Genomic DNA, 239,225 nt, shown 5'->3' on the forward strand with positions numbered 1-239,225 from the left:
TCCCACCTTGGCTGAGGAAAAGACCAGAATCTCCTATCCCATTTTCAGCCAATGACTCAGCAGCCACATGACTCAGCAGCTACATGACTCAGCAGCCACCTGACTCTGCAGCCAGATGATTCAGCAGCCACATGACTCAGCAGCCAGATGATTCAGCAGTCAGATGACTGGACCTTTGATGAAAGTTAACCAATGCAGCAGTCAGATTCACTTCATTGAGCATTGCCATGAGGATTACTGTTTCCTCTATTGTTGAAAATGTAAAGTAAGTTATCCTACTTAGACTCTAAGTTTGACAGATTAATTCATTGTTAACTAAAATTTGAGGCTATCAAACCTCCTTCCTCAATAAGAACAAAACAGGAGCTATATCTTTACAAAATAACAATGGGGATAGAGCATTTAATTTGAAACAATAAGGTAAGATTTTTGAATTTGTGACTGCTCTGAAAGTTTAAGGACACAGAGTCCCTATGTAATTAGCAGAGCATTTACTATATTTGGGAGTTAATTCACTGCCCCTAAGTTTTCTTTCCTATATTTCAGCTGTGAAAAATACTTGCTTTTTTAGTAAACACTATGGACAGGTGAAGAACTAATGTTTAAGAAAATTTATTAGTCTATCTGCCTCTCTGACCCAGTCTGGATCCAATATTAAACATTGATCAGAAGTGTTTGTGCTTTGTGCATAAAACTGTTTCAGAGATGCTAAGAGTATAATGCATCCTCAGGATTCTTGCTAGGTTTGATTTTTTATTTGATAGGCCTGATAATGTGTATAATAATCAGTATGAAATTGGTTGCTTATGAAGAATTTAATAAGGGGATTTTTGGTGTTGTCTTTGGTGTGTGTGTGTGTGTGTGTGTGTGTGTGTGTGTGTGTGTAAGTATATCTAATCTATATATATAAAAGCCTAAGTGACCGACTGATTGGCTGACCAGCTGGTAGCTATGACGCGCACTGACGCAGGAGCAGAAACCACAGGCATGGAAACATGGAACAGACTGATGAATCTCAGAGGGAAGGGGGTAGGGGGAGAACGGGAAGAGATTAACCAAAGATCTTATATGCATACTAGAGGCCTGGTGCACATATTTGTGCACCAGTGGGGTCCCTCAGCCTGACCTGCGGGGGTCAGGACAAAACCTGCTCTCCAACATCCCCCGAGGGGTCCTGGATTGCGAAAGGGCGCAAACCAGGCCAAAGGACACCACTGGTGCACAAATCCATGCACTGGGCCTCTAGTACTTATAATAACCCAGTTATGAATAACTGGAAAGGAGCAAAGGGAAGGGACTAGAGAGGACAAGAATAGACACATGCCCAGTAAAGTCAGGGAAGGTACTTGCCTATTAGTCACACCTGGGAACAGGTCATTGGCCAGAATAGGCATGGCCACTGCAAGCATGGGAAGATGTGAGATATTTAAACTCCTAAACAAAGGAGTTCTCTCTCTTTTGGTTTGTGCTCTTGCTCTTGCTCTACACTCCTGGCTTGTGGAGCTCTCATGCTCCTGCATTTGCCTATATGACTCGGGGCCGTGTGGACTCCACACATAATGGACCTGCAGCTAGCCTGATGCTAGCCTGATGCAAATGGAACAATAATGAATGGAAATTAATAACTAAGCTGTGAAATGGGGTTTGGAGTGACTCCTCACCTTGAAGAGAATCAGTACAGGAGGTGACTACACCAAACCCAGCTACACCATGGAATGGAAACTTTGGACACTGGCTTTGCTTCTAGCTCTGCTGAATCCTCAGCTACACCTCTTCCAAGACTGAATTAAGGGAAATGGGACTTTAGAAACTGAGGAATGTAATTACATGTAAATAAAGCTTTCTACCACATCTCATCCTCCGTGGGGGCCTCCAGAAATGCTATTCCAGCAACACCCCAAGAACCCCGCTCCCACCAGCAACAGAAAAAGGCCATGCATGCATTTCTCTGATAACAGATCTAGTTCTTTCTTGGCCATTGCATGGATCTAAGTAACTTGACCAAAGTCACAGTGGCAGAAGCAGAGTGAAAATCAGGACCATTTTCATCCTGTTCAATTAGCAATTCTCAACCTATTTACCCTTTATCATACATAGCATATGAGGAACATGTCATAACACACTCCCATGGGCATTACTAGAGTTGAATGTACTTTTTGGCCTCTCCCCATAATTTAACCTTTTTCTCTGCTATTCAAGAAAGCAAATCAAGATGCAAGTCAAAGTAGCATTCTTATATCACAGTCTTGTAATTTCTTTAATTTAAGAGGGGAAACATTACCCGAAACTCACTAAGGTTTAGTTACCTCCGAATTACTCTCAGTGCATTTTGCTGACATGTTGCTCTTTCCTGCTTCCCACTCTGCTTAGAACCTATATGTGTCCTCTTTCACGCTGGGTGTGAGGAGTTATGACCCATGTGCAGGATGAGTTCTAGAGATTAGAAGGGTCAAGCTGAGCTCTTGATGTCTTTGTATGAAGCAAAAACATCCCACATATCTTTGGTCATGGTGCCAGAGGCTTCCCTGCTGGTTCTAGCACCAGCCAGCTCACTGGGTTTGGCTGTCTGCACTGCTCTGTTGATATTGCACAGAAGAGTTTGCTTTTCTTAAATACATTTACTCACCACATTAAAAAGGTTTCACAGCTTACCATAAAGTCATAGAACTTGTCATTGAAAGGAAATGGAACAATAATAGGAAGTTAATAATTGAGCTGTGAAGTAGGGGGAGGGAGTGATTCTGCACCTTGAAGAGAATCTTTTACAACCAGGACAAGAGGTGACTCTGAAATGTGACTCAAATACTTGTCATTTTCTGGTTCCACCTCACAGTCCCAAACTCTTTAGCAAGTTACTGTAATAAATATATTTCATACACAATCTCCATTAAACATGCTGGAGCACCTCAGCTCAGTCACAACTCATAATTAAGTAATTTTTAAAAATTAGGTCTTTAGCCCTGGCTGGTTTGGCTTAGTGGATAGAGCATCGGCCTGTGGACTGAGGGGTCCTGGGATCGATTCCAGTCAAGGGCATGTACCTTGGTTGCGGGCATATCCCCAGTGGGGGGTGTACAGGAGGCGGCTGATTGATGTTTCTCTCTCATCGATGTTTCTAACTCTCTATCCCTCTCCCTTCCTTTCTGTAAAAAAATCAATAAAATATATATATTTTTAAAAATTAGGTCTTTATCATATTTCATTAGGGGCTGATATCTTGGCAATTTTCTGGAGACCCGTGTGACTTCAGACGGGAATGTGATGCTATTTGTTGATTCTGCCGCTGTTATTCCTTGGCCCTGATTAAAAGTGCTAATTGAAACAACTGAGAAAAAATTCCTCTGCATATAACTTCACATGTAAGAAAATGCAACCACTATTGCATTCTGCTTTTTTCTCCATTCTGCATTTTCTGGTTTTGAGTGCATCACTTCAATCTATCACTACCTAAGAGCAGTCCATTAACTTGAATAAAGAACTGCACTTTGGGACCCCAGGTTGGCGTCCCCCTCATAAGTTCTGTCTCTCTGTCCCGTCAGCCCTACTCTCTGATGGTGTGGTTATGAGGACCAGAGCCAGAGGGCCACAGACATAAAGCTCCTGAACCTAAAAGACAATGTGGGACACAGTGACAAGTACCTCTGGCCACATCCACAGCTCACCAGAGACCAGTTGGTACCTCCTGTCTTTTTAGTCAACGGTGAATATTAGGGATTATGAACATTAGGAGCCTCTTGTTTGCATTCTTTTCTATCTGTACACAGCAGACCACAGTCTACTTAGTCTGCCTAGCATGTCTCATAGGTTGGTACTAACTGATCTATCCTTAAAACATCAAATAAATTCTTCCCCCATGTTTTCTAAGTTATTTCCTTCTGTACTTAGTATTAGTTGTTCCCTCTGTGTATTCCCAGCTCACTGGGGTTTTGTTATTGTTGTTGTTGTTGGTGGTTGTTGTTTTGTTTTTTGTTTGTGTGTGTGTGTGTGTGTGTGTGTGTGTGTGTGTGTGTATCACAATGGCAATGCTCTCGCTTTGCTCTGTAAGGATCAAATCACATGTCAGTTTTCCCAACTAGACTGGGCTCTTCAAGGACAGGGATCATGATCTCTTTTGTATCCCCAGCCCATTGTCTAGTGTAGAGTAGGTGACTTATTATTTTTTTTCTGAGTAAAGAAATAAAGGAATAAATTGACCCACAATGTATTTTAAGATGCATCCACATAGAGTTGGTCTAAAGTGAGTAATGAACTGGCTAGTGGGGGTTTTTCGCCCAACCCCCTGCTCAGATGGGGCCTGGTCTCCCTGGAGATGAGCAGACAGATGGAAGAGCAGCCACCAGACTCTGCACAGCTGAGCTGAGCACCGCCTGCCTTCCTGGTGTGAATGCCACTCTCAGCTGCACAAAATCACGCTCCTTCCTGGGGAAAGGAAAGTCTGGATCGTCCCATATGTCCAGCTGCCTGCCAAGTGTTATCATGACTGTTCAGTTCCCTCGGCTGACAGTAATGAAGTCGGGACTTAATGCACCTCACCTCAGCGTGTCTGGGAAACACATTGTCATTTAGAATCTCCTCATGAGCTACAGCAGACACGTTCTTTTCACTAATGGGCATCTGTTCTTTGGTTAAAGCTCCTGGTCTGATGCCTTCTTGAACACAGCTCAGTTTGGCCAAGGGCTCTATTAAACTATTATTTATTAGTGGCATCCATGAGAAATGAGATGATCATCCAACATGTACCATGTCATCACACTGGTCATGACTGTTAGCTGAAGGTTAAGGCCAGCCTCGTGGTACCAGGAAACAACATCAAGGCCTGGCAGAGAGACAAAGCCACTTGCCACACCATGGCTGTGATCTGGTTCCACTGAGCATGCCCTGCTCAACCTCCCAAACATGTGCCTTCATGATCTGGTCCAAAATATAACATCTCTGTTTATACTGAAGTCCCAAGAGGGGGATGAATTGCATTATAATGAATGTGTGCTTTGCTAGCTACAGCATAATAAACATGATGCTATAATTATCCATGTTGTCATAGAGCAAGGAAGCTAATCTCTTGAAGCATTAGTGTCCCGTGTCACTAGCAGACAGGCTCAGCATTTTGCATTTGTTTTGTGATGATGCACAGCTTTGTAGTGTGTTTGTTTGTGTCAGCATTTCAGCCATATCTAGATGAAGACCGTATTGGAAATACTTTTGCATATGAGTCTAATTAGAAGTCCGTATGGTTGTAATGTCTTTGTGATCTGGCTCCGCCTTTCAATTTTGCTCTGTGAGGAAGTTTATTAAGGTAACCAAAGATGGCCATAGCTCTCCCCCAGCAACTCTGGAGTCTCCTCCTCATTCTAGGTAAAGCATACAAATTGATTGAAGTAGTGAGGTTTAAGGAACTTTTTTAACAAATTCTACTCCATGTCCCACATCATTGTTGGGTTTGATGCATTACATTCTGCATTGGTGAGCCAATTTTGGATCTAGAAGATACTATCTCCCAGAATGTCATTCATTTGACAAATCTTTCAGGGTCTCAGCTGCGTCACTCACTCTTCTGGGCACTGTGTATACAAGAATTGGTCAAAACAAAACCCTCTGACATCCTAGTGGGGGGAGACAGAAAATAAATCAAATAAATACATAGGATCTACAGTATAATTTTATAATGACAATATGTGCCACAGAGGAAAAGAAAACAATAAATAAAGAGGGGTTATGGGGAAGTGACCTGTAATTTGTAGTCTGGTCAGGAAAGGCTCCACTAAAACACTGTTAAAGTGTGATTATCTCAATTGAAAAATGTGTAAAGATGATATTTTACTTAATAACTAAAACTGTTAACAGTTGGCACCTTCCAGGAAATTATCTTACAGGCCCGACTGCTGTTGAACAAGTTGGAGAAATTAGATTGGGGCTCCATAGGGTGACATCAAAAAAGAATTCTTCTATTTTATGATTTGGCTTGGAGCCCCCTTGGTCCTAAGGGTACAGGGCCCTTATGTGATCATCTTCCGATTCTACTTCCCTTACCAGGGTTTCAGGAGCCTCGGATGGGGAGAATCATTCTTTGAGGAACATTAATTACACTTGGGGGGGGAAGATTTTCTCCGTTTTGAAATGCCAGTAACAATTTCCCCCTTAATCTCCACTTCTTCTTTCCTTTGTAGATGGGTTTTTAGAAGTTTCCTAAACTTTTAAAATAGTTCTCCCCTTTCCTTGAATCCTTGATCATTAGTAATGCAGAGAGAAAAAAAAATCCATATATATAATAGGTAGTTCATATTATATTCACCGGAATGGTAATTGTGCTTGGGTTTTTTAAAGTCTTTTATCTCTGGACTCTGAGTAAACAGAACTCCTCCATCAGAGAATTATGGAAAATGAAGTTACGATAATAGCTATTCTGCAGTGTCATCTAAACTTGCAAGTTATTAGACATGAAAGAAAGGCAGCAGATTGAACCTGAGGACTAACTGGAGGATGTGGAGTCCGCAGAGGGCCCTACACATTCCCATGGGGGACGGGGGCTGGAAGGTGGTGAATGTCCTTGACTTCAGGTACATCATAATCACCATGGCAACTTCGTGAAAATAAGAAGGGTGGGTTGAGCTGTGTCCAGCTGCTGAGTTTTCCCTGTTCTTTGATGGTTTTCTTGCCTTGCACCTGCTACACTTGATTGAACACCACGGTCGTGAAATGGAAGCTCTGCCCCCGAGTGGGCTGCTTCTAATATACCTGTTTGAGTGGGTGTGCACCCGACGCCGGGCTCTGAGCTCAACAGCAACCCTATGTGGGAAGAGTGGAGTTGCTTCCTTTGAAGGTTAGTGAGAACCAGGCTGGGTGGGATGGAGCACCTGGACTGATCTGAAGGAAAAATTAGCCAGCAGGGGCCCTACTAGACAAACCCATCTCTGGGCTGATTCTGGAATGCGATTTCTCTTGGGCAGAGCTCATATTACTGAAGTATGAAATCATCACAACCCACAGTGCATTTGGTAGTTGGAAACTACATAACTTTGATTATGATTAAATATAGTTTTCACCCAAAACACCAACATAGGCTGAGTTTCACTGTGAACTGTAAAGGTCATTGGCTTTTTTTTTTCAATCACTGACAGCCCCGCATAGGACTTGCTTCAGAATTACCTGGAGGGCTTGCTAAAACTGGTTGCTGGATGCCCCTTTCCCTCCCCCCCCCCCCCCACACACAGCTCTTCCATAAATCTGGTGTAGGGCCCAGGAATCTGTTTCTAACATCATTTAGGAGAATTTGCTGCTGCTGCTGCTGTCCCTGGGCCACACTTTGAGAGCCACTCCCTCTCAGGGAAATGCTATTCTTTTTCTTCATGGTTGAAATGCAACAACATTCCATCTATTGGTTTTTATTCTTTGTATATTTGTCTGAGTTTCTGAAATGGTCCCAAAGGAAGTGTTCACAAGCAGCTGCTTGCGAAACACAGCTAGACAAATAACACTACGCCCATTGCAGATGTATATTGAGGCTCAATCAATATGTGTGCATGCTTTGTCTGTGAGTAGAATTATTTATAAAACTGGAAATTGGACTGTCTTTATGGAGTCATTACCACCATTCAGTTCACTTAGTAGTGATTCCTCTTTGCATCCAAAACTGATAGAGCTAACAGATGAGCACTGAGTTGAATCCATATTCTGTTCATCTTACTGAAATACTAGCAGCACATTTCACAGTGCGTGTGCCGCCTCAGTCATATACATACACATATGTCATAAGTGTACATACATATATAAATAGATACATATATGTGAATCTTTAATTATATATATAAAATACACACATATACACACACACACACAGTATATATAAGGTCCCTTGGACATGCATTAAAAGTTTCAAGGAAATGACCCTAAGTATTTTTGGAGCATTACTATCAGTGAAGAAGTCACTTGGGACATGAATAAAGAATTTTTATAACATTTTAGGAGTAGACTTCATTTAGAAATAAATTTATCATAATTCTGCCCTCAGAAAGCAAGGCTGCAAACTCCCACGATGCCAGGCGGAAGAGAAAGGGAGCATCACCCAGTTGCTTTCTCTATTAGATCAGGAAAAACTATTTTTAAGGCATAAACAGACCGAACAGTAATTAAACTTCTATTGTGTGCATGTCAGTCATTAATGTATGATGTTAATATGTCTCTTTTCTCTCTGAGGGAGATAGAACCCACTCAATTGATTTACTGAACTGCATTTGCTTTTAGTATATTCTCTGCAGAAATGGGGTGAGGGGACCAGTAGAACAGCAGTGCTTATTTCCAGGGTGTTCCGAGGGATGGGTCCATGGACACAGCTAGGAAGGCCTGGAGAAATGTGATAGGGACAGGCTCTGTGACCGGGAAACTGTCTCTGAAAGAAGCTCTGAAACCCTTTTGAAATAGTTGCTACATTTTCTTCTCTCCTGAATTAAATCCTTCTGACAACGCGGTTCGAGTTTAGAGAGATTTCTTGTTCAGATTCTCTTAAATTGCATTGGAATATTGACAATAAACTTCCATTCATTCCTTCCAAACTGAAATACATTTTATACACAGTCCAAATGGTCCTCAGCCTACACGTTCCAACAATATCCCGCTACTCATGGAGGGAGAATGGTGGTCCTCAGTTCAGTAACACGGAGCTCTGTTTTCCCATCAGGAGAGAGAACATCCAAATGACAGCAATAATCATCAGAACTGAGGCCCATCTCGTTAGGGAGGGAGGTCACAACGTACATGAGGCACGTACTCAAATGTTGGTTTTTGCAACAAGCACTATCGAATTGCAGGAAAGAGAAAGAAAAAATGAATAGTTGCCTTTACTTTGGAATAAATTCTGGGTAGGGCCCATTTCGAATGAGGACAAAATGTTCCTAATGTCCTGGTGATCAGACTTAGGAAGAAGTCATTATGTAATTGGTTGTTTAACCAGGCAGGGGCCACTTCAGCATGTCTCTATCAGCAGGGCTCAGGGACAATAAGCTAGTGGAAGGGATTGCTAGGGGACTTGATTTGAAGCTGTGTTTGCCAAGTACGTCCGCTATTACTTAGGCAATACCAGCCAAGTTTTTAAAAAGGTGCCTTTGTTTCTGTTTTATGTAATCTTTTTTTCTTATGTATTTCTCTGCTTGTGGTTACTGGGAGGGAAACCAAGACAGTTCTTGGGGCGCTAAAGCATCTCACCCCTGACGCTGCCAGGGTTGTAAAGTGCCCACCATCTTCTTAAGATGCCACAGCGATAAAAATAGCTCTGGTTAGAAACAAATTCTTCTCCAGTCTCACTTCCCAGGAAGAGTCTCCTTTTCTTATTTAACTTCCTTACCCCTGGCCCCGTCTCCCTAATTCCACCTTGTTATATCTAGTGATGCTCTCATCGATCTCCCTCTTTTGTCTTTGTATTTTTCACCCAACAGCTCCCCATCAGGGATTTTTTTGAGCATTACAGTGCCGTTTCCTAGAGACTGATTATGATTTCCTCAGGAATCTCAGGAAGTAAATCCTGTTTGAGAACACGCAAGAGCCTAGTCACATGCAAAGTGGAGCTGGTGGTGCCTTTTACACTTGACTGCCTCTTTGTGGGCCAGTTTGATCGGCTCACTCCTGAAAGATAGACTCTTGCTCAGCGCTGCCTTTGCAGAACCTCATGCAGGATCATTTTGTCTTTGTGACACAGCCGCGGAGAAGCCGAGGTCAAGGACCAAGCTGGGTCATCTTGGTGCCATCCTCCTAGTGATGGCAACTGTGATTACAGCGCAGCCTCTCGGAGCCTGCATCTCTGCCTGGAGTCGCTGCCTCTTGACAGGTACAGGTGTCCAGCACAGGGAGAAGGGATAGAGAAACAGAGCCCGGAGGAAATTAAGCAAATTGTAGGTCTGCTTTCATCTTTAGACATGTCATTTGGAAAGGCAGTTCTTAGTACAAAGTATCGTTACAGTTGTCTTCCCCCCAACCCCTTCAAGATAAACCTTAGAGTTCCAAAATAAAGTAGTTCCAGAGTGTTTACGGCCATAAAATTCACGTTACTTATTTTCAGCCACAAAACTGATTCTGTTGGAGTTTATATTGTAGGAGGATTGTTCTACTAGTGACAAATTTCTGATATGCCACAGCACTGGATATAATTTCAGCCCCTGAGGTCTCAGTTGAAATTACTGTTGGTTTCTGTATTCCTGTGCCGTCGATATGTTTCTCTACCTTACAGAGCACGGAGTTCCTCCTACTACCTTGAATTCTAGTGGAGCTCTACTTACACTACTTTTGAGAACTTGAACAGATAAAAGTTCATTTGTGCGGGTAATGAAATATACAGTAGCGGCTCCCTTACTGCTTCATCCCTTCCCCTCTTCATTTTCCTTTGTACTGTCATCCAATGGTTGTTTGCCTGGGGTTTTTGTTGTTATTGTTTATCTACTGTCATCGTCTTCCAAGCGTCTAGAACAGTGCAGGGCCCATGAAAGGATATGTGGGCTCCTGGATGGGAAGAGGATCTTTTACCTAGAAACTTCAGTTCTTGAGCTCTGAGAAATTGTATTGAAATCATTGTTTTTCCTGTTGTTTCTTTAGGAACTCCTATTATTTACACATTGCATCCCTCATCCTTTTTCACCTATTGTCCTATTTTTAATTCTATTTTATGAGATATTTTCTCAAATTTATTCTACTTAATGGGTTTTCTATCACTGCTATATGCTTAAATTTCCAAAAGTTAATTTTGTGTGTTTCCAGCTTTCCTTCCTATGGCATCCTATTCTTGCTTTATAAATGTGATCTTCCCCTATGTCTGTAAGGATATAAATGATAGTTTTAGGGTTGTTTCATATTGTTGTTGTGGACTTTTCTTCTCTCTGCACAGTCTTCCTTCTGAGTTACTTTTTAAATATTTTTTATATCTTTTATGTTAAAGATGTGTTAGGTCCTTGACTGCCTGCTCACATTTAAGAATGAGCTGACACAAAGCTCAGTGCCTGTGGGTGGGGCTTGCTGCCTGTGGGCATTACTGTAAAGTAATCTGGATTTTGCCCTGGGGGAAGACCCCATGGGCTCTTTCCCAGGGAGTAAGGGCCCAGCTCCCAGTGTTCTCAGACTCTGCTTGGGAAGAGAACTGGGGGAGTGGTTGTTCCCAATATCAGGTTTGTAGATTTGCAGGCCTCCCTCTGGTTTTCTTTAAAGGAGCCTTGTCCCTAATGAGACTTTGTATTATTCAGTCTAAGTTCTCCCTGTATCACCATCTCTGATGCGTGAATATTACATCTTCTGCCAGAATTGAGAAGGGCCAGTCACTTTACTCTGCTGCTTGGAGTTAGGGTCTAACTGCTTTAATTTTTAGTCATTACCACAATATTTAAAGCTCATGGAAATAGATTTAAAATGATATTGTGTACATCCATATACCCACTACCATGCTTTAGAAAGAACCCCGGATGCACTGTTACATGTTCCTCATGTGTCCTTCCTTGATCACTCTCTCTCCTCTGCTTTTCTATTTACTTTAACTACATGTGTCTATACCCAAGCCACATATAATATTTTGCATGTTGTTAAATTTTCTCAATATTCAGTCTCTCTGTGAGATGACTCATACTGGAAGGGGTGGTCTCTTCTGCGAAGACATACATCAGAGGAATGACTGTTTATGTGTGGCTCTAGGCCTACTTTCTTCTGTGGGTGAAACGTCCTCTTACCTGAGACTGCTGATGACGCTGCCAGTTCCAAACTGATGCGGTTTCTCTGGACCAGCTTGTCACCTGCTGGCTTTTCCTAGCATCCCAGGCTACTAGGCGTCCTTTAGTCGGCCCTGCTCTTAGATGCCCCATTCAGTTTCTATGTAAATACTGGTTCAGAGGTGGCACTATGTTGCTCAATAGCTTCAATGTAACCCCTGTGAGGGCCCCATAGACACAGGTGGTCACATTGCAGAACCCCAGAAGGAATTTGAGCATGGATGTCCACAAATGCCCTGAATTGTCTAGAATGGGATAGTTCATGGGCACCAGACTCTTAGCTCCCAGAGAAAATGCTAATCTCTTATCTGCTTTATACAGCCTCATTAATATTGGATAGTTTGGCAAAAGCTCTGCCAATATATAACATCTTTGTACATAGGGAACTGGAAACCTCAACTTGATATCCAGGGTTTAATTCCCTTCCTGTTTTGACAAGACATCTATTTTAGGTGTTTGGTAACATATAACTGTTTTAGCCTGCATCTCCCAGGGTTTAGGAGGTTTTCATTTATCTTTTGTTTTTGTTTTAATTTTTATCAGTGCACAAGTATAACTTACAGAAAAACACTTAAATGCAATGAAATAGAAAAAACACCCAAAGGGAAAATTATGTTAATATTTGTGCACTTTTTTCCAATTATTTTGCTTTTTTACTATGATGATAGAAACAAAGTTCACATGCTAAGTTTGAAATATGATTATTATTATTATTATTGTGAGTACAACGTTAATATGTGTTCACTATAGAAAATTTGGAAAATGCAGAAACGCCTAAGAAATTTAAATCCAGAATCTGATTACTTAGATATAGCCATTTAAAACTATTTAATGACATATTTATTTAAAGCCTCAGTTTTTAATCACAAAAGTATGAAGATTTAATATTAGTGGAAGATCCAGTTGCCTTCCATAAAGGCAGTATAAGTTACACAAAAATATATAAACATGCCTGTTTCTTCACACACTAACACTGAATATGTCAATCTTTAATGTTTTATCAATCTGAGTGGTATAAAAATACTAATTTTTATTTTAATACATATTTACTTGATTTTCAGCATTTATCCAAACCTGTTTTACTTTGTTGTTGCTTTTATGTTTTGCAATCAGATAGGCTGTTTGCTGTTGGCTGTCTGACAGTCTATGTAGAAAAACTACATTTCCCAGGATGCATTGCTTCCAGGGCATGTCCTATTCCTATTTCTGTCTACAGTAGCTTAGTGCATTAACCTATTGTATGCCCATATCCATCTCAGAATTAGAGCATGTTTCAAGAGACCATCATCAGACCACTTACATAGTAATTCCACTCATTTTTCTGAACATCATAGTTGGAATGTATGTAGGAAAAAGCATTTATTGGGCAAAATTGATGCTTTACATTGGTTACTAAGAAAAGCAGAAGCTAGTTCAAGGTTGCTGTGAATCTTGCATTTCTGATCTGGGAGCACCTAATGAGATAAAGCGATGGGCATGGGTGGCATGTAGGGATCTATATTCATAATTGCAGGCTTACTTGGTTTCCAAATAACAAAGCACAAATGGACTCCTGTGCTTTTTGGACAGTTAGGTTGGTGCTTATTTCTCCCAGATTCTATAGTTGGCCCTTGGTTTGTGTTGTGTTTCTCTGGTTTTTCTGTTTTGATGTCTTTGTCATTATCACTGGGTGAATTTGGAAAGGCCATGCCATGAGTATGAACTGGACACTATTTTAAATTAGAAGTCTCTGCATTGCCTCTGGATGAAATATTTTACATAATTTTATTCTATTTCAGCACGAGCTTATAAAATGTTGGAAAATGTAACAAAAGCAAAGGCAATAGTAGATGTCTAAGTCTTGGCATTGTACTTAGCATGCTGTCCCTAGGATTCTGACAGAGGGTATCAGAGGACCCACCACAGCTTGAAATATTGAATGATGGGATTTGTGCCAATGCAGCATATGGTTTTATATGAAGAATGAATATTGTATTATCTGATGTGTGATGCCAGGGAGGAAAGTGGATTTGTGAAGACCTGGGGCAGCTGAGCCTACATCAGACACAGTCCTTTTCATGAATGGTGTCTAAAGTCAAAAGCTGGATTGAGGGACTCACTTGAAGAAGTCAGACAAGAGTGAGGTTGTTAATGAGTTACAGCTGTGCCCCAAAATGTCACCATCAATTGCCACAATCAATTACATTTTGAATGAGTTGATAGTGTTCCTAGTGGTCTGAACTTCATCCAAGCTGCCTGAATTTCCCGACATCACTAGCATTTTCATTTCATTCCTGTTCTTAGAGAGGCCTCCATTGCTACATCTCTCTCTTGTATAATTTCAAGGTCATTACTTACAATGTTCACTGGCTACCAGCTCATTGATGGTCTAAACATGTGATGAAACTGCTCCTCCAATCACAAGCAAGCAAAGGCAGTGTGAAGGATCAGCTTTTCCTGGCTTTGAGCTGTGAGGAGAGCACAGATTGACTGCTTGTATTGCCACATGGATTGACACACACCATGGCATGTAGGGTGTCCTCTACGGCACTCATTCTCAAATTTGAATGTGCATACATGTCCCCTGGAACAATGGTGAAATGTGGGTTCAGATCCTGTAGGTCTCTGGGGGGCCCAGGGTTCTGCATTTCTCACAAGCTCCCAGGTGTTGCTCATGCTGCTGGCTCACAACCCAGACTTTAAATCTATGAAGTCTTATGTTCTAAATGTTTCAATTATAGCCTGAGAGAAAAACACAACCTCTGTTGGGTGTGATCCTGTGTTGGTTGTGATCCTGTGTTGTTCAGTTATTCATCTTATAGGACCTGTGCACTCCCATGCTCTTACCTGGACGTAAATGAACAGAAACTCAATTATGACAAAGTAAAGATTAAGGCATTTTTTCCCTGATACTCACTTCATTTTTTTTATGACATCACAAAGTAAACTAGCTGGACTTACAGTTGAACTGTAATAAAAAACAAAATATATTCAGTATTTTACTATTTGAAATCTATTTCATGTTTTTGCTGAATTATACATACAGTACTTGGGAACATTTGTTTAGAATGCCAGTGTTGAAGAAATAGTGTGTTGCAGTTCCAAGTCTGTTACTTCCTTGTCAGGACTCAATTTAGCCCTTCCCTCTGGCCCAAGGTTATTGCCCTCACTGTGCCATGGCTCCTGCTCCGTGTGGGATACCTCCAGGACCAGCTCTGTGTCCCATTGTCCCTGTCTCCATGCCCCCCACGCAGAGCACCTGGTACATTAAAAGAAAAGGAAAAGAAATTTTCTAAGACAATAAAAAGAAAATTTTATTGAAATAAATATATAATGTAAATTATGGTGTCAATCTGGTGGAATAAAATGAACTCCACGAAATAATAATTGTGACAACTATAGCATGAAAGTTTTATAATATGCTAAGTGATGTCACAATGCATTTTTGTGTGCTTACAATTTTAATATATAATGTAATGAACAAATAATGAAAAGGAATAAGGGAAAATAAGACAGAAGGCTAGTCAAGATATAGATGATTTCGTATTCCTGTTTTACATTACAGTTTTCAATAAATTATATATAAAAAGAAACCATCGTGAGTAATATTTTACTATCATTAAACATCATTCTTGCTTCCCTCCATGTACTTAATTATAAAGGCCCACTCTACCTAGACTCCCTTTAGAGAAATTAAAGACAGATTTTGAAACATGTAATTAATTAAAAGAGTAAATAAATTGTTATAGATTACTAGAGGCCCGTTGCACGAAGATTCGTGCAATAGGCCTTCCTTCCCCTGACTGCTGGCACCAGTTTTCCTCCAGCACCGGGGACCCAGGCCTTCACTCCAGCCGCAGCGGAGAAGCCAAGCCTCTTCAGTCGTCAGTTGTCTTCAGTCTTCAGTCTTCAGTCTTCAGTCTTCACTCAGGCAGGAGCCTTCAGTCTTTGCTCCACGCCTGTGTATGCAAATTAACCCACCATCTTTGTTGGGTTAATTTGCATACTCACTCCTGATTGTCTGGTGGGCATCACGGAGGTGCAGTCAATTTGCATCTTTCTCTTTTATTAGTGTAGATGTTAATGCTTTCATTTTTCTTTAAAATTTTATAGGATTTCCTAAAATTTGATGAAACTCACAGGGCCCTTAAAGAAGAGCTCTTGGCCTCTTCATTTTATTCTTTCCTCATCCAGACATTCAGCGACATGAGCAATAGGCTGATAGGAACTCCCCTGATAAAGTGAAGTGCAGTAAAACTCCCACGTCTTTCAATCTGATTGGATAGTCGTTTTCCCACTGCAACTGCTTTCCTTTGGGCTGCTAAGGTCATATGTTTTTCTAATTTATAATTACCTCTTGTTTTCAACTTCTGTAAAATCTCATTTCGTCTTTCTTCCTACAACTTTTAAATTTGAAAATGATGTTATTAGGTAAAACCAGCTAGATAAGGCCAGCTTAACTGTTTTGCATTTTTACCTGAGAAGTAAAAATGTTCTGTTTAGAAATTTGACAATGTGAGTCCTTGTTTTTATCACATTTCTTTATAAATGGTTTGATCAAGTCTTACTACATGCAAAATACTAAAGTAGTTGATGCAATTGGTCTTTCTATTGAGCTTCTTATGCCTTGATCCAGGACATAATTTATTTCTTCTACATATCACTATTGAATTCAGCATGTACTAAATATTCTGGTGCAACAGAAATATATTTGTTAGGAAATACAGAGGAAGGACCTTGTTGGATATTGTTTGAGCTACACTTTCATATCATAATCAGTTATAATATTTCCTATGTTTTACTTCCTAAGTGTGGCTTTCATTTGCCATTTATTTGAAGATTTATTCTGATTAACTTAATATTTATTACAATATAAAAGTATAGGGACAGTATATCTCCATTGAAAATACTAGTAATACCAGTTCATAATTTTTCCAGACTATTTACAAAATGAATCCAGTAATCTCTTGATGGAGCGTTCAAGGATTTCTTTAGCAACCTGTCATAATGCAATGCCTGCAAACTCTTGGTTGAACCATAAAGAAGAAAGAAAGTCCAATCATGATAAGCAGTTCATTCACATTTCCAGTTGTTGTGAATGTCACTATTCGATGACTGAAGGAGCACTTGGTTCTCATTAAACTCTATCCTGCATGACACTGTGCGGAGCGAAAGAGAAAGAACTGTGCTGCTCCTTGAGCTTGATGCCAGCTCCCCTGCTTCTCTTTTGTCTGGTCTGAAACTTTGAAATCTCAGTTAATGCTGCCTCCAACTATGTACAGTTTCAGTTGCCAGCCAAGTCTTAGCTTTCACAAAAGAACTGCTGGAGAAGTTCTGGCCCTGAGACAGCTACTGGGATAAAAGGCCCCTTTCACTAAAAAAATGCCACCTCTTCCCTCTGCGTGGTATGCCCTAAAATGTAGCAACACAGCTACTGGAAGCAAAGGTAGAAAGAGAAAATGGATAGATTCGTGGTCAGAAGTACGAGGTTACATAAAGTTGGCCATACAATTGCAGTCACACTGGTAAATCAATATGCGTTGCCATGGAGAAATGGCTAAAAGAGGAAAAGCAGATGGTGGTATTTGTGTGGGACACAAAGAAATAAAAGCCCCAAATTGCCTTCCATGTAAAGCAGTGGTTCTCAACCTTTCTAATGTCGTGACCCTTTAATACAGTTCCTCATGTTGTGGTGACCCCCAACCATAAAATTATTTTCGTTGCTACTTCATAACTGTAATTTTGCTACTGTTATGAATCGTAATGTAAATATTGTTAGGAAATACAGAGGAAGGACCTTGTTGGATATTGTTTGAGCTACACTTTCATATCACAATCAGTTCTAATATTTCCTATGCTTTACTTCCTAAGTGTGGCTTCCATTTGTCATTTATTTGAAGATTTATTCTGATTAATTTAATATTTATTCTGATTAACTTAGGCTCTACAGCAGCGGTTCTCAACCTGTGGGTCGTGACCCACAGGTTGAGAACCGCTAGCAGGGTCGCCTAAGACCATCGGAAAACACAGATATTTACATTATGATTCATTAACAGTAGCAAAATTTCAGTTATGAAGTAGCAACGAAAATAATTTTATGGTTGGGGGTCACCACAACATGAGGAACTGTATTAAAGGGTCGTGTCATTAGAAAGGTTGAGAACCACTGATGTAAAGGTTATGCAGAATTCAACAATTCAGGAAAGAATGTTATGTCTATACTTAGAAGGCTTATATGACCACTTTTACCACATTAATGCAGAAATATACCATTAAATTATCACTCTAATCATTTACTGAATTCCCAGGTCAGGAGTTCTCTTTCCCATTTCACTTGTCAAACCATTTCTCTTATTTCATTCATCTTGTGTAAATACTCTTTTCTTTCCTTTGTTTTGTTTTGTTTTTTTTATTTTCTTTATTGATTAAGGTATTATATATGTGTCCTTATCCCCCTTTTGCCCCCCCACCCCTGCCCCCACTCATGCCCTCTCCCCCGTGGTGTCTGTGTCCATTGGTTATGCTTATATACATGCATACAAGTCCTTTGGTTGATCTCTCTCCCTTACCCCCACCCTCCCCTACCTTCCATCTGAGGTTTGACGGTCTGATTGATGCTTCTCTGTCTCTGGATCTGTTTTTGTTTATCAGTTTATGTTGTTCATTATATTCCATAAATGAGTGAGATCATGTGATATTATCTTTATCTGACTGACTTATTTTGCTTAGCATAATGCTCTCCAGGTCCATCCATGCTATTGCAAATGGTAGGAGTTCCTTCCTTTATACGCAGCATAGTATTCCATTGTGCAGATGTACCACAGTTTTTTAATCCACTCATCTGCTGATAGGCACTTAGGCTGTTTCCAAATCTTAGCTATGGTAAATTGTGCTGCTATGAACATGGGGGTGCATATATCCTTTCTGATTGGTGTTTCTAGTTTCTTGGGATATATTCCTAGAGTTGGGATCACTGGGTCAAATGGGAGTTCCATTTTTAGTTTTTTGAGGAAACTCCATACTGTCCTCCACAGTGGCTGCACCAGTCTGCATTCCCACCAGCAGTGCACGAGGGTTCCTTTTTCTCCACATCCTCACCAGCACTTGTCATTAGTTGATTTGTTCATTTTCTTAACTAAACTATCATGATTTAAAGTTGGCTTGCCCATCAAATATTATGATAGAATACATATATATCTTATATATCATGTAAGAAGAGTAAAGGTTTTTTGACAAACATTTAGTATACAGTCACAATGTGCAAAACACTGCTATATTCCTTGTATGTATGCTACCTGATTAAAATGTAAGCTGACCTAGGTCCTGGATTATTAAAACATCATTATCTTATGTCACAAACAGTTTTGCCCTCTAATGTTTACGTGATAAGAATCGAACATGCAGTATTTTTGCTATTTAACACAATCTGTTCCGTGAGGTTCTAAAAATGCATAGCTTAATTGGGAAAAATCAGATTTTAACCACTAGAGTCTTCTTGTGTTTGTTTTATATATTAAGGCCATCATTTGCAGGTATACGTAGCAGGGGAAATACAAAAAAGTTTTCTAGCCCATCGTCCTGCAGATGAAAGTCTTCTCTGTATTCTGTTGAATGTATTCCTATAAATTGTTGAATGTATTCCTAGAGCCACGTTTGAGGAAGTAAATTTAAAAAATGAGGCACAAATGAGAATATGTGCATAAAAGCACTTTATAAACTGTACGTAAGTTTTCATGAAATATTTAAGCATGTAGGAGTTCTGTAAACCTTGCACATGTATAAACTAAAAGCCTGTAAACTAAGAGGCTGATAAAGCTTCATTAGTCCTTTGAGAAACAGGGCAGTGTCCAAAAAGCGTGAGCATGATTTAAAAGTGGTTAATTCAGTTTGTTCCCTGAGACCCTGATGACTAGAGACACTCATATCAAATTGATGAAGACCATTTCACCAAATTAAGTCAGATACCTGAAGAAGAAAATAAAGTGCAAGTTTACACTAGAAACACCTCGATTGTCTTCTAAGAATTTTGCTGGTCCTATGATCAGAGACATGTTCCAGTGTCAGTGGTTGGCTGCGTTACCAGGATCCTTCCCAGGATAGGGAGAGCAACAGGCTACTCACGCAGCTGCTACATAGTGGACTTAGGGTAGCAAGAGAAAGGCATAAAGAACCATCAAAAGAAAAAATAAGCTTTAACATCAGCCCGGCCGGCGTGGCTCAGTGGTTGAGTGTTGACCAGTGAACCAGGAGGTCATGGTTCGATTCCCGTTCAGGGCACATGCTCGATCCCCAGTGTGGGGTGTGCAGGAGGCAGCCTATCAATGATTCTCTCTCATCATTGATGTTTCTATCTTCTCTCTCCTCCCTTCTCCTCTGAAATAAATAAAATATATATATTAAAAAAGAAAAATAACCTTCAACAACATCAGCTGTTTATTACTTAAGTGTGTATTGTAAATTCTGATTTTCATAGAACAGCTTCTCTGTAGCATTAATATTTTGACATGTCAAGTTTTTGGTCTATATTATTTTCTAAAGAAGAAGCATTTCATTTCTTTCCCAAATAAAAAAAAAATCTAGTTCTTGCTGAATATGTATACTTTAAAGGGATTCTTTAAAGAAGGAATTCTTGCAGGTGGTCTCAACAACAAATAAAAAATAAAGAAATGTTTGGTCCATAACTCTCTCTTCCGTCTTCTCATGCTGGGTTGCTATTAATTCAAACCTCCATGGGAGTCTTAAATGCCACGGCAGGCATGTTCCCGCCAGCTGTTTGTGGAATTGTATAGGTCACCCTGCCTAGGGGTTCAACTTTAGTGTTCTTGGATCCCATATGGCTCCACTGGAGGGTTGAAATTCAATCTTCAATCACTGTTCTGTAACAAATTGCTACTTTGGGCTTTTGCGAATATAGTTGCCTTATTCCTGGCTTGAGCTATTCCAGGAGGGGAGGTACATTTTTTAAGGTTGCCTTCTGCTTGGCAAAGTTGGAGAAGTTGGGTTGTGGGTTAATTTCTGGCAGGGGAAGGAGACTTAGGAGGTAAATCCTATGATGAAACCACTCTGTTTAGAGTCCAAGGGGCATCCTCAAACAAATATTAACAGATGATTTTTTCTGCCTAATTTTGTGAAATTCTTCCCCAGAGTAATATTGATTTAGTATGAAAGAAAGAATGAAAGTATTCACCTCCTTGTTTCTTCATAGCCTGGTCTTTTTAATGTCAGCATGGGCATCTGCAATGCTGGAAAACAAGTGGGAAAACCCCCTCTTGACAAGACCTGTTGGTAAATTCTAAGTTTCTTTAAAAAAAAAAATGTGTCCTGCCAAAGGAAATATTCTTAAAGTTTACTTAATTATGAGAACCTAATTCCCCCTAATTAAACCCCACAGCTTGAAACTTTGCCTATTGAGTTAAGCTGAGTTGATATGAGAAGAGTAATGATTAAAATAATGCCTTACAGTGAGTAAACTAAACTTTATTTTCAGTCAGCTTTAGGTTTCCCAACAGCATGTTTTGTGCCCAGTTCTTACCTACTATTTCAATTATTCTCATTATATTTGGCTTAACCTAAATTGAAAAGCACTTGACATTTTGCGCACGTATTAACAGACAGAGAGGAGAGGGTCTCCTTACTGTGTTGAGCTCTACAGGGAAGTTCACAGCTCCTTGCTTTGAGGCATTATCAAGGTGCAGAGTCCACAGGAATCCAGATGAGGTTTTATTATTTTTAAGGAAGGGAAAGCCCACAATTGGAATATAGAATCTGATGCTGTGTCAGATCTTCTATAAGGAATTCCAACAAATTAGCTTCAAACCTCAATTTCAACAATTGTAACAGTATCCGCCCAGCTAGTTTTCTTTGGTCAGAGGGAAATGTTAAGCTGAAATGACCTGGTTTATCATTCACTTCTCACATAGATTTTGGTTCTTGAATATTTCTACCCAGTCCCTTTTCTGATTCTCTTAGAGACTATTTTAGATCAAGTTTCATCCTGTCACCTGATGATTGCAGCAGCTTCCACCACATGTCCCACAGCCTTACCTCCCTACTCCCGTGTCAGAGCACAGCTGCTCTGAGTCTGCATATTCTTCTGAATCCTCTTCCACTAACCCAACTGTGGGGGCCGAGCCCCTCTGCCAGGGGCTGGACCTTCTTGGATGCCAGGTAGTAGAGGGAGAAGCCATGAGAAGTTGTGGGTGTATAAGAATGAATCTTCATTGTAGGAGCCAGTGGCCATTGCTAACAAGGAGCCATCAAACAGTTCTTCAAAGCAAAATCCCATATAGGCAGCCACACACCGGCTGGTTAACATATACATCTTTCCCAAAAGGCAGCAGCAGCCTCTATACCTACAGCTATTAGTATTATTGGAGCAGCTGTGTGCTGCCTCTAGACCCACTGCCTCACATAGCAGTGGCACCTGAGCTCTCTAACCTCAATAGTCTCAGTAGCCTCTTCAGCCTCTCTCTCTAGGACACTGGCTGGTCAGTAACATGAGTTATACTACGTAGACCAAAGAAGCTTTCTGCCAAATAGTACCATCACATTTTGGCTACAAAAAGGCACACATGCGCAGTGTACCATGAGATTGCTACAGCCTTGCTCTTGCACCTGCGTATAGTCCTTGGACACCCTGATTAAGATTCCCATGCTCAGAGTGGCCTTGGCTATCTGGCGTACTGTAAATAGGGCCTTTCACATTCTAATTAGCCTTGAGCATTCAGTGACTCTGGTATGGTTCCCACATCCTGTTACAAAACCAGATCAAAACACTCCCAAGCCTGGACAGAGGGGTTGTCTAAATCCTAAAGCATGATGCTGTTTATGAAATGTCTTATGCACGAGATAAAGTTTTAATGGCTTTACAGCACCTGTATGGTAAATCCCACACCGTTGAGTGAGGCACACCTTGCTCTTCTCCCTGACGAGGCACTTCCCATAGCAAGTGCTCTACACCAGTGTTTTGCAACTATAATTCTTGACTTGCTGGTAGGTTGGAAATGAATTTAGTTGATCTAGGCTAGCACTGTTAATGAAAGAGACTAGACTGTGGCACACATAATGAGATTAACCATTATCTGCAAGCTTACTGTTATATAAGTTGATGAAGAAACTGAAGCTTGACTACCATAGCACAGCTGGTTACTTTCTGAAAGGTACAGCTTGCCTCTTCTGAAGGACAGGGGAAGGGCTTGCCTCACTTAGAAATGGGTGGGGTAGGAGGAAAGAGGACTAAATCGTGCAACACCCCTCTATTCTTCTTGTATTTCTCTCTCTGTGAGAAAGCTCATTTCAGAATTTAACCTCATTAACCAATGCCTGTTTTATTGCCTGACTTCAGAGTAGAAGAAATAATAGAGGATCAGGACATAAAGACACTCTGATGCTACTTAGCTGATTGTTTTGAGTTTTCTTTATTTATCCAATAGGGGTAGTAATATTTACCCTACTTTTTAGCATCATATTAGATTAATAGATATGGAGAAATTAAAGTGTTAAATAATGTCATAGCCATAGTATTACTATCCATTCCTGCTTTAGAGCACTTTTTAAGTACATTTTCTTATTCTCTGACATACTGAGAAGTTGGTGAAAGAATTGTCACTCTATCCGTTGATGTACTAAGTCAGTGCACAAAATGTGCTGAAGAACTTCCCTTGGTGAGTTTGTGGTCCATAAACACCCTTCACATGCAGTCTTCTAGTTCATCACCCTACATAAATCTGTCCATTTGCAGTGTAACATCTGTTCATTTTTTTAACAGGAAACTTTCCTTGATATGTAACCCACTACCTTATTTCTTCAAAAAATAGATGTGCCGCTCAACATGTAGCTGTTTTCTGATGTTCAATATTGTTTACGTGACTGAGGAACTTGCACCTTCCTCATTGAATTGGAAGATAGGGAATGCCCTGCAACCTCCTTGAGATACAGGGACTCAAAATGTATAGACAGAATTCAGGAAGCCTTTTCTGATGTTCTGGAGACAGTTGTTTCACATAGGAAAGCTAAGTCAAGGAACAACTTAGACAATCACGCTTGGTATTAAAAATAATATTCCTCCCCTGAGCCCTCATGGTTCCCCCCAGATGCATATGCACTGCTGGTCGTTCAGGCCACTGGAGATGGTACTAAACACCCAGCAACAGAAAAAGGAGGTATATTAAACTGATTTGATTTTATTCATTTCACTAAATGATCCATTTCTGATTTCACTGCAATAGCCTTTGCCATCTAACCCCTACTGAAAATAATACAAAACCATGCAGAGACTGTGTTTTACAAAGACACTATTACTGTCATTATTGGATGAATAAAATCATGAGCACACCATATCTGGAATTCCCAGATCCATCGGAGCCTGTGTACATCCTAATACCTGGTCCCCTGTCTATGGACACATAGCAACTGCTCCAAAATAGCACTTGTTTTAAGAGAGAGGAAAATTGCCAGGTTATTAGGACTTTAAGGCACATCTCTATGAAGTAGGATAATGGCCCTTTTTTATCAGAGCCATGGAAAATATTCACAAGTTACAGCTTCAAACATAAGATGATAATTTGGCCTGGGCCAGATCTGTGAACCCAGAAGTTGGACACCATCAACCTTAAGCATGAAAAGTCTGTTGGGAGTTGTGAGCTCTGAGATTTTAGAGCAAAGAAATCGTGGATGATGGCGGAGGACCTAAAGGCTACGTGGACTGTCCAGATATGAAGAAACCTACTTAGTAACCCAAAACTTACTTGAAATGACCCAGGATATATCAATTTAGCTAATTGGAATGTTAATTAGAGCTTATAAATTTCCACTTTAAGGGACGATTTGAATCTTCATGGTTATAAAATACTTACCTCATGAATTCCCAGACTACAGGCTATACAGACAAAAGCATCGGTCATACAATATGCTTTCATTTCATAGTCTTTTAAGAAAATAGCATTTGATCAAGTGCTTCCTTATGATTGTGCCAATGTGAGTAACCCTGTTTTAATCTTTTCTACTGTCTCTGCCTCTAATGAGCAGGGGGAAAGTGCAAGAATGAGAGTAAAAGGCAGGTCATCTTAGTGGGCAGTTGAATCTCCCAGGGTATTCACTCCTTAAGAATGAGCATTCTTACCCAGTTTCTGTTTATTATGTAGATCCAGCCTAGGCAAATGCCCAGGAAAATGTTTGGTCACCTGGAGTTTAACAGCTCTTATTTTCAGTTAACTACATGCAAATTAATTCTCACAATTAATGATAACTATAAGCAAGTATGCAAAATACCTTGAAGCATTAAGCATAATATATGAAACAGTAAGAAACTACTGTATTTTGAAGGTGCTTCTATTTGTCCGTGTCTGCATTCCTTGGGCATAAAATAGGGAAGCAGGGACACTTCCTGAGCTATGGGGAGTCTGTGTGGTTAATGTGGGATGTGGTTAAGATTCATAGATGTAGAGGAAATATTTTCACCTTGGACCCTGATAAGAAGATGCTTGGCCCTGCAGGAAGAATTGTTAAAACTCACTCTTTCCCCCCTTGCCATATAGCCACAGAATTTAGGCACAGAGCATTCAGCCTCTCCCAACCTGTGTTAGGTCTACTTTATATGGTCAAATGATACTTTCCTCTTTGTTCCATAACCTTAATGAAGGCTTCCATGCCTTCAACAGTTTGATTCTGAAAGCCGCAATTCAATAAGCATCATTTACATTATAATAAGTGTGGTATATTTTTCATGCAGCCCCGAGTATGAGCTAGGATTAACATTTCTCTCCTATTGTTCCAATGTCCCCACCACTCTGACACTTAGGGAGAATGTCGCAATGATTTCCTCATATTTACACCCCATTTTAATTTTCATGGTATCTTTGAAACATGCTTTCTTTGCATCGCTGATTTGTCTTTTGTTTTTGTCACTTCCTCCCTTTCTCCCTTCTTCCCTTCCATTTTATTAGGATTCTGATTGCCTTTATTTTTGAACTTGTTAGGAAAAGAAACATGTTCTTACCGCTTCCCGGTTCTTACCTACTTACATTTCATTTAGAAATGACTCCATTGTCTTTTATGTCTTTGCTTCCTGTTTTAAAGTGGTGACTGGCTGGTTTTGCTTTCTCTGGGATGTCTTGGTACCTTCATATTTTCCTGAATTTTCTACTTTTATTTAAACATCAAGCTCTTCAAACGTCTCATTCATTTTCTCCTTTGCTATGGCATCTGTGCAGAAATCCTCTTTGAGCCCTCCATCCTTCTGCTTCCTCCAGACTGGTGGCTTTCTGTTTGTGCTACATTACACTTTGGATTGCTTCCTCTCGCTGCTCTCCTGGATTGGAACCACTGTTTTGTAGATGCCATATTCAGTGGTGTGCAGGTAAACATTTAACAATAGTCTCCCATAACAAATAAACAAAACCCCTTATTTTTAGCCTTTCTCAGCATTCATAGTAAAAAGCCCCATAATGGCCAATGTCCAGTTCCCAACTTGAGGTCACTGACCTTGAAGTTGGGAAGAGAAGCATCTGATCCATGTTCCCAGGCCTGTACTGGCAGTGTCAGCACCATCGATGAGGACTATTTTGACACAGAGATTTCTAAAAAATATTCATGCTTTTTCTGAGTTAACAAAGCAAACAGGATATCATTTCATTTAACTTGGTGGCTCTGGGCCATTATTATTAATGTCAAGCTCTGAGGCAAAAAGTGATGTCTTTCTAGAGTTATGATATTCAAAGAGAAGATAGTTGCCTATAAATGAAATACCTAAATAGCTTAACATGAAAATTAGATTAAACATTAAGTAGCCCTGACCGGGTGGCTCAGTTGGTTGGAGTGTCCTCCTGTACACCAAAAGGTTGTGGGTTCAATCCCTGGTCAGGGTGCATCAAGGAGGCAACCAATGGATGTTTCTTTCTCACATGGATGTTTCTTCGCTCTTTCTCTCTCCTTTCCTCTCTCTCTAAAAATCAATAAAAACATCCTCAGAGGAGGGTTAAAAAAGTAAGTAAAAATTGCAGTGGCACAATATTTTGTTTATTTTTGGCAGACTTTTTGTTGTTGTTAGTTGACTTTTTAAGATACAATACTCAAATCTAGTTAATGGTTTGTATAGTTTTATAGCTGAGTCTGGCCTGACCCTTGGTATTATCCCCCTTTTGATTTTCTTAATAGCCTTGTGTTTGTGCCCTTATTTCAAGCCACCATAGTCCATTTTTAAGTGTTATCAGGGAACAAATATTAATAGAGATATAGTGTCTTTAATAAAGAATGAGTATTTTTCCAATAAGTGGTGTTAATTTGGCCTCTCTTTCATTATGCATGTTTCCTTTAACATCATAAAAGAGAATGCTATCCATGCATTTTCTGACAGGAAAAGAAAAAGTTTTTTTTTTCTGTTTGAAAAGTTCACTTTAAAGGTTTTTGTGATGCACGACAGCTTAAAATGCGGTTGCTTTTCAAAATGAATTGCCTGCAGCTGCTCTTTTGGATTTCTTTATTTTTTCTCTGAACACATCCATCCTGTTTGGACATTAAAAAAAGAACAAAACTGCGTATTTACATCACTGATGGGCCAATAAATAAAATACTGCATTTTTAAGGCAAGGTTCCTGGGAACTAATTAGAGTCACAAGCTGAGACAATCCAGGGATTGACAATACAGTGGATGCTGTTGCTTATCCTGCTGATTATTTTGTTTAGCCATTTCTGTGCACCTTCCCATTTGTGAGTGCAGGGCATGATGACAAATCGCTTGAAGAGCAGGAAATATCCATGAAATGAAGGTGGTTCTGGCTGGTTGTCTGTAGGCATTTGCTCTTTTCTCACCCACAGCTTACTGAAGGTGAATCTTAACCAAGGTAGATTCAGCTTACTGGACAGTGGACTTTTCTTTATGTCCAAGGTAATTAAAGCTATTCAGGCACACACCTGCCACATAACTAGAAAAATACCTAGGGTGCCATTTTCACTTCAATCTGCAGTTTCTAGTGCCATAACTGTGGCTAATGGTTGGGTCACTTTATTAGAATTACTATTTTATCAAAGTCAAACTAGAAAATACTTAAAATGTGTGAGATTAATGTCCAAATACAGCAGGTGGAAATTATAACATTTTTAGATATAGAATACAATAAATATCATGTGTACATGATAATGACATTGTTGGCATTCACAGGACTATACAAAATTCATCTCTGACATAATAAATGCTTTAAGTGTATCTTTTAAATACATTTTAGAATTATTTAAAATGTAGTTGTGTATCATCTATAATAAAAAAAGCATAATATGCTAATTAGATTAGACGTCCTTCCTGGATGAAGCCGGGGCTGCGAGGGAAGCCCAGGTCCCGGGTGCCCACCAGTGGCTGGAGGGAAGCCCAGGTTTCTAGTGCCAGAGGGAAGCCGGTGCCAGCAGCCAGGGGGAAGGAAGGCCTACTCTTGCACGAATTTCATGCATCGGGCCTCTAGTGCAAATATAATAAATGGTGGCATGTCTAAAATTGTTATGGCCCTATCATTTTTATTTCAAAAGAATTTTACCTAATCAAGGTGAATTTTCATGTAGTAGGTGTATGATCTCAATAAAATATGATTCAAAGGGACTTTTTAATTCTAGTTTTACATGAGGGCATTGAGCCCAGAGTAAGTAAACAAGTAAGCTTCATTGTGAAAAAGTGGTTAGTCAGTAACATCAATGACAGTCTAATGAAAGGGAAAAAAACAAAACAGAATATTTGATCATTTATGTTTCACAAAGGAAGGAAGGTATGGTAAGAGGGTTGTTTTTCCAAAACAATACTAGTTTTAGTATTGCCAGTCTGGAGTTATTGTTCCAAATATATTATAGTAAGCCAACCATTTTACTAAAACTAATGATAAATTGCTATCATAAAATATAGTGTCATAAAATATCTGTCTAGATTTTCTACTATAGAAAATGATTTAGGGAGGATAGCTCTCCAGATAGGTTTAAAATCCATTTATATTTGAAGTCATAATGCTCAAAGTTATCTTAGTATGTTTTCTGAGAAAAGCCATAAAAAACAGTGTATGAAATAGGTATCACAACTCTAGTGATAATGATGTCCATTAGTGTGATTGAAAAAGAATATGCAGACTTCTCTACCATGAAATAAAGATTAAAATGGTATGATTATGGCCCTGACCAGGTGGCTCAGTGGGTTGGAGCATGGTTCTATCCACCAAAAAGTGTGCAGTTTCCATTCCTGGTCAGGGAACATTCTCAGGTTGCTGGTTTGATTCCTCATGGGGGTGCATATAAGAGGCAATTGATGTTTCTCTCTTTTCTCAAATCAGTTTGTTTGTTTTTAAAGTATCCTCAGGTGAGAATTTTTTTTAAAAAGGTATGATTGTGCTTGGGTTAAATGCTAATGGACTCTCTTTGCTTTGTTTTAGCTCTCCGCATTAGAGAGGCAGATCTTTGATTTCCTTGGCTTCCAGTGGGCACCTATTCTTGGAAATTTTCTACATATAATAGTTGTCATATTGGGTTTGTTTGGAACCATTCAGTACAGACCTCGATATATCGTGGTGGTAAGTCTTATTTTTACCATGTCTCTTTGTATAAATACTACAAAATTTCTGTGAGAAGATGAATAAAATAATTTAAGTTGTTCCCTCCGCTACGAGGTGGCACTGCTGTTCTGGCTGTCACACACTGAATTCTGTTGAGACGATTATCTGTGGAAAGGAGGCAGCAAATGTTTACAATGAGAGCAAAGCAACATGACTGTAAATGTGAGACTCACAGTGTAACTAAATTCAAGTATCACAAGGAATTTTTTTAAATCTAAAATTGGGTTTGGGTAGAATAAGAGGTCTGTGGAGGTCTTGATGTCATTATAAGATGTAAATATACACTAACTGTCATCTAAATTGACATGTGTCACCCTATAAAGCTACCCTACCTAGCCATAACTGTTTGCCAACTGTAAATAATAACATAATATAATTTTAATTGATTTAGGCCATTAAAATGCATGTACTAAAGGCCATTTAGTACTCACCTCTAATGTATTTTATATGGTATATTATTGACCATTTCTCCATTTGCTTAAGATAAATGTGGAACATGAATCCATACTCCAAACTATGCCAAACAGGGTCAGCATACCCTCTATCATAGTACAATTTAACAAGGTGTATGTTGTAGTCCACAATAAAATGGAAGTTATTCACAGTAGTTATGAATAACTTTATAGTTTTCTATAAAAAGAAGGTAATATTTTAGGCTACATATGTAAGAAGGTTGTAAGAAATAACAAGCATAGATAAGTAATTGTAAATAGAAGTGGCATACTCTAAAATGCTTATTGAGCCTGAATTAATAGACCTTATTCAGTAGAATTACTAAATATTTTTTGTAACTTAGTAACATTACCTCAGTAGAAGAAACCTTAGACTTAAAAATATGTCACCTTTCAATCTTGGTATAATCCAGTCATATCTATAGAAAAGAATGAAGTCATAAAATTTTCTGTAAATGCATTAATTCTCTACTTCGAATTTCAAAATTGGATTTTTGGTGTCTTTCATCATATCACAGAGGTCAAGGTCAGGGGCTCACAGACAGACTCTGCCCTCAAAATTACTGCCCTGGGGTGCAAGGCATGATTGAAGTCACTCAGCTGGTTGTGGGGGCTACAGAGTTCCTGCTTCAGATTTCTCTGGGAGCGGGCCTCTGCTGAGCCATGGTGTAATGTACTAGAAAGCTGTTCCATGGAGTTGGATTTGCAGTATAAGATGCTTTCATTTGCATAATATCAAACGATTATTGGATTTAATGTTCGAGTTTGTTGCTATGAACACAGAGCACCTTTACTCGTTAGGAACTTCTTATTTTATGATGTTGATGGTCTGCTGAAGCACATGTCAGATGGCTAGAAAACCAGTGGTTTCCATGGAATAAAGTTGTTGGTGTACATCAGTGACATTAACTGGCCTATTGCTTTCACCCGCTAACCATTAGTTCTACACACTCTTCACTTAGCCACTGTGTTAGTTGAGGCATCGGCCTTCTCTCTCCTGCATATGGACCCCTCCCTTGCTTTCAGCCCTCCTCCTTTCCAGTGTGTTCTCAGCACTTTTCCTGAAGCAGTTGCTTAAAAGCCTTCACCACCTCTCAACAGGATAAAATATAAGAACATTCCTGGCTGACCCACTTGACCAAACTCAGGTCTCACAGTCAGTTTTTCCTTCTTTCCTCATCCTTCCTTCGTTCCTTCCTTCCCACTTTTCTCCCTCCCTTCTTCCCTTCTTTCTTTCTTAACTTCCCATTCAAACCTTATTTATTGGGTTTCTGCTGAGTGTTTGGCATTGTATGAGGTGTGGACTACATTGGTGAGCAAACACAGAACAACTATTCTCTGTTCTCCTGGATACTTACAGTCTAGTGAGGGGAAGAGGGCCTTTATCAAGAAATCATCCACATACATGTTACATTAGAACTGTGACAAGGAACACATGTACCATGAGATGCACACTGAGAACATCCATCTGACTCTGCAGAAGTAAATGCGGAGTGAGTGTGAGTTCACCAAGAAAGAAGGGACTGGAGGGGGTTCTGGGCAGGAATGACTACAGGGCACATAGTGGGACATCAATAGCACTAGTTCCTATTCACTCCTTAAACCTTTATCGAGAACCTACTGTACTGTGATAGGTTGGACAAATAGAAAAGAATGTAAATGACAGTGTCCCTGCCCTCCAGGAACTCATTAAGTAAGCAGTGGGGAGGCACAGGTGCAGGGGGCTCTGGAGAATGAGAATGAAACAGGGCAGAGGCCAGGGCAGAGCATGAGCCAGCCTCAGAGACATGAAAGAGCAGAGAGTCTGTGCACATCAGCGTCCTGGACCCCCCACTCCTGCCTGAGCTCCAGCCTCTCACTCATGAAGCCGTGCCTAGTGTTTGTGCCCAGCTCTAGCAGCATGTTCTCCCTTGCATGCACACTTCTTTCCACACACTACTCGTGCCAGCCACACTGAATGATTTGTTTCCCTAAGGCCATATGCTGTTATTTGCCTCTTCCATTTGCACACACCTGGAATGCCCTATGCTCCTTACCCACTTGGGAAGTGGGTAATAATCCTTCAACTGAATGTCACCTCTTAAGAGTCTGGCCTGACCACCCCACTTGAGACAAGTGCCACTTCCCCTCTGCTCTCTTAGATCCCGCAGGCTCTTTCTATCCTAGCACTCTACACCATCCACATCCTTGCCTCTGGCCATCTCACCCCATCAACAGTGTTCTCCTGGCAGGCGGAACATGCCTATTCACTGCTGTATTCTAGGTCTACCAGGATGCTTAATACTTGATCGAACAAGTAACAAGTACATTAAAGGTTATTGGATGAAATTATTTTGCAGGATGAACTAGAAAATGATATCTAACTTCAGAACATGTCTGATTTCAACAAGAAAATCTCACCTTACTCCCTTGCTTAGCACATTCTCAACTTGAGGATTCACATGAAAAAATAGTATATGCTACTCTGTCTGCACCTACGTTGAGCTGACTTACTCCTCAACTTGCCTTTTTCTAAGCATTATAATGCCTTGGGCTCCTGCCACTGTAATTAAGGCGGTCCCACAGCAAAGACTATCAGAAAAATTCACCCAAATCACAAAATGAAAGAGCAGTAATTCCCCTTGGATACCATCACTTGCTGAAAAGGTAGAATTTGCTATTTATTTTTAGAACACAAAACAATGTTGTTATATGGTACTCTTTTACTGATTAAAATCTATTCTAGCTACAGTGCAAGGTAGGCTATCTACAGTAGGGAATACAAGTTTAGTTGAAGAGCTTGAATGCACCTTTTGTGTTTCTTTAGCTCAAGACAAAATGGAGCTGAGTATGGGTTGTGAAATCCTATTTAGCAGTTTTAAAGTACTGTTCTAGAATCAGCTGTTTACCTCGCTTTACTCCTGTGTCACATATTTGAAAATCTTACTTATGAATTCAAATATGAGATTCTGCCCTAGAATTATTTGGATCATAATTCTGTTTAAAGGACGGCAAGTTGCTTTAATTTGAATTGTTATATAGGAAAAATTTACTATGTCATCATACATCTCCTTCCTGAGCTACTGCTCAACACGAGTTAAGAATGTTAGGTTTCCATTTAATTGGTGCCAGATTTAAATCCTCCTCCACCAATTATTGGCTGTGAAGACTTGGCCCATTTATTTGCTTTCTTTGTAATATATTTTATTTGTAAAAACTTGACTCATAGTTGTTTGTAAGAATAATAATAATGTTTGTGACTTGCTTAGCGTAACCCAACAGAGTAAGTGCTTAGTAAGTAATTGAGCTGTTCAATGTTTAATGTCTTCTTTTTTTCTAAGCTATTGTACATATTTTATCTAACTGATACACATATGAATGAATGAATGGGCTTTCTGGTAATTGGAAAACAAACAAGCTCAGGAAGTAAAAATAAATCATGTTATAGACTAATTGCTCAATGAGGATGAAATAGAATGCAAGCCTTTTAAAGTTCATTTCAATTAAAAATATTGAAATATCCTCACAAAACTGGGAAATATTCACAGAGCACATAGGACACATGAAGTTTAGAAAATCTTTATAGTCTTTGTCTATGTAAATTAGGACTTAAAATATGTGTACTAAACTTAAGCAAAGTAGGATAAATAAGTAGGTAGATCAATGATAATTATACAGAGTGTTTTGGTTTTTTTGCTTTTTTTTTTTTTTTTTTTTTTTTACATTGGTAAGTTGTCTTCTGTATTGCAGGTGTACTAGTATCTAGATATATAAGCATGTAGGCAAGCTTCATGATAACCAAAGATCATTTGTTAAAAACGGAGTCTTACCTCTTTTTCTATTCTTCTTTGAATTGAATTATAAATAAAATAGTCCAGATCAAAACGAAGACATATGTTGTTCTAACACTTCCTGCCTAAGTAAATATTTATGGATGTATTTGTATTGCTAGAGATGTCTTTCCCTTTATCTCCATGTAAAGACTTGTGTCTCAGGTGCACATTGAGATATGCAGTTTTCATATCATTACAATCTAGAATTCAACCATACAAACAATCTTTGTATCAGAAGAAAGAAACTTACCTTATTGCTTTAAAATTGATGTTTATATCATACATGACACATTAATCACAAAATACAAAAGAAACCATCTTTCCATAAACATTGCCAGTTATAGAGTATATACGAAGAAATACATTTTTGGTAAACTAGTAATTTGGTGAATTGGTCACTTGATAAATTGTAAAATTTGATAAAGGGTTAACTCTCAAACTAATCTATAGTCCTTTTCTTAAGATCTTTTATAATAAAGCTTATCCTGTAATCCTGACGCATCCCAGCTCCAGAGTCAAAACTGTTTGAGTTTCTCTCAACAATAGTACTAAGTCGTCAAATTATTCCCTCACTTCCTTGGTTGTCGTGTGATGACTGACTGAATTAATCAATGTGAAGTGCTGAGCACAGTACCAGTAACACAGAAAGCTGCAGAGTACTCACTCTTGTTATTAAGAATTTAGCAGCTGAGAGTGGAGTCTGCTCAGCCTGGGAATTTTCTCTCTGAAAGTTCAGAAGTGACCTCAGCAGTCCATCTGGTGAGGGGCCCCGATGCACTTCAATCACTACACTTGTGCTCTGATTTTTAAATAGATTTGTTCTGTCATTCAGGTGTTATAACTGTTATGAGTAGATTGACTTTCCTAAAAGTGTACTTATGAGTTGGGTTTGCAATCCTAAAAATTAAAAACCATATGGTTTTGCAATGAATCCCGTTCATTTCCTCCGTTAGTCTTGCTTCAGTTTATGTCCTTTCCTTAACCTTTATCACCAGCTTTTTTCTCATTACTGAGTGGTCTGCAGTCTCTCACATTCTAATATACTCATAATTAGATTGATTTAGGATGAAAAATATCAGATACCAGATGTCATCTTATTAGCAACAGCTTTAAAATGTATTGCTGTTATTGTGACTTGGCCAGTTTGCAAAAAGTATACATTGCAGATGTAGTTTAGCTGTTTTCAATATTCTTAGGAATATTTTGTGATTCAAAAATGTATGTTTCAACGCATTTGGCCTATTTTTTAAAACTAAGTTCACTCATATTAAAAGTTATTACTAACAGAAGATATCAGCAGAGCATCAATGTACCTGCAAATACTAAAATCCTTAATATATTTTTAACTTACTTTAACTTTTTAATGTATTTTCCAGCTTTTCTAAATTTCCAGTCATTTTGAAGTCTTAACTCATTATTATAATTGCATTATTTTTTAAAAAACCAAATAAGCAAAACCTATTCTCAAAAACAAAAAAAGATAATGAGATATCTAATGTAACCAATTATAAGACTACCCAACTATATTGGATTATTTTGAAAGCCTTTTGAAAGTCATAAATAACAGAAAGACATAAAGTGTAAATTAAATTTTATAAATAACTAAAAGCTTCTGATAAGATTTCTGTAGGAACATGGCTATTTTATACAGGGTTTAAAATTTGTATTATTTGACACAGAATAGACTAAGCTAATGAAAGGATTTCCATATTTATTTTAATTTGACAATAGCATGTGATGATTATAATCATTGATAGAAACCAATAATTTAATTACTATGCCTTTTTAAGAAATTAAGAATTCATACATTTCTGTGGTAAAATAAAATGAATGAGCAAACCATTGTATCTGATCTCTTAATTGTGTTCCCAGGGCAAGCACCAGTTCTCAGCCATCCACGCTATTCTATGTATCAGTTTTCTGGGCCTGAGTCTCTCCATCTACATAAGAAAATGACCGGATGAACTGAGCCCTTAGACCTCCTCCATTAATTCAGACTGATTAATACTCTTGAGGAAGGCATTTTCTAATAACATACTACATTAACAAAACCAATTAATCAGTAAGGCTGGCATAGTTTGTTCAATGTCATTGGAAGGTATTTTTCCATTATGGAAATCTATTGTTCATTTGCTCATTTTAAACCCTATTTATTATTTCTGTGTTTTTAAAGATATTTTACATGATCATGTAATTCTATGATTATATTAGAGGCACACATTTCACTCTTAATAAAGTAGTATAATAGATGATGGTTTGTTAATTTTACTCCACACATCTGTTTTCAGACATAATCCTCATTTAGGAAGACAGAAGTAATATTAGTCCATTTGGGAAGATGGACTAAGACATTCTAAAACTTGACAATTTAATATTATAACTAAAAGTTGGATAATTAGGTAGATAGCCACCAAAAATTCGTATAACTGCGTCCCCTGGAAAAGCTAATATTCAGAAAACAGAAATCAAGTCAGCGCTTGGATTTAACCTATATCTGCAAGCCAGCAGTGCACTTTAAAAATAAATCTAGCTTTATTGGCATCTGCTGAAGGCAGTGGAAACTATTGGATTTTTAATTTCTACAGATCTTAGGGGACCTCATAAGGAGCACTCTTTTCTGAGCACACCCTGTTTCTTCCCAGAAGACTTAGGCTTATTGACATTCTGTTATTGATTGATTTAGTATACATGCCTTTCATCTCCACATTTTTCTTCTCTTTCTCCCCACCCTCCCCCTTTCTCTCTAGTATACAGTATGGACTGCCCTCTGGGTCACCTGGAATGTGTTCATTATCTGCTTTTATTTGGAAGTAGGTGGGCTCTCTAAGGTAAGTCTATCATGCTTTTAAAATACACTTAAAAAAGAGTACAGTAATAAATAATTACGATGACTGTGTATTATTATATATGCAGAGTAACCTAAGTAACATTACAAATGGAATGCTAATAAAAAATGAGTTTGGATACCATTCAGGAAGAAATGATCTTGGGAGGGTTTCACGTAATGGAACTCCAAAGCAATGGCCTCGTGGCTTCGTTGGGTCAGCTGTAGTGGAACTCAGCTTCCAGTGAATCATGTCCACTTTAAAAAGGCCTAATGTACCATATGCTTTCACTCACATATGGAATTTAATGAACAAACTGAACTACCAAGCAAAATAGACACAGACTCATAGATAGAGAGTAGGCAGACAGCTCTGATGGGAGGGGGAAGTGTGTTAGGGGTATGAAGGAATTGAGAAGAAAAAGAGAGAAATAATGGACATGGAGTGTGGTGATTGGTGGAAGGGGGAGTGGGCAGGTGGAAGAGGGCATAGAGGGATAAACGGTGATGGAGAAAATAAAATAAGTGAAAAGACCGAATGTCACAATGACCACAGCACCAAATGTTAAGTGAAAAAAATGGCTTTGAATATTCTTGTTTTAAACTGGGAAAATAAATAAGATGTTAATGTAACAAATATGAATAGCAAGGTTCTTTCTTTGCTTGAATACTAATCCTAAAAAGTAAAAAAAAAAAAAGTGTTTGACAAAGAATGAAATCCATAGATATTTAAGTGGAACATACATTTAACTAACAGTTAAGTTCATCAGTGTGGTGATCCCTATTTTGAAATCCTGATCCGACAGAGGAGTTATCTTAATAAGGCATGATACAGATATTACTTCTACGTCTAGTATCAGCAGACCACATGATTTTCACATGACTCTGCACTGTCTTTCAACTGCCACCCAAATGCAAAAGCATCTTAGGTTAAGTTTCTAGGTGTGCTTCTTAAACATGTTTCTCACAAACCAGCACAATTTTCTCTTGTAGAAACTGTAGAGAAGAAACTCAACAGTATAATTACAAAAGAATAAGAAAGCTGTAATTATATTTTTTAGATTTTTCACTGTCAACTGTATTTGTGCTAACATAGGCTATTGCTTTATGATAGTCTCAAATTTTCTAAGTACCATAAGGTTCATCCACTAGCATTCATGTTTTGATCTTAGGAAATCTGCCTTGACCAACACGGATGCCTTTAGAATCATTAGGCTCCGTTGAAGTCCGTATGGTAACAAAGAATTTTTGATTGAGCCAAGCAGCAAAAATCCCTAAAGGATTTTCTCCAGAACCTCCAAAGGTGGCTACCCTTTGTTCCACATTATCATAACTTTATAATTAGAACTTGTCATCATCTTCTCACATTGGCAAATGTACCAGGAATCAGAAATGGCATTCCTAATACTGAGTTCATACAAATTCTCTAATATCTCCCTTTAATATTTATGCTATTAATCACATTTCACCACTAATTTCTAAGACAGAAAACAAAACCACTTAAATCAGTGCCCAGTTATCTTCTGTAACATGCAGATTAGAAAGCAATTTTAAAATGCAAATCTTGTGAATAATATAATTAGGAATAATAAGTTAAGCATAGCATTTTTCAACACATAGCATTTTGTACCTTGTGATTTGAAGTCATTTTAAATCATAATTTTATTTCACTGGGTAACAATTCCCTTTTATTTTCTTCCATATAAACTGATTTGGAGTAACTTAGACAGAGGGATTTTATCCTGTGGAATTGGCATCATAGTGTGTTGAAAGAAGACTCAATTTCAAATTATAAGTCTTTTGTTTCAATCTTGTCTTTAGTACTTATTAACTATAGGCCCTTAGGCAAATCATTTAAGCCCACTGAGTCTCTATGGAATATAAAAACAGGAGCAGTTTTGCCAATTGGGATAGTAAATATGATTGTTGGGTTTTTAACATTGCTTTAAGGGTATCATATGTGGTAACTCAGGTAAGCTTCCAAGCAACCCTGTGAAGGAATAAAAAAAATAATAATAATGCCATTCGTTTGCTCCACTGCTCCTCTCCTCTGCTCCAAGTTACTTTTGTGGACTGTCTTTCTAATATCAATGTGCATATGAGGGTGTTTTTTCCCCTCTCATTTCTTTGGGTACAATGTTATAAAAAAATGGATATGTAGCCTTGGTTACTCATTTTATTATCCACTAAAATGCTGTTAATCAGTCAGTCAGTTATTCTAGGTCATTAAAAGGATAGATAACTCCAAAAGGAGCATCCTAAAGATTTTCTGTTGGTTTCCTTCTACTTACCACCTCTAAGGCTGGTAGCATTTCCCTGGTTCACCAATGTAGCCTCAATTGCAATCTGTAGGAAATCTATTCTGAAAAATAGAGCAGAGCTAAGGACCCCAGACAAAACCAACCACCTCTGCGACCCACCCAGGTTGGGTTTTGTAAGACATTCCTTGTCCGTTTGTGCTGGTTTATATATTAACTCTCTAGAGTTCTCCATCTCCTGCTAGTTCATGAACACAGTTCTTAGAATTACCCACTTGGATACATTCATAGAAGTCTCCTTCACTGACTGCTGATTTCACTTAGCATAATGCTCTCCAGTTCCATCCATGCTGTTGCAAATGGTAAGAATTCCTTCTTTTTTACAGCAGTGTAGTATTCCATTGTGTAAATGTGCCATAGTAAAAGAGAGAGAGAGAGAGAGAGAGAGAGAGAGAGAGAGAGAGAGAGAGAGAGAGAGATCTTCTTATACCTTGATTATTGCCCAAAATATTTACTTTAAAATAGTGAATCTTTCTCCTAAAACTGGATTCAGGTTAGTTTCCACAACATCTCTATGCATCTGAATGATACTCCAATGGCAGGCACTACCAAACCATTCTTATTAACTGAAAGTATGCATCCTTATGGGCATGAACAAGCATACATCTGGCTTATTGTAGGGATTCTTGATTGTAGCCTCCAGGTTTTCCCTTTGCTGTTATCTCATCTGCCAACCAGCTCCACCTCGTTTGTTTGTTACTGTGATCTTGAGGGTCCTGATTCATTTCCAGAACTTGAAGGAAATGAATGTATTGTTTAATGTACATGTATGGCGGGGTCAGGATGACTATGGGTAGGTAACTGAAGATTACTTCCATAATCTACCGGAGCCTCAGTTTTCTTTTCTGAAAAATGAGGCAAACTATAACACTGATTTTACTGAATTGTTGAAAGAATTCAATAATGCATATAAGTGACTTAGGGTCTTGGCATATTATGATGTTTCAGTAAATGGTGGTTTTTATCTTTGCCATCGGCATCATCATCTTATTATTGTTGAAAAATTTAACAAACATCACAAGCATCATCCTGAAAACCTTTGAGACATGTATCTATTAATACGCAAGAGCTGTAAATGGGAATAATGTGGGGCTGAGTGACTTGTTTTAAAAAAGATGTAATAGTCCCTTGTGATGGGACCTCGGATCTGCATATTAACTTCACAGCTGTAACACTATTAATTAAACCCTTTCCTTCAACATGTACATAGCTGTTTTGAAAAACTTCTACATCTAGATTCCCCTCGTGTCAAGGGAACCGTATGCATCTTTAGAAGTCCCTAAGGCTGTTTTCCTTGCCACACTTTAAGATCACCAAGGGCACAATTAATAAGTTATTGCTGCTCATTTGGAAGTTGTGAGAATTAGAATAATTATTTTTCTCCCTAGGAATACATTCAGAATGTAAATATATGAAAACCCACCTCACTTGCTACATTTAAAGATACAGAAAAATGTGATGTTCAGAACCCAAGTTGTACTTTTTTTTTTTTTAATTCTAAAAGACTTCAGCTGTCATCTTGGGGCATCTTTTTGATGATTCAAATTGTAGGAACTTTAGGCTAATATTCCTTCTAATTGATTTTTCTGGAAAAGATGTGTGGAACTTACACATTAATGATCCTAGAGGATGTTCAGTGTGTCACATACACATAGACTTCAGAATGTGTATGGCTATACATGAGCATAACTTAGACATAAAAAGAATGTAAAGAAATTCTAGGAAGATTTATCTTATACTAACTGTGAGCTTTGATTAGAAGCCTTCTAGAAACTTCCAGGCAGGGGACGGAGGAGGGGATGGACTAGCCTTTATGGACTTCCCACTCTAGGCAGGTGCTTTGCATTGCCTTCACACACACAGAAAACCGACCTGCATTTGTTTCTTTTTGTCATGTTTTAACAACTTCATTTTTCTCATAGTGACCTGATTTGTGGGTGTTTTGATTCTTAAATAAGGTTAAACCATTTCTCCAAATGCCAATAAAGGCACTTCTTTTGTTCTCTGGCTCAAATTGACCCCATGGTTCATGAGGGTCCTCTTCTCTTACGAGAATCTGTAGTTGAATATTTCACCTGCATAGCCAGACAGGGTCATTGGGATAATTCTTTTTCAAGGTTCATTCTTATTACCTAGCCAGAATTGTTCCTCTGTTCTTACTGGGAAAATTGTCTTCCCTGATCAAGATTCATTTCCTTCAAGGTTGGATTCTTCCACTAACTTTAGCTTTGGGCAGGTCCTTTCAAGTACGAAACTTCCAGACCATCAATTCAGAGTTCTGTACAGGAGCAATTGCACAGGAAGCGGGACTCGCAGTTCCCCTGAGCCGGGTGCTATCCATCTATTATTTTTATAAACATTCTAATAGTTTTGCGTCTCAAAGAATTCTTTTTCTGATGGCAGTTTCAAACTAAATCGATGATCTATAGTATACTTCTTTTCTTTATTTTAACAAATAAAACTTACTGCATCTAGTAATGAGTTTTAAACTTACATTTATCTTTTCCTTTGCATGATTTCTTTCTGTGTGATCATTTTTCAAAAGGAATCTTGAAAAGTGATGTTTACAGAGAGCTAAGCTAGCTACAAAGCATCTTTATTCAGGAATAACAAATTAGCAAATGATACAGAAAAGCGTCGTAGAAACCCAGGAAAACTGTACTTACTTTCAGCCCTGGCCTGTTGGTTCAGTTGGCTGGAGTGTCATCCCGTGCAGCTAAAGGTTGTCAGTTCGATTCTTGGTCAAGGTATATGCCTAGGTTGAGGGTTTGATCCCTGGTTGGGGGGAATATGGGAGGCAACTGATTGATGTTTCTCTCATCGATATTTCTCTCTCTCCATTTCTCTCTCAAATCAATTAAAAAACACATCCTCATGTGAGGATTTAGAAACAACAACAGCAATAAAAAACTATGCCTACTTTCAAAACTCCAAGAATGATATTCTATTTATTATATCATGAAGTAAATGGCATATCTATATCATGAACACTTTGGGAAACGCATAAACTCTTTCAGTTCACTAGAATAACAAAATACTACAGATTCTGAACTATATTAGTCCAATTGATATAAGTCTGTGAAGCTACTGCATACATAAATTAAGCCATTCTAAGTAGACCATGACTGCTGAATTTCTATGTAAGCATTAATTTCAAGGAAATTTTGTTGTTTCAGAGAAACCACACTTTTATAGCTCATATTCTGATTCTTTGCAGTATTTTAAAAGACTTAAAGTATTTTAAAAGATTTAAAGATGCTACTGCCGAATTTTTTATGCAGCCAGTTAACATCAGATCATTTTAGAACAACAATCAAATAGAACATGAGTAAATGTCTTTATGATTTTGGATTTTCTTGTTGGGATGTTAATTATTTTTTTTGGAAGATACAATGTATCTGTTGTGACATGTCAATGAAGAGTCCAGTCCTGGTGATGAAGAATCTCAAGTCACATTTGCATTGGTTTTCCAATTACAAAAAAAGAGCCTGGTAAACATGTTTAGTTGCACATCCCCTACTGGGGATCGAGCCTGAAACCCAGGCATGTGCCCTATCTAGGAATTGAACCAGCAACCTCTTGATGCATGGGTCAACAAGCCTGGTACCCTTATACATTAGATGAGCTTTCATACCAGCCCTGAGCTTCCCACAAGAGATTTCTTTTATATTTGGAAAAGTGTTTAAGCTGTTATTTGGGGGCTCTAAGTATGCGGCCTAACTAATCATACATAATTCTATAGACAGTTTTACTTAGCATTTACTTGGTTCAAAACACTGTGCCAGGCACTAAGGCTATATTCACTTCCTGCACTCATAAAATGTTCTGTATCATATGAAGGACAGACAGTAAATGACTAATAATAAGAAAATGTAACCAGTGTTATATGATGAAGAAGAAAGACTCTGATACCACAGAGCATGGAACATAGTCTGCACTGGAATTAGGGAGACTTCCTAAGGAACAAGGGATGAGGAGTAAAGAAATAATCTGCTGACCTTTACAAATACAGATACTATTGCTGACCTACCATCAGCAACAGAAAAGTGCTTTCAGTTGCTACATTTTTTAATCCCCTATAATGAATTTACATTGATCCAGCCACCTCCATTCCACACTCTTTATCCAGACACCCTCTGGCCAGCATACATCAGAGAGAGAGAGCTCCTTGGGTTTCCTTGCATCAAAGCCAAGGTCACTACCCATGAGAGGTGGTCCTATAGGGAGATGCTCTAAACAGGGAGCTATTTAGTTACAGAACGTGGCTACCAGTGACCTAAAAATATCTGTTCAGACACGAGAGAGAATGACAGGTTGCTGGGTGTCCTTTTGAAGTGAACTGGAGTTAATTTTCCTGAACGTAAATAGACAAGTGTGCTCCTCAGATATAAGACTGTCTCGCTGCACAACTTCACTATTTAGCTTAGAGCCAGTACTGATTCAAAAGGTGTTTCAAAGAAGAATAAATATTTTTCCTGCCAAATCCCCTGTATACTGCTGGAAGAAATATGGTGATAAGTCCTTTCAGAACACACATTCTAAACCCACACTTATTTTAGCAACAAAAAATTCAATTTGGTTGAGCTATCTGGGGAGTTGATTTGACCCTGTTTCCAGAACAATGAGCAACTGTTTGATGGTATGATTTCTAAATGGCCATCTGATGTTTTAGCTTGTACATTTAATTCATCATTATTTTTCTTGTCCTTTAATTATAGAATTAATAGAGAAAACACTTCCTCTGTGTATTTTAAGTATCCGGGGTATTGAGGCTATTTTAAGTATTAGTCTGAGAAAATACTCTGTCCTGCTTCAGAGCAGCATGTGACAGCAGAAGCACCGATTGTGTAGTAGGTTGTGCTCACTCATCATTAACTGAGATACTGAAACAAAGAGCGTGGTTATTATTTTCTGCATACAATTAATCTCACATGCTGAGAGCATGGTATGAATTTCACTCCAGTATACAAGGCAAGCAGGCTACTGTTCCCTGAAATCAATGACGGTCAGACGAGCCTAGACGTTGGGTGATCTGATGAATAATTTAAGACCGATTTGTTAACGGTGCAGAAGTGAAGTTAGCCGTGCAGGGAGACACATTGCCAATTGCCAGCAATTTACGACGATTTTGAAAACCACAGGCAGCAATTTACAGAAAAGATTAGGCCAGTTACTGTACACGTGTGACATTTCCTTGATTTAACATGTCATCCTGAAAGCTGTTAACTGACAACTGGAGTTGGAATGAGGTTGTAAAGTTTAGTGAAGAACTGCTTTTACCTGAGAAGGTCTACATTTCTGCTCCAGGAGACCCCTGAGTGCACACCTCCTGCTGGGCCTAAATGTGTGTATGCAAATGAGCACTGCCAGGGAAGGGTGATGCACCTTCTCTGGGAACCATTCGCACCTTCACATCGCTCAGTGCCCTAATGCACTTATCCATGGGAAAGCGTGGTAATGGCCTTTATTTCTTGGAGAAGAAATCGTTGTCTATACATTTCTTCAGTCCTGTGCCCCACGGGAGGGGTTGGGGGTGGGTATAATCTCTTTCATCCTGCACAGGAGTTTACTTTGCAATTCTTCATAAGAAGCTGATTAAAGGAAAATCCCATTTTTATTAGTGTAATTTCTTTCCACTTCTTTTCCCTAATGGTATTAAGTTGGTAACAATAATTTCTTCATATTTGAATTTGTGGGGAAAAAAATGAAATGAAGGTAGTCTGAGCCCCAGTGGAATTTGCAACTCTAAGACACCCTGAGGGCTGACTTCCTTAGGAAGAATACCCATGAAATAGAGTGTCTCATAGTTTAAATACATAAAGTATAGCCTATGATTGATCATCTTTGGAGCTCTACCAGGAAAATGGACTTTTGATATATTTTGAAACTTATTCTCAATGCTTCCATTAAATTATCAACATCTCCAAGGATACCTACCAAGCTTAAATTTTGCAAATCAGATTTGTAATTGTAATTCTTATTCTGGAATCAGATATGCCAATAGTAGTTTTTTTTAAATGAGTATAGTTTTCATATGAGAAACAAGTAAGACTTCCTGTGTATCATTGTTAGTAATCAAATCAATCTGAAAACGAAGACCAATACCTTCGTTTTTCTTTTCACTCTTCCTCTATTTGTCCATCTGGCTGGGTCTATAAACTCCTCTTTACAAATTGATGGTTGGTTGGAAGGTTGTCCAGTACACTGAAAGGTCTCAGGTTCGATTACCGGTCCAAGCACATACCCAGATTGCAGGTTTGATCCCCCCGTCGGGGCACATGCAGAGGCAACCAATCAGTGTTTCACTCTCATGTCAATGTTTCTTCTCTCTCTCATTCTCTCTCTCTCTTTTTCTCTCTCTCTCCCTTCCTCTCTAAAATCAATAAAAAGCATGTCCTTTGATAAGGATTTTTAAAAAGTAACAAAGATATTCATAATTATTACAGAAAGTTTTAATTATTTAAACAATCTTGGTTTTGGGTGGGTCTAACCAATTAACTCATAAAGTTTTATTATTTATTCTTTGTCTATAGTATTTTAATGTAATATATATATTACATTCAAATATATATATATACAAATATATATGTGTGTATATATATATTTTTTATATTAAATATAAATATATATATATATATATACACATATATATACACACACACTTTCAGAAGTGAAAAAAATGTTGGCTTATTTAGAGATAGCTATATTACAAGGATTTATCTGTTTGACTAAAGATTAGATTGGGATAAATTAATGGTGGCAGTCTAACAGAGTGCCTTAATATATATAAGAGGCTTTCATCTTTGTTGAAAACATCAGAAGTGAATTTCTGAGGTCTAAATTGTGATAGGTTTACACACTAAGGCCCCTTGCTGCTTGGGTCAGACGATAATGGCCATGACTTATTTCTTTACCTTTAGAAACTCCCTACTTTATTTTTCACTAAACCATCGAAAGCCTCATGTACTTTATTATGAGAGATTGTTTATTATTTATTTGCATTTATATTGTATTTTCCTCCAAGTAGCTTAAGGGGCTTTATAAAACATGGCATCAGTCATCAGAACACTTTGTCAGATACGTATGGCAAGAAATAATTCTGGTATAAATGTGCCAAAGGCATAGTGCTTACTGGAAAATATTTTCTACATATTTTTAGTGACAACTTTTTAGAGATTTTCTTCAAAATAAGTCCCAACTTTTGTAAACATTTTCTTCTATCAGCTTTGATGTCAGACACATTTATTCAACAAATTCATTGAGCACCTCCTTTGTGCCAGGTATTGTTGTAGGTGTTGAGAATATAGCAGGACTATGAAAAGAACTTGCTCTCAGGGAGCTTTTATTCTAGTAGAAAAAAAACATGATAAAATAAATAAGTGCATGATATAATATCATGTTGTGCTAAGTGATATTTAAAAAAAAAAAAAGTCAGGATACAGGAGTAGAGAGTGACTTCCCGGGAATGGGTAGAGCTAAGAGTCCCAAGGGGCAGACGGGAGCAAGCCCTGCAAAGTGTGGGGGACTGCCAGGCCCCAAGATAGGAGCATGTTCAGAATGCACAAAGAGCAGGCATGCTGTGTTGTGTCACTAACATGCCATGAACCGAGTGAGGAGGGCAGGCCATGAGCCTGGAGAGCTGGGCCACTGCAAGATTCTGTTGGAACCTCTGGTAGGCCACGGTAAGAATTTGAGTTTTGGTCTAAACGGAATGGGAACCCCATGGAAGGTTAAGCAGAGGAGAATAACAGGGTCAACATTGGTGTGACTGTTGTAGGGGGCAAGAGTGGAAGCAAGAGGACCCAGAGAGAGATGACTGTGGTGATCCAGGTAGGAAATAAAGGTGGCTTAGACTAGGGTGGTGGCAGTGGCCAAGGGGAGAGGGATCAGATTTGAAATATAGTGATCCCCCTCCTCCATGGTTTTGCTTTCTGTGGTTTCAGTTACCCACAGTCAACCACAATCCAAAAATATTAAATGGAAAATTGCAGAAATAAACATTTCATACTTTTTACATTGCACACTATTCTAAGTGGTCTGATGGTATCTCATGCCACACAGCTCCGTCCTGCCCTGGACATGAATCATCCCTTTGTCCGGTGTCTCCATGCTGTAGATTCTCCTGCCCTTTAGTTACTTAGTAGCCATCTGGGTTATCAGATCTTGGTATTGCGTGCCTGTGTTCAAGTAACACTTATTTTACTTAATAATGGCCCCAAACCCATTCACATAACTTTTAGCATGGTATATTGTTATAATTATTCTATTTTATTGTTAGTTATATTGCTATTCTCTTACTATGCTTAATTTACAAATACAGCTTTATCATAGGTATGAATAGGAAAAAAAAACATAGTATATTACTATCCACGGTTTTAGGCATCCAGTGATGTCTTGGAAAGTATCCCCCACGATATAAGGGGGGACTAAAAGGGAGACAGAACTAACAGAATTCGGTAATGGATCAGAGGTGGTGCATAAAAGAGCTTTAAATTCTGTCTCTGCTGAATGTGCTGTGGTCTGGAGCAGTAGCTTTCTCACCTGTGAGAGAGCAGCATAATTACATCAGAGTGCAGCAGGAAGATGGAGACCTCCTGCAAATGCAGCATGCTTTCCATGCTTTAAAAAGGTCTCCCTCCCCCTTCCCTACGAACCCTTCTTTCTTATTTTTTGTTCTCTTTACCTTCACACTCCTGACTCTCCTCCCTCTTTTGTTTCCAGTTTCTCCTTTGTTGTACTGTATATTGTCCTTCCTCTACAACTGTCTTATTTCAGGATGCCAAGATTTTGCCAGCTGGTCTACCTTCCAACAATAAGGAATCTATTCAAGGAAAGAGTCCTGAGCCTAGCTGTCTTAGTTCCATGGCAAATCCACTCTGCATTTTCAGACTGTAATCAAAATATTTGGCATAATAGTTGATGTGCTCCTAATAGACATGTCTGAAATTTCAGTGGGGAGGAAAACAACACACAAGATGTGGTGTATTTGCTTCCTCTCTTTCAACCAAAGGCAGCCTTTAGTATTGAGAGCAAAAAAGGAAATGCTTTGGAAACCGAGAGTCAATTAGAAAGTACTTTGTTCTACCCAGTTGTGTATGCTTACCATGAACTCTAATTTCAATGAGAACTACTTATATTTAAATGCACATTTTGGTCTTTTGGGTAATTCTATTTTTTCTTTCTGGCACTAATCAATTATTTAATTCTCTATTACCAACTGGCTGTCCAACTATTCAATTAAATCCTGGCACTAACTACCCAGAGTTAGCACAGACCCACAAGTTAAGGGCTCAGTCCCACAAGACCGCCCCCACTTCACACAGTAGCTATAAATGAGATTTCCAGGCTACTTGCACTTCTGCCCAGACTGCTACAAATTCAGGGGTTGTCATAACTCTTCCTCAGTCTCAATAACTCATAGAATTCAGGAAAGTGCTGTGATTATGATTATTGGTTTATTATAAAAGACTAGAGGCCTGGTGCATGAAATTCGTGCACGGGGTGGGGGTGGGGGTTCCCTCAGCCCAGCCTGCACCCTCTCCAATCCAGGAGTCCTCGGTGGATGTCCGACTGCCAGTCTAACTGCCCCCACCACCGGCCTGGTTACCCCTAACTGCCCTCCCCCACCAGCCTGGTCAGCCCTAACTGCTCCCCCTGCCAGCCTGGTCACCCCTCACGGCCCCCCCTGCTGGCCTGGTCACCCCACACAGCCTGCTGTTCAGTCGTTTGGTTGTCCCTGAGGCCAGCCCTGGGTGGCTGGGGGGCTGAAGGGCCTGGGGGACTCTGGAGGCAGGCGTGCGGGGTGGGGGTGGGCCCAGCTGTGACGTGTGCCTGCCACCCCGGCAGGGCTGAGGGGACTGGGCACCACCATCTTGTGGCTGTGGGCACTGCCATCTTTGAGGGTGTGGCAGTCAATTAGCATATTCCCTCCTTATTGGCTGTGGGCACCGCCATCTTTGTGAGGATGTGACAGTCAATTAGCATATTACCTCTTTATTAGGTAGGCTACAACTCAGGAACAGCCACATGGCAGAGTTGAATGGGGCAAGGTGTGGAGCTGGAACGACATGGAGCTTTCATGCCCTCTCCCCTTATGTCATCCTCCCTGCATCTTGATGTCTTGCTATGTTTGCCAACCCAGAAGTCTTTCCTGAACCTGGGTGCTCAAGAGTTTTAAGGAAGTTTTATTATATTGGCACAATTGATTAAGTCATTGGCCATTGGTGATTGAATTCAATTTTTAACCCCTTCCTCTCCCCAGAGGTAATGGAGCTGAAAGTTGCAGCCCCCTATTCATGTGGTTGGTTTCTCTGGCAACTAGCTCCCCTCCGGAAGCTATCTAAGGCCCTGTGTCCTTGAGAGTCACCTTAGATACATCAACTCAGGTAAGGTGCAAAAGGACTTCTTCTGAACAGCCACTCTGATCACTCAGGAAATACTAAGGGTTTTAGAAGCTCTGTGCCAGAAACTGACAAACACCAAATATGTTTTTTTCTTATATTATAATAATCGTGGCCTCTTTAATTACTATTCCATCGAGGAAAGAATTTTTTGAAAAGTCTAAGTGCCAAGACTTGACTACAAGAGAGATACACTGAGTACAAAGGGTGGAAAGCCGATAAAACAGAGGAAGGGCTTGAAGGTCTACTGGGTATCAGAAAAGTTCACAGAAGCAGCTCACTTTACTCTGACATCAATCTCCCAAAGAAAGTGGCCTTTCCCCTTACATAGATAAGAAAATGGGAGGTCAATAGAAGGTAAATAATTTACCTTGGTCAGGCAACTGATAGCTGGCAAATGTAGTTTTAAATCCTGGACTGCTATCTTCAAGACTAAGATCATATCCATTAGGTGCCACAGGTATGTAAGAGAAACACGAAATGGAGGGAAGAAAATAAAATCAAGGCAAACATATTACTGTATTCATACCTCTTCTCCTCCCCCACCACTAAGGAGTGTTCTTTCTCATCTAAGGAGCCCAAAAGCCTGTCCCAGTAGCTGACACCAGGGCTACCTAACAGAAAATGGTAAGAAGATATAGCATAGTAATCTTGTGACTTCAATCATCAGAGGTTGTAAATCAACATTTGTATTTTCAGGTTTCAGAAAGACTTTGCCTCTGAATTATCTGAAAAATTACATTCTCACAGATCTGTAATAAGGATCTGAAAGGTGGCCACCCCACTTGCTGCCTTCATTGGTTCTTCTCATGGGAACATCTGCAATGGAAATTCGTAATTTATAGCAGCTCCACCCACTTCACCCCATTGAGTCCTGCACACACCCTTCATCTCATTCTGTGAATGAAAATAGCATTTCTCTGAAGAGTTACAGTCTCTTGTGAACACACAGGAAATGAGTGGCTAAAGGGAGAGTTAAACTTAGAATTTCAGACCCAGTCCATGGATTTTTTCAGGGATGTAATTTACATTTGGGGTTGGGAACATCTAACTGATTTATCAGGATCAGTGGTCCTGCCTCAGTGGTCCAGCAGTCAACTGAACCCTGAGCCAGGTGAGGAGGGTGTACATGAAAGCTGACCACATTCAAAGCCACTAACCCATCCAGCTGTGTCTGCACATACCTGTAGCTCCTTATGAATGCCTCCTTGCAGTGAACAATTAGTTGGGTTGGCTTTGCTTTTTGCTTTTTTCCATTTATTTACTTTGCATTGCTTTTCCCTTCATAAAAAGAAATAAGAAATAAATTATCCTACGCTTTTTTCCTACAGTGGTTTTGTTGAGTTAATAATTTAAGTGGTAAAATGTAGCCAGTGATTTCATGTAAAGATGATGATGTGGTGGACAGATGTACAGACTCATCCTTATCTCTTGATTACAGTGCACTCATACGATGCAAGCATTTATTTCCCTTAGCTGAATTCAACCTGACAGTTCCCATACTGGGTCACTTATTTATCCAGGGAATGGAGGCATTCAAGCCTGAAACCGCCAGTGAGTGTTGGTAAAAACTACTAAAAGAACATACCAATGGTTTTAAGGGTCTTCCTAACTGTTGAAAAGTTAGTAAAATGCGTGTTAAAATGTGCCCAAACACAGCCAACCACTTCCTTAAGAAAGAAAAAGAACTAATGGAGGACTAGACTGAAATGAAGAGTTACAGGGATGTGTTATATACAAAGGTATATTAGCAATGTCCTTTCTGATAATTTAAGAGATGCCAGGGGTATTTTGAAATATATTATACTTGATTTTTCACCCATTATGCTGACTTTAGACCCAGATCTCCCCATAAGAGGCAACTGCATTTTGCTTATTAGTGTCAGTTCTTAGAAACCTGCTCACCACTATTTTTGCTGCATCACATTCAAGAAGAAAGGGAGTGTGAGGAAAGATGTCTAAATTTCTCCTAGAAATAAAAAGACGTTTTTTCTTCCACCTCTGCTTCCAACTTCCTACTCCTTTATGGCTCAGGTCCTGTTGTCTGCAAAAGAAGATGTTAATGATCTCATTAACATATTGAACAATAGCATAGGAAAGGCTGACATTTCCCAAAGCTTTTGGTCAATGACTAAAGTAATGAAAGTTGCCAGTGACTCAGGCCAAGCCTATAAAGGCCTTAAATTCACTCAGTGCCTGAAAGGTCAGGTAAATTAAAGGAAAGTATAGGGCTGGCCTGGAAGAAGCTGCGTGTGTGATCCTAAGTGCTTTTAAAAGTGGCTGAGACTGGGAGGCCTGGCACTAATTCTAGCCAGCCTCCTGGTATTGATTAAGAAGTAATCCCAAGTGCTCATTTGTGGGTAAATGAAGAGATAAGTCCTTTTCAGACTTATCATTTCCATGTCTTCTGTTTAATTAATATTACGGACTTGAAGATTTGCAGTTGAATTAGCCCATTAATTATACAAGTCATCAGCTTGGAGATTAGGAAAAGGTAATTGATTGAATATCAGATTCAGGTCTTCAATAAGTCGCCATTTTTCCTGATACCCTAACTAGGAAAAGTTTTAAAGTATGAGTTGCAAGAGTGGTCATGACCTAAGATGTTTTGTTTTGTAGTTGCTGATTATAAATGTCATATAAAAACATTTTTAGAAAACTGAAAAATATATTGAATTATAATGAAGAAAAAAGTATATCTTCCCTCCTCTACCACTAATAACAATTATTAGTGTTTCCATTTGTTAAACTTGGCATATGTTTAGATTTTGTATGTGTGTGCATGCATACATAGAGTATGTACATAGCTCAGCATATACATAGATATATATACTCTTTAAAGTCATCATTATTTAAAATATAGTTTTGCATTTTGCTTTTTCACATACTATCTAATAAAAGAGTAATATGCAAATTAACCATCACTCCAACACACAAGATGGCCACCCCCATGTGGTCAAAGATGGCTGCCCCCATGTGGACAAAAGATGGCCACCACAAGATGGCCAGCAGGGGAGGGCAGTTGGGGGTGATCAGGCCAGCAGGGGAGGGCATTTGGGGGAAACCAGGCCTGCAAGTGAGGACAGTTAGGGGTGACCAGGCCAGCAGAGGAGGGCAGTTAGGGGCAATTGGGCCGGCAGGGGAGCAGTTAGGCGTCGATCAGGCTGGCAGGGGAGTGATTAGGGGGTTATCAGGCTGGCAGGCAGAAGAGTTAGGGGCAATCAGGCAGGCAGGCAGGCAAGCGGCTGAGAGCCAGCAGTCCTGGATTGTGAGAGGGGTGTCTGACTGCCCATTTAGGCCCGATCCCACTGGTCCCAGATTGGAGAGGTTGCAGGCTGGGCTGAGGGACACCCCCCCACACACCCCTGTGCATGAATTTTGTGCACCGGGCCTCTGGTGTTATAATAAGGCATTTTCCTGTGTAATAAATATCCTTTGAAAATCAGGTTTTAATTAAACTTTTTATTTTGAGGCAATTGTAGATTCACATGCAGTTGTGAGAAATAGTGCAGAGAGAGCCTGTTATTCCTTTTGCCCAATTGCCCACAATGGTATCATCCTGCAAAACTAGAGTTTACATTGATACATTCAAGATATAGAACATGCCCATCACCATAGGATTCTTCGTGTTACACTTTTATAGACAAGCATAGTTCCCTCCTGTCCTTAACCTCTGGAAACCACTAATCTGTTCTTCATTTCTATAATGTTGTCATTTTAAGAATGTTATATAAATGAATCATCCTAGCTAATAAAAGAGCAATATGCAAATTGACCATACCTCCACTACACCCACAAGCCACGCCCACCAGCCAATCAGGAGCGAGTATGCAAATTAACCCAAACAAGATGGCTGTGGCCATGGAGTGAGCAGGAGGCTTGGGTTTCCCCAGGCAATGGAGGAAGCCAAGCTTTCCACACACCCTGGCCGGCCCTGGACTCCACTCAAGGCTACAAAGTTTCAATTATAGAAGATAAATAAATCCCAGATACCAGGGCCTCTGCTTGGGTCACCTGGGGGCATGGCCAGCCTGCAGACCACCACAGGCCCCTCTCCCAGGCCGCCCCACACCACAAGGGAACCCTCACCCTGATCCGGGACACCCTTCAGGGCAAACCAGCTGGCCTCTATCCTATCTAATAAAAGAGTAATACGCAAATTGGCCATCAGTCCAACACACAAGATGGCTGCCCCCATGTGGTCAAAGATGGTCATCCCCATGTGGACACAAGATGGCTGCCACAAGATGGCCAGCAGGGGAGGGCAGTTGGGAGGGACAAGGCCTGCAAGGGTGGGCAGTTGGGGGTGATCAAGCCTGCAGGGGAGGGCAGTTAGGGGTGACCAGGACAGCAGAGGAGGGAAGTTGGGGGTGACCTGGCCTGCAGGGTAGAGCAGTTGCGGGGGACCAGGCCTGCAGGGGAGAGCAGTTAGGGGTGACCAGGCCTGCAGGGGAGGGCAGTTAGGGGCAAACAGGCTGGCAGGGGAGCAGTTAAGGCATCAATCAGGCTGGCAGGGGAGTGGTTAGGGGGTGATCAGGCTGGCAGGCAGAAGCAGTTAGGGGCAATCAGGAAGGCAGGCAGGCAGAGCAGTTGGGAGCCAGCAGTCCTGGATTGAGAGAGGGATGTCCCACTGCCTGTTTAGGCCCGATCCTACCGGAATCGGGCCTAAACAGGCAGTCGGACATCCCTCGAGGGGTCCCAGATTGGAGAAGGTGCAGGCTGGGCTGAGGGACACACACCCCTGTGCACAAATTTCATGCACCAGGCCTCTAGTACAGTATATAACCTTTGGAGATTAGCTCTTTTCATTCATCATAATTCTCTGGAAATTCATTTAAGTTATTACATGTATCAATAATTCATTCCTTTTTATCACAATTTTTATTCCATGATAAGGATTTGCCACAGTGTGTTTAAGCATTCACCCATTGAAGGATATCTTCTGTTTTCTAACTCTTGGCTATTAAGAATGAAGCTGCTATGAACATTTCTATACAGGCTTTGTGGGGATATAAGTTTTTGTTTCTCTGGGATAAATGCCCAAGTGTGGAATTGCTGGACCCTTTGGCAGTTGCATATTTAGTTTCATGGAAAACTATCAAATTCTTTTCTAGAGTGAGGGGGCCACTTTTCATCACCACTATGGGTGTATGAATGCTCAACCTTCTCTGCATCCTTGCCAGCAGTTGGACTTGTCACTGTAACGTATTTTAGCCATTCTGATAGGTGTGTGGCAGTAACTCATTGTGGTTTTAATTTGCCTTTTCTTCATGGCTAATGATGTTGAATATCTTTCTGTGTACTTATATGCCATGTTATCTTCATGTTAAAATTTGAGACTCCTTTACATATTCTAGATACTAGTACTTTCTCAGATGTATTTGCAAATATTTTCTCCTAGTGTGTACCTTATCTTTTCATCTTCTTAACAGACTGTGTAACAGAACAAAAATTCTTAATTTTGATGAAATTCAATTTATCAATTTGTTCTTTTATGAATAATACTTTTGGTGTCAAGTCTAAGAACGCTCTGCCTAGCTCTAGATCCTGAAGATCTTCTTATTTTTAATGAGTTTCATAGCTTCCTGTTTTATGTTTACTTAAGTCTGTTGTCATGTTGAGTTTAATTTAGCTGTGATTTTATCACATGTATGATTAAATTGAATTAATATGTTCACACTGGGAGAACACTTATTTTTTTGGAGTGATAAACCAAGAAATTCATGGATGAAGTGAGGCTTAGAGAAAAGAGGTATAAATTAATATTAACTGAGGATAATCTCAGTCCATTTGAACCAGCTTGAGACAAGGGATCTCAAACTGCTTTGTCCAGTTCTCTAAAGATCTAGTCCAAGAATCCACATTCTCACTTACCGCCTCTTCTCTTGTTCCTCCTGCTGAGCTATTGAGGTCTTTGATCCACTCAACCCATTTCCCCTTCATCCTTTCTAGTTGTTATTTCTCTTTCTGGTTATAAGGGATATCAACCTAGTGCTAATATTGCTGACTGAATTCAAATATCAAACAACCTACAATCAGAAAACTTCTCTAGAAATGAAATTTGTGTGTATAAGCACTATGCCATTTTCCTCCCTAATTTAATATAAAATAAGCTTAAATAGAACAGTATGCATGTATTTGTTTATAATCCAGATGGATTTAACATAAATATCTAGATTCGGAGGCAGATAATCTCTACGAATGCCATTTAGGTTAGCAAGCTATGAACCAGGAACAAAAGGCTCAAGAGCAGACAGAAAGGTGTCAGAGAAGAGAAATGGGGAAAATTCATGGATTTGGGTTCATCTATAAACACATTTTTTTATTGTTGACACTATTACAGACATCCCCCATTTGAACCCCCTTTTACCAACCTCCACCCAGCCCCTGCCCCCCTTCTTTTGGCCTTTGCCACATTGTTGTCTGTGGGCAAGGGTTATGCATATATGTTCTTTGACTGATCTCTTCACCTTCTTTCATCTAGTCCCCTCCCCCAATTCCTCTCCCCTTTAACCTGTCAGTCTGTTCTATGCATCCATGTCTCTGTTTCTATTTTGTTAGTCATTATATTTTATTCATTAGATTCCACATATAAGTGGGATCATAAGGTATTTGTCTTTCTCTGACTTATTTTGCTTAGCATAATAATCAACAGGTCCATCCATGTTGTCACAAAGGGTAAGAATTTCCATACTGTCATCCATGTTTGTCTTTCTCTGACTTATTTTGCTTAGCATAATAATCAACAGGTCCATCCATGTTGTCACAAAGGGTAAGAATTTCCATACTGTCATCCATGTTGTCACAAAGGGTAAGAATTCCTTCCTTTTGTCACAAAGGGTAAGAATTCCTTCCTTTTTACAATTGTAAAAAGGAAGGAATTCTTACCCTTTGTGACAACATGGATGACAGTATGGAAAACAGTATGGCGTTTACTCAAAAAATTAGAAATGGAACTATCCTTTGACCCAGCAAGTCCCCTTATGGGAATATATTCTAACAATCACAAAACACCAATCAGAAAGAATATATGCACCCCTATGTTCACAGCGGTGTTATTTACAACTAGAGGCCCGATGCACGAAATTTGTGCAAGAATAGGCCTTCACAGCCCTGGCTGCCTTGGCCCTCGCAGCCCCAGCTTTGTCCAGAAGGTCGTCTGGAAGGTCGTTTAGATGGTCATTCCACTCTTCAGTCGTTCGGTTGATTTGCATAGTACGCTTTTATTATTATAGATAGCCAAGATATGCAAACAGCCCAAGTGTCCCTCAGCAGAAGAGTGGATAAAAAAGCTGTGGTATATTTACACAGTGAAACACACTTTTTTTTGTTTGCCTATTTCCAATTATTGACCTCATAATTGTCATTGTCAATGTGTTATGGGGTGAATGGAAAAGTCTCAGAGTCAATATTAATTTTTTAAAACTGAACAAACTTAATAGAATGATGAAAATAGAGGACACGTGTTTGTTGGCTACAAGCTATGCAAAGGGCTTAAAGGCCCCAGGGGAGAAAGAAAAAGAAAAAGGTGTCTCTCTGGAGACAGAAAGATAGAAGGAAGAGAAAGTCCAGTACCTGAGGCCATTAGCTTTAGGGAAAAGACAATCTCTATATTTCTGTCTGGATAATAGCAATGGAATGCTCCTCAACCACCAGCAATGAGGAAACCTTCAGGATAGAAACCAGGTCATAGGTGTCCCTTCTGTCACAGGTCTGGCAGGTGACTTAGGAGGTTCTTGTACTCCTGTGAGATCAATGATGCCAGAAAAAAGTTCACACCATTCTGATTTTATATGGATGAACATGTGCCAAATGACAGGGTACTTATTTGAGGAACAATCTCTATATATAAAAGCCTAAGTGACCAAACAACCGGTCGACTGGTCGCTATGATGCGCACTGACCACCAGGGGGTAGACGCTCAATGCAGGAGCTGCCCCCTGGTGGTCAGTGCATTCCCACAGCTGACCAATGGGCGCCAGATGCAGGGCTCCCAGCTGGCTGCCGTAGCCTGGAGACCGCAGCAGAGTGGCAGCGAGCCTACTGAGTGTCGGTGGCAGGCGCAGCGGGGCCAGGATGAGCAGGAGCAGCAGGCAGGAGTGACAGGTGGTGTTGGACTGCTGGTTTCAGCCCAATCCCTGCAGGCCATGCCAAGGGACCCCACTGGTGCAGGAATGCACCGGGCCTCTAGTACTCATAATAAAATTGTTATGGGGTATAAATAAATGCTTGATAGATTTTTCAGTAAAATGAATAGGTACTTCTGATAATGTAACTACAAATGGATATTAGAAAAGTGCATGTATTTCTATATTGTTTAAGCACCTAGAAATGTTAATCAACCGATATAACCATTTATAAAGTTTATGGCAATATCTAACTTATATATTTGTATGATTTCTTCGAGCTTCATTACTTTATGTTCAGAGAGTCCAGTAGAGAATATACTTATGTTAAAATAATAGCACTAACCATGGCCTGCACAACTGATATATAATATTGCTTTCATGTGATATTTCAAAGCATAATATTCTCAGCCCAACTTAATTCTTCATGCCTCATTCATCCATTCCTTCATCCATTCATCAGTACTCATGACACACTGAGCATTGTTCTGGAGATACAAAGCTGGGATTAAGGTATAGTAGTGACAGATAATTCTAAAAAAAGTTGCAATTAATCAAAGGTCCTACTGGTTTTCCAAGTGCTAGGCCATTTAATTTCCACAAGATTCACTAAAGGTAGACACCATCATTCACATTTAACAAATCAGGAAACTAGAGTTTTCCTGAGGTCATATGGCTAATGAATGGGGAAACCTGGACTCCCACTCTGATTTTTCTGATGCAAAAGCTGATTAATCACTACATTGCTACATTGAATTAGGTAAGACCAGTGATTTATTTGGGCTCCATTTGAGTCCTGTCTCCACCACTTACCAACTCTGTGACTCTGACAGATTGGTTAACATCAAACCTCAGTTTCCTCATCTGAATATGAGGATAATTCCTGCCTCATCAAGCTGTGATAATGTGGCACCATTGTTTCATGCTTGGCTGGGAAATTCCCATGAGTAGGAAGGTTGAATTCAGATCAATGACGTTCCAGAAATGGATCTTACTGAGAAAACCCATCATATGGACGGTTGGTCACAGATGCTGAGAAAGCATCAGAAGCACGAGGTCATGGATGTCTTCAAGCTATCTGGGCATGGCTGCCAGTACCCTCATTCAACACCAACCTCCGCAGCATTTCCATGGATGAAGGAGGGAGATCCATGGGAGGCAGTGAGTGGAGCACCAAGTCTAAAGACAGGAGCTCTGGGGACACACTTTTGGCGTTTTCATGCCAGCGCCCCCTGCTGGCTCTTAGGTAAGTTACTTAGCTATGCTTCAATGTTCTCATTTATTAAATGCACATAGTGACAGCAAGTTCATCTTAGGGTGATCATATGTATTCAGTGACAGTGTGTGTAAAGAGCCCAAAATAGTGCCTACCACGCATTAAATGAAACAGTGAAAAAATAATGCACTTTTAATGAAAGCATCTTTCCGTAGAGCATAAGGACTAATTTCAGGCAGTAAGGCACCCACCCTTGCCTCCACGTTACTAAATGTATAGTTAAATAACTCTGTTCTACCTGTCAGTGAAACACGGGAGAAAATGTAGTGCGTTTTTGAAGGTGTCGGCCACATCTCTGACTGCGTGAATGGACATGCCGAGGCTCATCCTTCCTGGCGGCCAGAACTAGGAAAGAGCCAGGAAAGAAGCTTATCCTGCTCCAGAAAAGCCAGTGCCCGTGAGCCGCTGTGGGTGGCAATGGGCGGAACGTGCCATCATCAATGAGACGCGCTGCCTCCAAGCTGTGGCTCTGACACTTAGCAGTGGAACGATTCCGTGTCAATTACTCTCTCTAAAACTTAGTTCTCCCTATTTGAGAAATATGGATAACAGCACCTCACAGAATGAAATATGCTTTACATGTCTTTGTGAGCAACAGTGTCCTGTGCAAATGCTGGCCATTCTAACTACATCGGTTCAGTGACTTAAATGCCTGTGTCCTAGGAGGATCTCACGGTTATCCAGAGGCTGTTGTGCATTACTTACTGTAAGCAATCTGGCTGCCTTTGCCTTAGACATGGCCGGCACCAGGGACGTGGATGATGTGAGCTTTCCCTGTGCTGTTAGAAAGGGCGATGGGAAAAGTAATATTTCTTGGAGCATGGAGTACTCGGGAGCTAGAGTGGGAAGGGAGCCAGGGAGAAAGATGGTAAAATTCTGCAAGTTTCACATGCTTCCAACCGACGCTGCTGCAGGCCCTGCGTAACTGCTCATCCAGAGGATGGTATGATGGTGAAGGCAGTAATTTCAACAACTTGCCTTTTCACAACCATTTTCAAGTATAAAAAGCTCCTTATCTCATGGGAAAATCACAACTCCCTGGTAAAACAGAGGGCTGGAAAGGGTGCATCTTTTGTCATCTCTAGGTTGCTGGTTTCATGGAGGTTTGAAGGAAAGACCAATTTGCAGGAGGTAACAGGACCCAGAGGACAAAACCTGGACTCTGGAGGCAGAAAGATCATTCCTGGTTCTACCTTTGTTAGACAAGCTCCTAAATCCCACGTTAAGAGCAATAACAACCCGGATGTAAAGTACAGCATGGGGAATATAGTCAATAATGTTGTAATAACTATGTATGGAGCCAGGCGGGTACTGGAAATACCAGGGGGAACACTTTGTAAAGCATATGAGCTAACTCCTATGACGTACACCTGAAACTATGCACACGATAGGCATACAATACATATTTATACAGAATAATGTTGAATTTAAACTATAGTTGAAAAGAAAGAAAAGAATAACATCCTCTTCAAGGCCTTGATAGAATTAAATGAGATCCTTCCAACAACTCGCCTTCTACAAGGCACTCAGCAAACAGGGTCCACCGTTCCCACAGACCCGTGTATCTGGAAAAGCATCTTGCACTCTGAAACACAGTGAGGTGGCCATGAACGCTAGGCACTGTCCCCTTCACTGCACAGATGGGAATGCTAAAGCTCACCAAGGTCAAAGGGCTGCTCAAGACTATCAAGCTATCTCGAACATCAACTTTGGGAAACCTCTCACGAATCCTGGGGCCTGGAGAGCAGACTAGGCTTATATCCAAGCTTATGTCAGTGAGATGCTAAAATGTCATTATCTAAAGGCAGAATTAAGTGCTTGTATATGTTGCTGCACAACAAAATGCATTATTGATGTGCTAATGTTTTCCCACTGGGGTTATACGTGGTTTGCATAGCAAATTTCACACATTTTGTCATCACCTGTATTTGAAAAATAGGATGTTTCTTGATGAATTATTCCATTATCTAACCAATTTTATCATTACCAGTTTTTTCATTTCCAATCTAAGTGTTTCATAGTTGGGTTGTATAATGTTACTTCTTATCATGCAATGCTAAATCGTTTCAAGTAAATCTTCTAGCCTATTCAGTTATTCTGTTTTAAATATTCCTAAGTAGTAATCCTTTCTTCTCAGTGTTATTTATCTCTAATCTATACATAGTAGTACACTATGTTCTTGATGTTTTTACATAAATCATGACTTTGATCACTTCAGTTTGTGTTTCAGGTCATCAATAAGTTTTTATGTATTTCGCAGGCATAAGTCATGGTTTTAGACAACTTCCTATTCAAGACTACTAAAAAAAAAGGCATATATTGGTGTCCCTCTCCTCCCCAGATGACAGCTTCTATGAGGGCAGGAATTGTCTTTTTTATTTGTCTTCATTTCATTCCAAACACCTTGCAGCACACCTGGAATGTAGTGGTCTTTGATGCATACTTGTTGAATGCATATTAAACACATGACAAATTCATTTTATCTTTATTAAAACAGATAATTGATTAAGCTCTCAGAAAGATCTATTTGAAAACATTTTCTCCATCTGACATACCGTGTACTACTTCATTATGAGAGATAAATTTTGAGCCAGGTGGGTACTGAACTCACATGTATGAGTGCATTTCATCCTCCACCACCTTATTTTAAGTATTTTCCTATAGTTGCTCATTTAACTTGCATTCCAACCCTAGGGAGTAAGGCAAGTTATTTAGCATCTCTATGACTCGGCTTCTTATCTGCCAAATGGAGTTTTGTTTGTTGAATAAATGTTTTGCACACCTGCTGTGTGCCAGACATGGTTGTAGGCAGTCAGGATATAGCTGTAGACATGATGGAAAGATATCCTTGCCCTCATGGTCTTCCTCTGATAATAGAACTTACCTCACAAGGTTGCTAGGAATCTTAAATGAGATGATAATAGTAAAATCACCCTAGAAAAATGCTGACACGCAGAAGGCACTCAATGAATGTTAGACATTATCATGATGCCACAACATGATAGACTAAGCAAATAAATGTTTCCCATTATTTGGTGGAAATTGAGAGAGAACAAAGAATTCAATATAAACTTATCATCACTCAGTTAAAAAAAAAAAAGTATTGAATGGTAATAGATCCAGGAGTTTGAGGTAACATATACTCTTTTAGACTAGAAAATAGTAAGTTTACTCCTATTTATTAGACATATGAGTTTATGAAGTTTATATATGGATCTGTACCCAAGAGTTTGATTCATTTTGGATTTATAGAAGGGTGGGTCCTAATAATTCTAATGTAATTACCTTAAAATATTGTTTAAGCAAGGGATAGAGTCTGAACTATAAAAGCATATTGTAGGATGGAGCCTTTCTTCCAATTTAATTTAAATAATGTTCTGCAGTAAAATGAGGTACAAGCCACACAGCAGACTATCATAATGGGATTTAACCTAATTAGTTAGAGAGCTGAGACTCTTCATTAAAAGTAGCACTTCACAATCATGTAATAATGAAGCTTTGGTTCTTAAAAGGGGTGGGAGATCTGACCCCCTCCTCCCAACAAAAGGTGTTTCTAGATTCTCCAAATATATTCAGCAAGTCACCACCACTGTATCCAAACCATTATGGGTGTATTCAGAACACCCTCCATCTTCCATCCAAAGCTTCCATCTCCATCACTGTGCTCAAGTTCCTGGTGGGATCCTCCTCACCACCCAGCTTTGCAGATGATATTGCTTGTTATTTCAAAGCAAAAACAGGTGAATAGTTGTGATGGCCCTCTGCTTACCTTCTCCCTCTTAAGCACCTCTTTCTGACTCAGAGAAATAGATGCACAACCGCCTAACAACTTCCATTCCTCTATAAATGGCATCTTTCTTTTTATTCTATCCCCCCTCCCCCATTGGATCTTTCTTTTCATCCTTTAAACAAGCCTCAACTTTGCCTCCAATACTAAGAGAAAGGCAGCTTTTCTCTAGGTCAAGCAGGTCAAACTCGCAGCCCACGGGCCGCATGCCTCGTTTATTTGCCCCATGTTAGCCTTTGAGTTTGACATGCTTGCTTTAGGTCCTGCCCTGTACCTCTCTTTTCATAGCCACATTTCTAGAAGTGATGCAGGTATTCCAGGAGTCCAAGAACCAAAAATTCACTACCCGCGGTGGGTTCTTGGCTTCATTGCAGGAAAGATTTCAAACACAAGCCAGCACAGAGTTTAAAGTTAAAGTGAGTTTATTATTGAAGCAGTGAGACAGAGAGTAGGCTACTCCACAGGCAGAGCAGCCCCTCCTAGTGGGTTTTACTTTTTATACTGAGGTTCATTTAATGAGGGGGGGTAGAATATTTAATAACGGGGAGAAATATTCAAGATCTTCTAGGGAAAGAGGTGGAGTTTTTCAGAAGAGCTCCATTGGCCTTTTTTGTGTCCTTATATGGGCTATCTCGAATCATGATAGCAAGGGTGTGTCATTTAGCATGCTAATGTATTACTATGAGTGTATAATGAGGCTAGGGGTTACCACAAGGTGAAATTAGTTGCCATGTTGGATGGAGCTGGTCTTTGCCAGTTTTAAGCCATAAATCTGGTGGGGGTGGTCTTACCTCTTTGTCAACAGTTCCTGTAGCTTTTATACACAAAAGTTGTTTTGCCACATGCCCTAGCTCAGAAGGACAAATTTGTTCTCACAGTCTTCACTTAAAAACTTCCCATTTACCCCCCAGAAGGAGGGGCCCTTGCCATTCCAATGGAACTGCTCGCTCAGAGGACACCAATGACCTCTCCCTGTCAATTCAAGTCAGTACCTGTTGGGTCCCTTTTTACTAGAACTTTCTGTAGCATTGGAAACTTTTGATAACCCTCTGTTCAACTCTTTTGAAAATCTGTGGCCCCTGAGGGACATCTTTCATCTGAGGACAAGGCAGGAAAAACCAAACAAGCAAAACAACGACTCCAGAGTCCTTAGACATTGAAGGTATCTAAAGGGAATTTAGATTGTACCTGAAATTTAAAAATAAATAAGTAAATGAAACATAAAATCGAAACAATAAAGCAAAAAGAGAAAATCTTGAAAAAAATTAAAGGTTTTAAGTATATGCCAAGCTATATGAGTTGTGACTTCTCTTAATTGTATAGCTTTTCAGTCTGAGATTCTCTCATCAATTGTAGTACAAACAGTTATGCATATGAAGAGATTTGAGAATACAGTAATAAAAAATGGACTTGTAAAGTTTGAGATCAAACCTCTAATCAAACCTGGTGGTTCTTGAAGGAGGTCTGCACAGCACATGTGGGTAGATTTATATTTGAGAACTGCCTAAGAAAGTTGCACCACATTCTCAGGTCATACTCTTTTAGTGATACCAATCAGTGATGGAATGTTAGCAGAAGCCACACTGTTATTTGGGAAAATGGAAGGAAAAATATGCGAAGGTGACAGTCCTGTCTACAGGATATGGGCAGGTGACTGAACAATCCACAAATGATTGGCACCAGGATCAGAATCAAGTCCTGTGGAAGGAACTCATATCAAAGTGTTGCAAGTTGAAGATGATTCTAAATGGCAATATAAAAAAGAAAACATGCTTATGACTTGATTTTGTTCCTTTTTACAGACTCAGAAGTAGATTGGAGATGAGCATTGTGGTTGGGAAAGCCAAACTTCCAATCCTATTAGTAATTAACTTATTTAAATAATCATCTCCCAATCTGTCGTGCATCAATTCTCAAAATATTCTTACATCAAAGTCTCATGATAAATGATTCAAGAAACAGAAATTTTCATTTTTCGCAGCTTCCAGAAATTATAGGAATGGCTTAGACACACACAAACAAATGCATGTCATGAACAGGAATAGCTCCTGTCAGAATTTTCCTAATGCCATAAATTTCCTACTGCACTTTATTCGAAATAGTTTGAAATGGACACTAAAGTAAGTCTCTCTATGTACCCTCAAAAGATGAAATCTACCGTAGTAAATAGCATCTTTTAAAATCTCTGAACAAAGTTGAACTTGTTCAAATTCATATTTGAGGCAATTCCAGGAAAAAGAAGTCTCAATCAGAGCATGAAGTTCTGTACTTAGAGACTATTCATTAGTCTGAATTACAGCCATGTCCAGGATAGCCTATTAGTGGGTGGGCATCCTTCCATTGATGAAACTGTTATCTCTAGTCAGGGCTTTTTCTCATAATTAGAGAACTGAATTAATTACACTGATATCCTAAACAAAAGGAAACCATGTCACTGGTATAAATTTTGCTACAAAGAACCTCATTAGAGAACTCAGAAATCTCCATTTATCTTATGGCCATACTCTATAATGATAGTAATTAACTATGATAAGTTGACGTTTGAAAATACACAATAGTTAGCAGTTCTCATTTCACCATGATGAACTCTAAACTATACTCTCCTGCTTATAATTTTTTTAAAAAGTTGATTTTTTTTTGTTTTTTGTAGTGAATTAACTTCCATATTTGACCTAAAATTTGTTTTTATTTTGTTGACATGTCAACAGCTATCAGTATTCTCTAAATAGTATGACTTTAACATGTTTTAGGAAAGTATGGTTTCAAGTTTATGACTATAGTACAGACATTCTTAGATAACAAAAACTAATACCAGACACAACCAGGCCAGAAACAAATGTTTTCCTCTAATTAATAAAGTTCAATATTTAACCAAAGACCCTTTCTTCCTTTTCATTGCCCGGTGTCTGTAAGGAGCACTCCCTAGGCTGCTCAGAGTTCACAGTGATATTCCATTGTTCCCAGCCAGGCAGCAGTGGGAGAAACGGTACCTAGGCAGTACGATGTGCGTGCAAATGAGCTCCCCACCTCTGCAAGTCCTGCTGTCTGCTCTTTTCCTGCCCCACAGGAAAACCCCAGTCCTGAGACACTAATCAGATTACTGCTGAGCAATGAGAAGCTCTCTCAGCCTGGAGTTTCCTGCATAGATTTTTTTAAAAAAGAAAACAAAAGAAACTAAGTGATTAGGAGGCTTCTCCAGGGAATATTCTTACCTGCATTCAGTGCTCCATTGCAGGGAATCCTCAGTCCTTTCGAACCACTATTAGATGAGCCTAAATGGACTTCCAGGCCAGCTTTGTCCTGCAGAAGGGAGGTTCTGTAAGTCCTGGGCATTTGTCTTTAATTCGTTCTAGAGAATCAAGATGCATAGAGACATTGCATATAGTACAGCAGAACGAGGCCTCCCAGCAGTTGGCTGGGTGCCTCCAGTTTCAGGGGTCTGGGGGCAAGGTCCTTCTGTCCTGTCCAAGAGAGTGAGGGCCAACAAGGGGAAATGAGGAACAAGAACACCCAGGGAAATGTAAGGTCAGGTTTCCATGATGTGAAAGACGCCACCCATTTTGTGTTGACCTGTCCGGGAAAGGTATAGAAATGTAACTTTACTCAGTCCAAAAGAAACAGCCAGTAGATTTGTTAACTTTGGTGTTTCAGTTGATATTCTAAAGCTAGGACAGCTCACAATATACTGATCTCATGTTCTGCCTTACGGACATTTGTAAAAAATCTTGGAAATATGGCTTTGTCAAATGTGTGTTCCTACAATGTTGTCTCCTAGTCAAAGACACAACCAAAAAAAGTGAATGATTGACTCATCCTAATGAGGTCTGCAACCTCCTTTGAAAAACTTTTATTTAAAAAGCGATGGTAGGAGGAAGATTGATTTTGAATAAAACCTCATCTCCAGTAATTTTCTCACAATTATCATTTTTCTGAAAACCCACTTTTTTTTCATTCTTCCTTTTAATCCTTGCCCACAGACCAGGTCTCCCACATTTGAAACTTACATGATACAGGTGCTGGGGGTGGGGAGCAGAAATTATAAACTAGAGACGCAGAGAAGCGAGTAAAACCACAGACAGGATGTGAGGTGTGTCGTGGACACGTGATTCACATCCACCTTTCCAGATCGCTGTAGCTATGTTACCCATCCTCTAAATTGCCCAGATGACCTTATGACCTGAAGGTCTACATGCCTTTGTAGGAACAGATTTGGCAAAATAAAATCCATGTTCATGGGCAGAGAAGAAATGAAGCTCTCTTACAGGGTTTGAAAAGGAAGAATCTCACACAGTATGTGGATGAGGAGAAAGTTAAAAAGGAATGACACACCACACAATGGAATACTACTCAGTGGTTAAAAAAAAAAAAAAAGAAGGAACTCTTACCTTTGGTGACAGCATGGATGGACCTTGAGATTATTATGCTAAGTGAAATAAGCCAGTCATGGAAAGACAAGAACCATATGATTTCACTCTTATGTGGAATCTAATGGAAAAAAAAAAACTGACGAGCAAAACAGAACCAGAGGCATGGATGGATACATGGAACAGACTGACAGCTATCAGAGTGGAGATGGATGGAGGGGAGGGGGGGTACTGGATGAAAGAAGGTGAAAGGATTAGCAAAGAACATATATGTATAACTTATAGACACAGACAACAGTGTGGTGATGGCCAGAGGGAAGCGGGTGGTGAGGCTGGGTGGAAGTGGGCAAAGAGCGGGGAAATGGAAACATCTGTAATACTATCAACAATAAAAGTGAAGTTAAAAAATAAAATAAAAATTTCAATTAAAAATGTTGTACTGAAGGTGGGCTGGAAAATGAGGCAGTGATCAGAAGATAGAGTATCAATGGATTTTTTGTTTTGTTTTGTGTTTTAAATCTAGGTAATATTAAGGTTTACTTGTAAGTCAATGCTAATGGTACTAGTTGAAAGGAAGAAAATGGCCTTGCAAAAGAGAGAGAGGATATTGAAAAGCAAGGTGATGGAGTGGACTGGAGGTGATGAAAATAGCAAGGTTGGGCATAGGCAGGAGCAGGACTACACACAAAGAGGAAAGAGAGAATATGGGAGCAGGGAGTGTAAGTTTGAGTTGATTTCATGATGGGAAGGTGAAGTGACTCTTTCCTGATTAATTCCCTTTCTATCAATAAAACATGAGGGAGGTTGCCCTGGCCAGTGTGGCTCTGTTGGTTGGGGGTCATCCTATGCGATGAAAGGTTGCCTGCTTGGCTTGTTCTCTGATAGGGGGTGTGCAGGAGTCAGCTGGTCCATGTTTCCCTCTCACATTGATGTTTTTCTCTCTCCCTCCTCTCCCTTCCTCTCTCTCAAAAAAAAAATCAATTTAAAGATCTTTTAAAAAATGAGGAAGGTCATAGCTGAGACTGAGAAAAAGGGCTTTGGACACAGTGAAAGAAAACTGAGTCAATAACCATCTCGGAGAATGGGAGCACTAGGTAATCTAGGTAATTACAGCAGGATTCTTCCGCTTTATCGAGTATCCACTTGAAATTTGTAGTCATAAATTTAGCACTTATCTCTAATTTGGCATTTAGCATATACTGCATTACATTATTAGTAACTGTGTTGCACGTGAAAATCGTATTTTTTTCCCCCCAAACTGTATACAAGTTTTTCAAAAATGGAACCCCAGGGTTGCACTACTTGGTATTTTCTTCAGGGCACACTTTTCCACAAACATTTGTGGGACTGAAGATTGAATGAGCTGAAGGAAACACTGCTGGGAACATTTCTAGTACTTCTTTCCTTTGCCCATATTCACATAGATGTAAGTCAGAGAAAGACAAGTACCGTATGATTTCACTCATATGTGAAATTCATTTGTGTGTGTGTGTGGGTTTTTTTAAACACTTGCTTCTCTAAGCTTGGTGCTTGCACCAATAGCGTGATCATTATTTGACAGCTTATTAGAAATGCAGAGTCTTAGGCTCAGCAGAATCTACACTTTAACAAGGTGCCCCAGTGATTCCTCAGCATTCTCCTACATGGTGATAAGCTCCCAAACAAGGTCAGGTAATTGTGCTAACAGAAAACTTTGCAAAATATATGAACATTTTAATAATTGCATGGATTTTTGTTCATAAATAAAGGCACACAGCACTGCTATATTTCTGGTGGGTAAATACAGACCCAAGGAACTGAAAGGTTTTGTTGGAAAAGCTGAACTGTTTGATATAGACTGACTCTCCCGTGTCAATTGCAGCTAAGAAATTGGACATGAAATACCTGATCACAATAACAAAAATGCTCTCAATAACCTATTTATGCTTTCGGGTCTTTGTAGTCTTTTGAAAAGTGATGGGGAGGACAATCGGCATTCAGGAAAACTGCATCCGTGTTATCAGAAGCCTAATCCCAACCAGGCTCTAAATTCCTACCCAAGGGAAATGTTTCTTGGGCAGTAACATACTACCTAGCAAGTTAAATATGTCATTGATAAAGCAAAGTGCAAGTCCAGAAGGGGTTAGTTATCTGAGTCTCCTACTGTTGAGCATGTAAATCATAGAATTATTTTCAGGAAATTGTATGATAATTGGAAAATTTAGATAAAGCCTTCTATGCTGCAATTCTTGGAAGTTTTTTTCAGTCTCTCTAAGGAAGTTTATTTTTTCCACTTAATTCTCTTGTGCATTTGGTTAAGATAAATTTCAGAAATTCTACCTATATTTTTAATTCCATTTGGAAATGAATAGTAGGCATAGAAGAGGCCCCTAATGAATGTCCAGAAGAAAGGCCAGTATCAGATAATGTGTTCTGATGAACGCTGCCAGGAGCGATGTGAGTGAAACAAATCAGACTAGCAACCACACTGTATTCTCAGGGGGGGAGTGGGGGAGGTAGAATGATACTTTTATTATGATAATGTAATATGCTGATTATTGAAAATTTGGAAATTATGAAATAATAAATTATTTATACACCCATCTACCCTGAGATAAACACTTTGTTATTATTTTTTTTAGATAAACACTTTAAATCTAACTGTTGAAATGGAAACCAGTTTTCTTATATTTGTTGTCTACCTATATCCCAAATTCCCTAGGAATTCAGAATTATGATTTTTAGGAAACTTTTTAAAATTAAGTGAATCAATTTTTCACCTAATGAAGTTTGTGGAAAGGACAAGTATAGATCAATTATTGTTGGTTATGACCGAAAGCTGAGAATTGATGATTAAGTATTGATTTTGGCATTTTCTTTCTGAGTATTTTTGTGTGTTTTTTTAAATGGTTCCTCAGAAATTAAAATGCATTTGGAAGGCTTTTATTCTTTATCATTCACAGTACTGAGCACAAAACAGGAGTACTAACTGATTGCTGATTGATTTGTTTGCATAATTAATTGTTCATGTAGTTATCTACATTCAGCTGTGATTTTTTTTTTATGCAGGCAGTCATCCATAACTATATTATTTCTGGAAAATGCCAATTTTGTTGCATTTCTCATTAGGTAGGCTAAAGGAGCGCCCAGAGGGGGATTGTGTAACAAATATTACTTGTTGGAAAGGTCCTTAACTTTGCTTGATTAGGTTATCACTCACTTAAGTCAAATCACAGCAGTCTCCTGATGGCTGATTCCAATGCTAATTAGGGTGCTTAGCTGAGAAGCTACAGTGTCAGAAAGAGCTGTGTGACTACCGAACAGTGAGCCACTCCTCAGTGGCTTTGGGTCACAAAGTTGGCTCGCACACAAAACAGGACACTACCGGGGTGAAGCTGAATCTGCCATTCTTGGAAGATATTACATGTTTATAGTGTTGACAAATTTAACCATGTGTCTAAAATATTTGCTCTATAGTTTTTCAGTTTTTAGGAAAGAAAAATCCTACTAGGTGATATACGAATGACTGTTCATTTATCCTCTTGTAATAAATGTAATGAAGTCACGCTGCTTTTGGAAAGGGTAACAATAAGCAGAGTACTTAGTTTTCCAAGTTTTTACTTAAATATGAGTAAGGATAAATATTCTTAAAATAATCAAGGAATAAAGAGATTGTCTACACAACGCTAACACACAAAACTTTAAAAATCCCATGACTTTTCTAATCAAATGTCACACTTGATTGAAGATAAAAAATTAACCAAATTCATATGAAGAGATGGATTCTCTGAGAGTTCCAAAACCCCCATTTCTAATGTAGAATTTTTCAGGGGTTTTATAAAAGGGCATCATTACCGCCGAGCATCAGCTTTGCTGCAGACAATTAGAAATATTCTGGGGTTTCCATTCTCAACCCCTGCTCTTGCCATTAGTGCAATTTTGTCATGCAAATCACCTGAGGCTCAAGTTTTCAACTGCTCAGCCACAAAAACAATTTTCAAAAGTATCTCCTACTTCATCTGAGGACCCATTTACATGAATTAACATTCTACTTCCCCCAAATAGGACAGTTCTCAAATGCTGTTTTCTGTTTTATAATTCAATCTCAAAACATATTACTTTGAAAAACATACTAAAAGCTTTGGGATGAAGCATCTGAGATGGATGGATAAATAGATAGATAGATAGATAGATAGATAGATAGATAGATAGACAGACAGAACATTGATCGTTCCGTTACATGCCTAAAAGTTAAAGGGTATTTTTTTCATCTTGTTAGGAAAGCAGATGAAGACCTGTGGACTGACTAGACATTGTTGGTCACATGTCTATTAGACTGCTTTATTCTCCCAACTCCCATACTGGACTTTATTCATAGATTTAAATAAAATAAGTGTTAGAGGGTAATTTTTAGAGACCTAATCTTCCTACTAGTGATATATGAGCCATTCATTTACAAACAAAACTGCAACAGTGCCCAGTGTCAGGTTTTGAATCTGTTTGTGGAGCCTTTTATTCACTCACTTAACTCCCAATAAATCAATTAAGATGCTAAAGAAAACTAGTGCAGGAGATAATACACTTAGTCATAAAAATGTCCTTATTGAGCCTCTGATAGTTTGTTCTGAACATAAAACTCAAATGTGGGGGTTAATTTCTATGTTCCTAATGTTTATAATAAGCCATTGTATTTATCCATTTTGAAAAGGTTTAGCTTTTACATAACATTGATTTCTTTGGAAATCTATTCCATTTTAAATTCCCATTTATGATATGAGCCCATATTATGTTTTATAGTCCTAAAAATTGCCATCAGCAACTTCTGTTCAACTGATGATAAACTGTAAACAGAACAAAAGCATACAATGGAAACAGTGCACATGAGCATGTAAACTAGGAGAGAGAAAAAGAAAAGCACACAAGCGAAAATTATGATAATCACAAATATTTTAAAGGTAAAATAGGTTAAGCCAATCACAAAATAAAAACCCCAAGATAGAGAGCCAGGGGTGAAAAACAGCAATGAATTTCAGCTCAAAAAGAAATGAGTAGAAAGGTGATGTCGTCCCAGTTCCCTGCACGTAGTACCTGCAGGCGGTGCCGATGAACACTTAATTTACTCACATGCTAGGAAATCAATTCTTAAAGACTGGTTTGTGTGTTTGTTTTTAATTCTGTAAGACAGAAAGAGACAAACTTTGAAATACATAATAACAATGTTATTTACATCTATGGGGTATTATTTCTTAGAACTAGTCAATGACATATTCTACATTAGCGTGCATGTGCTAAAATTCATTCTAAAACCATGACTTGTGGTTCTGTAAGGAAAGCTGTTAAAGAGCCTCTAAAATCAAGACTGCACGCAACAGTTGTCTAAAATTCTTGGGATAAAACACTGGCTGTCTGGGACTTCACACAAAATAAAATACAAGGTGGTAAAACTACCTGTAAAGCTGTTTATACGTTAGGAGTATTTTTAAATCAGTCTCTGGGCCAGGTGCTGAGGAAAGCAATCATTAGCAAGGCGGACAGAGGCCCTCCCCTGTGTAGGAAGGAGAAGAAGGAAATGTTATGCCTGATTCAGCACCGTGAGAGCACATGAGCATGCGTAGTGGGACCTTCCGCAGTAGGCATTGACCTAGACTGGAAAACAGGGTGGAGATCAAGAAGGGCTTCCTGCAAGAAGTGATGCCTTGGCTGACATCTGAAGGATGAGTAGTAGTTAGCTAGAGGAAGAGGAGGGTGAAGACTGTTTTAAGTAGAGAAAATGGGTCATGTGAAGAGTCAGAGGTGAGAGAGGACATGGAACCATGAGAAGATAACACTTCAACAGGGCTAATGCCTAAACCCACTAGATTGTTGAGAGGCAAGAACTGAGCATGGAGAAAAGGGTAAGACATAGGTCATAAAGGTCAGAGTAAGCTTCAATAAGGAAGTTTTACCTGAAATAACAGAAAGCCTTTGAGAATGATGTTTGCAAGGAACTCGAAGACCACTTTTATTCATCTTATAACTAGAAGTTTGTGCTCCTTGCCCAACATCTTCCCATTTCCTCCATCCCCCACCCCATAATTATTTTGTAATATATAAGTGTATCAAATCAACACATTGTACACCTTAAGCTTACACAATGTTATATGTCAACCCTATCCCAATAAAGCTGGAAAAAAATATATAAACAACTACCCTGTAAAAAATGGACTGGAGGAATGCAGATGGGGTAGGGAGTTGGCTTAGAGAGGTTATGGCAGTGGCGATGGAATAAAGTTGGTGAGATTGCAGTGTATTTAAAAGAAGGTCTGGTGAGAGACTGGATGTGAATAGTGATGAGTAAGAGAGAGTGAGGGATCAAGGTGATTCCAGTTTTCTGATTTAGGTTCATGGTTGGTGACATTCCCAGAGAAAGGAAACATCAAGGGAAGAGCAGTTTGGGTTTGGCATGTGAATAAGTTTGGAGCATGTTGAGTTGGAGGTGCTCCTGAGACTTTCAATCAGAGAAGTCCAGTCAGAGCTGGAACTCAGGAGGGGAGCCCAAGATGGAGAAGAAGATCTGGAGTCATCAGATTATAGATGCAGATTGAAATGGTGGTCATGGGATGTCTCCCCAGAATAATGTGATAAGAAGAGAAGTGACCTAGGGAGACCCCTAAGGGGCACCGTCAACGTGCACTGATGAGAGAAGATGGTCCTGTGTCTTAGCCGGGCTTTCCCAAGAAGCAAGACCAAAAGTAAAGCCACATGCTAACCCTTTACTGGGGGGAGGGTGCCACAGAAGGGAAGTAAGAATAAGAGAAGAATAGCATTTAGGTAGGAAAAACAGGAAAGCAAACACATAGTGGTTCTCCACCTAGTTAACAGCAGAGCCTGGCTCTTAGTCATAAGAGACATCTCCAGAGAGACCCTATGGAGTTACTCCCTTCTCTGGGAGTCTGTAAGGCTGAGAAAGAGCTTGCAACTTGTCTCGTTCCTTCTGTGCATTGTGTATAAAGGTTTGCCTCTTAGGGTATTATATCCCTTAGTCTGCCTAGGCAGCCCATGGGAAAGCCAGAATCTCGTGGGTTTAATCTAATCAAGCTTCAAAGCAGGAGCTTCTCATGCTCTTGCAGAAATGTACAACATGTTGGAACTTGGCCTCAGCTCAGTCAGTGTCCCTGGGCGAGGCAGAGACAGGGGGTGGTCCTAGGGCAGGCAGCCATGGCATAAGCAGCTGGAATTTTGTGCATGATAGAATGGATTCTCTTCAGCTAGGAACCAGAGCAAGCAACTGATGGCCGGAAACAATCTGAGATAGTGCGTAAATGGAGTCAGGTGTCCTGTGAAGAAGCCTGAGAAGGGCTAACAGGAAAAGTGAGAGAAAACAAAGTCAGCGGTAGCAAGAAGCGGCCTTAGCTCCAGAATGGGTCATTCGTGTCAAGCGTTCCTGTCAGTCAAATAAAATGAATGCTCAAGTGGAAACGTGTGGATCGTCTGTGCCTCTGGTAAGGTACTTGCGTTTTCCTGTGGGAACCACGCCTGCCCTGCTGCTGATTCATTGGGCTTGGGTTGTGTTCCCAGGTGCAAACAATCAGTGTGTGACCTCTCTGGGCTAACCAGACCAATGGAACTGCCTGCTGGAAATTTCACTGGAACAGCTTTTTAATTTTGTGAGCAATAAATGCTTTTCTTATGTCAGGTTGTGTGGCTTTTCTGCCATTTTTACCCAAAAGACACCTGATTACTTCAGAAGCAGAAAAAGTATCCACTAGATTTAGTGACAGAGGTTGTTGGTGCCTTCGGTGAGGATGGTTTCAGTGTAGTGGTGCTGGCAGTGTTGGGGACATGCTTACTGCCTCTTTTTCCTCTTCCCTCTGCCCTTAAAATGCAGTTTCACTTACTTGTGAAGGGACGGGGAAAGTTGAGCTAGGTTTCAGCGGGAGGAAGCAGAAATGATACCTGCAAACAGTCTTGGCAGCCAGGAGTCAAGTTGCTCTGGGTCATCTAGGGAACAAGGGTGCTGCATCACCTGGGCTTTTCAGGGTTGCTTATGCCATGGCTTCCTGTCCTAGGACCATCAACACCTGTCAAGGTTCCATTATTTTTTATGGCTGAGTAATAGTCTATCATATGTAACATATATATGTGTGTATATATATATATATACATATATATATATATATATATATACATATATATATATATACACACACACACATACATACATATATATGTTATGTATATGTTATATATATAACATATCTACCCATTCATCCATTGACGAGCACATACTTAGGTTGTTTCCATATCTTGGCTATTGTAAATAATGCTACAATGAGCAGTAATTAGTAACTGGTAAATCAATTAAGGTGCCTGTATCTTTTCAAATTAGTGTTTTCATTTTCTTCAGATAAATACCCAGAAGTAGGATTGCTGAATCATATGGTAGTTTTAATTTTTTGAGGAACCTCCATACTGTTTTCCATAGTGGGTGTACCAATTTACATTTTGGTGTTGAACTTTCTTAATTATTCTAACTTTATCTTTTCTATTTTCCCTTCAATTCTTCTTTGTGGAAAATTTTACAAAGTCTTATGGGTTCTTTGTTTCTGCTATAATGTTTTTAATTTCCAATAATTCAGTTTTGTTTTCTGCAATATTTTACACATCTTGTTCTTGTTTTGACTTTGCAATGTTTTTTCTTATTTCTCTTAGGATATTAATGATAGTCTTTCTTTCCTCTTTTGTTTACTTTTTTTGTGCAGTCTATTTGCATAGTCCATGTTTCTCTAAGGTTGTTTTATTTCTGCTTTGTGTTGGTCACTATTCTTCACTTTAAAGGCTTTCATTAGGTAACTGTAATCCCTGGGATATGTGTTCATGATTAAGCATTTCAAGATACTAAAACAATGATTAGAACCATTGAGTCCATAGGAAGGACTCGTCAATATTGAGCTTCTCTGTAAGGTGATTTGGTTTGTATGTGTTTTCAACCCGGAACATCACAAGGTTTCTTTTTTTAAAGAACACTGAATTAAGTGTATGTCCGGATCCTACGGGCAACAAATCAACTCTGCCCTACCCAAGTGGAGCAGTAGGCCTGGTGGAGCTCTCTGTACTTAGCCAAATACACTTCCAGAGTCGATGCAAAGTCTCTTCCTCTGTAAACCTGCTAGGATGCCTTTCTGAACCATGACTGGCTACAATTCATTCCCTATCACACTCCCTGTTTTCCAATTTACAAAATCTCACTCAGCATCTTACTCCAATCTCAGCCTTGAAAATCAAGGCATAGATTTTTTTAAGCTTGAGGATATTTTTGTGGCTTGCAGAATTTCAGCAACTATTATTTCATACACCGGGAAACACCGAACAAATTAAAGAAACAAAATAAGCGATGTGGAGAGAATTATAGATTCTTATGTCTGGGGTTGTTCTGTGGCTCACGGCAATCAGCCTCATAAAATACAACTTCACTTTGTAAGCTGTATGTATACTTAAAAATTGTAATTCCCCAGAGCATGAGTTATTTGAACCTTTGGATTTGTAAATTGGAATAAGAATGTTTTTCCTGGTTACTCTAAATGTCTAATTCCAATTACTCCCTAATCCCCAGTCTAAATATAGTTCTCATTCTTCCCATCAGCTCTATTGTAACCACAGCCCCACAGTTTCTCCTTATTTTAAACAGAAGCCCGTAATAGTGTTCAGGCTTCTGAGTTGCCTCCAGCTAAGACTGTTCAGGGCAGATAAAGAAACCTACAAGCAAGGAAAGACAATGGAAGTGACTAGTAAATCAACATGTTTCCGAATCATTGAAGAATTTACTTAAAATTGGTTTGTGTAAATGAATTGTTTTTAGATAAAAGAGTATTCTTTGTGTTTTCTAACCTCAAGTATTAGAAAGGTCCATTTATAGTTGATGAATTTATATTGCAGTTTATTCTGTTTACAACTTTCATTGTTTGGGCTATTTTGTCCAGGCTAGAAACAGTATCTAAAACATTTCAACTTTCATGCTGCTTAAAAGATCTTTCTATCTATGGAACTCAAAATAGTTTTTCAAAATAGCTCTCTAAGCATATCTGAAATTTGCTATTATTTATCAGCTACTCAGTTTTGTAAATATTTCATAGGTGTACAATGAAACCTCTTAACATGTCAGAATCCATTTGGGAAACTGAAATAATGCAGTATTACATATATTCAATAATATTCACTTTAATAGACTGGTCGGTCAATATTGTACATTTAATTATATTCATTTGGGTCCATTTTACATATGCATTATGCAGGAAGCAAAGCATATCTCATGGTGTACTCACACTAATTCTTAGTTACAGGAAACTGAGACACCAATAAGCATGTATACTCTTTTTATCACGTCTTGTGTTCAAAGTCCATGACTTTATTGTTGATTTCTCCTATGGGTATAAGATTGAGAGAAGAAAAATAATAAACCTTTGTTGTTGACATGTTGTTTTATCATTCCCTTCCTATCACGGAAGCAGGACCTTTATATTGCCCATCATTCTATCTGCAGCACCTAAAACAGCCCTAAAATAATTGAGGCAGTAGATGTTCAGCGTTCTAATTTATCACACGATGAGCTATGGGTGTGTACTTTGTGAATGAGGGATGGTGCCAACTGTTGGCATACCTGTAAATATATAGTAAAGCGCACTGCATGGGGAAACAGGAGCTCTCAAATCTATTCTGTTTCCTGCCCCTTCTGGGGTGACCTTGGCCAAATGTGTATCCAGAGTTTGAGGTTCCTCATTTGAGGAATGGGGATAAAGCTATCTAACGTACCCTGTCCATCAGGAGGCATTAAGGGGAACAAACAAACGGAGAAAGCTCTGTAAACATCCCAATAACCGAAAGAACAAAAGAAAACAGAATGACTAAGGAGAGGGCAGATCTCTTGGTTTATCTCAGCAGTCCATGTGTCCCTCTGTTTACAGTCAGCTTTTAATTATTTGCATTAATGAAGGGCAGCCAAGGCATGAATAATCCCCAGCACTATGTTTGGCCTTGGAATTAAATTTGAATTTAATTGTTCTGTGTGAACATCTAGAGAGTGAGTTCCTACCCCTGCCCCTCACCCCCAGCCCCAAATCACGGAATCACAGTTTAAGATCCAGATCCGTGGCCATGGCTTGGGGTAAACGTGTGACAATGAAGCTTCCTGTGCATTAAAGGGTGCTTATCAGAAGCCCAGCCCGGAGACAGCTGTGAGGTGAGCATCATAAACACCACCCACCATCCTTTGGCAAAACTGAATTCAGTAGTGAGGATGCAAGATTCTTCAGTGAACTACGGAAACAGTCGTTCTGTTTATTTGATTGCTTTTTTGGGAGAAATTAGTTGAGTTTATCATTAGGGAATTGAGGCAGTAGATGTTCAGCGTTCTAATTTATCACTGCTTGGCATATTATATGTAAATGAGGCTTACTCATTCAGATAATTTGATGGTGTGTTTTGAATAAATGAATAGATCACACCATGAAGATATTGAGTACAGGATGCATAGCTTCCCTTCCACTCGGTGATTTATCATCGATGAAACATGGGGTTTTGAAATAGTGCTGAAATAATTTATTTGTTTTCTAGTCTATGCACTTGTTGATTTGGTTAGGAATTTTATCCTCCCTGTGCAGCTACTGGCTGGTAAAGAGTTCCTTGTAGCTTTGGGAAGTAAAGTATTACCTACTCAATTCTGTTCCCTCATGCCCACAGGCTACACTATAATTCTAACCTGTCCTACTTTGCTCTGGACATGTTTACGCTGGAGCACATGTCTGAAATACAGGGGTTATTGGAAGGTTTTAAAAGGGAGCAGTGATGAGAAGAAACGATAACAGTGCAAGGCCCAAGCCACTTGAGATGTGTATCCCTGTAACCTTATTCCTTAAGGAATTCAAGATTTTCCACCATCCAAGTGTCTGTTCGGCAGAAATCATTTGTATTGTTGTGTAATCACTTTGATAGTGGGCTTAACTATGCCAAGGCCACGAAGTTAAATTAATACCATAGCCAACAAGTAACACAAGGGACCCTCATTCTACTCCATCTCTAGGTCACCACTGAGCTGGCTTCTGAGATAATTTAGTTGGGTTTTTCTCTCCCATCCCCATGGGTAACAATGACCCACTCTTTAAGGACTCACCTTCATGCTGCCTCCTGTTCTAAGGATGGAGACTGGCATTAGACTTGAGTTTAGATCCTGGCATTAGAATTGAGTTTAGACTCTGGCACTCAGCAGCAATGTGTTGAGGTAACTACATGCCACTCTTCGATGCTTCCTACGTATTAAGTGGGATGATACATGAGAAATGCCCTAGGGCCTTGCATGTATTAAACTCGCAATTTTTTAATAGATTTATGTGACTGGCAGGTATCACTGGCCCAAGGGTAAGAATGCATTTGGCTATGCAGTGAGCTCATCCTCTCTGGCTAGCCCCACGCCTCAGGGAAAGATCTGCCTGCTTGGCTGAACTGGAACCACTTCTGAGGTGGTGTCATGGGTTGGGGGCAACAGGGTTTCCTAAATTGAGCACAGGATCAGGAATCATGGGAACTGGGCTTCATGCCAGGTCCCAGCACTCATTTGCTGAGTGACCTTGGGCAAACCACTTCTTTCATCTTTCTATTAGAGGGAAATAATCGATCTTTTGGCCTCACCTCACAAAGATGTAGTGAAGATTAATTTAGAATATCTGGAGCAGGTAGGACTGAAACAGAACACAGAATTAGTTTTATAATCTATAATTAAGTATATGGATAGTGAGGAAGCACCCACATGCAAATTATACATTTAAAAACTAGACTGTGCCTTTTTTTTCTTTCTAAGAAAAGTAAAGAATGCAATAATGCTTGGTCTTACCTAATAGAGATGATGACCTGGAAAACTCCATTGATGGCCTTATGAAAGTTTTAATGTACCGTGTGAATACGATACCAAAGCTGTTAGTGACATGATTAAAGGTAGATCCAATAGTCCAGGATGAAAGGCAAAATATGATCAGTGGTTCCGGATTCACCAAGAAACTGAATCGATCAAAGGTAGTTAGAGATTAAAGGAGCAGGGTCTTCACCCCGTTCTGGATGTGGTCATGTTATGGACAGTAGTGGTCACTCAAACACTCCACACAACTGTCTCTCGAAGTTTTCTTCCATGTTTTGCATGTCCACATTCCCTCCCCAAAGGAGGCATGCCTGACGGAGTGAGAGCAGCTGCCTGGTTGGTCAGCAAGGATAGGAGCTGTCTACCAGGCCCTTTGGGCATCAGGAGACTCCTCTCCCTGCTCCCGTAGACTTTCCCACCCCATTCTACCAATAGAACACCCTCTCTGTACAGTTCAGAATGGCAGGGATCAACATAGAGAAAGTATTTCTACCACTTCCTAGCGCACCTCCAGATACTCAACACAGGCAATTTAGGAAGTTGGAGCTCCAAGATGTAAGATCCTCACAGAAACACGCTTCTGTTATGCAGTTAGTTGAAAGCAGATGAAAGCACACATTCCATTATTCCAGGTCAGTTAGCTTTCCACCCTGGTTCAGCAAACTCATGCTGTGATCTGGACCTTCTGCCGTTTTCTCTCTCTCTACCCTCCCCTCGGCCATCATGACCGTGGAGGACCGCGATGCCCTTTTCTGGCTGAGCCACAGGCCAGCACTTATTTTCCTGCTGAAGCTGTTCTTCTCACAGCCCCTTAACCTCCAAGTTGAGAGATTGCAATTTAGCACACTGGGCTCACAAAAACAAGTAAAACGGCAACTTTTTCTGTTTTCTGGCTGATGTACTCCACCTCCCCAGCTTCTGCTTCCCTGGGCTGGGGCCAGAGTGTGGGGCATGGAAACTTAGCAGTCCACACTCTACTGTTTCAGGGTGAATAGTGCATCCAGGCAGTCCTAACACACCTGTTCCTCCCCACTCTCCTGCTTCTTCCCCAGACAGTTGCTGCCTGTAGGCAAAGCTTCCCGTCCTCCTGATGTCACGTGAGGTCTTGGGCTGGTACCACGGTATGGCTCTTTGGTCCTGGCTGTCCTCTGGCTGGTCTCTGCTGAGATGAGGTGGATCCCACCTTAACTATGGAGTCCCACCTCTCCAGCCCTGGCTGGTGTAACTCCCGGTGCATTTGCTCACCAGACTGTGCTCCTGGGGAAGCCAGCACCCACTGCTGAGCAGGCCCTCTCCGCTGACTAGTCCAGTTCACCTGCCAAGGTCACTGTGTGAGTCCTGAGAGGCCTATTCACCAGCCCTTGGACTCGGGGTCATTTAGTCCACACCAAACGAGCCCCTCTAAGGCTCCCCAGATCTCATAACTCTCCCTTCCCTGACAGTACTTTCTAGTCCCTTCTATGCTACACAAGAGCCCAGACTGGGTAAGGAGGGCTAATGCAGCCCCCTTCCTGCCCAAGCACATGGAGCTGCCACAGTTACTTGCTGGGATTTCTACAAATCACAGCCTTGCCCCCTCTCTCTCCAGACAGTCCAAAACGAAGTTAACAAAAGCATCTCAACTCAGATTTTCTGTCAACATTCCCATCGTGCTCATTACGCTCTCCCTGCCAGGAATGCTATCACCGCATCTTTCTCAGCTTCTTTTGAAAGTGTATGTCTCCTGGACATCCCAGTCATTGACAATCCAGCTATGACAGACTCCACAATTCTACTGTGTTCTACTCTTTCTGTTAGAAGTTATTCTTGTTTTATTACTTTCCTCATTAGAGTCACCCTTTCCCCTTAACCATTAGATGGGTCCAATATACATTGATCCTTGGAATCTTTTAAATCATTTATACTACAAGGTTTTATTGATTTAAGCTTTGTTCTTTTTTTTTTCTGGGAATAAAAAAGTTAATAAAAGGTTTGACTACCGTAGCTGTTACAATCTGGTGACTAGCCCAAAATTGTTTTTATTTCACTTTTTATGATTTGTAGGTTGATGCATCCAGGCAAAAATATTTGGACACCTATATGCAAAGCACTATGGGAGACATTGTATAAATGTGTTTGGGAGACTATTCAGTAATGAAGAAATACTGTCCCTCTCTGTAAAGAACTGATATATGAAAGTATGACAAATAAACATAGAAAAGCATATATCTGCCACACAAGACATTAGTAAGTACTACAATGGCTGCATAAGTTAACTTTTATAGAGATGTAGAAAAAAGAATAATTCATTATGACATGAAATATTCCAGAAGGCTTTCCAAAGAATATAGACTTTTTGATGAATCCTGGAAGTAATTTGAAAGACCAAGATAAGTGCTTATTTCAGACTTGAGAAACAGGAGAAGTAAAGAAGGCAGAAAGTGCATAAGAAGGCACAAGAAAGGGTATGAGGGGCAAGCAGCCCTGTTGGTTCCAGCACAGGGTGACTTGATGGATGGAAGAAGGAATGAAGTTGAAATGTCAGATTTGGAGGCTCCAAATGTCATCTTCAGTTTGGGCTCTCTTTTTCAATTTTAGTTTTTGATAAGGAGAGTGGTTGATTTGGCCTACAGAGTAAGGAGTGGTTTGAAGTAACAGAGAGACCAGTTCATTAACTATCATAGCAATTCAGGCAGTGAATTCTAAGGGCCTGAGATGCACAGGTAGGTGTAGAAATGAAAATGAGGAGTCAGGGGCAAGAGCCATTGGGAAAGGTTCAACTGGCAATATGGGATGGGTTACTTTGGTGAGCAGCTGAAGGAAGGGTCAAGGTTATCCAAATCTTTCCCAACCAGACTGGGAGTTAGATGGTGCTGTGACAGGGGGAGACAATGTAATATATGACTGCCTCCAAATACCCCATTCACATAGTATCATATACTGTTGACAATTCTAGGGTTATTCCCCCATTTAGAGGAAAGGGTTTGCATTGTGCTCAGAGATTCTTGAGCAAATTTCCCTTCTATAAGTCTGAAGCTTACCACGGGTTTATCATTTTCTCTCTCACCAAGTAAAAAATAAAAGCATACACCAAATTGTGATTCCTAACTAAAAGAGAATATACCCTAGAGGAAATGAAGTTGAAGTGTCAGGACCCCTCACTACACAGGCTCCTTCTAAGGTGCTGGTCTTGGCATTGTCTTCACAGGATGTTTTAGTAAAATTTGCCAAAGTATGTTCAAATTGTTTAACACTACTGTCTTGTTCTACTTCCAATTTGGTCACACTCCTGAGTGACAAGAGGACATTGGAGTAGACATGGGCATTTTGTCATTTGGCTACATGAAACTCAAGTTGAAAACACATTGAATTTTAACTTGATGGCGTGTATTTATGAGTAGTGTAGATCATTCTTTGTGTAGCCTTCCCGGTGTAGCAAAGGCCTCCAAGGATACTTGTATGGCTCATGTGCCTTCTCCCCCACCATCCTAACCTAACACAGAGGGGCAGGGCCAGGACTGTATCATGATGCAAAGGTGTCTGAGTACCCAACACTAAATGTCCACAAGCAGTGGAGGAAGAATGTCTGAAGTGTACAGAGCCCAAAGCTGTTTTTTTTTTAATTGTTTCAATCATTAAAACAGGATTCCCCCCCCCCAAAAAAAAAAAATGATGTGAAATAGAACTCATCGGAATTCTGTGTTTGTAGGGCCTAATTCTCACAAGAGGGGATAGATCTATGTGAGCAGATATACATGATCTGTGCATTCCAAGTATAAACTTTTGACAGTTTCATCATCCATGCCAGAGTAAAAACATAATTACCTTTATATTCCCTCTATTTAAAAATTATATACCCTTTGTTTTGTGTTAGTGCAATCAGAGTCTATGCAACTAAAAATAAAGTAAGGAAAATTATTAGAGGGGTGTCGGGCAATAAATTTATTTTAAAATATTGTGTTATTTTGTTTGTTATGTGACATTTGTGGTTTTATCAGCTTTAAATGTTTATTATTTTGTGAACTTTTTCTCATACCAAATAATTTCTCATTCTAATTTTGCTCTTTGTAACCATGTGTTCCTTACCTTGAAGAAGGTCTCCCAAGTTCTTTAAGCTCCAGGTCACAAAGAAGCTGGTGTCTCACTAAGTTATTGTTCTGTTGCAAGTCCTACCACTATCTCCATTTGCCTTTCTCAGAACGGCAACTTTTATAGTATGACGTCAAATAGGACTTGCAATGCTACCAAGTTCCTGGAGAAACCCTTATCTTAAGATTGTGCCAACTCCGGCTTTTACATTGTGTCAAAGAACAGAAAGGGACTTCCTCATTAAACCCACACAATGAGCAGTGTTGAATTTAATTGGGCATCATCACTGCCAATTATTTCTATCCTAAGAGGGGTTACAGGGAGGAACAGAAAGTCCCTCCTCTGATGCAGACAACTAATTATAGTCTAAATGCCCCCAGTCCACCTCTCCAAACAAGGATCCAGTCAAATATATAACAAGTTTAATTCATATGAAAGACAATTGCTGTGTTGTTAGTGAGCAGAGAATAAAGTAGTGGGCGAAAAATAAAGGACAGCATACTCCTTTCAATATCCTGAAATGTCTACTCACTTTATACGCTGAGTGGCCAGATTATTATGATCTCTGAACGCATAATAATCTGGCCACTCAGTGTGTGTGTGTGTGTGTGTGTGTGTGTGTGTGTGTGTGTGTGTATTAGAGGCCCGGTGCATGAATTCGTGCATGGGTGGGGTCCGGCCAGCCTGGCCAGGGGGAGGGGACATGGGCGGTTGGCCGGCCTGCCTGCTGGTCGAACTCCTGGTCGAGGGGACAATTTGCATATTAGCCTTTTATTATATAGGATGTACGCCGAGTGGCCAGATTATTATGCATTCAGAGATCATAATAATCTGGCCACTAAGTGTATGTTAATAGAACCAAAAATTAGGCCTCGCTCCCAGAACACAATCACCCCTGATTTTTGTCAAATGCCTGATACCAGATTTGAGCTCCCCACTTAAGCAGTAGCTGTGGTTAGAAGTCATTCCTTTTATTTTTTTAAAATGTATCATTATTTTTAAAGTATTACAGATGTCCCCTTTTCCCCCCCCCCCCAATGATCCCCTTCAGCCCAGCCCACCCCAGGCCTTCACTACTACTATCTGTGTCCATTTGTCATGAATATATGCATATAAATTCTTTGGTTAATCTCTCCCCACCCACACCACCCCACACTGCCTTCCACAGTCTCTTCCATGCTTCTCTGTCTCTGGATCTATTTATCATTCTTGATCCCTCTCTTATCCTCACATCCAACATCCAATCCATCAACAATTCAAGACAATCCACCTTCAAAATGTACCGTGAAGCAGATCAACTTCCACCTATAATGTCTAAACCTCCTTCATTGCTCACCTAGGCTAATGTGTTAGCTTCTGGCTTCCATATTCACCAACCTACAGATGCTTTCCCCGCAGAGGCCAGAGTAGTCTTTCCAAAAGCTGGATCAGATCAGGCCATCCTGCCTGAAAACATCTGGGACTTCCCTTCAGGCTTAGGATGAACCCCAACCTCCTTACCTTGTCTTTACCTCTTCAGGATCTGCCTTCCCTTTCCCACCTTCTTCGCCCTACAAGTAATCTACATTTCTGCTCCAGCATCTTGGTTAGAAGAAGATGACCTTGACCACCCTATGTAAAGTCCCTGTGTGAGGGCCGCCACCCCTCACACACATGTACACAGTCATCCTGACATTCTCTATCCCTTAGTGTGCTTCATCGTTGTTCACAGCTCTTATATCTCTCATAAATTATATTTGTGTTTTCTTGTGATTGTTTGTGTCTCCAACAAGAGCATAAACTGGAAGAGGACCTGGACCTTGTTTTGTATCACCAGTGCCTAATTCTGTGCCCAGCCTGGGTTCCACACTCAGTAATTACTTGTTGAAGGAATGGAAGGATAGCCTTAAAGACTTTTTAAACTTTTGGCATTGTCTGTTATAATACTGATAAGATAAAATTCACAATGGATTATTAATACAAAGTAAATTATTTTTTGAAACTTAGAATTTAGATATTAACTATAAGAGGAGAATTCAAGACCAGAGCTCAAGTCTTCTCACTTCCTGACAGTGTTACCTTTATTATACTATGCATGCTGTCTTCCTAGATGGTATGGTAGGTAAAAATATTTATTAAAGATTCCATGCATTAGTTTAATAATCTGTAAGAAGATATCTGCAACAAAAACTACTAAATCAATACCAGACACCACTGACTATTGGTATGCTTAAGCAACTTATTTAAAAACTAGAGGCCCAATGCATGGATTCATGCACTGGTGGGGTCTCTCACCCTGGCCCTCTCACAATCTGGGATACCTCAGGGGATGTTGGACTGCTGGTTTTGGCCCAGTCCCCATAGGCCAGGCCAAGGGACCTCACTGCTGCACATATCTGTGCACTGGGCCGGTTTCAGCCCGATCCCCACATGCCAGGCCGAGGGACCCCACCGGGCCTCTAGTATGCATATAAGATCTTTGGTTAATATCTTCTTACCCTCCCCCTCCCCCCTTCCCTCTGAGATTCATCAGTCTGTTCCATGTTTCCATGCCTGTGTGTTGAGCGTCTGCTCCCTGGTGGTCAGTGCATGTCATAGCTACTGGTCAAATGGTTGAATGGTCGAACAGTCACTTAGGCTTTTATATATCTAGATAAACTTGTGAAAGGGAAGGTGAGGAAAGGAGATATTGTCAGTTAATAGATTTTAACCTTTTATTTATCTTTATTCCTTAAATTTTTTATGCTTGCTATGGGCTGAGTATTTGTGTCTCCCCAAACTCCCACAATTCATGTACTGAAGCCTAAATTCCCAATGTGATGGTATTTGGAAGTAGGGCTTTTAGGGGGTAATTAGATCATGAGGAAGGAGCCCTAATGAATGGGATTAGTGCTCTTACAAGAAGAGACATGAGAGAGATGATCTCCCTCTGCTCTTAGCCATGTGTGGATACAACAAGAAGACAGGAAGAGTGTCCTCATCAGACATATGACCTCCTGGTATCTTGGTCTTGTACTTCTCAGCTTTCAGAACTGTGAGAAATGCATGTTTGTTGTTTGAGGCACCCAGTCTATAACACTCTATTGCAGCTGCCCAAACTATGACAGTGTTTTTGTCACTTTTAATTGGTTTACCATACATCCTAAATGCTCTCCTTTAGTAGACTAGTTGTTATAATTAAATATTGTCTTCACTCACTCTGCCTACAAATTTAAGACTATGCTCCTGATAGTAGTTATAAAAATGACAAAAGTCAGTAGGTGAAACATTATTTAACTTTAATCACTGGAACTAAACCTAATTCTAAGCTAACCATTTCCTCATCATAGCAATCAGGAAAGTCTACCATTTAGAATTTTCTTCAAGAAAGCACCTGCTATTTATCTGCAAGGAGTACTATAAGCTGACACTCCTCTGCAAGATTTGCTTTATCTTTAGAGCCAAGGTCTCACACACCCCAATGAATGAGGATGATTGGGATACTAGCATTGACCATTTCTCCCCAACACAGAGCTCCAGTAGGCCAGTCTTGCTTTAGAACTCCCTGTTCATTTGGCCCAGATTTTATGAGCTCTGCATTTCATTCTGAAGGCTTTCCCTGTTCAATCCTCCTTCCTCTCTCTTTTATCTTCACTGACATTAACCCCTAATAATCCTCATGCACTCTTAACTTTGTCTCAGAATCTGTGTCTAAGAGGAACAAAAGGATACATTTTGTAAATTAATTTTTCTTCCATTTTAGGGAAGTAGATTTCATCAGCTTAAGTTGCACATAGTATATAATCATGATGGCATATACAATCATGGCTACACAACAAAAGAAAAAGGAGAACAAGGGCACATATTGTAAAGTTATGTCAAAGGACTTAAGTAACTTCTCCATCTATTCACTTTTCCTTCCTCATTAGAATAGCTGTGCATTGGTGACATGGTGAGAGCTGGATTGTGATGGAGGGACTGCCAGAAAGTCAGTGGGTATATAGGTATTGCATTAGTGCATTACATTTACAAATAGCTGCACTAAAGTGTGATGACCACTTCGTCTGTATGCTCTTCTGCATGTTAAGGATATCAGCTACTGGAGAGCCACTTGACAAAAAACAATGATGCACGTTCCTGTCTTCTTACCCCCAGTTTTGTGCTGCTCACCTATAATGGACGCAAACTCCCAATCCTTTTATTCACATAAGTTTCAGTCTAAATGAAACCTGTGTTTTCCAGCTAGCCTTAAATAACCCAAACTAGCAAAGCCCATAAAAATAAAATCAGGTTCTGTCCTATTCACTGAAAAAAATAAACTACCTTTCCTGAGGAGAGACATAGAGAATGAAGATTTGCAAGAACACTCTACCCCATGTCTTGCTCAAGGACTAAAAAAGTCAGCCCTTCTCTTTTAGGAGAGCCATTCTTTACAGTGTGTGTGTGTGTGTGTGTGTGTGTGTGTGTGAGAGAGAGAGAGAGAGAGAGAGAGAGAGAGAGAGAGAGAGAGAGAGACTTTAGGTGCTCAATCTCTTTAAATGGCATCCATGAGCATTTTCCTCCATCTGCAACAGAAAGAACATCTAACCTTAGACATTTCATTTAAGGAATTGTTTCTATTTAATCTTTGAAGAGTGTTTAGATTTTATCCTTGAGAGATATATTAGTAGACTCAGTGCTTTAGAATTCTGACATAAGACACAAAGCACTTACTATGCAGTTACTTCTTTGGCATTCTATGTCTGAGGCAGGAATTTGCCTCAAGATCCCGAGATCTATAGATACTGCAGTGAAAATGTGTGCTGTGTTGGTTGGTCATGAGTTAATCCTTTCCTAATAGTGCCCCAAGTTTCTTTTGGAAATGGATCTTTCTGCCATTATGTATTGTCCTGTTGGAGGGTGATTCCAGATACTCACTACCCACTAGACAAACTAAAGAGATCAGATCCTTCCTTTCCTGGGCAAGCATGTGACCAAAAGGAATTCTGTTCTGGAACTTCACAACATGTGAGGGAAGCCTTGCTGGAGGGAATGCAAATGTTCTGACCCCAGTGGTGGGGGCCTGGATAGGCTAAAATATGGGAACTGTGGTCCCTGCTCCCTGGTGTTTGCCCCTCTACAGCTTCCATGGTTTCTCCTATTTCTAAGGCTGGCCCTCAGTCTCCCACCATGTCTTTGAGGCCCCATATCTACACATACACATCCTAATATCCTCCCAAATAAATCTTTCTTACTCAAATAGCTAGAATTGCTTTTTCATGCTTACAACCAAGGATCTTAATTATTTTGATGACATGATTCTGAATTATATATATTTTAAATGCAAACAGGCAAAATCCTAGTGAGATATGTATTTGTCCCAGTCCCCAGGACTTCCCATGAAAACAAGGGGACATGTTATCTCAGGCTCATCGAACATTTACAATTATTTGTGTGAAGAAAGAGTGCCATAATAGATGTTTTCATCTAAAAAGGGACCTGTATTCAGTGACTTTCAATAAATTCATGTTATTTTCTTCTAGACTCCTCTCTTTTAGAATGGTTTAGTATGCCGCCTTCATTCTTATACACTTCAAAACTTTTAAGTCTGTGTGGGAGAAGGGTCACCCGGATGAAACCAATGAGAACACATCTTCTGTCTCTTATGAGTTGAGATTTTTGAGAGCCTGCCTGGCAACCTTTTCCTTTTAAAAAAAAGTCTATTCAGGCCCAAAAACATTCTATTATATCCTTCAGGTTCTCTTGACAATAGTTTAAGACTTAGCTGCTTAAAACTGAAAATTGAGTGCCAAGATTTTATTGACTTGAGAATACAGAGAAGTAAGCACCAGAAACATCTCTTCCTCATGACATAAGAAAGATGCTTAAGAATGGAAGAATGAATTTGAAAGAATGAAAATGTGAAATAGGAATACCAATAAGTTATTTAGTTTATAATTTTATGTATTCTTTTCAGAATTATTTTTTTAAAAATTAAGAAAATACAAATTACTTATGATGATCAGGGATTCTAAGATTTCAACAAAAGCTGCCAGGTGAACCTCAGGACCACTAAGCAAAGGTGTGCTGCTGGGGCAGGAAGTAACACTGGCCTGGTCGGAAGTCCCCATGGAAGAAGGTGACATGTCGTCTCAGGCTCATCGTATCCTCCTGGCGTGGTACATAGACCACAGTCAAGCCAACCATGCCTTTTAGTGATAACATGTGGGCTCTGTTATTTTGAGTTTGTTTTTAATTAGAAAAGAGAGGATTTATTTGACATCGTTTTTCCTGTATATTAGCTTTATTTATCTGGAGTGCCTACCCACAAATAATACATTTCCTGCTATTCTATTGGACTTATTCTTTAAAGAGGACTACAAGCAAGAGAGGAGGTTTTCAGATACCCTTGTGGGAACATGAGGAGGAACTAACATTCATTAATTGACTCTTCCGTGGCCGGCATATCACCAGGGTTATACATGGAGGGTATTTAATTTAATGGTCACAACAATCTTGTGAAGTAGGTAAGTAACATGATCCTCATTTTACAGAAGCTCAAAGAGACTAAGTCACTTGTGCCAGGATGTGTGGTTAGTAGGAGGACAGGACTGTATACCAGGTCTGTCTGACTCCAATGAACATGCCTGTTAGATTGGAACAGAACAGACACTTAGCTATACACAATCTTGAGGGCCCGGTGAAATTGCAAAACGGTTCTAAAAGCTGGTAATATCTCTAACTTTATGACTGAGTTGCACATGGTTTATATATCTATAACCCAATTATGGGGTAATTCAGTGTATAATGACCTTTAAGTATCATGTAAAGCTGACATATCCTGAGGCTTTTATATTTTTGTTTTTCTGGTTCATTGGCTTATTTGCTTTTTAGTTTTCAAATATTCAGTAAGTAGGATTTCTCCAGGAAACAGACTCTGAGATGGACATTACGGGCTGGAGGACCACCTGGGACTGCTCTTGGAATGTGTAAAAAGGACAGAAAGAGGGCCTAGCAGAGGGTCATTGAGAGGAGATATGGGTGCAATAAAGGCCTCACACCATCCAGAGGGGCAGCTCCTGGGAGAGGACTGAACTGAGAGCCATCTGGCCCAGCAGAAACAACAAGAGTAGCCTAGTCATTAAGGGGACCTGGGCAGCACACTGAGGCATGCATGACAGTCCCCTCCTGTGAGCTCAGGGCCCACTGATTCATGAATGTACCTGATAGGGGACCAGCTCTTCCAGGATCCTGAATGGTCTCATTCCCTGGGCTAATTTTTAAAAGAAATGTTACTGAGAGGAACTGCAGCCCCCGTGGCTATGCCGGTCTTGTCGCAACAACAGACACTAACCACTCTTCATTCTAAGTAGCTCTTGCACTCAGCCAGCACTCTGCTCCTCCAAGGGGCTCACCCATCAGTGTATCGAGACGTGCACCTCTGGACTCCTCCTCAGGCCATGACTCAACACTTGGAAATTTATCACCAACCTTGAGCATGACCATGCGACACTAGACCTCACCAGGCATCAGGTGGACTCATATTCTGAGAGATTTGTTTTCCTCCTTTCACCTGCCCAGGATGAGACACATGCAGATGCCCTTGTCTTTCTTTCTATGTGGCCGATTTTCTTCTGGATTAAGTACACCCTGAGTGTGTAGTCCTTGTCTACATTTTATGGTGGATGGCCTCCTAGTAGATTGCCCATGTTGGGGATTTTTCCCGTTATTGGGAGATAAAATAACACTGTGTGCCATAGCCTATAGATTCATGGATTTAATGAACTATTCCTCACTGCAGTGGGTTGAATGGGGTCCCCATTGATACCAGCTCATAATCCCTGAAACCTTTGAATGTTACCTTATACGGTAAAGTTTTTACAAATGTGATTAAGATAAGATCTTGAAATCGGGAGTTATCCTAGATGATCCAGGTGGGTCCTGGCTGCCTTCACAAGTGTCCACAAATGAGACAGGCAGAGGGAAGTTAGACACATGTACCAGAGAAGGTGATATGAAGACAGAGCAGAGTGGATTTTGAATTTACTGGTCTTAAAGATCAGATTGAAGTGCTCATAAGCCAAGGGATGTTGGCAGCATCAACAGCCAGAGAGGCAAGCCATGGATCATCCCCCAGTGCCTGTGGAGGGAGCCCAAACTTGCTGACACCTTGATTTCACACATCTACTACTGGAACTTTGAGAGGATAAAGTCTTATTATCTCAAACCATCTAATTTGTGGCGCTTTGTTATAGGAATCATAGGAAACTAAACCACTCACAGTGCTCCTCCAAAGACCCAGCTCTCCACTGACTTCATATCCTTTGTTTATATGAAACGTCTAGAGATATTAAGAACCAGGCTGGAGGGTTAGGGTTACTCACACCATCTCTGGTATCAGACAGCCTGGGTTTAAATATTGGCTCTAACAATTTCCAGCTGCATGACTCCAGAAACATGACTTAACCTTTTTAAACCTCAGTTTCCTCTTTTGCAAAATGGGAGGAATAATCACACTGTATAAGCACACTGTGAAGATTAGATGAGGTGAGCATGTAAAGTGTGAAAGCACCAGGTGCAATGTAATGCTCACTAATTTGCTATGTTTTACCATATATTTTAATCAAATTGTATTACCAAAATACACAATTTTATTAAAATATATGCTAATCTATATATATAAAAGCTGTTAGACTGGTAGCTATGATGCGCACTGACCACCAGGAGGCAGACGCTCAACACACAGGTATGGAAACATGGAACAGACTATTGAATCTCAGAAGGAAGCAGGGAGGGGGGAGGGTGGGAAGATATTAACCAAAGATCTTATATGCATGCTAGAGGTCCAGTGGGGTCCCTTGGCCTGGCCTGTGGGGATCAGGCTGAAACCAGCAGTCCGACATCCCCCAAGGGGTCCTGGATTGCAAGAGGGCGCAGGCCAGGCCGAGGGACCCCGGATTCGTGCACCGGGCCTCTAATAATATATAAGGATCAACACACATAATTATGTTAGCTCTAATTTAGTAAAAACTTACTAGGTCTCAGGCAATACTTCATGCCTCAGTTTCTCCATCTGAAAAATTAGGTTACTAGTGATACTGATGTTAAAGTGCTATTGTGAAAATTAGGTGAGGACAACTCACAGTAAGCACTTAGCACACTGCAAGGCATGTAAGATTCACAAACTGTCATTATTAGTACCTCTAATTGCACTTAATCTCCACCACGACTCTTGGAAATTGCTGCCATTGTCACCCCCATTTTATAAACAAGAGTTGGGAGAAATTGTTCAAATGCACACAGCTAGTGTTTTCAGAGCCAGTATTCAAGTCCAAGACTGTGTGATGTTAGAGTCTGAGGACGCCATCCTTTCTGCCCACCAGTGAAAATAACTTTTTCCATTTTAGAATTTATGGTTTCAGAGCAGATTCTTCGTGTCCTCTCTCCCACATCGGAGGCATCCAAGTGCTCCTCTACCAAGAGGGACGCCTTGTTGTTGAGAATAACGAAGGGGTGTTAGCAATTATCCTATTAAAATTCTTCAGGCCGTAGAAACATCAGTAGATAATTTCTTAGCTCTCTTATCTTCTTTAGTGTCAAGAAGCCTTTAAAATGTCCATTTTTCACAATAATTAATTGTGAAGAATGCTATACTTTCCTACACATCAATAGTAAGTATGTTGGAAAGTTAATGACTATGCTTACCTAGTGTTCTCCATACATGTACCTAGGAGCCTGGAAATATGATGCTAAGCCCACAAATGTATTTCTGGTGTATAAAAATGATGATGAATCACTCAATAAAGCTGTTTTGTGTACGAAGACACCAGCATTATTTCCTAAATGTTTAGTTTTATTCATTCATTCCTTCATTTAACACTTTCTGGATGAGTGCCTACGACGTGCTAGACACTGTCCTCGGCAATGCTAGTTTCAGTGATGAAAAAGACTAGACAAGGTCTCTCCAATAAAGCCTCCTTTCCGGTGTCAGGAGATTCATCTAATCAGCTTGCTAATCAACTAGAAAATATGAAATTGTAAGTGAATATTCTGCAGAGAAATAAAACAGGGAGGGACCAAGTGATAACACCACATTTATTAAACCATTACTGATGGTTCGTGAAGCAACCATCGTGAGTACATAAAATGAAAAAAAAAAAAAAAATCATGTACTCTTACCCCAAAGAGCTCAAAAGCTAGTTTTACCTGTATTGTGAGGCCATGTGTAATGTGATCTAGGGAAAGTGCAGAAAATGTTAAAATGTGAACAAAAATCACTTCCAGGTAGGAGGAAAAAGTAAGTAGTCTAACTAGGCTGGAGGAGAGGGACTGCCTAGGTAACGGGGGAACTATAGGAGGACCTCAGCCAGGGTAAGGATCAGACTGTGTCCAGGAAATATTAAATCATCTTGATACAGTGAATGGCATGTTCAGAGCTGTGCTAGGAGGAGTTTCAGTGGCAGTCAGGAGTTTTAGAAAGTTAAAACACTAAAGACAAGGACACCACCTGGGAGGTTATTGCAATGGACCAGGCATAAGGCACGAGTGCTGATCTGGGATGATGAGGACGGGAATGGAAAGATGAAAATGGCCAACATTTTGTTTTCTGCTAATGTTGATAACATTTCATGAGTCCATGTGTGCAGGATGGTGAGGGGAGAGGAGAAGTTGGATAAGGCTAGGTAATAGAACCAGGATAGAATAATGTGGGTGAGAATGACTAGTTGACAGGGACCTAAATGATGGACATAAAAGCTGTAACATGAGAAGTTTTACTGTCTCTGTGCTTTGGTTTGCATTTCTTCACTTGATAGACTGCTGGTTTCACCTTCCTTCTGAGTCCAAATATATCAAGATTTGAATCAAATGCGAAGCTCAATACATACCATAATACTTATCAAATGTCTGTTCTTGACTAGGCACTATACACTGAGTGGCTAGATTATTATAATCTCTGAACGCATAATAATCTGGCCATTCAGTGTATAGCCTATATAATAAAAGGCTAATATTCAAATTGACCAGGAGTTCGACCAGCAGGCAGGCCAGCCAACCGCCCATGTCCCCTCCCCCTGGCCAGACTGGCCGGACCCTACCCATGCACAAATTCATTAGCCTTTTATTATATAATATAAAGAATATATATATACTGAGTGGCCATATTATTATGCTTTCTTAATAGTAGAGTCATTTTCTTTCTCTTCTCAGTATCTTTAATGCTTCATCTGTGCCTTTGCTAGGGCATTTATTACTTTCTACCTTGAATCCCAGGAACTTGCTACCTCCTCTAATAGGCTGTAAGTGCCCTGAGGGAAGAATCCATGTCTGTCTCATTTGTACTGCAGTGAATTGCACTCAATAGACATAAAATAAATATTTGTAATTTGAGCTTAAGAAGTTGCATATTTGAAATAGCCTAGTAAGACTTTGATAGTAACTGCTCAATTCTACCCAATACCCACATTTAGTTCCCAATTGCATAATAACCAATTACCAAGTAGCTTATTATATTACTACAATATTAATACAGTTCATTTATTTAAATGACTCAAATTACCAAGATGAATATTTTACAGCCCCGTTGTTTCAGGCATATTAATATCAGTGTAACTACATCATAGTTCAATAATTTATCGAAAATGTCCAGAGAACAGTTGATCCAGTCTGTACAAATGTTTTTTATTAACCTAGGTATATAGATTTTTGAAAATAATTTTGTTTGTGTTGTGATTCACCACATAACACATGGATACTAAATTAAGCCATAGCTAATAAATGTGTCCTATTTCTAGTGAATAAATGCTGGAACACTGACATTTTAGTAACATTCCATACATACTGATAGCTATTAATACATATAAAAAATGAGAGCAACAGTGCCTCATGGTAAAGGAGGAGTAATTTGGCCAGAACAAAAGACTTGGAAAGACTTGAGACCTTTCAGAAAGACGGATTTGGAGATCCCAGTTAGGGACTGACAAATTTGGAAGCCATGCTGTACAATCAGGACAAAGCACAGGGCAGAGAAAATCAGATCCAAACAAATATCAGGGAAGAGATTATATAGCAGAATTGAAGGGGCAGGATAAAACTGGCAGAAGAATAGACTAAGGACTGAGGAAGTAGGAGGATCTAGGAAACAGATCATATCTTAGAGGAATCCCTGCAGGCTTCCTATACGGAAGTAGGAAGTAAGCTAGGAGATGCATCCAGAGTTTGCAGGTGGAGCGTAGAGGATGCATCTGGTAGGAGTGAGATATGGTGAACTCTTAACAGCATAGTAAACAGAATAGCTCCCAAAGATGTCCAGGCCCTAACCCCTGGAACCTTACATGGTAAAGGTGACTTTGCAGGTGTAATAAATGTTAAGCACCTTAACATAGGTGGATTATCCCGGGGGCCTTAGTTAACCATATGAGCCCTTAAAAGCAGAGGGCTGTCTTCAACCAGGAAGAGAGGCCAGTGAAGTGAGGCAGAAGGGGAAGTCAGAGAAATTGAAAGCATGAGAGGGAATCCGCCCACCACTGCTGACTTGGAGGGCGAAGGAGACCACGAGCCAGGGAATATAGTTGCCTCTAGAAGCAGAGAACCAACAGCTAGCAAGGAAACCTGGACCTCAGTCTTACAAATACATGGAAGTGAATTCTGCCACCAGCCTGAATGAGTTTGGAAGTGGATTCTTCTCAGAACCTCTAATAACGCACGCAGCCCTGCTGATACTTTGATTTCCACCTTGTCAGTCTCTAAGCTGAGTTCCCAGCTGAGCCCATCTGTTCTTCTGACCTACAGAACTGTGAAACAATAAATGTGTGTTGTTTTAAGCCACTCAAATTGTGGTAATTTGTTATGGCAGGCCTAGGAAGCTAATGCAGATATCAAAAGGCACCCTATAATTGTCAAGAGACATGAATGGCTTAGAAAGGATTTTGGCTATTTTTCCCCTTCATTTCTCTATCTAGGAAAAAAAAAAAGTGATCACATTTTCAAGATGCTGAGTAATTCAGCATATCCAATACTAGAGGTGGGACAAATGTGACTTAATTATTTCATTGGGCATATTCATAGAACTCTGATGTTTTGTGATAGGATTTTCTGATCCTTAAATCCTGAAATTCAGTAAACTAATATATAGTGTGTGATTTCAGCTAAAATTTATGATGGCTGGATATTTTGTATGTCTTACTGTCTCTTTGCAAAAATGCTTCTCTATACAGGGTGGGGCAAAAGTATGTGTACAGTTGTTCATGTGAAAAATAATACAATAATTAATAAATAATAATCCTATATAATAAAAGACTAATATGCAAATAGACCGAACAGTGGAACAACCAAACAACCGGTCGCTATGATGTGCGCTGACCACCAGGGCGCAGTACGGAACGAAGGAAGGCCCCCGCCAGCAGCCAGAAGGCCCCGTTGGGCCCTGATCGCTGTCCAGGCCTAGGGACCTTACCCATTTCGTGCACTGGGCCTCTAGCAAAAGAATAAACTATGTTTCACATACAACTGTATACCTACTTTTGCCCCACCCTGTATTTTTATGTCAAATTATCCATTTAATTATATAAATTTTTCTTGCTATTTTTTACTCAATTATAACTAATTTTTTGTCTCAGATTATAGTAATTTAGGACGTTAGAGAAAAGTTAGAAAGTCCAGTAAATGTTTTTAAAAACTTGAATAACACCATATATATGATAGAGATCTCCCAAGATTTTTCTGCAACAGTAGCAATTGAACATGAACTTATCAAATACGAAGTTAGCATTAGAATGATTTCAATAAAGAAGAAAAGCTTTATTGGTGGCTATTTAGTCCCTGTGTCTTGAAATATGGCATACCACCCCTGAATCATAGTGCTTAGTAAGAACAGCCATTCAAGATACTCAATGCAGACCCTTTCCCAATGAGCCAGACTTACTCTGAATGACCATTTAAAAAATGGCAAAAATGCTGATACTTTCAAAATTGCATTTATAATTGCAGTATTACTCAATGTTGTTTCAATGGAATCTGCCATATTTCAGGAAGAACTTTGAAATTATTGGATGAGAAATTCTAGCACATAACCTTTCCCATTCCCTTTCTCTTACTAAGGAAAACATTTCAATTCATCCAGTCAGGGTTCCTTCGAGGTTCATGATCTCCACTAGGGTGGTCTAGACATAGAGTTAACATTCAGTTAATTTATATTTGCATAGCCATAGACTTTCATTTTAAAATTTTTCACCTTTCCAGAGTGGTTTGTCCATCATTGGACAAGACAACAGATGTAAAAGGTTTTCCCATATCCTCTCTATCTGGGGAATATATGACTTAAAGTCACTGAAGTTCAAGGGAGCAAATTGGACTCATGAAGACTGGGGCACAGGAGAGAGTTTCTAGTCAGTCTCTATTATTAAGCCATTTGGTTTAGAAAGAAATCATATTAAAAAGCCATCATTCCTCATTTTTAGTCACTGACTTGTAAAGCACCCTCCTTTTTATTCAGTTTCATTAACTCTCTATTCTCACAACTGAAGAAATTGAATTTAATAAGCTATAATTCTTTACTTCGGAAGCACCTCCTAGGTTCACACACTTTTGAAAATTAATCAATAACAATCATTTTAAATCACTAAGACTCCCCTCCTTCTTTCCTTTTAGCAAAGCAAGTTCAAGAACATGAAATTTTCTTTGCTTATTCTTTGAGTTAAGTGGATAATTTTATTTTTTCTAAGCTTCATTGTTATTTATGGTCAGATTGGCATTCAAACACTTGCCCTGAGAGTTTTAATTGAGATGCTAATTGGGATATCTGCAAACTGTACATACAAGTGTAAAAGTTCCCTATCTAGTGAGGTGCGGGACAATGACTCATTCCCAAGGTGTAACTGTTCAGATTTTTTTTTTTTAATAAAGTGTTCTCAGATGATTGGTAGGTCCTTTAGGCCAGGCACTTCTTGTCTATATGATATAACCCATCACCTTTTCTATGTCTTTCTCTCCAATATCCTTCCATCCATATCCATACAGTTCTAAGAATTAATTCCATTCTAAAAACTGGTGACTGGAAGCCTTGGTGGGATGCCACTCAGATCTCCTCTCAAGAGAAAGTCCACCAGTTAGCTAACAGCTTCCAGCTTCCCATTCAGGGTCCACCATGGCTTTCTCACCAAGACCACAAGATCCTGAGGCTGCTCCCAGCTGATTGCTAAGCACAGTGGAGGTACTGGAGCTGGGCCATTTCTGCCTGACAAAGTAAGGCTTTAACAGCCTTTGTTCAAAGCTGCACTGTAACCCAGGGACCTTCCTATCCAACACTCCTCCTTCCCCTTATCCTTTCAAAGGTGTCGGACCTGCATTGTGGACTGGAAGCCTGCTCCCTCTGCATCTCATACTTCACACACATCCCCCCCACCCCCATTAAGTCTCTTGCACTTTTGGTGTCCGTGTCATGAAGGATCCTGAGTGACATGACAAACTCTGTAAAACCTATGGAAAAAGTAAAGTATGTTATTAGAGAAAATAATACTGAGATGTTATGTATCACCACTCCTACTTCACCAAACCATTATCTCTGTGGGAAACAAAAGGGTGTGGTTTTATATAAGGCTCTAAACCTAGGGGATATATATGTAGTATATATACATTTACTATCTTCTTAAGTATATATTAGGAGAACTAATGGAAAATCAATCAAAACAGTCTCCTAAGTAAACATGTTAACCCCTTTAAAGTGTGAATTTCATCACATGATCACATTTAAATTATTCAGAACACACACACTAAAGTATTCTCATTGGAAAAAATGTGTGCTTCATTTCAACTAGCTAAATGCCGCAGAAAACACAGGAACGACAGGGATTAAAAAGAAATCTTCCATCTTCGGTTTGATTAGTCTTTGAGTTTCATAACAAATCCTTATGCCCCTACTCTACTTTTCTTGTTCCTGCAAAGTTCCTTCCCTTCCCCAGAGCTGTGTCTGAGCTTGGAGATTTTCCTGAAGGGCCAAGGCCCTGGATTAGGGGGTGTCTGTTTCATCTTGGGGTCACCTGGTGCTCTTGCTGGCTGTATATGCCTAGACACTCGGTGCAGACAACACCTCACAGGGTCCTTCTATCTCCCCAGGGTTTTAACCTGAAAACAAGTGTGGTCTATTGTATTCTCAAGCCCCTCACACCCTTTCCGGGGTAGTTCTCCTTTCACATAGCTCTATCCAAGAAGGGTACTTAAGGGTATCTCTATCTTTGAAGCATCAGCACCTTGCTTATCATTAACTGCTCTACACTTCCTTCATCCAATTCTAATTCACCAGTCCAGATTATCTCTTTCAAACATGTAGGGAAGCCATGTGCTCTCTTTTTAAAATCTCTTTCTCAAATATTTTGTCTATGCCCCTGATCTTCCAGCTTCCCCTAAAGGTTCAGGCTTCCGAAAGAGAAAAGTCAGGAGACAGCAGACTTCTGATTGTTGTTCTGTGCACCCTCCTCCCGGGGCAACCGGCACAATAGCAACCATCTGCTTCAAGAGGAAAAGTGAAAGGGGAAATCCCAAGAGGGGGAAGAACTGTATTATTCTGCCACTTCAGCATATGGCTAGACAGTAAATTAAAGTTTTAGCATTGAGAGGAACATTAGAGGTTTTCTAATTCAACCTCCTTTCCTGTCTTCTCTATTATATGTTCCTGACAGATGGTCAAGTAGACTCCATAATTCCCGTGACAGATAATTCAGTTCCTCATAAGAGAGTGCATCCCCAAATTGTTAGATTTCTTACAAAGTCCATCCTCTATTGAGTTGGCATCTGTTTCCATTACGGGCAGCAGAGGATGACCATCATTGTCCGAGAAACAGTGGTCTTGGAGCGAGACAGACAGAGATGGTGCAGGTAGTCTCTGGAAGCATCAGCTGCTTCATCTCCAAAATGGAGCTGATAATATCTATGAGAATCACAGGGAAGATGAAATAAAATAAATATACATAAATACCTGGCATAGTGTTTGTCATGGTAAATGTTTGCTAAATATTGTTTCTGTCTCATAAAGGTCCAAACTCATTCATTCTCTCAGAAAATACTAATTTAGCATTTCTCTTGTTCCAAACCCTGGAATAGACCTTGGCAATATATCAGCAAATAAAACAAATGTGTACCTTGTCTTAAGGAGATACAGTATATCCAAAGTGAGCATTGGATTACAAATGTTAGAAGTGCTATGAAGGAAAACACCAGGGTCCCAAGAGAGCTCTACGAAGGGTCTCATAAAGAACAAGTCCCCTTTCTGTCACACACACACACACACACACACACACACACACACACAAACACACACACACACAAACACACACACAAACACACACAATGTGATCATCTGTCTTATCTCAGGAATAAACATTCCAACGTTTTCATCCTTTCTTCAGGTAGCACAGTTATGGATGGCTTCGTTTTTCCTACTAAAATATGGAACATTGAACTATCTTTCCTTAAGTAAACTTCTAGGCTAATCATGAAGATTTTATATTGTTTAAAACTCTTTTTCAAGTTTTTAAGTCCCTTTCAACATGTAAAATAACTGCAAATGTGCATTCCATTTGGAATTCACACATTCTATATACTACTTTTAATTTGCTATTGCATTTGCTTCTGTAATGTTGAGGGAGAAATAAATCTTAACAGAACTATAACCCCTTTTCTTTTGGGGCCTTATTTTAAAGTTAGTTATGATAGCTAGATAGAGTTTCTACATTTCTACTCATCCCTGCTGTTATTGTGAATTGACCAGAAGTGCTTGTGTTGTGATCATGCCTTGTAAGTAGATGCCTGAAATAAAAGCTGTTAGTCTTATGGATATTCTGTCTAGCTGGCTATGTGCTTCTGATCATAAAACATAGCACCCAGAGACCAGGTCTCTTTTCTCCTTCCTCCCACACTCTCCAGTATTTAATTCAGCAGTCTGATTTCATCTCACATCTTTCCTTTTCTCCTACTTTTAAGAAGAATTTACACTTGGACATTACCTGTACATGGTTGCCTTTCAGGCAGGCATGGATTTGACCCCATTAGAAATTCTTGAACAATTACTTTATATAGTTTTCCCTGTTACTGTACATTCAACAACCAATGTTTTCCTGATGAATCTGGTTTTAAAATCTTAGATATTCCCTGGCTGATGTACCTCGGTTGTTAGAGAGTTGTCCCATGCACTGAAGGATTAAAGGTTCAATTCGTGATCAAGGCACATATCCAGGTTATAGGTTAAATCCCCTGCCAGGGTGTGAATGGAGGGCAACTGATTGGTGTCTCTCTCTCTCTCTCTCTCTCTCTCTCTCTCTCTCTCTCTCTCTCTCTCTCTCCTCTTCCTTCCTCTCTCTAGCATCAATGAAAAATTAAATCCTCAGGTGAGGATTTTTAAAAAAATCTTAGATTATGTGCTTGTTCTTAAAAGCCTCTTTCTCTGTCTTTGTAAAAGGGATCTCTTTGGAGCTCACTATACCTTTATCCAGTGAAGAGAGACTTTGAAGAGCATCCAGCTGTTCCTACCAACCCCACCCTGGTGCCCAGATTTCCCACGCCCCTGTCAGAGTTCCTACTTCTGTACTTCTGTCTCTTTGACCCTGAAATGATCTCAATTTGAATATAGATGTGAGATTTGATCATTAAGTAAGATGACTAACCCACTGTACATTCCCTAAGGAAAATTATAATATAGCAGATCTCAGTTTCCTCCTGTGGAACCAAAAGAAGCTCATTGGCATTGCTACTTGGTCACTACACTGAAAAACAAACAAGCAAATAAAAACAACAAAAAGAGGAAACACGGATACTACGAGTTGATGAGCGATAAAGAGTAAAACAAGCTCCTTGACCTTGCTACATGTTTCCTGTGGTCTCCCTTCCAGACTGACACCCCCAGCCCAAGCAGTCTCTTTTGGAGGAGCTGGCTGTGCTGTGGACCCCACCCCGGGGCTCCCCCCACACACACACCCAGTGGGGCTCGTGCGCCAAGTGGGCACTTTCTGACTACACACATTCACCAGCAGCTACAATGACGGGGGCAGAGCGCAACAAGGCCAGCACTTGTCCCTGAAAGAAGGAAGAAATGTCACCCTCCCTCTGTGAATAGAAGTGGTTGTTCTCACTGTCTCCCTTGAAAGCCTCATTCTCTGAAGTACAAGCTATTATGCCAAGGCAGATGTACAATCTGGGACGTTTTCCAAGTTCATCACTGAAAAGCACGAGGTATTCAGCCTCAGCGCCTCCATGGAAGTTTCTGTCTCTGTCTCCGTCTGCCTGGCTGGCAGCCCTGAAGAGTAGACAGTTGTCCAGACGCTGGGTAGGTAGGAAACCGAGCGTGGTGACCGAGGGACTCTCAGCCCGTTTCTCAGTTTGCAGAGCCCATCAGGTTTCCCCTGACAGCTGCGCATATTTCACACAAGCAAAGCAGTCCACGGACGAGGCAGCAGCCTCACTCTGTCTGAATGAGCTACACTCTGGGCAAGGTGCAAAGTCAGGAGCCTCGTTGCACAGCATCTACGAGGGAAGATGTAAAAGCAGCTGCCGTTGTTATTGCTTCGCACAGGTGGAGAGCAGCACTATGTTTGCTAACTGCTTCACCAATTTCCATAGTCTTCCCTGCCACTTTGGCTCCTAACCAGAAGCCATGGGATATGTTATGAAGATAACGATTTGCTCCCCTGTTGTAACGCAGAGGGCTATGAGACTCCGGATCCTTGCCACCTATAATATAGGATCAAGTTGTCCTACTCCCTGAGGCCTTTAGAAACGTTCACAGCTCTTAGAGTTCCACAGTTTCAAGTAAGCAGTTCAGTGTTTTTCATAAGTTCTTAAAAGCTAAGTAGCAACCTGTACTTTCTCATCTCACATTACCCATTATCTCCTCCTTCATGGAAATGCTTTCCGCATGAAGCAGGTGTTATTGTAGAGAAGCTGACTCAAATGAACCCGGGAGGGTCTTAAGTGCCTCTGCTCTGGGATATGACTTGAGAAAGAGCGTCATTCCATTTTCTCGATTCTAAACGCTGTTCCAAACATGTGGCTTAGAGAGCAAGCCGAGTGGAGTGAGTTGAGGCGGAGTACAATGGTGGGCGTTCTGGCCCAAGTTAAATCAAACCAAGGGCTTGCATGTTTTCACATAGGTTTCCAATGGTCCCCAGATTTCTAAACTTCGTAACTTTAAACATAATTTTCAGAAATCTTCAAGGGAGAAACATTTGGTATATTTGAGACTGTTAAACTTAAAATCTTTAGCAAAGCCCATTACATCCTGCATGTTCTGGGACCTGTCTTTCTCTATTGCCTCATCTAAGGCCACTTGTTGATACAAAAGGAAAGAGACTACTTTGCATTGTTTTTTACTTGGTTTCCTAGCAAGATTCATCAAGGCCTGGGATAGACCACTGTATCAGTTAGCTTTCTTACATAACAAGCCAAATGAGTCTAAAGGTGAATTATTAGTTACTAATACGTTACTAGTACCCCATATCCTATATACTAAAGAGGTAATATGCAAATTAACCCTCACGCCCTTGCACAAGATGGCCACCCCCATGTGGTCAAAGATGGCCACCACAAGATGGCCGTCAGGGGAAGGTAGTTGTGGGCAATCAGGCCAGCAGGGGAGGGCAGTTGGGGGCGACTAGGCCTGCAGGGGAGGGAGAGCAGTTGGGGGAGACCAGGCCAGCAGGGGAGGGCAGTTAGGGGCGAAAGGCCTGGCAGGGGAGGGCAGTTGGGGGTGACTGGGCCCGCAAGGGAAGGCAGTTGGGGCTTACCAGGACAGCAGGCAAGGGCAGTTGGGAGCGATCGGGCTGGCAGGGGAGGGCAGTTTGGGGCAATTGGGATGGTAGGGGAGCAGTTAGGCGTCAATCAAGCTGGCAGGGGAGTGGTTAGGGGTGATCAGGCTGGCAGGCAGGCAAGCAATTGGGAGCCTGCAGTCTCAGATTAGAAAGGGTGCAGGCTGGGCTGAGGGACACCGCCCCCCCCCCCAAAGTGCACAAATTTCGTGCATCGGACCTCTAGTCTACACTAATAAAAGAGAAACATGCAAATTACTGTCACTCCGCTACACTACCAGCCAATCAGAGTGAGTATGCAAATTAACCTGAAAACATGGCAGCAGCCCCGCCCCCCACCGCTCCGGGCTTGTGGGAGTTGGAGAAGTCAGGCACCAGCACCTGAGGCTGGCTGCAGCCCAGGAGAAGAAGAAGCCACTTGCCCCTTGATCCCAGGCCACAGCCAGCCAGAGAAGTCACCCACACTGCATCCCAGGGAAGACGGAGAAGCCGCCTGCCCCATGATCCCAGGCCACAGACAGCCAGAGAAGTCACCCACACTGCATCCCAGGGAAGACGGAGAAGCCGCCTGCCTGTTGTCCAGGCCCCAGTACCTGTGGCTGGCTACAGCCTGGTAGATGGAGAAGCCGCCCACCCCGCGGTGCCAGGCACCAGCACTGGTGGCTGCAGCCCAGGCGAAGCCACCTGCCCACCATCCCCTGTGGCTGCAGCCAGCCTGGGCACCTATGGCTGACCAGAGGGAGGGAATCCCAGATCCCAGGTGCCTGTGGTCGGCTGGAGGAGGGGATCCTGGTTCCCAAATATGGGGCCGAGGCAGAGGTGGTTAGGGGCAATCAAGCCAGCAGGGGAGCAGTTAGGGACAATCAGGCTGGCAGGCAGAAGTAGTTAGGGGCAATCAGGCAGGCAGGTGAGCGGTTAGGAGCCAGCAGTTCTGGATTGTGAGAGGGATGTCTGACTGCCAGTTATCCCCTGAGGGGTCCCAGATTGTAGAGGGTGCATGCTGGGCTGAGGGACACCCTCCCCCTCCTTGCACGAATTTCATGCACCGGGCCACAAGTGTTATTATAATGCCCCATTTATTAGCTGTGGCTGTGGTTCCTTTGATTCTCTGAGTTATGTAGGAAGGACAGAGATAATTCAGCTCACTTAATTTTAATTGGAATATGATTTCATTGATATTACAATGGTATCTTGACCAAGTCATATTTAAGTAAAATACTTTATATCTCTTTAAAGCATTCCATAATGTGCTCCCCACAACCTAAGAATTTATGCCTCATTATAAGAGGAAGTTTTCTTATCTGGAAAGATTGGAAAGAGCAAGCTTTTCAATGTGATTTTTGACCTTTATGTACACTTGGCCCCAGAAATCTCATCATCATGTGACTTGCAGTCATATGATATACTAGATGCCCGGTGCATGAAATTCATGCATGGGTAGGGTCCCTAGGCCTGGCTGGCAATCAGGGCCAATCGGGGACTTCCTTTGTTTCGCACCGCCCCCTGGTGGTCAGAGCACATCATAGCAAGCGGTCAAACTCCTGAGGGGACAATTTGCATATTAGCCTTTTATTATATAGGATAGTATTTCTCCATTGTCTTGTCAAAGGCTCAGCCCAGCCTCTCTCTACAACTTGGCATAAAATGGATTAGGCTATTCCTCCAAGTCTGACGTCAATACTAAGTGAATACTAAAATGCATGTCTTACCCACTTCCTTGAGCAAAAGTTGCTTAAACACCTTTTTTCAAACAAAATCTTATGTGGAACCTCACACAAATAAAGCAAATAAAAGCAGAGCTGGCTTTGTTGAAGTGAAGAGAAATTGCTTGTGGCCTCCCATCCATCCTTTCTAAGCACCTCTTGCAAGGACCCTGAAGCACCTCTAACTACTAGTACTCTTAAGGTCCTAAGGAACCCAATTTAAAAATCATGAGCCGAGGGGAAACATGAGACATATATACTCGAAGAAAAGAACAAATGTCATTTACATGGAAATACACAATGACTTGAGCTACACCTGATCAATCCTAGAAAACAAAAAAGAAAACGTTGCATTAATTGAATTCTGATCAAGCAAATGAAGAGACAGTGAAAACTCTCCAGATTGCAGACTCCAGAATGGGGTCTACCCCCTGGCATTTCTTCACTGACCTGGACTGCCCTAATCATTTCTTCCTTGGACTCCGGCAGGAGACTAACTGGTCTCCTTCCTGTCAGTTCTTGACCCATCTGGTAAATGAGTAGAACACTTCCTGGAGCAATCTTCCTAAAACCAAATATTACTCCATTACATCCATTATCTATGAAACAGGGAATAAAGTTGCATAGTCTTCCACATGAACCCCACCCTAGAGAGGTTCCTGCCCAGCCTCTGTTGTCAATTCTCCTACTGTTCTTAATTCACATCGGTGCTCTAGCAATACTGGTAAAGTTAGAGCTCTTCAAACTTACGGTATTTCATATCTCCATGTCTCTGCAAATATTGCTCTCTCCACCTAGAATTAACATTTCCCTAGTGTCTGCCTAGTGCAAGCCTACCTATCCCTCAGTACACAGATTTCATATCACCTTCTCCTATCCAAGACTTTCCTAATCACTGTAGGCAGCCTTGGTTCCTTTTTTCTATGACCATGGCACTGTGTACATGCTCATAATGAGTCATTAAGTATACTGTGTTGTAATCATTTAATCACATCTCTCTGCCAAATTTAATGGCAATTTCCACAGGTGAAATTGCCAAGTCTTATTTGCCTCCACATCACCAGCACCTACAGTACATGGTATCTGGCTATGATTCAGTGATACTTGATAAACAAATAATAGGAGCAAAGCTTTGGGAAAATAAGTACAGGAACAACATGGAGAATGAATTAGAAAGGAAAGCCTATTCAAGAGACCAGTTAGGAGGGTACTGAGATCACCTAGGCCAGTGGTCGGCAAACTCATTAGTCAACAGAGCCAAATATCAACAGTACAACGATTGAAATTTCTTTTGAGAGCTGAAAACTGTCTTCTGCGCATGGGCCACGAAGTTTCAATCGCCCTCTGTGTATGCGCCTGCACGTGGTATTTTGTGGAAGAGCCACACTCAAGGGGCCAAAGAGCCTCATGTGGCTCGCGAGCCGCAGTTTGCCGACCACTGACCTAGGCTGGTGATAATAATAATGAAGTGAAGCAGGAAATTGTCGATGGACATAAAACAAAGAAGAATATTGGGCATCTCTGAAAATGGAATCCACAGTACCCAGTGAGGGCTTGAAAGGGCAGAGGATTAATTGACAATAAATCCGAAATTGAGCCTGGAGCTAAGAATGAATGGTTTTAATAACAAGCCTTGGGAATATAGGAGTGAAGACAAGAACTCCACTTCACATACAGTCAACATGGACTCAATGCTGTGCACAAAGTTAGCCATTGTTGCCATGTGGTTTTTTGGGACTCTTCTCAGGTTTGAAAGCTGAACTCAGGGGAACGTGGGGGCTTAGGATTCGCTGATGCGTGACCCTATCTAGGATACTTACAAGGACCACGGTCAATGCTGCCATTTCTGCTGTCACTCCTCTGACATCGAGACCACATGAGATTTGAATTTTTTAAAATCACACAGTTTGTTTCCCACCTCCCAAATACACACACACACACACACACACACACACACACACACACACACTCACTATTTTTAAATTGGAAACCTAAGCTACTGATTTTTAATTTTTAGTAGTCTTCTAGAAAATTTTCATTCAGACAAATATCTAATTTCAACAGTGATTTAACACCTATATTTTTGAAGGGAATCTATGTTAACTACATTGAACTGTTCTGTTAAACTTCTTTTAAATTATGGTCAGGATTTTTTTTTTCTTAAAGGCTGTTCATTGTAATAAAGTAAGAATAAATCTGGATTAAAACCGTTTGGTGAATTCCAAATGTTTTTCCCCCTGACTCAAAATCAATGACTTAATGCTTCCTGAAGATTTCATATCTCTAGGCAACATACACCATCTTGCTGAGTTAAAATCCTAGTAAGGGATTGGATTAATTCTTCGTTTCTATTGAGAAGAGAATAATACCGACAATGACTCTAATTATAGTAGATCTTGGACTGACAGAGCTCATTTCTTCCTAGGAGCTAAAGGAGGGTCTACAACTGCTCCTTAATTTCTACGTAGAGACAGTGTGGCCAGACAGAGGTAACACAGGATGCCAGTGAGGTTAGATCCCTATGTGACTAGCAATCTGGAGTTTTGAGTCTACATTTAGTACTCTTTGTTCTAAGTTCCCATTTAAATAAAGAAAGAAACTAAAGAAGAATAAAGAATGAAGTGTAATTTACAGAAAGAAGAAGTCCAATAGAGACATCTGTGAAGCTTTGGAGTGTGGATGATAAGGAGCTGTGAAATTTCTTTTATTAGAAGTATTCTAACATAAAGCAGATTCATATATGTCTGAAATCACTTATTGGAATACTATCTCATTGAGGCAAGGTAGAATAGATTGTTTCTCAAGGTTTCTTCCAGTCCTATATTTCTATAATTTCTTTGTGATATGTCCTGTTACATTTTTTCCTAGTAAAACTCTAATAAGGTATATAATAAATAGAAAATGACAGTGTTAAATTGCTTCCTTTTTACTTTACAGGGAATAAGTGGATGAGACTTGAATTTCTTTATGCTTATCTCTATGCTGTCTATTTTCAAAACTGTAGCCAGAATGATCATTTTAAAACATAGGTCGGATCATGGAAGCTCTCTGTTTAATACTCTGCATGGAATAAATATTCCACTTGGAGTCAAAGCCAAGTTCTGACAGCAGCCTATATGTCCTTCATGATCTATGGAAACATCCCTCCCAACCCCCCTATTACCATTTTATCTTCATCCTCTATCCTACTATTTGCCTACTCTGCTCCAGTCATGATAGCCTCCTACTTCAGGAAGAATGGCTGCCTCGGGCTTTGCATACCTGGTATTCTCTTCCAAGGTATTCTCATGGCTCCCTGCCTCCCCTTCTTTAAGACTCTTCTCAGATATCACTTTCTCAATAAGACTATCCTCACCATCCCCTGTTTAAAACTGCAAACTTCTTTCACCCACTAAAGAAAAAAAAGGTTTTTATTTTTCTCTTTTTTATAGAATGCGTCACTTTCTAACATCTATAATAATAAAAGGGTAATATGCTAATTAGACCAGATGTCTTCCAGACGTCATTCTGGACATCCTTCCTGACAAAGCTGGGGTGGGAGGGAAGCCAGCCGGGGTCCTGGGTGCCAGAGAGAAGCCAGTACTGGCAGCTGGGGGAAGGAAAGCCTATTCTTGCAGGAATTTTCGTGCATCAGGCCTCTAGTACTTAATAATTTGCTTATTTATTATATTAACTTTTTGTTCTTTGTCTCTCCCCTCCTCCCAACCTCTAGCACCTCTCAAATGCTAGAACATATGGTCCTTAAGGGCAGGAATTCTTGTCTATTTTGTTCACAGACTCATCTCAACACCCAAAATAATGTAATAAAGTTAGTTAACCATAAATCGGATCTAAAAAAAACAAACATTAAGTCAATAAATATTTAGAAGTTCAAAGAAAATAGAAAGGAGGGTAAAAATGGTGAAAAAAAGTTTTTATTTTTCACATATATATTTTTTTAGTGTGATGATGCCTTTGCAAGTGAAAAAAGTTTACTTGTACAGAAACCTTGCTTCTAAATAGCAGATTTTCAAATATTGGAAGAGAGTTTTCATGCTCCACTTGAGTGCTTAGTCTATCTGAAAGGGTGAACATTGAGTTGTGGCACATATGACGTAAGTTCAAGTTCATCTATCATCTGAGTCCCTTCTATCTCCTCCTGCAGAGCAGCACCCAGAATTGGGTGGTCCCTGCAGCACAGGGCAGAGCACAACCACCCTCTCACTTCCAGATGTTTTGCTTTTATTAACTCAGCCTAAGATGTTTGCTTTTTTTGAGGCTATATTAATGATTCATATGGAGTTCCTATCAAATTTAATTCCTGACACTAATAGGCTACGTATTCCCCACGGTATACAACCAAGTGTGGGACCTTGTATTTTTCCCATTAAATATTAATTTGGTAGACTTCTGCCCATGGCGACATCATGTCAAGATAGTTTTGATTCAGCATATTTACTAATCATAAAGTTAATTACTAATCGAGCAGGAGTATGCCCTCTATTTCTTTACTTAAGAAATCTGAGTAATTGGAAAAATACTGAGGACAGATGAAGAGATGCAGTCTTCTGAAAACCTCTCATGTGATAGGTGTCAATTTATTAATAAGCACCATTGAAGTAATGTGATGTAAGTCGTTATTAAGCCAATTACCTGTTGTTCAAATTTCACATTTTTCTCCCTTTATAATATTGTCTACGTTTTTTGCCAATTTAAGATCTAGTCCTGAGCAACTATTGCTCTGTATTATCCATCGACTAACCTAACCCTATCAAAGAAATAAATCTTATATGTTATTGTCATTAGACAGATGTTAAATGCCTGTGACCTCCCTCGGAATAGTTATGCATCATTTCTAATGAAATATTTTTCAAGATGCCACCAATCATTTACATCATTTAGCTTCCTACTTTTTGAAAATTAGGAAATTAATTTTATATAGCCCCACAAAAGCTGTTCAAAAAAGGTCAAACAAGTTCAAGAAATTAGTATGACATGCTGCATTATTATAAAGCACATTGCTAGGTTTCTCTAGAATTATACTTTTTTAAAAAATATATTTTATTGATTTTTTACAGAGAGGAAGAGAGAGGGCTAGAGAGTTAGAAACATCAATGAGAGAGAATCATCGATCAGCTGCCTCCTGCACAACTCCTATTGAGGATGTGCCTGCAACCAAGGTACATGTCCTTGACCGGAATCGAACCTGGGACCTTTCCGTCCGCAGGCCGACGCTCTATCCACTGAGCCAAACCGGTTAGGGCTAGAATTATACTTTTAATTCTAAGTCAGTTACATTGAGAATCTATATTAAACCATGGATGATGATGCAATTAAAAATATATGTTTTATTGACATTGCCCTTCAAAATGGAATTAGTGCTAATGAAATAAACTGCTTTTGATATTGTGGAAATTCTAATTAAATGATTGCTGCTATAACTAATTGGGAAACTACACATCGAATGCTTTTAAATATCTGCTCATCTTCCATCTCCTTCTCTACACTTTGGAGGGAGGGAAAAGCAGGGGGAGGGAGAGATATGTTCATTGAACTTAAGATCTTCAAAAGCATAAGCTCCATTTTCCATGATTTATTCATCCTTGCCCTGTCATTTGGTGTTGCTAAGGAAGGTCTTTAAACTTGTTGGCTGTGATTAACATTCCTGAAATTATGATTAGTTACTCAGGAACTGTGGTCTTTGTGGTAGAATACCACGGAAAGGTAAATTCACAGTACTTTATACTACTCACACTTACCCACCACGCAGAGTGGAGAAATAAATAACCTATGAGTTATTATTTAGACTCAATATTTTTAGAACAAGTTTTGTTTTAAATGTGATTATTTAATTGCTTGGTGGTGACTTTCAAATTCAGAAAGACTTTAGGTAGCTGGCTACTTCTCTGCTACAACAGTCCACTTGAGGAAGTTGAGGGAAAAGGGAAGAAATCTCTGAAGCAAAATTTTTTTTGCCTTGCGTCTACATGATAATTCAGAGAAGCTGCCCAGGGAAGCTGCCCAGTCAGGGAATCTGAAGATCAAGCCGAGCCCAGATCTATGGCTGATACATTGGTGCTTTGGGTCAGGTTGTCACAACTCTGCATTGCAGTTTTCTTAGCTTAAAGATGGGGAAACTCTATCTCCAGCATTGCCCCGGGATAATTTCACTGAAATGTGAGAGTGTTTTATGAACTGTGAAATACTGCACAGACTCCCAGAAAAAAATATATTTTCCCATTCATCCCCTAATTCAATCAGGATGGCCAATTGAATGGACATATATTACTTAAAGCTTGAATCACCTATTAATCATCACCTTTGGCAAAGAAACTGGAGATGCAAAAATAAGTTCTGTGTAAAAAGCTCACATACGTGATCTGAAGCACATTTTTTTGTTTATCCAGTTTTTAAAAAAATAAACCTATCATAGTGTATTTTTAAAACTATATAATCCATTAACTTTTTTGTGTTGTTTAGTTGATTGACTTTCAACAAAAACAGTTTGAAAATGCTACATGTTCTCTGTTGTAGACAAAATAAAACACATCATCATCAGACCATATTTTCCAAACTAAAAAAAAAAAATTATATTTTTAAGACATTGTCTCCCATCCAGTTATTTTATGGACACTAGCTGTTCCATGATGCTCCTGGCCAGAAACTATTTCTAAATATTATGTTTGCATTTTGATCCTTTATCTTGGCTGTAAAATTATACGTCGCTAGTCTTTTCTCCTATAAACTCCCTCTGTGGTTGCTGAAAGGTAAATTATTTTGTTGAAGGTCAGCATTAAACCCAGCCAGATTTACCTTCTACTAATCATCATGCGTTGCTTCGGTTGTAAGCTTTTTATCACGGTACTAGAACCTCTTTTTGGCCCCAGAATCTTCCCTCTCAATCTGATTCGCAATGCTGCTCAATGCATCCGTGTTCAAATTGGGCCATCTGGGCGTTTTCAAACATGGCATCAGACCAGTGGAGCCTCAGTCTGGTGCAGTGTCTGATGTTCCCCTCTCCACCACCCATAACCAATCATTTGTCAGAAAACGCACAGCCTCTGTCCAACAGTTTACTGGGGCCACGTATGCTTCAGTCACGCTTTCTAACTCTCAATTAGAAAAATCTCAGATGTGGTCATTACATGTTTTATGAGTTGTGGAAACTCAGGGGGTCCTACAAACGGACAGACAGCTGAAAAACTTGGCGGGCAGTGAAATGCCAAGCGAGCGAGGCTCCCCACAGATCAGTGGTTTCCTCTCACGCCTGTGCTCAGTCTCTGTCGAAAGAAAAGTAAAATCCTATTTTCAGCGTTGAGTAAATGGAGGATGCTAAACATGCCGAGTCACAGGCAGCAGGGTCCTGTGCAGAAAACTGATGAGAAGGGTACAGTCGCCTCAGCTGTTCAAATTAGATTTCTTCACAATGAGTCTCCAGGTCCCGGTTTCATCCTTGGGAGATGGGCCAGAATGAAAAACAGACTGTGCTTCCCAGGCTTCTCTCTTCACAGACAGGCTGTGCATCCTTCCAAATCCAAACGCCACCTCTTCCCGGAAGCCTTCCTGGAAGTTTGCCCATTTGGAAGTGATTTTTCTCTTCAGTTCCAAAGCACTGACAGTGCAACTTGCCCCGCTGTGTGCAGGGTGCACAGAGCTGCGGCCATCCACGCGTGCATCTTTTTCTTCCGATTCCACTAAGGCACCCGATGGGCTAAGCAGCCATGTTTGCTGCTGGGGATATTGAGAGTGCTTTCTTCATTCTTGTGTGTTTGATCTGATTCTTTACACACCTGTCTTCGGGTCTAGATTATCAGCCATCTTCAGGTCAGTAGTCACACCTTGCTTCTCTGGGTAAGCCTCACAATGTCTTTGCACTTGAAGGCTTGCCACCAAGAATATTGAAAGTTGAGTGAATGTGTATCCAATAAAACCATGCAGTTTTCAGTTCAGCCATGGCTGCACATGCTCACTTTAGAATTAAAAAAGATCAGTTGTGCATTATTTTTGACATAAAAGCGCAACTTCTAAACCAATAGTATTGGTATCATTCCATTCAGAAATCATTCATTTTAAGACATGTGACCATACAAAATACAATGTTTTTAAAAATGAGGGAAAGTATCAAATGCATTGGGAAAATATTTTAATGTGGAAATTGTGGACATTCTTTACAAATAAATGTTTGGTAATTATGATATTGAGAGTTAGATTCCATTTTTTTCATTTTTTATTTTTCTATAGAATTTATTGAGGTGACATTGGTTAGTGAAATTATATAGGTTTAAGGTGTACAGTTCTATAATACATCATCTGTATATTGTATTGTGTGCTTACCACCCCAAATCAAGTCTCCTTCCATCACCATTTATCCTCCCTTTACCCTCTTCTACATCCCTCCACCCCTTACCCTCTGGTAATCACCATTGTCTGGTGTTTGTTTGTTTGCTTACTCTCTTCAGCTTTTCCTCCTAGCCCCCAACACATCTCTCCTCTGACAGCTGCCAGTCTGTTTTCTATATCTATGAGTCTGTTTTTATTTTGTTTGTTAGCTTATTTTGTTCATTAGATTCCACATACAAGTGAAATCATATGGTACTTGTCATTCGCTGACTGGCTTATTTCACTTAGCATAATGATCTCCAGGCCCATCCATGCTGTTGCAAAAGGTAAGGTTCCTTCTTTTTATGGCTGAGTAATATTCCATTGTGTGAATGTACCACAGCTTCTTTGATTTACTGATAGGCACTTGGGCTGCTTCTGAATCTTGGTTATTGTAAATAATGCTGTTTCAGGTTTCTTTGGATATATTCCCAGAAGTGCAATCGCTGTATCATAAGGCAGTTCCATTGTTAATTTATTGAGGTAACTCCAACTGCTTTCCACAGTGCCTGCACCAATCTGCATTCCCACTAACAGTGCACAAGGGTTCCCTTTTCTCCACATCCTGGCCATCACTTGCCATTTGTTGATTTATTGATGGTAGCCATTCTGGCAGGTGTGAGGTAATATCTCATTGTGGTTTTAATCTGCATTTCTCTGACAATTAGTGATGTTGAGCATCATTTCATTTTCTCTATTGACCATCTGTATGTCCTTTTAGAGAAGTATCCATTCATGTTCTTTACCCATTTTTAAAAATATATTTTTTATTGATTTTTTTACAGAGAGGATGGGAGAGGGATAGAGAGTTAGAAACATTGATGAAAAAAAAAAAAAGAAGAAACATCAATGAGAGAGAAACATCAATCAGCTGCCTCCTGCACACCCCCCACTGGGGATGTGCAGGCAACCAAGGTACATGCCCCTGACCAGAATCGAACCTGGGACCCTTCAGTCCACAGGCCGATGCTCTATCCACTGAGCCAAACCGGTTAGGGCTTTACCCATTTTTTAATTGGATTTTTTGTTTCTTTTGGTGTTAATTGTATAAGTTCTTTATAAACTTTGGATATTAACCCTTATCAGATGTATTATTGGAGAATATGTTCTCCCACTCAGTGAGTTGTCTTTTCATTTTGTTGAGGTTTCCTTTGCTATGCAAAACTTTTTCGTTTGATGTAGTCCCATTTGTTTTGTTTCCCTTGCCTGAGGAGATATATCAGAAAAAAAGTATTGCTATGAGGAATATTTGAGACTTTACTGGCTGTTTTCTTCTAGAATTTTTATGGTTTTGACTTAACATTTAAGACTTTTATCCATTTTGAGTGTATTATTGTGGATGGTGTTAGAAGGTGGTCTAGTTTCCTTTCTTTGCATGTATCTGTACAATTTTCCCAACATCATTTATTGAATAGACTATCTTTGAACCATTGTATGTTTTTGCCTGCTTTATCAAATATTTAATTGACCATAAAGGCATAGAGGGACTGTGAGGAGGGGATAAAGATGCATGGGTGGGGGGAAACTTGGGGATATCTGTAATATTGTCAATAATTTTTTTGTGTGGATTTATTTCTGGGCTTTCTATTCTGTTCCATTGATCTATATGTCTGGCTTTTTGTTTTGTTTTTAATTTTTTTTTTATTTCAGTGAGGAAGGGAAAGGGAAAGAGATAGAAATGTCAATGATGAGAGAGAATCATTGATAGGCTGCCTTACTGTGATCGAGCCCGCAACCAAGGCATATGCCCTGACTGGGACTCAAACTGTGACCTCCTGGTTCATAGGTTGACACTCAACCACTAGGCAACACCAGCCAGGCTATATATCTGTTTTTATGCTAGAACCCTACTGTTTTTATTATTATGGCCTTATAGTATAGTTTGATATCAAGTAACATGATTCCTCCAAATTTGTTCTTCTTTCTCAAGATTACTGTGGCTATTTAGGGTCTTTTGTGGTTCCATATAAATTTTTGGAATATTTGTTTTAGTTCTGTGAAATAAGTCATTGGAATGTTGACAGAAATTGCATTGAATCTGTAGGTTGCTTTGGATAGTATGTACATTTTAATTATGTTAATTATTTCTATCCATGAACACAGTATATGCTTCCACTTATTTATATCTTCTTCAGTTTCTTTCTTCAATGTTGATAGTTTTCTGAGTACAGGTCTTTTACATCCTTAGTTAAATTTATTCCTAGGTATTTTTTTATGGTCTGCTCTTTATTAGAAGAAAAATATACATATAGATATAGTTGTATGTTTTAATAGATGCTATAGTAATTTGCCTTATTTTACAACCATTAAGCAAGATCACTTATAATACTTAAATAATTATATTTTAAGGTTTTCCTTTGAATCATTTTTATGCAGTTATAAATGGGATTGCTTTCTGAGTTTCCCTTTCTGATGGCTCATTATTGGCATATAGAAATGCAACTGATTTCTGCATATTTATTTTGTATCCTGCTACTTTACTGAATTCATTTATCAGTTGTAGTATTTTTTTTGTGTGTGAAATCTTTAGCCTTCTCTATATTCAGTATCATGTCATCTTCAAATAATGACAGTTTTACTTTTTCCTTTCCAATTTGGATACCTTTTATCTCTTCTTCTTGTCTGATTGCTGTGGCTAGGACTATCAGAACTATGTTGAATAAGAGTAGTGAAAGCCAATATCCCTGTCTTGTTCCTAATCTTAAGGAAAATGCTTTGAGTTTTTTGCCCATTAAGTATGATGTTGGCTGTGAGTTTGTCATATATGGACTTTATTACATTATGGTATGTTCCCTCTATTCCTACTTTGCTGAAAGTTTTTATTATAAATGGGTGCTAGATTTTATCCAATGCTTTTTCTGCATCTATTGATATGATCATGTGATTTTTATCTTTCATTTTGCTTATGTGGTGTATCACGTTTATTGATTTGTGGATACTGTACCAACCTTGCATCCCCAGAATAAATCCTACTTGATCATGATGTATGATCTTTTTATTGAATGGCTGGATCCATATTGAGAGAGATAGAGGCATCAATGATAAGAGAGAATAATTGATCAGCTATCTCCCTTATAGGTAATGAACTGTCTCTTACTGCATTTAAGATTCTCTCTTTGTCTTTAAACTTTGCCATTTTAACTATGATGTGTCTTTGTGTGGGCCTCTTGGGTTTCATCTTGTTTGGGACTCTCTGTGCTTCCTGAGCTTTTCTTTCACCAGGTTAGGGAAGTTTGCAGTCATTATTTCTTCAAATAGGTTCTCCTTCCAGTGGTGCAGTCTCCTTGATCACCTGAGCTGGGTGCTCCAGGAATGTCCCTTGTGTGTGCTATGTGAGCCCTCCTGTTGTAATTGAGTCTTGACTTCTTTTGGTCCATTTATGTGCGAGGTCAACCCTCAAGCTGGCTGACTGTGAGGATCAACCTGTACCACAGTGTATGAGCTGCTGTGTAGATGCTGAACACACAAAGCAGGATTCACCTCCATGGCTTCTGGTGCCTGCCAAGATCTCCCTTTGGATATGCCACTTGTGAATAATTGCATCAGGCTCTGATGCTGTCTGAAGCGGGCCCCCAGGTGTGTTGGTTCTGGGGCCTCTTGTGAGGAACTCTTGTGCAGACCACTATCGGATGCTTCCTGTGACTGACCCTAGGCAACCTGTTTGGAGCTACAAAGTGATCCGCAGTTTGTGACTGCCTCTGCTGGGCCTGAGTGTACATGGGAAGCCATTTAATAACAGAATAATTAAAAATAAAAACCACAGGGAATTATGCTGCACTGAATCAAATTGCCAGCATTAATGATTGCCTTCATTTGCACCAATGTTTCATTCCTTTCATTCTGTAGCATCATGGCAATGAGCACCATTAGGATAATATATTCCACAGGAGCTCATTATTTCCAGGGCTTGGGGGAATAGGGGTATTGTTCCATGACAGAGCTACTAAATTTAATTGCCTCTACCTTGCATGCAGTACAAACATTCATTACCTTAATTTGTTAAAAATATATTACCTAAAATCACAGTTAACCAGGTCATACAGTTGCTTAATCTCATAATATCCACCATTTTGGTCATCTTTCACTAGTATTCTCTGAAGCAAGTTCCTATTTTCATTTTAACAATATGATTTCATAATTTGGCTTTTTAAGATAAAAACACCATTTCAGCAAGAGAAGCATTCCATATAGGCTTCTACATCTAATCTTGCAAATTAGCATGATGAATTGTGTTATTTTTTGTTTTATCTTAATTTACTCATTATTCAACATTTATTTTATAATGACTATAAAAATGGTATTTATAGCCATGGTGTGGTACAATAGGAATACTTTTTCTTTCCTGAACAACCTTTTAAACTTATTTGGTGTCTCTCATTGTCTTTGCTTTGCTGACTTTTCCTTGTATTTACCATTACATTTTCCCAGACTCTTCTCAAATTGTCTAATTATCATTTCAAGCTATTAGAAACAGTAATATTTAACAAAGTTTTATTTTATCATCGATTGATTAATTTGAAATTCATTCTCAATTTCATTCACTCAGAATTCCTTTCTCCAATCTTTTGATGTAACTCAATCTGGATGTGTTAACCTATATGCCCAGCTCCCATGAAGAGACCTCCCTTTGATAGTATGCTGAACATTCCCTTTGCTTCTCCTCTTTTCTGTCCTCTCTGTTCACTCTCATTTTCATGGAGCATGTCTTCATTAGCACATCTATAAGTATGTTGAGTAAATGTGCACAGAAGTAAATTTTTTAGAACTTTCATGTCTGAAATATCTAATTCAATTTTGCACTTGATTTATTATTTGTCTGGATATAAAATTCTAGAGAGGAAATTAGGTTTTCTTAATATTCTCTCCATATTCTTCAGCATCCAGTGTTGCTGGTGAGAAGACCAAAGCCATTTTATATCCCAACCTTTTTTATGTGGCTGGTCCTCTCACCCTGGAAGTTTGTAGCATCTTCTCTGGCTTCATAGGCTCTGAAATGTCTAGATGATTTTATTTGATACTGGCTCATTTTCATCCACTGTACTGGATACTGGGTGGACTATTTCAGTATGGAAACTCATGTTCCTACATTTGAGAAATGTTTCTTAAATGAATTTGTTGCTCATTTGCCTTTAAATTCCCCCCTTCTCTATTTCAGGAAAACTGATATTTGGGTACCCATCTTACCTGGTTGGGTCTCTAATTTCCTTATCTTTTCTTTATTATATTTCATCTTTTAAAAATATATATCCTGGGAGATTTCTTTAATTTATTTTTTATTGATTTTGAGAGAGAGAGAGAGAGAGAGAGAGAGATGAGAAATGAGAGATGAGAGAGAAACATCAATTGGCTGCCTCCTGCTCACATCCCAACAAGGACTAAAACCGCAACCTTTGGTTTATGGGATGGCACTCCAACCAAATGAGCCACATTGGCCAGGGCTTTAACTTTATTTTTTAACATTTCTAAATGAGCTTTTTGTTTACATTATCATATTTTAATACCCCAAATATTATTTTTCCTCCAAAGTTTCCTTTTTATGAAATCTTAATCTTACTTCATAGTCATAATATTTTCTTTTTATTTTCTATGGTTATGAAGGACAGTCTTTTCTCCTGGAGAAAAAAAGTTATCTTTTCCATGAAGGTGTCTGTTTCTTCCAAGTATATCATTTGTTTTTCCCTGATTGCTGTGGTTTCTATCCCCCACCTTAGTGGCTTGATTCAAATGTCCAATAATCCTTAGTTGCAGGCTCGTATTTAATAGGTGGGGAAGGGATTGCTCAAAGCTATGAGTCTTCATGCCTGTCTTCTTCCTATTTGGGTGATAGATGTGGTTTGGCTCTGCAGGTGAGCAGCTTGCCCAGAAAGAGTCTTCTAGCTTCTGGCCTAGAAGGTAAAGCCTGGCTTCGCCTTGCACACTTACATACCATTCTTAAAACTCTTACTGATTTTTAATGAGGTTCAAGAAGGGAACTAAAATATATATGTTTGTTTACACAACCATCTTGACCAAAAATGTATTTCTATATAGTCTTAGCAGCTAGAGTATACCATAGCTTGCAAAAGTAGGGATTAACTGTTGGAATATTGAATGTATGGATGATAATTGGAAAGAAGTTAAACAGTGATTAGCATTGCTACTCTTTTTTTAATGTTTTGTTTAGAAAAGGTCCTATTTTGAATTCAAAGTTAAAGAGTGAACATCTAAAGAACTTGTTCCTCGGCTCATTTGTTGCTGGAACAGTGATTTGGTCAAATGAAAGACTTTAAGAATCACCCATTTTTCATTGGCAACACCTGGCGTAATTCAGAACCATGAAATACCTTTTTATAGAAGTTAATAGTCCAGAAGGAACATCACATATTGATGTGAATGATGAATTTTTAAAAGTTACATAAATATTACATTATGGGCAAATACCCCCTCCTGTTTTTTACCATGCTTATTAAATAATATGATATTGTCTAGGGATTTTTCTTATACTGGTTTATTAATTAAATTATCATCCAGAGTTCCAGAGTTTTCATATTTCAAGGCACTGGGAGTTAACTCATGGGCTGGCTTGAGAGAGCTAAGAGCCCTTGAGGGCATTGTAGGACCAGCAGTGAATGAGTTCTGGGAACTGTGAGGTATTGTGTGCTGAACATTTAGCAGGCCCTCTCTTTCTGGAAAAATATGACTTACATTTTGGGAAAATGTTCTTAAATTATTTGTTGATAAGTTTATCCCCTCCCTGTCTGTGTTCTTCATTTTTTTCATGGGATAATTTTATTCTCAAACATCGGGCATTCTGGACTAGTTTTCTCAGGTTCTTGCCTTTTCTCTCTTTTCTATTTCTTTGTCTACTTTTTAAAATATATATTTCAGAGAGGAAGGGAGAGGGAGAGAGAGATAGAAATATCAATGATGAGAATCATTGATCAGCTGCCTCCCACTTGCCTATGCTGGGAATCAAAACTAAAACCCGGGCATGTGCCCTGACCAGGAATCTAACCATGACCTTCTGGTTCATAGCTTGACACTCAAACACTGAGCCACACTAGCCGGGCTTTGTCTATTTTTTTTAACCTACTTTTAGGAAGATTTCTTATAACTTTATCTTTCTATCTTTCTATTGATTTTTCATGTGTTTTATTATGTTTCTATTTTCAAATGATGTTGGATTGTTGTTATTTTTTAAATGTAAGTGCTTTGCATTAGTAGCATCCTATTTTGGGTTCATGCATATTCCTAATAGTTTGGATTTGTTGTTGTTGTTTTTTTAGTGTTTTTTTCTCCCTGTATAATCTGTTTCCTTTAAGTTTATTTTATTTTTCTTGATTATCAGTTTGGGTCTTTATCTGTGAGCCTTTCCTCAAATTTTTCTCATCCTTGCCTTTCTGTGCATGATTATGAATGAGGGCTTTAAAACCTGACTGGCCCTGCTAAACTAATCATGGGGCTTCTCAACTCTGAACTACACCGTGAAATGACCCATTTGGACAGTTTGTTGGGGAATTCCAAGTGTCAATGTCTTGGATGTTTGCTTCGGAATAGAATAAATTTCCCAGAGAAGAATCTTACAGTTTCTCTCTAGAGGAAAAGGTTGTGAGAACCAGTATCCTGAGAATGACTTAGAGGCAGAGGTGGGGGTCTTTGCATTCATTATTTGAGATGCATCTGATCATGTATCCCATGTTGTCAGCATGGTGCATACCCCCTTGGGCAGCATTTGCCAGCTCTAGTTCCTGTTTTCCTATTCTAATGACTGTATCTCCAGACCTTTGGGGGAAGAGGGGCACGTAACAGTGAGATATCTAACTGGTTCTCAGATAGATTCTACCCAGGTTCTCAGCCTCATTTCAGAACTACCCTCTTCACCCACATTTCAGAAGTAACTAAATGCTTTTTTAAAAAATTATCTTTGTTGTTGAAAGTATTACAGATATTCCCTTTGTTTGTTTGTTTATTTCCCATTGACCCCCTTCACCCCGCACTCACCCCTCCCAGGCCTTCTCTATTGTCTGTGTCCATGGGCTATGCATATAAGTTCTCCGGTAATCACTCCCCACCCACCCCTGTCTTCCCTCTGAAATTCATCAGTCTGTTCCATGCTTCTATGTCTCTGGATCTATTTTGTTCATCAGTTTAATTTGTTCATTAGATTCCCCATATGAGTGAGATCATGTGATAGCTATCTTTCTCTGACTGGCTTACCATTTGAACAGCATGGATGGACCTGGAGAGTATTATGCTAAGTAGCTAATGCTTTTTTATGATTCTGCAAATGTAACTTGTGTCTGCCTCTCTCTCCCTACTGACATCAGTTCCCTCTCATCCATTTACTCCCACCTTTCAAAATTGGGTGCCCTTTTCCTCCTCTGATGTTTTCCCCATCCTTGTGAATGTCTTTAAATGATGTCCCTTCACTATCCTATATAATAAAAGCCTAATATGCTAAGTGTGCAGTCATCTGGTCATCTGTTCAACCAATCAAAGTGTAATATGTTAATGATATGCTAAGGTCACTCAATCGCTCACTATGACGTGCACTAACCACCAGGGGCAGACAGTCGGCCAGTCGACCAGTAGCTATGATATGCACTGACCATCAGGGGGCAGATGCTCCGACCAGTAAGTTAGCTTGCTGCTGGAGTCTTGCCGATCGGGGACTGAGAGAGATGGGCTGGACATGCCTTGGAGCCCTCCTGTGGTCCCTGCCCAGCTGGCCAACCTCCCACGTCCCTCCCCAGCCCCAATCATGCTCCAGTGGGGGTCCCTCAGCCTGGCCTGTGTCCTCTCACAATCCGGGCCTAAGCCATCAGTCAGATATCCCCCGAGGGCTCCCAAACAGCGAGAGGGCACAGGCCAGGCTGAGGGATTCCCCACCCCCCCGCAAGTGCATAAATTTTATGCACCAGGCCTCTAGTAGTTTTTATAATTCTGTTTTCAGTATCCTATCTTAATAAGAAACTATGTTGGTATAGTTTACATTTTGACTCTTCAGAGCATATAACAAGGCCTTGTACATAGTAAACACTAAACTGGTATCTGTAAAATTAAATATAAACACATCCAAAACACAGTACTACAGCATTTTCACATTTGATAAATTAATAAAACTAAGTATCTCTTTTCCCCTCTAAAAATGCAACATAAGTTAAAACAAACAAACACACACACACACACACACACACACACACACACACACACACAAAAACACCCTATATTGGAAAAAGTTAACAAAACTTTGAATGGGCACTTTATTTACTCTTGTGTTTTATCTATTTTAAAATATTTATTGAGAAGCCACAATGTCCCTAGTAATCACTGAGATTAATGTTTGCATTTTGTTACACAGCATGACTGTTACAAATAGAAGATCATTTAATCAGTAAGAATGTCCTCTAAATTAGTTTTTATAGGTTAATATTGGTTAATTCCCAAATCAAATATTTACTGAAGTAAATATTTCAATGGTTCATGTGTCACTAAATACAACTTTGATATATAGAAGTTCTTATTCCATTACTAAATTTAGTAATGCAAATAAAGTTTTAGTTTATTGCTTCTGTATAAAGCTTCAGCTGATTTTGAGAGGGCTAGAAAACTAATAGTGTATTTAGAATTTGTTTAGAATCAGGTTGTTTTTATTAATATATCTCTCAAGCAGAATTATACTTAAATCACTTGACTTTGAAAGATCAGGGTTTTAGTTTATCCAGATAGTACAATATTTCCTTAGGGGCATAGCAGCAGATATTTAATTTTCACACTTGGATATTTGATCTATACAAGTTTATGGATCAGCAAGCAATATAATTTGCCAGACATGTCTCCATTTTTCATTTTAGAAATAGACCAATTGCTTAGTGCACTAGTACGGCATTACTTGTGTAACAGTTTGCACAGACTGTAATTGGTTTTCCTTTATAAAAAGAAAAGTATGAAGTTTGTATTCAAACTGGTTTATTGAAGGAGTAAATCTTTACATAGAGGATGACAGTATTACTTTTTAATGCACTGTATATGATTTTTTTAAAGAAAATCATATATTAGGATAGCTTTCACTCAACATAGAAAGACTGTTTTTGTTTTTTTTTTTTCGTTACAGCCTTTAGTATTTATATTGCCTTTTACTTCATAGGTAGATAATTTTGATTTAAATAAAAAATAATTAGAAAGAATATACCATATATTTATTGATTATTTTCTATATGCCAGATATTCTGCTAAACATGGTATATGGGTTTTATTTAATTCTCATAACCCTACAATTTATTGCAATTCACATATTATAGATTTTAAAAAGGCCAAGACATAATAATAAAATATCCTATCTAATAAAAGAGTAATATGCAAAATGACCATCACTCCAAGACACAAGATGGCTGCCCCCATGTGGTCAAAGATGGCTGCCCCCATGTGGACACAAGATGGCCGCCACAAGATGGCCTGCAGGGGAGGGCAGTTGTGGCAGTTAGGGGTGACCAGGCCAACAGAGGAGGGCAGTTAGGGGTGACCAGGCCAGCAGAGGAGGGCAGTTGGGGGAGACCAGGTCAGCAGGGGAGGGCAGTTGGGGGCGACCAGGCCTGCAGGGGAGGACAGTTTGGGGGGAGAGGGGCCCAGGCCTGCAGGGAGGACAGTTAGGGGTGACCAGGCCAGCAGAGGAGGGCAGTTGGGGGAGACCAGGCCTGCAGGGGAGGGCAATTGGGGGGCGACCAAGCCTGCAGGGGAAGACAGTTGGGGGGGGACCCAAGCCTGCAGGAGAGGGCAGTTGGGGGGGACCAGGCCTGCAGGGGAGGGTAGTTGGGGGAGGACCAGGCCTGCAGGGGAGGGCAGTTGGGGGTGACAAGGCTGGCAGGGGAGGGCAGTTAGTGGCAACCAGACTGGCAGGGTAGGGTAGTTAGGGGTGACCAGGATGGCAGGGGAGTGCAGTTAAGGGCAATCGAGCCAGCTGGGAAGCAGTTAGGGGGTGATCAGGCTGGCAGACAGAAGTGGTTAGGGGCAATCAGGCCGAGGCGGGCGAGCGGTTGGGAGCCAGCAGTCCTAGATTGTGAGAGGGATGTCCCAGATTGGAGAGGGTGCAGGCTGGGCTGAGGGACATCCCCCCGCCCTCCGTGCACGAATTTCGTGCACTGGGCCTCTAGTAATAAAATAATAAAATTGATAATAAAAATAATAAAATAATCACTAATATTCAGTAAATATTAGTGAACACAGACTATACCTGGGGCACTATTTCAAGTGCTCTGTGTGTGTTATATCATCTGGCTCACCACACGTATGAAGTGGATGCAATTGTCATTCCTATTTTACAAATGAAAAAGTACCTGACCCAAAATCATGAGGCCAAAACTCAAAGCAAGTAGCTGCACCCATAGTTGGTGCTAAAATATGACTCCAGGCTCTCTTGGGGAACTTTATGCTGCAAGGAAAAGAAACATTGACTCACAGTGCTGTAGACATTAAGGGCATTTAGCATCTCACATCCCTAAGCTTCCAAGTAAAGCAGGTTTCAAGGTTGGTTGATGCGGTGATGTCATCAAGGACCCAGATTATCACCGTGCCTCAATTTTGCCACGTCAGTCTGGCTTCCAAAATCAGATCTGCTCCTACTGGCTATCTATTAAAGCAAGTTATTTAAATGCACTGAGCACAAGTATTTCAATGTAACTGAGAATGACAACCTTGCAGTGTGGATTCAGGACTGGAGGCAGGAAGGTGGCAACTTCATATATAGGTACCCTCTCCCTCCTCTACAAGGTCAGGAAAATGACATCCACTTGTCTACCCCAGGGTTGGTTTGGAGGATAAAGTCAATTAAAATACATAAAGTGTAAGAATCATGGAAGGCATATTGTAAGAGCTGCATATGTGTTAGATTATTGTTGTTGTTTTTCTTGTTATGCTTTTGTGACAATGTCCAGAAAAAGAAATTATTGTGCCTTCTTAAATATGAACATGGTCAGTCCATGAAGCAGATTTTCTCACACCCCCGCTTGATGGCAGTTGGGTTTCAGGCCCTTTCCTGAAACAATCACCGGGTAGTGTAACGGGTGTACCTTTAGACGAATGGTCAGGACATCTGGAGCTGAGGACAGAGCCACCTTTCCTGAGGCACAGGGCCATGCAAGCGTTAACTGAGGGATGAGGCCCTCATCTCCCCTGGTTGCTAATGGGAGTGGAATTCTTGCGATATCCCAACAAAAAGAATTTTCTGAGCCTCACAAGGGAGGAAGAGTGATCTTTATTTCCATGGGATCACATCCCTGAGTTTCCAAAGGCCCATTTCCCTTTTCCCAGTCATCAGAGACGTGTAGCTGAGGTCAGTATAGCTAAAATCAGAGGCAGTATCCAGAGTTTTCTTTTCTTGTTGGAGCCAGGGCCAGTACAGCATCAGGCTAGCTTAGCTTGTGTTTCCCGCTACAGTTCATCAGTCCATTGCATGTGGGGTCTGCAAGTTCACATGCTGTGGAGGAAGCACAGGCAACTGCAAGGAAGCCAAGAATGAGCCACGAGCATAGGAGCAACAAGGGAGAGAATTCCTTTATTTAGGAGAGTATGTATTTCCACATCTTCACATGCTTGCAGTGGCCACACCCATTATGGACAATGATCTTTGTTACCAGTTGTGACTGACAGACAAGTACCTTCCCTGTGTTACCCAACCTTACTGGGCATGCGTCTCTCTTCCCTTTTGTCCAGTCCCTTCCCCAAATGTTTTGCAGGGAACAGGCCAGTGGTTCCCTGGGGAGTGCAAAGTTGCAGCTTCCTGGTGAAGCTGCCCAAATGACATGCCTATAATGTCTGGCTTTCCCCTTTGCCCCTTTTTTCTATTATTACTAACTAGCTAATTACAATGGTATCACAAGGATGGGGATAATTGAACAGGCCTTAACAGCGATTCTCAGCTACCATGATCATGATGCAGAAGCTGTTAGCATCGGTGCACCCAAAGAACGTGACAGAAGCCAAAATGGAAAAGGCAAGGAGCAAAGCATCCTTAGTTTGCCTCTTCCTCTTCCATCTAACTGCTCATTGGTTGAAACACTCACTCCTAGTCCAAAAATCAGGACTAGGTCACCAGGGCCATTGTGACTGACTGGGAGTCAGTACTTGTTCTCCCTCAGGGTCCTGGAAGCTGCACAGTGACCTTCCCAATAAGAAGAGACTCCCTCCCACAGCCCTTTTGGTCAATAATACACAAGACATAGTGATTCCCTGCCAGGCACTTCAAACAAATGAGAATGACAATACAAATCAACCTGACTTTAGAGAATGGTTTTAAGAGTCAAATATGATAGCATGTGAAAATACTCTGTAAATCTGAAAGACACAGCAATAAAGGATGGGGGTTAACTTACCCCTATAGGACTTCTGATCCATCTGCTAGGGTGATAGGTTAGTCCCTTCCTGATCATGGATTAATGGCAGATGTATAGCATTAGAAGCTCTGTGGCTCATTAACCCATGGCACTAGAATCTTAGTTATAAAAGTGAGCAACTTTATAGAACACATATTAGTGAGAACATTAACAAAATGATCAGGATTTAATGTTTCCTAATGGTCCATTATATATTTTTGGTTCTTGAAGTAGATTTTTAAAAATACGTGATTCTGTGGCATGGAGATTAATATCATTCTAAAGAACTGGCATCAGAAGACTAGTAGACACCTGGGGATTTGCTTCCTTTGGCCTGGAAACTGGAATTCTCTGGGGAAAAAACAACATAGAGAATAGCAGCTGTTAGGAATCCTTTCTCTAAAAGCACAAACAAAATGTACCTAGAAATTAACACCTGCTACTGAGGCTATGTCTGATATAGGCTCAGTGGTTGAGCATCAACCTATGAACCAGGAGGTTGCAATTCGATTCCTGGTCAGAGCACATGCCCAGATTGTGGGCTCAATCCCCAGTGTGGGGCATGCAGGAGGCAGCCGATCAATGATTCTCTCTCATCATTTATGTTTCTCTCTCTCTCTCTCTCTCTCTCTCTCTCTCTCTCTCTCTCTCTCTCTCTCTCTCTCTCTCTCTCTCTCTCTCTCTCTTCCTTCATCTCTGAAATCAATACAAATATATATATATTTTTAAAAATTGCTATAGCTAAAGGTCATTTGATCAAGAGGAAGCACTAAATTTTACTACAAATGGTGGTTTGACTATAGCTGAAAATAGTTTTATACCCAGAATGTGAAAGTTGAAGACACCCCAGTATAATCATCCTGTAACTTGTATTATTAAATGTTCACACTTATCTATATAAATAATTTCATTTTCTAGTGAAGGTAGTTTATTTTGTTTTAGATATACTTTACTCAGTCATTTTCCTAGAGCATTAGAATATCCTAGAACACATTAAGCTTCTCAAATTTGGAAACTGATTTTTTTTTTTTTGTATCTGCCTATGCTTTACTCTTTGCTTCATCAGTTAATGGTTTGTGCCTATTAATACTGACATCATTTCTTAAGGTATATAAATGTCTGTTCACTCAGTTGTACACCTGAAACTAATATAATATTGTGTCAACTATAATTTGAAAATAACTTTAAAAGATTGACATTGTAATGAAAGAGTCTCTTAATAAAAACAAAGTTGTGTGTTTTATTTTTTGTTATGTGCTTTATTGTAATTCCAGTTGTATCTTTGCAATACCAAATAATGAATAATAATCATCCAGCTAATTTTGTCAAGTGCTAATTTTAAATTCTAAATTGACCAAGTTAATTTTAAGTGTCCAATATTTGTGTACATAGGTTGAGATTGTTATTAAAGAATAAAGAGTTTTATTAATTTGTGATAAACATATGTTTGTGTATGAGTATAATAAATAGGCTTTGTAAGTAGAATTTCAAATTTTTTAAATTTACTAGACAAATAATAATTTACTCCTCTCCTCCCCACCCCTAATTTTTATGTGATGGTGAATCAGATGGCAAAAATTCTAGGTAGAAGAATAAATGTTATGACTTTTTCAGAACATGACTATCTTCTGATTCTCTCTAAGGCTACTTAACCTGCAATCATGGATTTTCTGGGTCAGTATGGGCCTAATACTTTTAAAACAATCTCAGCCAAAAAGGCTATGGCAAATAGAAGGACCATTACTTGTGATATTCTTTGTGGAGTTGTAAAGCTGTACGTATCTTAAAACTAAGCAATTCCTTAGTATTTTAATTCTGAGATCACACCTAAGGGACTCCAGGTTAATTGACTAAACTCTTAAAAATGCAGTCAAGCCAATTATTCATTGATACATTTTCAAAAGACATTTTAATAGGTTTTGTTTAATTCATGTTGCACTTTCCTTAATGAATTAAACCGATTCATCTGTACAAACACAGTGTTGTTTACACGAATATTGTTCTTTTAACATGTGATTGACAATATTCAATTGTGGTCAAAACCATTTTTCAGAGTAGCTTAGCATAGTACAATGGGAGGCAGTCAACTTTTTATTTCAATGCCAATTCTCTTTCTCATTAGCTGTCATTTCAAACAAATTTATCATGTTAGTTTGTTTTCTTCCTTCACATCCTAAGATAAATGTTTTCTCTACTTCTTTTATAATCTATGTTACATTTAATTATTTAATACATATGGAACTGAACATTTGATTTTTAAATGGACATACTATTTATATTTAAAAACCAATGATTCATTTGCTGAACATTAATTACATACCCACCATACCTTTGGCTCTGTGCTAGGCACCATGTATGCAAAATGAATCCATGCCAGCTCTTGAGAAACATAAAACCATTGGCAAGACTGGCTGTAAAAAGATGAATTGCACCACAGTATGGAAAGGGCCAAAAAGCAAGAGGAGACACATAGGTATGCCTCCATTGATGAAGTTTCTGCTTCTTGGTGTAGCCAGGATGCTGAGTTCATGGGGTACTCTGGTCACAAAGCTGGACTCACATTAGCATAAAAAAAGCAGGTGTACTACTGACTATGGATTCAGGCTGTCTATGTCTGGACAAAGACAGTAGACAAATATCATTGGGTAAGCACTGATGCTGTCACTCCAAGGTCAACAGTCCAGAAAGATCAGAATATAATGAGTGATACCCAAGTAAATATCAGGTGTAGAATGGTTCTTGGAATTGTTGCAATGCTATGATTAACCTGCGTGTGATGTGGAAATTTAGTTCAGAGAAGACTTCTTTGGAATCTTTCTCTCCTTCCTCTTTTCTATGAGCTCCCACACTCCCCTCTACCTCATTCTGCTTATGCTCCTTGTGGGACAGGAAGCATGTGTAGAAGAGAGTGGAGTGGGGAACATGGGTGAGGAGGAAGGGCACAGAGAGTCTGCTGTCACTTCATTAAACATCTAAAAACCATCCCAAGCAAATGGCCTACTAAGAATGGATCCGTTATTGGTGCTAAGGTTCTCTAATTCTGTTCATTGTTGACTCCTTTCATTGACATGGATGGAGGCTTGTGAGATTCTCTTGGAAACTAGTCTTTGAGATGGTAATTCACAATGAGAAGCTATGAAAATTTCTGGGATGAACTAGTCCTGTGAATTATTGTCCTACAATTAGCTGGAATCTTGTTTGTTTTTTTAGGTGTTTTTTTTTTAATTTATCTTTATTGTTGAAAGTATTGCATATGTCACCTCTCCCCCTCCCCCACCGCCTCCATTGACCCCTTCTATCCCGTGCCGGTTCCTCCTCTCCTGCCCCAGGCCTTCACCACACTATATTGTCTGTTTCCATGGTTTATGCATATATACATATAAATTCTTTGGTTAATATATTCTCATCCACCCTCCCACCCCCGCCTTCCCTCTGAGATTTAACAGCCTATTCCATTCTTCTATGTCTCTGGGTCTATTTTGTTCATCAGTTTATTTTGTTCTTTAGATTCCACATATGAATAAGATCACTGTTTTTTATTCTGAGCATCTGACTTTGTTCTCAGTAAAATCTGCACAAATAATCCACTTGTCTTACACGTTGACTGACAGGTAAGTTTTGAACATTACCAACATAGTGCAGTAGGTTGGTTGATACTCTCTCTAATCCTTTGCATACATTCTGTCAGATGCAAGAACTGACCTACCCAAAAATCACCACAATTCACACAAACCAAAGGCATTGCTTTATGTGTAATTATGACCAAATTGAGTATTTATCAGACTAAGAAGCTGTAATTTACATATCCCCAAGGTACAACTTTTTTTTCCAATACTGAAAATCATTATATAAATGGCCCAGCATGTTTTCTGTAACAATCCCTGCTATTTTATGATGAGCCGATAGCCCTACCATATTTATGCATTTACATTAAATTATAGGAACATCTTTATTTCTAAATGTTCATAAATAAATATACAATATGTACTGTGTATGATACAGTCTGTTACCAGCTACCTGAATTTGAGAGCAGTATTCATGGTCACGAGAAAAATAAACGACCGAAGAATACCATGAATTATCACATAGCTATAAAAATTCTCAATGGAATTATTACTTGTAATTCCAATTCTGTCTTTCGTTAATGGTATGTAATTTAATGGATCTAACCTTTGGATTCCAAGTTTACTGAATGTCCTCATAAAATTCTTTGTCCTCCTGGGTCCAGGCAGTCAATCTCTAACTGACAGTGGTGGCCTTCATTTCACAGCACAGTTATGCAACACCAATCTATCCTTACCTGAAATGCATCACTATGTATTATGCATCTATCTTACCCCTTCTCTTCTTCATGGGTCTTTAATGAGCATCTTGTAACAGCAATACTGGTCTCAGATATAATGAGATCATGGGGAAGGGATGACCTGGAATATTTTTGCCCTTATAGAATTTATGTCACTCATATTCCCCAATTCCAGTGTCTTTTTGCATGGCCTCATCTGTCCTGGAGTAATATATTCCTTCTAGAGTCACATCTAGAAACTATAAATTTAAGTATATAACTTAAAAAAAAGAGGCAGATGATCTAGATAGCATAATCATTTGCTGAAGAATGCCTCGATTTTTAAAATATAGGCCCTGGCCGGGTTAGCTCAGTTGGTTAGAGCATCGTCCAGAAACACCAAGGTTGCAGGTTGGATCTCTAGTCAGGGCACATACAAGAATCAACTGATGAATACATGAATAAGTGGAACAAAAAAAATCAATCTTTCTCTCTCTCTCTCTCTCTCTCTCTCTCTCTCTCTCTCTCTCTCTCTCTCTCAAAAATCAATAAATAAAAATATAAGGGAACTGCCTGGACTTCTAAATTGAAATTTAAATCTTATATAATTTGCCTAAAGTATGACAGTACTGCTACTTGGCACATGGCCTAAAATTAGAGAATGTTAAACAGGCAAATGGAAATTAAAGTCCTTGAGGATATGGAGAGAATGCCAGTGCCAGGTCCACTATTTCAATTCTCATTTGATTAAAGGTTAAAGAAAATCAGCCAATAGCCTACTACTCAAATTGAGATTTTTTTTTTCTTAACAGTGAGACTATGATTAGAATGTGAGGCAAACTGGGTGTTTTCAGGCTGACTTACCAGGCTCTGGTGTGACTGCTGCCTTTGAGGGCTATGGGTTCTTCTTCCTCAGCAAATGGGACCCTTAGAAACATAGCCCTTCACTAAAAAAAATAGATCTTTTTAAGGAATGATAGTTTTGACTGTAAAAAGCAAAAAAGTCATCTTCTTGTTTGATCTATTTCTTGAAACTCTGCAAACTGTTTTAAAGTTCTAGACTTCCTCAAAAACTGTGTATTTCATTCTAAGACTCAGAGAAATAGTTGGACCCATGATTGGTGAGATGTGCTGTCATATTCTGGTTACTGACTGAACCACCTCCATTTCACCTGCCCTGGGCCCCTAGACCAGGCTTTTTAGTGTGCACAGAACTCCTGATGAGTCTCAAATAACAAATAAGATGCCACCAGACCTCATCATTGGTTGACAAGATGCTCAAAGCATCACTCTTATAACAAAACTTTATCAGACCTTATGAGTCACTTTCTACAAAAATGGCTCTGAGTTACAGTTCTAAATGCCTTTGTTCTTCATTCACCAATATATTTTAATTTATATAGACTATGTCTTTTAGTTATAAAGTGCTAATTAAGAAATTATAAACATTTTTGTTCTGTGATGAATAGAGAATAATGACTATAAACAGCCTTCCTATTAAAGGGATGAGCAAGGAGAAATTATGCATTCATTTTTAGAGACTATTTGAGGACCTAATAAGATATTAAAATTTGTAATGATCTATATGTATAGAGAGACTATTATATTCATAAAGAGGAAAACCTGTACTGTTTGAAGGCTCCTTGTGTTTAGACAAAGGGGAAATGGGGCAGAGCATAAACAAGCACTTGTGACTTCATCCTGTTGTCACCCAGACACTACAATAGATGTAGCCACAATAAAATACTCAACATCCCTTGAAGATTCCACTAGGCAAGTCTCCCCACAGGAATAATCACAGTTCATGGTGGGAGGATTGTTTGGTGGCTAGAGGCCGATCTTCCATCTTGTATAATAGCATGTGTATTCATCTAGGAGCTTATGGAAAGTATAGTTAAATGTGTTTTTGGACAAGTTGGATGTTTTAAGACCAACCACTATCTGCAAAGAGAACAACCAGAAATTGACCAAAGATCCATGAAAAGAAATGGGATCCTTATGATCTGCCCATTGAAAGTGATTATTTGTTTGGAGAACTTCAAATTCTACTTTAAATGAGGAAGAGCTCAAAGTGGTCTTATTTCACTTAGAGAAATTAAAATTATTGGGATTGATCATTCCTAGTAAGAATGAAATAATTCACTTTCTAATATGAATTAATAGCTTGGAAGCACCCTGATCTTCACACTATGAAAGATAACCCCATGATTCAGCCAGGGGGGTTAAAAAATAGAAAATGACCCTCATTATCATTCTCCCTCCCCCAAAAAAATAATTAAATAGTAATCAAATAAGTCTGTTCATTGTTAGGTAATTCCTTTGTGGTCATTGGACTTCACACACTTGTGAAATACCTGGCTAGTGATAATTTAATCTTGTTTAGAAGAAGGGCATAGAGCTAATGTTTGCAAAAGGCATCTCCAAATTTGGTACAATTGCTTATAGTCATATAAAGGGACCTATGGAGACAGGAAAAGAGACAGTATTCTCAAAGTGAATATGATAGCTACTATGGGTAGATGTGGGCTTTTATTTTCAGTTGCGCTCCTCCCCACAGCAAAGTGAATATCACCCCCACACACACATACAGGCCAAAATTTGTATGGAACCCTAAAGACTCTAATGAGGAGTCAAGCAATGAGAATGGGCTAACACCCCCCTCTCCCCCACTGCTATGATGAAAATCCACCAGAGAGTTGTACTTGAGTCATTGTCTCTAACACTGCCTCCTGAAAGCCAGCCAAGATCTGCAACTTGAGATTAATGGTGATAGATGAGAACCTACCAGAGAGGTTTTCACCACATCCAAGTCTGCAGTTAATCAGACCTTTTTCTTAATCGCTTCCTTTGCTAAAGTAAAGGAAGCGATTAAGAAAAAGAGTCTTCTTTTACAGAGTTTTAAACCACACCAGCGGCCGCATCCACAGGTCAAAAAGACCAACATTGATTGCTCTATTAATCCAAGTACCTTTCAAAAAGGGAACAGTTAAAAGGATTACATGGTTCTTCCTAGCACATTAAAACCAACTTTTTTTTTTTTTTGTCAAGGAATTTTTTCCTACCAAAATTGGAGAGAGAAAAAAAAAAAAATAAAGGTAATTCCTTCCCAGCAAATAAACAAAAAAACAAAACAAAACAAAACTGATTGAATAGGAAAATTTCTGTTGTGCAAATGAAGTAAAATGTGTGCTTACATACATATGCATGCATGAATTATGAATACACCAAACTATAAATATAACCCATTAGTGCCAGCATGAAGCAGAAAAGTAGCACAGTTTTATGGTCTCAACATCTTCATTAGCATAAAAGGCATAACATTGTAATTAAATAATTATTGATTAACACAAAGACAGAGAAGCCAGATGTGTTGAATTGGCTTAGTAATTAACTAAGTAAACTACAGGTGTTTAAAATTCATAGAGTACAAATGAAATGTATACTTATTTTTTAATCATCTGTAGGCAAATCTTAGTGTATTCAGGTGCAGCAATTATGTACCATAAATGTCAATATCTGTGAATGTACATTATACTTTCACAAATATTTCAGGCATCACTGGCATGAAATAGTTTCAGTGCTCCAATGCTTGGCGTTTGGAAGGCTGTTGTTCCAGGGACATTGCTGATTCTGCTCTTTGGACCTGATGATTCACTAGCCATGCCTTCAGTATAAATGAAGGCATGGCTAGTGAATGGACAACTAAAGGTAAACACAGATAAGAGAAGGCGAGCTTGGCATGTACAAGAAAAACAAAAATTTTCCCTGCAAATTGAAGGGTTTTTGTTAGCTTTTACTGTGCTTTCCCCACCCACCTTTAAGGTGGCCCTTCAGTAAAAGTGGGCTTCATTGTTCTGGCCAGGTGGCTCAGTTGGTTGGAGTGTCTTCCATACACCCAAAGGTTGCATGCAGGTTTGATTCCCGGTTGGGGAGAGTCTGAGAAACAACCAATTGATGTTTATCACTCACATCAATGTTTATCTCTCTCTTTCTCTCTCTCTCTCTCTCTCTCTCTCGCACGCTCTCGCTCTCTCTCTCTCTCTCTCTTCCTCTAAAAATCAATAAAAACACATCCTTGAGTGAGGATTTTTTAAAAAATGGGCTCTATTCACATCATTTCCTCTAATGGGATTAATAATTTCTTTAGAGCCATTATTAGGAACCGGGGTGTTTTTGTTTGGTTCCTTCCAACAGCAATCAAATGGCTCAGAAAAGCTGTAACTATTGGCTACTGATGGCTCGTGGCTTCAGAGAATTGTCATCAGCCAATGAGACTCTTTCTGCTCAGTCCCTGAGTCATCCTTAATTGATCTCTTCCTCTCATCTCCACATGCTATTCTGCCTCCAAAAGATATCTCACCTCTCTGTTCTGCCCCTCTCCACTGCTATCACCTTCCTCCTAGTCACCATTCCTGCTATAGTAACCACCTAACTGGCTTCCACTTTTAATCCATTTTCACTACAGTTATTAAAATTATCTTTTTAAAAATGCACAAGTGATATCAATATTTGATTTCCCAACTGGACTTTGAGTAAAATCCAGACTCTTTAGCATTTCTTGTTTCCTATTGCTTTAACCTCATCTTCTATGACTCTTACCCTCCTCTCACCTTCACCCCAGCTACATAGACCTTCAATTGGTCCCTGGAATATTTGTTTTTATTTTTTAATATATTTTTATTGATTTCAGCAAGAAAGGGAGAGGGAGAGGGAGTTAGAAACATCAATGATGAGAGAGAATCATTGATCGGCTGACTCCTGCACGTCCCACACTGGGGATCAAGCCCGCAACCCGGGTATGTGCCCTGACCAAGAATTGAACCTTGACCTCCTATGAAGGAGAAACATCAATTGGTTGTTTTGCATACTTATCCCAGCCAGGGATCAAACCCACAACCTTTTGGTATACGGAAGACACTCCAACCAACTGAGCATAGGTCAATGCTCAACCACTGAGCCACACACACCAGCTGAGCCAATCCCTGGAATATTTAGACCTCTTTGCTGTCTCATGATCTTTGCACTTGTAGACTTTTCCCAAATCTTCACATGTCTAGTTCTTTCTCACCTAAAAGTTTTAGCCCAAATGTCAGCTATTGGAGAAGCCTTCTCTGACCGTTCCTCAATCCCATCACCCTTCATCACATCATTTTCTTTTTGTTAGTTTTTGCAATGTATAATTATTTTTGTTTATTTGTTTACTTTATTACCTATCTTCTCCATTAGAATATATGTTTCATCATGAGGCCTGGGATAATATTTTATGTTCATCCTTAAATCCCAATGCATACCTCATATTAGAAACTCCATAAATATCTGTTGAATAAATGAATGAAACTCAGTTGCTTTCTGAAGTGGTCCAATGTAGGGAATTAAGCCAAGAATGAAGATGAAAAGCTTGATTACTTTTAACTCCATCCCTAGTCTATGATCAGTGGTAGAAAATTGAAAAATTCTAGCAAGGCCTAGTTGTAAAGATGAGAAACAAGAAACCAAAATCATCAGCAGCCACTCCTCACTCAGACTGCTCTTGATTTACAACATCAATGACTTGTTCATGGATTATAGGAGTTTTTATGGCCTTAAGAAAGCAAGAGCAAATGTCAGATACTTCCTATTGGAAGTTTAGGTACCTTTTAAGTCTGTCTATAAATGCTGCTTTTAATGTAGAAAAATAACATGTAATCCTATATAATAAAAGCCTAATATGCAAACTGACTGAACTGAAGAACAACTGGTCGCTATGACGCGCACTGACCACCAAGGGGCAGACACTCAACGCAGGAGCTGGGCCCAGCCCTCAGGCCCCAGGCCAGCCAAGGTGGGTGGGAGCAGGGATCACCGCTCCCCCTGCTGGTCGCCCGCAGAGGGAAGCGACCTGGCAGCTGCAGCAGGGTGGGGCCAGTGAGTGGGCAGGGCCAGGCCGGCAAGTGGGTGGGGTGGAGGGGGGGCCCGATCACCCCACCAGTCACCACACAGATCGGCCCAGATCACCAGCCAGGCCTAGGGACCCTACCCATACAGGAATTTGCGCTGGGCCTCTAGTTGTTATATATTTGAACTGGGGCTATTCTGGGCTCCAAACACTTAAACTTCACTACAAAGTACTGTGTTTGTTCTTTATTATGTAGATCTAGTGTTCTCTGAAATGTCTTTTTTTAATAATTCTCTATTGTTGAAAGTATTACATATGTTCCCCTCTTTCCCCTCTGAAATGTTTAGTGAAAGAAAACAATTAGAAATGTAGGAAGATTTTTTTAACTTTTCTAATTCATATTCTGAGATGAATAAGTATTTAAAAAGAAGTTTAAACTGGCATAAATTATATTATATAAATATAAACCTGAAGCTAAGCAAAAATCTATTTTCTTAAATACATGTGGACTTCTCTCCAAGGTCACATTTTCACTTCCAGGTGGCCTGCTTATGATATAAGGAAGTGATAAAACAGAGGAAGTAGATAACTTTATAAAAATAAATTCAACTCTTTGAGCCACAACTAAGGAGAAAGAGGAAAAGTGAATATTATGAGTGGTTAGGACTCCATTTCTAGAGAGGATTAGCTAAAGTTAAATTAGAAACATACCCAAAAAACAGATGATTAAAAGGACAAAGAAGAATAAGAGATAGATTATGTCCTTGAGAAATTATATAGTGGTATACTATAAAAGAAGTGAATATTGACATTTTTTTAGGATGTGAACTGATTCCAAGACTATGGCTGCTAATTATGAATGGAATATGGACAGGCGTGTCTATATACACAGTTAGTGAACATTTCAAAAAATTTCTGGCGTTTTTTTAATTCAAGTATTTAAATAAAATGGAAACAAGTCTGTAATTCATACTAATGAAATGAAAGAAATTTTGAACACTTATAATTTACTGGAATAGATATTGGAGGAAAGAAGATATTCTGGAATAATTTTCTGTTACATCATAACTTGGTGAATGTGAGCAGATATGGCTAACATCTGGTTCTTTGCGTGTTGACTGTTATTGCCCTTGACCACCCTGAAGCCACCTTCCTATGTTCTCACTATCTTGACTCCAAAACTTCATGAAAAATATCCTAACTTCTCAATTTCCTCAACTTCTTGTAATCCAGTTTTTCACTCCCAATACTCTCCTGGCATTGCATTTTGTAAGGTCCCCTTCTCTGCCATCAATCAGCAAATTCAGTGGCCTTTTTTCTTCAGGAGTCTTTGAGTCTGTGACATCACCATCCTTCCTGAAATTCTCTCTCTGTTGGCTTTTACGTGCTCTCTCTCCAGGCTGCCCTTACGCCTTCCAAGCCCTTCTGCTTTTGTTTCATGTTTCCCTTCTCTCTCCTTGCTTTCCTCTTCCTTGTTCTACAAACTGTCCCCTTAGTAATCACTTATGCTTGCATAAATACAAATTTCATTATTTATATCATTTAAATTCTAAAGAAAATGGCAGGGATATCAGTTGTCAAGTTCTTAACCATGTTGTGCTTAAATCATCATATAAAACTAATTCCAAGAAGTGTATGGGAAATGATATTTGAGCTACTCAACATTGTTTTTAAGATTACTTTGTTGATCTATGGTCAAATATTAACAACCCATGTATTTCCAAACTACATGATTTAAATGTGATAATGAAAGGCTCCCACAAAATAAGTAATCCTCCATATTTATTTATTTTTTCCTTATAAAAATGTTGTTGTAGTTTTCTGTGTTGCATTTCCTCTGATGTGCCTCATATACAAAACTGAGTTATCATGTGTCAAGGTTTTTTAAATGTTTGAAGGGGATAGAAATTAGACACAAGCCTATGATACAATTCCAAACCAAATTTAAATAAGAAGTTTGAACTTTAAGTATAATTTGATGCTATTGCAGGGAGGGAAACCACATCCCCATCCTCCTTCATGCTTTTGGCTGGTCTCATCAAATTGACAGAAGACAGCCCTAACCGGTTTGGCTCAGTAGATAAGAGCGTCGGCCTGCGGACTCAAGGGTCCCCGGTTCGATTCCGGTCAGGGGCATGTGCTTTGGTTGCGGGCACATCCCCAGTGGGGGGTGTGCAGGAGGCAGCTGATCGATGTTTCTCTCTCATCGATGTTTCTGACTCTGTCCCTCTCCCTTCCTCTCTGTAAAAAATCAATAAAATATCTTTTAAAAAAATTGACAGAAGACAAATTAACAGGAGGGGGAAATTTTAAAATCCTATATAATAAAGAGCTAATATGCTAATTAGACCGAACAGCAGAAACCAGGGCTGCGAGGGCAGGCTGAGGCTGTGAGGACCAGCCGAGGCTTTGAGGGGCTGTGAAGGCCGGCCGAGGCAGCTGGGGCTGCAAGGGCCGAGCCCCTTGCACGAATTTTGTGCATCAGGCCTCTAGTTCATACAGATGGAGGTCACACAGAAATGGGACCTAAAGAAAGGACCAAAGCAGGCAGCTTTTGTAATTTGTAGAAGAGGAAACAATAAATTTGTGAGGAATTGACAGGGCGAAGAAACTTCAGCTTGGGTGCTTAACTAGTGAAGTATCTAAGCGGAGTTTGAGCTTAGAGTGGTAAGTTAGTAAAGAAGTAGCAAGGTTTCTTCCCATAGGTTCTGGGCCCTTAATTCCCTATCTCTGGTGATGAGGAAGTCTCTGTACCATCTGGTGCAGGTAGGGTACCTTTTGTATGGGAGATTTACTTCCTGCTTTCAGGGGACAGAGAGAAGGGTCGGAGCATTCTTGCACTGACTGTTTCTCAAGGAACTTTAATTAAAAATAATCAGAATGCCATTTTGGCATATTTGGGGGTGGCCTGCCCTTAACCCCAACATATTGCTGTTCTCATTCAAATTTTAATACAATCATTGCAAATAATAGTGCAGTTTATAGTGCCAACAAATTAAGTGAGAACTACATTGAGAGATTTTATGAGTGTAACAAATATGTATCATTAGTTCATAAATTCACTTTTGTTTTATTTGTATAATATAAATTTTAGTCAAAGTCATATTGAAAGGAGCTTACAGTTCTGCAATAGAAACTGGTATAAATTTTGAGATGATGCTCGTTCATTCTGAACCTAATGAATTCTATTAAAATGGGAGATAATAAGTCTTCTGTAGTTATTAAAACTAACTGTAAGAGATTAAACTTGATGGCCAGGAAAGGGAGCAGTCATTGTACAGGTTGCCTGCAGGTAAAGTGTCTTGTGCTCAACTTAATTCACTTGCTAAAGCAATTATTTTTCTACAATATTTTCCTCTCAGAGGGTTCCTGCAAATGACTCATGTAGCAAGTCAACAACCCCCCGAAAAAATGATGTAAAAGGTTTTATTATCAATAAAGTGCTATAACTGTGAAGGTAACTGAATGATATGTGTAGCAAACCAGCAACCAAAGAGAAAGAGATAAAATGTTTTGTTATTGGTGTAATCTGAGGCATCCTTATAATAGTACTTTGAGTTCCTGAGTTGAGGAAAATCTAAAACTGTAGAGTAACTTTGCCTACTGGTGTGAACTGGAAGTGTTTCTAACCTCATGGTTCCTGTGCATACACAGCAGAGAATAACAGGGGAGGGTTTCCCCCTGTCCTTGCTCAGAGAGTTCTCCTCAGCCACCTATAAGTTCAAGGGCTTTGCATTTCACACCAGCTTCCCCTATGTTTTCAGAGTTCCAAACTCAATTCCTGGCACTTAGAAGCGTCCTACGCACTGAGGTGGGGATAGTCCTCATCCTACTGAGGTGGGCCTGGGCATCATTTGAATGGTACCATCAAAGGGCAGTCTCTGGGCCTCTGAGCAAAGACTATGTATGGTGCCCACTTCAACATGTCCCCCTGGCGCTAGTGACAATGGAGTTTGCTCGAAGTGGTGGCTGGAAAATCAACATAAACTGACCTTGCTCCTGTGTCTACAGCTTCCCTCCAGGTCTAGTGCCCTGGTCCCCCAACCTCCGTGCCCTGTCTCCATCGTCACACCTCCTCCTGCTCTGCACAGGCAGGAAGCTGTAATCTTTCATTTATTTGTGAGTCTAGAACCATCTATTCTTTTCAATCTATTATTATGACAAAAATATTTTGATCTTAGTCCTTCATGGCTGACACCCCAAAAACACTACAGGGCATCTCTCTCTCTTTTTTTTAACAACCTGAGACAAATATTTATTGAGCATCTATTTTTTGCCAGACATTTCACAATGCTTCAAATGCCCGATATTTCCTAAAATAAAGAAATAACCACCCTATATTTTGATTCAGCAATGTTTACCAAAAAACCTGGAATTGTATAGGGCATCTCTTGAGGATTAAACACGTGGGCTGTTGTCTCTGCCAAGAGGTCTGATAGGTTTTTTTGAGATGTATGTGTTGAGGATTGCCTCCTTTGTTCTTTTGCTCTGGCTGTGGTGGAATTTTCTGGAAACAAGTAAGAAGAAAGGACTTAGCTCCCTTCAGAGTATGAGGAATTGTAAGGGTTTGTGGGGAGTATACAGTAGGCAATGGGATAGTACCAGGTCATACCTGAAAGTATAGACTGCATGGGGTCAAGTGCTCGATTGGCCACTAAATAGGCAAGTTATTTAATTTATTCATTAGCTAAATTGGGCAATTTATTTTACCTCTCTGTGACTTACTTTTCTCATATGTATTAGTTTCTCATTATTTCACTCTGACAAATTACCACAAGCATGGTGTTTTTAAACAACAGAAATTTATTCTCTCACAATTCTGGAGGCCAGAAGTCTGAAATCGGTTTCACTGGGCTGAAGTCAAGGTGTTTGCAGGGTCATGTTCCCTCTGGAGCTTGAGGGGAGAACCTTTTCTTATCTCATCCAGCATCTATTGGTGCCAACATTCCTGGGCTAGTGGCCACATCACTCCAATCCCTGCCTTCATGGTCACATTGCCTTCTCCTCTTCTTTCTTGTATCTAAACTTCTTCTGTCTCCCTCTCATAGGATGCATGTGATTGCATTTAGGCCCCACTCAGATAATCCAAGATAATCCTCCCATCTCATGATTCTTAACTCAATCACATCTGCAAAGTTCTTTATTGCCATAGAAAGTGAAATTCATAGGTTCCAGGGAGTAGGATTTGCATGTGTTTTGGGAGGGCTATTATTCAGCCTATTATAAATTAGGTTGGTAATAGTATATACATAAAAATTAAAGGATATAATATATGAAAAGTACTTAGAAAAATGTCTACATGCAATAAAGCACTCAAAAAATGTTATCACATGATGGTGATATCAATGATAATGAAACAAGAAAATGCAGATAAAAAGTTTCAAAATGAACAAAAAAAAATTTAAAATGAATATATGTAGAGGGACTCATGATGTGTGCTAACCTTAGAATGTTATTATTCAAAAGATTCTATCTCTACACAGTTTAGGCATATGATACATATAGTCATGTCTGGTTTTGTCTTTGTTACTTTGCACTTGAAATTTAAATCATCTCAACAATTTTAACCATCCTGAGTTCTCCCTAAGGAGAAAATCAAAGATATGATTTGATATGATTGTCACCTTCTGTTTCCTTGTCTCCTGCCCACCTAGGATACAGATCTAATGACATTCAACATTTCTGTACATCGGTCATGGTGGCGGGAACATGGGCCTGGTTGTGTCCGAAGAGTGCTGCCTCCATCAGCCCACGGCATGATGGATGATTACACGTACGTCTCTGTCACAGGCTGCATCGTCGACTTCCAGTACCTGGAGGTCATCCACAGTGCCATCCAAATACTACTTTCTGTAAGTTTCACCTCTGTGTCATTGTCTGACCAGGACCCTCCTTTAGTGGCATTTTATATCTGAACCATTTCCAGGGACATGGAAATAGCATCGATTACGCTAACATCAGTTATACTTAATGGCAGGTGACATCTTCCAATAGGTATCCAGACACGTTGTCTCTAGAACTGGTTAGTTGCTGTCCTTTCTAGCTTGAGATACAAACCACCCATTCAATGAAATAGTATCACTGTTTCCCACCCCGTGCCTTAGGCTTTTCTACTTCCCTTCTACTACAGCTTCAACTTCTCATGCATTCTTTTACTAATGCACATTAGTTCTAGAGAAAGAAAATGGAAACACACTCAATGGTTTGTTCAGTCTAATAAATTTTATATTTCAAAAAAATCATTCCTTAAGGGAACAAATCCCAGAGAGTGTTACACATTCTAGTGCCTAAAATTTGGGGTCAGGACACAGCTCCACCTAGAGCAACACAGAGGAAATGGCTTGATTGGACCACAGAAGGTTTATGTGCTTGAAACTTCTTAAAGTTAATTTATTTCCACGATGCTACCCCACCCACAGTTTGATCACTGTGGAGTGGGATTAATTTAAGCTACCTACCATCATCAAGAATGCTATTTATTTGGGATCCAGCAAGTACTTGGCATTTTGTTTGAGTCAATACACAAGGAAGCCATTCTTAACCATGCTCTTCCCATAAACTAACTACCTCAGTCCTATCTAGCTGGTTAAAGTCAGAAAGAGAGATATAGACTCAAAAATAAATTAATCGATGACAGAAATATAGGTGTGTGTCACTGAAAAATGTACCTTGGAATTATTTCTAAGAAGAACTTTGAGAAATCCCTGATATCATTTACTTTATTTGTTATCTACTGCTGTGTAACAAAACACTCCAAAATATAATTACTTGAAATAATACCAGCTTATTGCTTAGAGTTCTGTGCATCGGGAATTTGGACAAGGTTCCACTGGGTAGTTAGTTATGTTCCATATGATACTGGCTAGGATCACTCATGTGAACCTTCTCAGCAAGAGCTCTGCTGGGGCTAGAGCATCCAAGAAGAACTCACTCAGATGTCTGGTGCTGGCTGTTGGAAAAAAAATGATAGGCTTTCTTATAGCAAGGCACCTGAATTCCAAAAGAAGCCCAATATGCAAGCATTTTCCAGCCTGTACAGGCATACCTTATTTTATTGCACTTCACTTTATTGCAGATTTTGCATTTTACTAATTGAAAATTTGGGACAACCCTGCATTGAGCAAGTCTATTGGCACCATTTTTTAAAAAATGTTATGTATATATTTCTATGTATTTTTAATTAAATTTATTGAGCTGACATTGGTTAATATGATCATACAGGTTTCAAGTGTGGGTTTCTATGTTACAAGACCTGTATATTGCACTGTGTGCTCCCTACCCAAAGTCAAATCTCCTGCCACCATATATTAGGTCCCCTTCACCTCCACCCCCTTCCCTCTGGTGACCACCACACTGCTGTTGTGTCCATCAGTTTCAGTTTTATACTCCATATATGAGTGAAGTTATATGGCTCTTAGCTTTTTCTAACTGATTTATTTCACTTAGCATAATATTCTCAAGGTCCATCCATGTTGTCGCAAATGGCAGTATTTCATCCTTTCTTGTGGCTGAGTAGTATTCCATTGTGTACATGTACCACATCTTCTTTATCCAGTCCTCTATTGCAGGACACTTTGGTTGTTTCCACTTCTTGGCCACCGTGAACAATGCTGCAATGAACATAGGTGTGCGTATATTGTTGTGAACACATGTTTTTAAGTTTTTCAGGTATATACCCAGGAAAGGTGTATATTTTCCAACAGACTCAGATTATGCATTTTTTAACAGTAAAATGTGTTTAATTGAGATATGGAAATTTTCTTTTTAGATGGAATTCTATTGCACACTTAACAGATGAAAGTGTAGTAAAGCAAAAGTTTTATAAGTACTGGGAAACAAAAAAAAATGTGACTCACTGTATTGCAATATTTGCTTTATTACAGTGGTCTGAACCTACCCCCCAATATCGCCAAAGTATGCCCGTACTTGAGTAATGCTTACTATTGTCTATTTGGCTACAAGCCCTCAGATGACTGATATGACCAAGCCCAGAGTCATTTTGGGAGACACTATGGAAAAGTGAGACTATTAGGAAACATGGCTTTTTTGGGGCCACTGATGCAGTGATCTCACCTCACTTTCTTAATTATTGTTCTTTAACCTGCATATGTTAAGTTTTAAGATAGTTTTTTAGAGCACATTTTAATTAGAATGTTTTTTTAAAAAACTAACCATTCAAATTTTTTTTAAATCAAAGATCTTTTAGTGTTTTTGTTCAATGAAAGCCAAATTTGACACTGAATTCAAAGAAGGAGGTTGTCCCCAATGCTAAGGATTTTTCATTCAGAGATATAACAGGGAATCTGCTTATTCTTGGTTTCTATGATCATTTTTAAATACACTGTCATTTGTCAATATATGTCTATCAATCTTTCCCTATTCTATGGTCTTTCTTTAAATACACACACACACACACACACACACACACATACAGGGGTAGGCAAAAGTAGGTATGGAAAAAGACATGCAGATTAAGATTATTATAATGGCTTTATTAACTCAAAAGAATGTTACTTACAATTATAAACCTATTTTGCCCACCCCTGTATGTGTGTGCACGCAGGGGTGTGTGTGTGTGTGTGTGTGTGTGTGTGTGTGTGTGTGTGTTATAATATTTTTTTAATGTAGAGGCAAATTTTCTCTTAAAATTTTTCAGCCTATTTTATGGTAAAAAAGTACTCTATTATCATGTACTAAATTCTAAAGGTTCTTATGGAAACATTTTTCTACAATATTTCATAGGTGGAAAGATCCTCCTCCTTTTAAAAATTATTCATATAAAATTGCTAAACCATTTCAAGGAATAATGGCATGATGTCCAAATCTTTAAAATTCAGCAGGATACTATGGAATCAAAAAGTCATTTACCCATGGGAACTCCAGGTCACTTGAAAAGCAAGGTGAAAGTATTCATTTGCTAAGGAGCTAAACTGTCACATAAAAACCTATGCTCAAGAAATACTGAATTCAGTGTATGTTGCCACTAAAAGTGCTTGTCATTTATAAATGAATTCCTCGACGTATTACTTTAGTGAACATTCAAAGCTGACCACCTGCATCCATAGTCAGAACTCTATTGTTCAACCTTCCGGAAAAAAAATAAAAAAGATTAGTTGTTGATCTCTGGCTTTTATTGTGTAATATAACTACAAGACAAGATTTCCAGTATTATTTTAGATTAAAATGAAATATATCCTGAATATTTCACAACTTTCAAATTATGTATTGTTGTCTTTGATTTTAGGTGGGTTTCTTTCCACTTATTTCATAGCAATATATTTACAATTATGAGAATTGTATTTTTTTAAATCTTATGAAAAGGGGATACTTCCTGCATAAGTGGTCTAAAACTAATACTAGTGTATGTCATTTGTACACAGCATCTTTGGGTTTTAATAACAAAATATGTGAGCATTTAAAATTCATATTCTTCTTATATCATAACATTCTCTTTAATAGTGTGTGTACAATTGGATTTTATTCTGTATGTTAATCATTTACCACAGACATTTATGTCTCAAACCACAAATTCCATATCACTTCCAAACAACAGAATTAAGTCTCCCAAGACCCAGATGCTCATAATTATCCCACACGTTTGCAGGTCTTCATAAATTTTTACTGACCTGCTAGTTTTAAATAATCTACTAAACATTGACTACTCATTGCAAAAGCGAGCTAAAACATTTGGTAGACTTAAATACAATTTCAACAGAGCAATGAAAAGCTTAATTAGGACTCATATCTAGAAAATATGAGAAATGTTTAATAATTAATCAAGACAAACGTTGTGACTGGAGTCTTATGAAGATATTAGAATCAAGAAAACTAATGTTACTGATGTTTTATTTAGGGTAATTTAATGTCATTCATAGACATTTTATCTTTAGCCATAGGTATGAATAATTATTAGATTAGAGAAAAGTAGCTTTCATAAGAACAAGAATTAATTTTTAAAACATTTACACTGTCTCTTTAAACAAATTCTGTATAAATTCCACAAAGAAAATCTTAATGTCATCTTTATATTCTTTCTAAATGAAAACAGGCAGATTATCATTCATTCAGAAAAACATACTCAGTAAATCCCTACTGTCTACAAAGCACTGTGCTAGGAGCTTTGGGGATGAGAGGATGGAATTAAACTGAAAAAGTTGAATTAGACATGATCCACCCATGTTATCTGTCAGTCTACTAGGGGAGATCAGACAGCCATCAAAGTGCCATAGGATGGACAGAAAATGGGAGATCCATAATTAAGATTCTAAGTGCCTTCGGAGCTCATGGGAGGAAGTAGTATTCAGAGAAGCTGCGATCTTTAATTTAGGTCCACAGAGTTTACTCTTGGAAGTGAACTTGTCTTTCAGTGGCTCAAACTTTAATATTTCAAGGACATCCCAAATGACTTACTGGAGGGATTACAGAAGCTTACATTCATGCCAGCACAGCGAGAATCAAGAATTCTGAGAGTTCAAGCAATTACCTCTTTGGGTCCATGAAAACAATATATTAAAGCATATCACAAGGGGCAACAATGGATGCATTCAGCAGAGTGAAAACAAGTAACAGGCTGGTTGTCCTGACAAGAGAGCAGAGAAACTCCTTCTGGATGGAGTTCATAGTCCCAGACCAAAGAGCTGCCTTGGCCCTGGTGTGGTGGCTTAGTTGGTTGGAGCATCATCACATACACAGGAAGATTATGGGTTCAATTCCCGGTCAGGGCATGCACAAGAGGCAACAGATAGATGTTTCTCTCTCACATCAATGTTTTTCTGTCTTTCTCTCTTCCTTCCACTTTCTCTAAAATTAATTTAAAAACCATATGCTCAGGTGAGGATTTTTAAAAAAGAGCTGCCTTAGCCAGAAAGGGTCAGATATGGGTCTTGATAAGACTCTTATTACAACTAGCCCAAGACAAGCTCCAAGAAAACTGAGGTTCAGATGTGCCATGGCTGCAGTTGCATTTTGCAAAAAAGAGAACCTTTGGTTATTTCTCACATGTGTTCACAGAAGGGACAGAATAAGCAGAGAAATAAAAATAAAGCAGGGGAATAGTGCATAGTTCACTTTGGCCTTGGTAGAGTATATGCACAGAAATAGTGGCTTAAGTTGGAAGAAAGGTTAATGGAGGCACTTGAATACTAAATTAAGGCCTTGAGCCTTTACTCTAAGTGAAAAATAACCTATTTTTAGTTTATAAGTAAGAAAATGGCGTGCTCAGAACTCGGAATTTGGGAGGCTATTAGTCTGGGCCAAGTGCCCTGTTGTGTCCTTGGAATATCTATCCTATAAACCGAACCTCAAGAAGGATTCCGTGGTGACATAAGTTTGACTGATGTCATATTATATTCTCTCCTTGGAGATTCAGTATGTGAATTAGCATATTAAGTTTCTGAGAAATCCCACTGTTTAAAAAACTAATTAAAAATAAAGGCTGAAGGACTCGTCCAGATTAAAAAAGACTGAGGAAACATGTCAACTAAATGAAACACGTGATACTAGACCAAAAAGCAGATGATTGTGGAACAGTTGTTAAAAATTGAGCCTTAACTGATTTGGCTCAGTGGATAGAGTATCGGCCTGCGGACTCAAGGGTCCCAGGTTCAATTCCAGTCAAGGGTAAGTACCTTGGTTGCGGGCACATTCCCAGGAGGGGGTGTGCAGGAGACAGCTGATCGATGTTTCAAACTCTCTATCCCTCTCCCTTCCTCTCTGTAAAAAAATCAATAAAATATATACTTTTTAAAAATTGAATAAAGTCAACAGATTAGACAATAATATTATAACAATGTTAATTTCCTGGGTTTTATCATTGTACTGTGGCAATGTAAGGTGCTAACATTTCAGGAAACTGGATGAAGGATATACAGGAATTCTTTGAACTTTTTTTTAAGTTTTCTGTGTAAGTCTGAAGTTATTTCAAAATGAAACATTAAAACATATTTTAATTGAAAAATAATATCAAAATTTCAAAACAATTTTCTAAAGAAAATAATTTAGGAAATACTGGTTTGAGAAAAGTTATGAAGTTTCAGTGAGAGTGGTTCAGAGGATAGACCGAAAATCATTACTGAGATTCAGCAAGTGACTGTGAGTGGAGGTGAAGGAGATGGGATCTCCCTTCAGCCCACATGGCCAAGGAGGAGAGAGGTGTCTACATCCATACAGCAGCTGGGGAAAGACCTGGGTTGACCGAGATACAAATGGGTGTAGATTTGGACACATGATGAGTCTTGACTGCATTATTGCTCTTATCATTTTTAGGAGCATATTTATTTTTACACCTAATTACAAAAAATAAAAACCCAAAACCTTCAGCAGGAAAAAAAGAGTTGCTATGATATATTATCTAAAATAACAACAACATGTAAAGAAACAGAAAAGTGTGACCCAAATTCCAGGAAAAATTGTCTCTGAGTGGGTTCAGATATATTTAGCAGACAAAGACTTCAAAGCACCAATTATAAAAATGCTCAAAGTTAAAGGAAATCATGTTTAAATGATTTTAAAATGTGTGATGGCAATGATTCAACATTAGGAAATCTCAATAAGGAAACAGAAATTATAAAAAGAACCAAATGGTTAGTCAATAATTGAAAATTACAATAATAAATGAAACGTTCACTAAATGTGTTCAATCAGAGATTTGCACTGGCAGAAGAAGGAGTAATTCTCTTGAAGAAACAAAAAGAAATTACCAAATCTGATAAACAGGGAGAAATTTTGAAGAAAAATGGGCAGAATCTCAGTGATTGGAGACAGCATAACAACATAACATAAACGTTACTAGGGTCCTAGAAGGAAAGATGAGAGAAATAGTGGCAAGAAATGTTTTGAAGAGTTAATGACCCACAACTTCTCTAAGTAGAGGGAAAAAGAAGCAAATGACATTAAATACATGGGTAAAAATGGAAAAATTACATATGTAAATCCAAGTATGCAAATAATTATAATAAATGTGATTGGACAAAACACTAATCAATCTACTCAATAGATTATTTTTTTTCTTACAGGAACAAGATCCAACTGTATCCTATCTAGGAGGGACACCATTTAGATTAAAAGACAAATTAGTTGAAAGTAATAAGACAAAAAAAGTTACTCCACCCAATAGTAAGAGAAATAAAGCTATAATTAATATCAGAGAGAAACAGACTTTAAGAAATATAATTAGTATGAAGGGGTTTCATAATGATAAAGAGGTCAATACATCAAGATAACACATGCACACTTAACAACAGAATCCAAAAGATGTATGCAGAAACAGAAAGAATTGGAAGGATAAATAAAAAATGTCAAAATACAGTTGAATATTTTAATGCCTTCCTCAAACATAATTGTTAAACAAATAAACAGAGGTTCAGCAAGTGTCTGGAAGACCAGCACTACACTCACTTTACCTCGCTGACCCTTACAGAGCACTCCGCCTAACAGCACACATTCTTTGCAAGAGCACTTGGAACATTTGTCAAGATCAACCATATGCTAGGCCATAAAACAAGTCTCAATAAATTTAAAAGAATGGAAATTATTCAAGGTATGTTCTCTGAACATAAGATAATTGAACTAAATGGAAACAAAAACATAGATCACGACTTATGGTACACAGCCTACAGTTTTTGGAGAGAAGTTCATAGCTATAAATGGATGCATCAAAAATTAAGAACATGTCCAATAAGTAACTGAAGTGTTCACCTTACAAAACTAGAAAAGGAAGAGCCAAAGAAAGCAAACAATCACAAAGACTAAAAGAAGAAATAATAGAAAACATAAAGAAAATCAATATAACCGAAGTTTGGTACTTTAAAAAAAAATCTACAAAATTGGTAAACCATTAGCTAGATTGGTAGAAAAATAGAAGAATGTGAAAAATCGCCAAAATCAGAACTAAAATAAAAGATATCCCTTTTGACTTTAGAGAAATTAAAAGGATTATAAGATAATGCAATGAATAACTTTATGGAAACAATTTAAATAACTTACATAAAATAAACAAAAATCCCAAAACTGACTCAAGAAGAGATATAAAATCTGAATAGGCCAACCAAGAAGGCATAAATAAAATGAATTAGTAATAAAAAAAAATTCTCAATCTGGGATTAGGCTCAGACAGCTTCACATCAGTGTTTTTATCAGTGGTAAAATGAGATATACTTGGATTGGAATTCCAGCTCTTCCATATCCAGGGTAAACTTTCAGAAGTTCCTTTACTTCGTCTCTAAAGTAAAGATGGTAATGGTGCCTTTTTGTTGACTTGTTGCAAGTCTTGAAGACTATACAAGTAAGGAACTAAGCATAGTGGTTGGCACATAATATGCTTTCAATAAATTTTAGTTAATAACGATGTCACAAGCACCAGCATGCCCATACAAATAACTTAGCTCAAGATTCACAAGGTGTAGGGAACTCCTCTCAGAAAAGTGCTACATAGATGTAGCATATAATATTATTATACATGGAACTCCTCTCAGAAAAGTGCTACATAGATGTAGCATATAATATTATTATACATGGGTCATATACCTCGCCTCCCACTGGAAACAAATAAATAATTCCTATAGATGGTTTAAAATGAGGTGTGTTTTTTTCTGTCATAGTAAAAAGATCAAGAGTTTAACAGAATAATGCATATCCCAGGACTTAGGAGGTAGTTAACATATTTTCCAAGCAAATGTTTGGAATAGTTAAGCAAAACACCATCCTGGGTGATCCGGAGAGCAGTAACAGAAGGGCACCAGAAAGAGAATTGGTCGTGTGATTTCAGCCTGTCCATCTCGATAAGCAGCCAGTAGTTTTGCATTAGAACGCGTTCGGTTATCCCATTTACAATGGGCTGCTAATCCTATAAATATGTATTGCTGAAGGAAAGAAAGCAGCTAAGCTCTCACCCTTTGAGAAAGGTCTGTAACCCACACGGTGTCAGTGAAGTATGAACCCCTGAGGATTTGGCTACTTCTTACTGTGTTCAAGGCTGGACTGTGCTTGGCACATGTGAACACTGGCTGAGTGCCGTGAGAGGCGCCCTCCCGGGGGGCAGCTGTGAGCACAGGCTGCAGTGGGCGAGCTCCCAGACCCATAGCTGCTCTCTACTCCGACCTGAAGGGGACAATGGAGCCCACGGATTAGCAAATTTAACCTTGAATTGTTGGGAATAAGGATCAATCCCTTATGAATAGACTGAACATCAGAACAAAAGGAGAAAAAAGTGTGAGGGGGGACGGGTGGGGGGAGTCTTTCCTTGAGATGATTCTGTATGCATGTACATTATATGATGTTACTCCTCCGCTATGGCTGGGAGGAAATAAACTGACACTTTCTTTGAAAGGAATGGTATCACTTAAGCAATAACTACATTTCATTTCTATTCTATATGCTGTGATGGTTGCATAAACAAAAATAAAAATATATCACTTATGGGTTTGCAGATCTTTTCATATCCTGTCTACTATTCAGAAGATTTAGGCTTCTAATAATGAAAGCACAAACATCAAAAAACTAAATCTACAATAACTAAACATGATCATTATGAGCTTCCTTTACAACCGGAACAAAGAGAAAAACCCAGTGAATAAATACTACCATCCTCTTATTTTAACAAGTTATGGTATGTTCTCAGAACTATTATTAATACACCATTTGTTTCTCTTGCTGCGTTGGTGGAATGACGAGTACCAATAGTCAGTGAAAAACAGGTTCATTGTGTGTGTGTGTATCTGTGTGTGTGTGTGTGTGTGTGTGTGTGTGTGTGGTTTACATGAACACTTTTATTAACATTTGAAGTGAAAACTTAGGAGCTACTTATGAATTTGAATATTGGGATTTTTTAATGCAGGAATTCTGTATCAGGAAAATAATTCTCTCTTAAACATCTGCTGTATGTCTGGTACCTTTCCACATACTGAGGATACACAGAGAACAAGACACTTACGAGCTATTGAGAAAGACATATCTTTGAACAAGTAATTGCAACTCTGATAAATGTTACCCAAAGTGATGGGTGCATACTCCTCCTGTCGCCAAGAGCAAAGAGATTCTACCTCTTCCTGGTTAACCAGAACATTTATCTCAGCCTAAGTGTGTGGTGTTAAGAGTGCAGGTTCTGTATCAGAATGCCTGGGATTGAATCCTAGGCAACAATTAGCCTATATGACCAAGTTACTTAGCCTCTTGATGCTCCAGGCTCCTCATCATTAAAGTGGAGATAATAGTATTACCTACCTCCTAAGTAATTATGCCGATTGTGAGGATTAAATGTGGATTTTTCTCATGGCAGTCTCATGATTTCAAGAACATGCTAGCAAAAGCTGAAAAGTCTCTTGAATCAGGGTCTTAGAATGTTTTGACCTTCAGTGGCATTCCACTGGTCAAAGCTAGTCACAACACCAAACCAGATTCAAGGGATGCGGAAATAGAGTGCACTTCTTCATAAAAAAAAAAAAAAAAGAGTTGAAAAGTACTGCGGCCATTTTTACAGTCTTCCTCCTGATAGTAGCAGAGATCAACCAAAGGACTTGTATGCATGCATAGGAGCATAACCAATGGACACAGACGGGGGGTGGGGAGGGATGAAGGCATATACTGGGGTGTGGGGGCGGCCAGGAAAAGGTCAATGGGGGGAAAAAGGAGACTTATCTAATACTTTAAACAATAAGAATTTAAATTTAAAAAAATTAAAGTGATAAAATAGAAAAAAAAAGAATGTAGGATTAATACATCTAAATATTTGTTTGGATGTAGGGAAGGAAAAAAAGAAAGAAATCAATGTTGACACCAAATTTTCTGTCCTGAGCCACTAGGTGGCTATTTTTCAAATTACTTGGTACTGAATTGAGAATCAACCCACAATTTATACTACAATTTAAATTGTTCTATTATGTAGGGCTTTTTAAAGGTACTAACCAAAAACTCAAGTTGTTTTGAGAATCCTTGATGTTATTTAAATATTGTTGAATTTGTTTTGTCCCTATACCTCAGGATTAAAAGAATATTCTTCAGTGTGCAGACTAAGACCTATTAATTGTACTAGGTCCATTAGAATTAGCTTCTTACATAAATCCTGATTTATAGCAATCATTTTGTTGTTTCTGAGCAAAACATGAATTTCTGGCTTTCTAGGAAATAGATGCAACAAAGCTGTATCTAAGTAAATGATTCTTGGTACTCTCTATATGTCCCCAGGTCCCTAGTATTGCGGTGGGAAATGTGTAGACATCCTCTCTTAACAGAGCAACCCTAACAGTATAATGAGCCCATTTTTCATGTGTAAGGTTTAGCTCATTCTAAGGAGGTACTTCAAACTTTATTTATATAAAGATTGACAACTTCTCTGTGAGAAAACTGTTGTCTTTACTCACAACACAAATTTCAGAAAAATTAAGAGCATTACCAAATGGCTTTGAAATGAAATATCATTGAGTATATTTATGTATGTAAAAATTTGGTGACTTTACTGTGAATACTCCTAAATATCTCTCTTTGTCTTCCCTTCCCAATCTCCACAACCACTGACTTAATTTAGACTCCAAACAGTTCCTTAATAGGTGTTCCTGCTGGTAGTATCTCCCTCTTTGGGCCATTTTCTACATGTTTCTAAAAGGCAAATCTTATTATTAACTTCTCTACTTTAAAAAAAAAGTCAGTGTCTCTACCTTATTCTCAGAATCCATTTCAAACCAATATTTTCAATGGATTTCAGAAAAAATTAACAGATTAATTTATTTTTATTTTTTATTAAAGTACTAGAGGCCCAGTGCGTGATTGAAATTGCTCAAGGAGGCACCCTGCTTCCCAACTCCTGCCTCCCGCCTCCTCGCAAGGCCACCCTCGCGCAATTCAGAGTGCATGCAGCCTCCTGCTGATCGGTCATTATGGTGTGATGGTGTGACAACCATTAGCATATTAGCTCTTTATTATATAGGATAGTTGACATACAATACTATATTAGTTTCTGTTGTCCAACATAGTGATTCAAGATTATATTCCTTACAATGTATTCACCAAAATAAGTCTAGTAACCATCTGTCACCATACAAAGTTATTACAATATTATTGACTATTTTCCCTATGCTATATTACATCCCATGACTTATTTATTTTAAAATTAACAGATTAATTTAAACTGTTTTCAGTAGAAGGAAGGCTACATTTACAAGGAAATTGAGTTTTATTCCAAAGGCCAGAGTATTCATTTTCTTGGCTATAATTATGCAGCATGTTCAATATTGTTTGAGTGGAAACATTGGATATAAGTTATGTCTAAAGCCTTAAATTTCAAAGTACTGGGGTTTATTTCTATTATTTCAGTCCACATGGTGGGTAATAATTCTGTGATGTTACCACATGATAAGTACCTTTCAATTTTTGACTTTTTGAGTTGTTTGGGGTCATCTTCTAAAATTCAAGTTGTCCTAGGTTAAATAAAAGCGCACAAATACCAAGTACTGACTTGTGCCAGAGATGGAAAGAATTGAAACCACGGTCCTTGCTCGCAAGGACCTCGTGGCCTTTAGGGAGCCTTTTAGACAGACATTAACAGGTAAGAGTAACTTAGTGTGGTACATGCTAACATAAAGTAAGAGGACTAGTATTATCAAGGAAACCTGGAATGAAGAGGCTATCAGTTAAATTGGGTGAAATCAGGGAATGTTTCACAAATGAGCTGGCATTTTAAATAAATCTGGAAAGACAAATAGAAATTTACAGGTAGAGAAGTTAGGGAATCGCACTCCAGTCAGAGAGAAGGGCATAAATGATTTTATGGAGACATGAAACAGCAGGGTTCAGGGAAGTATAATGACACAGTTAAGCTTATGGTTCGACAGGACAGATGGCAGACATGACGGACTGAAAGCTGATGGGCCCCCTATTGTATGCATGCCCAAGATGGCACACATAGGGCGCAATATCAGGTTGAACCACATGAAATTGGTATTTCTGTAGATCGAAACAGCCAAATATCGGAATTTCAGAGATTCAAACTACTAAAATGTATCTGTGGATTCTTAAGCTAACTCTGACTCTGGCATTTTGAAGGGAGTTTGTCTCACCTGACACATTCGCTTGGGAGAAAAAGAGGTCTGCTTAACATTTTTTCAGGTAAAGCATGGTGCACTGAGGAGAAACAAAAATAGCTCTCCCGGTAGGTAGTCTGAATCAAGAACTGAACCCAGCTGAACATCATTGCTTTTTTCTGTTGATCTGTTCCACTCTTCCTTCTTCTCTATCGGCTGATTTTCTTGCCTTCCTCATAGTTTCTGCTCCTTCGTGCCTTCTACTTACTACAGACAGGGCACCCCCAGCCCTTCTCCAAATCATGGTCTTTTGTCCTCAGCCTTGAAGAAAGTGCAGACATGTTTTGAAATCCTGAAAGGGTGAATCTCATTGGCCCAGCTCATTTCTCATTTCATTTTGAGCTCTAAGACTATCTAAGAAATGTGTGCTTAATATCATCACCCAGAATACCCATAATCCTCATCAAACTGGATATTTCTGGGTTAAATAATCCCTATCATTGCTAGCATTTGAGCTCAAAGAAGGGGGAAAAAATCACAAATTAAGTAGCAACAGCATGATGCCCTGTCTTATTATACGTGCCCATATTAGACAAATTTGAATATCTATCTTTTGGTTTTTAAACTAAAAAGTGTCTCTTATAATGCCAGCAGCTACTAGGAAAACAAGTGAGCTGCAGAGCTGGCAGTAACTTCTTATTATTTTCTTTATGTCTTTTTTTTTTTTTTTTTTACTATCATTAGTAGCCTTTGCGCACAGAGCATGTTATTTCTCTACAGGAAGTAAGGTGGATGTCTAGCAATAAATGGCCTCATAATGAGGTGATTATGTTAACATGTGTAGATTCTAGTCTGGCTCCAATAAATATCAAATAGAGCATGCAACAAATGTCATAGAAAATTCCTTTTTCACTTCCTATGTGGTGTGTAAGTGCAAGAAAAATCCATTCAACTGTCGCTAATAAATGCTCTTAAATGAAATGTCATCAGGCAAAATCGGAACTCGGTATCAGTACTTAGAAAATAGTTCTCAACCTTGAAGCTACTCTCAGGAAAATCTATAGCCCCCTCCCTTGCCAGGTCTACCTAAAACTGTGCTTACATCTACTAAAGTGTTTCTTGAGGTGAGGAGCTGGGAAGGGAAATGGAAAGGTGGTGAGCAGAACTGGAGGTGTCTTCAATCTCAACCCTCCTCTTAGCCTCATGTTCTTTCCTCTTCCTCTCCTACATTATTTATTTATTTGGGGGAAGGTTGCCAGTAGTGTGAGACTTCCTGACAGCTGCCTGAATCCCTAAGATATGGCATACGATGTGTCTTTCCAGCATTAAAGAAGAGTCTAACTTGGTGGAAATGCACAGTGGGCCCCCAACACCGTGGTGTCTGACCTGCAGAACACAGCACTCAGCTGAGGCCAGTAGTCCCACCCGCTGTCTCTCAGTGCCTGCTTCTGCTTTTCCTGTCTTTTTTCTTCTAGTTCATTCATTCAAGTATCCATCCATCCCTTCATCCATCCCATTCCAGCCGTGTTCTGTTCCTTCTGTGTGTATATCATGGTGCAGAAGACAAAATTTACCTCAACACCAAGTGTGTTAAAGTTTCTAGAGAGGAAAGCCCAGGAATTTGTATATTAAACAAACTCTAAAGTCATATTATTGTATGAGTACTCCTTATTTATAGGTTACAAATATGTATAACCTGGATTCCTATCACCAAGGTGATCCTCCTTTCACTTTTCCTTGTTCACTATTTAAATCTTACCCCTATTTTGTTCCTCAGAGTGCAAACCAAACCGAAACAAGAGCTAACACTTCTAAGATTTGTTACTAACATTTATAATTGAAGCAAGTGCTAAAATTCAGTTAGAGGTTATGAAAAGAATGATCTAATTTTCCTGCTTTCTGTGAGATTCATCAAGTTTCTTTATACTCTTCATTTCCCTTCTGCGAGGTAAGAAGTTATGTTATCTATTTCTGGTCTTTCCGTGGTTAACCTTAAAGTTTTATATTGTACTTGACTTTTAAAATCTAAACTTAATTTATATTTTTATCTTTTTTTCAAACACAAGAAGGATATAAAGTCCTTTACACTTTAATTCTAATTATCCCTCTCCCATTTTCCATATAATTTTGTCTACCTTATTTATAATGACCATAACTTAGTATTTTTATAGCAACTGCTTATTTGGGTGACATGCTTATCCATTTTTTGCTCACTATTGCTTCTTGCATAACATGCGCTTTGTTAGGTTCAGTTATCCTGTTCTTGAAGTGTATGCTTTAATAGTTCTTTCACTGAACTTGTGAACAGAAAGCTCTGTCTTTGTTGGTCTCATTGTCTTTATTTCAGCTTCGTTCTATAACAGTGCTTTGGCTCAACAGTTATTCTAGTTCGACAGCTCTTTTGCTCAGCATATCATCTTCTGGCATCTATTAAAACTGTCAGATGTTATCAATCATACTAATTGGGTAAGCATTCCCAGAAAGATATATGTTGGAAGAAAAACACTTGACCTGAAATTTTCATGGGAAAATAATTTTATAGTAATCAAGTAGTTTCACTACTGCTACATTTGTCTTTTCAAAATAATTCAAACTCAATTTTATAAAAAATGTATTAAATGGCTATTGAAGGTCAGAGGCTTTCATATCTCATTGAATATCACAATCTTAGGAAATTTTAATAGCTCCATGTCTAACAGATGAAGAAATAATTTCCTCTTGATCACACAGCTAAGAAATGGCAATTATGGGATGCAAACCTAGGTCTGCTGATTCCAAACCAGTCTAGTTGCCTCTAGAATTTATAATTTACTTATTTTTTAAGACAGTGAAAGACATAGAATACAGGTGTACCTCAGAGATATTGAGGTTCCAGACCCCCGCATTAAAGTGAATATTAAGTCGCACAAATGTTTTGGTGTTTCAGTGCTTGTAAAAATTATGTTTACACTCTACTGTAGTCTATTAAGTGTGCAGTGGCATTATATCTTTAAAAATGTACCTACCTTAATTGAAAAACACCTTATTACTGAAAAAAGCTCACCATTTATCCAAGCCTTCCGTGGAGCTGGAATCTTTTCACTGGGAGCGGGGGGAGGGGGGGCTCGGGAGGGGGGTCCCGCCTTGATGTTGATGCTGCTGATAGGCCCCGGTGGCAGTTGCTGAATGGTGGGGTCTTTCTTATCATAAGACAACAGTGAAGTTGGCTGCATCAATTGACTCTTCCTTTCATAAGCAATGTTTCAAAAATCAATGATCACAGATCACCATAAGAAAAGTAATAATAATTTTAAAAATTTGAAATATTGCAAGAATTACCAAAAAGTGACAGAGAGACATAAAGTGAGTATGTGCTGTTGGAAAAACTGCAGGGTGACCACCAACCTTGCATTTGTAATAAGTAAATAAATACATAAATACGTAATTAAGTGGAAATGAATGAACAAAAGCAATATCCGTGAAGTACAATAAAATGCTATATGTCTGTTATACTAATTAAGATATCAGTCTCTTGGTCACTCTCATTTAATGATCACATGACTGATGATGTTGTCTTCCTCAGGGGCCCAAGGTGGCGGTCCGTCGAGGATCAGACCCCACAACCTGCCCCTGAGGGCTGGGGAGGCACTTTGCTTCAGAAGGATGAACATTAGGACCTTGGCTGCTTGCCTGAGTAATCACGTTCACCAGTTTTAGATTCAGGATAGGTTCCCTCAGCCACATGTTGAGAAATTGAAAAATAGCAAAACTGAAAAATAAATGACCTTTGAAATACTGAAGAGCCTTTACTCTGGAGAAAAATGTAATTCCATTTCCAGGCACATTTCACTTCTTTTATGATGTGAGGATATCACAAGGCATGCCAGTAAGTCTACTGGGATATATTTGGTGGAGTAGTTCATTTCTGGGGTAAAAGTTTTTTTATTTACAGTATGCGAGCATGGGAATTAGGGAGGCTGGGTTTCAGTCTGAACCCTGGATCCAATTTACTTTAGAACACCCACAAGTCATTTAGGCTCTGGGTGCTTCCGTTTTCTCCTTTAGAAAATGTGAAATCTATAAGGAGCTCTCTGTCCTTCGATATGTGAGTTGAATACACTTCTATTTATTGAACAAACTTTGATTTTTGATTTTATTTTATATTTTTAGTCACCATAGTATATGTGTATGCAAGGTAGGTGTAGATATAGGAAGCTAGGTACTTATTTTTGCTTTCTTTTTTCTCTTTTCCTGACTTCTGTTAAATTGGTAAAGTTTTAAATATGCTTGGTCTTACTTATGTATGTATTTGCTGCTCACTTGGAAATTGCACATATATCTTCTTCCATTAATGATTACCATTCGGTGTTTATTTTTGCTTTTTTTGATAAAACTTTTTATTTTAAGACTAGAGGCCTGGTGCATGAAATTCATGCATGTGTGTGTGTGTGGGGGGGATCCTTCAGCCTGGCCTGCACCCTGTCTCAATCCAGGACCCCTTGGGGGATGTCCGACTGCTGGTTTAGGCCTGCAGGATCAGGCCTAAACCAGCAGTCAGACATTCCTCTTGCAATCTGGGACCACTGGTTCCTAACTGCTTGCCTGCCTGCCTGCCTGCCTGCCTGCCTGCCTGCCTGATGCCCCTAATTGCTCACCTGCCTGCCTGATCACCTCTAACTGCCTCTGCCTCAGCCCCCCGCCAAGGCTTAGTCTGGAAGGATGTCTGGAAGGTTGTTCAGCTGTCCAGTCTAATTAGCATATTACGCTTTTATGATTATAGATAAGTGTAGATTTACATGCAGTTCTAAAGAAATAATAAACAACGAGCCTGTATAACCTTATCAGTTTCCCCCAACGGTAACTCTGTTTTGCAAAACTATAGCACAGAATCCCCACCAGGATATTGATATTGTTGCAGTCAAAACATAGAGCAATTCCTTCCAGCTATTGCTCTTTTATAAACCACACCTAATTTCCTTCCCTCACCCCACCTCCCCCCATCCCACCTCACCACTGATCTCTGACAATCTCTAATCTGTTCTACATTTCTATAAAGTTATTTCAAAAATGTTCTATAAATGGGCTCATACAATACATAAAGTTTTAGGACTGGCTTCTTTTCACTTGACATAATTCCCCATAGATTCATCCAGTGGTTGCATATACTAATTATTCCTTTTCACTGCTGTACTAGTCCCATTTCTTGATAAGGATATACCACCGTCTGTCTAACATTTTCCTGTGAAAGAACATTGGGTTGTTAGCCGTTTGGAGCTATTACAAATAAAGCTGTTATGAACATTTGTATATAGGATTTGTATAAACAGTTTTTATTTCTCTGGGATAAAATCTCAAGAGTGTAATTGCTGTGCATGCCATAATTGCATATATAATATTAAATGAAACTACCAACTATTTTCCAGAATGGCTATACCATTGTACATTCCCACCAAAAACGTAGCATGATCTACTTTCTTTGTATCCTCACCAGCATTTGGTGTTGTCACTATTTTTTATTTTAACCAATTCCTATGTAGTGAAATCTTATTTAGTTGTAATTTGCAAGTCCCTCATGATTAATGATGTTGAATAATTTTGGTGGGCATACTTGCTATCCCTGTATCCTCTTCAGTGAAATGCCTATTCATATTTTTTGTCCATTTTAAACTGGATTGTTTGCTTTTCTACCATTGAATTTTGACAGTTCTTTATATATTCTAGATACTGCTTCTTTGTTGAATATGTGGCTTGCAAATATTTTCTCCAAGTCTATAACTTACCTTCTCATCCTCTTAACAAGGTCTTTCACAGAGCAAAGCTTTTAATGTACATAAAGTCAAATTGATAAATCATGCATTTGATGTCAAGTCTAAGAAGTATTTGCCTAACCATAAACTCCAAAGACTTTTTCTTATGCTTTTTTTACTAACAGTTTTAAATTTTACATTAGAGTTCATGATCCATGTTGAGTTAATTTTTGAGTGAAGTATGAGATTCAGGTCCAAGTTCATATTTTGCCTATGAATATCCAATAGCTCTAACACCATTTGTACAAAGGCCATCTTCATCCGTTGAATTGCTTTTGTACCTTTGCCAAAAATCAATTGGGCATATTGGTGTGGGTCTATTTCTGGATTCTTTATTCTTTCCCACTCATCTATGTATCAATCTCTCTACCAATACTACACTGACCTGATTATTGTAGCTATATACAACTTAATACAGTGATTCTTCCTACTTACTCTTTTTTGATTACTTTACCTGTTCTGAGAGCTGTGTATTTCTGAATAAATTGTAGAATAAGCCTGTTAATCTGCAGAATTATTGCTAGGATCTTTTTAGGAATCACATTAAATTTATAGGTCAATTTGTTGAGTCTTCCAATGGCATGTCTATGTGAACATGGTATGTCTCTTGACTTATTTTCAGGTGTTTTTTTTTTTTTTTTACTTCTTTCTTCAGCATCTTGTAATTTGCTGCATACAGATCACTGTGCATGTTTTGTTAAGTTTACACCTAAGTATTTAATTTTCCTTGGGGTGATTATAAATATATAATGCTTTCAAATTTTTGGTTCTACCTGTTCAATATTAGTATATTGGTGCTTTGAGTTTCCTCTGTGGATTGGTGGAGATTTTTTCAGAAAAAAATACTGGGGGAAAGATTTCTTTGTCTCCATTACTATTGGACTTATAAATGATTTTTATCAGTTATGAAATTGTAAGTCCACACATTTGACTCTGAAAATAAGCTGATAGAATTTTTAAACTTTCTACCCAAAAGCTTACACAAAATAAAAAATAAAGTCTGTAATTCAAATAGTCTCAGTAAACAAATTGTATTTTTAAAACCTGCTAGATGAAGGAAGAAAAGGAAAGGAATTTCACTCAGGGAAAACAGTATTAAGAAAAGAAAAAAAAAGCTTATGTTTAGCTTATGTTTAGGAACTATTGGCTGGAGCCAAGGGTAGGCTGGCAACCAATGTGTGTGAGTGGGGATATGAATCTACAAATTTGTATTTAATCTTATAGGCAAAAAAAAAATCAATGCAGACTTGAAATGGGGGAACAGCAGAATTTTATTTGTTTTCTAGGTATCTCAGATAGTAATATGGAGTGTGGAATTAAGGGGTTATGAGCTGGCAACAGGAATATCAAAAAGAGAAAACTTCAGACAAGACATGATGAGAGTGTGAACTGCACAGGGACATGGGAAATGCAAGGAAATGCTTTGTCGGAGACAGATAAAACTTGGAAGCTGGGTGGAAGAGAAGAAGAATGACTCAATTCATAATCACATCATTAGCCAAGATTGAGAATACAAAACTTAGGGCAGATTTGGGAAGGGCAGACATAATGAGTACAGCATTAGATATGCTCAGCATCAAGGTCCAGGGACACCCAGGCAGAGCTGAGGATGACAATTTAAGACTAGAGGTTAGTGCTCCTCTACCGAAGTGAAAGGCATTGCCCAGGGAAAACAAGAGGACAAGATCCAAGGCAGAATTCTGGTAAAAACACAAACTAATGTGTGAATGAAGAAGGTACAGGCTAAAAAGTCATGGGCACAGATGCAGAGAACATTAGGAAAATGTTATCAACTTCGGGGAATAGTTGAGATTTGCGGAAATGCTTGATTATGGAAGAATACCATATTAGGGAGCTGTAATAATCTATGAAGAAGAAACTCTAAGTAAACAAATATAAATATGAATGTGCATATTTAGCTAAATAATTTGAAGCAAACTGAGTCTATGAAGCCTTTATTTTTGTTTAATTATATTTGCAGTATTTGTTTCATAGTAGTTTTTGTTCTCCTGAACTCATCATAGGCATAATTATAAGCAGGAGTATTTTAATTAATGCAGATTGCTTTTTACCTTGAGACACCTGCAAAATTTACAGCCTAAATTGTCTTTTGTAATAATGAGCTTCAGATTTTGAGCTTTTGGTTTCTATAAAAATGACAGTTGAGGTAGGGATGATGACAATTATTGCCAAAAGAATGTCTTTCCCCTCTTTATTGAAAGGAAATATTTCCCTTCATTTTGTACCTGGCAAAGTCAACTCTCAGATATCTAACTGCCAAACAGGTGATAATCTGTGGCAAAGTTTCACATTTCACAATCAATTAGGATAGTAGTGGTTATTATTTTCTCTTTTGTTCATTTTTTGTTTATTTCCTCTTTCACTATACCAAGACTGAGTTCTAGCCTCCATACCAAAGCTCAGCTTTAATACTCAATTAAATGTCTTTCTCATCATTAGAAAAAGTTCCTGTCCAGAAAAATTGTAACCTTAGAGGGAGAAGGAGCCGTTACGACTGTGCCTTCCATCAATGTAATAGGTCATTTCAGGTGGAATAAGGAGGACTTTTTTGAGCAAGAAACAGCACTGGAGAGATAATACTGCTTCCTATCTCATGTTGAAGCATGTCATTGAAGTGGTCATGAATTTCTAAATCATATATTAAATGAAGGAGACACACCTATATTTCCTGATCTACATCTTCAGCACATGAACTTAAATATTAGTTGAGATTATAAAAGGTCATATATTCCTCCTAAGCGTCCATATTCATCTCAGTTGGAGGGCACAACAGGCAAGAAATTCCTAGGAAAGCCACATACCAAATCCTTACATTCATGTGTCCATACAGGTATCTTACTATGTGACACAATATCATTGAAAAGGGAAACTGTGAATTATAATAAAATTCTTATTTGTTGCACATTAGAAAAGGAAACCCACAGAAGCTATACTTTTTGATGCAATGCATCTATAGCTGGGCTATTGAAAAGCCATTATACGGAGGCTGATGACCAAAGGAACAGATTAGGGCTGGGGAAAAAATCCCTCCAGGATACAACTGTGAAAACCCAGTTTCTCATTACTAGTTTATGACCCTCTGTGAGGTTTAAATTGGGTTGAGCAAGGTGGCCAAATCCTTCTGTTATCAAAATGAAGCATATTGTCAAAAGAAAAAGGCACCCACTGATCTATAGTGGTTGTTCTATTGCTGATTTTATCTTCCTGATGGTAGGGCATACTTATTTCCTCTCACTGGAATGGGAGATTTGAAGGATTCTGAGTAAAAGGCACCAAAGGGAAAATGCTATTGATAAAAGTACAAAAATAGAAAGCAGTTGAAAGACTCTCAGTATGACGAGAGTGTTCAATAAAAGCATTTATCTATGCTAATCAATCTTTAAAGCATTGACCTTAACAGCTGATTTGCAGGTGCATAACATACATGCTAGTTTTGTGTGGTTTAATATTCTAAGGAAAGGATCACAGAATACCTATGTGCCTAAATTAACAAATCTAGGAAAACTTACGTTGGAACCAAAGTTGAGAAGTGATTCTCAGTTCTCATTTTCTGCACAGATGTAGGTGGGTACTGGTGTTATATTATTCTTGCCACCCTTGGGCTAAGTGTTAAACTTACCATGTAACGTGCAGCTTGAGAAGTGCCAGAGACCAAATTTAGGAGACTTTCCCTTCTGGTGAAGATATTTTCCAGTGAACAAATATACATGAGAAATCATAGGTCGTTTCCCCTCCCCTTGCCACTGTAATACTAAATACAGATAAAATGCATATACCACTAAACAGAAAAGCAGGGAGATATTTCAGGGATGTCGTGGAGTTGAAGCCTGGGAGCAAATCACAGACAGTGTCTATGAAAAGAATCATTTCTTAAGTTTGGTTGAAAAGCCAGCATCACACTAAAGCCCTTGAACTGCCACAAAAATGAGAGAGCGGTGTTGAGGAGATAAAATCCCCAGGTGGGCTGGTAAAGCCCTTCATAACCTGGCACAAATCTTCCTTCTCACTTCAGGTCGCCAGTTTCCGTCCAATGGCTCAACTGTAAAGCATTGCTCAGGGGTAGGAGTGCTTCCACCTTTATTATCACTGTAGGTTTATTATCACAGAGGGGAGTAGTTCTCTTACAGGTGAGTAAGGGCAACTTCTTCTAATTCCCATTAAGTTGGCATTGAGGCTCAAGACCATCTTGTCCCAACCTTATCCTCTATTGAAGCGATTTTCAACCTTTTTCATCTCATGGCACACATAAACTAATTAATAAAATTCTGCAGCACACCAAAATCTTTTTCTTTTTTTTTTTTTTTTTTTTTTGCTGATCTGACAAAAAAATAGGTATAATTTTGATGCACTCACACCGACGGCTATTGTTGTGTTGGCCGTTGTCATCTTTTAATTTGACAATCTAAAGAGAAAAAGGTCAGTGCCCCTGACTAAATAGCTAGGTTTTGCAAGTTTTAAAAATTATTGTACTGGCTGGTGTGGCTGAGTGGTAGAGTACCAGCCCGTGCACAAAAGGGTCATGGGTTCAATTTCCAATCAAGGGCACATACTTGGGTTGCATGTGGATCCCAGGCCCTGGTCGAAGCATGTGCAGGAGGTAACCAAATTGATGTGTCTCATTCACATCACTGATTGTCTCTCTCTCCCCCCACCCAACCCCCTTGACTCCCTTTCACTCTCTCTCTAAAAAAAAAAAAATCAATGGAAAAAATATCCTCAGGCGAGGATTAACAACAAAAATTCTCGCAGCACACCAGTTGAAAATTGCTGCTCTACCTTATCCAAAATTAAACTCCCACATGAGTTACCTTAGATTGGAATCTGTGAGAAACAGACTCTGAGGTGGAAATTTGGGTACCAGGAATTTAATGGAATGTGTCCTTAGGAAGTGAAGGAAATAAGACGAGCGGAGGCGAGAGCTGAACTTTAATGCACACTCAACAAAGATACCAAGCTACTCCTCACGGAACTCTTGAGCTGTGACAGCCCTTCAAAATTGTTTACATTGAGGGGAAAGGACTTGGCTTTTATATTCTTGTATTGACCAGCTCCTCCTGGGGAGGGGACCTGACTAGGGTGAGATAGCTTTCTTTAGCTGAGAGCTATTCCTAGACAGTGATGAAGCAGAAAGCCATCAACCATCAACACTCCCTATAGCTGGGGGGATGAGTACTTGGTCACTCCTGGGAGACGAGAGTGATGTGCCAGGACATTCACTACGCCAGCCTGACCTCCCCTGTCCTCTCATCGTTTCCCTTATCCATTAATGAAACAGATATTTATTAGGTACTCAATATCCTGGATGCAAGGTCTCTGCTGAGTCTCGACAATATAAAGGTGAATGAAAAATGACCTCATAGTCTAAGGGTGAAAAAACACAGGAAAAAATAGTATTAAGTGCCATAATAATGGTCACTGCAACATGCTCTGAGAATGCAGGTGAGGGAATTTTACTTTATGCAGAGATTCAGTCTGTCTTTCACGAGGGATGGAAAACTTGAGCTAAATGTATGTGTATTCCAACTTTCATGCTTCCCACTTGACCCAAAATGCCCTCTCTGCTCTTTTCCCCCTATTTAAATCTCCCTCTTTCTGTCTAACTCTACCACAAGGCTGTTCTTTATCAACCCACCCATCTATGATCTTAGAGACTTCTTCTCTGCACTACACCAGTTAGTTCCTGCCCTGCACATCACTCATCATATCATGGAGTTTTCTGTTGCCCTACCTAAATGGTAAACACCAGTAAGACAATGGCCAGCAATTACTGGCAGTTACTTTATAGATGACTAGAGGCTCGATGCACTAATTCGTGCACGGGTGGGGTCCCTCTACCTAGCCAGCGATAGGGCCGATTGGGGCCAGCTGGCTGGGGGGAGGGACCGCAGGATGTTGGCTGGCTGCAGGAGGTTGGCTGTGGGAGGGCACTGACTACCAGGGGGAAGCTCCTGTGTCTGCCCCCTGGTGGTCAGTGCATGCCATAGCAACTGGTCGTAAGGGTCACTTAGGCTTTTATATATAGAGAGATTATCATCACAGAATAGAGAGCCCAAGGGATATTAGAGACCATCTTGACCAAGCATCCAAAATGGGGGAAAAAATGGCCAAGAAAGGAAATTGTGATTTTCTTGAGGTCTCTCAGTTGGCAAAGCAAAGATTTAATAGAACCAAATCTGTGGGCTTGCATTGCCTCTCTTACACTACACTGAATGAAACAATTCATGAGTTTCAGTCTTAGCAAATTTAAGGAAACTGAAGTACACATTAGGAAATAGATTTCCCCCCAAAATAATAGGTAAACTATATCAAGCTTAATGATATTACTTATCATTCCTATTCATTGTTCACTTTTTCTAGACATATCCTATATAATAAAAGGGTAATATTCAAATCGACCGAATGGTGGACCAACTGGTCACTATGACACGCACTGGCCACTAGGGGGCAGACGCTCAACGCAGGAGCTGCCCCCTGGTGGTTAGTGCGCTCCTACAGGGGGAGCGCTGCTCAGCCAGAAGCCAGGCTCACAGCTGGCAGCAGCACTAAGGAGCAGCAGCAGGCAGCTCTAAGGAGCAGCGAGCAGGCGGGCAGTAAGGAGCGAGAGGTCCCGGACTGCGAGAGGGCGCAGGCCGGGCTGAGGAACCCCGCTGAGTGCATGATATTTAGTGCACCGGGCCTCTAGTATTAGATATAGATCATAAGTATATTTTATCCATGGATTCCATAGAGGGTTGGGTGAAATCCGTAATGATGGTGTGCATAGCCAATTAAGCTATTATGAAGAAGCTAGGAATATTTTTGTTATTTCTATAATCTGTCTCCAAAAGGGCCCAGGTGCTATCATGAGATAAATGAAATCCACTAGATTAAATGAAGCAGTGATTGGTTATGACGTGTGTGCATGTGTCTGTGTGTGTACATTCCCCCATTTATACATGGAACCAGTTAAACCAACTGAGCACAGACTGGGCCCTCAACAGGGCTGACAATCAGAATGATCCAGGGATGTTTTAAAAGATTCCTGAGTCCCACTGTCTGGAGGTCTTCACTGACTGGGTATGAAAAGGTCCCAAGTGCAGCCAGGTTTGGAAATCATTCTGTTGTAAAGTGGGAGGTGACAGGGCTCAGTCCCTCCATGGCGCTAGCACAGAGGGCAGAGTGGCTGCATGCTGGCTTCTGGCCGCCGACCGCTGTCAGTGTCAGGGTGCGCCATCAGTCACAAAGAGGTCTGGAGGAAGAGAAGGAAGGAAACAGCAGCAGCCATGTCTGGAGAAACAACAGAGAACACATGTTACATGCCGTATCATTAACATCATGGAGGGTGAATTAAACAAATGCTTCACCCTGTATCAAAATCCTGGTCCCGACCTCCGCCACCCCAGTCATTACCGTGCCGCCAACTAAACCCTTCCTCTGCTCATCTCTAATTATCAGGCTAAAATAGCCCAAATACCGTAGATACTGCATTTCAGCGACCTACGTTACTTTAGCCTCATTTCCTAACTTGAAAGAACAATTGATTTTTAAGGCGATTTGAGACCATGAGGGCATAAATAAAATAGGTATTACAGTAAGAGTTTATTTCTAACAAGTGTGTGTGTGTGTGTGTGTGTGTGTGTGTGTGTGTGTGTGTGTGTGTGTATAAACTTAAAAATCTACTCTAAGAAATACAATGAACAAACTTTTATTTATTTAAACTTGCTTGAGTAAGGCTAAATATTCATGACAATGGAAGGCTAAGCCATACTCAAAAATGTGATCAGCATCTCCACTGATTTCTTTATTCCGTTTCTTCAGCACGAAGTTCTCTAAGGCAGTGCACATTAAAATTTCCTTAGAGCAAGTGTCCTTTCTCTCTAACTTGGTTACATAAGACTTCCCGGGTAGAAGAATTCTATCCATTTCATAGTAACGAGGTTGATTTTAAATGGATGAACCCAGAGAAATTGAGTTCCATTCCCTAAGCTCTCCGTAATTGCCAAATAACAGGGACTGATTGCTCCAAGACAAAAACCTGATCTCATTAGTACCTGCTGTTTTGGTAGACAGAAGACAATTATATGTGAAGGGTATTATGCTTTTGGAAATGCTAATTAATTATACATTATTTATTGAAAACACAATGTTCTCCTTGTACTGTAGCTAAAAAAAAAAAAAAAAGGAAGCGAGAATTTAAATAGCTGAGACATGCTACAGTATAATAAACTAGTCATTTGTTTCAAATCTAGTTCCTTGGCTGGCTTGGAGACACCGTTATGTCCCTAATTGGTCTTTCCCCTTTATCTCTGATGGGCCATCCGGGTCTAAGAGTGTGGAAGGGAAAGAATTCTGTCTTCTGATGGTTTAAGCCAGTGGTCGGCAAACTCATTAGTCAACAGAGCCAAATATCAACAGTACAACGACTGAAGTTTCTTTTGAGAGCCAAATTTTTTAAACTTAAACTATATAGGTAGGTACATTGTTATTAACTTAATTAGGGTACTCCTAAGCTGGCCTTTGCTAAAAACTCAAGGGGCCAAAGAGCCGCATGTGGCTCTCGAGCCTCGGTTTGCCGACCACTGGTTTAAGCCATGCTAAGCTGGTCTGGGTGGTTTAATTTTTCTTTTATAGAGGGAAGTAATATGGACCTTTGACTTCCAGAACTGCAGGATAATAAATATGTGTGGCTTTAAGTGACCAAGTTCCTAAGAATTTGCTACAGCAGCAATAGGAGACTGAGTGTTTTTCAGGATTTGTGTCTAACCTGTGCCTCCTGAAACCAGCGTGGGCTGTAAGGAAGCACTCAGCACGGTGGCCTCCCGCCCTCCTTTGCTGCTGTTTGCACTCATTCAGGACCTTTCCTCTCCGAATGAATGAAATGCCGCAGGCAAAGTGAGAAAGCTTGAGGACTATCTTATTAGTCGTTAGGGGTCCCAAACTTTATGGAAAAGGTCCTAAAACCTATAACTAACAAGTGATTCGAGTCACGCTGCAACTTCACAATGACAGGCTGTTTGTGGGCCCAATTAATAGTGTCGTAACAGGAACTGCGAGGCGAAAGCAGAAAAATGAGCATAAGTGCCCCAAACATGCTGATCATTGGCCTGGCTGACATTCCAGGGCATCTGTGGTCTGAAAGATTTCTTTTTGCAACTCAACTTGTTTACATTTCTGCCTTGAGCTTTTAAAGGAAAGCATTCCATTATTTATAGGCAGTGTGATAGAGGAGCTCTCCGGGGTAACTGGTTGTAAGCCTGGATAGAAAGTGAGTGTATCCACAGAGTAAAATAACTCTTTAGAAACGGTCGGTTCTCATGGCCAAGCAGCATAATTTATTTCTAGGGATAGTAAGGACTTCAGATTGATTTCAGAAAACTTACATTTGGGAGACTTACTTAAGCTCTAGGTGGGCACTTACAAAACGTGAAATCAGGGTAAATAAATTTTTTATTGTTGATCCGAAAAAGGAGTAGAGAACCTTTCAATTCCTAAGAAGCTCCTCGCCCCATTGCTCTCACCAGATACTGTTTTAATTCCTTCTGACTTCAATATTATGGGTGTGCATAGCTAGGCTTCCATGGGAGCACTGGACTTGCTTGGTCGGTATTAGTTTGATCCGTGCTAAATGCTGCTGCACTCGAATTGACTGTGGTCTTCTTGAAGTCTAGGTCAGAGAGGGATTGAGGAAAAAGGCAAGAATGAGAAAGAAGTACCAGTGAAAGGAGCGTGTTTCTTTGTGGGGACTGTCCCCACGTGGCCTTCCCATGGATGATCGGTCACTTCCTGGCCTGTCGGGAGCCAGAAGCACTGGACCTGGGAAGTTGATGAATTCCAGCGGCCTGGACACCCCATGAATTAGCCTACCATTACCCAACAAGGAGACATGATATAAGAAGGCTTCGTGGTGCTCTATGCCCTTCAGGGCCTCTTACCTTCATATTCCGCACCTGAAAGGAAGTTTGGGTGAAATAATGCCTGCTTTACCCATCAAGTACATTGCACACAACTATAAACCATCCAAGAAAGGCGATTCAGACCTGGAACATATTTGGAGCTGATTGGATATTTAAGAAAGGAATATTTTGTCATGTGCTAGAGTTTTTAGAATTAATACTATGGTAGATGTCCGAAGTCAGGGATGCCTTCATGTTTCCATGTTTTCAATTCTCTTTTTCCCACACTGGTTACATATTTTACAAATCTTCTTCATAATACAGATTTGTAGACCTGCTGTTTAAGTGATAAATACAATCCTATACGTAACAGAGCTGACTTGTTGCCTATATTTATTTACTCCCTCCACCCCACACCCCATCACTCTTCCCCCGAATAAGAAGCTCCATGAGAGAGATCCGGGGCTTCTTCGGCTCACCATCCCACGAGACCTGCATCTGAGTCCTGTCCAGGAGTAGTGAAGTACTGGGCAGGGACACAGTGAAAGATGAAAGTGCATCGGGCCAGGATAGAAAGCTTTCTAAGTAAATTATGTAGCAGTTGTACTTAACACCTTTGCTTATCACCGTTATCCCAGAAGATGAGGAATAAAATAAGGAAAAAGGAAGTTTTGAGCAGACATTCACATAATAGGCCACACAGATGTGTGTGCTAATCAGGCACAGTATTCAGCAGGTAGCCCTGGGCGTAAGGGGAAACTGGCATTATTTTAGAAACTGGACAGTATGTTTAAAACAAACAAAAAACATCACCTAGGGAAAACACAGGTTTTGTTTACTGTACAGCCAACATGCTAATTTTTCTAAATACAATGCTCACCCTGCCTTCTATTATTTAATAAAAATACACCTGCTTTGTGATTGTTAACAGCACACACATTACCAGGGCCTCCAGACCTTTCAGAAGATACAGGGTGAATTCAGAACGTCAAGTTTTCAAGACTTGATTGCAACACAGAAGTTACAAACATCTCACTCGGTACTTGTGTTTCAAAATCCACACATAATCAATCACACCGCTATCAAAGAAGACTAAAGATCAGAAACACTAAAGTGATGTATAAAGGGCGAGGAGAGAAAGCCCAAGTGTTTTCAGTCCCATAACTGATGAATGTGTAAGAGAGGCATGAACTAGAAGAGCTTTGACAAATGAATGTTCTTAGAAATCAATAACTGGACAACCAGGGCAAGATTAACCAAAGCATAAGTGACAAGTGGTTCAGCTTTTCTACTTGTAAAAATGAAGAGTTGATTTAAGTCCCACGTTATATTCACATTTTAAAAAGCAGTACCAGTCTTATGCTATTCTTTTAGTACTCATGGTACAATTTAATTATGTTGTAGTATGCATAGTTTAGGAAATAATGATGCCAATGATGAAATGTAAATTTTATATAAGGAAGCATCATTTTCTTGCTATCTTTTTTCTAAATTAAATGGAAGTTTAGTTCCCTTTTAAAGTAGCAAGATTTTCTTATTCCTGTTAACTTTTTTATATCCTTCAAATAAAATAATACTTCACACTGCCCTAACCAGTTTGGCTCTGTGGATAGAGCATCGGCCTGCGGACTGAAAGGGTCCCAGGTTCAATTCCAGGTCAAGGGCATGTACCTTGGTTGCGGGCACATCCCCAATAGGAGGTATGCAGGAGGCAGCTGATCGATGTTTCTCTCTCATCGATGTTTCTAACTCTCTATCCCTTTCTCTTCCTCTCTGTAAAAAATCAATAAAATATATTTTAAAAAATAAACACACTGAAAATAAAAAAAAATAATTATAATACTTCACGGGGAGAGTCTAGTTATATTTAACCAAAATCAAATAAATGTGCATATAGATTTAAATTGCTTTAAAGAGAATGAGCTCTTATTTTGCTATTCCAGCCCCCAGGACTTTCTAGATCTCTCCTACCAACCCCTCTACTAAACAAGATATCTGTGGGTCTCATTCTAGCTGGAGTCACATGTAAAGAGACAGGGGAATATCTCAGGCAGTGGGAGTAGATACTGCCTGGGATGGAGCAGATTTCAGCAGCATGGAGGAGATTACAGCCCAGTAAATGGAAGGGCAGAGGAGAATGAAGTTTTTAATGGTTTTGTTCTCTTGTTACTTTGTCTGGAAAAAAAAATCACTGTTGCACTTGACATTTGTTACTATTTTGCCTTTTCATTTTGCATCACAGAGCCAGAATCGTCTGTGTGTTGAGGGGAGGAAGAGGAATGACCTCAGAAATGTCAGAATTATTATGAATGGCAGGTCATAAGTTTAGACAGGTGGGTGGTAGTGTTTCATCAGTCTCTTTAAACTCTAGCTGTGGGGTGGGGACCTAAAACAATAAGAAGTTCTTAAATTTTGCAAAATGTGGCTCCTTTCCCAGCATAGGCCACGGGGTGTGGTAGCAGCAGATGCCGAACAGAAGAAGGAGGAACTCTGGACAGACCTAAATGTAATCTCACTTCCCCCTTCCCATTGTGACCTCAGGCAGGGTACGCGGTTCCTCTGAGCTTCACTTTTGTTATCTGTAAGATGAAATCATAACACCTATTTCATGGGACTATTGAGAAGATTAGCAAGATGTACGAAATGTGCCAGGCTCCATAGGTACCAATTTGCCTTTTCTTCCTTTGTTTTTACTTTATTTTAACATTGCAAATAATTTACACTAACAGGTGATCAGGAAATTGGCCCAAGGCCCCTTGTGAGGACCTGGCCCAGCCCCACAGGGCTAGGAGACCTCGCTGAGGGAGTCTCCAAATCATTACGGTGGGTTCACTCCTGCTTCTTCCTGCTGGACAAGCTTCTAGTCAGACCCTGAAGAGGCTTGATAGTCAGTGATGCATGCCTACATTTGCTTGTCTGCAGATGTGAGCCAGTAGTCTACTGAACTATGCAATACTGTCAGCTGAATTTCTCTGATGTAGTGTGGTCTGAGCCCAACTACTTGATTTTGGTTTGCAAGTGGTGACTAGGAACAGTTGTCCACGGCTCACAGCCAACAGTAAGACAAAACTCAAACCAAGCACCCAAGACAAGAATCTAGATACTTCCACCCTGTCCATTTCTTCCTCCATGGAGACACTGGCTTTTTTCTGCAACTGGGCCCCCAGTCTGGCCTATTTCAGGACAGGCAGTAGGCATTATGCCGAATGCTTACTCAAAGCCTAATATAGACAAAGCAGATAGAGTTCATCTTGCATGAAAACTCATCAAATGGTATAACTGTGGACTGTATGTAGAATTCCAAGGCCTCTTTTGGGCTCTGCATAAATGTGGTCACTGAGGATGTTTTGTGGGTCCTGGAGATGGTTGTTAGGGCACACATGTCAGAGTTAGAAAACATTCCCTGGGAATCCTCAAAATGCTGCTTCAGTTCAATATAGACATAGGCCATTTTTCAACAGAGGGCCATATCCACACACACAGAGAGCACTGTGTAACGATTGAATAATTCTTTCAGTTGGGTGATAACACCGTGAACCCAACATCTAAAGACAATTTGTCTCTGGTCAATGCTAGAAGAGGTTCCAGACTCACTATAATGTTGAATATCTCCAAGGATATACATTCCTGGATACCACCTGGTATCTCACAACCTTATAATCAGGAATGCAGGGGCTTGTCCAGTATCACTTGAAGTCATCGAAAGCCAATGTTAGCTTCACCATCACTTCTAGCAGCCTCCCTCAGCAAGCATACATACCAGAGTACAAAAGAAAACAAAATATACCATTCCTAACACAAAAATCACAATAGATTCAGGTATTCTAAGCCAAACTCTCGCCTGCCTTCTACTCCTCTGCCTGCTATTGATCTTCAGCCAGGCACATGTATTCATGAGCAATCAGTGATGGCATCCCATGGAGAATTTAATGAAAGAAATCTACAGAAGGGCCCCATCTGCCCATCTAGTGTCTCTCCTGCTTGTCAAGAGGAGAAGCAAGGATGCACATCTGTGCAGTGAGCACCAGGTGTGAAATAAAATCATTATCTAGAATCAACACTTTCCCATTGACTCCTGGCTTATTGTATTAGCACAGGTAAACCACAGTTTATACAAAACAGGGATTCCTGAGAACACAGAACTAGTCCTAATCAAGAAAAAAGATGAAAGACTCTTGGGATTGATGATATAACCATTTTGAATATTCATTAAGGCCGCTAAGTCTTTGCTGATTGTGATTATATCAGGCTACTTATTGCATAATCTGATTGTTGCATTTTCCTTCTCACAAGTCATGCAAACTAAGTAGTACAAGCCCCACCATGAAAACACCAACTTGATACCTATGTCAGGAAGTGTGTCTTGGGCTTTGCTTTGGTAAAGTCTAGTGACAGGGTGGTCTTCTGTCCTTTGAATGGTAGAGTTCTGTTTTGGAAGCATCTATAGTTCCCTACCTGACCCATCTCTCTCTAATGCCCATCCTCTGTCCCCAGAATATCCCATATTAATCACTAACCTTGTCATCATCACTTTTCAGCACCAATGGCTTTCTGGCCCTAGACCATTTTAAGACCAGGGAACAAACACATCTGGATGATGCCAACTAACAGTTTTTGAAATAGAACACTAGGTTTGGTTAGGTCAATCTTCGGGCTGCCCCCTAAGAGAAGAAACTTGTAGATCTTGTTAAGAATGTCTCCTCCCTCACAGCTATCTGAGTGCTTATCTTGGGCTTCAGCCCTCTTACATCTTGATCCTCCTTCCTTCCCTGGACCAAAGCTAATGTCCCAGCTTCTTCTTTGCTGGGCTTCCGAAAGGAGAGTGTGGACTATATCTTACCCCCTACCCTTGTCAGGAACCATGATGAGCTCCACCCTCTCTCCCCACTATAGCTTCTTGACTCTGTCAAAGCTCTATTTTCACAATTAATCTGCGGGAATCCGGTTCCTCTTGCCTCGCCATGGACTCACATCCCTAGCCCTTCTATTCCACCTCAAAGTGCATCTGCCTCAGTAAGATGGGATGAGCCAACAGTAAGATCACAGAAAGGGGTGTTTCCCTTGATTATGACTCCATCTGTTAGCATGAGGACAACCTCATGTGAGTTGTCAGTTTGCATCACTTTCAAAATATTGTGAGAATTCAATGTTTATTTGAAAAGAGTCAACTTAGTGACTGCCTCAGAAAAACACAGCATATTCATTCTTTCCAAATAGTATAACTTTAACGCTATTTTGTAATTTTTTATTATACTAGGATATTAACATATTTGTTACCTACCAACTATATTGCTATTTTCATTAGTAGTTTGGCATTTAATCAATGTTTGACATTGTGAGTGACTTTAGGATTATACCATGGACAGGGTTGGATCAGCAGCCTTACCTTTATATTATAGATATAATAACTAAATGAATGAGAGAATAAAAAGTAGACTCATCTCAATGCAATGTGAAGGAGCTGAAAATGGAACTCCTTCCAGCTATTCTCTGCATCTGTTCTCTGGTGTCACTTGTGAAACAAATTGGCTCTCTTGATACCCATGTGGTATATTTAGGAATCCTGTTTTCTTGCCTTATAAGGTTGTGCTTGTCCTAATGATATTATACATTTACCATATTATATTTATTACAATCTGTTAGATCTGTAGTTCAATTTGTCTATTGATATTGATTGCCAAAAAGTGAATTTACCACCAGGAATCCAGTTATAAAAACAATATTAATCAAGCTAGACAGCTGCCCCTCTATAAAAAAGAAGGGATTTGGCTTCCAATATACAAGACATATCTGATGCATCATGTAAAATATAGTCAAAGGGAAGAAGAAACTGTTCATGTAAGGTGACAGGGTATAAAGCAGTTTCTTTCTAGAAAGAAGGTAGTATGTAATTTGCAAAGAAAATATACCATGGAACCAAGGAATGCAATCATAACAAAGTCACATAGGAAATCATGATTCTTTGTAGTTAAAAAAAAATAAAATATTTTAATGTTAAAAAATTAATGAGAGATTAACCAAAGAACTTATCTGCATATATGCATAACCCATGACACAGACAATATTGTGGTGAAGGCCTGGGGTGGGAGGCGCAGGTGCAGAATGGAGGAGGTCAATGGCAGGGGCCAGGGGGACATCTGTAATACTTTCAACAAAAAATATACATTTTGAAAATTAATGAGATTAAAGAAAACTGGTTTATTGGCAAGAGGATCACATATTAAAACCCTGAAATAAAGGGAACACTTGAAAAATTATTTAAAACATTTCAGAAAATAAAGAAGGGAAATTTTTCATTTATTATAATATCTAAGTTTCCCTTTCTTCATGCAAAAGGGTGCTGAAAATCATGAAAAATTCTTAGTTCTAAATAAAACACACTCAAGAGTTTATAAAGGTCACTGAAAATCATTTTGGAACTGGAGAAAATGATATTGGTGATTTATAGTTGTTCGGAGAGAGAAGATACAAGTCAATGGCTTGAAGAAATAGGAAGAATAAAGACTCAGAAATAACACAGAGACCAGAAAGAATAAGAATATTCCATAGAGGAGCTGGATAATACAAGTGCAGCTTTGGGGTCTTAGATGAGGAGAAAAGGCAGTAGGAATTATTCTTTTCATAAACTTCAAAAAGAGCTTAAAAGAGGTTTGCTTTTCTATCCCACAATGCAGAGGTGATAAATCCCAGGTCTAAGTGTCTATTTTATGCATATGTATGTGTGTATGTGTGTGTGCATGTGTTTTGTGCATGTGTGTTGGTATGTCCACAGGTGTGTATGCAAATATGTGCTGTGTATGCATGTGCATGTCCATCCTTCATATCATACATCTGTGAAATTAAGGAAGGGATAAAGCAAAAAGAAAAGTAAATAACAAGGCCTTTTTTTTTTTTTACTTAGGAAGAGGGCAGAACAATCTGATGATTAAAAACATGATCTTCGCAGAGGCCAGGGATAGTGAGTTGCTATAATAAATTTCATATGAAAGCACACTGTGTAGTAGTAAGAAATATTAGTTGATGATGATGAGACCAATACCCTCGGTTTTAATTTAGATGTTTAAAGTAGCTTATTACTTACTCTTAATAACTGCTCTTCACTAGCCATCTAAAAATAGAATAAAAAGTTTCCCTTTGAGCCATCTCTCAAAATGAAATGGTGGACTGGTGGTATATGTATGAGTATATTTACACTGAAAACATATATATATATATGTATAGATAGAGAGAGAGAGAGAGAGAGAGAGAGAGAGAGAGGTAATATGCAAATTAGGCCAGGACACCGTTATGGTCACAACCAGCTCAGGAGGAGGGGCCTGGCATGGGCCCAGAGCCTGAGAGAACAACAGACAGGGTGGCCCATACCAGGCCCCAGAGCCAGAGAGAACAACACGCAGGGGGGCCAGCCCCCAGCCCCAGCCCTGCGGCCACGGCTGGGGCCGGGTTCGATTCTCATCAAGGGCATGTACCTAGGTTGCAGGCTCCTCCCTGGCCGGGGCCCAGGTCAGGGCTCATGCAGGAGGCAACCAGTTGAAGTGTGCCTTTCACATTGATGTTTCTCTCTGTCTTTCCCTTTCTCTTCCATGCTCTCTAAAAATCAATGGGAAAATATCCTCATGTGAGGATAAAAAAAAAAAAAGAAAGAAAGAAATGTCATATCCTATGAAAGAGACATCTTGAAAATGCTTAAAAAAAGTTGTCATGCCAAAACCGGTTTGGCTCAGTGGATAGAGCGTCGGCCTGTGGACTGAAAGGTCCCAGGTTCGATTCCGGTCAAGGGCGTGTACCTTGGTTGCGGGCACATCCCCAGTAGGGGATGTGCAGGAGGCAGCTGATCGATGTTTCTCTCTCATCGATGTTTCTAACTCTCTATCCCTCTCCCTTCCTCTCTGTAAAAAATCAATAAAATATATATTAAAAAAAAAAAAGTTGTCATTTTTTTCGTGGTAAAGGGACTGGAGTCCATGTTGATGAAAACACCTTGGCGGCTGCGGTGGCCAGAGTGGCTGCTGTGGTGTGATGGGGGTAGCACCTTCCCCGATCAGCCGGGTTGCCTCCCACAGAGGGAGCGGGCCCAAGCTGTCATTGGGACATCCCCTGAGGGCTCCCGGACTGTGAGAGGGGGCAGGCTGGGCTGAGGGACTCCCCCTCCAGTGCACAAATTTTGTGCACCAGGCCTCTAGTATACATATATTCACAAACGTGCATAGAGAAATATAGGACATTCAGCTGTGTAAGAATCAGATGGCTTTAAGACATACAGTAAGTCGGCAACTAAATCACTTAACTGACAAGAAACCTTGTATGCAATTCTCACGTTATTCAGAAATGGATATCCCAGATCTGACTGGAATGCATTAAGAGTCCAGGGTGTGTGGAGTTTGAAAAACATCTTTAAAGGGAAAACAAGAGAAGTGTGACTATTAGAAAAGGAATCAGATGTTCTCACTAGAATAAAAAGCCAAATTATGAACACTCAAGCTTTATAACAGTTTTAAATAACCCTCAATGGTGCAGCATAAGAATTTTAAACTTTAATGAAAGCAAAAAATCATTTTATTTTACTAATGGTACAGTGTTTTTCTTTTCAGGTTTCCTTTACATTCTTTCTTGGTTCGTTTTTATTTTTTCCTCATCACCTGGTATTTGCTTCTATTACAAGCTAAGACTATACTAGCAAAGGGAAATGAACCAAGGAGGCATTTAGCTCAATAATTCACGCAGAAACGATTCATCCCTGAAGTAGTGAGATCTTTCAGATAGAAGAGAATTTTGATTTGCATCAACCCCAGATCTGGTTTGATTTTAGACATAAAAGCATGTATTGATGATAGCACAAGGCTGTGACTGATCCATCAGTACACTGAGTTCTGCCTAGGCTCTGGGACCCTTTCGTCATCATTGCAGCTTTATCATTTCTGTGAATGTGTCTGTGAACACCACTACTCAACTCTTCTATTCTGAAAAAATAAGGGAAAACTGCACCCGTTCAACATATGTAAACCTGATCAGCTCGGCTTCTAAATACTTGAGCGAGTATTGACTAGGGGGGCTGTCACCAGGTGCGCTGCCTTATGTAGCATCATGTGGAGCATGTCTATAACCTGCCAATGGACTTCAAGTGATGGATCTATACCTGGACGATGACATCTCCTGAATTAGTGTTCAGACCTTTCCCACTGCTGCTCACAGAGTAAATAGATTGAAGCAACAAGTAAGAGCATCTAACAGATTGGGTCTGTTTTGTCCCTGTCGTTTTCTAGCAGCATTACTCTATTGATAGGGATGAGCATGGGAAGGCAATGATTGAGGACGAGAGAACTATAACCCTGATCATGGAAACAGAGAAAGGGAGAGGATAGGGGGTGCCTTTGTCTGCATGGCCCCTGACACCGCATTGACGAAAAATGTGGAGAAGAGATGTCAATTCTGGCACAGAGTTCCTACCTCTTGGAACTTCCTAAGTGGTGAAAAAAATTAAAAGTGTCTTTTGTTATGTTAGTGGGTGACTTTTGGACCACACCTAAGGATGGGGCTGGTTGCCAGGGGAGCCAACTTTGTGAGTTAGGTGTGACTTTTAATCAGGTTTGGATTTGAAAAGAAAGAAAATGCATCTTATTAATATTTCTAGTTTCATGCTGAGAAACCACAAGGGAGTGGCGTCATAAAATCTCAAATAATGTAATTTCTTTCAATAGGATGTTGTTTGAAATAATGTATTAATATACACTATATATTCACCTTCCCAATTAAAGTGTGCTATGTTTCAGTGGCTATCAGAATAATTTATTTTAAACACTAGAGGCCCAGTGCATGAAATTCATGCACAAGTAAGGTCCCCAGGCCTGGCTGGCAATCAGGGCCAATCAGGTTCCCCACCTCCCCACCTCCCTGCCTCCTCCTTACCCCTGCTTCCTCAGCACCCCGCTGCCACGGCTGCTCGCTTGCCATGTTCCATGCCACCCCCTGGTGGTCAGCGCACATCATAGCAAGCGATCGAACTCCCGTTCTCCTGGTCGAACTCCCGAGGGGACACTTTGCATATTAACCTTTTATATATATATAGATGTTCTTCAATTGAGTAGATCTTCAGCTTAGCTGACAGTTCCTGCTGTTTTAATCCACATTCTTGAGTCAGTTGGTCTGAAACAGTATTAAAATGTTTTTATAAGTGCCCCTTAGAAGGATAGCAGACATACATTTACTAAACTTTTAAAAACACTGCCCTTCAAATGGGATTATTGAAACACTTTAATGCTCTGACAGCAAATAAGTATACTGACCACCAGATAGGTCTTTAGCAAGTGAACATAGATAATGTTCTTTTTGTGTCCACTTTTTCTTTTCTTAACTTATTTGTATAATGATGAAAGATGTCAGGTGGGTAGTTTCCTCATTCAAACCCACCTCCTACATGCATGATGCAAGTACAAACTTGCTATTCAGACCAGCCTGCTCTTCCTTCAGCGGATTTATATTTCTAATTTATTGGAAGGTAATTTCTCTGCCCACAAGTAAAGTATTTAATTTCTCCATGTGCCCCTAGTACAATAGTTTAGAAAAAGCAACCAGGTATGAAATGAATTAAAACACAAATAATTATCATTCCAAACTCGTTAGTTGAGTTTTCTTCTACTCTCACTGGAGCGCCCTTAGGTGTCTGTGCTCTCAGCATGTATGGGCTTGCACACTCACCTACAGCTGCTCACCAACAAGTGAGACCGGATTCGAGGCTCCTTTCCCAGCAGCGCTGGCCCTGCTTACCCGGAAGGAAAGTGGGTGCCACCTTCTTTGGGCATGACGTCTGTCATTCATGCCACCTCTCTTATCACCAGATAAAGCCCTTCCTGCTCACTAGGTCATGTGCCATTTTACAGCCTTCATTCTTTTATCCCTTCAATATTTCATCCATTGAAGACTACAGATGGCTGTGGTTTTACTCTTTAATGCCAATGAGGCATGTGAGGTACCTGAAAGGAGCAATGTGGAAAAACATGGTGACCTGGACTCTCTGGAGGACAATGAGCAGAGTGGAGTGAGGGACAAGCAGAGCCAGTTTGACTTCACTATTAATGACTGAAACATTATTCCCACTCAGCCTTTTGAGCAGAGACAAAATTCCTTTCTTCTTTAGCAATTATCATGGTGACTTTGCTTTTTTTTAAAATGTGAATAAACTTCTTACATAACCCTGTGATGTGATTCTAAGCCTTAAACATATGACTTCCTGCCTCTCTCTCTACATCCCTCTCTCCCTCTCCTCCTCCTTTCTCTTACTCTCCTTCTCTCTTTTCCTTTCTTCTCCCTTCCCCTTCCATCTTCACACACATAAATATTATTAGTTGAATGGAATGAGGAGAGAGAGGTTGTCGGGAAAGCACCTGCTAAAAATTGAGAATCCATCCTAAGTGGAATAAAGCTTGAATTCCTTCTATTCTCAGGATTAAAACTGGTAGCAAAAACAAAAAGAGTATGACCAGGACTGATAAATATATGTTAGGTAGAGGTTACAGTAGATTTCATAGGTTGCTTTTATCCATTTTAGAAAATATTAAATATAACTTTAATAGTTATTTGTTATACAATCATTTAATTACTTTTTTGAGAAGAGCTATCTCTAGGCATTATGTAAGGTAAAACCTTTAAAAAATTCTTTTAAAGAAAGGAAGCAGGGTGGGGTGGAGGTAGAAGAAGGTATGGGGAATAAATGATGATGGAAAAAATAAAATAAACTGAAAAACAAACAAAAGAAATCAGCAGAGTACTCAAGATAGCATTATCATAGAGCCTGACAGAGAAAGGTTAATATTTCAAATGACATCTGCAAAAACTCTTTCTAAATCTGCTTCCATACTAGTCTTAGGTTAACTTCCCTTCACATTAATATTATGGGGGAAAGAAGGCAGACATTTTTAAAACTATCGTCATATTAACTGATGTGAGAAAATGTTTTTGATCTAATTAAGTGTAAATAAGATTTATCTTTACACCTTCCAGGCTGTGTTCATTAGCCCCCTAGTGAAATGCTCAAATTATATGCTTGAAAATATAGATGCAAATGTACTGCCAAAGGAAATAAATAAACAAAATTTATTTGTCATCTAATTCAAGTGAAAATAAATGCAAATACAAAGAGCAGAAAATCTTAAATATAAAGATTAAGGTGTGTGTTTGTGCATGCACACACATGTGTACACACAAATATACATACAACTGGGGAAGCTAAAAAGTAGGCAGTCATCCAAACACTGGAAATACCCATAATCAATTGCTGGAATGATGAGAGAGCATGAACTTATTGGGTAAAAGGGGAGAAATTTTTTCTAGCTATAGAGGAGAAAGAAGATTGACTTTGTAGTTCAAGCCTTGAGAGGCAAGTGGAGATGTTTGTGTACATGGAAAGTCCTTGAATGATCTTGATTAATTGCATTTTGATCAGACATAAAGATTTGTGCTTCCTAGGATATTTGCCATAAAATGGCACTACCAATGAAAATCCAACATCTCATTAAGTAGATAAACTAAATTGTATCTAACCCAATAAAGACACATATTTCTGAAGACATTTCTTCCTTAGCCATTTATTCACTTGTTATTAATCATAATTATGAATTCAAAATCATGGAGGTCTGATTTTAGGTGAAAATGCTGGAGTTTGAATTATTTGGATAGTGATCCTGATGTAAATTCTGCAGAAGGCAAAATAGAAAATCATATTTGAAGTGAATGTCAATTATGCATGCTAATTTCCATTTATGTACAAATATCTGATTAAATTCATACATTGCAGCTGGGTCCATTTTTCTCTTTAATGAAAAAGAAAGATAACACACAGGATGTGAAAACAGGGATTGAAAACCCATTGTATATGTTTTTCATGAACACTAGCAAGAACTCAAGGTTTTTATATTACTACTAGAAGCTTGATGCACAAAATTCATGCAAGAGTAGGCCTTCGCAGCCCTGGCTGCCTCGGCCCTCGAAGCCCGGCTTCGTCCGCAAGGTCATCCGGACAGTCGTTCCACTGTTTGGCAGTTCAGTCAATTTGCATATTATGCTTTTATATTATAGATTTTTTTTGTTTCATTTGTTTGCTTTTTTTGGTTTGTTTCTGCTTTATTGTTGTTTATTTATTGTCATTTGTGACTCTTAGAATATCCAAAGAGGACAAAATAGCATACTATAAAATTTAAATTTTCTTCCCCGCCCCTAAACCAGGGTATATCAATTCCCCTCCCTAAAAGCAATAGCTGACAACAAATCTGTAAATAGACTCCCAGAAATATTATGTGCCTATAGTACCAGTTACCAGTTAGTAATTGAGTTTAGCTACATATTATAAAACACATAACAGTTATTTAGAAAGTATTTATTTTCCTCTCATCTGGGAGGGATCGGGAGATAAGCACCGAAAGCTTGTAATGGTGACTCTGGTCATCAGAGATTCAGGCTCTTTTCATCTTTCTTCCTCATCAGTCTCGGGACGCAGTTTTCATTCTTAAAGTCACCTCGTGGTCTTAATATGGTGGCTTGATTGAAATCTACCACATCAACATTTCAGCCAAGAAGAAGGAATGTTGGATAATGACCCTAATGTAAAATTCCAGCAGTCAGCTCCCTTTGAAGCACTTTCTTGAAAGTCCCACATCACATCCAATTGACTAGCCCTGTCTGAGGGGGTAAACATAGGGGTTCTGTTGGTCAAAAATAAATAAATAAAAATAAAGGAAGAATGGATACTGAATAAATAACTAGCAATCTATTACAATGTACAAGCCTGTATGTATGTGTATCCTTTCCCCCACATTTTTTAAACAAATGGTGGCATCGTCACATTGCTTTTGAGTCTACTCGTTATTTCATTAGATTGCATTAGGACCAAAGCCCAAGGATCAAACCTGAGGCTGATTCCTCGAAAAGATAGGTTCTGCCTGACTCCAGATGCTAATAATCACAATTGCTAACTGAACTCCTGGCTGCTCAAAGACCAGCACCAGCCATGTCACTGGGAACTTGCTAGAAATGCCGAATCCCAGGCCCCACCTGAAATCTAAATCAGAATTTGCCGCTTAGCAAGATCCCAGATAATGTGCATGAGCATTTGAGTTTGAGAAGCAGTGTGCCCTCAGCCCTTCTAAGATCCCAGCTTAGTGACACCCAAGCCTGGCAGTGTATTTGGAGCCTTCTCCCAACTAGCTGTTAGGTGTATTTCTGTGTCTTAAGATTGGTTCTCTGAGAACCCTGGAGTGAACATGGGCCAGCATGAGCCTCAGGCTTTATAGTCACAATCTGTTCCGAATTGTGCCATCACTCAGCCTTTTGCCCTAATTTCTTGGGTTGTGTTTCTTCTTCCTTTCTCCTGAACTAGGAGAGTAGCTTCCCACTCCAGCTGTCTCTCTCCCTGGTTTCTGTACCACCTTAACTCCCGGGACTGTCCTTACTTCCAGTTTCCTTAACTCTTCTTGATGGACCTCCCTTTTTAAATAATCTTTAAAACCAAGAGCTCTGAGAATGCGTCACAACCCTAAAGCCTGGACCTGGTTTTCTTCGCTTTCTTGAGTCAGGACAACCTGACCATAGCCAAACTTGAATACTCTCCTAAAGTTCGTTTTGGAGTCAGTCCTTCCTCCCCAGATCCCAGGCAGATCTTTCCCACCCCAAGTCTGTGCCAAGCCTGGATTGTCCCTGCTTGTTCTCTTTTACCCAAAGGGAAATCAACAAAATGTGCACATGGGACTATGCTGCTCATGTCAAAAAGTGACTTGTTGCTGAGTTCCACCACTGACCTAGAGTCTTTCCGTCAGTCCACTGTTACCATAGCAAGAACCACTGGTAGGTGCTGGGGGCCTGGCTGAAATACAGAGTTAGAATAAGTGGCCTGAGATGGATGGACATATGTGAGAGCCTGGCAGAACCTAACAGTCTAGTTGGAACATAGTCGCTACTGTGTGAATTTGGATGGATAAAAAGGACATTAGATTTTACAAAAATGCAGGTTGTTAACCTTTAAAAGAGCAATCTCAGCAGAAAAGGAGGGCTAGAAGCCAATTTGCCATGAATTAAGGAAGAAATGAAAAGCAGAGGAAAGGAGGCAGCTGATAACAACATTCATTTCAGACATTTGTGAGGGGAAGGAAGAAACTGTGAGACATAACAGAATCAAGTGACATTTTTGTAAGATAAGGGAGAATTAAACATTTTTGAAGGCAGAGGGAAAAGAGTCTGTGAAAAAGAGATATTTAGAGACAAACTCAAAAGAGCAAAAGAAAGATCTTAGAAAGTCAAGATAAGAAAAAACATTAAAGAGAGAGATTATCTTTAAAGAGGAAAGACTCCTTATCCTCAGACACACTAAGAAAGAATGAGGGAATAAATGTAGAAAGAAAATACAACAAGGTATGTCTATGGATATATAATTGGTTCACAATAGTCTTACAGTCAACAACAAAGCGATAGGTAAGGATAAGGAACGTGTTGTGTTGGATTTGGGACTTTAATAGAGTCAAAGATTTTTATTATAGGAAAAGCTTATAAAAACAACTTGTTAATGTATTCTCTTCATTTGATGAGATGGCAAATGGTGAATGAATAAGATTGATTTGCCAAGATGAGTTTAAAGGAATCTAATGGCTGTCAGGATTTGATACTATCTAGAAGAATCCCTGATGGTCATAAGAAAGAGATGAAGACAGAATTTGCCAAGTATCAGAAATGAAGTTAAAACGAAGGGTGAGGCCAAGAGTAAGCTTGAGAATGGAGATGAAGGCCAACGTTGAAACCAAAGAAGTTAAATTTAATTTTTTGTTTGTAGGACTTGAGCATTATGTTTTTGCTCTACCTTATGACCCAAGAGCAGGGACAAAGAAATAAGAAGCTTGAGTGATATGGGGTTGGGACTTAGTGTGGTCCATCAATGAGCAAGAATGAATGAAACCCTAGGGCTTGAGGGAGGGCAGCATAAAGTGACTTGCTATGGTGCCTGAGTCAGTGGGAAATCTCTAATATCACCAACATATTTGCCTTCTCAGATCGTTCCCAGTGAATATGGAGGCAGTTTGAACTGTGTCAAAGTCATAGGTCTTTGTAAACTAAAGACTTATGGTTGAGTCCTAATACCACAACCAACTAGCTACGTAATTGGAAATGAGTATTCTGATCCTTGGTTTCCTCATCCACAAAAGATAATAATATTCACTGATATACTCTAATGAGGTATGGACATAATCATAATATATAAGGAGATATAATCTGTCTCAAAGTATCAGATTATTACCATAAAAAAGAAGTGTAATACATGTTCATTATGATCTTTAAATTCTCTATAATGCATGTATAAAAGTAGAAAATTATCAAACTTGGTAGGGAACAGACTCTTTCTGTGGCTGACTCTGAAGGAGATAGCCTTGGGAGACTTTAAATACCATTTTTAGATGCCAAATTTGTAAAGCCCATTGAACACCATTCTCTCCCACTGAGTTTACATGGTGCCAAAGCTTCTTCCCACACAGTTTCCACCCTTCAGGGCAGAGTAGGGAGACCCAGCTCTAATTAACACTGAACCAACCCTAATGCCTTCCTCCTGCATTGTCCAGACAGCAGACCTATTTTGATCTGATAAATCAGAACTGAAACAGGAAACCAATAGTCAGACCACTGTCAACTACTCTCATTTTTAAATACCTAAAATAGGAGCAGAGGTACCATTTATTTTTACTCACACTACATAAAATATAACTTACTTTTTATTTAGGATTTGTGTGGGTCAGGTATATCTAAAGAGATTTTTTAATTAAAGTATAAGTTAGATCTTGAAGGTGTCTAGAACTGTCATTGGTTCCTGAAGTAAAATATTTTACTTCCTCCTCCCAAAAAATTAATTGAAATTACAGTTTTTAAACTGCTTTCCATCAGCCTGACCAACCTTAACCAGCCCAAATATTTTTTTCTGAGTAAGGCTCCAACCCCAAAATTCCTTGGGGAGTCCCTTTTTGGAATTTCATTAGATGGGAACATTCTTTCCTTCGATGGAGGTTGGCAACTGGGCCTGAGATGTCTACCCTGAAAGGACCAGCTTGGGACAATCAAGGCTGCTGAGAGCAGGCTCTGGCACCACAGCTGCGTCTGGAAACACAGCTGCTTCTGTGAGAACCCACAGCCAGTTTGCATAGGCATGCACTGTAGCACATGGCTCTGTTTGAGATATCTAGATTGTAACAGTTCGACTGTGGCTCGTACAACCCTGCACTCATCTCCACCTTCCATGAGTCACACAACTGGCTTGCATCAACGGGAGAGAACCAAGATTGCTACTAGGGTGGTTCTTTAAGTTTTCTTCCTGGACCTGGGCAACTGTCCCATTTAAAAAAAAAAAAATTCTATAAATTATAGAGCAGAAAACTTAGCATCATTCCTACACCGCCCCAAAATGGAACCAATTATTAAACACATTATATAAGGAATCTAAGTAACAAAGATGATAGAACCACTCAAGGTCAACATAGACTCTCTGAGAGTAAGTCATAGTGAATGAACCTCACTTCAGTTTTTGGTCATAATTTCTAGACTGTGCTTAGATCCAAATAAATTGTGCACTTGAATTTCAAGAAAGTCTTTAGCAATCAATTAAACTCCAATTAAAATGAATTTGCCTGGGCCCAGATAGGCACTAGTATTTGAAAGGAAATATCATAGCCATATAGTTCTGCATCATTCCAAAGCCATCATCAAAAACCAACGCTCAGCTTGGGCAGTAAGAAAATGGGCATCATTAGTGGAAAAACTCCTTTCTATTGATTGCAACACATTATTAGGAATAATGAGGGTTGTAGCCCATTGGATTGAAAAAGTATCCAATAAAAACAAAGGTAAAGTCTAAAAATTCCAGATTATTAAGATGCAAACATTCTGGAGCTGTTTTATGCTTTTCACTCAAATTTTTTACTTCTCATGCTATTAAAATTTTAAGACATCACTTAAAAAGTATACAGTATATGGTGAGTAATGTGTTCAGTGGATAACACTTAATTCTGTGCAAAGATTACTGTGAAAAATTACACTGTCTTCTTGTGGAATTATACTCTAAAGGAGTTTGTAATTGCTTTGCAAAGTAAATTCAGCTTTGGGTTGTAGAAGAACTACATATAGAACGGCAGTAAGGAGATGGTCATGATTACTAGATTGTGCTTTAGTAAAGGAGATGGGTTAACACCATGAGCTAAAGAGCCAGAGTGTCACTTTCTACCTAACTGGTTTAGAGACAAGTAAATTAGACTCTGTGCTTCAACTTCTCATCCATAGAATGAAGTTAATAATAGAACTTAGCTCTAGAGATATAATGACTAAATTTATTAATGGATGTACAGTGCCAGAATATTATCCAGCAAAGCCCTGTGCTAAGCACTGAATATACATTATTTCACAATAATCAATAAAGTAATGGGATCATTATCTCCATTTTACAGATGTGGCTCAGAGAGTTAAACTACTTTACCCAAAGTCACTTAGATAGTATTGGAAAAGTCAAAATTTGAACTGAAATCTCTCCAACCATGAAGCTGGACTTTTGACTACCATAACAATTAACTGTAAGGTAAGCTTAAGATCCCAGGAAAAAAAGCTGAAATCCATCCTGAGACTTATGTACATCAGACCAATGCTAGCAGCAAGAAGGGCCTCATGTTGATTCCCAGGTTTTAGATGGAACTCCTTGAATTCCTGCTGCTGAGAACATCATTGGTCCCTGGGGCTGAGGTGAAGTTGTTCCAATAGAAGAGCAGAGGAACAGAGGCTCTGAATCAAGGAGCAGGCAGGACCATACATGGGCCAAGTGGCAGTGCTCAGCATTTATTTTACCTTGACCTTGAGGGAGGGTCAGGTGGTCCACAACATGAGATCCTCCCACCCTCAACCCTGAGTGGGGAGTCAATGATCTGCTGCAACAATGATGAAGTATGGGCAGGTTTTAAGCTATGCATCTGGCTTCCCTCAAAAGTCCATTAGTAACAAAGGCTGGAATATCTCGCTACTATGGCCAGTTTCTCATACAGAAATTTCTGGGCTCTTCTCAGTATGGGGCCACAGCATCATCACTCTCATTCTGACTCCTGTTCAGGTCAGTGGTATTAGGTGAAATTGATTCCATTTGCTAATTCAACCAAATGGATCATAGCATCTGCCATACTTCACTAGGTGGATCAAATGCATTCCTCAAACAAATTAAGAAGCCTATGAAAACCCCATTTAATTACAGAGAAGAGGACTTCTATATTGCAAAATGCATTCTCTCATATTCCACAGACACATATGAGCAGAGGAATGCCTCTCTTTCTCTTGGGTTCTCCTGAGATCATCGAACTCTGTGTATCCACATACAGCTTCATCTGCAATAAGGGGCTGAGGAGTCTACTGAGGCTACATGACTGTCACTGAATGGTAAGAGCAGGTCCCACAATAGTCAGGGCCCTAGACATTGTCATTCAAAAATGTCCCCTCAAAAGCTTGATTATTGGCTCAGCCAGCTCCTCAGTGACAAGCAGATAGGCAATGGATATATATGTGGATTTGCATGCCCATGGGGCAGTGCCTGGCTGCCTAGGCAGGGGGCTTGGAGCATGACTGCTCTGCCATCCACTGCCTTCCAATGGGTTCTCTGGGACCTCAGTTCTAACACATAGAATTTGGAGATGAAGATCCCACTGTTGCGTTATATGGCCCAGTGGCAAGCTGGATTTGAGGAAATATTGGCAGAAATGTCTCTCCTGAGACACTGAGTGTGCCCAACATGGAAGGGTCACAAAAAGAGTCCATCTGCTATTATATGCAGAGAGCAGATTCCAAAATGAATCATAAACACAAGAGGTGTGAGCTGCCAGAGAGTGAAGTCGACAGCTCAAGATGGGAACAAGGAAGTCTGAGGCCAGTGGGAATGGACATAGGCAGAGGGCTGCTGGGCACGCCCAGCTTTCACTCCAGTTTCCTGGGCCGGACACCATTTAAAGGGTCAGGTATGGAGGAGGAAGAGCTCTATGTAACCTGCTTATTTACACGTCCTCATAAACACAAAGACATGTATGTTCACCCAAGACCTTACCCATCACATCCTGAGACTATCATAAAAACAACTCTTTATTCCCAAACTACAGTTAGGTTAACCTCACACATTTACAGGTTCTGTTTTAATTTACTTAGAATTGTAAAGTAGGTAAAAGCTAAATGAAATTTTTCTTAAGAAAAAATATGATACTTCAAATTACCTCATAACACTCAGGTTCCGTGACCCTACCTAGCTATTCACATGATACCATTGAAGTATTATTGAATTTGGCAGTGGACACTGAGAAAAGTCCCAGATGATCTACTTAAAGAGGCACTTTTATTCTTTTTATTTTTGAACAATGCTGTTATTCCTCAACACCTTGCCACCAGAAATGCATTATCTGAGAGCAACCTTCTTTGTGAGTCAGAGTAACATTTGTGTCCCCTGTGGTATTGCTGAGCTGGCTTGTGCAGAGTGTCTGCATCCTAAATGAATATCATTAAAAAGCTTATCTTCCTTGGTAGAATCCAGCAAACCATTCTTTTTCCATTTTGACTGTCTACACAGTGCTTTCCTTACACGTAAGGACAATAAATCCCCAAAGCCTGACTAAATGGGATGGTGTTGTACATTTTTATGGTCATCGTGGAGAAAACAACTTATTTCCATATTCATTGATTAATTTGGAGCTTAGGATGCCAGTGGGACTCAAGAAGAGATTGATCCAAATGTCTTCAAATAATTTCAGGCTTCACTTGGCATAGGACACTTCCACAAACAGACATAACTCTAATTCTGGAATTCCTGAAGGAGGAGTATGAGCTGCTTGATTAAAAACAAATAGGTTAAGGCTTACTAGGATTCACACTCTTCCCAGGGTGATCCAAATAACTAAAAAGCCAATTCCTCTTAGGATGTCTTCCCCAGAGGGTCCTAAGATCCTAGACTTCTGTTTTGCTGAGCAAGAAAGAGAAAACAGATGGGCATGGGTGACAGTTGTGTGAAAAGGCCCTCCTGAGAGCCACAGAGAAAGAAATGTGTCCACAGAGCCCTGTGAGATGAGACTGTCCACCTGCTGCTTGTTCTTTAGTCTCAGACTTTTCTGTAACTTCCAAGAAAGATTCCAATCCAAAATTGAGTGTGCGCCATTGCACAAAGCCTTCTAGAAGAAAGAGTCAGGAGATTCTCAAATTACTAACCAGGTGTTATGTGTCTGGACCTTTTGTTGTCTGTCATCCTGACATGACAAGAGGGCATGCTAAATTCAAGCTTGCTGTGAGAGTAAGAAGACTACAATTCTTTGTGAAAACCACTGTATCACTTCAATAAAGTAGCTGAAAAGTCTTACTCCATCACATCCCTAGTGAAGGAAGCAATGTGTGTGTTTGGGTATACATGTAGCTATTTTTAAAGCACTTCAAATGTTTGGGTTCATGTAAACCCAACCAATAGTTAATGCATAAGTGAAAATACCCTAATATTTCTTTATTTCTACTTGTTTATATTTCCTCCATCTGTCTAAGATGGCATAATCATTGACCTGTTCTCAAGTTTATTGCATGACCTAAACAGTATCAAAGCAAAGCAGAAAAATCTTATCATGCTTATCACATTACAACAGTAGCTACTGCTGCACATGAGCAGAGCTGGCTTTTATTTTAACTGAGTGACACAGTGACCCATGTAGGAATTTCAGGGTTGCTAATATACTAAAATTCTGAAATTCATCTACTTTATTCCAGCTGTACTGGTTTTCCTCTTATACTTTGAAATACATTGCTTCTCATCATTTATTCATTCAAAAACATTTAATGAGTGCCTTCTTTGTACCAGGCAAAGTGCTGAGTGTCAGAAATGCCAAGTTGAGTTGAGATAAAGTTCTTACCTTGAAACAGTGTGGTGGTGGAGACATAGGTCCAAACAAATGGGTGTAATCATGTGGAATGTGCCTTAATAAGGGAATGTGAGGCTGTGCCAAAGTCAGGGAAGGAGCAGATCCCCGTCTTAAAGGAACCAGGGCAGGACTCTTAGAGGATGTGGTCTTTCTCTGCACTCTCTCAAAGGTTTCCTGCCTTTACGGCCTGCCTGGAGATAGGAAATGCACACGGAGCAATACTGGGACTGCCATTAGAGATATAAAGTGCTGGGACAGTTTAGACTAGTGGTATGGCCACTGGAGAGGTTTAAAAAAAAAAAGTGACATTGACAACAGGGCTTAAAAAGGCGAGAAGGCTTGTGCAAGCAGAGATGTGAGAATGGGTGAGTGGGTCTTGGGCAAGCAGAGAAAAGGGGGAGCTCAGGGAGCTGGAGCACAGGGTCGTGGCAGAAAATGATGGAGGAAAAGCCAAAAAGCCAGATTGAGGCAGGACTACTGAGGGCTTGAGAGTAGATTCAAAGTTCCTATGTGCTTAGACAGACAAAATAATCTTCGTTCTCCATTACCCCAAATCATGAATCATGGCTTAAGGAAGAGCAAACATGTTGTAGCAATGCCCACCTTAAACCAAAAGCAAGAACATACAATAACCTCATTGACCTCTCGTCTCTCTCCAGCTGCTATCCTTTCCGGCAACTCTCCTTGAAAGAGTTGTTGAAATCCTATTTTCTCTTGAACCCACTTTGATCAGATTTTGGCTCCACCCTCCACCAAAACAACTCCCATCCAGGTCACCCATGTCCATGTCACCCACGTTACCCGATCCAATGGTATGTGCTTAGTGCTCATTGTCCTTGACCCATCAGAGGCCTTGGACACAGCTGATTGCTCTCACTTTCTGTAGCCTATACCTCTCTGGTCAGTCCTTTTCACTCTCTTTTGCTGGTGTGTTGACTTCTCTCCAACCCCTAAATGTCATAATGTTTTAGAACTTCATCCTGAGTCCCTTCTCTGACTTAATTTACTTCCTTAGTGATCTAATCCAGTCATATGACTTTAAATACCACCTATAGGTACACTAATAGCTTATAAATTTATAATTGCTCTTTACCTGAGCAATTGTTGGGGGTTGTGTTTCTAGCAAACAATCTTTAGGGATGAGATAACTTCCCCCCCCGCCCCCGCCGCCTCACCCCACCCCTGGCAAAGAGTGGGCTTGCTTTTCTTGCTGTAAAGGAAGCTCAGTGTTCCCTCCTGTAACACAACCCACAGTGTGTTCAGGGGTCCGTCATGTGCTGGCCGCTGTGCTGATGGTCTTTTGTCTCTAACCCTGAAAGTAACAAGCTAATTTGTTAGCGTATAAACGTGAAATCCCAAATCATGCCCAGTTCTTGACATTGGGTAGCTATGTTTCCTTTTATAAGAAGTTTAGCATCTTAACCCAGATAAATTACCCACAGAAGCTTTCTTTTCACAGATGTTAAACTTAATGATTTTCCCAGGAAGGAAGTTCTCCACAGAACCAAGTGTGCCTGCCTCTGCCTGCCTCCCATAGGCAGCTTTGGCCAAGACATTTTATAGAGTCATTTTGAATTTGAGGGAAAATTAACTAAAAGCATTTTGGAATCTGTGTGTTGAACAGAGAAACTTCTGCCATTCCTTATGGGTTCTCTTAAGCTTCAGGGTTTGAATGTTGGTGTGAATGCTGAGAAATTTAGGAAAGTACTTGTTTTTATTCCTTTAGGCTTCCCTCAAACTCAGCAGTTCTCTCACCCTAAGGCTAGACCTGAACGAGCTTTCCTCATCAACTGTTCACCTAGAAGTTACCCCTTAAAGACGCTTTTAGAGATGACTCATGTCTTTGATTCATTCTTACCAAAGCTTACAATTAGTATGACACACAGCCAATAGTCTGCGTCCTTGTAACTACAAGTGTGAAACCTGAGCCTGCCAAGCCTTATAGGAGGTCTGCAGGCCAAACAAATCAATCTCCTATACAAATCCTATTTGCAAAATCTAATCAATCCCTATACAAAAAGTGGTGTCAGAATCTACTCTTATGTCATTTACATTCATTTACTATATCAAAAAGATAGAATTTATACAGTCAGAAATTACAATGCAGAGAAAAATTGAATGTTATAACTGTAGAGATAGATGGTTGTAATGGAGGAGAAAAACACTATCTTTAAAATAAATGACTTTCAAAACTTTATTAAAAGCAGAAATAATCAAGATTATTATCCTGATGTTATTTGTTATTTTGTGTGCCCTTGCTCTTAGCAAGAGTGCATTATATTACATTTCTTGGAAATATGCAGAAAGCCACAGGGAGTATTTCAATTCATATTATAGGAAACCAAGAACACAACACAACAGTCAGCCAACTACAAATTGGTGATTAACATGATGTCTAAACAGGTTCTCATGAGAATAACATTATTAATTAAACAGAACTTTGGTTAATCTTGATAGCTAAAGTAATTTGGGGGATAAATACTTTATTAGTGTACCCGTCAATAAATCAAAAGTAAAAGGATATTTTAATTAATTTGTGTGTTATACTATTGAGATTATGGCTGGCAAATTTTTTTTGAGGGCCTAGAGAGTGATCTAATATTTCTACTATGGCATGTCTTTCTCTTATGTTTCCAGCTAATGGTGTCGTCTATTTCAATTATCTAGCCCAAATTCCTTTCTAGTCATCTATCAAGATAGTACTAAAGCCCATTAGTGAACAATTGAGTCTGATAAATTTTCTGTTACTATGCATTGCTCTGTTCTTTTAAAACTGGGTGTTCTCACATTTCATTAGCAAAAATATATATTTATTCACAAAATAAGGAAGGATAGTGTGCTGCCATTATTATTAAAAACTTGATCTTACCTTCTGTCAGTCAAAAGAATTATTTGGAAAGGGATAAATAAATATATTGACCAGTTATTTAATACATAGATGATGAGTTTTTTTTTTCAGAAAACACAGTAACCCAATATTTTTAGAATAATCCATGGCCCTAAAACTACAGGGAAAAATAAGTAACATAAGTAAAAACATATTTTTAAAAATGCATTTTTAATGAGTTTGCTCTTCTTTGCCTTTATAAAAGTACTTCTATGGCCCTAATCGGGTTGGCTCAGTGGATAGAGTGTGGGCCTGAGGACTGAAAGGTCCCAGGTTCGATTCCTGTCAAGGTCCTGTATCTTGGTCACAGGTGCATCCCCAGTAGGGGGTGTGCAGGAGGCAGCTGATCGATGTTTCTCTCTCATTGATGTTTCTAACTCTCTACCCTTCTCCCTTCCTCTCTGTAAAAATCAATAAAATATATATATTTTTAAAAGTACTTCTATGATCGTCATCTTATGCAACCCTTCTAACATGCTCAATGTCTTGTCCTAACCCTACCACTGCACTTACTCAAATGATGAAATCAGGACTTGCTTTTTTCTTAAGTTAGCCAACTGGTCAACCCCTTTCTTTTTAGCCTGGAAGGGAACTTGCATTGAGATTACTAAGAAGTCTCCTAAAAAAATAAAAATTTATTTTATTTTATAAAGATTTCTTAGAGGGTTCTTAGATTTGTATCCTTGAGTGTATAAATATGTAACAAAGTAATTTATGGTACAGCCATTAGCAGTTAATATTTTCCAGGCCTCTTATAAAGCTAGAAGGCAAACCAAAGATCGGTGGGGTAGATTTTGTTGTAGGTCAAAATTTTTTTATCAGGATGGAATTTTTTCAACCCCATCAAATCAACTCTACATATTGACATGTGAAAACAGTGTTTCAGCATTACGTTCACTGAGTTTGCTCTCCAGGGGCCTTCTCATCAATCCTCTGGCCTTTCTTCCAGTAAATGCCAATGAACCAACCAGTAAATGCTGATGGGCCAAGCATGCCAAATAGAATGAGCTAATGTTAGAAGACACAAAATACATCCCCTGTCAAAGAGACTAATAATATGCTAATATATACTTCAGACATCATTGTCATCTCAAACAATATCAATGAAGACAAAACAATTTTTCTTACTTTAAATCAACATAAAGGTGCAGGTAGAAGTGCTATATTTTTTTCTAAAGAAGTATATACTCTATTAGGAAAGTAGAAAAATAATGTTCATTACAGTACTGAGCTATCTTGAAGGACCTGGATTTCTATGAGAAAAGTCCTATAGCACTCAATCAAAATATTTGATTCACCTTTACCTACCTCCCACTGATAGAAATGAAAAAGATAATGACTTGTGAAATTTCACTTTCCTGAGTTGGCTGTGGGAAAACAATTATTGGAATACAAAAGCTATTGAGCAACTCTGGGCTAACTATTCAGTAAGCAACTTCCAAGATAAAATACACAGTGCAGCATCTAAATGTCAGTCTGTAACAAAAGTAACAAAACTAGTTCAAAACTTTTTCTGTTATAATATGATTCAATCCATTTTGCTACCACTCTTCTCTTTGCAAAGCAACTGGAAGAGACCCAAAGTATCAGTCATCTCAGTCACACTGGATAGGAGGAGACACGTGATCTGTTTGATTGTCCCTACTCTAGCTCTTAGGGTTCAAAAGATATCTGATTTGTCTATATTTGTGTCACTAGAACTGATGTTACCTGAACTTCTTGAACTGTTTTCCAAGCAAAGGGTCATACCCCAAGCAAGTTTTCCAAAGGAGGGCATACACATGCAAAAAGATGTTGCCAGATTTTCCAGAAAGATTGCAGCCATGCTGACTTTGTTTTAGTTAAAAGAGACCCATTTTAGACCTCTGATCTCCAGAATTATAGGGTATAGGATAATAAATTTGTGTTGATTTTAACCCACATGTTTGTGATAATTTGAACAGCATCAGTAGAAAGTTCTTGAGTTACACACACACACACACACACACACACACACACACACACAGACACCTACCTAAAAGAGAGCCCGCCAAGAAAATAGAAAGTTATTAATTGGCAGTTGTCTTTCAATATATGATTTACTAAAAAAAATACCCCACAATTATGAAGTCATCACTATCACTTGCTGACATAAAGAAAAACTTAGTATATACAACCCATTAAGATCTCACATAAATAATGAAAACAACAGCAAGTTAATAAGCGGGTAAAGGACTCCTGCAAATAATTTGGAAAAGAAAAAATATAAATGGCTAATAAAATATGAAAATGTTTCAGATGAATAAAACTATTGTAAATTAAATAAATGAAGAGATGTAATTTGTGTATTATATTGGCTATATTTTTAAGGGTATGACAAAGCAAGCATTATCATTCACTGCTATAGTAGGATAAAATGTGTTATTTATGGCACTTCTTAGAATCAGATAATCCAAAATATGGAAAAAGTATTAATATTCATCATAATAGTACTTATAATGAAAACAATGTTCAATAATAGGAGGTTACTTAAATACATTATCATATATATAAATTATGCTAATATATGTGGTTAGTAATAATTTAGCTTATGAAAAGTATTAATGTGGGTCAGAAGACTATAACCATGGCATGTAGCAACTATGAGAAAAATAATTGGAAGAAAATTCATTTGGAAGTTTTTAGTAATAGGATTGTAGGCCATTTCTTTCTTCTGCATGCAACTGGTTTATTGAATGAGCTGGAATTGGTAGAATACAATTAAAAGGCACTTTATTCTTTTTCCCACTACCCCTTCAAGTACAGTTTCTGGCCATCGGTCTGTCTCACTCTTTGTATGACATTTCAGGCAGAACTTATAGCTCTTTTGGTCCCCTGTAGATATTAAAAGGCCCAGCCCATAATATCAAAAAGATAAGAAAGAAAAATGTTGCATAGGCCCTAGATGGTTTGGCTTAGTGAATAGAGTGTCGGCTTGTGGACTGAAGGGACCAGAGTTCAATTCCGGTCAAGGGCACATACCTTGGTTGCATGCTTAATCCCCGGCCCCTGGTTGAGACGCCTGCGGAGGCAACAAATCAATATGTCTCTCTCACATCAATGTTTCTCTCTCTGTGTCTCATCCTCTCCCTTCCACTCTCTCTAAAAGTCAATGGAAAAATATCCTCGGATAAGTATTAACAACAATAGCAAAAGATGTTGCAAAGGATTTAGAGAAAAGGGAACCTTCATACACTGTTGATAGGAGTGTAAATTGGTACAGACACTATGGAAAACAATATGGAGATTTCTCCAAAAAGTAAAAATAGAACTATCATATGATCCAGCTATTTCACTCTGGGTATTTATCCAAAGAATATGATAACACTAATTTGATAGCACTAATATGATAACACTAATTCCCAAATTCATTGTAGGATTATTTACAATACCCAAGATATGGATACAACCTGTGTCCATTGATGGATGAATGGATAAAGAAGCTGAGATAGATAGATAGATAGATAGATAGATAGATAGATAGATAGATAGATAGATAGATGTAATATTACTCAGTCACAAAAAAGAATGAAATCTTGCCAGTGCAGCAATATGGATGGACAGCAAGAATATTATGCTAAGTGAAATAAGTCAGAAGGAGAAAGACAAATATATTTCTTTATTCATACGTGGAATCTAAAAAAATAAAACAGAACAAAAAATTCTTAGATACAGAGGACAAATTGGTGGTTACCAGAGGGAGGGACTTTGCAGGAGGGTGAAATGGGTAAAGGGGTCAATTATATGGTGTTGGATGGTGACTGGACTTTTGCTGATGATCATTTGTAGAGTATACAGATGTCTAATGATAATATTGTACACCTAAAACTTATATTGTATTCCAATTTTACCTCATTTTTTTTTAAAAAAAGTTCAGCCCCAGCCAGTGCAAACTCTCCTCTACTTAAACTCTCCTCCTCAGCCTGGGTCTGACCTCAACTTGAAGATCATCAGTGTGAAAGGGACCCCTCACTGTTTTTCTCTCTTCTCACTTCACTTCTCTCTGTTGGGTTGTGCCAGAGATGGAGTGAAAGGAGGACTCATGGAGAAGAAATAAGGAACAGGTCTTACATGGCTGGTTCAGTTGTAACCCAGCAGGAGGTGCTCCCTGGATGTAACAGATTCCAATTGCAGCTCTTCCTTTTGTAGGTGCTTCTGTGGGTTCTTCAAAACCCACCTCAGCCGTTCTTTAGGATCCTCACTTGGTTCTCTGGATGATTGGCCTCTCTAGCTGGCCACTTGACATTCTTACGCATCTTCTGTATACTAAGTAGTATCGGTCTTCTGAGGCCACCTGCACAGCCAGCTCTCTCCAAAAGGCTTTACCTGCCAGGCTAAGGGCATGCATACACCTGACCGGCCATGCCTGCTCAGCCCTATGTCTGCACACTCTGTCACCAAAAGCACACTTAGCCACAGCCTTTCAACTTTTGACTTCTTCAAGTGTGGATTAAGTGCCAAGCACCTGTGTTCCCCAAAGTATAAGAAACTTGTCAAGCTCCCCATGTTTCTGTTTCTCTGAAATACCCCCTCACTTGGTTTTGATGAGAAAAGGCACGCCTTGGGGTGAGAGGACCTTTCAGTGCTCTGGCAAGTCTCTCTATATAAGTTCTTCCCACTCTAACCTTTCGCCCTCTGAGAGATTTCTTGGCCTTTGTCTAGACAAATGGTCGGCAAACTGCAGCTCGCGAGCCACATGCGGCTCTTTGGCCCCTTGAGTGTGGCTCTTCCACAAAATACCACGGCCTGGGCGAGTCTATTTTGAAGAAGTGGCATTAGAAGAAGTTTAAGTTTAAAAAATTTGGCTCTCAAAAGAAATTTCAATCGTTGTACTGTTGATATTTGGCTCTGTTGACTAATGAGTTTGCCGACCACTGTCTAGACAGTCTAAAGCTGGTTATGAGTTCAAAGTCCTCATCTATCTGGGCAGTTACATTATTCTTTGCATTCAGCCTTTGATACTGGGACTATCAGAAAAATTTCCTTCCCAATGCTATTTTATTTATAAGGAGAAGGAGGAACAGACTTTAACAATGGAGAGAAAGGCAAGAAGACAGACTCTATAGCAGCTATGGGTATCTCTTTTTCATCAAAGTATTTATCGAAGTAATTTTAGACTAAACTAGATTCTATGACAATTTTGTCATCCAAGAATTTCAGTGTTACTGGCTCCATAGAATAAAAATTGTCTTCTCAATATAAGTGGGGGGAAAAACACAATGTAGAAAGCCAGAAAGCACCTGCATTCATTCTTTTAACTACTAGTGTCCAAAGTATAAATGATCTCATCTATTTTATTTTATTACTAATACCTGAAAGTTAATGCATTTCATTATGATATAATTAACAAAACATGGCATTTAAATAGAATTTACATTCTCTGAGCATTTTAAATGGTTCAGTAGATGATTAGTGTTTAATTTATCATTAATATATTTTATTCCTTTTTTGTTATTAAACCTTAAAATAGTTGTAGTAATAATTAATGAGTGCAGCTACAGATTGCTCTAAAAATAGTCAAAACTTTAAAATATATGTTCTGAATAACCTGTGGTGATCTTAAAATATAAGACCTATAAATCCCAAATCAAAATCTAAGTGAAATACCTAGAAATTGGTTTTTTCCCCATTCTTGTATACTTTTTTTAGAAAGCTATTAAAGCTGAGTAGAAATGAAAAACCTCCTTAAAATCACAGCTATTAAAAACCAAGGTTTTTTTCCTATTACAGATTCATAGATGTTACTGCCATATATTCTTTCTCTATTGGATTATATAGGCTCTTTAATTATGGACATTTGGATTAGATTCTTAAAGTATTTTTTTCTCTCCTTTGCAGTTGGTTGGTTTTGTGTATGCCTGTTATGTGATCAGTATTTTCATGGAAGAAGAGGATACCTGTAAGTACATCTCCCTGTGGGTTGATTTTGGATGAGATATAGCTCCCAAAACTAATCATTACAGGGCTATGAAATCATTCCCATTTGGAATTGAAAATGACTGAACTCACCATCATAAAGTTACAATCAAGCATTTACAAGCCAAACTGCACTCAAATCAGATGGCACTGAGTATTGAAACTCTCAACCCAAGTTGTATGGGAAGCTTCCCAGAGACACAGAAGCCTACAGATTGCTGTCACATCATGTCTTAGTAACTTTTCATCAGAGACCCAAACAGTATGCTTAGAAAATTCGGGGTTGCTTTATCCATCACCGCTGTTAAGTATGCTGGCTGCAGAATTTTGAAATCTGACTAATAGCAATGACATCAATACAACAATACCCATTATAGCAAGCTCTATATGTATATAAACTATATAAAATGCACTGAGAAAACTAAAAATGACAACCTTCTAGGCAAAATGTAAAAAAACAAAATGAGAGATGCTGAAAAAGCTAAGCAATCACATTTTAGCAGGAACACACACAAAAAAGAAGAAAATAAAAACCCTATACAGCCTGAAAAGTTATATAGGTAGAGATTTTGCAACATAGGTCAACCACTGGCATTTCTTAAACACCTACCTGCTAATGTATAAGGCACTTCTTGGCACAACTCTGTCATGGGCTCACATAATACCAAAGGAAATTTTAATTTATTTACAACTAATAATTATTATACCCATCCATATCAGAGATTTGGTTATATCATTGCAGTTACTGTCTGAGTTGTAAAGTTGACTCTTTAACAAAATGAGGGTAAGTTTCTAGCTAGCCATGTAACTTTCTAGAACACAACTCCAAAGGGGTCTGATGAATACTCCCCACCAAACAGAGGTAGTGCATGATACATAAACTGGAAACCAATTGGCAATAAGCTCTCACCTCAATTTATTTGACCAAATGGAATAAATACTAGACCCTGGGAAGAAACTCATCAGGCAGTGAAAACATGCAAACAAACTGCATCTTATCTTTTATGCTTGCCTTGGGGTATTTTTTAATGCTAGATGAGCCAGCAAGTTTCTGACATTTCAAAAGTGCAGCTGTAATGGCAACACTTCCCACTATGAGGTTGAACGTCAAAAAGTCAATCCTTGGGAGTTCCATTTAGTAGTTAATTCTACAATCTGACAATGTTAATGTATAAGAAGTCAGCAGCCTGCCTCCAACTCACAGCCAAAACACAACTGGTTGAGTATGAACAGTTTTAACTGGAATAGGGATCAAAAGAAAATGATTAGAATTGGGGATGAATAAATACTTCAGAAATTGAAGCACTGAATGATAAATCTCAATTAAATCCCGGATGATACTTTTGAGTAGGAAGTGAAAGAATCCTCTTTCTTTTTTTCTCACTGAATTGGTTTGAGGCTCTCAAACAATGCGAATGCTCTGTCCTGCCTTATTGAGTGTGAAAAGGCAGAATAATCAAGTCTTTATTATCTAGTAGAATAAATATAGAAAGGACTTTTCTTTGAGGCCTGTGATTTTTTAAGTAAACCTGGAAAATGCAAAATGACATGCATAATAAAAGGTTCATCTAAATTGAGTAAACGTTTTTTGACCTTCTATCAGCCTTCTGGTAGAGAATTAATGTGAGTGTATATAGATTGTATGATGCTGGCAGATATTATAGTTCCATCGACTTTGGTGTCTTTAATTAGCTTAAGTTTCTCTATAGAAATCTCTGAATCAGCTATTTTAATACCCATCAAACTGGGATTGAAGCAGCTGCTAGCAGCCTTTTCCATTAACGGTTTAATTCTGGTGTTTGTTATTGGGGCCATGCATTAAGTTACCGAGAGACATCTGGATATAGTAGTTGTGTTGCCATCAATTCAAATAATACTTAGAGTCAGAAACTGAGTCTTGTGTGCTCAAAACAAAGTAAATATGCCCTCGACCAACCTGACATGATAATCTGCTGGAAGAGAGATGACAGTGAAAAGCAATCACAAACCTTTTAGTCTGATCGTTCTCAAGCAAGGGTAATTTTATATTCTTTTTATTGATAGAAGTAGGAATCAAAAGTGCACTTGTAATTGAATTGCCCAGAGTCTCCAGAAGGCAGATGTGAGCAAAAAGAAATCTATGAAACCAATTGCAATGATCTCATAGACTAGTACAATTTGTGCCAACACTTAGCTTTTAGGTGCAATAATGATCTGCCCTTTGGATATGACCTTACCAGCCCACAGCTAAGAAGACGTGTCTTTTGAATTGTTTTTCCAAAAGTAAAACATAAAATAAGAAAGCAATACTGCTAGCTTTCCAATTTGTCTAAGTACACTTCTGGAAAGCTTATTCTGAAAGGTAACTGCAAATATATAATGTAATGTCACAGTATTTTGGCAGACAATATATTATTTATCATTTCCTATTCCAACTAATGAAAATCTCTGCATTATTCAGAATGCAAAGTTAAGCCTTGCTCTTGGACTGAAAGCTGTCAGCCAGCCTGAAAATTAATAACAGCTATCTGCTTTTCTCCTCTGCACTGCTAAGTGCTTCTATGGGACTAACATTTCAGTGATGGACATTTCTGAAAGGTCCTAAATGCTTGAGGAAACATTTATTTCCAGCCACCTATCTTCTTAGTTACTTCTCAGCTTCTTTTGCTATTTCCTATAAAGACCATGATTACAGGTCAAAGAGAAGAGCTCACCAAAGGAAGAGTGCTGATGGGTGGGGTCAATACTTTCTATCATTCATTTTCATGAAAAATCTACTTATTTATCTTTTCTTTATTTCTTTTTAAAATATCTATCAATCTCCATGTGCACTTTTGTGAGACCAGGATATTTGGAATGTGTAATCATAAAAACCTGTCAACATCTTGTTTGTGAATCATCTACGGCAGTGGTCGGCAAACTCATTAGTCAACAGAGCCAAATATCAACAGTACAACGATTGAAATTTCTTTTGAGAGCCAAATCTTTTAAACTTAAACTTCTTCTAATGCCACTTCTTCAAAATAGACTCGCTCAGGCTGTGGTATTTTGTGGAAGAGCCACACTCAAGGGGCCAAAGAGCCGCATGTGGCTCACGAGCCGCAGTTTGCCGACCACAGATCTACGGTATTGCTGAAAATGAACTTGTGGGCTTGTTCTATCTTGTCAAATTTACTAAAAAGAATGTTTTAATTCAGGGAGATGTGGAGGTGAGGCAAAAGATGCTGAAAAGAGTATTAACTTGTACAGTTATAAATATTGCCAGGCTATTTCAGAGGGTCTGTTGCTAGCATGATGTCAGCTTGCCAATTACAACTAGGACATCTGTTTGGACTCACAAAGGCCAGTCTGGGTTTTAGATGTTGAATGGTGGGAGAAAAGTATATTGAAAACCCTACCAGTTTTAAAAAGAAAATTAATCCCCACATGTGAGTTCAATATTTTGCATTGCAAAGCTCAAAGTAGCTCTTTGTGCAGCCATCTGACCCTTTCTAGTCTACTTTTTGGGAATTTTTCAGTGGAAGGAAGCGTGACTATTGGAAAAATATTCCATATCTCTACTGCTCCTTGAAGCTTCCTGCAGGCTAGTATTTATGTGTTTGCCTCTTTACCCATGAGTTCCTTTTAGAAGAATAAGGTGATTTACCATAGCAATGATGTGACTTGGGACTAAAAATAACCCCTATGTCCTCCTAAGAATTTAACTTTGTAATGGATGGAGAAGACAGAGAGCAGTAGAGTAACCCTGGTGGGACGGGGAGGAGAGAAAGCAGCAAAGGGCTGGATGATCCTCAGAATAAAAAACGGGTTGGTTGTCTTGTGAGCCTTGAAATATTTGCGTACTTAAGGGTGGAGGAACAGAAGAATTTTCTGAGTCAAAGATGGAGAAAGGCATGAGACTCAAGTGGGCGTGATACTGCTGTCACAGTCGACATTTCAAAGGAGTCATAGTATTTGTGCAATAAACCATTAAAAGTCTACTGCAGGCGTCCTCAAACTACGGCCCGCGGGCCACATGCGGGTGCTTTTGCCGTTTTGTTTTTTTACTTCAAAATAAGATATGTGCAGTGTCCATAGGAATTTGTTCATAGTTGTTTTTTTTAAACTATAGTCCGGCCCTCCAACGGTCTGAGGGACAGTGAACTGGCCCCCTGTTTAAAAAGTTTGAGGACCCCTGGTCTACTGGTTCTCAGAGAGTATTTCTTTTGGTAACTATCTGGTGAGTTGCATGTAACTATCCTCACCGCAGTTTAGATATAGAATCTGTAACATTTCTCCTAATTTGCCAAGATGACTACCAAATAGCTACAAAAGTACTGGCAATTAAAATAGATCTGTGAGGGCAGGATCTTTACTGTGGTCCCTGATAGAACCATAGAGCCTAGAAAAGTGTTTAGCATCCAATTAAGAAATGTTTGTTGAGTATATATGTTAAATGTATTCTCTTGGCTTAGCAACTTATTTTTCAAAGTGTATTTCAAGATCCCAAGATTTTCAAATCTAATGAAATGACTGTGCCTTGTGTTTAGAATTTAGTGAGATGACGGATGCATTTACAAATATTTGTTTTTGGCAAATGGAGGTCCTGTATCTCTTAAACATAACTGGATGGGATTTTTGTAATTTAGAATGTCAAGATATAGGAAGATGAATTAAACCTCCAATATACCACATCAGAGCAAGAGCCTGTCGATTCCTGGACAAGACATCTCAGAGGGATCAGGACTTGGAAACTAGGTGCATTCACAGAGTGAATCCAAGTGCAAAACATGGCCAAGGGGACAGACCCACTGTCAAAGAGTCAGGCCCAACAGGGTGGTGATTTTGGCCAACCCACACCTGGGAAAGTTGAGCAGCACAGAATAGGATCCTAGCTACAATGTTATGATTCAGAGATAGCCTTCCAGTCCTTTGGTAGGTTATCAAGACAGTTTCTCAAGAATCCTATATAATAAAAGGCTAATATGCAAATTGACCTAACAGCAGAACGACTGGTCACTATGATGCGCACTGACCACCAAGGGGCAGACACTCAATGCAGGAGCTGCCCCCTGGTGGTCAGTGTGCTCCCACAGAGGGAGCGCCACTCAGCCAGAAGCTGGGCTCACAGCTGGCTAGTGCAGTGGAGGTGGCAGGAGCCCCTCCCGCCTCTGCGGCAGCACCATGGGGAGCAGAACTAAGCCATCAGACGGACATCTCCCGAGGGCTCCCAGACTGTGAGAGGGCACAGGCCCAGCTGAGGGACCCCCCCCCCTCTGAGTGCACGAATTTCATGCACTGGGCCTCTAGTAATATTATAAACACCCAAATACCCAAAACAATGAACCAAATGGGGACTCTTCACAGGGGCAAGATAGAGAGCCCCTTTTCTAGAATCAGCTCCAAAGTCAGCACTACACTCACAGTGAAAGGGAGCCTAGATGAATGCCTATCTCACTGAGCCAGGACTCCTATAATTCAGTCTGACCAGGGACTATCTACAGCCATATTTTTCTACTCTCCTCACTTCCTCATCTCCAACCACATCTGTTTTTCTAAGTCTATGCATCTTTTCTACACCTCCTCACACCATGCTCTGTCAGACAGGCCTCCTCCTTCTGTTGGCTCACTAACTTTATACATCTTTCAGATCTCAGCTTGACTCTCTCTTTCCCAATTTGACCACTTCAATCCCCAGGCTGGATGAGGGTATCTGTGATATACATTAATATATGCTTTCATTGCACACTGCCCTTGGGGACATTTAACACAATTGTAATTTTTACATCATGATATCCCCAGGGCGTAGCCCATTTCCTGACAAAATGGGCACTCTCTACAATAGATAATGAGCGAGCATTAGAAGAGAAACTGTAGGTGGCCCTAGCTCTACCAGCATTTAGCTCTGTGCCCATTTACAAGTCATATCACCTGTTATGAAATCCCATAGGCATTCAGCTCAATGGATAAGGTCCCCCGTGTCTGGGATGTTATCTCAAACAAATGAACTGCGAAGGATTTCTACCGGTAGAGATGGGTGAGAAAGTTCTTCCTTTTCTATATTCTAGCTCCATTTATGTGAATGATCACGCCTCACACAAGCTAGAACCTTGGGCATATTCCTCGTCTTCTCCCTCATCTAGTCAATCACCAGATGAGACAACTTCACCTCCCTTCAAGTCACTAACAAGTCCTATATGTTCTTTAACAGTCTTCCTGAGGGCACCTCCCCCGCATGGCTCAGTAGGCCTAAACATGCCTCTGAACCTGCTTCACTTGTTTCTTCATTAACAGGGTGCCCCACTCTAGAGGATAGGGTTCATGTCTCAACCAACCTAGGATCCCAGGACCTGATTCAGTATATGGAACAGCACAGGACATCAGTAAATGTTTATTGTACAAAACATATGGTAGGGAAAATGCTCCCATGTCTTTACATTATCTCTCTTTTTCCTCACACCTTATGAAAATTTAAATGTTCTATTCCCTGCACTGCACACACAAAAAAAATCTGATTAATTCACAATAAAGTATAAATGGTTTGTGCACTTAAATTCCCTGAAAATTTTCATTGGTTACAAACTGGCCTGCCTGTTTTGACAGAAAAGGGGGGTGGTAATTTTCTGTTTTCACTTGAAACTGGGTGTTAGAAATGATTTAAATGAAGGTGGTCCTAACTCTACCAGTATCTAGCTCTGGGTCCATTTACAAGTCATATCACCTGTTAGGGGGATCCCAAAAGCACTCAGCTCAGCGGATGAGGTCCCTGTGGCTGGGAGGTTATCTCAAAGTACAACCGAGTGCCTCCCATTTTCTTCCTCATTCATTTACAAATGGTAAATGGTGGCAGCTGTTTCAACACATCTGACCTCTCTGCCTTGCCTCAGCCCTAAAGCAAGCCCTCTGCACAGTGGCCTGCCTGGCTCTCTCTAGCCCCTGCTTCAGACAGAGGGGAGCTCTGTTATCACTGTGACCAACGGCCCCAAGCTGCGATCTGTGTCCTTCGGTGGAGAAGGAAGAATGAAGGATCTGCCATCCAGATGGTACAGAATGGAAGATGCGGGATTTGGGGACCAGATGTGATTATGAGGGAGCAACAAATTTAAAAATCCACAGCCTCACAGCACCCGAAATGCACAGTAAGAAAACATGTGCTGTGAGGATTTTATGTGGATCCTGTGCGATGGTTTCACTCTGGGTTATTAGTGGGAAGATTTAGGAGCCCAGCAGGCAGAGCAGCTGACAGGGTTCTGCCAAACTCCCCTGTGTTTCCATTTTAATTCTAAATTCAATACCTTTATCCCAACCGCCCCCCTACCCTTCTCTGTCTTCCCACTGGGCTAGTTCTGCCAGCCCCACAGCAGGTACATTAGCCTCTCATCCTCTACATCTGTCTCTGTGCTGCCCACTGATGTGGAGAGAAGCATGTGCCTGCATCCACTGGCCCTGAGGCAACTTCACACTGTGACATGTAAGCTGGCCACCCTGCCCTTCCAACCTCTCTCTTGGTTCTCGTCAGTGCCTCCTCCAGTTCCCTTAAAACTGCAGCCGTCCTCTTTAAACCCAGGAGCTGAAGGCCTGAGGCCTTGCTTTCCTTCGGAAAGTAGGATATCATCTCTCCAGATGGGCTCAGTGAGGCGGGAGAACCACAGCCCAGTAGCTCCCTTACAACTCTGGGGGAAAGGTGAGCGGCTCTGCCAGTCTTGTAGGAACCAGCACCTCTGCAGCCCCATCTGGTAGTGCAGGCTGGAGGACAAGAGATCTACTCCCGCCCCCCAACTCTCTAGGAGACCTCCTCACTGCCCTGAGCCTCAGGTTTCTCCTATACCAAAGGTTATAGGCTCCCCTGGGGTTGTACTGTGACCCAATAGTGATGGTGAGATACTGTTATCCCAACGTAGAATGTGAAAGAGCCTATTTAAAACAACAACAAACACTACAGTCTTAGATTTTCCTAGCCTCATTTCAAAGACTTTGGAGACCATACCCCCATTTTAGGGACATGAAGTCCAAAGTGGTGATGTAGTTCTTGGTACCCTTTCCTCCTCTACCCTAAGACTCTTCTCAAAGAAAATGAGTCCCAAGCCATCAGAACTACCTTCATTTATCCATGATTTTTTTTAATTTTTCCTAGAGTAGGCCTTCATTCTGACATGTGGCTTTTGTGGCTTTCAATAGTTGCTCCATTAACTATTCTCTCTCTCTCTCTCTCTCTCTCTCTTCCCTCTTCTCCTTGTCCAGTTTCTCCCTCCCACTAGATCTTTTTTCTCACCTTATAAATAGAGTCACATACTAAAAGAAATTACCCAGGCTCCCCTGGTATGCATTTACCTTCCCTGTCTCTCGTGCTGCTTCCCTCCACATTCAGACTTTTCATTTTTGTTGAATAATTATCTTTATTTTTCCATCACCGTTGACACACAATATTGTATTCATTTCAGGTGTAAAGCATAGTGACTAGACATTTGTATAACTCACAAGGCAATCACCCTGATAAGTCTAGTACCCATCTGACACCAGGCATAATTACTACAATACTAGAGACCTTATGCACGAATTCATGCACGGGTGGGGTCTTTCTACCTGTATGGCAATCTGGGTTGATCGGGGCCATCTTGCCCAGTCCCTATGGGCCGATCAGGGCCTGCCAGCCAGGGGGGGAGGGAGGGACCATGGGAGATTGGCCCGCCTTGGGAGGTTGGCTGTGGGAGCACACTGACCACCAGGGGGCAGCTCCTGCATTGAGCGTCTGTCCCCTGGTGGTCAGTGCACGTCATAGCAACCAGTCATAACAGTCAAGTAGGCTTTTATATAGCTAGCTAGATAGATAGATTATTGTCTATAGTTTCTATTCTGTACTTTACATCCCCGTGACTATTTTAATAACTGCCAATTTGTCTTCTTTATCCCATCACCTTTCTATAAAGTAGTCCAGGCTTAGTGTTCACTTTCTTACCGCTCATTCGCTGTCAGCCCGCTGCTGCCTGGCCTCCTGTCCTATATTATCACTGAAAATGCTCTCTCAGCGGCCAGCAATGACCTCCTAATTGTCAAAATCACTTAGATATTATCGAGCTTCATTATAATTGATGGCTTTGGTCACTGTTGACTGCTCCCTCTTTGAAAAATTTCCCTTCTGACTTTCCAGACAATCCCATCTTCTTGGGTTTTGCCAGGCAAAACCATCTCTTGAATATTATTTATTTTATCAATTAAAAATTACTTCTAATATCCTGATGCAAATTAAGCAGATTTCTGATGCAACTACAGGTAACAAATTTTGGATACTCGCCCTGGCTACTTTTGGAGTGATGATTTATCATTACTAGTAAGTCCTTAAAATGTGAACTGCTCTCCTTAATATATAGCTTATGCTCACACTGTTATAATGAAGCATTTTAAGTAAAGTGAGACAATAAAACAGAAGCATTTTAAAATAACACCAGGCAATAAAATGGGTGTTCAGCCTTTTTAGATAACAGAATAGTGCATAACATCCTCAAGAGCTGTATATATATATAGGCGTCAATCTTACAAAGCACATAAAGAATCTGTTTTTCTACAATAACAAACAAACAAAGGCTACAAGAGTGGTTGTATATACAAAACACTGAGATATTGCTTCTCTTGCAAACAGTTCTTGACCAGACAGGGAGACAAGACAGAGAGAAAGGCATGCGTGCAGAAAGTGGGGGAGGTCTTCTATCAGCATAAATCTACAGGCAAGAGTTGGACTCGTGCACGCAGAGTAGAGACTGAGGTCAAAGGCGTGTGCTGGTGCTGGCTGTATGTGGGTGGTAGGGTGCCTAGAGACTCTGTCTGCCTGACCCAGTCCCCTAGTCACTTGTTCTTCAGGCTTCAGCCCAGAGGGGGATTCTGGGTGGGGACCTGGGCCAGCTGGGACAACTGGCCAGAGAGGAAGGGAGGTAATTGCTCCCTGGAGTCAGCTGTGGAAAATTGAAGCCTGCTTGGTATGCCCATCCTCTTGCCTCTGACTGGCCCAGTCCATCCTGCCACCCTCCCCACCCCACCCCAACCAGAGGCCCACTGGGACCCAAGAATATATGGAATACTCATTTTCATGTACTTTATAGTAAGTGCTTTCTTAACCAAGAGAAAAAGTTAATTTCGTGTTCTTCCTGGGAACAATATTTGAAACTGGAATCTAAGTGATGTATGTGGGAGTATTCACATAATTGAATGCCAACATGAAAATAAAGTTGGGGAGAAGTAAAAGCATATTTCTCTCCTCCTAAATTGTATGAGGTACAAAGTAAAATCATTCTAAATTATACCTAATAGCCTTTCAGTTTTGTCCACATTTTTTCTTCATGGAGGGAAACAAGATCTCTCTCTCTCTCTCTCTCTCTCTCCCTCTCTCCCCTTCTCTCTCTAGCTCCCTTTTTGATTGTAAGAACAGAGAGTCTACATTAGAGATTATGGTGTATGCCAAATACAGTTTTCTTTGCTACATACAGTTCAATCAATTGAAAAACTTATCAGGCTTTCCAGTCCTTATTCATTGAATACCACCTTCACAAACTGTATGATCGCTACGTACCAGCCTGTGTCAGAGCCTAGCCAGCTATTTGCTAAACCCATTTGTTCGTTCCTCTCCCAGCAGCTCCCTGCAGTTAGGTGTCCCCAAGAAAACTGAATTCTAGGTCATGGACGGGAGCAGAAGAGATGTGCCCACTGCCAGGCCTGTTCCCTAAATAACATCCCCATGTGGTTCTCATGCTCTTCCCCTTTCTACCTGGTGGATACAGACGAGCACAGAAGCTTTGGTAGCTACATGTTGAAAACGGTCAAACTGCAGTAGTAAAGGGACTTGGGTCCCTGAGCCATTGCTTGGAGGAGAGTTGACCACATGACTTGGGAACACAATGATAAGTGCCTTTGAGGTGCAAGGCGCTGAGGAGCACCCAGGAGGGTATGTCAGGGCCTTCCCAGAGGCGCTCCTACCACTCAAGTGGGCAGAGCATTTCAGGCATTTCACAAATGCTCCAGTGCTTCCTGTGTGTGTGTGTGGGGGGGGGGGGGGGGGGCGGGGGGGGGGGGGCCTGGAAAGCTCTTAGAGGAGATGGCACTGAAGCTGAGACAGAAAGAGATAAAAAGGAGCCTGTGGGGTGAAAGGCAGGAGGAGAGCATTCCTGAAAGAAGGAACAGCAAGGGCATGGGGAATCACTTCCTGGAAGAAGCTTCCAGAAAAAAACAAAGGCTTTGACTTCAGAAGCCACTTCAGACTGGGTGCTCCGGAGAGTCCAAAGGTAACCTGGACATTCCTGACCTGTTGACTCGCACAAGAATAGTGAATGAAAAGGCAGATTGTATCCGGGACTTAATTTTGAACCCTGTGTTCAGCAGGAAGGCTACATGAGAATGATGAAAAGCATCCCATTTTTTCACATGCTGTGAGAAAAGACGGTGCACAGCCTAACCTTAAATATTTTGTTTTCTTTTCATTGGTTCTCTATTTGCCTCCTTTCCTATTCATTCACCTACACGTTTATTTGGACAAGTAAATTACATGTTTCTTTTTTTATGGAAAGGAAACAAAGATGTAGTTATGAGTCCGAGTTGAAGCCAGAGTGTCCCGCTGACTCTGTTCTCCTCCTAATTGAGACAACAGAGATACGCGACAGCAGGTGAAGGCCTGAGTTCCTTTAGGATTTTCACTGCACGTTTTTCCCCATTTTCCTACATTTTGAAAGAAATATTTTAATGGTCAGTTTTCTGTTCCGTGTGTGTGTGTGTGTGTGTGTGTGTGTGTGTGTTTCAAGCAAAATCCATGCTTTTGTAAGATACTACATTTCAATGGGCTATTCTTCCTCCCAGCAAACATTCCTGCGTGGTAGGTTTAGGAGGTGCCCCAATTTATTGCTTCTGGTGTCCAGTAACCTGGGAATGAGTGTCTGTCTTCGTGCCCCGAAGGCCATGTTATTTCAGAAAGTTACAGCTCTCTTAAAATCGTTCTCTAATAAAAGCAAGTGCCACTAATTCTAAGTAAAGTGAGCTTTCCAAATAAGACCAGCTGTGAACATTTTAAAAAAAAATAAGAAATAAATTTCAATAACAGGAGTCCATCGTGAAAACTGTACATAGATGAACTTTCTCAGGCATCACTGCCCATTTCTGATGTCCATGAAGGAAACTTTTCTGCACAGAAAATTCTATTTATAGCTATTCAGGGTTTTAAAATCGCCATGCAATTATTACAGTGACACATTTTTTTAAAACCTGTGTTTTCTTAAGCTTTAAGTGCTATATAGACCCTTCAGTATTCCATTTAAAAATCTAGTAAATTTTAATAATCGTTTTTTGGGGACTTCTTGTTTCTTTTTATTGTGGTAAAATATACATAATGTCAAATTAACCATTTGAACACTTTTAAGTGTGCCATTAAGTACACTCAGAATGCTGGGCAACCATCACCACTATCTATTTCCAGAAATTTTTCATCATCCCCACACAGAAGCTTTGTACCCATAGACAATGACTTCTCATCTCCCTCTCCCCATCCCACCAGTCCCTGTAACCTCTATGTATTTACCTATTCTGGGGACCTCATATAAATGGAATCACACAGTATTTGTCCTTCTGTGTCTGACTTATTTCACTTACCACCATGTTTTCAAAGTTCATCTAAATTGTAGCATATATCACAATTCCATTTCTTTATAAGGATGAATAATATTCCATTAAATTTTAGTTACTTTTTGATCTACATAAATTCAATAGTCTACATATTCTCTTAAATATTATACAACTTCAATAAAACTTTTTCATGTCTTTCAACATAAAATCACGAGTGTAAATTTAATTATCCAATTCAAATTTTGAATTGGTTTTACAGGGTGAATCTGCCAGGTCTAACATGATCCATCTGATTATGTTAAGAATCACAAAGATTTTACATACCAGGTAAACACAGATTATCCCAATGATTGTAAAATCCTAATCTGTACTTCATAAAAGAGTATTAAAATTGTGGAATTGACTTGCTTTGTACTCCCTATAGTCACTTCCCTCTTTTAGAAATACATTTCTCCAATAAATAAGCATCTTAAACAATTTGAGGTTGCTATGTGTTGAGGGATTTTTCAGCTGGGAAGCAGAATCTAACTTACATGGGGATTCTGAGTTTCCTCTACTTTAACCGATTTAACAGAGCTTTTTTTTAATAGTTGGTGGAACAAGAGGAAATCTCATTCCATGTGCTTCAAATGTTACTAGTTCAGCAGCCCACAACACCAGGACTCAGATGACATTATATTTGAGTAGAAAGAAGAATTAATTCCTACTAAGAGTTTCTTTTTGGTTGGTTTTACACTTGCTAACTCTTTAAAACATTTTAATGTCTTCCCATGTGCTCAAAGGCACTTGTCATCCTGTCTTTCAACACTCTGTTAGCATTCTATTTGCTTCTTTCCACCATATTGCCTCAGAATTCTGTATTCTTTCTATTCTAGGTAGGTTGCCAATGCTTGTAGACATTTAAACAGTTGATTGGATTCTTCATTTCTCTCATAACTCCTCTTGTTCTGAAGTCAATGACCTGTCCAGATCCAAAAGTATTTATAGTCCAGATCTAGCATATTAGTGGTTCACTTTAGAGCTTTAAACAAGCTTAAATAGGCCAATCTTTTGTTGATTTATTGATTAATTCATGCAAGAAGCAGTTGTTGAAAGACTTCTGTGTGTTAGACCACAAGGATACAAAAAATATAAGACTTGGTCCCTCTCCCCGGAGATCTTACACATTCTAGTAAGTGGGCCAGGCATGTAAATAATTACATAAGAATGAAGTGCAGATAATGGTCTGTACAAAGTGAATCAGATGCACAGAAAAAATATAAACAGAGGCTGTGTCTCAGGGAACCAAGCATGGCTCCTCAGAACGTGTGAAGAATATGGCATCACTAGGAAGAGAACAAAGAGAATGCATTTTAAATACTGGGGAGGGAGGGAATGTCGAAAGAGCTTGGGAAAACCATGGAACATTTAGAGATCTGGGGGAAACCTGCATTACACTGGAAGTGATGAGGAGTTGAGTATGTTCTGTTCACTACATGAATGGTAGGATCAGTCCTTCAGGGACCTTGGAGTCTTACAGCAGTGACTCCCAATCTATTTAATATCTCAGCATTCACTGAGAAAGCTAACAATTATAAGGCACTCTGTGGTAAATAAATTACTTTTCTTCCAGAAAGAACTGACTGGCCTAGAGGGCTAGCTAACCTAAGCCTCGCTCAGTGAACACACACACATACACACACCCATAAACACATGCACACACACACACAGACACACACACACACACACAACACACACACAACACTCCAAAGAATGAGAATCGATATCATGTCACCTCTGAACCTACTCAGGTCACACCAGTTGGGATGCTTTGCTAGATAATGTGAAGTCAATGAATGGATTTAATCTTGGGAAGAATCTGATCAGATTCCATTTTCTTTGGGCAGTAATTCACAGAAGGAGGAAAGGATTTATAAAAGAGATCTCAGAAGAAATGGCTTTTTTTTTTTTTTTGGTATGTTGATTGTACTAGGAAAGGGAAAACCTAAAACAATAATAGAGGCCATAAAACAAAAAAGAGAAAATAATAGTCAGAGGGAAAATATCTAAAACTGTAGAAGTATACAGTAAAAAAGGAGTTATAGAGAGATTTCAAAGACAACATGTTTGTCACTTTATTTATAGAACAAAGTAAAACCTTGGCTAGATTTAAGTAAGAATAATAAAGATATATTGGGGGAGGGACTAAATAACCAGGAAAAAATATATTACATAAGGAAGAAGTTATAAACTGTTTAGACAAATTTATAAAACTGATTTTAGCCCTTACCTTTCTGAGCATAATTTTTCCTCTCAGCCATTCCATTCTGCTTTATTAACCCCAAAGAGATTTTAGAAATTCATTATTCCATTATTTAAGTATTATCCACTCTTAGAAATGTTTAAGTGGGAAGAAACTGTCGGCACTGATTTATGGGAAAATCTGACTCCACAAACCTGAACCCAGGAGAGGAACAAAAGCTGGAAATGTAGCAAAGTAACAATGAAAAGGGAGTTTCAAAAATAGAAATGAGAGGTGTGCTCAGGATTTTTTTTATCTTGTTTTCTCTAGAATAAAATGTTCTCCCTAATAAGCCCAGCAGTAGTGACAAAATGGCCTTCAGCCACCAGTGATTCTGAACAGACAGTAATTGAAAAATTACAAAAACTTTGAAAGGGCCTTCATTAAAGGCAAACTGTAGGTGACCACAGTAAGCAGCCATTCAGTCCAATCACTGATGAAGACTAACTGAAGGGTTAAGCATATATACCCTGTAGGAAAATAGAGCTCAATGTGTATGGGTTTAAGAAAGCTGAATAACTTTAAAGAGAATAGAAAATGTCCTATTAAAGATGATTCAAGTAAAAATGAAGAAACAAACTAGCTACTTTCTTTCCAAATCTGAGAAAACAAAAACTAAGATGTGTATGTGGGAGCCAATATGTTACAGGCATCTTTATCAATGTGATATGACTCTTGCAAGTCAGAGGAGGAGAGAAGTCACAGTGGTAGTTGCTTATTAACAAAGCACTCTGTAGGGACAGTATACTAACCTGGTTCCCCCACACAAGCATCAAAGACAAAATGCTAAAGACAGTCCATGGGATCCTTACAGAATAACTAGAATAATGATATCACTGCATCTAAAGGAATAGCACTGGAAACATTAGAGGAAAAGTGTACAATGGAGATATAGTACCTACAAGAAATCTTAGGGAGAGATTTGAAAGACTAAGAAAAAGAGAAATAGATCCCCCCTCAGGGTTTGTGCTATTGTGGGGGGAAAGGAGTAGAGAATAAAAGCATTACAGTCAAAGCTAAACAAATGGTGATGAGACTGTCATGTGTGCTCTCAGCCAGGTCGTGAGTGTGCACTCAGGCGGGTCACATGAGCACTGGGTGGGTCATTTGCCCCAAAGGGGACCTACCTCATGAAATAACACCAGCCCTGGAGAAAGGGCAAGCCTCGATTCTACTTGACACTTAACCCCCCAAATTCTGCTTCCACTGAGCTTTATTTTCTTTCATGTGCTCATAGAAGGTGAAACCTTGGGCTTCAAAATGTGGTGCACTAATCAATTTCCCCTCCTCCAAAGTAGCTACTCTTCCCAAATCTCAGAAAATCAAACTAGACACAAATTCAATACAGGTTCCTCAAGGACAGACAGTCTTCTGGGAACTAGGGGGAAGAGAATGTTGGAATTCTGGTAAATCATTACCCCAGGCTAAACAAGGCTTTTGAAATTTTGGAAATCAATAGTTCATGAGAATGTGTCATCAGAATAAGATAAATGTATCAATAATATCAATAACAGCCTGCTGTTTGCTACAGCTTTTGTGTCCCACACTCCATGGACATTAGGTCATCTAGGGCAACCATACCCTGCAAGGCAGTCATTAGCAAAATTCCTTAATTAAAGATATTATGATTTACACAGTCCTTGAGATCATTAATTTCAAATTTAACAATAATAATAAAAAGAAATTTTGAGTAATCTTGTAAATAAACGTATGAAATTAATAAAACCATATTGAATATATATATATATATATGTACTATATGTATATTCTTCCAAAAAAAATACCGGTGACATGGTGAATTAGAGATATAGATGGCTAAGGAGTAGATTTACAGCAGTACATGAATTTATACTTAAAGTAATGATTTTGTTAATGTTACATTCTAATGTTCAAATAATCAATATAAAGTTTGCTTTTTATTTTGTTTTAATGCATACAATATATATGCTGTCTTTATTTTTATAATTTTATTTTGGATATAATTTTAATTAAATCATTTATTCATAAATGTACATGTTTATAAATGTGTTTATTTTTAACACCCTCTTTAACTTTCAAAGGTGCCTTTGTCAACGATATGCTCATGCAACTTTTAGTCAATGTTATCTTCCTTTAAAATTCTCACCCATTGGTCAGCAGGGTGAAGAAGCAAATGTTTGATTAAGAGTCTAATCTAATTTTTAAAACTTTGACCATTTAAATGGTCAGGCACTGCTTATTCTCCCTGGGAAAATCTTTTCATGTCTCAGATAGACTCCTCTCTCACTGCTTCTCTCCTAAGGTGGTGTCCAGGGAACTGACCTGACCTGGAGTGATTGGAAAGAAAATAAACTTCAGGCTCCTCTGGCCTCCAGGGGATTACCTGGAAATGGTTCTTCCCACCTGGTTGTTATGTGCCCTGCGGGACTCCAAGGCTTCTGTCTACACAGTGCTCTGGCGAAGCTTTAATTGACCTAGTCTCACCTCAGCTTCTCCAGTGGAGGCAAAAGATGGAGCAGATCAGGGATTGACAAGTGTGTCTAGTGTGTCTAGAGCTTACATGGGTCATGGCTTCAATAGAACTTCTAGGCTAAGTCATCGCACTCTAAATCACTGCCTGTCTTGAGCTGAGGATATGATTTAATGTCTGTCCTTCATATGCTGTGTATCTACACACACACACACACACACACATACACACACACACACACACACTGAGAGTTCTATGTCCCTATACGCCCAGATACCTGCTAATGTTAGAGTGCTAGAATAAAACCAATGCTTGCTGTAAAGTAATTAATACTTGTGATGAACTACAAAAAAAACAACACAGAAATAATGAACTAAGATTAGCCATGGACATTAGGATTAGAGAAGAAAGACAGAGGCTGTGATCAAGACAGGAAGAAAGAATGAATATTACAAGAACAGTGATTCTATGCAGACAGTGAGAAGGTACTGGGCTACCAGAGAGGAGACGAAACCTTTGCAAAAGACAGATACCTATTTGTCAAGGATGTTTTGAGGAAGAAGGCATAGACATAGATTATGTGACTTCTCAGAGGTCTTTCTAACAATGCAATAAATACTCTTAAGAATAAAATGGATTCTGGCAACAAGATGAGAAGATACAGCTTTTGATATACAGGGGGGAAAGCCATAGCTATATGCCTACGGACAAACACATTATTTTAAATATAATGCTACTTAATGTGACTTCATTTTTCACTAAAACCAACAACATCTGTGATTTTTCAGTCCCTAAATGCCCATATCTTTGTGTTTCTTAAAATGTCCCCATTTCTTAACCATGGATAATATTTTGAGCTGCCCTTTATATGAAGAACACGTTTTTCCATTTTGTGATAGACAGGTATTTTTGTGAATATTACTTATATGTGTTCTATTTTAAACACCTACTATGATGTGTGTGTTTATTTAGACATTTATTCATATTGGGCTATGTTATATTTTCAGTTGATTTCATAGGTGGACTTGATGCACACTCCTACTACCAGGATCATGTTCAGTTAAAGCCTGTTAACCTGTAAGTAAAGGTGTCATGAGATGGAAAATATTAATCCTTCTAACTTGGTCAAAACTAACGAATCCTGAAATAATTTGGACCTGCTACTACTAATCATTGGTTTAGTTTTCCACTCATATTTAAAACACACCTTTCACATGTAACCCAACATCATCATTATTATTCATTCCAAAAGGGATTTGAAATAGGTAACATGATTTATGTTTCTAAAATGATATACATATTTTTTTTAAATCAGTAGTTGATTGCCAAAGTGGAGAAAAGGGGATTATTTAGTCTACAAAAAAAAAAAAGATTAAATATGTGTCATGTGGGCAACATGACTGAGGGAAAAGGGGAGAAAGACTAGGTTAGAATCCAGGCTCTCCCTGTGTGTTCTCAGGGGCTGTCCTTAACATCTCTGAGACTTGGTTCTCTCACCTGTAATATGATTCTGTTGCCCAAGATCCCCCTTTCTGGGACCCCAAGCCAGTTCTTTGTCCATTAGGTGTTGCAAAACCAATTATGAAACTGAAAATCAGCTTTATTTAACAACTCAATGGCCAGAGAATGGAGAAATGGGAGCCTAGTAGCTCTCAGATCAATTTCTCATGGGCTTGGGGCCAGAGATGTGGATAGAGGAGGAGAGAAATGGCGGAGTGGTCTAGGCAGATAAGGGGAAACCAGTGGTGGTCTTCTCAGAACCAGGATTCTGCCTCATTTTTGGTTCTTTTATGGCACCTTCCGTAGTCATCATGGTGATGCTCAAGGGGTTTGAGGTCTCCTGGAGGCCAATTCCATGGCTGTCTTGGTCTAGGACGTTTTAACTGGCTCCTTCTGGGGAGGGAACTATTAACCAAAGGCCAAACTGTGTCTCAGAGGTAAACAGAGTTACGGTGGGGTAGGGCTCTAGCCAGGTCTCATGGGACCACTGTGGGATAGTGGTTTCATAGGGAAAGGACAGAGGATGGATTAAACGCAATAAGGCATGTATAGTACATGGAAAATCCCCTATGATTGTGACTAGTACTCAAATTTTTTATTAACTATCACTAGAGGACATGGAAGAAAGTCAACAATCACAACAAAAGCCACCTCACACTGGACAGATTTCAGTTGAGTATTAGGGAGAAATCATGGTGACCTGGTTGATAAAATGTTAGAAAACAAGAAAACAGGTACAGGGAGTCTATTCCTAGAAAACTCAAAGTAGCAAATAGATAACTGTATAAAATAATATCTATCATGGGCTCAGTCCTTTGCATGCATTATCTCACATAATCCTCATGAAAATACTATAATGCACCACTTAATACCCTACTTCACAAAGAAGGAAAATGAGGTTCCTAGACATTGGACAACTTTTCCAAAGTCCCATTAGTACTAGGTAGTAGAGCTGGGCTCTTTTTTGGATGGTAAACTATCACCATGTCTGATGTTGTAGACTTGCTATTATGATGACCTTCCTAGTATGTCAGCCCAGTACTCTACAATTCCATGGCAATAGAGGAAATGATGTAAAGCAGTCACTGGTATAAGAAACATGTATGAAAGGCTTCATTTGCTGCCTTTTTGCCATGGTGGTTCCTGCCCAAATCTGCAGCCCTCACCCGGCCTCTTTGGGGACTGAAGCCCTGAGAAGCCCACACTGGCTCCTCCACCTCTCCAGTTGCATTAATTTCCTTCTGGCAGAATGATCTAATGGAAACATAGTTCACAAATCAGCACTGTGCCTGTCACATGAGAGATGTTAAAATAAATGTTGGTTTTCTAAAGCAAATCCAATTTGGAAAAATATTCACCCTACATAACATTCCAGGACTAAGCAGTCACCACCTCATTACTCATGATACTGAGTGCTCATAAATAATGGATTGCAAAAGTTGACAATTGTGGATTTGGGGAACTTGGCCAGGATTGTGACGATAATAAAGATGACCAGTGTATTGGAAGGGAGAACAATGCCTGGTGGTAATGAGGAGAGTCCTATATATACTTGTTATGCAGTAAGAAGGTGATGAATGATTTATTTCATCTCCACTGTGAAAAAAAAGTGACTCAGCAGAGAAACTGTAAAACAAAAAATGTTGGTCAGATGTAAGAAGAACTTTTTATTAAGGAAAGTTACTTAAAACTGCAATTGAATGATGTTGACAATGAAATCTCCTTTCATGAATGACACATGTGCATCCATGTAGCTCAAAGGATGTTAACTGTCATGGCCCAGAGGCAAGTGACTTCCATCTATGCTCCCTAAGGTTCCTTCCATCTCTGTGAATCAAGAACACACGAAACATCCTCTTAAGATTACCTAAAAGGCTTTGATCGACTCCACTACCTCCTCAAAGAGTTTCCCCAACCACCTGTTCACTGCTGAACCCTCACACCTTTGTAGCTGAATGTAGCATAAGCTACAGGCTGCAGAAAATAACAGGTCTCTGCCTTGACAGATTATGCATATTATTCTGTCAGATGAATATGGAATGCCTTTAAACCATGAAGGGAGCAGGAATCTGAAAGATCAAACTAGACCTGAATTAAAATCATGGTGCATGAAGCCATTTAAAAGGTCAGTGTGTGTGTGCTCCCCACAGGTATGCAAATATTCCACAGTGTATCCAGTTGGCATCAATCAGCTGTTTGATTTCTTTTAATAAGACCTTTATATTGAATTCTGTTGTACCCAGTTCAGTGATGCCATATCATCACCCAGCAACAGATTGGAGAAAAAGCCAATCTTCTGTGCTAAATTGTTAGAGAGGGGAGTGAACGCTGGTTTGTAACTTTAAGTCTGTAATCTCCATGGAGCACAAAGCCAGGTTTTATGAGGAAGCCACTTTGTTAAGGGGATCAGGAGAATCTTGAGGCATGTGTGTGTGGATGAGTAACTTTCAACTCTAGATGAGTAGGTAGAGACAGACAGCCCGTTCACAGGTAATGCTGCAGACTTAACCAGGAAGCCTGCATTCTCGTGTATGATTGTGTCATTGCTAGTCATCATAAAGTGTACCTTTCCAGGACCCACAGCCAGATTGTGTGGGAACACATGTATGGGGATGAGATGATAGAAGTGAGGCAGTTCACATATGAATTTGGTCTTTCATGCTTTGTCACTCTTTACAGTAAAGATACCAAGCAATCGAGGCACATTGATTAAACAAATTGGTTTAGTTCCATATACAGCTATTTATTGATTATTTATGAAGTGTGTGTTAGGGCCTGTGCTGGGTGCTGTAGACATAAAGATGAGTAATATTTGAGCTTTGACTGCCAGTGGCCAATGATCTAGAAGAAGAGATGTACGTAGAATAAGTAGATACAAAACAATGTCCCCCAGGAAATCTTTTGCAGAAGGGGGACTATTTGCTTCTCACTTAGGGAGAGAAGTCACTGAGATGGCTGCACTGACTTTGGAAAGACGATGAGGAGTTTATGAAAAGCGGAAGAAAACGGGTATCCCCTACATGGAGGCTAACTTCCTTGGCCGTTCTGCAGAGTTTAAAGTTGAAATCTGTGACTGTCCAATCTGGCGTTTGACATAGATCTCACAGAACCTGAGCAAACCTATGAGGAAGCAGGTGTTTAAGCCGAGCAGGGATCTTGAGGGCCCCAGGTGGGGGGACCTTGAGAGCCTCAGCTGCTGTTGCTCTGCCTCTCGATAATATCTGTCTTTCTGACTAAAGCTATTGAGATGCTTTCTGTGATTGTCATCTGGGTCTGGCTTTGGGATATGACACACAGGTCAGGGGTAGGCTTTGCTGGGGCCCTTCACCTTGCCACGGCCACCAGTGAGGGGCTGTACCTCTTGACATCACTACAACCTGGGTCTTCACCAGGATCTCCTGCACTGCTGCTACCACACACTGATACCAGCTTCTAGGGGAAGGGCGTAGGACGCAAGGGCTGCTCTGGTCATTCGAGCACACATCAATGTGGTCAGTGGTGGCTTTGAAGGGAACACCTACACTGCAACTAGCTTATGGTGGAGGCAATAGCAGTGGTGGGGAGGTGGGGTGTACAAAAGCAGATTTACCTCTCAAGGCGAACAACAGCTATGAAACCCATGCAGCTATGAAAGAGGTGTGGACTATCAGGGAGCATCAAAATGAGCAACTAAATTACTTTAAAATTTGTCAAAATCAGCAAAATGGATAGCGACCAGGTAGAATGAAGTTCCACAAAGCAGTCATTCTTTCCATAGGGATAATTAGACCAAGGCAGTTTAATCAAAGAAAGACAGCTGTGGAATTTCAGAACTGAGTTCCCCGGTAGAGGTAAAGCGATCTGGTGATGTCAGAAATTCCCACGAGGACGATGCCCCGACTGCTATGCAGAAAGATTTGATGAAAACAAGCTTCTCCCACCATGTGAGCCTCTCTTTTTCTAGCATTTCCAAATGAGAACTTGGCTTTTCTCTGGTATTGTCTGATTGCCTTTGCTGGAGGCTAGTTTTTCTTCATAAAAATTGTTCCATGCTCTGTAGCTACTGCTGAGTGAGTGTCTGCCACTGTAATAAGGACTAGGAGGCAGGAGGCTGACCCTCACTTCAGGCAGCTCTGCGGGCAGCGCGCCCACGGGAACCTTCCCTGCCTGTCCTCCGCCTCCAATAGTCCGGGCCCAGAGGAAATCGACCTCTGATGACTGGCGGCTGGATAGAGCCAGAGGTGGCCCGGTTCATCAGCTCCTTCCTGAGAACAGCTGTTTTGCAGCAGGGTCCCTGTAAGTTGGTGCCAAGCCATTTTGCATTTAGAGCATCTCGATTAAAAACTGGAAGGACAAGTCAGAGGCGTGTGTGTGTGTGTGTGTGTGTGTGTGTGTGTGTGTGTGTGTGTGTGTAGGAGGTGGAGAGATGAGAATGATGTGCTTTCCAACACTAACTTAAAATCCGGTAACCACCAGCAATGCGTTAGTAAACTTTGCCATCTACGACCTGCATCCGCCCCATCACTCCATTTCTTGACCAAGCGCCTACAGACCAATGAAGTGATAGCTCTCCATCCTTGTCTCGACTGGCTTCCACACTTCTGTATTTATCCATCCGTGCTATCCGTCACGTGCAGAGTAAGGTAATTTGCTCACAGCTAAGGCTGCCTCAACTTCCCATCGCTGGCGTGGAGTTCTGTGCCAGAGGGCTCCCATCAGGCTCTGGAAAGGGAGGCACTTGCAGAGGCATTAACACTCCAGGGCTGTCTCAGAAGAGCAGAGCGCTACAACTGTGATGCACTGGGCGCCCTCTTAGTGTCCGGAAGGGAAGGGGCTTCCCCCGCATGCCGCCTTAGTTAGCACAAAGGGGGCTCATTGCTTTCCCCGCTGGGGAGCGCTTTCCCTTTGTCACTGGCATTAGTAACTTTTTGACCCATCATAGGAAATGATTGTACCATTTTAGGGGCTATGCCAGAACGCACCCTCAAGTGTACGCGTTTGACCAAGGAGCAGTGAAATGGCTGTGTTTCTGTGGCTCGTGCAGTCGGTACTAGTAGCTCAGGCACACTGTCCTTGCTAGGAAGGAATGAGGCCAGCGACAGTGCGGCGGCCACAGGAGATGTTTTTAGATACTTGAAGAAATGTAAATATGGACTGCTAAGTAAATGGTGTTAAGAAATTGTTGCCTGTCTTGATAGGTATGCTAATTAATAGGTAACAAAAGAAAAAGAAATCCTCATCAGTTGAGCAGTATTCCTCAATCTCAGCCCTATTAACTCTGGACCAGACAATTCTTTGTAGTGGGGCTGCTCTGTGCATTTAGGGATATTTAACAGCATCGTGGGCCTCTACCCACTAGAGGCCAGTAGCACACACACACACACACACACACACACACACACACCCCACACACACACACACACACACACACACACACACACACAGCCAAATTGTGACAACCAATTGATAAATATCCTCTGGTTAAGAATCACTAAGTTAGAGAATCATAGATATGTATTGATGAATAAAGTGACATCATGTCTAGGATTTGCTTTTAAATACCCTAGTTAAGAAAAAAAAAAAGTTGTGGTGGATAGATGAAACTTGATTAGCATAATTTTTATTTTTATTGAAGCTGGATGGTGAGTACATAGGGAGTCATAATACCATTCTCTCTACTTCTGTGTTTGTTTGATTTTTAAAAATCAATCTGTTACTAAAATCTAAGGTAGGATTGCCAATAGGCTTTCCTTTTATTTATTTATTTATTTATTTATTTATTTAATAGAGAGGCAACATATTTTTTAATATATTTTTATTTATTTCAGAGAAGAAGGAGAGAGAGTTAGAAGCATCAATGATGAGAGAGAATCATTGATGGACTGCCTCCTGCATGCCCAACACTGGGAATCAAGCCCACAACCCAGGCATGTGCCCTGGCCTTTAATTGAACCATGACCTCCTGGTTCATAGGTCGATGCTCAACCATTGAGCCATGCCAGCTGGGCCGGCTTTCCCTTTAATACCTTCTCTCAAAGTTGCTTCACTGTCTTCTTGGAAAACTCCTTGCAGACCTATTTCCTAATGCCTGGAGTAACACTCCAGGATTCCTACCTGGCATCATAGGAACTAACTCAGTTTTCTTCCCTGCTTTACCAATCCATGCTGCTGAATCCCAAAAGCAGAAAACATTAGCTATAAGCAGAGTTAACGTTGAAGATAAATGTAGCAGATACCTAGAAGTTCCCCAACCCCCACCAATACTATCACTAACAAAGAGAAAGATAAGACCTTCTCCTACGGCCTTATCCCCATGGGATTCACCTGGTGGATGGATGAGTAAACTTCAGGACCTTGAACCTCCCTTCTAACTAGAGGGTTGTAGAGAACTACCATATTTTCCGGCGTATAAGACGACTTTTTAACCCAGGAAAATCCTCTATACGCCCAGTCGTCTTATACGCTGGAAAATACGGTACAAAAATTCCACCACTCTCATCTCATCTTTTTATCTTTTAGTTTAAATCCCTGTAAATAGTGGTTGCCAGAGGGGAGGGGTGTTGGGGTACTGGGTGAAAGGAGGATGGGTGAAAAAGGTGAAGGGTTTAAGAAGTACAAATTGGTTGTTACAGAATAGTCATGGGGATGTAAAGTACAGCATAGGGAAAACCATCAATAATATTGTAATAACTATGTGTGGTACTAGATTTATAGGAATGATCGCTTACAGGGGTCCTCAAACTTTTTAAACAAGGGGCCAGTTCACTGTCCCTCAGACCGTTGGAGGGCTGGACTATAGTTTTAAAAAAAAAAAACTATGAACAAATTCCTATGCACACTGCACATATCTTATTTTGAAGTAAAAAAAACAAAATGGCAAAAACACCCGCATGTGGCCCGCGGGCTGTAGTTTGAGGACGCCTGGGCCTTAGTAAGTTATACAATGTTCAATCGGTGGATATACACCTGAAACATATAATATTGTATGTCAACTATAATTTAAAAATTAAAAAAATTTTAATTAGGTGCAGATTAACTGCAAATTTACAAAAGGTAAAAAAAAATAATAATAATCCCTGTTAAACTACAGTGAAGTAAAAGGAGTAAACATTGGGCTTTGTCTTCCGGAATGTAGAGAAATAAAAGTGAGGAGAGGTGGGAGGAAGACAGGGAGAGAAAAGAAGAACTCCAGCTCCTGAGATGTGCAGGAGGGGACAGAATTTACAGGGAGGGAAGCTACCGAAGTGAAACTGGAAAGCTGGAAATGTTCTCAGCTATTTCAATTTATGACTAACAAGTCCATTCCACACCATAGAGAGAGTCGTTGAACTGAGTTAATGGAAGACAGTTGCTAGGCAGGGTTATAACCTAAGTCTAAAACACATTCTTTGCTGGTGTGAGGCTCATAATGTAGTGGGAGGGAGAAAACTTACACACCTGAGTGAACCAATCGGAGCACAATTAATTGTGAACTGAATGCCATTAGCTCCACATGGGGTGTAGCTGCTGCATAGGAGTTGCTATTAGCAGGATGAGAAAGCAAAGCAGCGGAGATGGAAGCTGAAGTCTTCACAGAGAAGAAACTTCAACTGAACCTCAAAGATGGATGGGATTTAGATCAGCTAAGACTTTTCTCATGAGAGAAAAAAACAAGAGCAAAAGTACTCAATAAATATTTAAGTGCCTGCTATATGGCAGACAGTGTTGAGGTTGATATTGTGTAAAGGTGCGTAAGCCAGAACCCTCACCTAGTATGAAATCAGGACTATGCACAGAATCTTTGTCAAACATGTGGAGACCAGAACGACTGGAAATGACAGTGTGTACTCCAGAGAAACAGAACCGATAGGACGTGTATCTAGATCTAGATATAAATATCTAGGTCTGTATCTAGAGAGCCAGGAAGGGGAGGGCGGGAGGGAGGCAGATAGACAGATGGATGGATAGATAGACAAACAGATAGATAGAGATTTTAAGGAATTTTCTCATGTGATTGTGGAGACTGGCAAGTCTGCAATTTGCAGGGAAAGACTGGAGACCCGGGGAAGAATTGATGTTGCAGTCCTAAGTCCAAAGGCAGAATTCGGAGGCAGAAGTGCTTCTTCCTCAAGAGACTTCAGTCTTTGCTCTTAAGGCCTGCAACGGCTTGAATGAAACCCACCCACATTATGGAAGGAATCTGCTTTATTCAAAGTCTACTGATTTAAAAGTTAATCCTATCTAATAAATACCTTCACAGAGTCATCTAGACTGATGTTTGACCTAATATCTGGGTACTGTGTCCTAGCCAAGTTGACACATGAAATTAACCATCACAGGATGGGGTGTATATGAGATCAATGGTTAGGTGGTATGAAAGCCAGCTGAGGACCATTCTTGAGAAACCAACAGGATGCTGTAGGAAGACCAGTCTAGGTCTGTATCTAGTAGACTGGAGACAATACCACCCTGTCATCTTTACCCCACAGCAACCAAAGGCAATACCTTTACATCACTCCTCAGTTGCTCTGTGGTTGGCACGTCTAGCCCGGGAAACTATTTCTACAGTCTGGTGTTCATGTCTGTGTGCCTTGCTCTAATCTGAGAAGCAAGAAGCTCAGGTGTTTCCCTTCCTTGTTGCTACAACCTTATGCACAGGCTGTACAAGGCACGCCCACAAAGCTATTTTGCATTTTGAAAAGCCTGACTGATTAGGAAGGAAATTTAGCTTTCAGTTTTGAAGTTCTTTAAAGCAATACCTATTCTCTATTTCAGGTCGAAATAAGTAATGGCATCAACTCTGAAATGCGGCTGCTGAACTTGACTTAGGAAGCAAAGCGTCATTGACAGCTCCTCTCTGCATCAACATGTCTCACTTTCTCCCAGAGGGTGGACTGCGCCTCCTGCTTTCCCACAGATCATGGAGTTCTTCGGTCACAGCCTGTGTGTTATTAGCATTGTGCACTAGATGAGTTGTAGGTGCTTGGGTGGGTATTTTTTAGTCATTTTCTTCTTATATGAATACTTGTAAATTGTTTAGAAAAATTGGTTTTAAATTTTTTAACGGAATTTAACATGAGGCATGCAAAATGGAAAAAAATGCTGTGAAAACCTACAGAAACATTGGTTTGTATTGTTGAGGCGGTAAGCCAGGACTGCTGATGGCTGCACTTATCCTAGACCTGATGGAGTTTGCACTAGCAGACATTACTTGGAGTTACTACTAGTAGACAGGAAGTAAGATGCTGTGATAAATGGGTACAAAATAGTGGATCTGGCTTTCACATTGAGTATCGATCATTTTTTTTCAACACCACCAGTCAAAACATGGATCTCTCCTTTGTTCTCGACTTCCCAAAGCCCAGAATAATATTATGGCAATCTAAATTTTCAGATTCTTGCATATCTTGCTCTTCCTGTGTTCTGAAAAATATATATCAGGGGAGTATGAAAGAGTGAAATTAAAGCAAAACACCTCTCCCCTTGGGAGGAATATGGGTATCTATGAAGGCCATATTTTCTACTCTTTATCCAAGTCCTGACACTGGTGTCAGACCTAAACCTACATCTAGTGGGTAGAGGCCAAACCTTTTGTGGGCATGTGGCACAAAAATCACAACCAGAAATATTGCTCTGAAGATATTCAAAAGGAGCATTAAAATGGTGTGGAATTGCCTTTGAGTACTTCTAAAGAAGATACTTATATTTGTGCTGCATCAACTTTTCTTTCTCCTACCACACCCTAATAACTGAGAAATTAGTATCAGAAACATAATTTTCCATGGGGAAGATGTCTTGAAAACACACCACAATTTTTTCTAATCATATCTTTCAATTACTAGTTCCCATGTCAAAATAAGTTTTGCTCACTTTGTATAAAAACCAACATGAGGCCTCCGATAGACCCCAAAATGGGGTATATGTGTACTATTTAATCCAGCAGTTGTTAACTTGGCCCATGCATCCCTTACAAGTCAGTCTATAAACTGTCTAAAATGATATGCAAATTTTTTGTTGTAGAGGTTCCTTTTTTCTTCTTCTTTGTGGAGTGCATATATTTTATGAGACTTCATCTGACACCTACTGAATCCCATCACTTTTCATTCTACTGAATAAACTCAAATTCGAAATGAAGAAGAGCTAGCAGGGACCTGGGAGATGGTCAAATCCAAGTCATCATTGTGCAGTTGAGGAAGCTGAAGCCTAGAAGACTTTGGGGACTTGCCCAGAGCTCTGCATATATACAGAGGAGCCAGAGCTATGGCCAAAGGAAGGAGAACTTGGAAGGCACAAGGTGAGGTTTGGGTCCCAGGTTCACCACAGTGACCTTGGACAGTGTTGGACATCTCAGCCCTGCAGTTTTTATCATCTCTAAAGTGAAACTATAATGCCTACCTCCCAAGGTGAGAGTTCAATGAAAATGTAAAAATACTCTGTAAACTGTGAAGCACTCCACAACTGAGAGGCAGGCGTTATTGTAATGTCATAACAATAAGTTGGGCCCTCTCTGGAGCTCTTATTACCCAAGTGCAAAGCCCATGGAAACACCAAGCTCTTGTACGTTTTCTAAAAAGGAGCCTGAAAAAAATCGCCCATGTTTAAGTGATTAGTAATAATGCAGACTACAAATTGCATGTATTCATTAAAAAATAACTTTGGTATTAAAATTCCAAGACTAATATATATTATTATGGAAAAAGCTAATAGAGCATCAAAAACATAGAAAATCAGTCAAAGGGATAAAATTAATATTTAAACATCTTAAACTGTCATTCTGTCATGCCCCACGCGCACAAACAAAACCTAGTCAGCATTTCACAAAATAGTACCATGTCACTGTTGTTGCTGTTTTATCTCCATGTAAACTTGACTTTCTACGATGCACAGCAGAGACCTGTGTCTAACTGCAGGTAACTGGTTTGAGGAGGAATCCTTACATTAGTGAGTCTTCTATGGAAATTCAACACAGGCAACTACTTATTATGGTATGTGTGTTTGGGTTTTTAATCTCTCTTCATTTAAATAATGAAACAGTTAAGGTATAACTGTTTCAAATGGCAATTTCAGGACTCCATAATGATATTCTGAAATTCCAGAATATTTACCATTCATCAGAAACAAGTTAGATAGGCCTTCCACTTCCTCTCTTGCCCACTTTTCTCCTCCACACCTCTCCTCTTCTGAGCTACTCTTTAGAGGCCCTGCTTACTTAAGAAAAAGGGAAGAAAAGAGTGTAGAGCGCTGAGGTCACCGTGGGCAGTCCCCAGGATCTGGGTGATTCTGACCCAGTACTATCACTTGTCACGTGCTGCTTCTTAAGAGAGAGTGTTTCCAGTTCTTGCAGCTTTTGCCTCTGTTTTAGGGAATCCGCTCTGCACTGTGCATCGTGCCGTAGGGCTTTCAACAAAGACACATTCAGTATATCCACTTTCTCACCAAATCTTGGCTTCTCCATACGGAAGTGTGTGTGTGGTCAGAGGAAGAGAGAATGAACTATCTGTGCTCATTTGCCAGAACCTCTCACAGCATCCTGAGATGGTGCAGGTGCAGGTCCAGGTTCAAGTGCTCTCCTCACAAGTGGTTCTGGTAAAGCTGAAGGCAGGACATCCACTGCCCATGAGCCCCTAGGGTTGACTGGCGGGCAGAAGGGGAAAGTTAAAACCAATGTTGTTTTCCTCTTTGAACGGCCTTGGCAGTGTGTCTTGTAAACCTTGGCCAACTGTACCCCAGGCTGTCTTCTATCTTGTGTCAATCACCTAGCCTTTCTTAAGTGTCTCCTGCTAACACTGTGTTGGAGCCACAGGCAGCTGGGATGCTCTGCAGTTTACCTTATGTCTATTTCAGCTTCCACTCATGTTTCAAAGCAGCAAAAGTTAAGCGGGGGGAATTACAAGGGGCTGGGAGGTGGCTAGAGAATTCCCAGGGGGCATGAGGTGTCTTACAGTCGACAGCAGAGAAACCTCAAACATCTCTTTTAGGAAAAGCTCTAAGCCAGCATGCCCCCGAGTGTCTTAGCCTTCCACCTGCCATATAATATGAATGTATGTGTCCTGAAACAAAAGCATATGCTCATCCAACTCCAAATCTGAGAGGTTGTTGGCTCACTTGTTTTGAAGATAACTTGACATCTTGCCCTAGCAAAATACTGACTTCTTTCTTTTTTCCTTCAGAAAGATAAGCCCTGCCATTTCCTAAAGAAGGGAGGCAGCCAGCTTCCAGAGGCTGGATCTAGCAAAATATAGCAAGGCTGCCATCTGTCTCACTTAATGAATGGGACACTCATGATTGAGAAGAATTTGTCTTCATTAGAACCAGCTAAAATGTATGTCGCAGAGCTGAGGAAAACTGTCATGACTCTGCTACATTGGGAATCAAATAAAAACCAAAATTGCTCTTTTCAATCTTTGCAAATTAGAAAGGAATCTTGCCAAGAATAAACACATCTTCATTTCAGACCTAATTTAGAATTTATAGTATCCCGAAATATGGACTCACTATGAAATGAATATCCTGGCTAATTATTTCTTAAAGCAAACACTCACTTATCATTCCTGAGGTACTTCAGTGTATAAGTAGGAGAACTCTAACGGTTGATTAGAATTCAAATGTTCTGACTTGCCATGTTAGCCCAAGGTAGTAGCTGTTCTCAAGGGATCATTGAATTAAGTAGGAAAAATACAAATAATTGATCTCTTTAAACTTAGAAACCTTGAATATCTGTGTGTGTGTTTTAATTTCCTTCCCATTAAAGAGTCATCTGTACCCTTTGCTGGATAGAAGGTTGGGGAAGTGTCTATAAACCCTGTTCCCTATAAATAGGCCTACAACTTAAGGGTGTTATGCCCAAAAGTAGAACTAATGAAGGAAAGTACTGCTTGTGTAACTTCACAATAAATGTGCAATGAAGAAAGGGAGTGGATCCATTTTAAATATTAGGAGAACTCTGCAAAAAAAACAGAATTCTCAAAAATTTTACAATTTGTGAATAGCATCTCTCTTTATGTATTTATTGTGGGCTAAGAAAAAAAAATGCCATTTCTATTAGATGGATGAAGCTTCTTAAATGTTGATATTTGTAGAAGAAATTGGTGTCAGGTAAAAAATTAGTCATCTTGCTTGGACTCTGTGAAATGAGAATTTCTACCTCATCTTTCTACCTTTCTTCTTAGAAAGAAAGAAAAAATCATAATCCAAGATCCTTCTTTGTTTCCATAATTCTGCAGGGTATGTGTTAGCTTTCCTTTTCTGAAAATTGAATTTTAAATTCAAGAACCAATCAAATGGATTACTTGGTTCTCACTGTTCTTCTACAAAAATAAATTAATTCTTCTATGATTTATAACTCTTTAACTTTTTTATTTTGGCAGCACCTTTTTTTCTGAAATGATAAGTGTCATTATTTTCTTTTTACTCAATTCAACAAATATGGACTGAACACAGTGCTTAGGAAGGTGAGACAGGACAGATCACTGCAAAGTATGTGAGCCTTCCTTGCTGTTATTAGTATTTTCTCTCAGTAAAGTTGGACCTGTGTTTCCCTTCATCTGTTTTTCTTCAAGAACATTATATCGGTTAGAGTGGAATGAATACTACTGATATTCTGTTTCTCTAAAAAGAAAAGTATTCAATTGAAGGAAATCATAGAATTTTTTTGTAATCAGGTTTTATTGTACATTTCCCTAGGAGGTGTGTGTGTGTGTGTGTGTGTGTGTGTGTGTGTGTGTGTGACAGAGAGACAGAGGCAGACAGACAGACACAGAGAAATCTTGAAATCTTCCAGGTACTACTTATTAAAAATACCCCATGAAGTGACTTCAATCACTGAAGAGTTTTGACTATATTCTCCTAACACCTTGGGCCTGCAAATCTGGCAGCTGTCACTAATGTCTGAGATAAGATTGATTGACTTTTTCATGTTGTGCACACACATCTATACACACACTTCAACACTTGAATACATCCTTTCTAAACACTCACTTTATTAAAATGTGTTACATGCCCATTTTTATAAATGATAAATAGTATAAGATTACTTTAGGGAATGGAAGTTAAAAGAAATAAGATGCCTAGTGCCGTGTGTTATTCTCTGCTGGGTCAAACTGTGGAGTTGACAAAGACCTCAGCAGTACATTTGTTTGGTTTACAGAGGAGGAGACTGAGGCTGATAGTTGCAATGGCTTGCACCATGTCCCATTGGGTCTGCTATGCAAGCCTTCAGTGCAGTCTTCTTTCCTCTACATTTGTTGGTCATCAGCCAGGCCTTGGCTGTTGACTACAATCTGATATGTTTTTTCCACCTGGGCTCCAGGCCCAGGTCATCAATGCTCAGGATCCGAGAAAGACACCTCCTGTTGGCTCCTCCCCTTCACCCTGCCTCCACTTGAGCATCAGATGGTCAGATAGTCCTCTTCCAGTGGGCTTTTGTCATGCCTTTTTGTCTTCTCAGGGCAAATAAGAAATCTCAGACCTCAGATGACTGGTCTTTGCTTCCTTCCCAAAAGACAAAATAGCTCAGCCCTGCCTGCCTTCTTCTGTTTTTACTAACAGTTTAAATATCATCACCTTCCCAGTGCAAGCCTTCTCATGACTCTTTGCCAACCAGCAGAGGGACAGTTTACTTTCAACTGCTGGACGCCCGTCTCTTCTACAGACTTTTGTCCCTGAGGAAGCGATTTTGCAAATAATTTCTGAAAGTCACTTTTGAACTGCCTCACATAGTTTCATTTCTTTGAAACCTCTTTTATAAAGAGAATTTCTCTCTTCCCCTTCTGACTTCTTAAATCTATTTTAAACCTAAAATAACAGTCATTGAATGTAGTTTTACAAAATAGTTTACTTGGGTCACCTATGTAATATGAAACCAAGAGCCTAATCAATGCAATCATTGCAATTATTCCTATTACATTCGGATAATAATACAAATGGAATGTTATATGTGAAAGTCAATTAGCTTTCAGATTCCTTCATCAGAACTTGTGTTGGGCAGCCTTCTGCTTGCCCCTGCAGGCTTTTTATTAGTAAAAACTGTCACTTTGAACCCATTTGTTCAACCAACGCCTATAAATATTTATTATTAGGTTCTTCTCTGGCTTTTCATTTTTGCCACCACTCTAAATTAAAAAAAAAAAAAAGTTTCCTGTGCAAGACATTTTTAGGCAAAATACAATGTATCCAAGTTCAACAACTTTAGAGAATGGAATTTTGGGCGATTCATGGGACATGCGTAACTTGTTTTTATAGGGCAAACATAGCTCATTAATTATGTTTTATTCATTGTTCTTAAACCACTTGTTTCGTGTGGTGAATTTAAAAAAAAACAAAACTCAATTGATTGATCTTTGGATTTTTTAACATCGCTGAGAAAGGCCATTGATTCCAGAACTCAGATATCTAAAGCACACCCAGAAACAGAAATCGCTTAGCCCTGGGAAGTGCTCTTCATGCTCCTAGGCCTGCAAAGGTTTTACCCTCAAATCTCAGAACTTGAGTCACATTGGTCCCATTCATCTTTGTCAAGAGGGAAGTTTGGGGGGCTGGTTGAGAAGGTGAACTCCGGATCTTGTTTTATTCTTTCCTCATTTTGTTTTAGGGCCAATGGCCATCAACCCTTCTTGACTTCATTCTGCCAGAGCTTCACATTTCCATAGGTAGAAATAGGGGGCTGCATGATGATTACAGCTCCTTAAGAAATGGAGTTTTCATTAAAGGTTTCCTGCAAATCTGTGATGTCCTATGAAAAGTGCTGGCACAGACTAGTCTTAGCATCTGTGATAACTATCATAAGACGATGTCTCATTCCCTTTAAAAGACATAGATATCCCAATTTTATCCAGTTTAACTCAAAGGAAATTTGGTGTTAACACTTCAAAATGCTTTTAAGTCCTTAGGGGGAAATCTGAAGTGAAAAGTAATTTCCAAATTAGTTCCTAAAGCAAAATGCCTGCCTCAGAATAACAGAGTGATTTCTCCTGTGGTAGAAATGCAAAGGTAAGAACTCCCACTGAGACCTTCTGATCTGAAAACTCTAAGGAATCTCTGCCTCTGTGAGTAAAAAGACCCCCCAAAATCCTCTTCTCAGTTGTGCTTCCCTTTCAGATTTTTCTGAGGCTCCTTGTATGTGACAAGAACTCTGCTCCCTGGCAACCCCGCCTATTCACAGCAGAACTAAGAACCAAGACACAAAACAGGTCTCTAACTAGCCCACTTTCGGGGGGTCAATAAGTTGCTTCCCTTAGGTTCAGCCTCTGGATACTGCACCTGTTCCCTCTATGAAAGCAAAGTCTCCCTAGGTCATGGACTACAACATCCTTTGGGACAGACGTGTGCCATATTTTTGCTGTGACTGTGTATGAAAGGGCAGATTGACCAAATGAGCCCCCTAGTGCTCAGGACCTGAATAACAGATGCCAGAACCATAGTCATACCTATCAATCAAACCAAAGCAAGTCTGAAGGACCTCTGAGTATGCATTACAAATAGCAAGTCTAAGCTCCTAACAGTCCAAAGCAACCATGGCCACTATGTGCTTCAGTGATATCAACAGACACGCTCTAGTTACATCTGTGTGATCCGCGAGTGGTGCCATAGGCCTGCTTTGACTGGTCAGTGTTTAAATAAAACCCAGAGCGCACAGGTAAGGGGACTCACTAAGGGAGCAAAAGCTGTCCCCACACAACTATGGCAGAATTGCAAAGGTTATACAACACAGTCGTTTCTTTGATATTGTTTCTAACAAACCAGATACTATTATTTATTATTATTGAAAGCACGCTTGCATTATTTAAATGGAGAGAATGACTCTAAGTCTCTTTGTTGCTGTGACCAACAGAATGGAAGTTAGTTTGCATTCATGTTTGTAATGCCAACTCTGCCATCTGATGGAAAATATTGGAAGTACCTAAACTTTAGGTCCTAATGCATTTCATTCTATTTCTATGGCAAGGATCTGCTGGTAAGGACAGAAAGACAAGGACATTGCACCTCCTGTCGATTTCTACATGTTTTTAACCTTTAATGTTTTTACCAGCAGAAGTCATTAAATACAGACTTTCAGTCCTGAACAGTTCTTAGAAACTTGCCAACGAAGATACGTCTCAATGTTGACACTGCAACTTAATGTAAACATCTTGAATGATATTTTGTACCACTCTGAATTTCTACTGCCCCCTAACACT

The 239,225-nt window shown here is 39.5% G+C and overlaps 1 protein-coding gene across 1 annotated transcript; it reads left to right on the forward strand.

Annotated features, from left to right (window-relative positions):
* The first annotated feature begins 20,937 nt into the window (after positions 1-20,937).
* Positions 20,938-221,674, forward strand: NKAIN3 (sodium/potassium transporting ATPase interacting 3). Its single transcript, XM_054708753.1, has 7 exons — positions 20,938-20,996; positions 27,525-27,594; positions 29,111-29,248; positions 36,302-36,382; positions 143,524-143,721; positions 203,231-203,291; positions 221,601-221,674. Exons 1-7 carry the CDS (start codon positions 20,938-20,940, stop codon positions 221,672-221,674), a joined length of 681 nt encoding a protein of 226 aa, XP_054564728.1.
* Positions 221,675-239,225: the final 17,551 nt, after the last annotated feature.

This window comes from Eptesicus fuscus, chromosome 19 (genome assembly GCF_027574615.1).
Source record: "Eptesicus fuscus isolate TK198812 chromosome 19, DD_ASM_mEF_20220401, whole genome shotgun sequence".
Classification (NCBI taxonomy): Eukaryota; Metazoa; Chordata; class Mammalia; order Chiroptera; family Vespertilionidae; genus Eptesicus; species Eptesicus fuscus.

What these genes read in the sequence shown, in the direction of transcription:
- NKAIN3 (XM_054708753.1), top strand. Translation starts at nt 20,938, where the DNA reads ATGGGCATCTGCAATGCTGGAAAACAAGTGGGAAAACCCCCTCTTGAC. An exon ending in GACTTTTCTTTATGTCCAAG is followed by an intron (nt 27,595 to 29,110) that starts GTAATTAAAGCT and finishes GCTTTGTTTTAG; the next exon opens with CTCTCCGCATTAGAGAGGCA. An exon ending in AAGTAGGTGGGCTCTCTAAG is followed by an intron (nt 36,383 to 143,523) that starts GTAAGTCTATCA and finishes CTGCCCACCTAG; the next exon opens with GATACAGATCTAATGACATT.